General features: G+C 44.1%; 1 protein-coding gene across 1 annotated transcript; it reads left to right on the top strand.

Moving 5' to 3' along the window:
• Window positions 1-105,021: 105,021 nt before the first annotated feature.
• On the top strand, window positions 105,022-252,053 carry LOC126215289 (synaptic vesicle glycoprotein 2A-like). The gene is made up of 12 exons (XM_049941976.1): window positions 105,022-105,088; window positions 150,382-150,459; window positions 169,714-169,875; window positions 172,130-172,292; window positions 188,103-188,224; window positions 189,057-189,298; window positions 200,571-200,743; window positions 214,868-215,032; window positions 223,098-223,384; window positions 231,228-231,387; window positions 238,770-238,897; window positions 251,849-252,053. The coding sequence occupies exons 1-12, from the start codon at window positions 105,079-105,081 to the stop codon at window positions 251,908-251,910; spliced, it is 1,752 nt and encodes a 583-aa protein (XP_049797933.1). The 5' UTR covers window positions 105,022-105,078; the 3' UTR covers window positions 251,911-252,053.
• Window positions 252,054-288,358: the final 36,305 nt, after the last annotated feature.

Raw genomic sequence — 288,358 nt, 5'->3', positions numbered from 1 at the left:
GATACATTACCCGTGTTAAAATGCACCGTTTACCAATTGCCGAAAAGGTCGATATCGTGGTGATGTATGGCTATTGTGATCAAAATGCCCAACGGGCGTGTGCTATGTATGCTGCTCGGTATCCTGGACGACATCATCCAAGTGTCCGGACCGTTCGCCGGATAGTTACGTCATTTAAGGAAACAGGAAGTGTTCAGCCACATGTGAAACGTCAACCACGACCTGCAACAAATGATGATGCAGAAGTAGATGTTTTAGCTGCTGTCGCGGCTAATCCGCACGTCAGTTACAGACAAATTGCGCAATTATCGGGAATCTCAAAAACTTCGGTGTTGAGGATGCTACATGAACATCAGTTGCACCCGTACCATATTACTAAGCACCAGTAATTGCATGGCGACGACTTTGAAAGTCGTGTTCAGTTCTGCCACTGGGCACAAGAGAAATTACGGGACGATGACAGATTTTTTGCACGCGTTCTATTTAGCGACCAAAAGCGGTAACGTAAACCGGCATAATATGCACTATTGGGCAACGGAAAATCCACGATGGCTGCGACAAGTGGAGCATCAGCGACCTTGGCGGGTTAATGTATGGTGCGGCATTATGGGAGGAAGGATAATTGGCCCCCATTTTATCGATGGCAATCTAAATGGTGCAATGTATGCTGATTTCCTATGTAATCTTCTACCGATGTTACTGCAAAATGTTTCACTGCATGACAGAATGGCGATGTACTTCCAACATGATGGATGTCCGGCACATAGCTCGCGTGCTGTTGAAGCGGTATTGAATAGCATATTTCATGACAGGTGGATTGGTCGTCGAAGCACCGTACCATGGCCCGCACGTTCACCGGATCTGATGTCCCCGGATTTCTTTCTGTGGGGAAAGTTGAAGGGTATTTGCTATCGTGATCCACCGACAACGCCTGACAACATGCGTCAGCGCATTGTCAATGTATGTGCGAACATTACGGAAGGCGAACTACTCGCTGTTGAGAGGAATGTCGTTACACGTATTGCCAAATGCATTGAGGTTGACTGACATCATTTTGAGCATTTATTGCATTAATGTGGTATTTACAGGTAATCACATTGTAACAGCATGCGTTCTCAGAAAAGATAAGTTCACAAAGCTACGTGTATCACATTGGAACAACCGATATAAAGTGTTCAAACGTACCTACGTGTTACCTGTTACCAACTGTTTGTCTAAAATTGTAAGCTATATGTTTGTGACTATTACAGCGCCATGTATCAGAAAGTGAAGAAAGTGGTCTAACTAAAACATTCAAATTTCTTTACGTACTACACGAATATGTAATAAAAATGGGGGTTCCTATTTTAAAAAAACGCAGTTGATATCGGTTTGACCTATGGCAGCGCCATCTAGCGGGCCAATCATAGCGCCATCTGGTTTCCCCCTTCAAGCTGGACGAGTTTCGTTCTTTGTAGTTTTTTCGTTTGACGCTTATTTCGTGAGATATTTGGCCGGTCACCATCAATGGACCACCCTGTATATGCACAATCAATTAAGCGCAGCAGGCAAAAAATTTAGTCATCTCAAGGAGGTATCATGCTGATGCCGCATAATACCATCTCTAACGCTGATAATGGTATAAATTCGGCGAGAAAGATAATGCACGAGTTTCTACACTTAAGCATTTCCACAGAAATCAACTCTGTGAAGTACAACGCTTCTCTTCTAGCGTCTTCCACAGGAGCTGGGTGATTAGAGCCCCGTGTAGCTGGAAATCTGCGGGGATTTGAGCGCTACATTTCATCGCCGATCCGTTGCTCGCGCTTACAAAACGAAAGAGTGACGAAACGCGTTCTATGTCCTACTTTGATTCTATCCGGTGCGGGTCACGGACTGGCGAGTAATACTGGAGAAAACAGCACTTACTTCTGCATGGATCTATTCTTGTTGTGACAGCATCTCTTGGACACGTCCGAAAGAACAGACACCATATCCACAGTAGTATACATCTTTCGTTGTCGCTTCGGTGTTCTGGGTGCTTTATGAGGTGGGCATGACAATAGACGTCCAACGAATGTAGAGATCGTGGTACTAGGGTAGTAACTGGTCGGGAGTGCACACCGACTGTAGCAAAGATCAGATGTCGAACATGGGTGATTTATTTATTTTTCATTTAGGTGTTAAATAAATCACACATTTTCGGTGACTGTTGCGTAACATTCTCCGTACTGATTCGTGATGCAAGCATATGACGACTTCACAGCAGATAACCTGTAACAGAGGTGCTCTGGGAACCTGAACGAGAACCATAGCCGAAAGGTGACGTTGTTTCCGCGAATCCCGTTGAGGAAATTTAGAAGAATCTACGACCATTATGCAGCCTGTAAAGTGTACCTCATGTAGCGATCATGTGAGTAATCGTTTAACTGGTGAAGAGATCGTAGCACAGCAGGCTGTAAAATTAGATAAATGTGTGTATTTTATTTCTGTTTTACTTCACTTTGATTCATCTAAGTTGCTGTTAAAAAAGGATAACTAAAGGATTCAACTAATGCCATGGGTCACACAGTCCCCTAATATGACGCATGAAACTATTTTTTAATGCATTTCTTTATTAAATTTCAAATGTAATAATGGCAAAGAGCGCAGAAGCATACGCGGAACGTTACGTAGAGAAGGCAATGAGACGATATAGGACGGCAAGTCTTCGTTAACGCACGTAACCGCAAATGGTTAGAGTATCTGGTGCACGGGAGAAACAGCTTCTTTGGGTTGGGTTGTTTGGGGGAAGAGACCAAACTGCGAGGTCATCGGTCTCATCGGATTAGGGAAGGACGGGGAAGGAAGCCGGCCGTGCCCTTTCAAAGGAACCATCCCGGCATTTGCCTGGAGCGATTTAGGGAAATCACGGAAAACCTAAATCAGGATGGCCGGACGCGGGATTGAACCGTCGTCCTCCCGAATGTGAGTCCAGTGTGCTAACCACTGAACAGCTTCTTTCTCAGATGTTCCAGGTTCTTGTCGCTCGCAGACATTTCGTAGCGTGAGGAACGCCCGAAACGACGCTGTCCTAAGTTGAAACTTTCAGGAAGTCCGGTGACCAATGTATCAAAGTACAAGGTATTTATAAATTAATTATACAACTGTTGCCTTTAACTGTGAGAAGGATAAATAACTTACAGAAATGCTTGATAGACCATATCTTTTTAAATTTTCTTCCCGCACTAACACTGTTGGTTTCTGAAGTTCCCGCTAGGTGGCACGCGCGAATGAGTTATTCAGACAGTCATCACGGAGTCGTAAGACAGTGCACTGTGTGCGCAGTGTTGCTTGTGACGTCATGAACCCAAATGGGCTGCTGCAGTCCAGAGACAGTTTAAGACAAAATATCGCAAGCCACCACCTTAAAGAAAAACTGTTATTAACTGGTACAGTCGTTTCGCTGAAACTCGCTGTGTATCACATAGGCCGCCGGGTCAGAGTGGTAACAGTAGGACAAGTTCGCCAGTCTTACAACCGTAGCCCGGGTAAAAACAACGAGACGTGCAGCTTAGAACTGGATATGCCCAGTATTACGGTGGAAGGTAATACGGAAATGCCTGTCGTTCAAGACTTGCCAGTTGGAAAAGTTGCAAGCCTTAAGAAAAAGTGACATAGGAAAAGATATGAATTTTATGATTAACAAAAAATGGTTCAAATGGCTCTGAGCACTATGGGACTCAACTGCTGAGGTCATTAGTCCCCTAGAACTTAGAACTAGTTAAACCTAACTAACCTAAGGACAACACAAACATCCATGCCCGAGGCAGGATTCGAACCTGCGACCGTAGCGGTCCTGCGGTTCCAGACTGCAGCGCCTTTAACCGCACGGCCACTTCGGCCGGCTGATTAACAAAATGACGGAAGTTGATTTCGGTAATGAAATTGTGTTCAGTAACGAAGCCACCTTCCAGATCTGCGGTAAAGTAAATCGGCTTACTGTTTGGATATGGGGTGAGCAGGAACCACGTCACGTAACCGGACATGTACGGGTCTCGCCTAAGGTAAATGTTTGTGCTGTGAGCTGTAATAAGATTTATGGTCCTTTTTTTTTTTTTGCTGAGTCAAGTGCAACTGCCCTGTCGTATCTGAATGTGTTTGAACATTATCTAATGACTGAATTACGACAGGATGTGGGCAAAGAATTTATTTCCCAATAAGATGGTGCGCCACGTCATCATCATCGTGAAGTCGTCGCTTGTCCCCGTAAGAATGTGCTGAATTGGACTGGACGTGGCAAACAGTACCCTGGCCACCACGATCATCTGATTTAAGCCCGTGGGACTTCTGTGTGTGGGGCTACATTCCGTGGAACGTCGACGAGCTGCGACAGTGGGTAACACTGGGAGTGACCGCCATAAATCAGTACCTGCTTCATAGGATCTGGCAGGAAACTGATTGCCGATGGGATGTTTGTCGTGTTACAAAACATAGCTACACTGAACATTTGTAAATGAAACTGTATTCAATGCTGTATCAAAATTTCTGTAAGTTACTTTTGTATAACTAATTTATAAACACCCTATATTGTAGACGACGTAAAATAGTTCCATTGATTTATTAACTTTTCAGATTACGCAGAACCGTAGTAATAAAAAATAAACTAGAAAAAAGAGAAAAAGATCTAACTGGGTAAAATCTTCTTTAACAAACATCAATTCATCAGTTCATGCCGGCCGGAGTAGCCTTGCGGTTCTAGGCGCTACAGTCTGGAACCGAGCGACCACTACGGTCGCAGGTTCGAATTCTGCCTCGGGCATGGATGTGTGTGATGTCCTTAGGTTAGTTAGGTTTAATTAGTTCTAAGTTCTAGGCGACGGATGACATCAGAAGTTAAGTCGCATAGTGCTCAGAGCAATTTGAACCATTTGAACCATCAGTTCATAAATCTGAGACTGGCATATGTAGTTTACATCGCAGAACTGGCTGTAAAGCGTGGACAGGCGCACACTAACACCTTGGCGCGCTGTGCACTAGCTGACTTGTGGGATAGTCCGTGTGTGTGTGTGTGTGTGTGTGTGTGTGGATCACCTTCCACCATTTCACGACCTACGATGCTGCAAGATGCACCCGTGGTCTAGGGGTACCGTCTTTGATTAGTAATCAGAACGTCCTCGGTTCCTGGTTCGAACCCCGACAACGCTTAAATTTTGAATAAAAATCATCAGCAATGACGGCCGAAGACTCCCTCATTCTGCCAAAGGCCTTGTCAGAAAGGACTGAGCAGCGGACAGAGGTTGGGGGCACTCTCTTGCCCTTGGGATGGAAAGCTGTCCCCAAACGCGGAAAAGCAAGCAATGATCAACGGTATGAGGATGCAGAACGCAATGGAAACTCAATTCGTCTCCACAGGACATGTGGCCTGTAATTGAAAAATTGTCATGATGATCTCTCCATTGGCAAAAAGATTCCGGAATAGTCCCACATTCGGATCTCCTGGAGAGGACTGGCATGGGGGAGGTGACTACAAGAAAAAGACTGAATAATCAACGAAAGGATAACATGGAATATCAGAAGTTTGAACGTGGTAGGGAAGCTAGAAAATCTGACGAGGGAAACGCTAACGCTAAATCTAGATATTGTGGGGGTCAGCGAACTGAAATGGAAAGAAGACAAGGATTTCTGATCAGATGAGTACAGGGTAATGTTAACAGCTGCAGAGTAGGTAGGGCAGAGAGTGTGCTACTCTGAACAGTTCAGTTATTCTCATTAGAATCGACAGCAGACTAACACCGAAAACAATAGTTCATGTATACATGCCGACGTTGCAAGTCGAAACTGAAGAAAGAAAGTATGTTAGGATATTGAACGGGTAATTCATTACGTAAACAGAGATGAAAAATGGCAAGATTGGAATGTGGTTGTAGTAGAGGGAGAGGAAGAAATGGTTACGGGAAAGTATGCGGTTGGTAGTAGAAACGACCGAGAAGATTTAGTTCTGCAATAGATATCAGTTAGTAGCAGCAACTACTGTGTTCAACAATCACGTAGAGAGGTGGTACACTTGGAAACGGCCGGGAGATACGCGAAGATTTCAGTTAGAATACATCATGGTCAGCAAGAGATTGGAAAATCAGACATTGGATAGTAAGGCGTAACCAGGGGAAGGTATAGACTCAGATCACAATTTAATAGTGATGAACAGTAGGCTGAAGTTTAACAAAATAGTCAGGAAGAATCAGTACGAAAAGATTTGTGATCGGAAGTTTTAAGAAATGAAGAGACACTTTTGAAGTTCTCCAACGCTATAGACATAGCGATAAAGAATAGCACACTAGACAGTACAGTTGAAGGGGAATGGACATCTCTAAAGTGGGCAACCACAGAAGTTGGAAAGTAAATGGTAGGTACAAGGAAGAAACCATAGACATCAGATGAAATACTGCAGCTGATCGCTGCGAGAAGGAAATACAAAAATTTTCAGGAATACAGAAATACAAGTCACTCAGGAATGAAATAAATAGGAAGTGCATGAAAGCTAACACGAAATGACTGCTGAAAAATGTGAAGAAATCGAAAAGGAAATGACTGTCGGAAGGACGAGTTCAGTATATAGGGAAGTCAAAACAACCTTCGGTAAAATTTAAAACGAAGGAATTCCACTGTTACATGCAGAGGAGAGAGCGGCTAATGGAAAGAGTGCGCTGAAGGCCTCTATGAGTGGGAAGACCTATCTGATGACGTGATACTCGCAGAAGAAGCAGGATTTGACAGGGAAGAGATAGAGGATGCAATATTGAAAGAGCTTTGGCAGAGGGTGTAGACAACATCCCAAAGGAATTTCAAAAATCGTTGGGGGAAGTGGTAGCTACTCAAGTTGGTGTGTAGATTGTGTGAGACTGGGGACGTACCATCTGGCTTTCGGTAAAGACACCATAGAGGCATTTACGGTTGATAATGGAAGCATAACTGAAGAAAAATCGAGATATGTTCATATGATATGTGGACTAGGAGAAAGTGCGATAGTCACAGGAAATTACTTATTGATTGTTAAATAACAATGGTAGCACCCTATGTTTTCCTAGATTTACGGTTTTTTGGAAAGAAGCAGTTAGTCACTATCGAGGAGCCGAAGAGTACGTGAGCTTGAGTCGGTAAGACGACTGTTGTGTTACTGAATGTAGGTCGAGACACGTTTACATCTATCACTATCGATGCCTTGGTATCGACTATCATTACAGTTGGAGATTTTCCGTGAGCTTTGTTGGAAAGGTTTTGAAGGCTTGTAATGAGTAGAAAGATTAGATAATGCAGTAACGATACTAGGGCACATCGGAGCTGTTTGATAAATTTTATTTGAGAGTAGCTCTTCGTAATTTTGTTTTTTACTTGACCTGTGATCAAGCGATCTTTGACTGACGGGTTTAGTGTAGCGTTGCTGGTACGCTGTGTTAGTTTGAAGATCAGCATTTGTGTGTCGTACGTGCGACCGTAAGTGAAAATGTTAAAGTAAGCAAATGTGTCTGACGAGGTCCTGTTTCGTTGCCTGTGACAGTTTGCTACACACGCCAGGGGATTTGCGTGTTGCGTATTGTTTGGCGATTCTGGGATAAGCACACTCTAAGGTAGAGGAGCGTTAGCTATTTGTGGAGGATAGTACTACTACGACGTAGTGTCTTCTTGCGTACTGTGAATTATTTAATAACCAAGCGTCGTTCCCGAGTTTTTCTTGATCGTAGTATCAAGTACAGGAACAAACGGACACAAAGTGAATTGTGATTGTCATTATATTTAGCCCATACAAATTGTCAGTGACGCAATCCTAAATATTCCAGTGCCCTAGCTGAATCATTTTAAGACGGAAAATCGAACTGCTATCATTATAGTAGTAGTAAATTACGAGTGACATTCAACTGGGTTTGTAGTGGGTACACGAAAAGCCAACACCTGAGGCGGTTGTGTATTTCAATATCTGATTTTAAGTTGAGCTTGAAAGTGGTGGTGGCGCATAGGTTTTATGTTGTGTTACGGTATACTGATAATTTTTACTTTTTGAACAATCTGACTACAACTGAATGAAACACAATTTCCGGCACGAAAACACGCAACTGAGGAAGACAGGACTACAAAAGTTGTTTATGTTTTGCCTGTTCATTTTTATCTAGTTCAGTGTGGGGATTAGATTTGTGGTCACTCGCTCACCTCGGCGTTTGGCTGTGTAAAGATCTGGCGCGTTTGAAAAAGCTAAGATAAACTCTGGGTCGTTAAAATTAAAACCAAGTCCCCGTAGTATCATTTTACCCACTATTCTAAATAAAGTGAAAGAGAATAATCCAATTTTGAACTTTGAAAGGGGAAGTAAAACAAAATAAAAAATAAAGGTTGAACATTTAGTGATCTGACTTAAAACAAGTAAAGAAAGCACGCTCAAGTCAGCGATATAATAAATGACTAGTCTTTAAAAAGATAGCAGAGAAGTACGTTATCAAAGTTTAAGGACGAAAAGTTTGATATTTACGCAATTTCTTGTGAGGTAATATTGGAGTTACAATAAAAAAATATTTTTGTTGACAATTATAAGCCAATACGCAAACATTTACTTACAAAAGGCCGCGTGGAGTATCCGCGCGGTTTGAGGCGTCCTGTCGCGAATTGCGCGGCCCCTCCCGCCGGAGGTTTAAGTCCTCCCTTAGGGCATAAGTGTGTGTGTTGTTCTTGGCATAAGTTAGTTTAAGTAGTGTGTAAGTCTAGGGATCGATTGTCTCAGCAGTTTGGTCCCTTAGGAATTCACACACGTTTGAACATTTGAACTTACAAAAGAATTCTAATTTAGTGTAAAAGACTATATTTAAACTTTATTATCAGAGGTATCGCTATTCAGAGGATGTAAATAACTATTGTTTGTTTCCATAGTAACAAATATACCTTTTGCCTGAGAAGTGAACTACTTTATAAAACTAATTAAATGCAGACTTTTTTATATATTTTGGTTTGCATAAGACCTATAATTAGAAACTGAGATTAATTAAACGAAATAATTTAATGCCAAGTGCAATCTGAGTAACGAATTAAGAGGTGTCAATATTACGTGGTAGAGTAGGACTGTCAAGTATAATTACCGAGCGAGGTGGCGCAGTGGTTAGCACACTGGACTCGCATTCGGGAGGACGACGGTTCAATCCCGTCTCCGGCCATCCTGATTTAGGTTTTCCGTGATTTCCCTAAATCGTTTCAGGCAAATGCCGGGATGGTTCCTTTGAAAGGGCACGGCCGATTTCCTTCCCAATCCTTCCCTAACCCGAGCTTGCGCTCCGTCTCTAATGACCTCGTTGTCGACGGGACGTTAAACACTAACCACCACCACCACCACCACCACCAAGTATAATTTTCTTTAATAGTACTTTGTACGGTGCACTCGTATGTAATTTGTCGATGATCTCAATAATTATTTATGAGGTTAACTGAAAAAAGATCCGTAGGATCGTTGTAATGTTATCGCGATGCAAAGCTTATTTATTCGATCAGGTACACGAGTGATTATTGTTTCCATAATTGCTCATATAGTTTTTCAAAAAACCTGTTTTCTTCTGAGAGGTTAGACTGAGATATACTGCGCGTCGCCACGAATTATTAGCAATTTATTGCATCTATATTTTTTGTCGATTTCTCCTTGTACAAGGTTGTGATGACGCCTGAACGTTTTGTCTGGCATAGATAGGCGGTAACTCGTAGGCGGCAATTCCGGCAGCGTGCAGTGCTCGGATTAAAAAGGCTGTCAGGTCAGACAGGGATGTAAGCGCCCCCCCCCCCTTCTACTATTCAATCTATACATCGAAGAAGCAATGCGGGAAATGTAAGAAAAGGTCAAGAGTGAGATTAAAATTCGAGGTGAAACGATGTCATTGTTAAGATTCCCTGATGATATTGCTATCCTGAGTGGAAGTGAAGAAGAATTACGTGATCTTCTGAATGGAATGAAAAATATAATGAGTACAAACTATGGACTGAGAATAAAGCGAAGAACGGCGAAAGTAATGAGAAGTAGCTGAAATGAGAACAGCGAGAAACTTAATATCAGAATTAGGGATCACGAAGTAGTTGAAGTTAAGGAATTCCGGTACCTAGACAGCAAAACAACACATAGAGGACGGAGCAAGGAGGCATCAAAAGCAGACTAGCAATGGCGAAAAAGCGTTCCTGGCCAACAGAACTCTGGTAGTATGAATGGTCTTAACTTGAGGAAGAAATTTCTGAGCACGTACCGTTTCCAGCACAGCACTGAATGGCAGTGAAACACAGTCTGTGGGAAAACCAGAATAGAATAGAATCGAAGCATCTGACATGTGATGACACATGTTGAAAATTAGGTGGATTGCTAAGGTAAGGAATGAGGAGGTTCACCGTAGAATCGGCGAGGAAAGGAACACATGGGTAACACTGACAAGAAGGGTCAGGAGGATAGGTTATATGTTAAGACATCAGGGGAAAACTTCCACGGTACTAGATGGAGCTGTAGAAGGTAAAAACTGTACAGAAAGACAGAGACTGAAATACATCCAGCGAATAATTGAGGACGTAGGGTTCAATCACTATTCGAGATGAAAAGATTGACAAGGGAGAAAATTCGTGGCGGACGACATAAAACCAGTTGGAAGACTGATGACCCAAAAAATGTTCCAGACATGGCTGTGGATGTTTGTCGTGTATCCAGTGGAGGGAACATCAGACATTTGCGACAGGTAAATGAGAAGTTTGATCGTAAAAGCGAATGCGAATAGTACCCAAAGTGTGTACGTTCATGGAACTGAAAGATGTTGTTGCAAAATCGCAAGTATTCTTTTTTGGTAATAATAGCTTTGTAATCGTGTGTGTAAAATTTACCTTAAGTTTACATCTTAATTCATGTAGGAATTAAATTGTTTGATGGAATCTGATGAATCTTTTTGAAAGTCCTTGTATTAGAGGGCCTGACAAAGAAAGTGAAGCACTCAAAAGCCATGCTCGGTTGTCAGTGTAACTTCATACCTTTACGTACCATAGGCGGGTATGTAAATGATTACGAGTTGCAGTTCTCTCTCATAGGTAGAATGGCTAGCAGAAGGCGTTAGTGTTGCCCGTAGTTAGTAGTGTAACCAAGCCATGTGGGGCATATCGTAAGATGTTGAGTACACGTGTGAGACAGCGTTGTCAGCACCTGACAGTTTGAAAGAGGGCCACCTCGTGGGTCTCGATTTGTCAACAAACCTGGAGCATTCGTATTCGACAGAGGCCCCATATTGTATTGCATGGGAACGTGAGGGTGGACATACGCGTCATCAGGTTTCCGGTCGAGCACGCCTGACGACCCCAAGGGAGGGTCGCCATGTTGCGCCCGCCATCCGAGAGCAAGTAACGGACGCGAGGCAAAGACGCGTGTCACCCTGCACCGCTGCTCGCGACATTAACGGCAGCCGGACTGTGGAACCACCGCCAGAGCAGTAGGGCACCACAGGTGCGCCACTGCAACACAAACGGCTGCGTTTGGAGTGGCGTCGCGACCGGGAAGCGCGGACTGCTGATGAGCGGCGTGCCGCTGTGTTCAGCGATGAATCGCGGTCATTCACCACCCCAATGAGCACAGTCTGCGAGTGTGGTGCCAACCGCGGCACAGCACCCACTCTTCCAATAGTGTTTTGGAGAGGCACAGCGGTATTGTTCCTCACGTCATGGTGCGAGTAGCGATGGGATGTGACATCGGGTCACGGCTGACAGTGATTGGTCGAACTCTGACGGCACAGCGGTACGCCACGTCACGGACATCCTGCGTCCTCGTCTGTTTCCACTCATGCGGCAGTACGGTGGTTACACTTTTGTACAGAACACTGCTAGTCAGCAGACTGCACGTCTCAAATGCCTGTGTGATGCTGAGGTACTTCCGTGACAAACAAGACCCATCTAATTGTGCAAAATTGTTACTATCCGAAAGTTCTTCACCGATTCGTTTGAAGCTTTGACAAAACGATCCATTAGAACACGAGCCTGTTTCATAATACGCTCATAAAGAAAAGTTGTGAATCACCTCCGTTCTGACAGTTCCGGAACCTGTACAGCAAATTGGAATAGAGATCAACATAAACAACATTTCCGCCCTTTTTATTGCTCATGAAAACCACGGATTGGATGTAATGCCACCATACAGCGAGACCTTCAGAGGTGGTGTTCCAGATTTCTATACACACCGGTACCTCTAATACCCAGAAGTACGTCCTCTTGCTTTGACGGATGCCTGTATTCGTCGTGGCATACTATCCACAAGTTCATCAAGGCACTGTTGGTCTAGATTGTCCCACTCCTCAACGGCGATACGGCGTAGATCCCTCAGAGTGGTTGGTGGATTACGTCGTCCTTAAACAGTCCTTTTCAATCCATCCCAGGCATGTTCGATAGGGCTTGGAGAACACGCTGGCCACTCTAGTCGAGCGATGTCGCTATCCTGGAGGAAGTCATTCACAAGATGTGCACGATGGGGGTGCGAATTGTCGTCCATGAAGACGAATGCCTCGCCAATATGCTGCCGATACGGTTGCACTGTCCATCGGAGGATGCCATTCACGTATCGTACAGCCGTTACGGCGCCTTCCATGAATACCAGCGGCGTACGTCGGCCCCGCATAATGACACCCCAAAGCAGCAGGGAACCTCCACCTTGCTGCACTCGCTGAACAGTGTCTAAGGCGTTCAGCCTGACTGAGTTGCCTCCAAACACGTCTCCGACGATTGTCTGGTTGAAGGCATATGCGACACTCATCGGTGAAGAGAACGTGATGCCAATCCTGAGAGCTGTACCACGCTGCATGGTTTTGTCGTTGCAAAGATGGACATCGCCATGGACGTAGGGAGTGAAGTTGCGCATCATGCAGCCTATTGTGCACAGTTCGAGTCGTAACACGACTTTCTGTGGTTCCACGAAAACCATATTCAACATGGTGGTTTTGCTGTGAGGGTTCGTCCGAGCCATAATCCGTATTAAGCGGTCATCCACTGCAGTAGTAGCCCGTGGGCGGCGTGAGCGAGGCACGTCATCGACAGTTCCTGTCTTTCTGTATCTCCTTCATGTCCGAACAAAATTGCTTTGACTCATTCCTAGACGCCCGGACACTTGCCTTGTTGAGAGCCCTTCATCTAATATGTTCTGCTCATGCATGGTTGTTTACATCTTTCGGTGGGTTTAGTGACGTCTGTAAACGGTCAAAGGGACTGTGTCTATAATACAATATATACACTCAACGTTTATCTTCGGGAGTTCTGGGAACCGGGGTGACGCGAAACTTTTTTTGATCTGTGTATAATAAACGAAAATGTAATATATGTGTGGTCCTCAACTATATATCCGGACACCTGGCTGAAAATGACTTACAATTTCGTGGCGCCCTCCGTCGGTAATGCTAGAATTCAATATGGTGTTGGCCCACCCCTAGCCTTGATGACAGCTACCACTCTCGCAGGCATACGTTCAATCAGGTGCTGGAACGTTTCTTGGAGAATGGCAGCCGATTCTTCACGGAGTGCTGCCCTGAGGAGAGGTATCGATGTCGGTCGGTGAAGCCTGGTACGAAGTTGGCGTTCCAAAACGTCCCAGAGGAGTTCTATAGGATTCAGGTCAGGACCCTGCGCAGGCCAGTCCATTACAGGGATGTTGTTTTCGTATAACAACTCTGCCACAGGCCGTGCATTATGAACAGGTGCTCGATCGTGTTGAAGGTGCAATCGCCATCCCTGAATTGAGAAGCAAGACGGTGCTTGAAACAGCCACGCATAACAAAGGGTGCAAGCCCCCTCCACGAAAAGCACGACCACACCGTAACACCACCATCTCCTAATTTTACTGTTGGCACTACACACGCTGGCAGATGGCGTTCACCGGGCATTCGCCATACCCACACCCTGATATCGCGTGGCCACCTTGTGTACCGTGATTCGTTACTCCACACAACGTTTTTTCTACTGTTCAATAGTCCAATGTTTACGCTCCTTACACTAAACGAGGCGTCGTTTGGCATTTACCGGCGTAATGCATGGCTTAGAGCAGCCGCACCTCCCGCCTAACTGTCATAGTAATTGCAGTGGATGCTGATGCAGTTGGGACTTCCTGTGTGATGGTCTGGATAGATGTCTGCCTACTGCACATTACGACCGTCTTCTAGTGTCGGCGGTCTCTGTCAGGCAACATACGAGGTCGGCCTGTACGCTTCTGTGCTGTACGTATCCCTTCACTTCACTCTCACATGGGAAACATTGGCTCTAGGGATGTTTAGGAGTGCGGTAATCTCGTGACACCCAATCACCTGACCACATTCGAAGTCCGTGAGTTGCGCGGAGCGCCCCATTCTGCTCCCTCACGATGTCTGATGACTACTGAGGTCGCTGATATGGAGTACCGCACAATGCACCTAGTACGAAGAAACATTTGTTTTTGGTGGTGTCCGGATTCTTTTGCTCACATAGTGTATATAAAAACACCCGCGTATTTGAATACAGTGTTGTGTCAATTTGTAATGAGCTTTTGGAGATTTAAGATTTTTGACCAAGAATATCAGATTTTTGCTATTTATAGGATAATCAGCTAAGACTTGCACCGCAAATAATGTGGGAATGGAAAGTGTTGTTGGTGGGCGGTTTTCACAGAATAGATTGGTAGTCAGGCGCTCGTATTGTTAGTAAATCAACAGATTATAATTATTATTAGAAAGTCATTTTTTTTACAAACATACACTTTTTTAAATGAAGCACTGCCTCTTGACGTTAACAAACTAAGGGTAGGGCTTATCAGGATGTGAACAGCGATCGTTGCAGGATTGCGGTGCACACTATTTACGAGATATCGTACTTAGAAAAATTTGCACACTGACGTATCATTCAACTTGCGTCGTTGCTAGGCACGATGTTGTGTTTGCTTACAGCGTGCTTGCGTGTATCGCGACTTACTAGTCGATCAATGCGTGACAGTCCAGACAGTAGGCCCGTGAGACGACGATGGGGTTTACGAATGCGAAAAACGATTACGATTGCAGTGCTCGCGGGACCATCGCGATTCGTCCGTCAATCAACATAAACGCGTCGGCTCTTCGAGTGAATCATCAGGTCACTGGTCGTCTCCACAAACGCCGTAATAGAGGTGAACGGCGGCTCGAAACGTGCAGCGCGCCACGGACGCAAGCTGCTGGCAGCAGTATTACGCCATGGGAGGCATTCTCCTGCGCTTGCATAGCATCTGCGGTAGTAATGTAAGACACGTTGACAGCTGCGAACCGGCTTCATCCCTTCGTGCTCCATGTCTTCTCCGACGGTGATGTCATTTTCCAGCACTACAATTGTCCTTGTCTCGGAACCAGAACCGTGGTATAGTGATTTGTGGAGCAATACAGCGAACTCACGTTGATGTGTAGCCGACAAAATTCTCCTCATGTAAATCCTGTGGAAGCCTTCTAGGTCGGCCGAGAGGTTTTAGGCGCTTCAGTCCGGAACCGCGCTGCTGCTGCTGCGGCCGCAGGTTCGAATCCTGCCTCGGGCATGGGTGTGTGTGTTTGTCTTTGGGATAATTTAGGTTAAGTAGTGTGTAAGCTTAGGGACTGATGACCTTAGCAGCTAAGTTCCATAAGATTTCACGCAGCCGGCCGGAGTGGCCGAGCGTTTCTACGCGCTTCAGTCTGGAACCGCGAGACCGCTACGGTCGCAGGTTCGAATCCTGCCTCGGACATGGATGTGTGTGATGTCCTTAGGTTAGTTAGGTTTAGGTAGTTCTACGTTCTAGGGGACTGATGACCACAGATGTTAAGTCCCATAGTGCTCAGAGCCATTTGAACTATTTTGGCCCTTCTGGGTCGCTATTGGGCGCTATCAACAAGTATGCAAATCAGCGGTCAATTATTTACACGAATTACATGGCGTGTGAGTAGATATCTAACGCAACATACCCCCAAAAACCGTCGGATTCCTGATGCATAGAATCAGTGATGTATTCCATCTCAAAGACAGACAAACAAAGTATTAAGCAGGTGGTCATAGTGTTTTTGCTCATCATTGTACTACGTTCAGTGCCACTGACTATTCGCAATGAATTTTGCCGACAGTAACCAAATATGCCGTTAAACCTAACAAATCTACATCATGGCACCACATATAGCTGAGGATATTTGACGTTATAAACAGTCAGATATGCGAAAAAAATGGCGCATCATGCTTGAAGTTATAATACTTTTATTCTTTAATAATACGACACTCCAACAACCGAGTCAACTTCAGGAAGTCCCTGACAACTCGCAGAGCTTTTGACAGCTTTCAACTACGAAGCGCGAACTGCCCTAGGATAAACTGATATCCCTCTATACTGATATGAACAAGCTTTGCAATAGACATGTTTGCAAAATCGCGTTGTAGACACGCGAAGCAGCTGTGCTCAGCACACAGAAACTGTCCGCGATCATGCTTCTTAATTTCGATACAGTACTTACACATTTATCCTCCTCTAACATTGTCAGTGTGGTTAGGGTGGGGGGAAGGGCGGCGAATTTGTATCCAATCTCTTGATTTAAGCCGCGTATGGATAAAAATCCTACGTCAAGATCGCAGATTACCGGTTTCGGCTCATCACCCAGCCATCTTCAAATGAATCTAAAATACCGTTCAGTGTGTGAAACTCATTACACATCGTCGTATTTTTTAGAGCTAAGTCGTCCTAATTCAATAAAAAAAATCCGGAAGTGAAAATCTTGTTTGGTTATGTAAACTGACAACTTTAATCACCAATCCAATGTTATTATACAGGTAGTGCACGTTTTGCCACAAACGTGTACAAACGATCAACAGCAATGATAGTTGCATCGCCCATGAGTGGATGCTGTACTCAAACATTTGTGCATTAAGCATATTTCTTTTTACCACTATTTCATAATTTGAATTGAATTGAGGTAAGTTCTATGGGACCAATCTGCTGAGGTCACCGTTCCTTGATGTGTGGCTTATGAACAGCCGCTCGACCATGAAATCCAAGTTTTCTCAACTCCCGACTGTCATAGTACTTGCATTGGATGCTGATGCAGTCTGGAATTCTTGTCTGACGGTCTGGATAGACGTCTGCCTATTACACATTACGACTCTCTTCAACTGTCAGCGGTCTCTGTCGAGGTCGGCCTTTACGCTTTTGTGCTGTACGTGGCCCTTCACGTTTCCATTTCACTATCACATCGGAAACAGTGCACCTAGGGATGTTTAGAAGTGTGGAAATTTCGCGTACAGACGTATGACAAGTGACACCGAGTCATCTGACCACGTTCGAAGTCCGTGAGTTCCGCGGAGCGCCTCATTCTGCTCTCTCACGATGTCTAATGACTACTGAGGTTGCTGATATGGAGTACCTGGCAGTAGGTGGCACCACAATGCACCTAATGTGAGAAACGTATGTTTTTGGGGGGGTGTGGATACTTTTGACCACATAGTGCGTATCCTGTAATTTACATACATGAATTATCTATTTGTTCCTCTAACCCATCGCAAATTTTCACTTTTATGCTCCTTCACTGGCTTGTAAAACTCATTGCTTTCGCCTTCCACACATTTATCTTAATTCAATACTCCTTTTAGCTGTTTTTCAGTTCTTTTAACATATTATAAATCGCCTTTTCGTTTCTACTTAGTAATACCACGCCGTCAGCAAATCGTATACGATTATCTTTCCCCCTGTTGTCACACCATAATTTTGTTGGAAGCAACAGTTATTAAACAGAATCGGTCAAAGGCAACAGCCTTGTCGAGCCCCTCTCGCAATTATAAATTTTTCTACCGTTACATCTCCTACTATTAATTTTACTCTTTGTGTAATACACACTGCAAAACACAATTAAAGGATCACTTTCTTGAAACACCCTAACTGTCTCCTATTGCGATGCAGAAGTTTGAAATTTGTCTCCAATGTGCCTACAACGTTCCTCTGTACTGTTGCAAAAGTGTCGTACCTTGCGGTGTTGCCCTCTGGGACGCTTCGTAAAGCAAGATGTCGACACTTGAGAGGAAAAGGTCAGAGGTCAGAAGATAACGTTAGGCATAACTTAGGTTAATGATGTCACCTTGGTTCCAAATTTCATCACAGTTGTGCCCAAAGGTAACGTGGACGTTCCACGCGATTGGGAGGTCGCTACACCGCCTCTTACCCACATTTCGTCCCTTCGTTTGGCACCTCTTTATGGAGGTCAGAACAGTTACGCACGAATTTGAAATAACGTGGTTTTCTTATAGATGACCCAAGAAAACATTTCAGACACACTGACACTAATAATCGACATGAAAAAGGCCTGAGGAGGTGGCATAAAGGGGCTTAATGAAAGCACCCTTCAAAAAAAAAATAGTTTACATAATTTGCTTCATAAGTATGATGCTATTGGAATGTGCCATTTGGTAGTTAAAAGAAATTACAAGAAACTTAAACCAACTACCTTAAACCAACCAACATTCGCTAAGGAGAACACACACACACACCCATGCCCATGAATTTTTTTTCGATACTTCACTAAAAACATAGTCCGTCCCCGGTAGCTCAATGGTCAGCGTGACGGATTGTCAATCCTCTGGGCCCGGGTTAGATTCCCGGCTGGGTCGGGGGATTTTCTTCGCCCAGGGACTGGGTGTTGTGCTGTCATCATCATCCTATCATCCTCATCGACCTGCAGGTCGCCGAAGTGGCGTCTAGTTGAAAGACCGGCACCCGGTGAACGGCCTGCCCGATGGGGGAGCCCTAGCCATACCATTAAATAAATGAACTACAAACATAGTTCATTTTTTGTTTCCATTTCTAACGGAAAGTCGGCAGAATAAATACCCGTACAACTAGTCTTTTTTTAAAGGAATATTCCTTTGGTTCACGCATTCGATGTGAGTGTCAACGTAGTTGCTGCTGCCAACCGACCGCCTGGTGAAGTGATGCCGGGGCTGGACTTCAGTTGTTTTAATTCGACATGGTACCACGGTACTATAGGTTTTAATTTTTAATATTCACTGTGCTTTACTCTGGCATGTTACAGTAATTTTATGCTTGTGAAGAAGGCTAAATTATTCTACCCGAAACCTGGGTAAAGACCAGAAAATTTTCGCAGCCGAGGCGGATTTTTCAACATATTAGTCTATCGCAGTTGCTGACAGGCTGCGATATGCTAAAAATTCTTGGATGCACATCACTTGATAATGAAAACACGAGTGCTCCGGAACGTGTGTGTCAGGCAGGCCCTCACTCGCTCAGGCAGGCCGTCGCGGCAGCGCAGAACAGCCACCTGTCAGCAGCGGACGCACTCGCGCAGTAGCGGACGCCCGCGCCGGGTGGACGCCCTCGGAGCTGCCAGTGAAGGACCCCGGCGACCCGGAGACCAGCACGGGCGGGGAGGTGGCGTCGCGGCGCCCGCTGAGCGGAACGCAGCGCCGCGACGTTGGTGCCTCCTAGCGGCCTGTTGGCAGAACTCGCAGCTGGCGTCTCCTCTAGCGGCAGGTGCGTCGCCTCAGGGGCCGTTGGGGCGCCACTAACACCGCCACGGTTCCGACGCGGGCTATAAGTGGCCTCGCTGGGAATGTGTACAGAAAATAGCACTGGTTATATACGCCCAATTACAAACAGAATCACGTGGCACGAAAGTACATCTACGTGATTATTCTGCTATTCACAAAAAGTGCCTGGCAGGGGGTTCAATTAACCACCTTCAAGCTGTCTCTCTACCGTTCCACTCTCGAATGGCACGCGGAAAAAACGAGCACTTAAATTTTTCTGTGCGAGCCCTGATTTCTCTCATTTTATCATGATCATTTCCCCCTATGTACGTGGGTGCCAATAGAATGTTTTCGCAATCGGAGGACAAAACTGGTGATTGAAATTTCATGAGAAGCTCCCGTCGCAACGAAAAAGGCCTTTCTTTTAATGTCACTCCATTTCACGTATCATGTCTGTGACACAATCTCCCCTATTTCGCGACAATACAAAACGAGCTGCCCTTCTTTGTACTTTTTCGATGTCATCCGTCAGTCCCACCTGATGCGGTTCCCACACCGCACAGCAATACTCCAGAATAGGGCGGACAAGCGTGGTGTAAGCAATCTCTTTAGTAGACCTGTTGAACCTTCTAAGTGTTCTACCAATGAATCGGACTCTTTGGTTTGCTCTACCCACAATATTATATATGTGATCGTTCCAATTTAGGTTATTTGTTATAAGTATTTAGTTACATTTACAGCCTTCAGATTTTTGTGACTTATCGCGTAATCGAAATTCAGCTGATTTATTACTGAAATGTAACTTTTACACTTTTCCTTATTCAGGGTCAACTGCCATTTTCGCACCACACAGATATCTTATTTAAATCATTTTGCAAGTCGTTTTGATCACCTGATGACTTTACAAGACGGTAAATGACAGCATCATCTGCAAACAATCTAAGACAGCTGCTCAGATTGTCTCCTATGTCGTTAAGGGGCTCCGGAAAGGCTCAAAGTCATGAAAAGTTAAATTTTTACTTTTTTGCGTTTTCTGAATCTGCAGACTATTACCTTTCAATAGATATATAATTTATTCAATTCCGAAGACTACAACTATTTTTAAATTTTTTTTGAAATGTGTTCTACATGGGCGTGACCCACTGTGGCGCTGTTAAACTGCTGTCAAATGGTATTATTAACGTCCGTGTTCATCAGGTACATTTTAATGATGTGAGATAAAGTATGTGTTGTGGCTAACCTGTGATGGTTCAATATATATCGCTGGTGTGATTGTCGATTGTTTCATGTTTATTCTGTCGTTATCTCGAAAATATTCGTAATTAATTCTGTTTCTTAAGTCTCTGTTTTGTTGAAGTATAATAATGAGTAAAAGTAAAGTTATTAGAAATCCTCTGAAGGCTTTTAAGAAAAGGAGAAATGTTGGAAAGCCAAAGGTATTTAGAAATATGATAATGAAGATAGGTTCTAACATGGTACGAACGATGCTTGCTTTAGACAAGGAACGCCTTCGGGCTGCAGACAGGGCTGTAAAGAGTCTAGAAATACAAGCAAGAGTAAACAGGAGGAGGAACAAGAGGAAGCTGGAGGAGGAGTTTGCAGAGGATGAAGATAATCCATCCTATGGACCTGGAATGCACTAAAAAGTTAATCCAATCTTTGTCGCTCGATTCCCAAAACTTTTATTTTCTCATACTAATTACATGTTTTCTAAGGATCTTCCAAACATATTTGTTTCAAACTTTCAGTAAATGTTACACCGTACCTTCTGCATAATTTAACACAGCCTTTTTCCAAAAAAACTGTATATTTTTGAATATATAAATAAAAAAATTGCAAAAAAATGTGAATTTTCATTACAATTGAAAAAAAATCATCTTTAATAACTGAACTAAAATTCTGTAAAATCCCTGTGTTAAGTTGTAGCCCATATTCCAATAAATAATCTGTAAAATGTTCAACTTCCTACCTCAAATACTTTGTGAGGAAAGACGTAATTTATAAGCGTTATTTTAACATTGCAAGTATAGGGCGTTCCGGAGCCCCTTAATATAGATCAGGAACAATAGAGGGCCTATAACACTTCCTTCGGGAACACCGGATATTACTTCTGTTTTACTCGGAGACTTTCCGTCTATTACTACGAACTGAGACCTTTCTGACGGGAAATGACGAATCCAGTCGCACAACTGAGGCGACACTCTGTAGGCACGCAGTCTGGTTAGAAGACGCTTGTGAGGAACGGTGTCGAAAGCCTTCTGGAAATATAAAAATATGGAATCAATTTGACGTCCCCTGTCGATAGCACTCATTACTTCATGAGTATAAAGAGCTAGTTGTGTTTCACAAGAACGATATTTTCTGAAACCGTGCTATGTGTCAATAAATCGTTTTCTTCGAGGTAATTCATAATGTTGGAATACAGTATATGTTCCAAAACCCTACTGCAAATCGACGTTATAGGTCTGTAATTCAGCGGATTACTCCTACTTCCCTTTTTGGGTATTCGTGTGACTTGGGCAATTTTCCAGTCTTTAGGTACGGATATTTCCCTGATCGAGTCGTTGTATATAATTGGTAAATATGGAGCTATTGTACCAGCATACTGTGAGAGGAACGTGACTGGCATACAATCTGGACCGGAGGCCTTGCCTTTATTAAGTGATTTAAGCTGCTTCGTTACACCGAGGATATCTACTTCTATGTTTCTCATCTTGGCAGTTGTTCTTGACTGGAATTCAGGAATATTTACTTCGTCTTCTTTTGTGAAGGAGTTTCGGAAAGCCGTGTTCAATAACTCTGCTTTAGTGGCACTGTCATCAGTGACTTCACCGTTGTTATCGCGTAGTGAAGGTATTGATTGCGTCTTGCCACTCGTGTGCTTTATGTATGACCAGCATCTCTTTGGGTTTTCTACCAGATTTCGAGACAGAGTTTCGTTGTGGAAATTATTAAAAGCATCTCGCATTGAAGTACGCGCCATATTTCGAACTTCTGTAAAACTTTGCCAGTTTTGTGGATTTAGCGTTCTTTTAAATTTGGCATGCTTTTATGGTTGCTTCTGCAACAGCGATCTGACCCGTACACTACACTAAAAAGCAAGGACGCACGACGAAGGACTCGTCTATGTGAGACGGAAAACGGTAGATGTGATGCACATGCACAGGCAAACAAATTATTACAATGTCAGAAAAATGGACTGTTCATACAGCTGAAAAAGCTTCACAAACTGAGCAAATAAGTAATGTATTCGTGCACGTGTGGCCTTATGGAAGCAGTTGCTCAGCTTGGTATTTACTGATAAAGTAATTGGAGGTCCTCCTAGGAATACCGTACGAAATTCTGTCCAACTGGGGCGTTAGATCATCAAAATCCCGAGTTGGTTGAAAGGCCCTGCCCATGATGGCTCTGAGCACTATGGGACTCAACTGCTGTGGTCATAAGTCCCCTAGAACTTAGAACTACTTAAACCTAACTAACCTAAGGAGAGCACACAACACCCAGCCATCACGAGGCAGAGAAAATCCCTGACCCCGCCGGGAATCGAACCCGGGAACCCGGGCGTGGGAAGCGAGAACGCTACCGCACGACCACGAGATGCGGGCTCCCTGACCATGATGCTCCGTACCTTCTCAAACTGGGAGAAATCTGGCGACCTTGCTGGCCGAGGTACGATTTGGGAAGTGCGAGGACGAGCAGTACGAATTCTCGGTCGCCCTGCGCGTTATCTTGCTGAAATGTAAGCTGAGGATGGCTTGCTGTGAATGGTAACAAAACTGAGCGTAGGACATCGTCGACGTCCCACTGTGCTGTAAGGGCGCTGCAAGTGAAGCGACAGGTGTCCTGCTATGAGCACCCCAGACCATCACTCCTCACTGTCGAGCCATACGGCGGGTGAAAGTCAGGCTGGTAGCTCACTGCTGCCCGGGGCATAAGCCGTGCGTGGCTCGTGTTCGTGTCATATCTCATTTGACATTCTCTTTTTACTGTACTACCACCTCGTTATCTTAATTACTAGTGTCACTGAGTTGCCGCCTTGCCTGCCCGCGAGCGGCAGCAGCGGTACTTATCGATATAAGCTCTGCTGTATTGTCTTTGCGGACTGTGCCGTCGTGTGTTGTGAGTTGGAACGCGCCAGGCCGGTCGATGTGGCCGAGCGGTTCCAGGCACTTCAGTATGGAACCGCACGACCGCTACGGTCGCAGGTTCGAATCCTGCCGCGGGCATGGATGTGTATGACGTTCTTAGGTTAGTTAGGTTTAAGTAGTTCTAAGTTCTAGGGGACTGATGACCACAGATGTTAAGTCCCATAGTGCACAGAGCCATTTGAACCATTTTTTGGGACGCGCCAGCAGTTAGTTCGGACCTGGCGGTGTTCGAGTTGGTACGCGGTACAATTTCAGTCGGGGCGCGGCTGCAGTGAGGTCCGGACCGCCATGACCCCGAAAACAAAGGAAGTAGGTTACAGTACGCTTGTTCGCCCACGTCTTGAATACTGCTCACCGGTGTGGCATCCGTACCAGATATGGTTGATAGAAGAGATAGAGAAGATCCAACGGAGAGCAGCGCACTTCGTTACACGACCATTCAGTAATCGCGAAAGCGTTACGGAAATGATAGATAAACTCCAGTGGAAGACTCTGCAGGAGAGACGCTCAGTAGCTCGGTACGGGCTTTTGTTGGTTACGAGAACATACCTTCACCGAGGAGTCAAGCAGTATATTGCTCCCTCCTACGTATATCTCGCGAAGAGACCATGAGGATAAAATCAGAGAGATTAGAGCCCACACAAAGGCATACCGACAATCCTTTCCACGAACGATAAGAGACTGGAATAGAAGGGAGAACCGATAGAGGTACTCAAGGTACCCTCCACTACACACCTTCAGATGGTTTGCGGAGTATAGATGTAGATGTAGACTCGCCCGACGGTTGCCGACACACGCGATTGGAGAGGAGACGACTTTGGTCGGTCGTCTTGCCGGACGACGTGTATCTGGCCGGCGATCGCTTATGGGTTGCCTGTGTGTGCCGACTAGTGATTCGTCCTTGTTATTTTACAGTCACTGCCGGCAGCATTGTCTAGTTCTTCGTGCAAGTGTTCGTGAAACTGTGTGTAGTTTGTGTTATTTTGTCTGACAAGTTATTTTAAATGTTGTCGGCGTACTGGCTTTTAGGAGTCGGTCGGTCGGTTGGATCAGCCAGGAAATCTCCGCAGCGCAGTGGACCGGGCTTGCTGGCGGTCTCTACGCAGTGTCTGAGTGTGTGGTGGCTGTTCCGATTGCTACGGGGTTCATGGCTCACCGACCCAGGACATGAAAGAGGAATGATTTAATTACCGAAGACAGTCCGTTCACACTGTGCCCTCGGTTTTTCACGGTTGGCTGTTGGGGGTATTCCCGTGAGCAACAGCGAGTGTTCGTGTTGCCGAAAGTTTGGCCACCATCTGGTGGAGTTTAATTGTATTTTGGTTATTTGAAGTCCAAGTGCACCAGCGGAATTTTCTGCCTTGTGGACGTTAGCGTTCCGGTTACCTGCCCTGACCGCTGACGTAAAATTCAGGCAGAGTCGTTTCCGCACCGTGTTGTCGCCATCCAACACGTCTGTGTAGTTTTGGCAGCTTATGCATACTTCGCTGTGGGTGGCTAGGCCTTTTACGTTTTGGCTTTGGAGTTCGTTGTGTACTGGTCGGGTGGAAAGCAAGTCGTCTTGTCGGTGGGTCCGTTGACTGTCTCTTGGTTGGGTTGCCGGCGGATCGGATGTAGTTGGGCGGACTACCTGTCTCCCCTAAGCGAACGTTAATATTTCAAATGCAGACCGACCCCCGGAAACTTCTGAGCGCCACTGGTTGTACTGCCTTTTCTTATTGGTGTTTGATTGTGTATTTTAATGGCTCATAGCCGATGGTTTGAATTTGTATGCTTTCAGTTGGGTTTTAAATAATGGGCATTCAGCCGTTTTAAAACTGAAAGTTCCTTTCTTCTCAAGTCTTGCAGTGTTTGGGCCTTGATCCTCATTTAAATTTTTTTTCCGGATAAATCTTTGGGCCTTCTGCCTTTTGAAAAGTTATTGTAGTTGAGCTTTACAATCGTGGGCCTTCAGCCGTCTTAAAATTAAAATTCCTTACTTGCTAAATCTTAGATTGTTTAGGCCTTCAGCCTCATTTTAAAAAATTATTTAAGGATAAAACCTTGGGATTTCTGCCTTGTAAAAATTTATTGTAGTTGTGTTTTGAATCATGGGCTTTCAGCCGTTTAAAAAATTAAAGAGGTTGTGCCCTTAAGCCATAAGATTGTGTGACATATTCAGTCGATAGTTAAGCTCGGAAAATTGCGCTGTAATATTAGGGAAACTAAATAAAGTTAAATGTGTTCGAGTGTAACTGACAGCCGCTAATATTTTGCACCTTTCCACAATTCCAACTACGTGTTCTGTCGTGCGGATTTAAACAGGCGTTCCAACTTCTTCGCTGGTCATTGAGGCGCACTTCAAAGCGGGACTCATCAATGAAGACAATTCTACTCCATTCAATGAGCTTCCACACCGAATGCGTCCGGCACCATTCCAACCGGGGCCTGTCGCTGTACAGAGGTCAGTGGTAGTCGGCGCAAAGGGCGCCCTCTTTCTGCTGTTCCACCTATTAATGGTCCCTGTGGTCGCTGAAGCACCGGCTGTCCGCCCGATCGATGATGATGATGATGATGATGAATCATCATCCGGAGCTATGAGTGGCTCTCTGACCACTGCCCGGCCCTCACGTTCCGTCATCTCTCTAGGTCTACCGCTTCCTTCTTGGCACTGTGTTTGGCCACGGTTCACCCTTTCCGGCCAACATCGTCGAGCAGTGGCATCGGTCCTGTTGAGCCCCAGACTACACGTCTCTATCAAATTCTGACCCCTCTATGAACAGATCACGCGGGTGTTTGCGAGGCGAACTTACTATTCAGCTGAGCACACGCAATGAAATTCGCTAAGACTTTATGCCCAGTATCCACATCTCCCCTGTTTACGATGCTTGCCACCTGTGCTGTGAAATTGCGATGCAGCGTATCTCATTCATTCATCGGCCGCCAAAGTTTACAATTTTGCGTTTTCCGATGGTACCTCTATGATTATCATGTTTCACGAATTTGCATAACTACTTCGTCATACGTGGTTTGTTTTTCCTCAGAGTGTATTGCATTAACGCTACCCAACTTCATTCAAGAATACAGAGGTCACTGAATACGCACAACTGTTGATCAGTGAGCTTCACTGAATATTTAAATACGCAGCCTCGTCTTGTGCGGATGAAGTAACCACCTGAGATACGAAATGTATAAATGCTTCGTCTTACAGAAAAAGCGTATCCCATGTGTTGTGACTGACAATTCGCAATTTTTCACAAACACAACTTTCATTGAGGTAAGTTCATAAGTTTGATGACTGAACAACAAACGAAAAGGTAACAATAACGATGCCTGTAAAAGTCTCCTAATAGAGGCAAACAAAAGTTCACTTCTAATTTTCGACAAAGGTTCATGGTAAAACACACACACACACACTCACTCACTCACTCACTCACTCACTCACTCACTCACTCACTCACTCACTCACTCACTCACTCACTCACTCACTCACTCACTCACTCACTCACTCACTCACTCTCCTAAGAGTCCAATTCAGAGACGAAGACGTAATCTTCAGCAGTCGACGTACACGAGGTCGGCATCCGGAGTGAACTGAACTTCAGGGCTGGTTCTAGCTCCTAAATAACTGTCTCCAGCCAATCAGTTTTTGGCGTAGTGATATTTCCTGCGGGCCGTGGCTCGAGCTCCCCCTGCAGGAAGTAGTGCTCGGAATGTCTGTTTCCATTATCTTGTATGTAAATAGCCGGTGTTTACCATGGTGCGTTTGGTACGCCTTGGACATAGACAACCTCGTACTCTGTGGTGTAATACGGGTTGCTGGCCCTCAGGAGCTACCTTGGCTCCGGCATAACACCATAGGTATCCTTGACCCAAAATTCTAGCTTAAGTACTATGCTACACAAAGGTTGAAAATACAGAATGACAGAATAAACACTGAAAGGATCCTGAGATATCGTGACCTGCTTCGAAGGTCTCAATGCAAAATTACCATCTCGAGCCTAAATGAATTGTACGAAAACGCTACTGGCAATATTGTGCTGAATAAATGAATGTCAGTTTTCCAGGCATCAGTCAGTGATAAATTATATTTCCTGAAGGCTAATGATCATGGTGCAAGTCGCACTACCGTTTCATTTATAAAGTCGATGATCACATTACATATTAAACAGAATCGTCAAACGATCTGTACCGATTAAATAACGCCATGGACGGTAAATAAATTCAGACATGGTGTGGAAATTACTGATTATTCCAACTCAAATGAGGGCTCACACTACATGGAAGGACACAGTCCAAGTTACATGAACCACCTGGCATTGTCTACCACAGCCTAACAAACACTTTTTTAACAAAAATTTCATCAAAGTTACGAAAGTAAGAAGAATCTTTAGACGAAAACGCAGGGATTCATATACTTTGCCTATATTCCAAACGTGTAATACAGAGAAAACAAATTGTGGTCTCGTGAGTCGAGATTGGATGCCGCCTTCGCCGCCCCACTCCCCCAGTACAGAACATATTGGGAAGCATCACTCGCAATGGGTCAGTTCAGACGCAAATACTTAGCACAATAACATGCCAAGCTGCACTTTGCAACTCGTAGCTCGTAACCAGAGAACAAAGGAAGGCAGCCTCACTGTACGTTTTCATGTACAAACCGAAGCTGCAACCACAAGCCTATATCGGCACGCACTTACATCGGATCAGCAACAGAAAGAGCGGAAGAAAGCTGTTCCACTTAGTGCGTAGTATCTATGAGACAAGTGAAATACACTGCCCTGAAGAAGCAAAGAAGAATGTAATAATTCCGATACAAAAGAAGGCATCTGCTGACGTATTTGAATAATACTGAACTATCAGTTGAGTACGTGAATGTTGGAAAAGACTGACACGAATTACGTACAGAGTAATGGAAAAATGTGATAGATGTCGACTTCGGGGATACTCTCTGGATGATGCATGTTTCCAGCGATCTGTAACAGTAATGTTTATGTATGAGTGCGTACAAACACAAGGTGTGCTGTTAAACAGATATGTAAACTCTAGCAGGCTAGCTGTTAATATGGTGTTTCCCAACATGACGCGCTGTCAAGTTGTGCTTGGAAGCTGATCGGTATGTGCAAGACTATACTTGCAACATACCACGTATGTATAGATGCGAACATGTGCCTGTCCCTAAATAAAACGAAACAAGGGTTTTGAATGTGTCGCACACATCTCCAATCTCATGTAACTTCTTTAAAGAACAGCTGTAATACGCAAGCATAATGTTGTTCACTAATGTGTCCTACTTATTTACTGTACTTTTGATTACTGTATTGCAGACATCTGAAAATGGCCTAAGGTCGAAACTAGCAAGCTAAGTAATTTACATGCAAGGGCATTAAAGGAACGAAACTGACGGCATGCGGTGATTAAAATGGTTCCACCATTGAGACGCTAGATTGAGGCTGTGAATCCGTCCACGAAGCAATTAACCCTTTGCATACAAAATAAAAAAAGAGGTTAAGTTGGCCAGGTGCGAGTACGACTCAGGCATTCAGGGTTCCGCACAAACTAAATTATTTGTGTATACAGGGTGTTTCAGAAGTGGTGGTCAATATTCAGGGATACGACAGGAATGATCATTCAAAACAAAGTCAAGCAACCATGAGCTTTAAAGCGCATGCCCTAAGAGCTACGGGCAATTCTTGATTTTCGATACTGTGTAACAAATCTCTTCTACTGCAAGCTCTTTGCTTTCCATATTTTAGGAAGGGATAGAATGCATGAAAAGAACAAAACTTGGAAATTTGTGGTAAGGTCTTATGGGACCAAGCTGCTGAGGTCATCGGTCCCTAAGCCTATACACTACTTAATCGAACTTAAACTAACTTAAGCTACGGACAACACACACACGCATGTCCGAGGGAGGACTCGAACGTCCGACGAGTGGGGGAAGGGGGGGGGGGGGAGGAGGCCGCAAGGACAGTGACAAGGCGCCTCAAATAAAAAAGTCCAATAAACACGTGGTCTAAAATGCATACCTTAAAGGCTACGACCACTTATTCATCTTCGCTACTTTGAAACACAACTCTTGAAATGAACAAGAGCTCATAACTTTTAATGTATGCATCTTAAAGCACACGTTTACTAGACATTTTTTCTTGTTTTCGTCCATACTACCACATCTCAAAATATGAAAAGCAAAGAGATTGCAGTAGAAGAAATTTGTTTCACGGTTTCGAAGAGTAAGAATTTTTCATAGCTCTTAAGGTACGCGTTTTAGGGCCCTTGTCTACTTGACTTTCTCGTTTCGAATGATCGTTCGTGACATACCCCTGAATTTGACCATCACTTTTGAAACACCCTATATGCACAGTTCATGTATTCCGGAAATCGAGAATCTCTTTACGATTTTTACTTGTTATCGACACTGATAATGGCAATATTGCGGTTTCAGGAATTCCAAGACTTTCGAGAATGTTTTAGGTTGAAGTCGGATAACAAATGACAATTTTTTCGTGTGATATAACAACAAATTAACATTTTTCTAATTTTTTCCTTTGCTTGTGCTGTGAAACCTTTCTTCTTGCCAAACACGATTCTATGTCAAGAGGAAGTACCCTACAGTTTTTAATGAGTGAGTTTGCGCGTATCAAAACAGTTGACGCAAAATGCCTTATCTTCTGATAGCATTGACGTAGACGTTAGCGTTTGTTATAGCGATAAGAGACAATATACCTCAGTTTGTCACACCAGTTTCGATTTCTTGCGTCTACCCGCTCCTGAGAAAGAAAGGGGCCTTAACAGATGGACGGAAAGACAGTAGGACAGTCTGATAGCAAATGACAAAAATACTTTTGTGTGCACCACAATTACAAATTAAAAATTTTAGGATTTTTTTCCTTTGTACTGAGACACCCTTCTTCTTGGAAAGTTTCATGATTCTAGGTAAATTAGAAGTTCGCAGTACGTTTTGATGAGTGAGTTTGCGAGTATCAAAATAACTAATATAAATGGCCGTATCTTTTGACTGCACTGATTTAGAAGCTCCAGTTGTTTACCGTAGACCTTACTGTGTGACATAAATTTCAACTTGATACGTCTACCCATAGGTGAATCATTCCGAACAATATGACAGACAGGCTGACGGACAACTAAGTGATCCTTTAAGGATACAGGCTTCATCGACTGAGGTATGGAACACTAATAAAAAGAGATACTGGTCGAGACTCGAGAGGTAGCATAGTTGCGTAACTGGTTAGGGCTTCGCACGCTGCGCTGGCCGTGACAATGCAGCAGCGACGCACGCCGTACAGAGAGCATCGACTGCCTGTTTGCGGGGCACAGGGTGGCGAAGCAGTCGCGCCGCCTCCGCCGCCTCAAGGACGCGCCCGCCTTGTGGGGCGCCTTGCGAAGGACACGCGGCGCCAGGAGAACACGCCCGGCGCGGAGGTGGCGTCGGAGTTGCGCACGACGCCCGGCGTCGCCACGTGGTCTGGGGGGGGGACGCGCGCGCCAACCGCTCAATAGCGGCTCGCTGGCAGCGCCGCACTGCACTGCACGGACGTGTGTGGCCACGTCAAGGGCGGGTCCGGCAGTGCATCGGTGCAAGGCTTCCGACACGGACGTGTCTTACGTCAGTTACGGCGGAAATTCTTTTGTCATCCTGTGACTGGATTCGTACTAAAGTCATCTTTCTTTCATCAATGATAAAATCTGCTGCTGTTGTTGTTGTGGTGGTCTTCAGTCCAGAGACTGGTTTGATGCAGCTCTCCATGCTACTCTATCCTGTGCAAGCTTCTTCATCTCCCAGTACCTACTGCAGCCTACATCCTTCTGAATCTGCTTCGTGTATTCATCTCTTGGTCTCCTACGAATTTTACCCTCCACGCTGCCCTCCAGTACCAAATTGGTGATCCCTCGATGTCTCAGAACACGTCCTACCAACCGATCCCTTCTTCTGGTCAAGTTGTGCCACAAACTTCTCTTCTCCCCAATCCTATTCAACACTTCCTCATTAGTTATATGATCTACCCATCTAATCTTCAGCATTCTTCTGTAGCACCACATTTCGAAAGCTTCTATTCTCTTCTTGTCCAAACTATTTATCGTCCATGTTTCACTTCCATACATGGCTACACTCCATACAAATACTTTCAGAAGCGACTTCCTGACACTTAAATCTATACTCGATGTTAACAAATTTCTCTTCTTCAGAAAAGCTTTCCTTGCCATTGCCAGTCAACATTTTATATCCTCTCTACTTCGACCATCATCAGTTATTTTGCTCCCCAAATAGCAAAACTCCTTTACTACTTTAAGTTTCTCATTCCTTCATCTAATTCCCTCAGCATCACCCGAGTTAACTCGACTACATTCCATTATCCTCGTTTTGTTTTGTTGATGTCCATCTCATATCCTCCTTCCAAGACACCGTCCATTGCGTTCAACTGCTCTTCCAGGTACTTTGCTGTCTCTGACAGAATTACAAAGTCATCTCCATGGATTTTAATACCCTTACCGAATTTTTCTTTTGTTTCCTTTATTGCTTGCTCAATATACAGATTGAATAACATCGGGGATAGGCTACAACCCTGTCTCACTCCCTTCCCAACCACTGCTTCCCTTTCATACCCCTCGATTCTTATAACTGCCATCTGGTTTCTGTACAAATTGTAAATAGCCTTTCGCTCCCTGTATTTTACCCCTGTCACCTTCAGAGCTTGAAAGAGAGTATTCCAGTCAACATTGTCAAAAGCTTTCTCTAAGTCTACAAATGCTAGAAACGTAGGTATGCCTTTCCTTAATATTTCTTCTAAGATAAGTCGTAGGGTCAGTATTGCCTCACGTGTTCCAACATTTCTACGTAATCCAAACTGATCTTCCCCGAGGTCAGCTTTTACCAGTTTTTCCATTCGTCTGTAAAGAATTCGCGTTAGTATTTTGAAGCTGTGACTTATTAAGCTGATAGTTCGGTAATTTTCACATCTGTCAACACCTGCTTTCTTTGGGATTGGAATTACTATATTCTCCTTGACGTCTGAGGGTATTTCGCCTGTCTCATACATCTTGCTCACCAGATGGTAGAGTTTTGTTAGGCCTGGCTCTCCCAAGGCTGTCAGTAGTTCTAATGGAGTGTTGTCTACTCCCGGGTCCTTGTTTCGACTTAGGTCTTTCAGTTCTCTGTCAAACTCTTCACGCAGTATCGTATCTCCCATTTCATCTTCATCTACCTCCTCTTCCATTTCCACAATATTGTCCTCAAGAACAATGCCCCTGTATGGACCCTCTATATACTCCTTCCACCTTCCTCACTTATGCATCCTTTTTGGACTCATATTTTAGTATGCTTCTTAAGATGCGACACATGTTCTGAGACCGGGTTGTCCTTTCCTTTTCGGAAATAAATGATTTTTACAACCGGTTGGATTTTATCACTGGTGATGAATACCAGTTGGGGATTTCCCGTCAAGAGAAACGTATGACATCATTCTTTCGTGACTGGCAGCATTCTCCTTATCTCTCATGTTCGTGCTTACCTTTCCATCTGCAGTGTCAGTTACACCTGCGTTTGCGTACATACTCTTCAAGCCACCACACGGTACGCGGCAGAGAGTGCCTTCTACTACCGAAAGTCATTCCTCCTCCTGCTCGACTCTCAAATGAAGCTGTCTATACGAGTCCCTACGAGCTCTGACTTCTCCCCTCTCGCCTTCGCGACCCTTACCAGAAAATTAGGCTGGCGGCTGCAGAATTGTTCTGCAGTCAGCCGCAAATGCCGGTTCTCTAAACTTTCTGAACTGTAAATTGCTAACATTTCACAAACAGACCGACATCTGCATCAATGTAAAAAAAAGCTTCTAAAATAGTTTTACTGTCCAGGTCGCAGTTGATACATATCATGATTACTAGTTTCAGAGAAGTTATATTGCCCTCTCCATATTTGTGTTACAAATATCTTATAAGATTTATAATTATCATACGTAACGTTGACTCAGTTTTACCTACTATCGGACGCGTTAATTATAAACCGTCTACGTGCGACCATTGAAAACATGGAGTTAAATTGTGAAATTTATTACATAAAAGAAAGGGCTAAAGAGGGTACGCCGACTCCACCGTCACAGAAAAGACACTCCCATGCAACAGTAAGTACGCTAAAATGAAAGTCACCATAAACTATTTTAGCGCTTTCTTTTACGTAATATTTTTGATTTCGCAGTTTACTTCCAAGTTTCCAATGTCAGATGGCAATATGCTATGTGTAAGAGCTCAATATCCGTTAATTCACTTATCTGATAGTATGTAAAACTGAGTTAATGTTTTTTTTCTAAATTACATATGATAATTATTAACCCTGTAACATATTTGTAACACAGATCTGATATTAAATTTTCCTCGAGATGCTCCTCGAATCTCATCTTCATCTACGATAATAATGGAAGTGGAAGACGTGCTGTGGCCAGGAATTGAACCTGGGTCTCCTTGCTTACTAGGCAGGTATGGCAGTCATTACACAACCACAGAAATACAGCTAACATAACTCCATGGACTATCCTACTCCAATCTCTTCCCTAACGCAAACTTCAGTTCCCATTTTCAGCTTATTTTCCTCTTCTTAGATCGCCACTATTGCCGAGGCTTTCCGGCATTACAATAGCACCCCAGCGTTGGACATAATGGGGAATTCCGCACTCCTGCAGACCACCCTCACACTGACGTCAACGTACAGCTGAGCAGAGAAGTGCTCTGCGCAGTTCGTGACCTCAGCTGAAACAATCAACATCATCGAGCAGGACCTAAGTTATTCAAGTCACAGCTCGAAATGTAATTGGGCAAATGCTGAACGTCGTACTTCGAGACAAGAATTTGTTAACTAGTGCGTGAAGTGATGCATTATCAACACTCCTGTGGAAAAGGATTTTGTCAAGGAATTTTCTTATTCATTTATATTGTTTTCTTGCTGCAGCTTGTTTAATAGAAGTGACAAAACCTTATGGTTATGCATCAAGTTTTACAAAGTTGACTTAGGACATGGCTTGTTTTAGGCAAACATTTAAATAATATTTTATCTAAGTACTACACGTTGCATCCTGTAGGATGACCATGTCTAATGTAATTTACTAGCACATTATAATATTAACTTTTTGCAGGTTCTGAAGAAGTCGTTATTACTAACGTTGAAACTTAGGTAAACGATAAAGTTAATCTGCTGTGTATTCTTATATATGCATTTATATTGTAGCTCAAATGAGCCATCTCGCAGAACCGTCAAAGAACCTACACTTATGGCCGGATATAGTTTCCTCTGGTCATAACATTTCGCACTCAGGTATGGAATCTGAAAGCTGATACTGTCTCAGAAGATTGCTTTATCCATCGGTACGGAGGAGAAACATATACCATCACGCTTCTACTTCTATAGCAAAAATCAGGACACTTACAAAGGATTTGTTGACCTGGAAAAAGCGTTCGGCAATGTAAAATCGTTCATGACGATCGAAATTCTGACAAAAATAGGGTTAAGCTGTAGGGTAACATACGATATGTAGAAGAACCGAGAGGGGAGAATAAAACTTTGAGATCAAGAAGTTCTCGGATTATAAAGGGTGTAAGACAGGGATGTAGTCTTTCGCCCGTACAGTTCAATCTACACAGGCAAGAAACAATGGTGGAAATAAAAGAGAGGTTCAAGAGAGAGACTAAAATTCAAGGTCAAAGGATATCAATGACAACATTAGCTGATGACGTTTCTATCCTCAGTGAAAGCGAAGATGTAGGATCTGCTGAATGGAATGAACAGTCTAGCCAATACAGAGCATGAATTGAGAGTAAATCGAAGAAAGACGAAGGTAATGAGAAGTAGCAAAAATCAGAATAGCGAGAACCTTATCAGGAATGTGGGTCACGAAGTAGACGGAGCTAAGGAATTATGCTACGTAGGCGGCTACATAACCCATGATGGACGAAGCCAAGAGAATATAAAAAGCAGGCTGGCACTGGCAAAAATGACATTCCTGGCCAAGAGAAGTCTACTAGTATCAAAACACGGGGCTTAATTTTACGGAGAAATTTCTGAGACTGTACGTTTGGAGCACAGCTTTGTATGGTGCTGAATCGTGGACAGTGGGTGAAACCGGAACCGAACAGAATAAAAGCATTTTAGATGTGGTGATACATAGAATGCTGAAAATTAGGTGGACTGATAAGGAATGGGAAGGCTATGGGCAGAATCGGCGAGGAAAGTAATACATGGGAAACATTGACAAGTAGAAGGGACAAGATGATAGGTCATCTGTTAAGACAATAGGGAATTACTTCCATAGTACTAGAGGGAGCTGTGCAGATCAACAACTGCAGAGAAAGGCAGAGACTGGAATACATCAACAAATAAGTGGGGGCGTACTGCTTTACTGAAAATAAAGTCAAATTCTTTTATCGAAATGATGATTATATGACATGCGATCAGTTTTAACATTAATGGACACATTAGTTTTTAGTCCTACTCATGCAACTACACTAAAAACAATCCTTTTTTTTTAGAATGAAATTTTCACTCTACAGCGGAGTGTGCGCTGATATGAAACTTCCTGGCAGATTAAAACTGTGTGCCGGACCGAGACTCGAACTCGGGACCTTTGCCATTCGCGGGCAAGTGCTCTACCGACTGAGCAACCCAAGCACGACTCACGTCCCGTTTTCACAGCTTTACTTCTGCCAGTACCTCGTCTCCTACTTTCCAAACTTTGCAGAAGCTCTCCTGCGAACCTAGCAGAACTATCACTCCTGAAAGAAAGGATATTGCGGAGACATGCCTTAGCCACAGCCTGGGGAGAGCTTCTGTTAAGTCTGGAAGGTAGGAGACGAGGTACTGGCGGAATTAAAGCTGTGAGGACGGGGCGTGAGTCATGCTTGGGTAGCTCAGTCGGTAGAGCACTTGCCCGCGAAAGGCAAAGGTCCCGGGTTCGAGTCTTGGTCCTGCACACAGTTTTAATCTGCCAGGAAGTTTCAGTCCTTGTTTTGTTTCACAGGGAACCAGTTTTGAACTAAATAAAAATTTGTTGGTCGAATAAAAGGAGCTATCGAGGAGAAATGAATTTAGGTCAGATTTAAAACTTGCTTTGCCACCTGTGAGATATTTTATGGTATTCGCAAAGTGATCGAAAAATTTTTCTTGCTGGATGTTGAACTCCTTTGTCAGCCGCCGACAGCTCCAATAATGATTAATAAAGGTTATTTTCTCCTCTAGTCCTGCAAGTGTAGACGGCACTATTCTGCTCAAATTCTGATGGATTATATTTCTGAGCAGTTTCATTAGCGAATGTCAAAGTGCAGCTAAGGTGGCTAAACGCTTGAAGAGGTTGTTGCTGGCGACATTCATTGCCCGAAACCTAGACGAAAGAGCTAGTTACAGGTGGGTACAACTCAGTTGAAGAGCCGGAGCTCCAATAAATAATTTCTCGTAACACTTGTACCGGGGTGTCAAAAACCATGGGATAGCGATACGCACACATACATATCGTCGTGCTACCAGCTGCGTACACAAGATATAAAGGGGAGGTGTATGGGAGGAGCCGTCGTTTGTACTCGGGCGATTCATGTGAAAAGGTTTTGCACGTGACTACTGCCGCACAACGGCAATTGTCAGACTTCCGACGCCGAATGGTACTTGGAGTTAGACAAATAGTAGACTGCATTTCGGAAATCGTTGAGTAATTTAACGTTCCGCGATCTCCAATGTCAAAAGTGTGCCAAGAATAGCAAATTTCAGGCATTTCGCTTAACGACCGAGAGCAGCGGCGTTTGCGTTAAGCTGTCAGTGCTAACAGACAAGCAACACTGCATTCAATAACCGCTGAAATCAATGTGCAACGTACGACGAACGTATCCGTTAGGAGAGTGCGGCGAAGTGGGTCGCTGTTGGGCTGTGGCAGCAGGAGACCGACGCGAGTGCCTCTGCTAGCAGCACGGCGCCGCCTGCAGCGCCTCTCCTGGGTAGTGACCGTATCGGTTGAAGGCTAGACTACTCGAAAACCGCGGCTGGTCAGATGAGTCCCGAGAGCTGATTGTGCGGTTCGAGTACGGCGCAGACCCCACGAAGCCACGGACCCAAGTTGTCAGCAAGACACTGTGCAAGGTGGCGGTGACCCCACAATGGTGTGGGCTGTGTTTACTGTGTCCTTCGGTCCATCTAAGTCAATTATTGACTGGAAACGATTATTTTCGGCTATTTGGTGACCATTTGGAGCCACTGACGGGCTTCATGCTCCCAAACATGTTCAGGGGCCACAGCTATTCGCGACAGGTTTGAAGAACATCCTGGACAATTCGCGAGAACTATTTGCCTGCGTACATCTCCTGGCGGGGACTACTCAAGAGGACGTCGTTATCAGGAGAAAGAAAACTGGCGTTCTACGGATCGGAGCGTGGAATGTCAGATCCCTTAGTCGGGCAGGTAGGTTAGAAAATTTAAAAAGGGAAATGGATAGGTTAAACTTAGATGTAGTGGGAATTAGTGAAGTTCGCTGGCAGGAGGAACGAGACTTCTGGTCAGGTGAATACAGGGTTATAAATACAAAATCAAATAGGGGTAATGCAGGAGTAGGTTGAATAATGAATAAAAAACAGGAGTGCGGGTAAGCTACTACAAACGGCACAGTGAACGTATTATAGTGGCCAAGATAGACACGAAGCCCACGCCTACTACAGTAGTACTAGTTTATATGCCAACTAGCTCTGCAGATGACGAAGAAATTGAAGAAATGTATGATGAGATAAAAGAAATTATTCAGGTAGTGAAGGGAGGTGAAAATTTAATAGTCATGGGTGACTGGAATTCGAGAGTAGGAAAAGGGAGAGGAGGAAACATAGTAGGTGAATATGGATTGGGGGGAAGAAATGAAAGAGGAAGCCGCCTGGTAGAGTTTTGCACAGAGCATAACTTAATCATAGCTAACACTTGGTTCAAGAATCGTAAAAGAAGGTTGTATACATGGAAGAATCCTGGAGATACTGAAAGGTATCAGATAGATTATATAATGGTAAGACAGAGATTTAGGAACCAGGTTTTAAATTGTAAGACATTTCCAGGGGCAGATGTGGATTCTGACCACAATCTATCGGTTATGAACTGTAGATTAAAACTGAAGAAACTGCAAAAAGGTGGGAATTTAAGGAGATGGGACCTGGATAAACTGAAAGAACCAGAGGTTGTACAGAGTTTCAGAGAGAGCATAAGGGAACAATTGACAGGAATGGGGGAAAGAAATACAGTAGAGGAAGAATGGGTAGCTTTGAGGAATGAAATAGTGAAAACAGCGATCAAATAGGTAAAAAGACGAGGGCTAGTAGAAACCCTTGGGTAACAGAAGAAATATTGAATTTAATTGATGAAAGGAGAAAATATAAAAATGCAGTAAATGAAGCAGGCAAAAAGGAATACAAACGTCTCAAAAATGTGATCGACAGGAAGTGCAAAATGGCTAAGCAGGGATGGCTAGAGGACAAATGTAAGGATGTAGAGGCTTGTCTCACTAGGGGTAAGATAGATACTGCCTACAGGAAAATTAAAGAGACCTTTGGAGAGAAGAGAACCACTTGTATGAATATCAAGAGCTCAGATGGAAACCCAGTTCTAAGCAAAGAAGGGAAAGCAGAAAGGTGGGAGGAGTATATAGAGGGTCTATACAAGAGCGATGTACTTGAGGACAATATTATGGAAATGGAAGAGGATGTAGATGAAGATGAAATGGGAGATACGATACTGCGTGAAGAGCTTGATAGAACACTGAAACACCTAAGTCAAAACAAGGCCCCGGGAGTAGACAACATTCCATTAGAACTACTGACAGCCTTGGGAGAGCCAGTCCTGACAAAAATCTACCATCTGATCAGTAAGATGTATGAGAAAAGCGAAATACCCTCAGACTTCAAGGAGAATATAATAATTCCAATCCCAAAGAAAGCAGGTGTTGACAGATCTGAAAATTACCGAACTATCAGTTTAATAAGTCACAGTTGCAAAATATTAACGCGAATTATTTACAGACGAATGGAAAAACTGGTAGAAGGCGACCTCGGGGAAGATCAGTTTGGATTCCGTAGAAATGTTGGAACACGTGAGGCAATACTAACCCTACGACTTATCTTAGAAGAAAGATTAAGGAAAGGCAAACCTACGTTCCTAGCATTTGTAGACTTAGAGAAAGCTTTTGACAATGTTGACTGGAATACTCTCTTTCAAATTCTAAAGGTGGCAGAGGTAAAATACAGGGAGCAAAAGGCTATTTACAATTTGTACAGAAAGCAGATGGCAGTTATAGGAGTTGAGGGACATGAAAGGGAAGCAGTGGTTGGGAAAGGAGAGAGACAGGGTTGTAGCTATCTCCGATGTTATTCAATCTGTATATTGAGCAAGCAGTAAAGGAAACAAAAGAAAAATTCGGAGTAGGTATTAAAATCCAGGGAGAAGAAATAAAAACTTTGAGGTTTGCCGATGACATTGTAATTCTGTCAGAGACAGCAAAGGACTTAGAAGAGCTGTTGAACGGAATGGACAGTGTCTTGAAAGGAGGATATAAGATGAACATCAACAAAAGCAAAACGAGGATAATGGAATGTAGTCGAATTAAGTTGGGTGATGCTGAGGGAATTAGATTAGGAAATGAGACACTTAAAGTAGTAAAGGAGTTTTGCTATTTGGGGAGCAAAATAACTGATGATGGTAGAAGTAGAGTGGATATAAAATGTAGACTGGCAATGGCAAGGAGAGCGTTTCTTAAGAAGAGAAATTTGTTAACATCGAGTATAGGTTTAAGTGTCAGTAAGTCGTTTCTGAAAATGTTTGTATGGAGTGTAGCCATGTATGAAAGTGACACGTGGACAATAAATAGTTTAGACAGGAAGAGAATAGAAGCTTTCGAAATGTAGTGCTACAGAAGAATGCTGAAGGTTAGATGGGTAGATCACGTAGCTAATGAGGAGGTATTGAATATGATTGGGGAGAAGAGAAGTTTGTGGCACGACTAGAAGAAGGGATCGGTTGGTAGGACATGTTTTGAGGCATCAAGGGATCACACATTTAGCATTGGAGGGCAGCGTGGAGGGTAAAAATCGTAGAGGGAGACAAGGAGATGAATACACTAAGCAGATTCAGTAGGTACTGGGAGATGAAGGAGCTTGCACAGGATAGAGTAGCATGGAGAGCTGCATCAAACCAGTCTCAGGACTGAAGACCACAACAACAACAACATCTCCTGACTTGAATCCCACTGAATATTCATGGCAGATAATCGAGACGTCAGTTCGTGCTCAAAATCCTGCTCCGGCAACACTTTTGTAGTAATGGACGGCTGTAGAGGCAGTGTGGTTCAGTATTTCAGCAGAGGACTTACAACGACTTCTCGAGTCCATGCCACGCGGAGTTGCTGGACTGCACTGTGCAGCAAGAGGTATACCGTGCTTTTTGTCACCTCAGTGTGTATAAAGGAAATTTCAGGTAATTACTGGTGACAAACGTTACGGATGGAACTGACGCCACACGTTGCCGCTTGTCCAACAGGCCGGCAGCAGGAGGAGGCGCAGCGCGACATGGGGCGCCGCCCCCGCCGCCCCCACCGCCCCAGCCGCTGCCGGGGGCGGCCAGCGCGGACACGCCGACGCCGGCGCCGGTGCCGGCGCCACCTCTGGCACCGCTCTGCCCGCCTGGCGCCTTCCCGCTCCCCCGGCGTCGCTGACCGACGCCCAGCCCCGCGACGCCGCTACAGCGGCGCTGAGTCGTGACGGCGCAAGCAGCCACTACACTACTACTCCCTCTGACGAGTTGTGAGGCGAAACCCGCTCTCGGGTGCGCAGGGCCAATCCGATGCGTTTGGGGCAATCGACATATGTGTGGCCCTACCTACAACCGTAAATATAATAGACTGGCCCTGACGTCATTTTCGTGGCTCCAGAATGTTGGCAAAACTTGGTTGTTTCGTGTTGCGCTTATGGCTGTACTCAGCGTTTTCTCTGGGGAAATGGCATTACATTTCACGCGTGTTTCTATGATACTGCACATGCGTTTATTGAAATCTGCTGAAGTGACTTATATATGTTTTTTACACTTGAAATAGAGTATCAAGTAAATTAAAGTGTTGAAAGTGATGCCTGTAAAGTCAGACTCACATTACATTTTGGAAAGTACCTGTGATAATTCGGTTACAGAAGTAAGTATAACTGTTTGTCGTTCCTATTCATACCTTCCCTAAGGATGAAAACCGAAGGCAGCTTTGGGTACAGGCACTGAAACGGAAAAACCTTAAGCCATCTGCGCATACGCGCCTTTTTGTATATACAAGTGAGATTATAATAAGGTAAGAGCACCTATAGTAGACACATGAAGAGAATTTTTTTCTACCTTTTAATACTATTAAATGAATGTAAGCTCCAAAATTATTTTCTGAAACTTCAAAGTCTCACCTTTCATCTAAAATATCATTTTTTAACTGATAGTTTAAACTTTTGTAAAAATAGTAGGAACTGAACCTTTGAAGTGCACCTAAAATTGATTAAAATGGACCTGCTCCTAAAGTCGACAATTTTGGCACCTATAGTTGACATAATTCCCATATCCCATTTTCTTTTATAAGTGACTAGAGCTTAAAACGCGGCGAATCCAATATTTAAAGTTTTGACACGAGCCCACTCTTACTGTTTAAAACAATTTTAACGACATTTTACTTTAATTGATAGTTTATAGTAATTTCGTCCCGCTGCCCACCAGAGGGGCATTCGATGTAGTTGTTAGATTTTATAAATGGGACTGTGAACAAATCCAGGTCAAATGTAGTTCTGGCATAATTTTTCGCAAATAAAAAAGTAATTTTTGTTGGAAGTGTTTGGCAGTCAATTGAGAAATGTGTGTAAAATACGATACAAACATAGGATGGCAGACCGCTGATTTGAAATCCCGCCACGTTTTGCCAACAGTCACGTGGTTTATGTTGAAGCCACACCAGCCCTATAGCTTCTGCACAGCAAGGCCAGTCTACTAGTATCTATGGTCGAAGGGTCCTACAAGCAATTTGGCTCGTTTGTCGCGTCACACTTAAGTGGGTATGTTCACAAGATTGAGTGAGAAATATCGATTTTCAATGAGTTTCAATGATGAAATCCCAGATCACGTAAGAAACAGATTGCCCGATCGCTTGGTCTAGCAGACAACCCTCGTCAGGGAACGGCCACCAGGCAGCAACAGCGTCACATCCTTACTTGTGGCACCAACCACTAGATGGCACTCCGTTCTGTGAAATATGTGGCAAAATCGTCCGAACGCGTGCAGCTTTCCACCGTTCGGCGTCTGTGAAGTACAGCTGTTTCTGACATACCGGTGGTAGCGGATCGAGTCGTCATGCGAGTATATCAACTGTGGAACTAAAAATGTTCAGAATTCCCGTCAAAGATAAAGAAAGTTACGGAAGTGGATTTTAAATCCAGGTAAATCAATGAATTAGTTACAAGAATTAATAAAGAGCCCTAATCATTCGATCCTGTCTAAATTTTGTCGATCTTATTTTCTGATATAACGTGGCAGCCCTTACTTTATTTTTTTTCGAAGATATCGTTGTTAAGAGCGTACATGAAATTATATTCGTTTTCAACTAACAGTAATCAAAAGCAAAATGTGGTTATTCTTAAGAACGCTTACAGAAATACTTAGAAAGGAAGCAAAATCTGTTTCTTAAACTTATTTACAGTCTCAATGTGAAAAATATATTGCCGTTATAACTCACCTAATCCCTATACATACTCTATGTAAAATAAATAATTCTGTCGGTAATGTCAGTAATGTCAGGACGCGAAACCCACTGCTCGGTGCAATATTTCTCAGAAAATTAATTGATTGTATTTCAAAGACATTGAGAAGATTTTGAATGCTTTATAGTGTTAACCTGCACGTTGAGATCTTTTTTACCACCATAATCCGTATCAGAAGAGCTGTATAACAAAGAGGAAATAGACGGCATGGATGGCGAGTGTAAAACCTATGCGACTGCAATACAGTTTGCATTTCAACAGTAACTCGCGAGAAATGTTTGTGTGTTACTTTTCATTTATTTCATTTCGCATACGTTTGCGAGAAGTATCCCTACAGTAGAAATAAACTTGGTTTGTAGAATTACAGGAGCTATCTACATTCTTCGATTGAAAACTCGGGAAAAACCACAACCGATCATGAGCTACAGTCAGCTAGAGCGCGCAGCGCTCTAGCCGAACACAAATCAGCCTAATTCACATCACCGAAGATACAGCTTTGCCAATTCCGTCACATGGACAGGTAAGTTAGCATTGTAGCGTCGCCTGCGGCATCTGTTGACCGACGGGAAAACTATTTTTACGGTTGCCTGTTCTGCCGTAGGGACGGTCAATCTGTTTCTTACGTGATCTGGGATGAAATCACACCCGACGTGCCTGAAAAATAATTAAATGTGTAACGCTACCTTCCTGCCACGACACTTTTTGCAGCAATACTTCAGTATCTACAAGCTCAGAGGGATAAAAACCCCTACATTCACAAAGAGGGGCTTCCAAATTGTATCCTGGGTGTTGTCAAGTATACTTACACGTTCCTGGCCGATAATGAACTAGAAACTGTGTTCATGGCAAAATGCAGAATCTAAGTCAGTCTCTAAATTCATTTATGGAACTGATGCCCTAAAACCATATTTCATCTGCTGCAGTTATTGCAAATCAGGTGGACTGATAAGGTTTGCAACGAGGTGGTTCTCCACAGAATGGACTAGGAGAGGAATATATAGAAAACACTGAGGAGAAGAAGGGACAGGGAGGTGGGACATGTGTTAAGACATCAAATAATGTCTTCCATGGTAGTAGAGGTACCTGTAGAGGGTCAAAACTGTAGAGGAAGGTAAGAGATTGGAATACATACAGCAAATAATTGTGGACGTCGGTTTCAAGTGCTACTCTCATATGAAGATGTTGCACAGGAGAGAAATTCTTGGTGGGCCACATCAAACCAGTCAAATGACGGTCAGAATTGCAACTTATGATGTAGTTCTCGTATCTGATGACTCGATCGTGGGAGGGATGAAGGTGTTGGAGACAGTGGGCGTTAAGACAGGAAATTTCACTCAAGACATGAGAAAAGTAGATTTACAGTGCCTCACTGTAGGTGAAAAGTCAGTTGAAGACCCGGAAAAGGAGAGAAGGCAGAAAAAAAGAAACCAGAAGAGAATCCGTGAAGGGAAAGAGGGCCCCGTTTTCAAGCCTGGAGCTTTCTGAAGACATGACATAAGAAAAAACGTTACCTTGAACTGTAAATTGCATTTCCTGGATATTATGTTTTTGAAAGTTTATGTAACTTTTACTCAGAATCTACGAAGGCTAGAATTATGAAATTTTGTATACATATTTTTATAAACCGACGAAAGTTGTCTCAAGACCAAATTTTGAAATCCTGAGTGTAATTTGGAATTTTTTGCTGTCAAATATAGGCCTTAATTTGAGGAATAACTTTCTGAGACTGTACGTTTGGAGCAGAGCTTTGAGTGTTGGTGAATCGTGGACTGTGGGAAAACAGGAACAGAAGAGAATCGAATCGTTTGAGAGGTTGTGCTACACAATAAAATCGGGTGGACTCGTAATGTAAGGAATGAGTTGGTTTTACACAGAATCGGCAAAGAAAGAAAAACACGGAAAACATTGGCAAGAAGAAAGAACAGAATAACAAGACATGTGTTAAGAAGACATCAGGGAACTGCAGAAGAAATTGTGGAGGAAGACAGAGATGGGAATATATCCAGCAAATAATTGAGGGCGTAGGTAGAAAGTGTTGCTATGTAAGTAATTTTACTTATTTAGTTATAGGTTCTGTGGACCAATTGAAGAATTCTTTTACAGAAGTGATGTGGAGCGAGTCAGTTTACATCTTGTGTAACAAATTTCAGTATTTATGAACACATTAGTTCTTAGTCCTACGTATGCAACTAGACTTAAACAATTTCTGTTTTGTTTCACAGGCAACCAATTTTAAACTGTATAAAAAAATCGTCCATCGAATAGAAGGAATTGTCCAGGAGAAATGAATTTAGCTCAGAATCAAAACTTGCATTTCTACCTGTCAGACATTTTATGGTACTCACCAAATGGTGAAAAGTTCTTGTTGCTGCATACTGAACTCCTTTCTGAGCAACTGACAGTTCTAATAATGGATAATAATGGCTATTTTTTCCTCTAGTTTTGTAAGTGTGGGCGTCGCTGTTCTCCTAAGATTGTGATGTGATTATATTTCTGAGGAGTTTCATCAGCAAATGTGAAGGTGCAGTTAACCGCTTGAAGAGGTATCCCAACCACGAGATTTTTTGCTGGCGATGTTCAGTCATCCAGAAGACACCGCAATACCCACTGCGTGAACCCGACGAAAGTGTTATTTACGGGAGGATAACACTTTCGTGAGCATTGTACAGAAAGGCGTGCGCTGTTCATCAAGTTTCATTTTCAGTACGCTTCCAGCACGGTTTCTCTGCGAGCCACGCCCCCTTTTCGACGCAGAACGGCGCTCATAAACTGCCCCACGGCCTTGCGACTTGGAGCCGTCTCCCTGACCAGCCAGTGTGACTGCCCCCGCGCGGCTTACGCAGCTGTTGCGCCTGTCGCAACTGCGCGCGTCCCAGTTAGGTGGCAGTGCGGTCGCCGGCGTCGCGGCGCTGTATCGGCGCCGCCACCCCCTGGACTCTCCTGGCGTCCTGGCCTCCAGAGTCCTTCGCTGGAAGCTCCGAGGGTGTCCGCCCGCCTGTGCTGGGCGCGCGTTGTGTGCTGCGTGCACGCTTTCTGTTGTTGCCACTGTGCTCACTAATCTCTGTGTATAAAGGGCAATGTCCCGACTGACGTACTGACTTACCTCAGCCGCCATCGCCCAGCCAGAACCACTAATGACAGAAACTTGGAATTTGCAAAGGGTTTTGGTTTTGTACTGTAGGCGTCACTTATGTACGGATTTTTCGAAATAGGGCATGAAAGGCTTTTCGAAAATATATCGTTACTGAGGTAAATTTTGCAGATAGAACTACGAACATTGTTGTTTGGTTTCTCCGTCAGAAATACGTGTTTCAGCATTTTTGAAAAAAATGGTTCAAATGGCTCTGAGCACTATGGGACTTAACATCTATGGTCATCAGTCCCCTAGAACTTAGAACTACTTAAACCTAACTAACCTAAGGACAGCACACAACACCCAGCCATCACGAGGCAGAGAAAATCCCTGACCCCGCCGGGAATCGAACCCGGGAACCCGGGCGTGGGAAGCAAGAACGCTACCGCACGACCACGAGATGCGGGCAGCATTTTTGAAAATTTAACTCCTATGGAGGTGAAATAATAAGTGAAAGCTTTTTGAAATAAGTCGTTAGAGACCTGATGAAGTATTTTTAAAGCTACATCTTTGAAAATTGGTATTTTACTTCTTGGTGTTCGCTCCTGGTAGCTGAGTGGTCAGCGCGACGGAATGTCATACGTAACGGCCCCGGGTTCGATTCCCGGGTGGGTCAGAGATTTTCTCCTTTAAGGGACTGGGTGTTGTCCTAATCATCATTTCATCCCCTTCGACACGCAAGTCGCCGAAGTGGCGTCAGCTCGAAAGACTTGCACCAGGCGAACGGTCTACCCGACGGGAGGCCCTAGCCACACGGCATTTACACTTCTTGGTTACAAATAAAAAATAAAAGTTTGTGTTTTTGGAAGTTCAACTGCAAAGGGGCTGAAATGTGGGATGAAATGTTATGTGAAATATTTCAGAATGAAAGCATTTTTAAAGCAAAATCTATTAAAATTTGAATTTGGCTTCTCGGTTGAAAGCAAAAAAATGTGTGTCTTTGGAGATTCAAAGCCTATGCAGGTCAAGTGAGGGAAGCAAAATTTTATGGAAATATTTCATTACGCAATCATTCTTTAAAGTAAATGTATGAAAATTTCTACTAGGCAACTCTACAAGAAATAAAAGATACGCATTTCACTGGTTTTTAAAATGCTACTTCTAAGGGGTAAAATGTATGAAAATATTTCTTTGCATTGAAAAAGTTTTTGAAGTTAAATCTATGAAAATTGGTATCTAAATAATCGATTAGTTGTAAAGGAATTTTTGCTGTGGAAATCACAAGAAAGCATGTACATGATTAACAAAGGCCTTGGACCCCAGCTACCAGAATCCCTTTTGGTGACAAGTACATTTGGCATTTGGGAAAGACCGTGCTTATATGGCCTTAATTAGCGTGAAAAGCTTAGAAAGAGCTGCGATTTGTGAATATAAAAACTCTATTAAAGAGAAGCAAAAACTATCTGTGCAGAACGTACAGTCTACGCGAATAATGCGGCGGGCGCTGAGCTAGTACTGTATAATAAATGCTACCAAACAAAACACTAAAGAGTGTCGCGATGCGCGGTACAAGTCGCAAATGGTTTGCTCTCCCGTAACCTGAAATAGTTTTATAGTTTTAGAATGAAAAGTCGCTACAGTTGCCAATAAAAACTTTTTAAAGTCCATGACTGACTTCTGTCTTTACATCACGCCATTTTCAGGCGAAGTCATAAACTGCCATTGTCAATGCATAATATGATGAATAGATGAATAATTATGATAACAGGAGATGAAAAGCAGGGCTTAGATATCTGTGATACTAGTATAGATGGAATATACACGATCCAGTAACTTGAGTCTGACCACCGCCTGTGTTCGACGTCAACGTGAAATAACCACTGACAGGCAACAGGTGGCAGCACCAGCAGTGGAGGGTGTATCAACCGAGTGGGTAGGATTGGGGGGGGGGGAGGCGGAGGGGGGCGCAGACAACAATGCTGTCGTTGTCGTAATGCAGAAACGGAGTGGCTTATCAGACATCTAAAATGTCATGATCATTGTCTTTCTGCCAAAGGTGGAAACACACACCTCGCGCTGTACGTGCGTGGTTCGAAGAGCAACAGGATGAGTCTATCGTACTCCCCTGGCCACCGAACTTGCTGCATTTAAGCCCAATCGGGAATCTGTGGGATGCCTTCCATTGGGCTTTTCGAGCCTGGATGGTCAACCAAGGAACCTGGTACACGTGGCTCGCAGCGGTCTGAGCTGCAGAAGGTGGTTATTCAGGCTGTCGACAGGTGGTCACGTTTCCGTGACTGGACAGCGTATATCTTACACTGTGCTATTGTAATCAGAACAAAAATAAAAGTAAGGTGGATTTAAAATGTACCCAGTGACAATATGACAAAAATGGTGCATCGTAGTTATAAAATTTCCGCCTTTTAGCTGAATGATCAGTGCGGCTCACTACCACGCGAAAGTTCGGATCCGGGTTCGATTCCCGGCACTGCCACCGTTTTCTCTTCGGTGAGAGGACTCGTACGAGGTCTACGCAGCCTCGTGAGGGGTAGCTGGACCTATGAGTGGCTGCTGGGAGCTCGATGAACCCGACAACGACCGTAAAAGCTGCCTGCTGGCCGCATGCCCCTCCATACAGCAACCAGTGACGCCACTGGCAGAGAGCGACGTGGTGGTCGGTAGGGAAAATCGACCCGTAAAAGATTAAAAATTATATATATATATATATATATATATATATATATATATATATATATATATATATATATATAGGGTGTTACAAAAAGGTATGGCCAAACTTTCAGGAAAGATTCCTCACACACAAAGAAAGAAAGAAAAGATGTTATGTGGTCATGTGTCCGGAAACGCTTAATTTCCATGTTAGAGCTCATTTTAGTTTCGTCAGTATGTACTGTACTTCCTCGATTCACCGCCATGATTTCATACGGGATACTCTACCTGTGCTGCTAGAACATGTGCCTTTACAAGTACGACACAACATGTGGTTCATGCACGATGGAACTCCTGCACATTTCAGTCCAAGTGTTCGTACGCTTCTCAACAACAGATTCGGTGACCGATGGACTGGTAGAGGCGGGCCAGTTCCATGGCCTCCACGCTCTCCTGACCTCAACCCTCTTGACTTTCATTTATGGGGGCATTTGAAAGCTCTTGTCTACGCAACCCCGGTACCAAATGTAGAGACTCTTCGTGCTCGTATTGTGGACGGCTGTGATACAATACGCCATTCTCCAGGGCTGCATCAGCGCATCAGGGATTCCATGCGACGGAGGGTGGATGCATGTATCCTCGCTAACGGAGGACATTTTGAACATTTCCTGTAACAAAGTGTTTGAAGTCACGCTGGTACGTTCTGTTGCTGTGTGTTTCCATTCCATGATTAATGTGATTTGAAGAGAAGTAATAAAATGAGCTCTAACAAAAAATGGTTCAAATGGCTCTGAGCACTATGGAACTCAACTGCTGAGGTCATTAGTCCCCTAGAACTTAGAACTAGTTAAACCTAACTAACCTAAGGACATCACAAACATCCATGCCCGAGGCAGGATTCGAACCTGCGACCGTAGCGGTCTTGCGGTTCCAGACTGCAGCGCCTTTAACCGCACGGCCACTTCGGCCGGCAAATGAGCTCTAACATGGAAAGTAAGCGTTTCCGGACACATGTCCCCATAACGTATTTTTTTTTCTTTGTGTGTGATGAGGAATGTTTCCAGAAAGTTTGGCCGTACCTTTTTGTAACCTACTGTACTATCTGTACGTATGCTATTTCAGAGTCTTAAGATCATCTTTAAGGACTGAAACCGGTCACTCCGATTAAAAGAAATTTGCTATCAAGACTGTTTTTTAATTATCATAATAATTAACAGATAATACATTTTATTATTACCACTGTATATTAATATAAAATATTAATATTAATCCATGTAATAACATACACATTAATTTAGATGTTAAAATATTCAATATATGTAGAACACTAGACTGGGTGTACTGCACACCACACGCCGCTAACGTTAGAATTCCAGGCCACACCACTGCCGGGTTTAGAAAGGCGCCCAGCGGGGTACAGTAGTTGTAACGTAGACAGGAGGCGCAGTGGCGTGTGTTGTGCGGGTTGCTGGCTACCCGGGCGCCGCTCGCCTCTCCCGTCCCGCGCTGCGCGCCCTGCCTGCCTGCCTGCTTGCTTGCCTGGCTACCCGGGCGCCGCTCGCCTCTCCCGTCCCGCGCTGCGCGCCCGGCCTGCCTGCCTGCCTGCCTGCTTGCTCGCCCGCCCGCCCTCGGCGGCCACAGGGCGGCGAGTTTGCGCGCCAAACGCCAGGAGATCAGCGGTAGGTGGGAGGTGGCAGGTGGGAGGTGTACCGTGTGCGCCAGCGAGGCGTCCGCGTCTGCAAAGTAGTGGGCGGATAGGGGAGGGGGGTGGGGGGGGGGGGGAGCAGCCAACGCGGCGCCCGTGACGTCACAGCGGGGCGGCCCGCCGGCGGTCGATACCGCGAGTGACGTCACACGTGGGTCCGCAGCGCCGTGCCTGTGCGGAGTTGCCGGTGACAGCGCGGAGGGGTGCGGGCCGCGGGGGTGACGTAACGCTGTCCCGAGGCGGTCGGCGATCACTGCACGTCCGTCCGAGCGTGCGTCACCCCGCGCTGGCAGCGTACCTTAGGCACGGGGAAAAACCTACCTGTCAAGAGCGATGCAGGTATTTTATTACTCAGTAACCGGTATTTTTCGGTATTTGTTTCGTCTCGGTTACAACAGCTGTTTTTTGTGGGGGGGGGGGGGGGAGGGCAATGAGTAAATACGAAACCTTTTTTACGATCACTTTCTTGTCTGTTTGTCTGACTGTCTAAAACCCGTTTTCTCAGGTGCAGCGAGGCGTGTAATGTTAAGAGTCTACGGTACATAACTCAATGTAATCAAACGATATGGATGTGTATGTCATATATTTTGACACTAGCAAACTCACTCATCAAAACCTGCAGAGTAATTCCCGTTGACCTAGAACAATGAATTTTGGCGATAACCAAGATTTCACACTACACCCGAAGGAGTAATCCAAAAACTGTTAATTTGTAACTATATCACACCGAAAAACATTTTTTCTGTTATTTGTTATCATTCGGTCTGTCCATCCGTCTGTTAAGACCCCTTTTTCTCAGAAGCGGGTAGACGCACAAAGTGGAAATTTGTCACATAATGAGTTCTATGGTTACTTGGCGGCGTAATAAACGTCAGCTTCTAAGCCAATGCAATCAAAAGCGACGGCCACCTAAATCACACATTTTGACCCTCGCAAACACTTTCATCATAAACGACGTCTTGGACATGTTGGTCTAAAATCATGAAATTTTGCAAGATTCAAGTTTTCACACTAAAACCACAGGAAAAAAATCCAAAAATTTTCAGTTTCTAGTTATATCACACGAAAAAAAATCTTTTTGTCAATTGTTACCACACACTGTGTTTGCCGTCCATCTGTTAATCCCCCATTTTCTTGCGAACGGGTAGATGTATCACTTTGAAGCTTATGTCACTGCTGAGGTCTATGTTTCTTTGACGACGGAAAAATTGTAGCTTCTAAGTCAATGCATTCAGAAGATACTCCCATTTATTTAACATAATTTGATAATCGCAAACTCATTCATCAAAATCTGTACGGCATTTCTATTTGTATTATGGAATTTGGCAAGAAACAAGATTTCGTAGTATAAGTAAAGCTGAAAATCCAAAATTGTTGATTTTTAATTATACCACGTGAAAAAAAATCATTTGTTATCTGTCCGTCTATCAGTCTGTCCCTCTGCCTGTTAAGACACTTTCTCAGAAATGGGTTGACGCATCAACTTGAAGTTTCTATCTCACACTGACGTCTATAGTAATCTGGTGATATAAAAATTTTATGCTTCTAAGACAGTGCAATCAAAAGATACGGCCATTTATCTCACATATTTTGATAGCCGCAAACTCACTACTAAAGCGTATAACGTACTTCTCCTTGACGCGAAATCATGAAATTTGCAACAAGAAAGGTTTCAATGTACACGTAAAGGAAAAAAAGTTTTTCCATTTGCAATTATGTCACACGAAAAGATTTTGCTTTTGTCATTTGTTATATGTCTTCTAACTTGAAACTGAAACATTCTCGAAAGTCCTGGAATGCCTAGGGCCGATATCTTGCTATTGCCAATGTCAATAACAGGCAAAAATCGACGATACCGGGAAAGGATGAACTGTATATGCACATAATCAAGTTTGTACGTAGCCCTCAGTGCGCCAGTCCTTGCACCTAGCTTACTTTTATTTTTTACTAATAACCGAGTAAAAGACCGAAATATTTATTAGCCATAGCAGCAGTGCTAAAATTTTCCGTCTTTTCGACAAATTTTGCATTGTTTTGAAATATTGTGCTGATAGAAAATGGGAAAGAAATCGGTGCTATTTTAATAGCAGTTCCAACAGAAACGAGCGACGAACACGTGGCATAAAAATTGGGGCAGCACTGCCGAGGGAATCATATCCCCGCTGCTGTGTGTCGCGGCTAAAGATACGCATGAACGTGCAGTGTACAAGACTCGCCCCCACTTCGTCTGTACGGCTGTTTCTCTTTGTCGTTGCCGGACATCCGTTGTATTGCAGTGTGTCACCGACACAAGTCTGGAAATTATTTTTCCGAGTGACTGGAAATATTTTTTCCGAGTGACTGGAAATATTTTTTTCCAAGTGACTGGAAATATTTTTTTCCAAGTGACGTAGCAATGAACTACAATGGTTCATTTGCTCTGAAAGACTGAAGATTTGTCTGCCATTTCTATCAAATGAAAAAAGAGAAAGGAGATTATGATAACAGTAATAAATTAAAAACTTAACAACAATTCATTGAGATAAGAATAGAAAGTAGTTGATCTGCTGCCTGTAACCAAATGATATGCGTTTATCTGCTTCAAAGTTTTGAAAACGAACAAATTAAAACGAAAAACTTTCTTCAACTTCACTTTTCACCCTTTAGCATTGACTATTCCTAATGCCCAAATATGGTATGATCCCCGATTACAACACGATTTGTGAGCAGAATTTCAAAAAATTACAATCAATAAGAAAATACTTGTGATTTTTTGGTAGTATTCAGCTAGTTATCACTTTTCCAGAAAAGTAGTCAACGGTGAACGGGCTAAGTTTTGTTTTATTTGCCTACTTAATGTAATATTTTGATTCTTGGTATCTTGAAACTGAGAGAGGCAAAATTGTTCAGTCTTTGTTCGATTTCTACGTTTACTGCAGGAAATAATAACAATATCCACCCAACAATCGGCTAATTCAGAAAGCGGTTATTTAGAGTGGTGTTAACAGTCAGGTTAAATTGGTGTGGAAAAGGACAATGTACGCCAGAACTTGTTGTTTCAACGATGATCGTCATTCCTAGTGTGCTTGCCGCACATTCTGGTCGTTGTGTACAACAATGAATTATTTATTCTGTATACAGGATGTAAACCGTAACTGTTCACGATGTATCACTGCGGTGTAAGGGGAGTCGAGACGAAGAGTTCGATACAGGTCACTTGTGTGGTCTATAAAGCTGGCAAACATCATCAAATTGGCCTACAATTCATCTAATCTACAGCGCTTGCGCGTAGCGCTAGGTTCTCGATATTTAATTGGCGCTAACTATTAGTCCTAGAGAAGAAACTTAAGAAGGCCTTGTTCTTGGTAGTTTAATATTGTTTAGGTGTATACTGGGATGCGTTTTCTCTGGAGGCCGCCGTTTTAGAGTGATCTTGAAACTCACGCCATCACCTATACTCATTTCCCTCCCCCCCTCCTACCTGTCCTGATTCCTTAGTACGTTGTTCATGGCGCTCCTTTCTGCCACTGTACAAAACTTAGCGACTACGCGAATTACTTTCTTTTATTCCACCTTTATCGGTCTTCATAGGCAGGGATATTAAGCTACCAGCTTAGTCTACCGTTTTAGTAACATTATTGATTTAAACTTCCTGATAAGATTAATGAAAGAAAAAAGACTTTTTTAAATGTTAGACGAAAACGAATTACGTTTACAATCATATCTAAAGTTAACCATCACAAATACAGTAGTTCCGTAATGATGCCAGACAAACAAAGCAACTGAATCTTTAATGCTATTCACAAAACTGCGAGGTAAAATTTACACAAATTGCAGTTTAGCCATTTGTATTGGGACAACTGAGCCGGTGGTGTAATGTTAGCCCACTCAATGAAGATCAAAAGAAGGTCGATTCTAGGTTGAGAGTGGGGTGGGGGGAAGGGGGGGGGGTGAGCGTCGGGATTGGAGTCCGTTTTGAAGGTTACTTTTGTGCGTTTTTCTTGGGTAACTAGGAATCTGCGGCCTCTAGCGAAAACGTATCCCAGTATAAAACTAAACTTCACTAAATTCAGAAAAAAAGACCCTATTCAGTTTTTTCTTTAGAACCGATAGTATGCGCCCATACAGCGAGAGAATGCTGAAAACCTTTCACGATGCGCATGCTCTACAGCTTGGGTGGTACCTGTACGCCAATTGGAGGCTGTCTCCCGACTTCATAGACCACAAGCGTTCCCTACCAAATCGCTCGTCTCGACTTCCTCCACATCACCGTGGTACGTTACACCCTACACGGTCATACCCACTCATTTCACACAGATGTTGCGAAATGAAACCGTTTGGACGCGAGAGGGAGACCGGTGGTTTTTGCAACGGATTAAACTGCAGGAATCACTGCCTCGGTCACAGATTAGTGTATCAAAATTCTAAGCGGTTTCGCCTTTGAAGCCATCATCAGATCGAAACAGCAACACATAGGTGCTGATATTCGCTTGTTTCGGAGAATAATCAAGCTTTTATTGTTTTTTTTTCCTATGATATCTACTTCACAAAGCCGTGTTCAATTTTGCTTATTAATTGGTATCGATTCGGTAGCGGTCAGTGCTTAATGCCAGGAAAACATTGCTGCTGTAAAATGTATTATGTGATGATAATTTATTGTTATCAAGCAGTTGCCATTACTTGAATTTAATTTAACTGAAGGGTTAAAGGAAATCGAGTTCTGTTATTTATTAATTCTTTGTAATGTGTTTGTTGTTTTCGAGTAGGACCATTTTCCTGCTTTCCTTAACAGAATGCAAAACTTCATGAGCTACATCAAATGTGTGGTTCTGTTTTAACATGTGATTGGCAAACACGAATTTGTCTTTCTTAATCTCCAGTTTCCCTGATGGTCAGATAACCTGAATGCCACAGATCTACCCGACTGACCAACGTGTACTTTTCCACGTCACCAGCATTTGGTTTCATGCACACCATTCTGTGCAATTTGTCTTTACTGTGCAATTCTGACAAGCTGTTGTTATTGCACAACACAGATCTGCAGTTGCGTGACAGCAACGTTTTGGTGAGATTATCCGAACCTTTACCAACATGTTGGGTGGTTCACAGATTTTGTAACCACTGAGTGGTTCTTCTTGGACAACATACTAGACTGGTGAATTTTAACACTTTTTTTGTATAATATCAATCACGGCAGAGGTATAGCCATTGCTGAAAGTCATAAGTGTGATTGTCTGTGGTTTGAAATGAAAAACAGATTCACATAATGGGATACATGAAGCGACGCGCCTTTGAATAGAAAGCCGCACCTTTGCTTCTGTGTAAGATGTGTCCTTGCTAAAGTACAAAACTTATATCATGCAAAAAAAAATATGGATATAAAGAAAGTTTAAAAGCAGCCAGAGAAAGGAATTCCAGTTCATGGTTCATGTAGGTGTGAGTTAAAAGTCTACACACTGGAGTTTTACGACACGCAAAATATTGCTCTCTGGCGTGGCTTCGTATTTTCATGATCGTAAAAAGTTTGGAATATCTTCAGTGCACAAATTTCATTCGCGCTGAGTAATCGGACTTCGAGAATATAACTACAAGCAGGCCCTAATTAATTACTACAACTCGTAGTTATCTCGGTGAGACATCCAGTTTGGCGACTAAAGAGATATCGCTCAAGCCGGTTACTTCCGTTCATAGAATAAGTCTCACCCACACTTGGAAACCTGTCTTAACGTATTACAGAAATTAGAATTATCAAATAATAGAAGATGAGTCGACGCCTGAACGAAAATAAGAAAATAATCTCACTTAAAGGAATTTACATTGGTACATCAGGGCCAGGAGGAGGAGCAAAGATAACGAATAACGTTACAACAGAAGTATGTCAGACAAAAGAGAGAGACCACTTTACAAAGATACCGTAATGGCGACTTAGTCTCCTAAGTTTGAAACAATTATGGATTCATATTTTACATTTAAGGCTCTTTTCTTTATCATCAGTGACACAGTTCACAGTTAATTCATTATATTTGTTCTTAGCAAAAAGTAATTTTGCTAATGCAGGAGAAAAGAATACAAATATGTCTTTATGAATTCCAGTTGCAGGTTGAATGCTGTCAGAATCTACTGAGTAGTACAATCCCATGTCATAAGCTTAACAAAATAGAACAAGTGTAATAGTTATAAAGTGTGTGTGTGTGTGTGTGTGTGTAAGTCTATTTACAATGCAATCTTCGTAAGTATCACTGAATGAAGCTGCTGAGTTATATCATTGCACGACACATAGTTCAGAAGATAACAGGCCATAAACATTGAGATGGGTGAAAAATTTTCAGCTGCTTGAAATGGGGCTCCAATTACCTACATGATATTCATGCAGTGGTTGATAAATGAGACAACGTAACGACTTCCAGCACACTTTGAACATACCTCCAACCCTGTACTAAGCTTTCTCCCGCTTGCATGCTTAACGTCAAATATTTAACACATTTCTTTGAATAGCAAGCAACCGCGGCCTACAAACACCGCTCTGGCTGTAGAAATTTTATTAAAACCACGACAGGCTACGTGCCAATTTAGTTGCATCCTCAGGTGATCTAAACATGGATGAGGATGGAAGTATTCAACAATTTTTCTTTGCAGACGGACTTCGTGAAAACTGTTACATGGAGGAGAATAGACCCACACATCGGGTACCTAACTGTCTACAACACTGTTTAACGCTTTTATTGAACCCTCTCCCCGTCCTTCACATAACTGATAAAGTTAAAATTTGTCAAACAGATAAAACTGTTCTCTATTTGAAGAACGCTCGTGGCAGGTTTTAATTTTATCAGTGAAGTGAAGGACGGGAAGAGGCTTCAAGAAAAGCGTTAAACAATTTTTAGACACAATTATATAAGTACCTAATATACAGGTCTATTCTATTTAATGTAACAGTATTCACTAAGCCTGTGGAAAAGTAAAATTTGTAAAATACTTCCTTTCCTATCCCTGTTTAGGTCACCTGTCGCTGCGAATAAATTGCCGTGAAACCGGTAGTGGTTTTAATAAACTTTCAACAACCAGAGCTTTCTTTGTTGCCCACACATAAAAATTTAACTCACTGACCCACTTGTAAAATAATCAGAAATTTTAAGATGTGTTATGGATGGGAGTTCGATCTTTAAATAATGAGTCTACTGGTAAAATAGATGAAAATCACACCACTCCATCTTTCAACTAATTGTATAGCAACCTCTTGAGATGTTCAAGAAAGAATAGGAAGTCTCGGTTACACGACGGTTCTTTATTTATTTAATTTGTGACACGTTTCACTCTCAAGGGAACACCATCAGACATCGGGTAAAAACACTCGAGAAGCACTGCGAAGTGTACAGAAAGTCCCACAACCACCAAAAACAGCACGTCATCCAATCCATTTTGGTGATTGCGGGACTTCGTGTACACTTACCAGTGGTCCTGATGTCTGATGATGCTCCCGTGAGAATGAAACGCGTCACAAATTAAACAGGTAAAACAGATAGTCATAACACTGGCGGTCGTCAGACAGGTAAACACAGTGCGAGTGCACGTTAAGGGTTTTTTCTCGTTCGTGTCAACGCAAGTGCTTTGTGAAGGAGCATTGCGGCTTTTATTTTGCCACTTTTTGTCTCTCTCACTACTTCTGCAGTTAGCTGGGCATCCACTACTTGACTACTCATCCGATCTGCTGTGCGCTGATGTACAGCTTTCAGGGGCAGTCGGCAGTAGCGCATGCTCTCCGAACAAAAAGCAGGTGCTTGATTTGCAGCGGATATAAAACCGTGTTTGGAATAGGTTTGACAGTAGCATGTTGAACGTTGATGTCGAAGGTTCGCTCGATAACCCAAAAAAGAGGTAAGAAAAACCAAAACAATACCATAGCATTTGTCGACCGAGAAAAAGTATTTGGACAAAGTAAAGTACTGTAAGATGTTGACAGTTCTCAGATAATAGTTACACGCTACAGGGAGAGACAGGCAAAGCTTAATACGTACAAGTACCAGGAGGGAGCAACAATAACTGAAGGGCAAGAATAAAATGCTTGGATTAACAATGACGTTAGACAGGGATGCAGTCTTTCGCTTTTATCGTTCAATCTGTACATCGAAGAAACACTGGAGGAGTAAAAGAAAGGTTTCAGACTGCTATTAAAATCCACAATGAAAGTATTTCAACAATAGGATTCGCTGATGATGTTTCTGTCCTCACTGAAAGTGGGAAAGAATTTCCGGAGTTCCTGAATAGAATGGTCTAACAAGAAGAAAATTTTTGTGTATTGAGAGTAAACTGCAGAAAGACGAAAGTAATGAGAAGTATCAGAAATGCGACTAGCGATGACTCTGACGTCATAATTGGAAACCCAGATGTAGAAAAAATGAAGGAATTCTGCTACCTATACAGCAAAATAACCCCTGGTGGATGGAGCAAGGAGAGCAAACAACAGACTAAGACGGACGAATAGGGCATATCTAACCAAAAATAAATCTGCTAGTATCAAACATTAAACTGAGGAAGTTATTACTGAGAATGTAAGTTTGCAGCACAGTATTGTAATGGTAGTCAATTATGGGACAGTGGGAAAACAACTGAATAGAAGCATTTGAGACGTGGTGCTACAGAAGAGTGTTGAAAATTAGATGAATAGGTGGACTGATAAGGAATGAGGAGTTTCTCCGCAGAATCGGTGAAGAAAGGAGTACAGGGAAAACACTGACAAGAAGAAGGTACAGGATGACAGGAAATGTATTAAGAATCAGTGTACTTATGGTACTGAAGGGAGCTGTAGAGCGTAAAAACTGCAGGGTAAGGCAGAGATTGCAATGCATGCAACAAATAATTGAGGAAGTAGGTTGCAAGCGCTACTCTGAGACGAAAATGTTGGCGCAGAAGAGGAATGCGCTTTGTATTACGTAACAACATGCAGAGGCTATTCTCTGTTTTCTGGAGATCAAATGTAAAATCGTAAGATTATATTCAAGATTATTAGTAGTATGACGATTCCATATACACTATGTAATCAAAAGTATCCGGAAACCTGGCTGAAAATGACTTACAAGTTCGTGGCGCCCTCCATCGGTAATGTTGCTATTCAGTATGGTGTTGGCCAACCCTTAGCCTTGATGACAGCTTCTACTCTCGCAGGCGTACGTTGAGTCAGGTGCTGAAACGTTTCTTGGGGAATGGCAGCCCATTCTTCACGGAGTGCTGCACTGAGGAGAGCTATCGATGTCGGTCGGTGAGGCCTGGAACCAAGTCGACGTTCCAAAACATCCCAAAGGTGTTCTGTAGGATTCAGGTCACGACTCTGTGCAGTCCACTCCATTACAGGGATGTTATTGTCGTGTAACCACTCCGCAACAGGCCGTGCATTATGAACAGGTGCTCGATCGTGTTGAGAAATACAATCGCCATCCCCGAGTTGCTCTTTAACACTGGGAAACAAAAAGATACTTCAAACATCAATTTAGGCCTGTGCTGTGATAGTGCCACGCAAAACAACAAGGGGTGCAAGCCCCTTCTATGAAAAACACGACCACACCATAACACCACCGCATAAGAATTTTACTGTTGGCACTAGACGCGCTGGCAGATGACGTTCATCGGGTATTCTTCATACCCACATCCTGCCATCCGATCGCCACATTGTGTACCGTGATTCGTCACTCCACACAACGTTTTTCCACTGTTCAGTCGTTCAACGTTTACGCTCCTTACATCAAACGAGGCGTCGTTTGGCATTTACCGGCGTGATGTTGGCTTATGAACAGCCGCTCGACCATGAAAAAGTTTTCTCACTTCCCGCCTATCATAGTTCTTGCAGTGAATCCTGCTGCAGTTTGGAACTCCTTTGTGATGGTCTGCCTATTAGACATTACGACCCTCTTCAACTGTCGGCGGTCTCTCCCAGTCAACAGACGAGGTCGGCCTGTACGCTTTTGTGCTGTACGTGTCCCTTCACGTTTCCACTTCAGTATCACATCTGAAACAGTGAACTTAGTGATGTTTACGAGTGTGTAAATCTCGCGTACAGACGTATGACACAAGCGACACCCAATCACCTGACCACGTTCGAAGTCCATGAGTTCTGCGGAGAGCCCCATTCTGCTTTCTCATAATGCCTAATGACTACTGAGGTCGCTGATATGGAGTACCTGGCAGTAGGTGCCAGAACAATGCACCTAGTATGAAAAACGTATGTTTGTGGGGGTGTCCGGATACTTTTGGTTACATAGTGTATCTTCCCAGATCTCGTACAGCAACCTACAAAATCTTACGTATGGCATCCGAACGCGGGCTCTGAAAAGTAGTCCTGCTTCGCAGGTATGATGATATGCAAACAAAATGAAATAGTACGTGAAATTATCGGAAAATGTGATCTGTAGCCGGCCGCGGTGGCCGTGCGGTTCTGGCGCTGCAGTCCGGAACCGCGGGACTGCTGCGGTCGCAGGTTCGAATCCTTCCTCGGGCATGGGTGTGTGTGATGTCCTTACGTTAGTTAGGTTTAAGTAGTTCTAAGTTCTAGGGGACTTATGACCTAAGATGTTGAGTCCCATAGTGCTCAGAGCCATTTTTTTGTGATCTGTAAAATAAAGTAGGTCTAAAATTTCTGCTTATTCTAGTTCGTGTTCTGTTTTCTTACGTCATGTAGTAGATATATAACCCGTTACGTCTTCATTCACCATCTGTTCCTAGGATGACTTACGAACATCTTTCTTTCCTTACGAACATCTTTCTCTCTCATTGGTTTACAGTTGATTACATGATTAACCATTTGTTTTCCCCCATTCTGCTGATATAATCTATGCACTTGTATATAGCTGCTCTGTGATTTTTTTAAATTCATGAACTAGGGACACTGAGCGATGCAAAAGGTTTCGCACTAAATCAGGAAGCTCACAGAGGAGTTGAAATACGACAACAATGGAACAGAAACTAACGGTCTTGGAAGTAATCCTGAGCCAGTGATCGTGACGTCCTGAATGAATGACACACGATGTCGGGCAGACAGATACGGATACAATTAGACGGAGCACCTGAACACTTTTCCGCGCAAGGACGTGACGCACTGAGCGCCTTATACCCCTGGCATTGGATGTGAAAGGGATGACGATTTTCATTTGGGGAACCTCGCGTCCACGGTCCGATACCTCTTGATTATTACTTCTGTATGTTTGTGTGTGTGTGGGAGGGGGGGGGGCTGGGGGGCGGGGCGGAAGTAGGAGGGGGGCATGTTAAAAAGCGTCGTCTACGTGACAAGAGTCTCCGACAGAGAAGCAGGTTTATCGCCCGGATACTTGAAGCGTCTGATGTGCTACAGTGCTGTTGTTGTTGATACAAAGCAGGGCAATGGCAACGATAAACAAAGCAAACATTGCATTTTTTCTACAAAAACAGTTGTCGAAAATCACCCTAGGAAATTTGTAGCGTGAGAAAGAAGTGACAGATCAAATATTAGCGTTTCTGCAGGATGAGTAAGTGGAATGTGTGGTGTCGTATACGCTCGACTGTGCGAACAATATACGTGAGGTGTACAATGACGACACGTGTTTAACAAGTGGAAGTGATACTCAAACATATGTCGAACCATGTAATTCAACAGTCTTGTCGGACAGGGGTCCACAAATCTCGACTCCAGTGAAGCGTATCAAGGGACAGTCGTTGTCGAAGGACCGAATCCTAAACATAATAACGAACATGGAAGATCATCCGCAGCATAGTAAGAAAGTAATTATGAACTGGTTTCCAGTAAGTCCGCAGCAGTGCAAGCGTGTTGTGCATAAGAAGAACTGCGTATATTCAAGGGAGAACAAGGCGCACTTGTTACAAAAACTGGTGTCTGTGCGTTTCAAGGCTGCTCCATACAACTTAAAGAATGTGCATGATGGCGACCTACTACGTTATGCACATCAAACTGCGAGTGACATCGATTACAGTGATTTAAAGGGAATCCGCGAATGGTTCCATAACGTCAAACAGCGCTACAGAACGGAAAGACCTAACATAGAGAAATTTGAAACAAAGCATCAACTTGACGACGCGCAAAACTGCGGAGTCAGCCTGAAAATTTGTAGGTCAGATAAACAAACTTATCCTATCGTTTAGTAAGGTATTTGTTTTCGACGCTAACCGATCGGGGGCTGAAGAGGAAATGCACATGAAGGGAACCCTGCAAATCAGAAATACCAAGAGTGCTGTACCCAGTGAAGTTATTTATTGTGCTGCGAGAAATTGTTAGTGCTCTGCCCCTTAAGACTGATTCTCGTGTGCGTGATCTTGCAAGGGGAGCAGGGAATATTTACGTCACAGCAAGCAAGAGTGGGATGTTAGAGAACTACAACTATGGTACGAGCACTGCTTTTGACCAATAGCTGGTCACAATAACTGGCTTTTGCTCCATTCCTGGTCTGCTTATAAAAATCGTACTCCTTTAGAGCAAACTATAGCTCTTGAGAAGTTCTTGACATTTCAGATCATACCACGTGAAACCACTGGACCAATTCCGCATCTGGATGTTTGTTTTTCCCATGCTAAGTATGTTATCGCACTACCTGCGACTACACCTTAGTTTGTTTCACAATAAGCTCATCGACAGACTGTTTCGTATTCGGCTGCATGCAGCCACATTCCATCGGTTATCGTCGCCCCGTTACACTAAAATGATTCTATACGCATTCCTTAAGAGTGGATACCTATAAGAACGTCCTGCACTCTTTGTAACTACCAAGGAATTTGCCTGCGATCTTGGTATGGCGAAACTTTGTGATAAACTGTGGTGCACCATTTTCCATTCGGTGTTCAAGGTGCAAGGTAATGGTTTGTTTTGCACATTTCTTGAATGTCGACGATGTTCTCTCTATGAAGTGTAACACATACGTGCCATAGCAGGTTGACGTCTGCATCTCACGGACACCCATTTTTTGTCGTCCTCCTGATGTACATGGGGAAAAAAAAGACGCACCACGAAGGAATTAACCCAATGGGGCGGTTAGACGATTGATTCGAGAGAAACAGCTACACGAGGTGAGCACGCCTGTAACACGTTCGTCCACCCGAGGCCGTTATGGAAGCAGTTACTCGGCTTGGTATTGACTACTAGCTGTTGTACGTCTGCCTGAGGGATGTCGTGCCAAATTCTGTTCAACTGGACGAAATACCGGGCTGATTGTAGGGCCCAGCATATGATGCCCGAAACGTTCTCATCTCGATACCTTGCTGGCCAAGTTGCGGTTGACAGGAACGAAGACAGGCAGTAGAAATCTCGCCGTGTGGGGACGGGAATCACTTTGCTGAAATTTAAGCTCATTTTGGCTTGCCACGCAGGGCAACAAATCGGAACGTAGAATATCGTCAACGTACGGTTGTGATGCAGGGGTGCCACGGATGATAATCAAAGATGAAATGAAATGGAATCCCAGATCATCACTCCTGGTTGTCGGGTTGAATGGCGGGCCACAATTAGGTCGGTATCCCACTGCTGACTGGAGTGCCTCCAGACACGCCTCCAGCTTGGACTACCAGCTTGACAGTCGCCCGCCATACTGCCCGACAGCCAGAGCTGATGGCCTGGGAAGCCATTTCATTTCATAGCAGGACGCCTTTGGTGTGATCCTCAGCACCCTAACAGCTCAACCGTACGCCCCGTTTTGTTGCCCTTCATGGCAAGCCACCACTTGCTAACATTTCAGCAAGATAACGTCCACCCGCACACGGTGAGAGTTTCTACAGCTTGTCTTCGCACTCGCAAAACCCTGCCTTGACCAGTAAAGTCTTCTCAATTGAGAACGATTGCAGCATCATGGTCAGGGCCCTCCAACCAGCTTGCGGTTCTTACGATCTAACGCGCGAATTGGACAGAATTTACCACGATATCCCTCAGGCAAACATCCAATGACTCCCTCAATCAGTGACAAAGCGAGTAATTGCTTGCATAAGGGCCAGAGGGGGACCACGGCGTAACTGACTTGCTCAATTTGTGTACCTCTTTTCTCTAATCAGTCATCCAGCTGTTCTGATATTGCAACTATTTGTTTGTTTGAATATGTATATCAGATCTAGCGATTCCCTTCCCATTAGTATAATTCTTTCGTGGTTCGTCGTTTTCTTCTGCCATAGAGTGTATTTATCAGACTTTTAGAGATACGGCTGGGGGAGGGGGGGGGGCGGAGGGTATCCTAAGCCTACCCCCGACTGTACAGTTTCTGTGGTTTCACTTTACACCGTCTAAGCCAACGCCTTTCGAACTCTTGATCTACGCAATGACTGGCTAGTAGTGTGGCGGTCACGTGGACCTAGTCGATGCTGATGTGTAAATCTTTGTTGTGTTCTGCATATTCCTGCGAGGGTCCAAGTCCCCTGTTGCTGAACACTTAAAAATCCAGCGAGAACATTCGTTCTGGGCTACTTATATCTCATGGACTCTAGTTTTACTCGTAAGGCCACAAACGGAACTGCGCAGTAGTATTTTCAGACCACTACTGAAACACTACGAAATGAACTGTTCAGTTGCTTTCAGTGCTGTAATACCAATAATTTGTCTCTTTAAATATTAGTGAGAAGTTTATTTACGTTTGCAGGTGGGATAATCAGCCGCCAAATCACTGTCAAAATTCGTCGTGAAACCTTCAGCTGTCGTTTATTTCGCACAGTTCGCTGCTAGTTTCGATCAATGACCTGGCATTCACCGAAACTAGTAGCGCATTGCGGAAAATAAACAACAGTTGAAGATTTCATCATTAATTTTAACAATTAGAGGGCACTGTTTAATCTGAATACTTATTCAAAATGTAAATAGTTGTTACATTTTGAATTCACATCTGAAGCAGTATCCAGTATGGCGACTCCTCTTTCCTGAACGTCACATCATTCACCATTTAAATTACAAATGAAACTATGAGAGACTTATAATATAATAAAATAATGGAATAGATGATAATAAAATGTTGAAATGCGTGGCTTTTTAAAATGTATTGAATTAATGAAATTAATTTTTCGGCATGAATGACAAGCACAATAAGCTGAGCTATGCCTGGAAATAAGTTCGTATTAGTTCATATTATTTTCAGGGCGAAGTAGTTTCTTTCTCCGCCGTAGATTTGTGCTTACCATTCTTTATAATGCTACGTTTGGTCGCCGTGTTCACCTTTGAAGTCTTGACCGTGTTCCCATTAAGCTTATCGGATCTTCGTAATTTTCCAAAGTACACAGGTGGGCTTCAGTTCTTGTAATTATTGTACTATTTGAAATAACAACTCACACGACCTTTCTGCTAATAAAACAATACTGTATTTTTCTAAACGGTGCACATATGAAATACATACTCCTCACTTATTCATAGCGACCCCAAAATGGCGGTCTACAATTACTCGCTAAAAATGGCGTGCTTCTCACTCGTTCACTAGCTGAGCGCGAATCCTTCCTTCCTCCTACTGGTACCAGAAAAAATCCTCTGTTTTTTAACAACTGAAAGTCAAAAAATACATGACGGTAGGCATAGGCTCTATGACGGGCTACCGCTTAATCTTCTCTCTTTGCCTTTAAAGAAGACGAAAACATAAAGGAAATGCAAAAGGTTTATCACAGACTGACAGAGCACCGTAATTGGCATTTTTTGGAATTCAATATATGTAGAACGGTTTATGGCTGTATGTTCAGACGGGACGGAGATTACAATTCTGACAGATACTGGTTTAATTCATGTAAGATCGCATTCCCGGTGTGTACTCCGGTAAATGAGCGGTCGTTCACTGATTACTTGCCACAACAACTTGACGTACTATACCAACACATTGTCTTTAGTGATTTATATTCTTCCTTCCTACAGTACTAAAATAAAAGACTTCACAAACCATACCATCATTTAACTGAATAATTGTACCAAACCATAAATACTCTCTGTAGCAGATACTATTTACAAACATTAAAACTCGACCTCCAACACTCTACACTCTCTGACTTCACTTTCCACATCGATATTTGTTTAAGTGTCTTTGTTGGGATTTGTATTCACACGTTACTTGGGAGTTAGTTGTAGACATACCTGATTTTGAGATATAGATTACTCAGTTTCTTGTTATTCTTCCTCTTGAGAGCTTTGCTGACAGTGGATCAGCGATATTACACATTTACACAGCTACCTCTAGAAGTAGGTGATGGCTGGGAATTCGGTTATGTTTTGATTATTTTCTTAGGTTTGGTGATGATTGTTTTCTGTCTGAAATTTCGTCAGATTTTCGTTGAGATTATTATGTTTTGCTTTTAGTTTTTTATTTTTACGTAGTATTTTCGTGGTTTATGATTTGTGATATTTTCTTTGTGTTATATCTCTTTCCTGTTCGGTGTACATCCACTATGGATGTGTGTTACTTAGTATCTCTGGTTTGCTTAATTTTATCCGTTTTCCTGCTCAATATAGCTTTTGTGCTAAGAGAAATAAAACATAACCGAATTTTCACACATCACCTACTTCTAGTGGTAACTAAGTAAACATGTAATATCGGTGATCCACTGTCATCCAAGCTGTCAAGAGGGAAAGTAACGCACAAAACCTGACTAATGTGTATATAAAAAAAAAAAAAAAAAAAAAACAGATTGAACAGTTCAACTACAACGAATGTCCACATACAAATCTCAGAAAGGACAGCATATGGCAACATCGATATTACACGTCCGGTAAATACACCATTCGAATGTATAGTATCTTTACAATCATAGGCGCTACAGTTGGGAACAGCGCGACCGCTACGGTCGCAGGTTCGAATCCTGCCTCGGGCATGAATGTGTGTGAAGTCCTTAGGTTAGTTAGGTTTAAATAGTTCTAAGTTCTAGGGGACTGATGACCTCAGAAGTTAAGTCCCATAGTGCTCAGAGCCATTTAAACCATTTTACAATCATAGTTACAGTTTACAATATTAAACTAAAGTCAATTAATGTATTTACAGAAAACGTGACGATGGCAGTATGCCTAAATGAGCTCTTTGTAATGTATGCAATAAAACTCATATAAACTGCAGTATAATTGGTATATTATCATAGTAATCAAGTCACTTCAAGACATGTTTTGCACTGTGGGCCCCAAGGAACACAAAAGAAGGTCAGTGCTGTTCGTAATATTGATGTTTTATTGATAGCAGAATCGATTTTCGATTCGGTGCTGTACACATTAAACTCAGACGCTGGTTATTGATAATTGATACCAGTGTCTGAGTTTAATGTGTACAGCACCGGAGATGATCACTATGTGATCGAAAATCGATTCTGCTATCAATATTACGACCAACGCTGACCTTCCATTTAATATAACATATATGGTCGTGGTGCACACAGCACTCCATGGAGTCGCCAATCAACGAAAGAAGGTACCTGGGAAAAGGAAGGGAGTGAGTGATAATTACATCATTAAACTGTAACGTATCACCTGAAGCTGCCGGTCCCCTACACCAAAATACCCAGAAAAAACCCCTACTTGCCCTCTGGAAAGAAGGTACCTGGGAAAAGGAAGGGGGTGAGTGATAATTACATCATTAAACTGTGACGTATCACCTGAAGCTGCCGGTCCCTTACACCAAAATACCCAGAAAAAACCCCTACTTGCCCTCCGACGTTTCTGTCAGTGAATTTCGGTGTTAACACTGTGTATTACTCCGTAGATGACTTGTTGAGTTAGCCTATTCTGAATCCTCGCCCGAAATCCCGTTAAAGCCACGAGTAATAATGATAAGGGGGTGAGCAAAGATGTAGTGGACTGACTGGGTATGGCATCAGAGACGCGGAAAGCGCGCCCCCCTGGCTGCGCTGCGCTTAGCGCGGTGCGCCGGCAGATAGCGGCGGCGGCGGCGGCGGCGGCTGCGGCGGCGTGGCGCGTGGCCGCCCCTAACCTCTCCCAACAGTCGCCGGCGGAGCCCGCGCAGGGAAGCAACATGGCCGCCGGCGAGACCCCACCCCGTGGCAGCGCGCTCGGTGGCGGCAACTGCCCGGCCGGCATCCGCCGCGAGGAGGTGGCCGACGCCGGGCGCCGGGCGTCCCTCTGCGAGGCGCCACGACGCCGCTGCCAGACAGAGATAGGCGGCGCCATTCGTGTCCGACGCAGGCGCACGCGCGCGGAAACGGGACGCGGCGTCGGCGTTCACAGCGCTGTCTGCGGCCAAGAGCGGAACTATCTGTCCACGATCGCCACGCGGAAGAGCTGTTTGTAGATCACAAACGCCGTACGTATCGCCTGCACCTCAGTCTACTGGCATCTTCACTACACAATTAAGGTCGGTTCACGCTCGACAGAAGGCCAAAACCTTTCACAGTGCATTTCCAATGGCGCCATACACGCTTGCCTTCAGCGGAGCACAGCGGGACGTCAACGTCAAGGTCTTTCGGGATGACAGTGGCGGGGAGACGATGTTACCATCTGCTAAAATCCCAAGTTAACTTTTCGCTGCGCTCATGCTAGTTATAGTAGTGGATTTCGTGCTTTTTTCTTCCTACTCTTTGTTCTCATATCTCTATATTTTGTGAATTTTTGTCTGTCTGCCTGTTCGGTACTAATTTTGCAACTGATTTCAAACTAAGTTACGTTGTGCCAGCACAGCTCAGAACAGGTGACATGGTAATATTCTCTTTCTTTTCTAGTACAGTATGTGATGGAGTGGTGGGTTCTCTGTTTACCTGTCTCATTTCACTAACAGCTAGAGACTTGAAGCTAGACCCGGATGACAATGAATGCAGTAATAAGTCGCTTTCATGTCTCGCTTGTGTTGGAGGGTTATTTGTTTACCACTGTCACTTTCTGTAGAGCTTTTGAGTCATCTGTCTTCTGACAGGTTTGATGTGGTCCACCACGAAGTCCTCTACTGTACCAATCTCTTCACCTCAGAGTAGCACTTGCAATCCATGTAGTCCATTATTTTCTGGATGTATTCCAGTCTCTGTCTCTACACTCTGCAGCACCCTCTACTACCATGAAAATTATGCATGATGTCCTAACCCACGTCCTACCACCCCCTGGCTTTATCATGTTTGGCACACATTCCTTTCCTCTTTGATTCCCCCCAAATCACCTCATTCCTTATCGTATCAGTCCACCTAATTTTCAACATTCCTCTGTAGCACCACATCTCAAATGCTTCGATTCTCTTCTATTCGAGTTTTCCCACAGTCCATGTTTCATTACCGTACAATGCTGTAGTCCGAACGTACATTCTCAGGAATTTCTTCGTAATATTAAGGTCTAATCCCATCCAGATAGTTCTGAAAATTTGTGGTTGCGAATTTTTAATTGCTATTATAATGCTTGTGAAATTTAAAACGAAAAACGTGGGCCACATGCAATGGATAGTAGTAAAGAAGAGAAATCTAATCATCCATCAGTTATGTTTAGTGGATGCGCCCCACATTATTTGTTTTAAATCTTGCTTCCTTTCATACCTATTAAAACTTCACAATCACAATTTTTCAGTACTATCTATTTGGAGCTGGGAATCTGTAAGGAGATAAGAAAACATTTTATTATGGATGCGATTTAATATGAGGTACGTAAAAAATGATTTTCGTTTAAATATCTAATTTTGCTTTGTTTTCCTGACACAGTGCCAATGACCTGTGGCAAATTGGATGTTTTCTTCGATTCAGCGTTCTTTCAAAACAGTGTTGTTGTGGTCTTCAGTCCACAGACTGGTTTGATGCAGCTCTCCATGCTACCCTATCCTGTGCAAGCTTCTTCATCTCCCAGTACCTACTGCAACCTACATCCTTCTGAATTTGCTCAGTGTATTCATCTCTTGGTCTCCCTCTACGATTTTTACCCTCCACGCTGCCCTCCAATACTAAATTGGTGATCCCTTGATGCCTCAGAACAGTTACAGGATTGCAAAATCGTGCCCCTTTGATTGTGATGGGGAGTGTATAGTCCATCACGTAGCCTAAAATTAAAAGTAAAGGTAATGTAAAAGCTGCACACACGTTGCTTTCAGAAGACACCTAGTTACAGTGACTAACAAGAAAATATTTTCAAAATCACTATTTAGATGAAATAGTGAAAAATCATGTTTATGTTGCCCCTAGAAGTAGCTAGGAAGACATCGAACCTGTGAGTCCGTCTGCTGTTCCCTGGTATGGTCACTTAGTAATCGTTATAGCGCGGAAGCCCTATAACAAATATGTCTGATAAAACCAAGTGCGGAACGGCTGTTTGGAGGGGGGTGGGGGGGTAGGGGGCCTCGGAGCTCGGTCCCTACTTTAGCCGGGAACACGGGGTAGAAAGTTTTTGGTTTAGCCTGGACCAGCGGCCATTTGTATAGCCCTTCCAACATATGTCTTACTGTGGATATATTATCGTATATTAAGCAAGATTTGAACAAGAATCGGATCTGCCACCCTGGCACATTGTGCGAATCGATTAATTCCTTTTGCAAAAGATATTAATTGGGCTAACATTAATGCTCAGCTAACGGCATCATTTCTATATGCACCGTTCGGATTTTACGTGCAAGAAGAGCCACATTTAGTTTCGGACATAAGTGAGACTGATGGTTCAAATTTGGTCCACCGGTGAATCGGACCTTGGACTAAGATAAGTTTTAACCGTAGGAAAAAATCTTACTTCGTTTGGATTTTATGTGCAAGAAAAACGTTTTTCTGGAAGGTTTTTTGAAGCACGCCACTTGTTTACTTTAAAATTTTGCGAATCGTTTAAAACTTTCCACAAAGGTAGACAAAAAGAAATTTTTCTATCCAGTAACCATTATCCGTTGTCGGGATGTGACGGTTTAGAATTAAATGTAGCACTTAAAATTCATTCTTACGTGAATTCAATGGCCAGAAGCGGTTTAAAGTCATTCAGATGAATAAAACATGCTTCCTTGCGATAAAATTGAAATCTTGCTTTTAACAGTCTAGCCTCATTAGGATTTTAAGTGCAAAAAACAAACTTTGAGATTTTTTTACATGCGTCACTTGTGCGTTTGAAACTTGTGCGGCAGCGCGGGATTAGCCGAGCGGTCTGGGGCGCCGCAGTCATGGACTGTGCAGCTGGTCCCAGCGGAGGTTCGAGTCCTCCATCGGGCATGGGTGTCTGTGTTTGTCCTTAGCATAATTTAGGTTAAGTAGTGTGTAAGCTTAGGGACTGATGACCTTACCAGTTAAGTCCCATAGAATTTCACACACATTTGAACATTTTTTTGAAACTTGTGCGAATCGATTCGAATATCGTAAGAACGTGAACAAATACATGTGCAGACACATATACATGGACGTCCTGTTGCTTTGTGAAAGCTTTATTCCTTGCCACGATATAAACAACACGGCTCAAAAAACAATAAAGAACTTATACCTCATCAGTCGTCGCCTGAATCAAAAAAAGTCCGCATCGGTTGCCAAGCTACTGCGATCTTATGTCAAAATTTTTGGAGAGTAAAAGTTAGCAGATACAATAAAGAATGCTGCTATTACAGCAAAAAAAAAAAAAGACGAATATGTCCTGAGCAGAGTTAGGGACGTAAAAGAAAGTGGCTAAGTTCTTGACTTATCTGTCAGTTTCAAACATATTCGCTCTTTTGAACGAGTTATCCCTAGTTCATTACCGCAGTGAGGTCTCTCAGCTGCAGGCTGTTGGGGCACACCTGCATCTTGCAGTTTATAGGGTACACAGTCCCTTCTCCTGTGCCAAAATCCAAAAAATTCGGCAACCATCCTAAACAATATGTATCATCATATGGAACAATAATGACACATTGTGTCATGTTGCGCGCCACGACAAATGCCATGTTGGATGACACGATAGCATGTCCCATGTTATACGCTCGTGGGAATCAGTATTAAGGCATGAATATTGGTACAAAAATTAACGCTGTTGATAGAAATAGTTGTGCACAGTGCATAAGCAATAATATGAAATCAGTATATCGGCAAATGTTCTCAAATGGTATGGCATTTGATGTCAGTAGTACCGTACATGACAAGACATCAACGATTAAGGTGGCAGAGTGTGGAACTCGGTATAAAGGCAGCCCGCTCTGTGCGCCGTTAGTGAGTGCTTGCGTGCCTTTACTGACGATGGGAAACAGGCACCATTAGTGACGGTCCGTGTGGTGCATATGAATCAGAGTTGTGACAATGCTACGCGGAGAACAGTTATCATGTGATGAAAAAGCAAAAATTGGTACGTACAAGGAACTCTCTAATCGCCAAACTGCAAAAAGGAGAACAGTTCAAGAACAGTGATTCATAGTTTCGTTAGATTGGGCGCACGATGTGGACAGAACGGAAAATATGGGAATAGTAGAAAGCTATCAGAGGAATAGGAAGGGTTACTTTTGCGCAAAGCAAGGGCCACAAACTGTTGTTGCTCCAAACTTCCCCTTAAGATTTTATGTTGACTATGCTACAAATATAGCGCCATTCTTATCCATCATCTATCAGAGATCATCGGAACAGTGGACTGGAAGAAGGCCCAGGTCATAGCAATCTATAAAAAGGATGCACATAATTACCGGCCAATTTCATTGACATCAAATTGTTGTAGAATCATGGAAGATATTTTGTGTTCATAATGACGTTTCTAGACTCTGAGAAGCTCATCTGCAGAAACCGGCATGGTTTTAGGAAACAGCGGTCATGCGAGACACGGCTGGCCCTCTTTGTGCATGATATACAGCAGGCTCTAGGTACCGGCTCCCAGGTTGACGCCATATTTCTCGACTTTCGAAAGGCGTTCTACTCAGTTCCGCACTGTCGCTTGCTCCAAAAAGTGCGCGCTTACGGTCTATCCGGTGACAATCAGTTGGACAGAAAGGTTTCTAACACACACGGAGCAGTATGTCATCCTGAACGGGGTGACTTCAGCAGAAACAAGCGTAACTTCAAGTGTGCCCCAGGGCAGCGTAATAGGTCCGCTACTTACTGCCATAAACGATCTGGATGATGGTATTGACAGCGGCATTAGACTGTTTGCCGATGATGCTGTAGTCTACAGGAAACTAGTATCACACGAAAGATGGGATCAAATCAATGCGGATTTGCAGAAAATAAATGCGTGGCGTAATGACTGGCAGTAACCTCTCAATGTTAGTAAGTCTAACCTACTGTGTATGACGAGGCGAAAATTCCCATTAATGTACGAGTACAAAATAAATGCCCAATCTTTGGAAGCGGTAACATCCGTCAAGTATCTGGGTGTGACTATTCAAAATGATCTCAAATGGAATGGCCAGATTACATAAGTAACGGGCAAGGCGAACTCTAGATTGCGGTTTATTGGTAGAATCCTGGAGTGATGCAGTCCTTCAACAAAGGAAATAGCTTACAATACGTCTGTATGGGACTCTTACCAGTTGGGTCTGATTCAAGAGATTGGAAGGTCCAAAGAACAGCGGTAAGATTCGTGACTGGTACATTTAGCCATCGCGAGCACGTTACATATATCATAGAAAGTTTGAAGTGGGAATCACTTGCAGACAGACGACGCGCTAAACGGAAGGGGCTGCTCACTAAATTCCGAAATCCGATCTTCACCGAGAATGCAGAGCATATATTATTACCACCAACTTTCAAATATGACTTTGGCGCGAATTGTACCCTCCGTCACACACCGCTTGGTGACTAGCGGAGGGTAGATGTAGATGTAGAAACTTGTTGCCGATGTACAGTTGCCAGTAACAGCCAGACGTGTACGACAAATGTTGTCAGTAATAAAGTCTTGCACTCAAGAAACAACTGCAGGAAGTTGCTCTGACACCCAAACGTAGACAGTCTGGACTGAATTATTGTGAAAAATAAACGTCGTGAACTTCAGAATGGGATAATGTGACTGTCAGTGACGAGAAGTAGTTCAATTTAGATGGACACGATGGACTTCATTACTATTGGCATGACATTAGAACGTAACAGTAGGTAAAAATGGGCAGAAATTTTGGTCGTGGATGTGTCATGATTTGGGCAGCCTTCTGCGCTAAAGAAGAATCACACGCTGATTGGCTGAACATTAGAATGAAGTCTAATAAAAAATGGTTCAAATGGCTCTGAGCACTATGCGACTTAACTGCTGAGGTCATCAGTCGCCTAGAACTTAGAACTAATTAAACCTAACTAACCTAAGGACATCACACACATCCATGCCCGAGGCAGGATTCGAACCTGCGACCGTAGCGGTCACGCGGTTCCAGACTGAAGCGCCTTTAACCGCACGGCCACACCGGCCGGCAAGAAGTCTAATATGTACACTGAGATGCGAGAGACAGATTTGATGATAATGTATGAGGAGCTTCGGTACTAAACTGTAATGTTTCAACAAGATAACGGATCTGTTTATGGTCTGCTAGAACCAAAAAGTGGTTTTACGATAAATATACCGACATCTTGCCCGAATTAGAATCCCGTGAAACATTTGTGGAATACTTGCAAGCCGTGCTTATCGCAATGGAAGACAATCTGAGGCTGTATGTGAGCTGAAAAGACCGATACGAAAAGAGTGGATGACAAATTCACTGCAACAACTACAAACCGTAACAAAATCAATGCCGAAGACAATTTTCGAGGTAATTAGCAAGAACGCAGGCTGGAAAATGCAATAAAACAACGGGATACTGAGTGTCTCAATACCAATTTCCATCCAGGAAATGTAAACTTATTTTTTTACTCGTGTTGTGTAAGAATCTTTCTAATTACGTCATGATTGTTTGCCTATTTCTACTGCTTTCATAGTAAATTCGTTACATGTGTACTTTGGACATCGTACTAAACAGGTAGAAATCGACCTCGTGAAAGATCACTTTGTTCCGTAGAAATGATGGAACACGTGAGGCAATACTGATCTTACGACTTATCTGAGAAGATAGATTAAGGAAAGGCAAACCTACGTTTCTAGCATTTGTAGACTTAAAGCTTTTGACAGTGTTGACTGGAATACTCTCAAATTGTGAAGGTGGCAGGGGTAAAATACAGGGAGCGAAGCTATTTCCAATTTGTACAGAAACCAGGTGGCAGCTATAAGAGTCGAAGGACACGAAAGGGAAGCAGTGGTTGGGAAGGGAGTGAGAAAGGGTTGTAGCCTTTCCCCGATGTTATTCAATCTGTATATTGAGCAAGCAGTAAAGGAAACAAAAGAAAAATTTGGAATTAAATATCATGGAGAAGAAATAAAAACTTCGATGTTTTCCGATGACATTGCAATTCCGTCAGAGACAGCAAAGGACCTGGAAGAGCAGTTGAACGTAATGGACAGTGTGAATGGACAGTGTCTTGAAAGGAGGATATAAGATGAACATCAACAAAAGCAAAATGAGGATAATGGAATGTAGTCGAATTAAGACGGGTGATGCTGAGGGAATTAGATTAGGAAATGAGACACTTAAAGTAGTAAAGGAGTTTTGCTATTTGGGGAGCAAAATAACTGATGATGGATGAAGTAGAGAGGATATAAAATGTAGACTGGCAATGGCAAGGAAAGCGTTACTGAAGAAGAGAAATTGTTAACATCGACTATAGATTTAAGTGTCAGGAAGTCTTTTCTGAAAATATTTGTATGGAGTGTAGCCATGTATGGAAGTGAAACATGGACGATAAATAGTTTGGACAAGAAGAGAATAGAAGCTTTCGAAATGTGGTGCTACAGAAGAGTGCTGAATATTAGATGGGTAGATCACATAACTAATGAGGAGGTATTGAATAGAATTGGGGAGAAGAGAAATTTGTGGCACAACTTGACAAGAAAAAGGGACCGGTTGGTAGGAGATGTTCTGAGGCATCAATTGATCACAAATATAGTTTTGGAGGGCAGCGTGGAGGGTAAAAATCGTAGAGGGAGACCAAGAGATGGATAGACTAAACAGATTCAGAAGGATGTAGGTTGCAGTAAGTACTGGGAGATGAAGAAGCTTGCACAGGAGAGAGTAGCGTGGAGAGCTGCATCAAACCAGTCTCAGGACTGAAGTCCACAACAACAACAATAACTATTACTTTCGTGGAACCCTGTCTTTATGTTGAATTCCAGTACTGTGCCGCGTGACATCATGTATCATGTCACTTTACTTGACACGATACAATTTATTACATGACATGGGTACTAAAAGAAGAGCTAGTATGTCAACATATTTTGTTTCAAATGTCTTTGAAGCTGTCAGATAAATCGAGAAGCCAGTTCGCTTCTTTTACATCGCCAACTCTGCCAGAAGGTATTCGGCTTTCTCGTGCTACGATGTTTCGCTGATGCTGGTAGCAGCACACCGGCCCCTTCCCCCACGCCTGCACTGCGTGTTGTTGTGTGTGGAGTGAACGACGCCGCCACGAGCCGGTGGCCTCGCAGCTGCCCGCGGAGGACCCTGGCTGCCAGCAGCTGAGGAGCGGCCAGGAGGTGGTGCGTCCCGGCGCCCCTGACACGGCGTCGCGGCGCCAGCCACGCCTGAGCCATCTGGCGGGCACCGCGCGGAACTAGCACCAGGTGCGTCTGTGGCAGCGGGACTTAACGGAGTGGTCCCCTGCGATTCTATTCACAGTTACCAACACTTGAAGCTGAGGGCCCGGACATCACCTCTCTTCAGCAGTACGACACAATCCTAAGAGAACTAACAGAGCGTCTTTCAGGATTAGAATATTTTAGAGGGCTGCTAAGTACAAAACATTGTGAATTTGTGGAGACAGACACCCGTCGGCGCGTTTGTAGCATCCAAGTCTCGCAATCGAGATCACGCTGGTTTGATTATCGCTGATAGCAACAATTACATTTACTTTTATTTGAATCCCATGTTAAGAAATTGAGGTGTTACTTACGAAATGTCGAATAATAATTTGGTAATGGTAATGCGCGTGAAATGGTTCTAATGGCTCTGAGCACTATGGGACTTAACTTCTGAGGTCATCAGTCCCCTAGAACTTAGAACTACTTAAACCTAACTAACCTAAGGACATCACACACATCCATGCCAGAGCCAGGATTCGAACCTGCGACCGTAGCGGTCTCGCAGTTCCAGACTGAAGCGCGTAGAAGCGCTCGGCCACTCCGGCCGGCTGCGTGAAATCTTATGGGACTTAGCTGCTAAGGTCATCAGTCCCTAAGCTTACACACTACTTAACCTAAATTATCCCAAACACACACACCCATGCCCGAGGGTGGACTCGAACCTCCGCCGGAACAAGTCGCACAGCCCATGACTGCAGCGGCTCAGAGCGCTCAGCTAATCCCGCGCGTCTTTGGTTCATAATCAAACCCTCTACGGTCCAGAGTTCGATCCCCGCCACTGCCTAAATTTTGATAAATAATCAGCATTGGCGGCCGAAGACTTCCGCCATAAGATGTCAGCCTCATTCTGCCAACGGGCTTGTCAAAGACGGCGGAGGAGCGGATAGAGGTTCAGGGCACTCTCTTGTCCTAGGGGTGGGAAATTGCCCCTAAAGGCGGAAGAATCAGCAATGAGCAACGACATGAGGATGCAGAAGGCAATGGAAACCACTGCATTAAAGACACGTAACGTGTATCCACAGGACATGTGGCCTGTAATTGAAGAAGTGTCATGATGATCTCTCCATTGGCAAAAGATTCCGGAATAGTCCCCCATTCGGATCTCCGGGAGGGGACTGCCAAGGAGGAGGTTACCATGAGAAAAAGGTTGAATAATCAACGAAGGGATAACGTTCTACGTGTCGGGGCGTGGAATGTCATAAGCTTGAAGATGGTAGGGAAACTAGAAAATCTGAAAAGGGAAATGCAAAGGCTCAATCTAGATATAGTAGGGGTCAGTGAAGTGGAAAGAAGACAAGGATTTCTGGTCAGAAGAGTATCGGGTAATATCAACAGCAGCAGAAAATGGTATAACAGGTGTAGGGTTCATTATGAATAGGAAGGTAGGGCAGAGGGTGTGTTAATGTGAACAATTCAGTGACCGCGTTGTTCTAATCAGAATCGACAGCAGACCAACACCGACAACGATAGTTCAGGTATACATGCCGACGTCGCAAGCTGAAGATGAACAGATAGAGAAAGTGTATAAGGATATTGAAAGGGTAATGCAGTATGTAAAGGGGGACGAAAATCTAATAGTCATGGGCGACTGGAATGCAGTTGTAGGGGAAGGAGTAGAAGAAAAGGTTACAGGAGAATATGGGCTTGGGGCAAGGAATTAAAGAGGAGAAAGACTAATTGAGTTCTGTAACAAGTTTCAGCTAGTAATAGCGAATACCCTGTTCAAGAATCACAAGAGAAGGAGGTATACTTGGAAAAGGCCGGGAGATACGGGAAGATTTCAATTAGATTACATCATGGTCAGACAGAGATTCCGAAATCAGATACTGGATTGTAAGGCGTACCCAGGAGCAGATATAGACTCAGATCACAATATAGTAGTGATGAAGAGTAGGCTGAAGTTCAAGACATTAGTCAGGAAGACTCAATACGCAAAGAAGTGGGATACGGAAGTGGCGAGATACGTTTGAAGTTCTCTAACGCTATAGATACAGCAATAAGGAATAGCGCAGGGAGGCAGTACAGTTGAAGAGGAATGGACATCTCTAAAAAGGGACATCACAGAAGTTGGGAAGGAAAACATAGGTACAAAGAAGGTAGCTGCGAAGAAACCATGGGTAACAGAAGAAATACTTCAGTTGATTGATGAAAGGAGGAAGTACAAACATGTTCCGGGAAAATCAGGAATACAGAAATACAAGTCGCTGAGGAATGAAATAAATAGGAAGTGCAGGGAAGCTAAGACGAAATGGCTGCAGGAAAAATGTGAAGACATCGAACAAGATATGATTGTCGGAAGGACAGACTCAGCATACAGGAAAGTCAAAACAACCTTTGGTGACATTAAAAGCAACGGTGGTAACATTAAGAGTGCAACGGGAATTCCACTGTTAAATGCAGAGGAGAGAACAGACAGGTGGAAAGAATACATTGAAAGCCTCTGTGAGGGTGAAGATTTGTCTGATGTGATAGAAGAATAAACAGGAGTCGATTTAGAAGAGATAGGGGATCCAGTATTAGAATCGGAATTTAAAAGAGCTTTGGAGGACTTACGGTCAAATAAGGCAGAAGGGATAGATAACATTCCATCAGAATTTCTAAAATCATTGGGGGAAGTGGCAACAAAACGACTATTCACGTTGGTGTGTAGAATATATGAGTCTGGCGACAAACCATCTGACTTTCGGAAAAGCATCAGCCACACAATTCCGAAGACGGCAAGAGCTGACAAGTGCGAGAATTATCGCACAGTCAGCTTAACAGCTCATGCATCGAAGCTGCTTACAAGAATAATATACAGAAGAATGGAAAAGAAAATTGAGAATGCGCTAGGTGACGATCAGTTTGGCTATAGGAAAAGTAGAGGGACGAGAGAGGCAATTCTGACGTTACGGCTAAAAATGGAAGCAAGGCTAAAGAAAAATCAAGACACTTTCATAGGATTTGTCGACCTGGAAAAAGCGTTCGTCAATATAAAATGGTGCAAGCTGTTCGAGAGTATGAAAAAAGTAGGGGTAAGCTATAGGGAGAGACGGGTCATATACAATATATACAACAACCAAGAGGGAATAATAAGAGTGGACGATCAAGAACTAAGTGCTCGTATTAAGAAGGGTGTAAGACAAGGCTGTAGCCTTTCGCCCCTACTCTTCAATCTGTACATCGAGGAAGCAATGATGGATATAAAAGAAAGATTCAGGAGTGGAATTAAAATACAAGGTGAAAGGATATCAATGATACGATTCGCTGATGAAATTGCTATCCTGAGTGAAAGTGAAGGAGAATTAAATGATCTGCTGAACGGAATGAAGTCTAATGAGAACACAGCATGGTTTGAGAGTAAATCGGAGAAAGACGAAGGTAATGAGAAGTAGTAGAAATGAGAACAGCGAGAAACTTAACATCAGCATTGATGGTCACGGTGAAGTTAAGGAATTCTGCTACCTAGGCAGTAAAATAACCAATGACGGACGGAGCAAGGAGGACATCAAAAGCAGACTCGCTATGGCAAAAAAGGCATTTCTGGCCAAGAGAAGTCTACTAATATCAAATACCGGCCTTAATTTGAGGAAGAAATTTCTGAGGATGTACGTCTGGAGTACAGCATTGTGAAACATGGACTGTGGGAAAACTGGATCAGAAGAGAATCGAAGCATTTGAGACGAATGTTGAAAATTAGGTGGACTGATAAGGTAAGGAATGAGGAGGTTCTACGCAGAATTGGAAAGGAATATGTGGAAAACACAGATAAGGAGAAGGAACAGGATGATAGGACATCTACTAAGACATGAGGGAATGACTTCCATGGTACTAGAGGGAGCTGTAGAGGGCAAAAACTGTAGAGGACGACAGAGATTGGAATACGTCAAGCAAATAATTGAGGACGTAGGTTGCAAGTGCTACTCTGAGATGAAGAGGTTAGCACAGGAAAGGAATTCGTGGCGGGCCGCATCAAACCAGTCAGTAGACTGATGACCAAAAAAAAAAAAAAACATAAATAACTTATTTATGATTTAGATATTAACTGCATCAAAACTCCACTATTCACAGTAAACTGAAATCTAAAAATATTTTCCCATTCCATCTTGGCAGGTGTCCCTCACAACTTATAGAGATGGGGCCCCTCCACGCCCGCACCAACGTGGTGACCAAACCAAAAGTTCTACTGTCACCTCCGTAAACATGTTAGTTATCTAGTAGGTGGATCACAGGATGCTGGTCTGTGATGTTGTCCGTGCGTCTGGGTAAGGCTACGCATTAACACGGTCCATCAGGTGATAGTGGACGAAACGCGAGTGAGGGTAGCGATTTGAAGAGCAGAGGTAAAAAAGTGCCATGGCTCGTGCCGTGGGAAAAAAACCTCTGCGACAGTGGGATAGGTAGTAAGAGCAGTAGTGGCTTACTAGCTGCGATAGCTCATGCAAGGTTGGATTTGTCAGTATAGGTATCATGCATCATTACCGTGACAAGCGATGGCGATGTGTCCCAGTTGCTGCAGCTGCTACATTCCTGGAACAATCAAGGTCGTTATACAGTAGTGGGAGATCGGCCATAGATCATCTCACTGTGTGGGGGATGTGTGGAGCTTGTTTGCATGCAGTGTACGGTACGGCTTCCCTGTGTGGTGCCAGTTATTCGGCAGTGTATTTCAGCTGGATATCCAGTAAATGCGTCTGATTAACAGGGGTTCGCCTGTGCCGTTATGTTTGCGTATGCTTGGCCATAGATGTTATGTCCTTGCAAGTATGTCTTTTGGTCTTTTAAGTTTCCATCTATGGTTGTGGTCGTAGTTCCCCAGATTCAGAATAAACGGGTTCTGCGAATGTCTGGAGTTTCTGTGTAGTCTTGTGGTGAGTTTGTGGATTACCTCCGTGAGAGTCTCAAGTCGGTATTCCCGGTGAAGGTCCGCGATGCGTGTGTATCGTGGAGCATTGCTTATGATTTTGAGAACTTTGTTTTGTATGAGCTGCAGACGGCGCAGGCGTGTAGGCGCAGCGTATCCCCAGACGGGAGCTGCGTACGTCATCAGGGGTCGGATAAGTGTCATGTACATGGACCTCGACACCCTTCTGTTCAGTGTGCTACGCCTGTTGAGCATAGGATAGAGCTGTTTGAGCCTCGCGCTAGCTCGGTTGGTCATGTGTTGTATGTGGTCCCCCCAGAGTAATTTCCGGTCCAGCCAGACACCGAGGTATTTGACTTTCTCTCGGAAACGTATTGGACGTGCATGTAGAGTTATTGGTCTGCAGTAGCGGTGTTTGCGCAGTTGCTTCGGTCTTTTAGTGAACAGAACGGCTTCGCACTTGTCGACGTTTACTCTAACACGCCATTTCTCCAACCAAGGCTCGGCCACTCTGAGGGCAGTCTGTAGGCGTGACGTAATGTTTGATGGTTTCCAATCTTGCGCGAGGATGGCGGTGTCATCCGCGTAGATTGCCATCATTGTGTTGTGTGTGGTTGGGAGATCGTTTATGTAGAGGTTAAACAGTAGGGGCCCTAGGATGCTTCCCTGGGGTACTCCCACGTGTATACCGTGTCGTGTTGATTGTTTTCCCTGCACGTCAGTGTTGAAGCTCCTGTCTGTGAGGTATGAGTGTATTAGACGCAGCAGCCCGTCGGGGAATCCCGCGTCGCTGAGTTTGCGGATGAGGCCGTTGTGCCATAGACGGTCGAAAGCCTTTTCGATGTCCAGGAACACTGCCCCTGTAGCTTTGTTTATGTTGAAGCCATGTGTTATATGTTCAACGACCCGTAGGAGTTGTTGTGTTGTGGAGTGGTGATTCCTGAAGCCGAATTGCTCCGGTCTCAGGATGTCATTTGTTATGCAGTGCCTAGTGATGCGTTTGAGAATCACCTTCTCAACAACCTTACTGAGCGAGCTAAGAAGGCTGATGGGTCGGTAATTTTGTGGGAGGCTGTGGTCTTTCCCCGGCGTCCTGAATATCAGGACCTTGGCCGTCTTCCAAAAGGCGGGGAAGTGTTGGTGTTTTAGTATGGCATTCGTTATGTGTGTTAGGTACTCAGTTGCTTTATCCGTGAACTCCTGGAGGACACGGTTTTGAATGCCATCATGACCAGGGGCTTTCCTAGCAGCGGAATGCATTATAGCCCAGGAGACTTCGGCTGTGCTAGCATGTCGAATGTCGTCGCGCGATGGTTGGGCTAGAATGCGTGTAACCTCTTGGTCAGTAGCAAGTGTGAACGCTGGATCTGATGGTACCAGGTTCGGTGTGAATGACGCTGCGAGTGTTCGGGCCATTAGTTCTGCTTTCTCTTCCGCTGAGTATGCAGGTCCGCCAGGCCCTTGAAGCGTTGGGGTGTATATTTTCTCCCTGGTGAAGTGTCGGGCTAGTTGCCACACGCCAGGTCGTGTGGTGTCCAGCGCTTCGAGTTTTTGATTCCACTGTTGTGTTCTGTGTGTTTGTATTTTATCGTGTATGATGCCCTGTAGTCTGTTAATGTGCCGTTTGAAGTACGGGCGCCTGGTGCGCTGCCGTTGTCTCCTGAGGCGATTCCTCATTGAGATTAGGCCCAGGATTTCCTGGGGCAGGGCCGCACTGCGTTGTTGTGAGGTGCGATCAGGTATGGTGCCTGCCATTGCGTCCTGGACGGCGTTGGTGAGGGTTTCTACTGCCTCGTCAATTTGTGCTGTTTCGTTAATTTCGTGTATAGGTGGGATGTGGCTGTCAAGCGTTTGGTTGAACAAATTCGCACGCCCGTAGTCCAACATCTTGCGTTGTTCCGTGTGCTGCAGTGTTTCCTCAATGTATAGTATTACAGGTTGGTGGTTTGAGGGCAGATCGTTTTCAACGGCGACGTTGAGTGTCGCTGTAATGCCCTTGATGAGGGCCATGTCTGTCACGTCTGGCCTGTGTCCCCTCTGATAGGGAATGTGTGTCGGTTCAGTCGTCCCTCACACCTGTTTACTTCCGGCCACCGGGTTTTCATTCCTGTGTTGATCATTGTTACTAGCATTTGACAGTTATTTACTGACTGGCGAGTTCCTAGACCCCCGCGTTACCACTTCCAGTACAATACAGTGCCGAATATGTAGGTGTAAATTCGCATACTCATGCTTAAAATGGCAATCAAGGATTTTCCTCGGAAAATTGGACTCGATTTGGTGCGAGACCAGCTACAGAAGAGGGCAATATTAGATTGCTTACCCAGAGAAATTCGCCAAAGGGTAACAAAAATGAGTGGACCAACATCGGCTGTCAATGGTAAAACAGCAGATGAAAAAGTGCCAGCTACGAAAATGAGGTGCCTTATCTGGCTTAGGAGTAAGGATTTAAAAACTCAATTCACTTATTATTGTGGAAAACATATGTGCACCAACATTTTCTTAGACTTGGATCCGTGTCTAAATGGAAATTGTACTGAGCCATCAGAAGAAGACTGTTGAATCACTGAACCTTCAGTTTATTCATTATTTCTCCAGATCAGCATTAACTAATTGAGTTACACAATTTATATGGTTTGCTCTACATTAATTTGTTATCTAGTTATTAATGTTATACGTATGTAGCAACATTAACATACCGTTGCATTCCACTGGACCCCACGTTAGCTCTTGTGTTTCAGTGCCACATTTCCAGGGGAGATCGTAGCTTCTTTGAGTGTCCGAGTCACATCCTGGCTCGCTACTGACTACAGCAAAATTCCGCTTCCGCGTGCTTCCGTGCAGTGGAGTGACGTCACATGTATTGAATGCACGAGCACAACTGCCCTTTGTCGGCTCCCGTTGTCCGCTGTTGCTATCACCCCATGCTGGAAGACTGGCCCACATCATCTTCGGCACCGGAATCCAAATGTCATTTGGTTTCACGCCCTCGTCCCCCCTATTGAAACCCCTAGTGCGTTGTACAATCTCCGTGGCTTCTATATCCTTCCATGGTATCCGCTTGTGGCTGCCCGTACTTGAGTCCTATCAAAATGAATGTGGTCTCCTGGCTGCAAAGCATTTTCCACAAAAGCTGATCTGTCCGTCTACCCTCTTCTGCAGTTGCCCTTGTGCTCTTCTAGTTGTTTTTTGGGCATTCTTTTCGTAGTGCCCATGTACACCTTCCCACAACTACACGGAACCCTACAAATTCCTGCTTTTTCCAGCGGTAGGCGAGCATCCTTGGCCTATTTTAGGTGATTTTGTATCTTCCGGTCATGTTCGTATATTACTCCGATGTTCTGCTTTTCAAGTGACAAGATAATGGTGTATATACAGGGCGATTCACGAAGATATGCAAATATTCTAATGTTATTCTAGAAGTAAAACTAAAGAAAAGAGTTCATGTAAACACAATCCGCAAATGTTTAGTTACTGAGTTCGGCTAATAAAAGATTTTGCCTTAAATTTAGTAACTTCGCTCATACGAAGCCATCGCAAAACTGTATGAGGTTGAAGTAAAGCACGATTTCCGTTTATTTTGTTGTTATTGATCTGGTGAATATAATAAAACATCTCCCAGAAGTGTATCTGCAGTAGTTTTCAAATGGCTCAGAGCACTATGGGACTTAACTTCTGAGGTCATCAGTCCCCAGAACTTAGAACTACTTAAACCTAACTAAGGACATCACACACATGCATGCCCGAGGCAGGATTCAAACCTGCGACTGTAGCGGTCGCGTGGTTCCAGACTGTAGCGCCTAGGACCACTCGGTCACTCCGGCCGGCCAGTAGTTTTCCAGAACATCCAGAGAAGCAAAGCTTATTATACAACTAAATTTGTTTACTTTCCAATAAGAATGTAGAAACGTTTATATCCCTGTTGGCAATCGTTAGTGGTAAGGACTATGGGAGCAGGCTGCTGAGGTCATCGGTCCCTAGGCTTACACACTACACTACACTACTTAACCTAGGTTACACTAACTTACCCTAAGGACAACACACATCCACCCATGCCCGAGGGAGGACTCGAACCTCCGACGGGGGGATCCGCGCGAACCGTGACAAGACGCCCTACACCGAACAGCTATCACGCGCGGCTGCAATCGTTAGTAAATGTATTGTGAAATTGTATGTACAATGTACAACTTTCTTACCACTGAGCTTTATTTTCTATGGTTCTACATGAATTCAAGTGTGCCATAGTGGTAACAACAGCAGATTTTCTGACACATTCACACAGTTCAGTTACTGTTATTACATCATTTTTCCAAAATTAAATTCTCTACAACTTCTGTTGAAAACTTCGTGCAATAGCCGGGAATTTAAAAAACAAATTGGGCCAAATAGTTAGTAAATTAAAAATTTTAAGAAATTACGTCTTTGCTTCTCTGGATGTCTTGGAAAGCTACTGCAAATTCAAGCCTGGGACATGTTTTATTAGGTTCACCAGATGAATAACAAGAAAATAAATAGTGCAAGACATGTATATTTCTATTGTCTATTGTCAAACCACAATTTATGAAAGATGTTTATATTTTATTAATAGGATTAAGTAGGAATAATTTACATTTGTCATGCTGGAAATAATTGTGGTAGCAGGGAATGTCTGCGCCAAAGTATTGTTGGCAAGAGAGGCCACACATTGATGTAATTTTAAAAAGGGCGGGGGAGACCGCGTATGGACACATTTTAAGAAAAGAGCGGGAAAGACCGCGCATTGATACATTTTGTAACGGTAGCAGGGATTGTCTGCACCAGAAAGCATTGTTGTCAGGAGAGACAGCACTTCAGCGTTTGTAGGAAGTCAGTAGTAAGCGAGATGTGATGCGAGTCTGTAGCAGGTCTGAAGCGACAGGTTGAGAGGAGCGGTGTGCCTGCCAGCCACCAGCTATGATTTACCAGAGATTATAAACGGATGTACAGAGACATCAGCTAACTATTATGATAACAGGAACTAATGTTATTGAATTAATTTTTTCAGAAACTCAAGACTAGTGAAGGTATGTTTGCGCAATGCTAGTTGTAAGATTATTGTAAAAAGTAAGTCCCATTTGAACGTTTGTAAAATCATTTCATTCAGAATATAATTAATTTTTGCCAGCAATATTGCATTACTGATTATAATCCATCTCAAAAATCATCAACGTAAAACTTCACAAAATTTTATTGTTGTCAAGAAAAAGTTTAACTATGAATTACGTAACTCCGGTCAAATTAATTAAAGAATGACGTCAGCTTTGCTATTAAAGAATAACGTCAGCTTTGGTAATAAATACAGCCACTTCTTATGACAGCCCACCAGAAGCTAATAGAGTATAGTAAACCAGAGTAAGTATATTCATGTCGCAGTTCGATGTAGCAGTCAGATGGCGATCCAGTAACAGTAAAAAAGGTAAGGAACAGTTTTGGGTTATTGCAGATAACGACTGAGGGCCACGACGACGACACAATCTATGTTTCGTCGAAATAATCAGAAAATAACTTTTAATAAGCAGCAATTAAATTTTTACGCGAAGATTGAGAAAGAGAATAAATTTCGAAGATTTCATTTGTTATTATTAAGCAAGAGATACAAATCCTAAGGGAAGGTTTCATAGGTTATTGTAAAAGGAAGGTGGCGTAACACGAGATATAGAGGAAACGGGTAGGTTTCAATGGAAATCGTGCTTTACTTTATCCTCGTACAGTTTTGAGATGGCTTCGTATTAGCGAAGTTGCTAAATTTAAGACAAAATCTTTTATTAGCCATAACTCAGTAAGTAAACATTTGCGGTTCTATGTTTATACGGACTTTTTTCTTTAGTTTTACTTACAGAATAGCATATTAAAATATTTGCAAATCTGACACATACATCTGCATACAGGGTGGAGAAAAATTGTGTCACGAAACTTTAATGCTGCATAGCTGATGCTAGTAGGAACCAAAACTACGAGTGTTGTGTACGTCGACAACGCACCACTTTTAAACTACCGAAACTTGGCGCCACACACTCCGATTGGCCGCGGGATTGCCCTGCAAAACAGCGAGACCTATTCGACACGTGTGCGTATCACGTTGGTCCAGTTACGGGGGGAGGGACGTTTGCATGTGTGAACCGGCAACCATAGCGCTGCCCGTCAACCGACGAACGGCAACAGGGCAATCCCACGGCCAATCGGAACGCTTGGCGCCAAGTTTCCGCAGTTTAAAAATGGTGCATTGCCGACCTACACAACATTAGCAATTTTTGTTCCTACTGGCATCAGCTATGCAGGGTTAAAATTTGGTGACAGTTTTTGTCCACCATATGCTGAATCGCGACATTCCATCCTGGATTTTCCCTTGTACGGAGGGCGTATAACACTTCCTTGTCGAACGCCAGATATCATTTGTGTTTCACTCGATGACTTTCCTTCAGGTACTGGGAACTGTGACATTTTCCACAGTAAATCACGAATCCAGTCGCACAACTGTGAAGATAATCCGTAGGCACCGGATACTTAATGAAGATAAAGAGTTGGTTGTGTTGCATTAGAATGATGTTTATGTTAAGTCCCATAGTACTCAGAGCCAGCCAGAACTATGTTTTTCGGTGTTGACTACGTGTCAAGAGATCGGTAATTCATGATTTTCGAACACAGCATATGTTTCCAAATGCTACTGCAACTGAGCGTCGGTGACATGGGCTGTAATTCAGCCGATTCCTCCTGTCCCCTCTGTTGAGTACTGGCGACGTGATAAAACTATATTTCGTAACTCAATACTCCATCAAGTTAAGATCGACTCAAGCGAGAGCACATCAGCTGACGTTCGGCAATCCATCAAATGAGTTTCTTTGTACAAGCTCCCACATGGCTCTGAAAATTTCCTTAGCCGTTTAGCGCTAAAGATGAGGGTTAACATGATTGACCGAAAAATCTGCAATGGCGAGAAAGATACAGATATTTGTCGTGCGGTCTCATCAAAACAGCAGCTGTCAAACAGGACCGTAATTAACAGCCGCTTGCTAATGTGTAAAGCAGATTCAGGATAACTGAAAGTGATGGGTCCTTATAGTATAGGTATTTTAATTTGTGGCTCACCTCCTACCTCCCAAGCCACCTCATTTCACTGAGATTGCTTCTAAATAATTGTAGCGTGTGCCGGCCGAAGTGGCCGTGCGGTTAAAGGCGCTGCAGTCTGGAACCGCGAGACCGCTACGGTCGCAGGTTCGAATCCTGCCTCGGGCATGGATGTTTGTGATGTCCTTAGGTTAGTTAGGTTTAACTAGTTCTAAGTTCTAGGGGACTAATGACCTCAGCAGTTGAGTCCCATAGTGCTCAGAGCCAATTGTAGCGTGTAGTAACCACGGTGGAAGAGCGCCATTATCTTTGAGTGCAGAATCGATGAGACGGTAAAATGTTTGAAGCGCTCGCGGAATCCTACAACAGTAATATTGTCGTCGGCACGCTGCTTGCTCTGACTAATTAATAGCGTGGCACCTGTGCACTCAAGTAACTGGACGCTGAGGGCCTACCGATGCAAATTATAATCCCTTCAGGATTAGGTTTTATTTAAAGAAAAGGTCAAATCTTTTGGGACGACGTTCTTAAATGAGATATCGGATACAGACCGGAATTTGCGCGTTTTAGCATTTGTTAACTCAACTTCCAAATGCAGTGAACCGTGCTAAGATTACGTTTTCAGATGAATGTGCCATTTATCGCGGAAGACCTGCTAGAAACATTGTCGTTTGGCCTGGAGATTCTCCTCATTACAACGTCGAGTTAGAAAGGAATCCGCCTCACTTAATAATATGGGCAGCGATGACGTAACAACATCTGCTTGGACCGTACTTTTTTGAAGGGGCTGTGAATGGCGCGAATCATTTACATTTGTTACAAACATGGTTAATACCTGAGCTTGAGGAAAGGGGGCTGACAGGACGCATATAGCGGCAGCAAGACTGGGCGCCTCCTCGCTACGCCCTTGCAGTGCGCGACTTCCCAAATGAACACTTTCCCAGACGGTGAACAGGTCGTGGTTCACCACCAAACCCAGCTGCCTTGAAATGGCCACCAAGGAGTCCCGACCTCACTACACCTGACAACTCATTACGGGGAGTCATTAAGACGCATGTATCCGTAAGTCGTTATGCTACAGACGAAGAACTCAGCAATGCTGTTGAGAATGCATTTCTCGTTATAACACCGGACGTGCTCAGAAATATGCAAAGAAGGTCTTGGAGGCGTATGGAACAGTATTTACAGCATGAGGGGGAACACGCCGATATACTGGACTCTTAACACCCTAGTAAGTACTTAAACTGAAACAAACAGACTCAAGTAGCATTCGATACGGAAATGTGGCGTGGGCCTCCGGACGGGTGGATTCCATCGCCTGGTGCAAGTCTTTTGAAGTGATGCCAATTCGACGACTTGCGCGTCGATGAAATGAGGATGATGATGATGAAGACACAATCACCCAGTCCCTGAGCGGAGAAAATCTCCAACCCAGACGGGAATCGAACCCAGCCCTCCCCCCGGCGCGCTGTCCACTCAGATACAGTGGCGGACAGCATTCGATAGCAGGTAGTAGCAGGACTTGTCGTCCACCCTGTACACCCGGTATCTGCCTGCACCGGGGAAGACAAGTTAGCTTCGAACGCAGTGGATGACCAACAGCTGTTTTTTAATATTTAATGTGTTTCACATTAACAAGAGGTGAGAATCATTAATAGTCTAGTGCTGGTCGACTTTTAGTTTCGGGACGGACGATCTCTGATGACGAGACACCGTCGTTACAGTTCGACTTTGCCCTCGGGCAGGTTAAGCCAGGTCCCCAACATTCTGAGCCGTTGCGTAACTCGTTTTGTAATCCGGCCGTGCGTTACAGGGATTTCTCGACTAAGCGCAGTGTGATGTAACTACAGTTGCGCTCGGCCGAAACTACGGTACGGTAGTTTTGGTACATTACATAAACGACGTAGTAAATGGGAGGATTACCGGCAATATTCGTAGACTGGAAGAGAAAGAAACGTAAATGATAGTGTGACAGAAGAAACTGGAAACCGACAAATTCTTTGTTTTTTTTTTCTTTGCAAATAGCTAATTAGAAACGAACAACGTTCAGTGTTAGACCACGTACTTTATATCCTTACAGAATATAAATCCTTACAAAATATAAATTGCATTTTATAGGAAAGAAAAATTAGTTGATCACGTAGCTTCTGCACTTTAATGCAACCAAAGCAATTACTTTCGGTGTAATACTGTTTACAAGCATAAATGAAAAACAAAATAATTACTGTTATTTTGTTCTCCATGAAACGTTCTTCATCACGATCAAAATCATGATTTTCCTGTTATTACTGATAATTGCCAAATTTGTTTATGAATATCAGAAACATGTTTTATATATTGAAGCGCCAAAGAAACTGGTATAGTTATGCGTATTCAAATACAGAGATATATGAATAGGCAGAATACGGCGCTGCGTTCGGCAACGCACATAGAAAACGTCTGCCGTAGTTGTTAGCTCGGTTACTGCTGCTTTAGTGGCAGGTTATCAAGATTTAAGTGAGTTCAACGTGGTGTTACAGTCGGCGCACAAGTGATGGTAGCGATGAAATGGGGATTTTCCCATACGACCATTTCGCGAGTATGCGGTGAATATCAGGTACCTGGTGAAACATCAAATTTCCGACGTCGCTGCGGCCAGAAAAAGAGCCTGCAACAATGGGACCGACGAAGACTGAAGAGAATCGATCAACGTGACAAAAGTTCAAATTGCTCCAGATTTCAATGGTGGGCCATAAAAAAGTGTCAGCGTGCTAATCATTCAAAGAAACATCATCGATTGGGCTTTCGGAGCCGAAGGCGCACTCGTGTACCCTTGATGACTGCACGACACAAAGCTTTACACCTCGCCTGGGCCCGTCAACACAGACACTGGGCTATTGATGACTGCAAACATGTTGCCTGGTCGGACGAGTCTCGTTTCAAACTGTATCGAGCGGATGGATGTGTACGGATATGGAGACAACCTCATGAATCCATGGACCCTGATCGTCAGCAGGGGACTGTTCAAGCTGGTGGAGGCTCTGTAATGGTGTGGGATCTATGCAGTTGGAGTAATATCGGATCCCTGATACGTCTAGATACGACTCTGACAGCTCACAGGTACGTAAGCATCCTGTCTGATCACCTGCATCCATTGGTGTCCACTGTGCATTCCGACAGACTTGGGCAACTCCAGCAGGACATTGCGACATCCCACATGTCAAGAAGTGATACGCAGTGTCTCCACGAACAGTATCCTGAGTTTAAACACTTCCACTGACCAGTAAACTCCCCAGACATGAACATTATTGAGCATATTTGGGATGGCTTGCAGCGTGCTGTTCAGAAGAGATCTCCATCTCCTCGTGCTCTTACGGATTTATGGACAGCCCTGCAGGATTCATGTTGTCAATTCCCTCCAGCACTACTCCAGACATAATTGAAGCCCATGCCACGTCGTGTTGCGGCACTTCTGCTTACTCGTGGGGGTCCTACACGATATTGGGCAGCCGTACTAGTGTATTTGGCTCTTAAGTGTATAAGCTTGAAGTACCGTAGCAATGTTTCGTATGTTTTTGTTTTGCGTTTATTATTATTATTTTTTTATTTTACCTTCACTTTGAGGAAACTGGATCCTCTAGCGCTACAAGATAAATCTTTATTGCTTTTTGGAATAAATTTTCAGTTTGCTGTAAATACTGCCTACATTTAAATAATAGACAGTAAGACAACTATATAGAACTAATATGTTACGTAGAATACGCTCCCGTTTACACATCCTCAGTCAGTTTTCAGGCGGTTCACGCTTCCGTTTTATAAGGGGAATAGAGTAAGACAATGATCGCATACGCGAAGAAAGCCATCGAAATGAGTCAACGACCAACAGATCTGCAACACACATAACGTTCAGGTAACGCGGCTATGAACTTAACTGACCAAGGCTTCTAGGAAAACTGCAGCCCATGCTTACATAAATGTGATAGTCTACCGCAGCCTACTGCAAAAAAATGGTTCAAATGGCTCTGAGCACTATGGGACTCAACATCTTAGGTCATAAGTGTGGTGTCACTGCCAGACACCACCCGTGCTAGGTGGTAGCTTAAATCGGCCGCGGTCCATTAGTACATGTCGGACCCGCGTGTCGCCACTGTGTGATCGCAGACCGAGCGCCACCACACGGCAGGTCTCGAGAGACGTACGAGAACTCGCCCCAGTTGTACGACGACGTTGCTAGCGACTATACTGACGAAACCTTTGCTCTCATTTGCCGAGAGACAGTTAGAATAGCCTTCAGCTAAGTTAATGGCTACGACTTAGCAAGGCGCCAATTGTCACAGTGCATGTATCTTACGAGTCTCATTTGTATAGTCAAGAGAAATGTATCACAAGGATTGATTAAAAGTTAAGTATATTCCAAAGCTACGTATTTTCTTTATAGTATTCAATACGTATCCTGTTCCAGACTTCAAGCCATCCTGCTGTAGCTTAGCGCGTGCCTTCGGCTTCCTTCTCAGTGTGGCGTAGCGAGCTTGTTACGCCACAACAATAAGTCCCCTAGAACTTAGAGCTACTTAAACCTAACTAACCTAAGGACATCACACACGCCCATGCCCGAGGCAGGATTCGAACCTGCGACCGTAGCAGTCTCGCGGTTCCGGACTGCAGCGCCGGAACCGCACGGCCACACCGGCCGGCAGTCAGCTTTCTATGTTATTTGGTAACATATCATCATCTAATTATCTCGTAACTGATGTACCCATGTATGAAGCAGGAAACATGGATGGAATAATTAACAAAAAATGTAATTACCATTGTTTATTCGCATCATTTCACTTATTTTCCTATGCAAAAAAAGAGATATGTAATCGTCTTTCTATCACATTCCATGAATTTTTATTGTAACTACCGGATGAGAGCTTTTGTGTAATTATCAGCAGCTTCTGTAATGGTGATTACCGATTTTACCATACGCAACAATACATCAGTTGTTAGCAACAGTATATACGACCTGCGAGTAAATCGAGATCCAATACGATGTACGATCTTGAGCAGCGCTCTGTGACGTAATAAATTGTACATCTGACGCAATAATTGAGTTAACACCTCATTTGAGAACCACTGTGTTCTGTGGCGCTATTCTCACTTAAGAAACTTACAGGAAACATGATCGGTGTTTATTATTCTGAACAAACTAACACCCACCATATTTCAGGAACATTTATTTCAGCTACCTTTGCCGGCCCGTGTGGCCGAGCGGTTCTAGGTGCTTCAGTCTGGAACCGCGCGACCACAACGGTCGCAGGTTCGAATCCTGCCTCGGGCATGGATGTGTGTGATGTCCTTAGGTTAGTTAGGTTTAAGTAGTTCTAAGTTCTAGGGGACTGATGACCTCCGATGTTAAGTCCCATAGTGCTCAGAGCCATTTGAACCATTTTCACCTACCTTTGACAAAATTAATATTTCTTAAAAGCGATTACTTTGAATTATTTTCTGTTAACAACATTTTTCTCAAGCAAGACGGTTGCAGCGGAAGCGTCGGGTTTCTGGAGAAAGAGGAACTTTAACCTTAAATAGACATTAAAATACGAAACGAAGAAGTGAAAAAAAAAACGGATGAGTAAAGAAGTCTTTGTAATGCTATTACCAGAACAAGGGACAGGTCAGCGGGACATCAGATACGGATCCAGGGGAAAAACAGTATTAGGTTGGTACACAAGTACGTAGCGTTTTTCTTTGGTATTCCGGTTGACAGGGAGTTATTTATCGATTGTCATTTTTTATTTGTAATGCACTGCAGGTATTTGAGTTTACAAGTTGTCATTTTGTCATCTGAAGATACTGAGTGGGACTGTGAACGGTAGAAGATGGATTGTCAAGTGGACACAGCGGAACATTTCCGACATATTCTTCTGTCTGAGTTCAGTAAAATGTGTGACAGCAGCGGAGACTCCTAGAAACCGTTGTGTACGGAGATCGTGGCATCCGACAGAGCATGGCATGAAAATGGTTTTCTCGTGTTATCGGAGATGGTTTGCACGTTGGTGACATTCCACGTTCAGGGAGGACTACAGGGTATGGTGAACATCGTTTGGACGCGTACTTCCACGCTGATCCACGTCACTGTACTCGAGAAGTGGCAAATGTGGCGACTTGCGATCGTTCCACTGTCGTGCGACATTTGGTTGGAATGGGGGAGATTCAGAAATCTGGGTTACGGGTACCGCGTGCTCGAAGCCAAAATCACAAAAATCAACGGATTATGTGCGTCTCTACTTGCTCGTCATCAATTGGCTCGTGAACAACAGTGATCATTCCTATCCCGTGTCGTTTACTGGTGACGAGAAATGCTTTTCTTATGCTAACACAAGGAAAAGAACGGAATGGCTGAGTTCAAACAAAGCGGCAACTCCCCATACAAAGACGTGCGGGCATCCACTGGTGGAAAAGCGGCGGTGTTGTGTACTACTAATCGCTTCCTCGACGTGTAACCATTTATTGTCGACATATGAGGCGTCTCGCAGACGCAATCGAAGAACAACGACCAGGACGACTGCGTGAAGCGATGCTACTCCACATAATGCGCACCTGCATTCTGCTACTCTGACTAAAACTCTAAATACGAGTTGAGTTGGGAAGTCACTCCGCACCCACCTTATTCAACCGACCTTGCGCCCTTAGATCATCGTTTTTTCCGTTCTCTAGCGAACGTCCTTCAAAGAACTTTCTTTCCGAATAAAATGAGTTCCGAAAATAGCTCGACGAGTTCTTCTCTTCAAAGCCACGTGATTTCTAAGGTCACGGTATCGATATTTATCGCAGCGTTGACAGACTGTTGTAAATAGTGGAGGAGAATATATTATTGATGACTAATGTCTCTGTTGTGTGTCTGTTTATTGAACTTATGGATAATCTCTACGAATTTATGCACTAACCCTATATAAACAAATAAGTTTCCTTTAATTTACGTCTATGGTCACAATATTTTTGTTTAACAGATTACCGGTTTCGGTTTTTAATGACCATCATCAGATCTGTTTCATAAAAACAAAGTCCTAATGTACTGCAGTCATAGTATATTAGGACTTTGTTTTTATGAAACAGATCTGATGATGGTCATTAAAAACCGAAACCGGTAATCTGTTAAACAAAAAGTCCTAATGTACTGCAGTCATAGTATATTAGGACTTTGTTTTTATGAAACAGATCTGATGATGGTCATTAAAAACCGAAACCGGTAATCTGTTAAACAAAAAGATTGTGACCATAGACGTAAATTAAAGGAAACTTATTACAAAGTAGCCGCACGGGATTAGCCGAGCGGTCTAGGCGCTGCAGTCATGGACTGTCAGGCTGGTCCCGGCGGAGGTTCGAGTCCTCCCTCGGGCATGGGTGTGTGTGTTTGTCTTTAGGATAATTTAGGTTAAGTAGTGTGTAAGCTTAGGGACTGATGACCTTAGCAGTTAAGTCCCATAAGATTTCACACACATTACAAAGTACGGGTCACTGTGTTTTTTCTCGACGATGTCGCAGCTTGTGAACCTATATAAACATATTGCAGTTAATCTTAGGTATTCAGTTACACACACGTCAAAATATTAGCACAAGATAATGAAATGTGGATGAGAGTACCAAAACAATTCAAAGGCTGATGATTAGACAAAAAAAGTACGTGGATGAGTTAGTGACTCTCTCTCTCTCTCTCTCTCTCTCTCTCTCTCTCTCTCTCTCTTTCTGTGCGGGTGCTAACAGGTTACGCGATAAAACTATAAAACTAGAATTCCTGATGGCACAAAAAAAATGCTTCCTGGATTATTTTGGTCATGGCGCATGGCGACACGCGTTAAGAAGGTCTGGCAGCAGAAAGTGCAGTGCGTCACCGGTCGCCTTGACGATGACGCAGCTGGCGAGATAAAACGCCGGAGGTCATCGGGTCGGCAGCAGAACCAAAGCATTCCGAAAGACGACACCGACAGCTACAGCGAGGTCGTTTCCACGCTTGAGAGGCGCGCTGCTGACTTTTGACAGCCGTTATATTGCTACGACATGCAGACATAAGGTGTCCGACAGATGCTTTTGCGTTTATTGTGTACTCTACATGTAGTGGGGTGATCCAGTGGTTTGGGGGGGGGGGGGGAGGAAGGGGAAATGTTCCGAGTACTACAGTTCAGGAAATGTAAAACCAAGTGGTGTGAACTGTAGTGCGTAGATTATGAGTATTGCTCTGTGACAATCTAAACAAATGCACGTGTAAAACCACTGAAAAGTCACGTGACACACGAGCAACACCACTCACTCAGACAGAGCTTCGATTTTTAGTGTGCACAGTGGAGTGTCCAAGAACATTAGGGTCAAAACTATTCAGTATTCTCAAAAGCATATTGCATTCAGCATTAGGTCTTGCCTAGCAAACTCGGTGCCAATCATCTTCCTTAAATTCAAATGATGACATCGAATTTTCAAACTAAACTAGCCTACTGAATTTTCTCCTTTCGAGAAGACCTAGAAGTGATCAGTTTTGCTTACTAAAAACATTCAGCAGCTAAGATCGCTTAGATATTTATTTATTTATTTAAAACGACCGGCTTCGGCAGACTTTGGTGAGATCTTCAGGTCTTATATAACGTTTTAGTTATGAAAAGTTTCACAGCAAAAAAGTTTTTAACACCTGAAAATAACAGCAAAGTCTGTCGGAACCGGTTGTTTTCAGTGAATAAATATTTATGCGATCTTGACTGTTGAATGTTTTTATTAAACTAGCCTAGGTAAGGTAGAGTTAAGTGTTCAGTATCTCACAGTATTGATTCACCGGACTGCCGCAAGGATTCTGGAGCAGGCAAAAATTCGAAAAGTAAAGAAATGAGAGTACACACACATAAGAACTATGAGACAAGCTGAGGACTTCGAGAGACTAGAACAAGAACTGCAAGACATTAAATGGGATGTCCTGGACAACTGTGAGACACACCTACAAGGAGAAAAGCGTGATATCCTTGCATCAGGTCACGCCAGCTTACGAAATAATGGGAATGCTTCTGCGCATGGTGTTGCGCGTTGACTTCATGACGTGAAGCTGGTGGCTGGAACACGATGGTACCAGGTGGCCTAAAATCGGAGACAATGGAAACGTATGGAAAAGGCCCATAATCCATCAGTGGACTGAGACCGGCTGGAAAACAAGAAGAATGAAGAAATTAGGTCTTCCACGACTGATGTGCAAGATTATAAACTGCTTGCTATCAGCAAGTGCCTTTTCCATATACTTGTATATCTTTTCTATGTGCTGTTACTAGCCGACACTTACTGTGGGACTCTTATTTTCTCCCCTATCGTTTCTCCCCTATCCGAGCCTATATTCTCCCGTTCATCTGCCTTCAAATGTTTTCTCGTTGACGTTTTCGTTGTTGTTGTTGTTGTTGTTGTTGTGATCTTCCGCCAGAAGAGCGGCATCACGCAGGCAGATCCCCCACACTAATCTACTCAGCTCACAACTGCTGCAACCTACATCCCGCTTACTGTACTCATCACTTGGCCTTCCTCTACAGTTTTTAACGCTACACTTTTCCCTGTTCCACCAGACAGACTATTCCTATCAGCAAACACCTTATCTCACTCAAATTGTTCCTTAAATCTGGCTGGTTCCGGCGGAGGTTCGAGTCCTCCCTCAGGCATGGGTGTGTATGTTTGTCCTTAGGATAATTTAGGCTAAGTAGTGTGTAAGATTAGGGACTGATGACCTTAGCAGTTAAGTCCCATAAGATTTCAGACACATTTGAACATATGAACATTTGTTCCTTAATTCTCTTTCGTCGCCATCTGGATTCGTAATTTCTTCATTACTTATCCGATCTTCCCGTCTAATCTTCAGCATTCTTCTGTAACACCACATTTCAAAAGCTTCTGTTCTCTTCTTGTTTCAAGTGTTCTTTGTCCTCGTTTCACTTCCATACATGGATGGCTACACTCCAAACACTCTCGGAAAGAGACTTCCCAACCCTTAAGTTTATATTAGATATTATAACGTGTATATTTTTCTGAAAAGTGTTTCCTGATACATCGACGTTTGTAAACACACTCTTCAAATCACAGTGTAGTGCATGGGGTATTGGTTCAAATGGCTCTGACCACTATGGGACTTAATTTCTGAGGTCAACAGTCCCCTAGAACTTAGAACTACTTAAACCAGCTAACCTAATGACATCACACACATCCACGCCCGTGGCAGGATTCGAACCTGCGACCGTAGCGGTCGCGCGGTTCCAGACTGTAGCGCCTAGAACCGCTCGGCCACCCCGGACGGCTAACTCTGTATTCTTCACTGGTTCTTGAAATTCTTTAAGTGGGTTTTTGGAGGCGTCTGCCAATTATAAGGTCTTTCAGCATCTCTGTAACTCTCTGCCGTGAGTCAAAGAAACGTGCGACCATTCGTGCCCGCCCTTCTCTGTATATTTTCAGTATTCCCGGTTGGTTCTATTTAGTATGGGTTATCCTCCAGTTTGGGAAAGTTTTACAGAAGCTCTAAATTTAGTGCAATTTTAAAGCGAGATTTTTTTAAATAGTTACCACAACGAAACTATCTCGAAATCTGGCAGAAAATCCAGAGAGATTGTGGTCCTACGTGGTGTACACCAGCGGCAAGACACAATACTGTCACAGTGTGATAGGAATGCTGATATTACCGATGAAAGTGCCACTAAAGCGAAGTTACTAAACACTGATTTCCGACCACCAAAGAAGACGATGTATTTCAGAATTAGAATCAAAAGCTCCTGGCAACATAACTTAGAGGTAGATACGCTCGGTTCAGAGAAGTAGCTAAAACCACTTAAAGTCAAGTCCTCCTGCCCAAATTATATATCAGTTACCTTACTTTGATAGTCTCTCGACGAAAGATCTGTACTAAAGTCTGGAAAGTTGCGTAAATCACACCAATACTCAAGAAAGAAAGTAAGAGAAATCCGATGAATTACAGATCCACGCCACTGACGTCCATTTGCAGTAGGATTTTGCAACATGTACTGTGTCCCGTCATTGCGAATTACCCGAGGCAAAATATCTGTTGACACACACTCAGCACAGATTCAGAAAATATCGTTCTTGTGAAACCCAACTAGTTCTTTATTCTCACGAAGTAACGAATGCTATCGACAGGACAGGTCATATCAATTGCATACTTTTAGATTTCCAGAAGGCTGCTGACACCGCTCCTCACAAGTGATTTCTAATTCGATTGTGCGCCTATGGAGTATCGTCTCAGTTGTGAGACTGGATTCGTAATTTCCTGTCATAAAGATCACAGTTCGGAATAACTGACGGAAAGTTACCGAACAAAACAGAAGTGATATTTGGTGTTTTCCAAACAAAGTGACATTGGCCCTGTATTGTTCCTAATGTACAGAAATGATTAGGGGACAATCTGAGCAGCCATCTTACATTCTTCGCAGATGATGCTGTCATTTCCCGTCTAGTAAAGTCACCGGTCTGTCAAAACCAATTGCAAAATGATATCTGCATGGTGTGAAATGGGGCAGTTGACGCTAAGTAATGAAAAGTTTGAGGCCATCCATGTGAGCACTAAAAGGGATCCGTTGAATTTCGGTTACACGATAAGTGACACAAATCTAAAGGCTCTCAATTCAACTAAATACCTAGGGATAACACGAACAGCTTAAATCGTAACGTTCAGATAGGTAGCATTGTGGGGAGAGCAAACCGAAGACTGCATATTATTGGCAGAACACTTAGAAAATGCCATAGATCTACTAAAGAGACTACCTACACTACGCTTGTACGCTCTTTTCTAGAGTATTGCTGCGCGGTGTGAAATGCGTATCACATAGGATCGACGGAGGACATCGAAAATGTATATTGCGAAATAGGGGACAGTGTGCCACGGATGTGATACGTGAATTGGGGTGGCAGTCATTGAAGCAAAAGCGTTTTCCATTGAGGCGAAATTTTTACGGAATTAAAATCACCAATTTTCTCCTCCGAATGCGAAAATAGTTTGTACATAGGAATAGATAATAATCGTCACAAAATAAGACAAATCAGAGTTCACGCGAAAAGATTTAAGGGTTCGTTTTTGCAGTACGCTGTTCGAGAGTTGAACGGTAGAGAAATCGAGTGAAAGTGATTGAATGAACCCTCTGCGAGGCACTTGAGTGAGAACTGCACATTAGGCATGTAGATGCTGATGTAAATGAATGTGGGACGGAGACGCCCTTGAAAACTGGCTCTGTATTTTCGTAGTGCCTTACCAACTATGAAGTCTGCTGTCGCCCTCACCTACAATGCATCCTTTATGGTCATTCCATTCCAAAGGTGCGCAAAGTGTTAACAGCTAGCTATTTGTACGAGTTCAGTGATTCCAACTGTGAATCAGAGATTGTCTAAGTGATAGGATGCTACGTTGTAAGTCTGCATTTCACAAGCTCTTTGCATTTGCCATTATCAGTCATTTTGCTTTCCACATGGTAAAACTCATCTCCCACTTTTAGTGTCCCAGTTCATAGTCTAATTCCTTTGCCATTGCACGGTTTAGTTGTACTACACCCTACTCCCCTCTTTCCACTTTTATTAATGTTTCTCTTACCAGTATGCATGCGATAACACGCGTACCGTACATAATATGTTCCAGAACGCCGCGCATGAAAAGGAAATTTTTTCCAGTGCTAATACTTCGAGTATTATTGGTGATAAAAAGATAGGGTGAAGTATTTTTGATAGCCCTTGGGGTAGCGACCATTTGTATACCCAGCAGAAGGATCGTCTTGGTGTTACTAAGGTCAAAGTATGAATATTACACTCTCCCTTTTTTTTTTTTTTTTTTTTTTTTGCATTTGATGTGATCTACGGTGGGCTTGATGGGATTTATGGGGGCACCATTAATTAATGTTCGGTTCCTCAGAAAACAGCACAGAAACCGTTTCTTCACCACATTTTCACCGTCACCAGAGGACGTAAACCTAGCCGAGGATGCCAAGACGGCTATGCACAGAAAATGGCTGGAAACTTTACGATATATTCCTAAGATGCCGATCTCGAACAACCTTTAAAATTGGAAGTAGGCTGTTTAGGTTTTTATGTTGGCAACACTACGTAGCGCTCTGTATGAAAATCACTGGCTGTGCTGTGTGAAGGCTGTGGTTGGTTTGCATTGTTGTAATATTCGCTATTGTAGTGTTGGGCAGTTGGCAAATAACAGCGCGTAGCGTTGCGCAGTTGGAGGTGAGCCGCCAGCAGTAGTGGATGTGGGGAGAGAAATGGCGGAGTTTTGAGAGCGGATGATCTGGACGTGTGTCCATCAGAGATAGTAAATTTGTAAGACTGGATGTCATGAACTGATATATATATTATGACTTTTGAACACTATTAAGATAAATACATTGTTTGTTCTCTATCAATATCTTTCATTTGCTAACTATGCCTATCAGTAGTTAGTGTCTTCAGTAGTTTGAATCTTTTATTTAGCTGGCAGTAGTGGCGCTCGCTGTAAAGAAGTGGTTCGAGTAACGAAGATTTTTGTGAGGTAAGTGATTTGTGAAAGGTATAGGGTAATGTTAGTCAGGGCCATTCTTTTGTAGGGATTATTGAAAGTCAGATTGCGTTGCGCTAAAAATATTGTGTGTCAGTTTAGTGTTAATCAGAATAGGTAAAGAGCGAAATGTCTGAGTACGTTCAGTTCTGCTCAGCTGTTTGAAAATCAAATAATGTAAGAGGTATATCAGCACAATAATTCATTAATTTTTCTAAGGGGACGTTTCAAAATTTTCTTGATATCTTTATCTGTTTCGAAGGCATAGAGCTTCGTAGTTACCCTACTTGCACACGTAAAATCCGCTATGAGAAGAAATGTAAATAAATAACCGTAACAAATTGCTCGAATTTTAACGATACATTCTGTAGGCATTTAAGTAGAATAGCCACCTCTTAGTTTTCAAAAATGTGTCTGTTATCGAGAAACACCCGAAAAACTTGTATGTTTCCCTAAGACCCCTATTTCTAACAAACCTGAAAAGTTTCTTCGTATCATTATCCGTTTCCGAGATGCAGAGGTTTTAAATTATCCTACTTGTAAAATCCGGTGTGAGGCGAAAACGTAGTTCATAAAGTGACTTAGCAAGGAGAAATATACTCTACAGTGTCCATCTGGAAACCGCACCTTATAATACTTAAGCACATGCAATATTGGTTTGCACGTAAAACCCGATCTAAGGCGTAAAATTAGTTTTGCGTTATTTCAGTTTCACATAAATAAATATCTAAATTTTGTTGACCAATACATTTCATTTCGTATTGGTTACAAGCCCTGCTACAGAAAGGAAAAGAAAGGAACCAGCGGAAAAATGCTAGTATAGGAGAAAAAAAAAGAAAAAAATGCGAATGTGTTCCTATTTATTTAAAAGGCTCTAACTGAAAAGTGGGATACGAACTGCCTCCATCTACCTTCCTCAAGACATTTAAAAATTTTCCCCAAAATTTTGGCATGTGAACACAGTGGCGCCTTTTTTTTTTTTTTTTAACATATAGCTCACCTGAAACTCCCACAATCTCTGCAAACTGTAAATCGGTCACATCCACTAGACCATCATTGTAAACCGCTCAACCCATCCACTCCCAGTTGCCCTTTTCTTCACTCACTCATTCAGCCCAAGCTACTGTCATTATCTCTCTCTCTCTCTCTCTCTCTCTCTCTCTCTCTCACGGCTACTATCTCATTGCTTCCTTCCTACTACTGCTATCTCTTCTCGTCTCTTCTCACGGTCACTATCTCTCTCTTCCTTGTTCACATTGTCATATACTCTGTCTCTCATTATTATTGACTCTTGCCCACTTCCCTGTATCTCTTCATTCCTCCTCCTTTGACATCAGATTTTTGCCCTCTTCACCTAGCACTGTTCTGTCACTGTCAACTTTGTTCCGCCGCAACTGTGTCCTCTATTTCTCTCACACTGCCGTTGTCTCCTTCGCTCTTTCTATACCAGAATAGCTTTCCACTATCTTTTAAAATTTATTTCTTTTCCGTCTCTCTGACACTGTCACTGTCTTCTCTCTCAGCATAAATGATTGCTAATGTGTTCGCACGCTAAAATGAATGTAAAATGAGGGAGCTGGTACCCCACATATCAGTGAGAGTCTTTTAAATAAACAGGAACATATTCCAGAATGAGATTTTCACTCTGCAGCGGAGTGTGCGCTGATATGAAACTTCCTGGCAGATCAAAACTGTGTGCCGGACCGAGACTCGAACTCGGGACCTTTGCCTTTCGCGAGCAAGTGCTCTACCAGCTGAGCTACCCAAGCACGACTCTCGCCCTGTCCTCACAGCTGATCTGTCAGGAAGTTTCATATCAGCGCACACTTCGCTGCAGAGTGAAAATCTCATTCTGGAAACATCCCCCAGGCTGTGGCTAAGCCATGTCTCCGCAATATCCGTCCTTTCAGAAGTGCTAGTCCTGCAAGGTTCGCAGGAGAGCTTCTGCGAAGTTTGGAAGGTAGGAGACGAGGTACTGGCGGATTTAAAGCTGTGAGGACGGCGCGTGAGTCGTGCTTGGGTAGCTCAGTTGGTAGAGCACTTGCTCGCGAAAGGCAAAGGTCCGGCACACAGTTTTGATCTGCCTGGAAGTTTCAGGAACATAATCGCTCCCATAGGAGCATCTCTTTGCTGGTAACCACTTCCCAAGACAATGTCCACTAAAAATGTACTAGTGTGTATACGTGATTTGTTGACATTACGTTGCGTTGAACGAAAGACGCGGACGACCGGCGCAGTTCGCCGGTGATTAGCGAGTCGCGCGCCTGCTCGCTCTCCGCAGTGTCCTGATAACGCGGCTTGTGATCTGCGTTCGCGACGCCGCTCTCGCCTCGCCTGGAACAGCTCTCACACACAACGGCGCGAGGCGGCCGCCGATCATGGCTCCCGGTGAGTACCACGCGCTTACTCTGCGGCTGTGAGCCGTCCTAGGGGCGGGTGCGGTAGCAGGCACCGCTGCGGCGTTCCTGCAACGTTTGTGCGTCAATAATGGGGCTTGCGTACACCAAAGATTTCCAGTGTCTCCGCGAACATCCGTATCTGTGACCGACCTGGTGTTTTTTCAAATTTTGCGTGGTTTCCTATCGGTGGACACCGATGCTTCAAGAGCTATGAGCACTTGTTCATCTTGGCTACTGTGAAATGCATCTCTCCGGCTGTAAGCTCTTTGCAGTTACCCACGAACTACAGAATGCAGTAAACAGCTGGTGACGTGTTACTGTGAAACAGCAGAGCGTCTACAGCGATCTGTTTGGCATTACATACGACCAGCACTTGCGAGCCATCCCTAAAGGACAAAACACACACACACATACATTGTACATTCACTTTAGGTTTCTCTGTGACCTCCAGTTATCAACGTAGTGTATTTAATTATTTGCCAGATAACTGCAGCAATGAGTCGTTACTTTTAAATGTAACTTCTTCTTCTCCTTCTTCTTCTTCTCCTCCTCCCACTCCAAGGTCAGGCCTAAGGCCTTTTCAAGTCTCACCATCTCATCCTCGATATTCCCACAGTTCTCTTGCTCCACGATTTATAATCCGTTGCTAGTTCAAGAAGTCTTTGTGGTGACATACGAAGTACGCGTTCTCTTCCTGTTTGTTTGTACTGGATTGCCTTTTGCGTTGTTAGCTGGACTCCCAACATTAGAAACGTTGTCTTCCCTCGCGCTTCTCGTTGCCGTAATTCTCTCTCTCGCTCCGTGCAACTTTCTGCGCCATATGATAAAGTACCAATTCCCATGACTTCATAAAATTTCAGTTGTGTTCTTGTCCTCGTTTAATCCTTCAGTTCAAAATGGTTCAAATGGCTCTGAGCACTATGGGACTTAACATCTGTGGTCATGTCCCATAGAACTTAGAACTGCTTAAACCCAACTAACCTAAGGACATCACACACATCCATGCCCAAGGCAGGATTCGAACCTGCGACCGTAGCGGTCCTGCGGTTCCAGACTGAAGCGCCTAGAACCGCTCGGCCACTCCGGCCGGCTATACCTAATTCACGAGACCAATGCCTCTTTTCATAAGCACAGACTCTCTCTATTAGTGCACTGTATTATTATTTAGTTGTACTTCACTCAGTAAGAGCAACGCCTTATTGATTAATAATGATTCTTATTGTTAATACAAACAGTAAGACTGACAAGCCTGAAAAACTATTAATTATAAATTTAGTATATCGCTAACAAATGGGAAGATACTTACTTTTTTCGGCACTGGCAAACACTGACATCGATTCATTCACACTTTAATTCTCAAAATTATGGAAACAAATGAGTAACGTTTTGTCCTAGACATTTGTATTTACCATATATTAGTGAAGGTTGCAAGCACAGCACAAGTCGCATTTCGTCCCTTTGCACGTGTAAGCAAGCATTCCGGGCGAGCGAGCGCGCGGGAGGCACTTTACAAGTCTGCACATGCGTTGTACTGAATATCGAATATGCATGTTTTTACAAGTAGCAGTCGCTGACCTCCTTAAAATACGCTAGGTACTAAAAAAAAGCTAAGGTGATTAAAAATTCTCGTGGACCCCCATCTGGTCTCCCATGGACCACTGAGGGTGGGGGGGGGGGGGGGAGAGGGGGGGGGTGCGAGACCTGGACCGTTTTGGGAACCACGGATTTATAGATAAGTCAGATTGTGGCTTAGCACTTATCTCATTTAGTTTATGTGATGCCTTCTGTAATTTATCTTCTGTGTGTTGTGTAACAACTTGATCGTCTGCAATAACACTGCGTTAATATATTTATTCGTCTCAATATTAAAGCCTGATGTTGTTCTGTCTCTTTTATATTTGCTGATCATGTCATCACTGGATAGTGTTTGTGACATTGTTTTACTCCTTCCACGTGTTATCTCTTTACGCGTGTCAACTATAATTTTGGTGTTAATATTACAGGCTTTTTGCAGCTTAGATCAGATGTTTAGGGAATTCGTAATTTTTTCCCATTATTGCCCCTAGCTTGTCTCTGAATTTTGTCAAATGCTTTTTCATAATTAACAAATAACTGGTGAGTTTCCACATCAAATTCTTGTCTCTTTCGAATTATCTGTTTCACTGCAAAAACATCGTCTATGTTTCCCTTTCGGAAACCTGCTAGTTGCTTCATTAAAATTACGTCCCAGATATTTCACGGTCTTTCGTTTATTATTCTGCTGTAGATTTTCTAAACAATATTCAGTATAGTTATGCCCCTATAGTTAGATGTATTACTTGTTTCACGTCTCTTATATACTAAAATGACCTTTGCTACTTTCCATTCCTCCGGTATCTCAAATTTTACCCAACACATGTTAAAGAGATGTATCATTCTTAATTCGAAGATCATTCCTCCGTGTGTAATCAGTTCGATATTTATTCCATGCAGTCCTACTGATTTTCGGTTTTTCATTTTTTTTAACGTGTCTTCAGTTCCGTCAGTTCAATGTAGTGTATCCCTTGTAGTTGTTCTTTTTTATTTGCTTCTTTGACTTCTGGATTGTACCATAATGTGTAATCCAGTTGCCGGCCGCGGTGGTCTAGCGGTTCTGGCGCTGCAGTCCGGAACCGCGTGACTGCTACGGTCGCAGGTTCGAATCCTGCCTCGGGCATGGATGTGTGTGATGTCCTTAGGTTAGTTAGGTTTAAGTAGTTCTAAGTTCTAGGGGACTTATGACCTAAGATGTTGAGTCCCATAGTGCTCAGAGCCATTTTTTGTAATCCAGTCAGGATTTCTTTCTTCTTTGTTGGGTTATTTCATTTATTTGTATGCTATATCTTGTCCCCCATGGATATCACGTACAACTCTACTAACAAACGTTTGAAATATGAGCTGATCTTACTATCGCTTTTGCTTCATTTCTTTTCCGATTGTATTGCTCTTTAGCTTCTAATCCTTGCTGTTTCCCGCTTATAGCTGACTGTGTCTCTTCGTTCCATAATTTTACACCCCGTTTCCTACTTGTTTCACCTAGCACTTCACTTTCTACCTGTCTTATAGCGGTTTTTCTTCGTTTTACGTCTTCACTAGTTGGTATTTTATCAGGCAGTTATGTGATTCTGTTCTGACACAGATTTTTTAAGTTCTGTTCTTCAACTGGTGTACCTTAAATATTTTGTTTAAACTGCTTCCATTCTCAGTTTTATTTTCTATTGTTTCTTTTTCCACCTGGACCATAGCCAGAATTTTGTGTTTATATTTTTACCCCTGTGTATCTGAGTATCTATTATCCTTGGAGCTAACATTTGATTAGGTATTAAATGCTATATTTTTATGATGCAGCTAATGTAGCTAATGTAATTAGAGCAACTGTGTCCAAAACGATTTCAGACGGTTAGAAACGTTCAAAATTTTAGGGGTGCATCCAACACGCTGTAAGTAATTAAAGACCTCGGCTGGGAACAAAAGTAAGGGAGAAGTCGCTTCTTTTGAGAAATTGCACAGAAAAGTTTCAACAAAATCTCATAAATATGATATATCAGTTACATCGATTGTGATTCTCTTTAAGTCATGTAAATGATTGCTTTGAAATATTTCTAGAACAACGACATTATTTTTATTCTTAAAATACGTCGATGAGTACTGAGCATTATAAACACACAAACTGAGTGCAGTTAACATGGTTAGCGTTGGCTTACCACTCTTTATTTCTGGCTGTGTAAACAAAACAGTGCTGTGAAACTTCACACAAAAACAAACTTAAAAAGTTTGCTGCAATTTTCGGTTTATAGTGGAACTATCGACTACTAGGAATAAAACACGTCACCGTACCACGTTTTACACACAGAAACACTGTTTCTCATAGGCTGTCTCTTACCACTATTTATAGCCGAGGTCTTCAATTGGTTGTGTTCAGATGGGTGTTCTGTTGCCAGACTGGTTACTTTAGTGAGGTGTCGAAACGAGTGTCCATTTTCCTGAATGCACAACTCAGTGAGCCTTCTACAAGGCCTGCGGACGAGATTTAAAGCTGCTGATATCTCCGAGTGACAAATTTCTTTGGTGCCCTGTTCGGAGTCATATTCAGACTGTACAACGTATCCTTACACTGCAGTATATGAGTCATGTAGAAATGCACCAACAAACTAGATCCGCTCTGCGACGGATATTGACGTGGAATAAAGCTTGCATACTCGTCCGTCGACTACGACGACATGTTGATCGTGCTCGGTGAAGGCCAACACGATACCAGTGAAGCAGCCGTGAGATATCCTATCTTTCGTATTGAGCAACGACTTCAACAAACAAGAAGGTTGCGAGTAATAGACGAAAACTAGCAAAAAGTGAGAATATGGAAGTGTTTGTTCTAGCAGCAATACACCACAATCCTCATGTCGGCTTACGAGAAATAGCTGCAGTCTCTGCTATCAGCCTTTCATCAGTGTGGCAAAAAGTGGAAGGTCACATGATTCACGCATACCACCTGCACTAGCACTGGAAACGTTGTAAGTAGGCTGTTTAGGTTTTTTTATTGGTAACGCCAACTGTGTATGAAAATCACTGGCTGTGCTGTGTGCAGTCTGTGGCTGCTTTGCATTGTTGTAATACTCGCCATTGTAGTGTTAGGCAGCTGGCTGTTAACAGCGCGTAGCGTTGCGCAGTTGGAGGTGAGCCGCCAGCAGTGGTGGATGTGGGGAGAGAGATGGCGGAGTTTTGTAATTTGTCATGAACTGCTATATATATGATGATATCAAGGTAAATACATTGTTTGTTCTCTATTAATATCTTTCATTTGCTAACTATCCCTATCAGTAGTTAGTGCCTTCCATAGTTTGAATCTTTTATTTAGCTGGCAGTAGTGGCGCTCGCTGTATTGCAGTAGCTTGAGCAGCGAAGATTTTTGTGAGGTAAGTGATTTGTGAAAGGTATAGTTTAATGTTAGTCAGGGCCATTCTTTTGTAGGGAATTTTGAAAGTCAGATTGCGTTGCGCTAAAAAATATTGTGTGTCAGTATAAGCACAGTCGTATGTATAAATCGATAAAAGGGGACGTTTCAACGTGTCGCTCAGCGACTTAAGGAACTTTACACCGAGGTTACGAAAGTCTTGCGATACCTCGTGGTATTGTGTCGAATCTTCTTTTGCCAGGCATACGGCAGCAAGTCGACGTGGCATGGACAGGACTCACCTCACCAGGCCACGGTTTTCCAGTCGTCTAGGATCCAACCGGTGTGGATGCGAGCCCAGCAGAGGCGCTGCACGCAATGTCATGTCGTGCTGTTAGCAGAGGCACTCGCGTCGCTCGTCTGCTGCCACAGCCCGTGAACAAAAAATTTCGCAGCACTGTGCTAACCGATAACGTTCGTCCTACGTCCCACATTGATTTCTGCGGTTATTTCACTCAGTGTTGCTCGTCTGTTAGCACTGACAACTCCCACTGCGTTGTCCGTGGTAGCAGGTGATGCCTGAAATTGAGTGTTCTCGGCATACTCTTGACACTGTGGATCTCGGAATAGTGAATTCCCTAGCGATTTGCCAAATGGCATGTTCCATACGTCTAGCTCCAACTATCGTCGTAACTGCCGTCTGCTTCACGTCTGCTGTGCAGCGAGCTACGTTAATTTAAGTATTAACTTTATTTTTCTTACTTGTCACTTCTTCTTCCGTGTGTTTTTGCTTTTAGGAAGCTTTAATTGTGGAGTGCTAGTAATAGTGTTCCATAGATTTCGTGTTTGTTTTGAATACAGCCATAGTGCCAGTAGTGCTAGTGTTTGTTTTCAATACAGATAGTGCTATTTTCATTGTTTTCTACAAGAAGTGTCTAGCAACCACAGTTTAGTCAACAATCAGCCGCCTTTAGTGAATTAGCAGTCAAAAGTTGATTAACTCTCTACAGTAAATTGATTTCTTAGGATGGATAGGATGTGTGACTGCTGTGTATGGACGCAGGAGGAGCTGGCCACTGTTCGTGAACAACTGAACGTGTTGATGGCCGCGGTCAGCCGTCTTCAGGCTGCTGCCTAGTAGTGTAGCGACAGTGAGGAGTCTGGTGCTTCGCATGGTACACCCCAGGTGTTACATGCTTCACCCACTGTCCCTGCCGTCGAGATATCTTCGCGGGTACCGGGCGCGGTTGGGCCACCCTCTCCCCAAGGGGAGTGGCGGGTTCAGCGTCGTTCGCGGCGCACGAGGCGGGGGGTCAATGTGGAGGCTGGCCGTGTAGCATCGCCCGCTCTGCCTGTGAGTGGACATGTGGCCGCTCCTTCAGCAAGGTCCGAGCAGGCACACGGGGGGAGGGGTTTATTAGTTATTGGGAGCTCCAAAGTTAGGCGGGTGATGGAGCCCCTTAGGGAAATAGCGGAAAGGTCGGGGAAGAAGGCCAGTGTTCACTCCGTCTGCTTGCCGGGGGGTCTCATCCGAGATGTGGAGGAGGCCCTGCCGGCGGCGATAGAGAGCACTGGGTGCACCCGACTGCAAATTGTAGCTCATGTCGGCACCAATGACTCCTGCAGTCTGGGTTCAGAGGTCATCCTCAGTTCGTACAGGCGGTTGACGGAATTGGTGAAGGCGGAAAGCCTCGCTCGCGGGGTGGAATTTGAGCTAACTATTTGTAGTATCGTTCCCAGAACCGATCGCGGTCCTCTGGTTTGGAGCCGGATAGAAGGCTTAAACCACACGATTCTGCGGAGATCTGTGGTGCAAATTTCTCGACCTCCGCTATCGGGTGGAGAACTGTAGGGTCCCCCTGAATAGGTCAGGCGTGCACTACACGCAGGAAGCGGCTACAAGGATAGTGGAGTACGTGTGGAGTGCACATGTGGGTTTTTTAGGTTAGAGAATTCCCTCCCTAGGCCCGACAAGACGCCTCCTGAGACGCGGCAAGGTAGGAGTAGGCAAAATGCAACAGGGAATAACAATATTAATGTGCTAATAGTAAACTGCAGGAGCGTCTATAGAAAGGTCCCAGAACTGCTCTCATTAATAAACGGTCACAATGCCCACATAGTACTAGGGACAGAAAGTTGGCTGAAACCAGACGTAAACAGAAATGAAATCCTGAACTCAGATTGGAACGTATACCGCAGAGACAGGCTGGACAGTGAAGGGGGAGGCGTGTTTATAGGGGTAAGAAGTGCAATAGTATCGAAGGAAATTGACGGACATCCGAAATGTGAAACAATTTGGGTGAAGGTCACGGTTAAAGCAGGCTCAGACATGGTAATTGGATGTCTCTATAGGCCCCCTGGCTCAGCAGCTGCTGTGGCTGAGCACCTGTAGGATAATTTGGAAAATATTTCGAGTAGATTTCCCCACCATGTTATAGTTCTGGGTGGAGATTTTAATTTTCCGGATACAGACTGGGAGACTCAAACGTTCATAACGGGTGGCAGGGACAAAGAATCCAGTGAAATTTTTTCTAGTGCTTGATCTGAAAACTACCTTGAGCAGTTAAACAGAGAACCGACTCGTGGCGATAACATATTAGACCTTCTGGTGACAAACAGACCTGACTATTTGAAACAGTTAACGCAGAACAGGGAACCAGCGATCATAAAGCGGTTACTGCATCGATGATTTCAGCCGTAAATAGAAATATTAAAAAAGGTAGGAAGATTTTTCTGTTTAGCATAAGTGACAAAAAGCAGATTACAGAGTACCTGACGGCTCAACACAAAAGTTTTGTCTCAAGTACAGATAGTGTTGAGGATCAGTGGACAAAGTTCAAAACCATCGTACAATATGCGTTAGATGAGTATATGCCAAGCAAGATCGTAAGAGATGGAAAAGAGCCACCGTGGTACAACAACCGAGTTAGAAAACTGCTGCGGAAGCAAAGGGAACTTCACACCAAACATAAACATAGCAAAAGCCTTGCAGACAAACAAAAATTACGCGAAGCGAAATATAGTGTGATGAGGGCTATGCGAGAGGCGTTCAATGAATTCGAAAGTAAAGTTCTATGTACTGACTTGGCAGAAAATCCTAAGAAATTTTGGTGTTATGTCAAAACGGTAGGTGGATCAAAACAAAATGTCCAGACACTCTGTGACCAAAATGGTACTGAAACAGAGGATGACAGACTAAAGGCCGAAATACTAAATGTCTTTTTCCAAAGCTGTTTCACAGAGGAAGACTGCACTGTAGTTCCTTCTCTAGATTGTCGTAGAGATGACAAAATGGTAGATATCGAAATAGACGACAGAGGGATAGAGAAACAATTAAAATCGCTCAAAAGAGGAAAGGCTGCTGGACCTGATGGGATACCAGTTCGAGTACGTGAAGAAACTTGCCCCCCCTTCTTGCAGCGGTGTACCGTAGGTCTCTACAAGAGCGTAGCGTTCTAAAGGATTGGAAAAGGGCACAGGTCATCCCCGTTTTCAAGAAGGGACGTCAAACAGATGTGCAGAACTATAGACCTATATCTCTAACATCGATCAGTTGTAGAATTTTGGAACACGTACTATGTTCGAGTATAATGACTTTTCTGGAGACTAGAAATCCACTCTGTAGGAATCAGCATGGGTTTCGAAAAAGACGTTCGTGTGAAACCCAGCTCACGCTATTAGTCCACGAGACTCGGAGGGCCATAGACAAGGCTTCCCAGGTAGATGCCGTGTTTCTTAACTTCCGCAAGGAGTTCGATACAGTTTCCCACAGTCGTTTAATGAACAAAGTAAGAGCATGTGGACTATCAGACCAATTGTGTGATTGGATTGAAGAGTTCCTAGGTAACAGAACGCAGCATGTCATTCTCAATGGTCTTCCGAAGTAAGAGTGATTGCAGGTGTACCGCAGGGGAGTGTCTTAGGACCGTTGCTATTCACAATATACATAAATGACCTTGTGGATGACATCGGAAGTTCACTGAGGCTTTTATGCAGATGATGCTGTGGTGTATCGAGAGGTTGTAACATTGGAAAATTGTACTGAAATGCAGGAGGATCTGCAGCGAATTGACGCATGGTGCAGGGAATGGCAATTGAATCTCAATGCAGACAAGTGTAATGTGCTGCGAATACATAGAAAGATAGATCCCTTATCATTTAGCTACAAAATAGCAGGTCAGCAACTGGAAGCAGTTAATTCCATAAATTATCTGGGAATACGCATTAGGAGTGATTTAAAATGGAATGATCATATAAAGTCGATCGTCGGTAAAGCAGATGCCAGACAGAGTCATTGGAAGAATCCTAAGTAAATGCAATCCGAAAACAAAGGAAGTAGATTACAGTACGCTTGTTCGCCCACTGCTTGAATACCGCTCAGCAGTGTGGGATCCGTACCAGATAGGGTTGATAGAAGAGATAGATAAGATCCAACGGAGAGCAGCGCGCTTCGTTACAGGATCATTTAGTAATCGCGAAAGCGTTACGGAGATGATAGATAAACTCCAGTGGAAGACTCTGCAGGAGAGACGCTCAGTAGCTCGGTACGGGCTTTTGTTAAAGTTTGGAGAACATACCTTCACCGAAGAGTCAAGCGGTATATTGCTCCCTTCTACGTATATCTCGCGAAGAGACCATGAGGATAAAATCAGAGAGATTAGAGCCAACACAGAGGCATACCGACAATCCTTCTTTCCACGAACAATACGAGACTGGAATAGAAGGGAGAACCGATAGAGGTACTCAAGGTACCCTCCGCCACACACCGTCAGGTGGCTTGCGGAGTGTGGATGTAGATGTAGATCATTCCGTGTTCAAAGTGTGTGAATTCCCGTCGTTTGACCATAATAACGTTGGAAACCTTTTTACATGAATCGCCCGAATGCAAATAACAGCTCCGCTAATGCACTGCCCTGTTATATCTTGTGTACGCGATACTGTCCCACCTGACAAACGCATTACGTACTAGTTACACGTATGTTACTGTGTTAACGTTTTCATACATTGTTCGCTTATTTTCAGGTTAGAAACAACTTTTACAGCACAAGTTTCGTGAGGTTAAATTATCGCTTCGTGCGATTTCCACTGTTGCTAGTCCACGTGCGTGGTTCTAGAGATGCGTTTACTCGGTCCCCATACTCCAGGTGGCCGATTTTCGGCGTTTTCGGATCTAGATTTACTTCAACACTTCATTTGCCTTCCTCAGTTTTTTTGTTTGTTTATTTGCAACATGCTACATTAAAATGATTGTAATACTATATGAATGTACTGTGCGCGCGCCTGTGTGTGTGTGTGTGTGTGTGTGTGTGTGTGTGTGTGTGTGTGTGAAGTAGGGAGGGAGAAGAGGGATTAACTAATTATATATTTCGGTTTTGTCTTACATTTCTGTTTGTAACTGTTTTAGTGGCTAACAATATCTGTGAGTTATTGCTTGTATTGACTTTGTCAAGAGTAACACACACACACAACTATTAAAACCGCACATACAGATCGCAAACAGAAGACCAAAGAGGAACACACAGCGACAGTTGACAACACTACACACTGTAAACAGACATACGTTCCACACACACACTGAAAAGTGCAAGTGAACTCATATAATAAAAGTGCGTAAAGAAACGCCTGAAAAAGCCCTCTGGAGCACGGGGACCGAATGAACACATCTCCAGGACCACATATATGGACTAGCAACATTCGAAATCACACCTAAAGATTAAACTCAAGAAACTTGCGTTGCAAAAGTTGTTTCTAACCTGAAAAACAAGAAAATAACATGAGAAAACGTAGTATAGCGACATACTTTTAACTATTACATAATACAGTGTTACAGGCCACTGAAGATGCTTCGTAAATAAAAGGAAGTGAAATGCGTTTGGCGATAAACAAACTGGTTTTCATTTTGTTGTACAGATCGAACATACCTCCATGTATCATGTGTGTATTTAGCCACAAATAAGTCTCCTTTCATCTCATCCAATTCATCCTGAATCCCGCTACAGTAAATATACGAATATCAGTAGAGCAAAAAAGAACGTATTACGTCTGTTTTGCAACGTTAGGTTTTCTATACTTTCTCATATTTCCTCTCCTGCGTGGCTGTATGTAGAACGTTTGGCGGGAGGACTATATTGCTCCTGACGTGACCCTTTTAAGACAAAGCGCGAGTACGCGACGAAACTCTGGCCGCTATCTCTGGGAGTGACGTACTTGTGGTACGGCTAACTCTGGTTCTGAAATCCTGCCATTCTGTGTGGTGTAATCGCTGAAGGCAGTAAGGCAGTTGGGGGCAAGTAATTTACATGTTTAAGAAACGCGAGCAAGCCGTATGTAGAGGTCTCCTGCTTATGACGCACAACCGTACCGAGTGCAGCGAACGGCAAGTCTGGCCACGTGTTGTAGGGTAACATATCGGCTACCATAACCTCAAATTTGTTCAAAGTCCACTACATTTTCCATCTCGGCTGTAGTAAATCATTTATTTTTACACTAACATCTGGTTTCTGCGACGACCCAGTTCGAAGCGTTTCCGCATATGATCTCCACTGTTACCACCTCCCTGTATTTTACAACGTTGCACTGTGTGGGAGTAAAGAAAGCACTTTTAGGGTTCCGCGCTTCAATGCACATAAAAATAAAACCTTTATACACTGAAGCGCCGAAGAAACGTATACGCATGCGCATTCAAATACGGAGATACGTAAACAGGCAGAATACGGAGCTGCGGTCGGCGACTCCTATATAAGACAACAAGTGTCTGGCCAAGTTGTTAGATCGGTTACTGCTGCAAAAATGGTAAGTTATCAAGATTTAAGTGAGTTTGGATGTGGTGTCTTAGTTGGCGCACGAGCGACTGGGCACAGCGTCTCCGAGGTAGCAATGAAGTGGGGATTTTCCGGTGCGACCATTTCACGAATGTACCTTGAATATCAGGAATCCGGAAAAACATCAAATCTCTGACATCGCTGAGGCCAGGAAAAGATCCTGCAAGAACGAAACCAACGACGACTGAAGAGAGTCGTTCAGCGTGACAGAAGAGCAACACTTCGGCAAACTGCTGCAGATATCAATGCTGTAAGCGTGCGAACCATTCAACGAAGCATCATCGATAAGGGCTTTCGGAGTTGAATGGGCACTCGTGTACCCTTGATAACTGCACCACACGTAGCTTTACGCCTCGCTAGGGCCATAAACACCGACATTGGACTGTTGATAACTAGAAACATTTGGCCTGGTCGGACGAGTCTCGTGTCTACCGGATGGACGTGTACGGGTATGGAGACAACCGCATGAACCTTTGGAGCCTGCATGTCATAGGGGACTGTTCAAGATGGTGAAGGCTCTGTAATGGTGTGTGGCGTGTGCAGACGGAGTAATATGGGACCCCTGATATGTCTAGATACGACTCTGACAGGTGAAACTTACGTAAGTATCCTTTCTGAGTACCTGCGTCCATTCATGTCCATTGTGCATTCCGGCGGACTTGGGCAATTGCAGCAGGACACTGCGACACCTCAAACGTCCAGAATTGCTACAGAGTGGCTCCAGAAACACTCTTCTGGGTTTAAACACTTTCGCTGGTCACCATACTGCCAAGATATGAACATTATTGAGCATATCGAGGATGGCTTGCGACGTGCTGTTCAGAAGAGATACCCATCCCCTCGTACTCTTACGGATTTGTGGACAGCCCTTCACGATTCATGGTGTCAATTCCCTCCAGCACTACTTCGGACACTGGTCGAGTCCATGTCACGTCGTGTTGCGCTACTTCTGCATGTTCGCGGGGACCTACACTATATTAGGTAAATCTACCAGTTGCTTTGGCGCTTTAGTATATATATATATATATACACTATTAGTGTCTGTTGTATGGGACATATCCGACAGAGGACGTTCTCGTTTATGTAGAAAATTGTGTGTGTTTTGAGGCAGTTTAATTCACGGCGTGCAGATACTCGACTTTATTCATGCAATATTAAAAATGAGAGAACTTAGCGACTTCTGACCAGCTTGACACATAATTCGAGATCTCCATGGTTTTTCCTCGCTGACACACCCTTACAAACCCATTCAATCCCTTGCTGACCAGTCTTGTGTGATAGTTGGAGACAGCAAAAGGAAAGCCAAAGATTTAAATTTCACGTTCAAGTATTCGTTCGCACAGGAGAATCGTGGAAACATGCCGTTACTTCTGCATCGGACAGATTTCCCGTATGGACGACATAGTAATAAGCATCACTCACCTATCCTGCAGTTATCGTGAATGTCTCGCCCAGCACAAAGTCCGAAGTGACTGGAAACAAGCGCAGGTGTCTCCAGTATGTAAGAAGGATAAAAGAACGGTCCAACATCCCTAATTTCGGTTTGCTGCAGAATCTCTTAACATATTCTCAGTTCAAATATAATAAACTTTCTTTGGACTGAGAAGCTGATGTCCACAAATCAGCATGGTTTTAGAAAGCATCGCTCGTGAGAAACTCAGCTCGCCCTTTTCTAATATGATATACTGAGCGTAGTTTTGTTGCGTAGTTTATTAGACTGATTCTTTAAGAACATCGTAAAGTTTCATAATCGAATTCTAGCTAGAAATATGTTTTAAAAAGTTTATTTGGGGGTCTGCGTCTACCACGCCCCCTCTTTCTCTGCACTGATCCACACCTTCTCTACCCTAGAATTTATTTGTGAGTTAATTTTTCGTTGACACAATCGAAACGGACTGCAGATGAATCTAGAAGGCTGTGAGGAAGATTATCTTTTCTCGTTTCTTTGTTTACTACTTACTTTTTTTTAAAAAAAAAGTATGTGCTACAAACTTATTTCAGTTTTCAATTTTGTACATACACTCCTGGAAATTGAAATAAGAACACCGTGAATTCATTGTCCCAGGAAGGGGAAACTTTATTGACACATTCCTGGGGTCAGATACATCACATGATCACACTGACAGAACCACAGGCACATAGACACAGGCAACAGAGCATGCACAATGTCGGCACTAGTACAGTGTATATCCACCTTTCGCAGCAATGCAGGCTGCTATTCTCCCATGGAGACGATCGTAGAGATGCTGGATGTAGTCCTGTGGAACGGCTTGCCATGCCATTTCCACCTGGCGCCTCAGTTCGACCAGCGTTCGTGCTGGACGTGCAGACCGCGTGAGACGACGCTTCATCCAGTCCCAAACATGCTCAATGGGGGACAGATCCGGAGATCTTGCTGGCCAGGGTAGTTGACTTACACCTTCTAGAGCACGTTGGGTGGCACGGGATACATGCGGACGTGCATTGTCCTGTTGGAACAGCAAGTTCCCTTGCCGGTCTAGGAATGGTAGAACGATGGGTTCGATGACGGTTTGGATGTACCGTGCACTATTCAGTGTCCCCTCGACGATCACCAGTGGTGTACGGCCAGTGTAGGAGATCGCTCCCCACACCATGATGCCGGGTGTTGGCCCTGTGTGCCTCGGTCGTATGCAGTCCTGATTGTGGCGCTCACCTGCACGGCGCCAAACACGCATACGACCATCATTGGCACCAAGGCAGAAGTGACTCTCATCGCTGAAGACGACACGTCTCCATTCGTCCCTCCATTCACGCCTGTCGCGACACCACTGGAGGCGGGCTGCACGATGTTGGGGCGTGAGCGGAAGACGGCCTAACGGTGTGCGGGACCGTAGCCCAGCTTCATGGAGACTGTTGCGAATGGTCCTCGCCGATACCCCAGGAGCAACAGTGTCCCTAATTTGCTGGGAAGTGGCGGTGCGGTCCCCTACGGCACTGCGTAGGATCCTACGGTCTTGGCGTGCATCCGTGCGTCGCTGCGGTCCGGTCCCAGGTCGACGGGCACGTGCACCTTCCGCCGACCACTGGCGACAACATCGATGTACTGTGGAGACCTCACGCCCCACGTGTTGAGCAATTCGGCGGTACGTCCACCCGGCCTCCCGCATGCCCACTATACGCCCTCGCTCAAAGTCCGTCAACTGCACATACGGTTCACGTCCACGCTGTCGCGGCATGCTACCAGTGTTAAAGACTGCGATGGAGCTCCGTATGCCACGGCAAACTGGCTGACACTGACGGCGGCGGTGCACAAATGCTGCGCAGCTAGCGCCATTCGACGGCCAACACCGCGGTTCCTGGTGTGTCCGCTGTGCCGTGCGTGTGATCATTGCTTGTACAGCCCTCTCGCAGTGTCCGGAGCAAGTATGGTGGGTCTGACACACCGGTGTCAATGTGTTCTTTTTTCCATTTCCAGGAGTGTATCAACCTGTTAGTTCGAAATTGGTCGTAACAGCGGATGCACATTCGAAAATGTGAGAAACGTCGAATTTCATGTGTAAAAGGTACAGGAAATTTAAATAACACTGTTACAGATGCTGCTCCTAAGTGTGAAGAACAGTTTTCAACGAAGTCACTGAGTTCATCGAAGAAGAAAATTAGTGAAGGAATTGATGATGTTTGTACAGTGCCAAAGACGAGTTTTCAAGTGTATTTAGGTTAACTGACTTAGAAATAGTTGCCCATATGATTCATGTTTCATGTGCATGTGGTGATAGTGAGTCAAACGGCCGTAGACTGTATGGCAGTGACAGAATTCGGAAATTTTTAAATTTGATGTTCAGTTCAAAACTTCTGCTTTCCATGGCAAGATGTATGTGACGAATACAAGATTGTGTTACGCCACGAGATGCTTAGGTGTAGGTAGAGAAGACACAAATTTGATCTGTGGCTTTAAGAGCATGCCTGCAACAGTGACTAGATTCAGTGATTACAAGAGAACACTCCCCAATGCAAGGAGGATTTTAAAGCAGCTGTTGAGGTAGCTGTAGATATTAACAATGAAGGGCAAGGTGGATACTGTAAAGTGAAGAAAGATCTGTGTGTCTCTTGTGATGGAACCTTAATGAAGAGGGGCCGTTCATCACCTAACGCTGTATGACCTGCCCTTAGTGTGGACACTGGGAAATCTTAAGACTTCGAAGTAATGAGAAAATATTGCTCTCAATTTGACAAAAGAAAGAACAATGATGGCAGTGAAGAAGAAAGGCGGCAGCATGAACACAAGAAAGTCTGCAGGAAGAGGGATGGAAGAAGCTGGGATGAAACTAATATTCCAAAGATCAGTTGAACAATATGGTATTAGGTCCATGAACTATCTAGGTGATGGAGATTCCAGTGCTAAGAGAGCAATCCTTCTGGATCACAAACTAAAACTGAAAAACTGGAATGTGTGGGGCATGCTCAAAAGCGAATGGGAGGTATTCTCAGTTTGAAGAAAGAAATGAAAGGCAAGAAATCGAAGATGGAAAGCCACTGGGTGGTGCTAACAGACTAACAGACAAGGAGATTCACTCTTTACAAATATATTGTGGAAAAACTGTGAAGGGTAACTTACATAGTGCGAAAACAATGCGGCAAGCCGTGTGTGCAATATTCTTTCACAAACTGTCCACTGATGATAATCCTCAACATACCCATTGCGACATATGGTGGTGCAAATATCTTCAGGCAGAAACCAGTGGAAAGTCATACACCCACAAACATGGTTTGCCACTTGCTGTTCTAGATGTTATAAAACCACCTTCCATGTACCTAGCCAATCCTGAACTGCTGAAAAAACGTGTATGTGGGAAAACACAGCATACAAATGAGAGCTATAATCACCTTATATGGATGCATTGTCCTGAAACGGTATTTGTGTTCTCAATCGTTGTGAAGACAGTTGTGTGTGTTGCCTGCACTGAAAATACAAGCATCGATGAAGCGCGACTTGACAAATCTCATGCAGCAGAGGAAAAAGTGTAAATGTTGGCTAGGCAAAGGAGACAGGGGAAGAGATTACTCCAGTAAGACGGGGAAGAGAATAAAGGTTAACGATAGGGACAGCATTAGCCACTAGAGGTGTAGCAATATTATCAAAAATTGAAAGCAAAACTTTAAATGCGAACTGCCGTAAATAGACTTTTTTTAGCTACAGTGTACCTTTTCTCGGGAACTATAAAAGCTAACAACGTGAAATTTGGCGTAGTTCTTAAGAATTGCTTAATAATCCTGTGCGGCACTTTTCCGTTATCTTTTCTCTGAGAACAGTTCTCCTCTTAGATTTGAAATAAACAGAGCAGTCCCAGGTAACACATAACTGAAAAATTAATTTCAAAGCAACAAAAATCTGTTCGACACGTTTTAACCTCTTGTGCAGATGTAAACTGTGAAATTACAGTTTTGTTGCTTGATTAGTTTACGAGAAAAGCTACATTATAGAAACAATGGTAATTAAAAAATTCAAATCCTTGTAAAATGTATATCGATGCGGATTCTCAAAGTTGCACAGAATATCAAGCATTGTGTTGTACATAATAGTCTCAAGTTTTAGTATTTTAGCTGTAATATTTGTGGATATATATACTTGTAAGTGCAAGAATGCATTTTGCCCTACATCTGTCCTTAAGTGCTTAACCTATTCGCAACACACTCTGTAGGCAGTATCACTGACCGTGCCTGCACTGCTGTAAGACACACGTTTAGGAAATATGAGGTCATACACATTTAGATGCATGAATAGCTAGATTATTCGTTAAATGGAGCGTAAATACCCCAGTCTATGCTCATTCAGAGTTTCATAATGGGAGCACTTAGCGACTTCCAGAAATCTTTAAGAATAATGACGAACCTTTTCTTAACTACTTCTCGTTTACATGCTAACCGCCAAATACTTAACACATTAATTCATTCTCAATCGGATCTTTGAAGCCGTCTTATGCATGGGAAGGCGACGTTTTGAAGAATCGGGGTCTCCTAGTTCCGAAATAGTCGAGTAGTGAATGTTCTGTCTTCGCGCCATCACGGAACACCAAAATATCAGCAGTGCAACGACCGCGGTTATGATGCAGAAACAGGAAACGACAGAAGCGTGGCACTGAACTTCGAATACCAGAAATATGATGCGGAAATCCGTACTATAGCTTTTCTAAATAAGAGTACTAGGTGATAACGTTTTTCATTTATACTTGACGGGTGGGTCTGGTAATCTGCTGGTGGAGTGTGTGTATTTGCAAAACCTAATATTGCAATTTCGACAGTGTGACATACTCTGAATTGAACGTAAATATGTTTCTCGTATTATGTTTAATTTTTCGTGTTATCCGTAATCTTGGCTATGGTAAATATTCCACATTTGTTTTTGTTTCGTATGAAATATAAACTGGTTTCGCCACACAGTATTCCGTGGACTCATGTCTATTCGTTACCGCTTACGAATCCGCGCGTGAACCGCTCGATTTCAATGCAGAGTAAGTATATTGCTCGTATTCTACGTTATTTTTGTTGCCATCCGTTTTTGGTACTCTCACATGTAATGGAGGCTACCGAAATTTTCATTGACTGTTAAAGCGTACTGTTTGTAGTACCTGTTGACAACGTGTGGAAGCATGTGCGTAACTAGCGTCGCTTTTTTATCATTTTCAAGGAAGAATGCTGTAGACTCCGTGAATACAAAACATAGGGCCAACTCATCTACATCAACATCTATATTCTGTAAGACATGGTGAACAGCATGGCAGTCAGTGGCAAAGATTAACACCATTCAGCGCAGAATTGCACACTCATTCCGTGGCAAGATGTAATGAAGTTGAATACCAGTACTGTCAAAATCTGTGAAACGGACGCTAACAAAAATAACCTGGAATAGGAGCAACGTACTTACAATGCATTTAAATTTATTTATTTATTCTTTGCCCATGGACTCCAGCTGAAATCCAGCTGAGAGTATTGGGTGTGTCATACAATAGCCTATTAACATCAAATTTGATTTCATTATATATAAATGAAACAAATAATTAAACAGAAATAGTCCATAATCATACAAAGGTTTTACATGTTTCACATTATATGTACACACAAATCCAAACAACATACAGAAATGATAATTTTTAAAGGTACATTTCAGTAATGATATATTTCAACACCATCTTAGTATTCACTCAAACTGTATATACGTTTATCTGTGAGATATAGTTTCAAATGATTTTTAAAGCATTTTGGATCTCTTTCTTTTTTAATGATTTTGGGGAGTTTATTAAAAAACCTTTTGCCTGCATCTTCTGGGGCAGTCATAGACAGTTTTAGATTTCTGTTTATCATGTAGTAATTTTCATTTCCTCTTGTACCGTGTTTGTGTACATCTTTATTTAGGAGGTGTTTATCACTTGACCTTACCGCCATTATGCTTTGGTATATGTACAGTGAATATACTGTCATAATATTATAGTGTACAAAAGTTTGCCTACAGGTCTGTCTTGGTGGTATTTTTGCAATGCATCTCACTGCCCTTTTCTGAATTGTGAATATTCTTTTTAGGTAGCCAGCTTGTGCATTTCCCCATATATGAACTGAATAAGACAAATGTGGGAAGACAAGTCCATAATACATTGATCTGAGGACTTTATAATCCACAGTCTTAGCTGTTTTATGCATGATGAAGATCTGTTTCTTTATCTTTTTACACAGTGCATCTATGTGCTCCCCCCACGCCAAATGTTTGTCTATTATAGTACCTAGAAAATTTGTGCTGGTTACTTCTTTAATAGTCTTTCCATTTATATTAACATTTATATTATAATTTTCACTATGCTTAGTATGAAATACTACATTCATTGTTTTAGACTGATTCATAAACAAGTTGTTTTGTGTTAAATATTTATTTGCATTTTCAATAGGAGTGCTTCCTTCTCAAGCAGAGATTCTTAAGCAATAAACATGGAGGTAAAAAGAAGGGGAGTTTTCACTACGTCACGAATTTGAAGCCGACGTCCGCTATCTTATGTACTCGAAAACATTGTCTTCACCGCATTTATACCCCCATGGTTCACCGCGGTGATACTTACCGGTGATGTCACTATGACACGTCCGTGCCCAGTTTCGACCGCTTGGGATGTGTATCGACTTTTGCGGTCGGATCCCTAACAGCATCTGGTGCTTTGGTTGTGTGGAAACGTAGTTGTTTCATCGAAAAAATGCCAGCTTACGTCGTTTAGGGTTTCATTCGAAAGTGAATCCGTTCAAGCAATACTTTCCTTTGCATACGTAAATTATGGCTGCGCTGTTAACTTTTATTCATTCCTCTATTTTTCGTTGCCTTCCTAATCGCAAACGCTCGCCAATCAGAGCCACACTGCATCCGCAAGACACACGGCTACGTGACCGCGCTAATTGCTGGCGCAGTATCCCATGCCCTGAATTTCTACCGCCGATAATTATTCATTGTTTTCATTTCCTCTCTCTTCACAAAAGATTCCGGCTAGAACATCCGGTTGCCTCCTATCTGAAGAGGGCTTTGGCGCGAAACTTTGTGAACACACTCTTCGTCGTGCCTGCCTGCTGCTCACGAGTATTCGCTTCAAAACATCCCGCATTGCCACCTGCGCCGCCCCCGCCAGTCAGCCCGCATTCTATTCGTTCGTTTCTTTCGTCAGTCGACTCCACTGAATCGACTTATCGAGTAGTTGCACGTCCGCGTCATCGTATTTTATATGTTTCTGCCTGGCACATAGATAGCTAACACATACCTACGAGAAAAGTCGCGAATATTCTACTGTTTCCTTGTACAGAAAACCTTCGATACATAGCGTTATAAATACGGACTATTCGCGGAATACGTAGTTTACATTCGGAAGCAGAAATATTAAGGCTGAAGAATGAATAGTCTTAGCAAGAGCAAGTGTGAAGGTAAGTCCAAAGTGAGAGTCATCAGTTGATTGTGAAGTATTAATAACGGTAATTCATGGTAATCTCTCAGTAAAAATATTGTTACGAGATTCTTTACAATATTTTTACTAATAACATAACAATTTTCTGCAGTGAACACATGGTGTCAGACCTAGGACAGACAGACAACGCTTGTATAACAGTCACGATCATTAAGGGCGTTTGTGCTCGTTCGCTTGTATTGAAGAATCTCTCCCATTAGTCTCTTTTCAATCACAAAGAGTAATTCTTCTTCAAAGAACGGTAGTTCAGTTAAATACTGATTCAATTTATGTGCCACGAGTTAGATATGGGAAACTATTGATGCGTGTACCTCCGGTAACACAGTGTTGGAGAGCAAACGGCTGCCAAATGCAATACTCGCCTTCTATAATTGGGAGTTTGTCATCACTCTGTTTACACTGAGTGACGACATGACCATAACTTATCCAGTCAGAAAAATCTTACAAGACCCTAGCTTGGACATTGCGATGGTAAAATCAAAATTAGATTCGACGCTCAAGGTGTACGGCGGCACGAGAGCTAATGCTAATAGCCGCTTTGCTCATATTGTTGAAGAGGCGAAGGCAGTTATGGAAGAATTAGACGTGGAGATGAGTCTTCCTCGTCTTACAGGCAGAGAAAGACACAGGGAAAACTGCGATCATAATGCTGGTGCTGTGACATATTGGAAAAGAACTGTTTTTATTCCAGCACTGGACCATGTTACGACTGACATGAGAGAACGTTTTGCTTAAGAAAATATTTATCATTAAAATTCATCATACTTTTGCCCTCACAACTACTGAAACATGACGGTGATGATGTGGGACATAAATTGAATCAGTGCCTAACTGAACTACCATTCTTTGAAGAAGAATAACTCTTTGTGATTGAAAAGAGACTAAAGGGAGAGATTCTTCAATATCAGCAAACGAGCATAAACGCCCTTAATGATCGTGACTCTGTTATACAAGCGTTGTCTGTCTGTCCTAGATCTGACCATCCTGCTTTGCACACGCTGTAGGAAATATTTGCTTGTCTACCTGCCTGCATCTCTTGCTGCAGTAGAAAGAAGTTTTTCAACATTGCGACGTACAAAGACATGGCTGAGGCCGACAATGAACGAGGGTCTACTTAATGACTTAACTCTGTTGAACACACACACTGACATTGATTGTCCTATTGACGACGTAATTAACCAATTTGCCAGAAAGAGTAGGCGCATAGAATTCTCTATTTAAGAAAGATAACCACAATTGTAACTTTTTTATATCATAAGATGGCATTGTCTTGTATTGTGTATAATCAGTTTAAATAAAACTTTCTTAAACTTTGCACTTGACTTTATTATTTCTTATTACAGTAAAAGTAAAGGTAGCTCAAGATATCTTTAGCGCCCCCTCCTTGGGTTTTTCTGTGTCCGCCACTGCTTCAGAATATAGTTATTCCCTCATGAAATTTGTTGTAAATAATCCGCAGCACTTCAAGGAACAACGATGTACGTAATTACAAAACATTAACAATACATTCACTACGCCACATTAAGTTTGTCTGTAGCACAGACAAAAGGGTTCACAATGGTGCACGAAGTGTTTTGATCACTTACATAGTATTTTATTTATTTATATAGTGATATAAAATGCCTGACAGATAGCAAACTAAAATTTGAAACTAAACTGAAAACGTTTCTCTTTTGCAACTCCTCCTATTCCGCACAAGACTTTTATTGCAACGAGGGGTAGGGATTACTAACATCCGTCTTTAATTAAAAAACAAAAATCTTAAACGATCAGCATGTAGGCATATTTAAAAAAATATTCGAATATAAAATGATTCGTTCGACATCATCATGATTTACCGCGCAAATGATACATGGAACATGAAACAAACTAACAAGTAACTAATTAACTTGCAAACAAACTAACTATTGCCGAATGGTACAGACATATACTCTGAAAAGCTCAAAACGTTCAAAAGTAAACTAGAGTAGATGATCGAAGTAGACGCAGATTATAATTGTGATATGTTCGGTTATTCCTGGAAAATTGACTGTCTTACTGGTGAGAAATATTCCGGAAAAATAAACAAACGGGCTACTGTTGTAAAGGGAGGTCTATATATTACACGTATTGGGTTATCATTAGTTAAAAAATGACATGCATGTTAAAGCAAAATATGCACTTTACGGGGCCTAAGCGTTTGACTCCTTAATCACATTTACAGTAAGGCACACCGCTGGAACATGCTTATAAATTATACCGCTTTTCACCTTAGCCACAGTGAATGACCCATCATAGGTAAGATTTCTAAGTGAGAAGATGTGTAAACTACAGTGGAACTAGTGCGCTGACGTTATAATAAAACAAGAACTTTTCCGCATGGAGGAGCACCTCTATGTTGTTCTGTTTCTGTGACATTTCAACAATCTTTCAATTCATTGACGTGCACAAGACAAGACAGAACAGCACGCCTTACACTTTCCGTCAGTGCACACGTTTATGGGCTAACAAAGAACACGCAGGAAAGTTTTTCGCAAACGTGGACATCAAAAATGTTGTGCATACGAGTTGAAAGCTGAAAATGTAACGTACAAGATGCCGTACCAGTAAGAGAACAAGCACTGGTTTCGGAGTTCCAGCTTCATTTGCTATCGGCACAAATACAGTAAAAGTAGAATTAAATGGATTACTAAAGCGTAGTTTGCACATGACTTCCTTCTCTTCTTGGTTATTCGAAATGTACCAACAAAAAATAAGCTGCTTTAACAAGGCCAATTGGGCCATATTATTGGTGCAAATACACATTTAAGAATTGTAGTATTTAAAACAGTTGTTGCGCATACAAGACAGAAACAATGAACAAGAAGCAATCGTAAACAGTAGTCTGCTAATATGTTGGTCTATTTAAGATGGTGGCAGGCCCTGCCTACTCTTGCTTCCTGTCGCAGGTTCGAATCCTGCCTCGGGCATGGATGTGTGTGATGTTCTTAGGTTAGTTAAGTTTAAGTAGTTCTAAGTTCTAGTGGACTGATGACCTCAGAAGTTAAGTCCCATAGTGCTCAGAGCCATTTGAACCATATGAACTCTTGCTTCAAAACAACGTATTGCATGAGTCTCCATTCTTTCTTTTTTTTTTTCTCTCTCTCTCTCCTTGGCAATAACAGATTCACTTAAGTCCGCAGATCACCACGCAACGAAAGCTGCTTTTGTTTTATATGAAACAAAAATACATTTGAATCATTTACCCCATCAAATACTACGGATGCGAGTAACATACTTACAACGCAATTCAATGAGTGCAATGCATACGACAAGTCGTAATCTGGAGCACACTGTGATGAAATCTGTGGTGTCACCGCCAGACACCACACTTGCTAGGTGGTAGCTTTAAATCGGCCGCGGTCCATTAGTACATGTCGGATCCGCGTGTCGCCACTGTCAGGATCGCAGACCGAGCGCCACCACAAGGCGGGTCTCGAGAGACGTACTAGCACTCGCCCCAGTTGTACGACGACATTGCTAGAGACTACACTGATCGAAGCCTTTCTCTCATTTGCCGAGAGACATTTAGAATAGCCTTCAGCTAAGTTAATGGCTACGACCTAGCAAGGCGCCATTTGTACCATTGCATGTATCTCAAGATAGTCTCACTTGTATCATCAAGAATGCTGTATACCAAAGGACGATATAAAAGTTAAGTGTTCTAGTAGCTACGTTCTTTTCTTTATTGCATTCATTACGAATCCTGTTCCAGACTTCGCGCCAGTCGGCGTGTGTGTACGTGTGCCCTTTCGGCTACCCGTCACTGTGGACTGGCTGCCCTGTCAGTCCACTACAAAATCAACTTCTGTTAAAGCTACAGAACGAAAACAAACATGGAAGACTAAAAACTAGCCTTCAAGGAAGGAAGATGGAGTGATTAGAGAGCCTGTGTAGGGAGAGAGTGGCCAACCGGCCATTTTTCTGCCAAACTGCGGGCGGGGCTTTTGAATGGCCAGTAGTGGAGCACGTACTCACCGAATCAAAAGCACAAGACAATACGGCGAAATCATTCGTTAAATGCCTTTGTTTATAAGAATAATGTGTTATAATAATTTTCACACAGCCAATTTACAGGTCCGTTTTCAAATTTAACTATGTATATTGCAAGTTGTTTTATGCGTAGTAAAAAGCAAAAACGACTTACTTCGCATAGATAAGAGTACTTGGTTGTTTTCCACAAGGCTCCTGTTTGATTTATGTCAGCCCTGTTGACTGCGACTGTCCACTGCTTTCGTCTTTCTTCACTGCGTGGAAATGCTAACATGCGAAATCCACCTTCGCCTCTATTGGAACAACCAAATGAAGCACAACCTGGCATCGTTTACGAACATCTGCAGAACGAATTACAGATGTCAAAAACAATACTGTACAATTACTAATGTGCTTACTTCAAACATGTAGGCCTAACGACTTCATCGCAAAACGCTTCATTATTTGAACTCGTATTTAAGATCGCAAACGCTAATTACGTACTAAAAACGATATACAAGTAAATCGAACATGCATGCACAACGCATAACAAGTATCTCAATAATTCAAATACCTTTTAATCGTTTCCAAAAGTCCTCTGAACTTCATCTCAAAAGCACGGCGAACATAGGAAGCGCGAGAGATGTTTGGCGCCATTTTTCTGCCAAAGCTAATCACCAATCACGGGCAACTTCACTTATGGCCACTCTCTCTGTATACAGGCTCTCTACGAGTGATAAACTTGCACCGCTCCACGTGGCGTGGCAGCGAACCAATGGCGTGCTACCAGAAGTCCCCCCCCCCCCCCCCCCCCTTGCGCGTCACTGTTGAGAAGGCGTTGCTACAGCTGTCGCTGTAGTTCGGTTGCCTTCGGTACTGTTCGATGTTCTCCGGCAGCTGTCGTGTAGTGGCGCGCACAGCCAATCAGCTGCTGCAGCCAATGAATGTATTCGTAACCAGGCACGCAGTCGGCGGTCACAGTCTAGCCACGCGCCCCATTCGAATGAACCGCGGCCTGCAGACACAAACAGCGAATTTCGGGCGGCTTCGGCAAACATCGGGTCTCATTCGGCCTGCCGGCCGCCTGACTGGCTAGCGCGGGGGTGCAAAACGCAATTCTAACTTATCTGAAATATTCCGTGATTATAAAAAGAACTATATGGGCATATCGGTTTGTAGTCCTCGCAATACGCAAAGCACTGCCGCAATTGTCCGTCTTAGCAGTGGAACTCAATTTGCCCTTATCAACGACATTCTAAAACATTTCTTAAAAAGTTCTTTGATCGCGAAGGATAACACTTAGACACTAAAACAGCAGAAAACTGGCTTTTGCAAAATCATTTAGACTGTGTAATCACGCATAATATGTTATGTAAGAGGTTGCACGAGTTAAGAGAACGGATCTAGACATACCAATGAAGAACAAAGATAAAGCAAGGCACAATTCGGAACACGAACATCAAACCAAATCTCCCTCACATCCATTCTGAAAACGCAAAAATTTTCGAAGATACATGTTGCACAGCATAATAACATCGGCACGACGCCTCTGTTATAACTACTAAATTTTTACGAAAGTGTGACATTACAGATTATACAACAAGTCTTCAATGTTTGCGTGTCAAATGTGGCAAGTTATAATTATTCGCCGTTGTTAATGGAAGCAAACAGCTGCTACTAATTTTTGGTGGTGTTCACCATTCGTGCGATCGAAACGGGAGACAATGTAAAATGTCGTAGATTGACGCAAATACTCGGATACTTCGGGAATCGCATTAGCTACCGAAAGCAACTTCTAGTGTAGTACGTTCCAGGAAAGCTTACCTTTCGTTGGGAGGTGTCTATGTCGGCGAAGCAGCGACAGGACAGCAGAAGCGGAGAACAAGGACCCGGCTTCGAATCTTCGAACCGCATACACCGAACACAAACCGTTAACTGAGGCGCCCCGGAAACGTGATTCGGGGTCGCGTGACGTCACAGTTGCTGCCTGAATGAAACACTCGCAACTTTCATGAGTCTGAACACACACACAGACACACACACACACACAGATACACACACCACACACACACACACACCAATTTATCGACCAATTTTGTGTCAGCCTACTCAAGAGCCGACCGACTGCACTCATCCATTACAGCGCTGCCCTGTTGTGATATGTTTATGTTAAAATCATTGTGTTTACGTTCCGCGAGATCCCGACTGGTTTTACACGGAAACAAAAACGGGGGTTTGCTTTGGCCGTTTAAGAGGTAACAAGGCCAAAAACGCTGAGGGAAAGCTGTGGACAAAGAAGTGGCTGCCACAAGGAAAGAAATCCACCCATGTTCTGTTGTTTAAGGGGCTGGGAGCCGGTGATTGACTTGATTATCTTAGAATGGATGAATCACTAATTTCGGAGCTGCTGAACATCATCATGCAATTTTTAATGAAAAAGAATACATAGCAGAGGCTGTTGGCTACATTACGATTTGTGAAGCCAGTGGCAGAAGTTAAAGAGGGCCTCAAATTAAATGCTGTTGTATCACAACATCTATTAACTGTCCGTCTCCGTAGCGTAGCGGTAGCGTTAACGCCTACCACGCACGGGTCCCGGGTTCGATTTCCGGTAGGGGACTGGGTGTTGTGTGTCCTTCATCATCATTTTCAACATCGTTGACTCGCAAGTCGCCAATGCGGCGTCACCTACAAAAGGACTTGCAATACGGTGGCGGCGGCCGACCTCCCCCCCTCCGAATGGGGCCTCCCACCCAACAATGCCATACTATCATTTTATTTCATCTGTTAATTAAAACGATTCTTGAAACCTGCAGCCGGCCGGAGTGGCCGTGCGGTTCTAGGCGCTACAGTCTGGAGCCGAGCGACTGCTACGGTCGCAGGTTCGAATCCTGCCGCGGGCATGGATGTGTGTGATGTCCTTAGGTTAGTTAGGTTTAACTAGTTCTAAGTTCTAGGCGACTGATGACCTCAGAAGTTAAGTCGCATAGTGCTCAGAGCCATTTGAACCATTTGAAACCTGCAACGTGATTTTTATTTGACTGAGGAAATGCATCATGGTAAAGCAAACCATATAAAACAACAGATGTTCATGTTAATGTTATTAATTTACCTATGTACGTAGCATAAAAGATGATATGTAAGTTGAAGGAGAAAGATTACACATAGTGGTGGCGCATCTAATAAATACAACAACAGATAAACAAGAAATGAAGTGTTTAGCAGCAGTTAGAACTGCACATTTCATAGGAAAAGGCTTGGATACAGGCTGGACTTAAAACAATGACGCAAGTATGTTTTATGAATTAACGTCCACTGAATGTCGACACTGTGGTTTTTAGATTTTATTTCCGATACGTATAGGAAATAAAATCTGAAAACAGAAATACAGAAGGTCGACGGACCTTTAATTCTCTCCATGTGCCACACGAAACCATTATGGATTTCTATTTGCCTATTTTTTTAATGCTATAAAATGTTTTATTGCTCACATTGGCCTGATAGGTATTTTCCTTTTTTATTGCATACTGACGGTACCGAGTGTGGGGAGAGGCATCAAGGGATCACCAATTTGGTACTGGAGGGCAGCGTGGAGGGTAACAATCGTAGAGGGAGACCAAGAGATGAATACACTAAGCAGATTCAGAAGGATGTAGGTTGCAGTAGGTACTGGGAGATGAAGAGGGTTGCACAGGATAGAGTAGCATGGAGAGCTGCATCAAACCAGTCTCTAGACTGAAGACCACAACAACAACACAACAACAGTACCGAGTAACAGTATCAGAAGTTATACATGATTGATGGACAATTCATACAGTAAACAGTTTTTAACACACTTTCAATTTTCGTCACCGCATCGGTACCCGGGCGCCAGCTTAGACAACACACTGGACGCTCGTTGCGTATGTTGTCAGCTGCTATGTTGGTGACAAACACATGTGATCTAGTCAGCTTTTGTCACCAGAGGGCCCCTGGATAAACGTCTAAGGCGCATTGTCTGTTGCTCGACGTAGGCCGACAAGAACATATCTCAATCAGTAAAGTGATGGCTGTTCGTGATTTTAACACAGATTCATCATAATTGACGGTTTTTTTATCAATCGAAGAGGGCTGCACGGTTTGCCTAGCCATGCAAGCAGTTGCTCTGCGGTATTTTGTAACTACTGGCCACACCATATGACACAGCATTTGTACAGACCAGAAGATGCAACTTAGGAGTTGCGAAACGGCGTGAGTGTGTCTGTAACTGACATGAATAAATAAAGCTACAGCGGACTATTGGACTTTTCATTCGGTTTTATATTCAATAATTTTAACACCTGTATTAAAAAAACTGTTTACTGTATAGATAGTCAATCAATCGCATATAACTATCGTAGCTGTGGGTGCCACAGTTTTAAAATTATCTGTAATATCAGAAGGTGGCAATCTAGCCTAAAGTGTGCGTGGACACAGTACCCGTACTGTGAGTGGTATGTTATCATTATTTAATGTTCACTACCTTAAAATTTTGTTAAGGTCAGTTTAACCTAACGCACTTTTCTGTTTCCCTTTATCTTATCAGATCTGAAGATGGTTCTAAACTAGCAATCAGTTGCTCCTATGAAACACAACTAGCTCTTTATTCACATGAACAGTTGAGTGCTATTGACAAGGGATTTCAGATCGATTCCGTATTTCTGGATTTCCGGAAGGCTTTTGACACTGTACCACACAAGCAGCTTACGGAATATCGTCTAAGCTATCTGACTGGATCTGTGATTTCCTGTCAGAGAGGTCACAGTTAGTAGTAATTGACGGAAAGTCATCGAGTAAAACAGAAGTGATTTCTGGCATTCCCCAGGGTAACGTTATAGGGCCTTTGCTGTTCCTTATCTATATAAACCAATTTGCAGACAATCTGAGCAGCCATCTTCGGTTGTTTGCAGATGACGCTGTCGTTTATCGACTAATAAAGTCATCGGAAGATCAAAACAAACTGCAAAACGATTTAGAAAAAATATCTGATGGTGCGAAAAGTGGCAGTTGAGCCTGAATAACGAAAAGTGTGAGGTCATTCACGTGAGTGCTAAAAGGAACTCGATAAATTCCGGTTACACGATAAACCAGTCTAATAAAAAAGCCGTAAATTCAACTAAATACCTAGGTATTACAATTACGAAGAACTTAAATTGGTAGGAACAAATAGAAAATGTTGTGGGAAGGCTAACCAAAGACTGCGTTTTATTGGCAGGAGACTTAGAAAATGTAACAGACCTACTAAGGAGACTGCCTATACTACGTTTGTCCGTCCTCTTTTAGAATTCTGCTGCGTGGTGTGGGATCCTTACCAGATAGGACTGACGGAGTATATCGAAAAAGTTCAAAGAAAGACAGAACGTTTTGTATTATCGCGAAATATGGGAGAGAGTGTCACATAAATGATACAGGATTTGGGCTGGAAATCGTTAAAAGAAAGGCGTTTTTCGTTGCGACTGAATCTTCTCACGAAATTCCAACCACCAACTTTCTCCTCCGAATGCGAAAATATTTTGTTGACACCGACCTACATAGGGAGGAACGATCATCATGATAAAATAAGGGAAATCAGAGCTCGTACGGAAAGATATAGGTGGTCATTCTTTCCTCGCGCTATACGAGATTGGAAAAATAGAGAATTGTGAAGGTGGTTCGATGAACCCCCTGCCAGACACTTTGATCTGATTTGCAGAGTATCCATGTAGATGTAGATGTATATTACATGTTTTTTTGCGATCAAGACAAAAGATTTTATGAAATTTAGATTTTCTAAAAGTACATATATTTTTAACACATGGACGGATCACAGTGATGTTCGCAGACGGCAGCGATCGATCCCAGGCAGTCCGCTAAATCTTCCATTGGTGGCCGATTAAAAGTATCCGCACACCTACGGGCGGACGTTAATACGGGTTGTGTCCATCTTGATCGCCTTCATGACGGCTTGAATTCTGCTGGGGATACTTTCAATGACGTGTCTGAATGGGGGCCTGAGGAGAGTCAACCTTCTAACTCATCCCGAAGGTGTTGCATTGGGTTGAGATCGGGACTCCGGGAAGGCCGGTCGATTTCAGGAGCGGTTGTCCGCAAATCACTGTCTGGCACAGGCTGCTTCGTGACACATTTAACGCTTTCTAAAGCTTGCAGAACACCCGTATAGCGCACAACCACGTCCTCCGTACTCCACAGTTGGCACTACACATGATGTCACAAGTGACAAATCAGAAAAAAATGTCCGGTACCGCCTTTCTGCCACACATTTCCAGACTGAAGGCGTAAAGACTATTTTCAAACCGACAACGAAGATCAAAGAGTGTCTTAGATCGTCAAAAGAGAAATGGGACCCACTTGCAATGTCGGGAATACATCGCATATCATGCGTATGCGGAAAAGTTTATGTCGGAATGACTTGACGATCAATCAACACCAGGATGAAAGAACATAAGCGACACTGCAGGCTGGGGCAGGTGGAGAAATCGGCCGTGGCAGAGCACGCACTGGGTGAGTCGGACCACCTAGTAAAATTCACCGACACGGAAGTTCTGGCTGCAGAGGACAGCTTATTAAAGCCGCTTGTTCAGAAAAGCTGTAGAAATACAAAATCACATGAATAGCTTCAATAAGAAACAAGAAAGCCTCAGGGTAAACGGATCCTGGCTTCCCTTACTGCAGCGAACGACCCTCGCAGGTAGCAAGAGGAGAACCGCACCGGAAATGACCTTGGAGAAGCCCTCGGACGGTGGCGTGCCAGGCACATACAGCCTGCGACCGCGAGCTCGGCCCCAGTTCACCACCGGCAGTGGAGGGTGAAGCTTTGACAATCCCAGCCACTCGTGCTGGCGAAACGTCAGTAAAATCATTAGATGAACGTAGGCCGACGAACCCGAGTCAGAAGCCAACGGGCAGTTTGTCGGCAAGTGGCCACGAAAGCCTGTAATGACGCAGAGAGATTCAATACTTTAAAGTCTGCACCAAAGATTAAATTGAGAGGAATGTAGTATATAATCTCTGCAATATTCATATTGGATTCTCTTTTGTTTTATACTCCAAGAAGGAGTTAAGATACACTTTCGATTGTTACGTTGTAGCGGATGGACGTAATTTTTGGTGTGTGCTCAAAGGCAGCCATCTTGTTAGTATTTATGGTTTACGCGACGAGCAGAGCAAAGTGACGTAGCGTTGTATTCCTTTGTTTCCACCGTCTTCGTGAAGTGAACTGAATGCCGACTTAGGAAGAAACAGGCGGGCAACAAAGACTAGAACATAGATGGCGACTAATGAATTAATATTGTGGCAGAAGGACTAATTCTAAGTCTAAGGTGAGAATTCTGATTAAATCAAAAATTACGTAGAATTCAAAAATGTTATTAATCGGAATTGCAAATTATATTACAGGCAAATTTCACGCAACACTAAATTTGTCCGCATTCAAGCCGATCAATACAGTCCGTAAAAAAGACTTTCAAAAATTCTGAAGTCCGATATCCATAATTTTTTCTCATTTCAAAAAGTCAATAATTTTTTTATTTATTTCGCCACAAGCCTTAACAATTTTGTAACCTCAAATTGGACTACAAAAACCGCCTAAGTTACAGCGCATGCGCTAAAATCGGCAATGAATGTTTGTTACACACACCTTGCTCTTCGGCTAGCAATTTGCAGAAATAACAATGAGTAAATTTTACCTCAAAGTTTGGTGAATTTTAATACTGTAAAATAAATAATTAAATCTTTTTGTTTGTCTAGCCTTCTTACTACGAGATTACTGCACTTGTAAGCGTTAAAAGTTTATATCGAATTTTAAACATAATTGCAGTATTGCGTAATGTTTACAATAGCCATTTTTCTCTCATTCCTCTTACGGGAAACTTCGTATTAATAATGCTAACGAAATAAAAAATTAATCCCACAATCCCAAGAGTACCATGATACACTCCTGGAAATGGAAAAAAGAACACATTGACACCGGTGTGTCAGACCCACCATACTTGCTCCGGACACTGCGAGAGGGCTGTACAAGCAATGATCACACGCACGGCACAGCGGACACACCAGGAACCGCGGTGTTGGCCGTCGAATGGCGCTAGCTGCGCAGCATTTGTGCACTGCCGCCGTCAGTGTCAGCCAGTTTGCCGTGGCATACGGAGCTCCATCGCAGTCTTTAACACTGGTAGCATGCCGCGACAGCGTGGACGTGAACCGTATGTGCAGTTGACGGACATTGAGCGAGGGCGTATAGTGGGCATGCGGGAGGCCGGGTGGACGTACCGCCGAATTGCTCAACACGTGGGGCGTGAGGTCTCCACAGTACATCGATGTTGTCGCCAGTGGTCGGCGGAAGGTGCACGTGCCCGTCGACCTGGGACCGGACCGCAGCGACGCACGGATGCACGCCAAGACCGTAGGATCCTACGCAGTGCCGTAGGGGACCGCACCGCCACTTCCCAGCAAATTAGGGACACTGTTGCTCCTGGGGTATCGGCGAGGACCATTCGCAACGGTCTCCATGAAGCTGGGCTACGGTCCCGCACACCGTTAGGCCGTCTTCCGCTCACGCCCCAACATCGTGCAGCCCGCCTCCAGTGGTGTCGCGACAGGCGTGAATGGAGGGACGAATGGAGACGTGTCGTCTTCAGCGATGAGAGTCGCTTCTGCCTTGGTGCCAATGATGGTCGTATGCGTGTTTGGCGCCGTGCAGGTGAGCGCCACAATCAGGACTGCATACGACCGAGGCACACAGGGCCAACACCCGGCATCATGGTGTGGGGAGCGATCTCCTACACTGGCCGTACACCACTGGTGATCGTCGAGGGGACACTGAATAGTGCACGGTACATCCAAACCGTCATCGAACCCATCGTTCTACCATTCCTAGACCGGCAAGGGAACTTGCTGTTCCAACAGGACAATGCACGTCCGCATGTATCCCGTGCCACCCAACGTGCTCTAGAAGGTGTACGTCAACTACCCTGGCCAGCAAGATCTCCGGATCTGTCCCCCATTGAGCATGTTTGGGACTGGATGAAGCGTCGTCTCACGCGGTCTGCACGTCCAGCACGAACGCTGGTCCAACTGAGGCGCCAGGTGGAAATGGCATGGCAAGCCGTTCCACAGGACTACATCCAGCATCTCTACGATCGTCTCTATGGGAGAATAGCAGCCTGCATTGCTGCGAAAGGTGGATATACACTGTACTAGTGCCGACATTGTGCATGCTCTGTTGCCTGTGTGTATGTGCCTGTGGTTCTGTCAGTGTGATCATGTGATGTATCTGACCCCAGGAATGTGTCAATAAAGTTTCCCCTTCCTGGGACAATGAATTCACGGTGTTCTTATTTCAATTTCCAGGAGTGTATAATAAAGCACAAACATCAAAGAGCTTCTCAACAGTTATAGTACGGCTGTAATTTAATCATTGGAAGTTCAACAAACACCTCTATCGGGTCATCCCAAGTTCAACGTCTCTATTCATTAGTGGAGAGGAAGAATGTTCAAACCGGATACTGCTACAGTGTCCTTTAAACACATACGAAATAAGTGATCTTTGGGCTCTTGGGCATCAGTTCCCAAGCTACCTCCAAACCTTGTGATCATCCGACAATAGCAGCATGCACTGACCAACCAAACCGTTGTGACCACCGCCCACCGCGACAATGGATGCCACCTGGTGGTGGTGTGAGCACGTAACGCGGTACCAGAAGGATGTGAGCGGAGCAGACACGGAAGATAATGTGATGCAAATGGGAAAATCCACTGAGGTAGCGACATTATTATTATGCAGAGCCTGAGAACGAATATCTCTAATATTTCTTTGCCCCGCTGACAAACTGAAATTATGCGAAATGAAAGCAGCTGTCAGAAGGACAATGAGAGATTCTTTTAACGAATTTGAAAGCAATATTTTATCTGCAGATTCTAAAAATAATGTCAAAAAATTTTGGTCGTACGTAAAATCTATGAACGCTACAAATAATGCAATACCTTCTTTTGCTAACAGTACGGTTATTGTAACTGATGATGACAAACAGAAGTCCGAAATTCTAAACCTACCTTTCAAAAACTCGAATACGGTAGAGAACTGCAGCACCATTCCCCCTTTCAATCATCGAACAAACGCAAGGATGGCGGATACAGTGTTTAGTGTATCTGGGGTTGTAAAACAGTTAAGATCCTTAGACGCCAGGAAGGCATCTGACCCAGACTGTATCCCCGCAAGATTTTCTGTTGACTGTGGTACAAATATAGCAACATTCTTTTCCATCATCTATCAGAGATAATTGGAACAACCGGCAGCTGTGACCGAGCGGTTCTAGGCGCTTCAGTGTGGAACCGCGCGACCGCTACGGTCGCAGGTTCGAATCCTGCCTCGGGCATGGATGTGTGTGATGACCTTAGGTTATTTAGGTTTAAGTAGTTCTAAGTTCTAGGGGACTGATGACCTCAGATGTTGTCCCATACTGCTCAAGGCCATTTGAACCATTTTCATTGGAACAATGGAAAGTTCCACGGGGCTGGAAGAAGGCCCAACTCATAGCAATCTCTAAAAAGGGTAGAAAATCGTATGCACATAATTACCGGCCAATTTCACTGCATTCGATTTGTTGTAGAGTCATGGAACATATTTTGTGTTCAGACATAATGACCTTTGTAGACTCTGAGAAGCTCATCTGCCGAAACCAGCATGGTTTTAGGAAACAGCGGTCATGCGAGACACAGCTGGCCCTTTTTATGCATGATATACAACAGGCTCTAGATACCGGCTCCCAGGTTGATTCCATGTTTCTCGACTTTCGAAAGGCATTCAACTCAGTTCGTCATTGTCGCTTGTTCCAAAAAGTGCGCGCTTACGGTCTATCTGATAACATATGCGGCTGTATAGACAGTTTTCTAACAAACAGGGAACGGGGTGGCTTCAACAGAAACAAGCGTAACTTCAGGTGTGCCACAGGGCAGCGTGATAGGTCCCCTGCTTCTTACGATTTATTATAAACAATCTAGTTGATGGTACTGACAGCGGCATTAGACTGTTTGCCGATGATGCTGTAGTCTACAGGAAAGTAGTATCACACGAAAGTGTGAACAAATCAATGAGGATTTGCAGAAAATAAATGAGTGATGTAATGACTGGCAGTTATCTCTCGATATTAGTAAGTGAAACCTACTGCGTATAACAAGGCGAAAATCCTCATTAATGAACGAGTACAAAATAAATTCCCAGTGTTTGGAAGCGGTAACATCCGTCAAATATCTGGGTGTGACTATTCGAAATGATCTCAAATGGAATGATCAGATTACACAAGTAACGGGTAAGGCGAACTCTAGACTGCGGTTTATTGGTAGAATCATGAAGCAATGCAGTCCTTCAACAGAGGAAATTGCTTACAATAAGTTAGTTCGTCCAGTCTTATTGTTCGTCTGTATGGGACCCTTACCAGTTGGGTCTGATTGAAGAGATTGAGAAGGTCCAAAGAAGAGCGGAAAGATACATTCAGGCATCGCGAGAGCGCTACAAATCTCATAGAAAGTTTGAAGTGGGACACACTTTCAGATAGACGGCGCTCTAAACGGAAGGGGCTGCTCACTAAATTCCGAAATCCGATCTTCGCCGAGGATGTAGAGCATATATTATTAACACCAACTTTACCAACTTTCAAATCGCGCAATGATCACCATTGAAAGGTAAGGGAAATTGGAGCTCGTACTGAGGCGTTCAGACAGTCGTTTTTCCCTCGTCCGATCCGAGGGGGGGGGGGGGGGGGAGATACGACTTTGGAGCGAATGGTGTCCTCCGCTACACACTGCTTGGTGGCTTGCGGAGTATATATGTATATATGTAGATGTAGATATAGAAATCAGCGAAGCTGGTCGAATGTTCACGTGCTACCGTCGTGAGCATCTACGGAAAATGGTAGGACAGTGAAACCAGCACTAGGCGCTAAGTGGTTGGATCCACGACTCTTCACAGATCCTGGAGTACGGAGGTTTGTCTGCTCTGTAAAGTAGGATAGATGGTGATCTGTAGCATCTCTGCCGAAAGAGCACAATGCTGGTGGACGCACGAGTGTTTCGGAACACACCGTTTTTCGTACATTGTTGAACATGGAGCTCCGCAGTTGACCACCCATACGTGTTCACATGTTGACACAACGACAAAGTCAGTTACGATTGCAGTGGGCACAGGAGCATCGGGATTCGACCGTCGATCGATGGAAACGTATCATCTCTTCGGGTGGATCACATTTTTACTACACTAGGTCGATGGTCGTCTCCACAGATGCCGTCATCGAAGTGAACGGCGGCTCGAAACGTGCAGAGCGCCGAGGATGGTGCGAGCGTTATTATGCTATGGGAGACATTCTCCTGCGCTTGCATGGACCTGTGGTAGTAATCAAAGTCTCGCTGACAGCTGCGGACCACCTGCATCCGTTCATGCTTGACGGCGATGTCATCTCTCAGCAGTGTGGTTGTCCGTGTGTCGTAGCCAGAATCCTGCTACAATGATAATATTCTTCTCGGGAGTGCAGCCGGATCATGACGTCATCTTGACACAATATTTCATCGGTGCAACTGGCCGCCATCTTCAGGTGAGAGTGCTGGTACACGATCTCGCCGGTCGCAATCGATATCGTCGGAATAATTTTTAATTTTTGATAGCGATATCTCGATTTCGCCTCTTTCCACCTCTGGCGGCGCGGTATGTTTACTTGCGCTGGAGGCCAGTCACGGCACCTTCTCACACACGCGTTGTGGGCCTTCTGCGGCCTATATAGGGGCCGCCACTTGCGACCGGCGAGATCGTGTACCAGCACTCTCACCTGAAGATGGCGGCCAGTTGGACCGCGGAAATATTGTGTGTAGATGACGTTATGATCCGGCTGCACACCCAAGAAGAATATTATCAATTATTACACCGGGAAGGCCTTCGTAACCTGCTACAATGGTTTGAGGAGTATCGTAGTGAACTCACGTTGATGTCTCGGCGACCAAATTCGCCTGATGTGAAACCTGTGGAACCCATCTGGTTCGCTATTGGGCGCCATCACCACGTAGCGGCCTGTTACTTACGCGAATTACACGAGCCGTGCGTTGACATCTAGTGCCACATACCTCCTCGAAGCTACCAACAAACTGTCGGAACCCTGATACGCAGAATCAGTGATGTATTTCGTTCTAAAAATGGAGAAACAAATTACTGAGCAGGTGGTCATAATGTTTTGGCTCATCAGTGAACGAGCTACTATACGAGTCCGTGAACAGTGGCAACACCAAGATATAGCTCCTGCGCTGCTAATCCAATGCTCCTGGTACTCTGAATCCCGGGGGGAAGTTCGAAGCTGAGTTAACTGACTTTAATCTCACGTGCTACTCTGCAAAATATGGAACATTGAGCCTCTAATTGTATGCCACTGTCTACCTCGCATATGTACGTGTCTGAATACTGCTGGCTGTAATGCACAACTCTGGTTCTTGTAAACTATTCTCCTGTACAGTCTAGATCGTACTTACACACCTGCAACGATCTTCAGTTCTCTGTCCACAGCTTTTTAAATAATCCTCACAAATCATAGAAAGAACAATTTATTGTTAATTTAGATATATAGTCTTTAACGCGTGTAAATTGGAAATATCCCACATGTGTATTACAGCGGAATTTAATAGTATACTACACCACTGGCCATTAAAATTGCTACAACACGATGATGACGTGCTACAGACGCGAAATTTAACCGACAGGAAGAAGATACTGTGATATGCAAATGATTAGGTTTTCAGAGCATTCACACAAAGTCGGCGCCTGTGGCGACACCTACAACGTGCTGACATGAGGAAAGTTTCCAACCGATTTCTCATACACAAACAGCAGTTGACCGGCGTTGCCTCGTGAAACGTTGTTGTGATGCCTCGTGTGAGGAGGAGAAATCCGTACCATCACGTTTCCGACTTTGATAAAGGTCGGATTGTAGCCTATCGCGATTGCGGTTTATCGTATCGCGACATTGCTGCTCGCGTTGGTAGAGATCCAATGACTGTTAGCAGAATATGGAGTCGGTGGGTTCAGAAGGTTGATACGGAACGCCGTGCTGGATCCCAACGGCCTCTTATCACTAGCAGTCGAGATGACAGGCATCTTATCCGCATGGCTGTAACGGATCGTGCAGTCACGTCTCGATCGCTGAGTCAACAGATGGGGACGTTTGCAAGACAACAACCATCTGCACGAAGAGTTCATCGACGTTTGCAGCAGCATGGACTATCAGCTCGGAGACCGTGGCTGCGGTTACTCTTGACGCTGCATCACAGACAGGAGCACCTGCAATGGTGTACTCAACGCCGAACCTGGGTGCATGAATGGCAAAACGTCATTTTTTCGGATCAATCCAGGTTCTGTTTACAGCATCATGATGGTCGCATCCGTGTTTGGCGACATCTTGGTGAACGCACATTGGAAGCGTGTATTCGTCATCGCCATACTGGCGTATCACTCGGCGTGATGGTATGGGGTGCCATTGGTTACACGTCTCGGTCACCTCTTGTTCGCATTGACGGCACTTTGAACAGTGGACGTTACATTTCAGATGTGTTACGACCCGTGGCTCTACCCTTCATTCGATCCCTGCGGAACCCTACATTTTAGGAGGATAATGCACGACCGCATGTTGCAGGTCCTGTACGGGCCTTTCTGGATACAGAAAATGTTCGACTGCAGCTCTGGCCAGCACATTCTCGATATCTCTCACCAATTGTAAACGTCTGGTCAATGGTGGCCGAGCATCTGGCTCGTCCCAATACGCCAGTCACTACTCTTGGTGAATTGTGGTATCGTGTTGAAGCTGGATGGGCAGCTGTACCTGTACACGCCATCCAAGCTCTGTTTGACTCAATGCCCAAGCGTATCAAGGCCTTTATTACGGCCAGAGGTGGTTGTTCTGGGTACTGATTAATTGTATGTTACATCGTACCAGAGTACGACTTTAAAAATGTGTACCATAAATTGTCGAAACCAATTGTAATATAACACAACAACTAATTTTCAGACAGCCTCAAAAGGAAAATCCACCTTCAGAACGACCATCACTGCATGAAACTGAACAATACGTTGGCCATATGAAAAACAACAGAGCGCCAGGTGGAGACGACATATTAGCTGAGATGTGGTTTCTTGGAGGGGAGCAGGCAGCTGAAACCATTTATGAGATTATTAAAGATTGGTGGGAAAACAAAACAATACCGGTCGACTGGAAACAAGCTATAATCCATCCGCTACATAATAAGGGCGACAGGTCGGACAGCAACAATTACTGAGGTATGTCTCTACTTCCAGTGACCTACAAAATTATGTCCAAAGTTCCACTGAATAAAATAGAAGATCAAGCAGAACATACAACTGGCGAGTACCAAGCAGGGTTCAGAAAAATTAGATCGCGCCCAGAGCAAATTTTTAACTTGAAAACTATCCTCAGGATCAGAACAACGTGGAACCTTAACACGGTCATTACATTCATTGATTTCAAAAATGCATACGTTTCTGTAGAAAGACAGAGAGTATTCCTAACACTGGAAGAAGCAGGCATCGACAAAACCACCAGACAATTAGTCGAACAGACACTCACCGGCACAACTTCAAAAATTAAATATCTGGGAGAAGTTTCTGAAGCCTTGAGGAGTGGCACAGGTGTGCGGCAGGGCGATGGGCTCTCAACGATTCTCTTCAGTCTGGTCGTAGACAAGGTCATGAGAGAGTGGGATAAAGAACTACAAGAGAAAAACATCGAAGGAATCCATCTAGGACAAGAATGAGGTAGACTGAGGTGAAATGTCTCGCTTTTGCAGTAATTTCTAAGGACAAAACAGATGCAAAGATAATGATAGAAAGATTTCACAAAACCGTAGCTAAAACTGGATTACAAATACCATATGAGAAAACGGAATACATTGAACATAAACACAATGGAGAATAATATATACAAACGTAACACGGAATCATCAAACGAGTTGATAAGTTTAAGTACTGGGGAAAATGAATACAATCAAATGGGTTAGGTAACATCACAAGTAAGGAAAGATCGAAGAAAATGCAATTAGCGTACAAACTCGCCCAAAAAAGATATAATACAAGATCAATATCATTCCAGGCAAAAAGTAAACACTACGCAACAGTTATTAAACCGGAAGCACTTTACGGATCCCAATGCCTAACACTGAACAGAAGAGGTGAACGAGAATAACTGGAAAAGAAAGAAAGGACAACACTCAGGAAAATTTTAGAATCGCAAAAGAACAAAGATAACAATTGGACGAAGAGGAGAAATAAAGATCTACATAGAAATATAAACAATCACAGACACAATAAGAAATTTTACTGTGATACGTACAGAATAAATGACAACAGCCTTACGAAGAAAATTCTTAACTTCATTTCCAAATTGAAAAACACCATGGGAAGGCTGGAAGGGACAAGAAAGGACTTGAGAAAACTTAACGTCGCAAAAAAACAACATACACAACAGGGAAAGTTTCAGGCCACTGATCAATACTGAAAAATTTTCTGTCCAACAACGAAATTCACAAACTAGGAGGGAGATGTCAAATGAACAGAGGCAGGCCATCAGCCAACGTGTGAAGAAGTTCTGGGAAGATAAAAAGATTGTACCTTTGTCTTAGGTTCCAAACGGTCTATGATTTGCCAAATTTTGTAATACAAAAATAAAATTTACTGTGTCTGGATGGCTGTATAGGCACGTTCCAAAAGACAGTAAATTAAAACAAAGAAGAAAATTAAAAAAAATTCCAAAAATGTGACTAACTAAGCCGATGCCGTGAAAGAGAGAGAGGGTAGTCAAAATATCTCTCGCTGCCCATGCATTGTTTCTGATGGCCAGTTTGAAGCTGTTTCCGCGATTTATAGATGACAAACCCCCCAAGAACCATGGACCTGGCCGTTGGTGGGGAGGCTTGCGTGCCTCAGCGATACAGATAGCCGTACCGTAGGTGCAACTACAACGGATGGGTATCTGTTGAGAGGCCAGACAAACGTGTGGTTCCTGAGGAGGGGCAGCAGCCTTTTCAGTAGTTGCAGGGGCAACAGTCTGGATAATTGACTGATCTGGCCTTGTAACACTAACCAAAACGGCGTTGCTGTGCTGGTACTGCGAACGGCTGAAAGCAAGGGGAAACTACAGCAGTAATTTTTCCCGAGGGCATGCAGCTTTACTGTATGGTTAAATGATGATGGCGTCCTCTTGAGTAAAATATTCCGGAGGTAAAATAGTCCCCCATTCGAATCTCCGGGCGGGGACTACTCAGGAGGACGTCGTTATCAGGAGAAAGAAAACTGGCGTTCTACAGATGGGAGCGTGGAATGTCAGATCCCTTAATCGAGCAGGTAGGTTAGAAAATTTAAAAAGGGAAATGGATAGGTTGAAGTTAGATATAGTGGGAATTAGTGAAGTTCGGTGGCAGGAGGAACAAGACTTTTGGTCAGGCGAGTGCAGGGTTATAAATACAAAATCAAACAGGGGTAATGCAGGAGTCGGTTTAATAATGAATAAAAAAAATAGGAGTGCGGGTAAGCTACTACAAACAGCATAGTGAACGCATTATTGTGGCCAAGATAGACACAAAGCCCATGCCTACTACAGTAGTACAAGTTTATATGCCAAATAGCTCTGCAGATGACGAAGAAATTGAGGAAATGAATGAAGAAATAAAAGAAATTATTCAGCTACTGAAGGGAGACGAAAATTTAATGGTCATGGGTGACTGTAATTCGACAGTAGGAAAAGGAAGAAAAGGAAACGTAGTAGGTGAATATCGATTGGGGGTAAGAAATGAAAGTGGAAGCCGCCTGGTAGAATTTTGCACAGAGCACAACTTAATCATAACTAACACTTGGTTCAAGAATCATAAAAGAAGGTTGTATACATGGAAGAATCCTGAAGATACTGTCAGGTTTCAGATAGATTATATAATGGTAAGACAGAGATTTAGGAACCAGGTTTTAAATTGTAAGACATTTCCAGGGGCAGATGTGGACTCTGGCCACAATCTATTGGTTATGAACTGTAGATTAAAACTGAAGAAACTGCAAAAAGGTGGGAATTTAAGGAGATGGGACCTGGGTAAACTGACTAAACCAGAGGTTGTACAGAGTTTCAGGGAGAGCATAAGGGAACAATTGACAGGAATTGGGAAAAGAAATACAGTAGAAGAAGAATGGGTAGCTTCGAGAGATGAAGTAGTGAAGGCAGCAGAGGATCAAGTAGGTAAAAAGACGAGGCCTAGTAGAAATCCTTGGGTAACAAAAGAAATACTGAATTTAATTGATCAAAGGAGAAAAAATATAAAAATGCAGTAAATGAAGCAGGCAAAAAGGAATACAAAATTCTCAAAAATGATATCGACAGGAAATGCGAAATGCCTAAGCGGGGATGACTAGAGGACAAATGTTAGGATGTAGAGACATATCTCACCAGGGGTAAGATAGATACTGCCTACAGGAAAATTAAAGAGACCTTTGGAGGAAAGAGAACCACTTGTATGAATATCAAGAGCTCAGTCGGAAACCCAGTTCTAAGCTAAGAAGGGAAAGCAGAAAGGTGGAAGGAGTATAGAGAGGGTCTATACAAGGGTGATGTACTTGAGGACAATATTATGGAAATGGAAGACGAAGTAGATGATGAAATGGGAGTTACGATACCGCGTGAAGAGTGTGACCGAGCACTGAAAGACCTGAGTTGAAACAAGGCCCCGGGAGTAGAAAACATTCCATTAGAACTACTGACGGCTTCGGGAGAGCCAGTCCTGACAAAACTCTACCATCTGGTGAGCAAGATGTATGAGACATGTGAAATACCCTCAGACTTCAAGAAGAATATAATAATTCCAATCCCAAAGAAAGCAGGTGCTGACAGATGTGAAAATTACCGAACAATCACTTTAATAAGTTACGGATGCAAAATACTAATGCGAATTCTTTACAGACGAATGGAAAAACTGGTAGAATCCGACCTCGGGGAAGATCAGTTTGGATTCCGTAGGAATATAGGAACACGTGAGGCAATACTGACCCTACGACTTATCTTAGAAGCTAGATTAAGGAAAGGCAAACCTACGTTTCTAGCATTTGTAGACTTAGAGAAAGCTTTTGACAATGTTGACTGGAATACTATCTTTCAAATTCTTAAGGTGGCAGGCGTAAAATACAGGGAACGAAGGGCTATTTACAATTTCTACAGAAACCAGATGGCAGTTATAAGGGTCGAGGGACATGAAAGGGAGCAGTGGTTGGGAAGGGAGTGGGACAGCGGTGTAGCCTCTCCCCGACGTTATTCATTCTGTATATTGAGACGGCAGTAAAGGAAACAAAAGAAAAATTCGGAGTAGGTATTAAAATCCATGGAGAAGAAATAAAAACTTTGAGGTTCGCCGATGACATTGTAATTCTGTCAGAGACAGCAAAGGACTTAGAAGAGCTGTTGAACGGAATGGACAGTGTCTTGAAAGGAGGATATAAGATGAACATCAACAAAAGCAAAACGAGGATAATGGAATGTAGTCGAATTAAGTCGGGTGATGCTGAGGGAATTAGATTAGGAAATGAGACACTTAAAGTAGTAAAGGAGTTTTGCTACTTGGGGAGCAAAATAACTGATGATGGTCGAAGTAGAGAGGATATAAAATGTAGACTGGCAATGGCAAGGAAAGCGTTTCTCAAAAAGAGAAATTTGTTAACATCGAGTATAGATTTAAGTGTCAGGAAGTCGTTTCTGAAACTATTTGTATGGAGTGTAGCCATGTATGGAAGTGAAACATGGACGATAACTAGTTTGGACAAGAAGAGAATAGAAGCTTTCGAAATGTGGTGCTACAGCAGAATGCTGAAGATTAGATGCGTAGATCATATAACTAATGAGGAGGTATTGAATAGGATTGGGGAGAAGAGAAGTTTGTGGCACAACTTGACTAGAAAAAGGAATCGGTTGGTAGGACATGTTCTGAGGCATCAGGGGATCACCAATTTAGTATTGGAGGGCAGCGTGGAGGGTAAAAATCGTAGAGGGAGACCGAGAGATGAATACACTAAGCAGATTCAGAAGGATGTAGGTTGCAGTAAGTACTTGGAGATGAAGAAGCCTGCACAGGATAGAGTAGCATGGAGAGCTGCATCAAATCCGGACTGAAGACCACAACAACAACACTCACGCTCTGTCAAACCGTTCGTCTCTACTTTCCCTACGCCACTGTGCTACGTAGTAAACAGTTATCGCTTACACCCTGTAGACTGAGCAGCTGCCGCTGTAACTAATGTCCGCAGACGATGTGTTACCTGACACGTCTGACTAGAACTGCTCGCCAGCATGCTAAGGGCACTCGCTACTTTGCTCTCAACTCTCTAAGATGTTTAGAGCACCATAGCCTTGGCCATGCTGTCGAGACGTGCTTTAAACACGCGAGTTGTGGCTGCTTTATTTTCACGTATTGTTTCGGGTTGACTGAGTAAATTCGGCGCTTTGAACTGCGAACGTCCTCCTGCTATTGTCATAAGTGAAATACCTGTAGGAGGGCCGTAGTAACGCGATGCTGTGTACTTGTGTTTCAGAACAGGACAAGGGCCACGTGGAGAATGGCGCGGTCGCAGCTGACAGCACGCCCTTCGAGGAAGCCGTCGCTCTCACAGGTGAGGATGTGGTCTGCTTTTTTCACTGCAGCATTCACATCTGGCTTTGTCCATAAGCAGGTACACCTCAAGAAACGTAAAAAATTACACGGGCATACAATGATCCCCAATGCCTACATCTGCAGCTACATCTAAATCTACATTTATCTGGGGGCAGTTAAATGGAAACAAGACAAGACCGTAAACTGTTCATTATTTCAAAAGTAATCGCCATAACTGTGAATACATTTACCCATCCGTGGGGCGAGTTACATTTCAGCAAGATAATACCCGTCCTCACACGGCGAGAGTTTCTGTTGCTCGTTTTCGATTTTGCCAAACCATACCTTGGCCTTGACGATCTAACTCCCCGATTGGACTGAATTGGACTCTACCTTTAGATACATACTCAGCAAGCCACGGTACGGTGCGTGGTGGAGGGTATCGTGTACCACTACTACGCATTTCCTTTTCTGTTCCATTCGCAAGCAGAGCGAGGGAAAAACGACTGCCTATATGCCCCTTATCTTCGTGGTCCTTAGGCAAAATGTATGTTGGCGTATCGATTTGTAGTCGGCCTCTAATGTCGGTCCTCGAATAGAACGTCGCCTTCCGTCCAGTGATACCCATTTGAGATAAAACCTGCGTGGTTTTCTATCTTATCGGTATCTCGCCTAGCAGCCCGCCTGTGATCAAGACTGTTTTTAATAGCAAATATTTGAAAGTATTTATTTTACTGCTATGCATCTCTCAAAAAATATTGCACTATCTACCTCTGCTGTTTCCCCTTAGTTTATTTTAATCCCAATACATACGTCACTTGCCTATGCAGCGATCGAGGCAACTTATTTATGAACCGTATCCGCCGGTGCTATTTTCTGTGCGTTTCCTTGTACCCGTCATTATGTATTATGACCAGACTTACTCCAGACACGCAGTATTTCACACACGATATTTTTTCTGACAAAGCTTAATCTCCGGAGAGACAAGGTGTATTTTGTTGTGTCTAGACCATACAGCCTAGACACAATGCTGTAGCCGATAGGGCACGCAAGGCTAACGCAGACGGGCGTGATGTCTGGAACATGAGAACTTATAAATGAATAAGAAAAAAAGTACGTAGATGCTTGTTACTTAACTTTTAATTAGTCCTTGGAATACATCTCTCTTGAATATTAGTAAGCTATAGGCACTGATACAAATGGCGCCTTGCTAGGTGGTCGCCATTTAACTTAGCAGAGGGCTATTCTACTGTCTATCTCTCGGCAAATGAGAGCAAGGCTTAGCACGTCCAATCGCTAGCTATGTTGTCCGTACAACTGGGGCCGAGGTCTCCTCAGTCTCTCGAGACCTGCCTTGTGGTGGCGCTAGGTTTGCGATCCCACAGTGGCGACACGCGGGTCCGACATGTACTACAGGACCGCGGCCGATTTAAGTTACCACCTAGTAAGTGTGGTGTCTAGCGGTGACACCACATTCCTCCCCCGCAAATCGGCGAACGGTCGTGAGATAAGGCTTCCGCCCGCCGTGGGGAGGACCGCATGTTGACGTATGCGATGAGGTGGGGAGCCTAACAACAGGCGAGGCTGTGCCACCCGCACCCGGCCATTCGGTCCGAGGGGAGCTAGGAAACGCCTGAAAACCTAGTCCAGGGTGCACGTCAACATGCGGTGTATGCGCACGTAATGATACAGGAGGGGCCGAAGGGTCGACCTCCATTGCGTCGGGGAATCCGACGCGCGATGACGACATCTGGTCCGGAGCGGGCAAGAGGTCCATGGCGGAGGACGGCTGGTCACGGGAAGCAGGCGGCGGCGCGTGACCCTGGGAGGCGCCGGGCGGTTGCAGCGAAGCGTCCACTGCGGGCGGCGCCGGCGGCGGCTGCGGCGGCGGCGCGACGCCATGAGGCAAAAGGGAAGGCAGCGTCGGTAACACCTGGGGATGAGACGAGCCAGTAGATGGGTCCCCAAGGCGCTGACCGGACGGCTCCGTCGCTGAAAGCAGACGGGGAGCGGCAGAACCCAGGCGACGACAGAGGCGCAGCTGATTGAGATGCCGACGCACCTCACCAGAGACCCCCAAAATCAAATACATCGCGCGGCCGAGGCAGCGAAGAATGCGCCCTGCGAGCCAACGCCGTGAACCGCGATAGGTGCGATAATAGACAACGTCGCCAGGAGCAAAAGCAGGAGTCTGCCGCTGCACAGGAACCTGATGTGGCGGATGCAGCAAAGACATCAAGGTGCGATGAGAACGACCATGGAGCAATTCAGCCGGCGAGCGACCATCGCGGGGCTGAGAGCGATACGAAGACAAAAAGAGCAACAATGCGTCCTCCCGAGAATGCGACTCTTTCAACTTCAACATCTGTGACTTGAAAGTCCGGACCAATCGTTCCGCGGCACCGTTTGACTGAGGCGAAAACGGCGCGGATGTCAGATGTTGAATACCATTGGCCTTGCAGAATGAATGAAATTCAGCGGACATGAATTGTGGGCCATTGTCGGAAACAATAGTCTGCGGAAGACCTTCAATGCAAAAGATAGCAGACAAGGCTTGGATTGTAGCAGAAGACGTCGTGGAAGACATCCGGACAACAAAAGGAAAATTACTGAAAGCATCGACCACAACCAACCATCGAGCATTCCAGAATGGACCAGCAAAATCGATGTGCAAGCGTTGCCAAGGGGAAGTGGCTTTCGGCCATGCAAAGAATTTCCGCGGCGGTGCGGATTGTTGTTCGGCACACGCCACGCAAGAGGAGCACATATTCGTAATAGCAGCATCGATTCCGAACCAAGTACAGTGCTGACGAGCAAGTTGTTTCGTACGCACTATACCCCAATGTCCTTGGTGAAGAAGCTTTAAGACAGAGGACTGTAACGAACGTGGGACCACGACTCTGGATTGATCATTATCGGAACGCAACAACAAAACACCACGTCGTACAAAAAGTCTCTCCTTGTGAGCAAAAAAACGGCGAACCAAAGGAGCCTCGATCCGTGACTGTGACAAGGGCCATTGCGTAGCAACAAAACGCAAAACAGTAGCAAGGACAGGGTCAGCAGCTGTGGCTGTAGCGACACGACGAAAATCAATCGGAAACGATTCGACCACGTCATCGGTTTCCGAATCAATGAACATGCAAGCAAGTTCGGAAGAATCGAATGCTTTATCCTCAGCAACAGGCAAACGGGACAACGCATCAGCGTTTCCGTGCTTAGCAGTGGACCGATACAAGATATCGTAGCGGTACTGCGAGAGAAAAAGAGACCAGCGAATGAATTTCTGCGCTGTACGTGGAGGTACAGGCTTGTTCGGATGAAAAAGCGATGTCAAAGGTTTGTGGTCCGTGATGATTGTAAAGTGACGACCATACAAGAAATCATGAAACTTTGTAACACCAAACACGAGAGCTAAAGCTTCTTTCTCTATCTGGGAAGAATTTCTTTGCGCAGATGAGAGCAATTTGGACGCAAAGGCAATAGGGCGATCATGCGAGCCATCCTTGTGCGCAAGCACAGCACCGATCCCGAAATCCGATGCATCTACCATCAACAAAAGGGGTTTCTGGGGATCGAATGGCGTAAGGCACGTATTTGAAAGTAACGCCGATTTCAACTGGCGAAAGGCGCGTTCGCATTCCGTCGTCCAGACGAACGGAACACCTTTACGGCGTAAGCGATGAAGCGGAGCTGAAATGGAAGAAGCATTGCGCACAAACTTTGCATAATAATTAATTTTACCCAGCACACTCTGTAGTTGTTTAACATCCCGTGGCGAAGGCAACTCCTGTATGGCACGGAGGTGCTCTGGACTCGGATGTATACCTTGGGCATTGATGACATGCCCCAGGTAGGGTAAGTCCCGAGCAAAAAACACACATTTGTCCTTCCTCAAGCGAAGACCATTCTGACGCAAGACCTGAAATAATGTTCGGAGATTTTGCAAATGTTCGGCTTCTGTCTTTCCTGAGATCACAATATCGTCCAGATAGTTCGCAGCAGTAGGGACCGACGCACAAACAGTTTGTAAATATTGCTGAAACAAAGCCGGGGCGGATGCACACCCGAATGGCAGTCTTTTGAAGCGATACAAGCCAAGATGCGTGTTTACCACCAAGACGCGCTGGGATTCGTCGTCCACAGGTATTTGCAAGTACGCATCTGCTAGGTCCAATTTTGAAAAGTATTTTCCCGGGCACAGTTTGTCAAAAAGATCTTCCGGGCGGGGCAAAGGAAAAGTAGCAGTCACAAGTTGAGGATTCACAGTTGCCTTGTTGTTGGCTCTGAGCACTATGGGACTCAACTGCTGAGGTCATTAGTCCCCTAGAACGTAGAACTAGTTAAACCTAACTAACCTAAGGACATCACAAACATCCATGCCCGAGGCAGGATTCGAACCTGCGACCGTAGCGGTCGTGCGGTTCCAGACTGCAGCGCCTTTAACCGCACGGCCACTTCGGCCGGCCACAGTTGCCTTGAAGTCCACACAAAGTCTCAGTTTTCCGGAAGGTTTTGGCAAAATTACTAAGGGTGAGGCCCAGAGAGAAGCCTGCACACGTTCAATTACACCTTGTGATTCTAAATCGGCTAATGTTCTTGCGACCTCATCACGCAATGCGTGGGGAACATTGCGCGCTCTGAAAAATTTCGGTTGCGCGTTTTCTTGCAGTTCCAACTGCGCTTCATAGTCCTTAGCGCAACCAAGGCCCGGTGCAAAAATGTCTGCAAATTCTTCACAAAGACGAGAAACACTGGCGGAAGGTACAGTCTGATTCACTGATAGGACCTGATTTACTATAGACAAATTAAACAATTGAAACAAATCTAAACCAAACAAGTTCACTGCAGTAGAAGAACGAAGAACGTAAAATGAAACAAGTTTCGTTTGTCCCTTGTATGTTGCAAGAAGGCTGCACTGTCCTAACACAGGGATATGCTGTCCTGAGTAACTATGTAACTTAACATTTGCGGCACGCAATGGCGGTTTGCCCAGTTGTTTGTACGCGTCGTGATTGAGCAATGAAACTGCAGCTCCGGTATCGAGCTGGAATGGTATCACTTTGCCTTCAAAGTCTAAGTCCACAAAAAGTTTATTGTCCTGCTGACGACAAGAGCGACTGTCACGTGCAATTTGAACTGATACAGGTACAGAAGCACTTGCGACTTCACGGGACTTTCGGCGACGTCGACACACACTGTTTGTGGGACGAACACAGTCACCGTTAGCGAAAGTGTCACTGGACGGGTGGGAATGAACTACATGAATGTCCATGGGCGAAGGTCCACGAGCCTGATTGTCCTGGGTTCGATTCCGGCGCGAAGCAAAGGGCCTGGAATTATTGTGATTGTCTGATCTAAGCTTTTTCTGGCAAACACTTTGAACATGTCCTTTCTTTTGACAGTAAAAGCAAATAGCTTGGCGTGACGGGCAATTTTCACGCGAAAGTCTAGCGGCACACCGCGGGCATGATTTCACTACAGTTGCTTGCTTACACGGCGCACGTGTTTGCAAGGTAGGCTGCCGCTGCCGTGACGGGCGCGAGGGCCGCGTAGCGTCCCGTGCAGCGGGCCCGGCGGGCCGGTTAATGTGACACACTGCTGGCGAAGTTTCAAATGAGTCCTGAGCAGAGTCAAGTGTGTCTTGCCTATCCAATATGTCTATCACTTGTTGAAGGGAGGGATTTACGAGTTTCAAAATCTGTTCCCGTATGCGAACATCAGAAACGTTCTGTGCAATTGCATCACGCACCATAGTATCTGAATAAGGAAGTCCACAGTCACATTCAAATGCACACTCTCTAGTAAGTCCTTGCAAAGTTGCAACCCACTCCCTATTAGTCTGACCGGCCGTACGTTTTGTACGAAAGAACGTATACCTTTTTGCAACTACATTAACTGTTTCCTTGAAATAGGCATCTAAAGCAGACAAAATTTCTTCGTAGGTCAGAGTTGCTACGTCGCGTCGGGGAAACAATTTCACTATCACACGGTAGGTAGACACACCGACACAAGAAAGCAAAAACGGCTGCCGCTCGTTACCTTGAATTCTGTAGGCTGTTAGATGAAACTGGAACTGGCGGGACCATTCTTGCCATGTTTCTTCGGCCGCCACGTATGGCCGAAAGGGAGGTGCAACAGCGTTTTGTGGCAGCGGTAGCGAAGAAGCGGCGGCTGCCGCATCGGGTTGCAGCGCACGTTGACCCTGGACGAGCTGTCCAAGTGCATCCAATAACGCCTGCGTCTGCTGATTCTGCAAGCGATAAAATTCGGACAGTACATCCGGAGAATGTGGCGAAGCCATGACACAAACGAATTAATACAAACTCTTTTTCTCGTCGCCAATAATGTTGTGTCTAGACCATACAGCCTAGACACAATGCTGTAGCCGATAGGGCACGCAAGGCTAACGCAGACGGGCGTGATGTCTGGAACATGAGAACTTATAAATGAATAAGAGAAAAAGTACGTAGATGCTTGTTACTTAACTTTTAATTAGTCCTTGGAATACATCTCTCTTGAATATTAGTAAGCTATAGGCACTGATACAAATGGCGCCTTGCTAGGTGGTCGCCATTTAACTTAGCAGAGGGCTATTCTACTGTCTATCTCTCGGCAAATGAGAGCAAGGCTTAGCACGTCCAATCGCTAGCTATGTTGTCCGTACAACTGGGGCCGAGGTCTCCTCAGTCTCTCGAGACCTGCCTTGTGGTGGCGCTAGGTTTGCGATCCCACAGTGGCGACACGCGGGTCCGACATGTACTACAGGACCGCGGCCGATTTAAGTTACCACCTAGTAAGTGTGGTGTCTAGCGGTGACACCACATATTTTCCAGTTCATAGAGGCTCTCGTGCAGTCACTGGACACACGGCTGACGTACTCAGCCTTATTTTGCTCACTGAGTTCAAAATCAAAAGCTTCACACTATATCAGTCTAAATCAGCTTAATCACATGAATTTTCCCACACAAAAAGTTAGCAACCGTGCTGAACCCACCACGTGTATGGAATAGAGAAAGCCCATCGATACTCGAATTGTAACAAAAATTTAATTTACTGAAAATGATATGAAAAATTAATTTCATTCACAAATATACATAGCATATACGCAGTTCTGCAATTAAGAATGGTTTAACCACTTCTGGTCTGCTGCCTCTAAACAGCTCACAGTGGCAAAAGCTGTACGTAAATTTATTCACCCTAGAGGAAGTACTGCTTTCTTAAATAATCTCAGCTTAGAAACTGATACACGATAACATTTCAACTTACATCTAACACAAGCAGTTACGTTATTTTCTAATCACGTCCAACGAAGATGGGCCGTCGGTCTGGAACAAAACATTCCCAGATATTGTTTTTTACACTATACCGCCATTTGACTGTGTGCTACTGTAGAAGTTCGTAGAATTTTTCCGTAAGTTGAATAAACACAACAGAGACTTTAGTTATAAATAATACATTCTCCTTTACTATTTACAACAGTCTGCCAAAGCTGGGGCAACTTTTCGATGCCGCGACTATAGAAAGTCACGTGGTTTTGCAGCGAAGAACTCGTTGAGCCACATTCAGAGCGCAATTTCAGCCATTACATGAAATGATCGTATCGGATTTAATGGCCGGGGTTCAGCCGCCGTATTGCAAGTCTTTTTAGTTGACGCCACATCGGCGACTTGCGTGTCAATGATGATGAAAATGATGATGGACAGACAACACCCAGACCCCTGTCGGGAATCGAACCCGGGCCCCCTTGCGTGGTAGGCGGTAACGGTACCACTGCGGTACGGAGGCGGACATTTCATCCATAAAGTAAGTTCACTGAAGGTTCTTCGGTAGAGAACGAAAAGGTGAAAATCTGAGCGCGCAGGATCAGGCGAATAATGTGGGTGCGGAATGACTTCCCAGCCCAAATCCTGTATAGTGTTTTTCGCCAAACTAGCAGACTGGAGGGCGGGCGTTACCGTGGAGTAGCGTTGCTTCACCCAGCCTTCCTGGTCGTTATTCTTGAGTAGCGTCTGCAATGCGTCTCAGTTGTTGATATTAACCTCGGGGAAGTAATTCGTAGTACAACACACCGTCGCTGTTCCACCAGATCCACAACATTATCTTTTGTGGATTTGAGATGAACTGTTCCTTTCTTTTCCTTGTCAGTATAGAGACCCCGCCCCCCATGAAACATGGACCTTGCCGTTGGTATGGAGGCTTGCGTGCCTCAGCGTTACAGATAGCCGTACCGTAGGTGCAACCACAACGGATGGATATCTGTTGATGAGAGGCCAGACAAACGTGTGGTTCCTGAAGGGGGGAAGCAGCCTTTTCAGTAGTTGCAGGGGCAACAGTCTGGATGATTGACTGATCTGGCCTTGTAACACTAACCAAAACGGCCTTGCTGTGCTGGTACTGCGAACGGCTGAAAGCAAGGGTAAACTACAGCCGTAATTTTTCTCGAGGGCATGCAGCTTTACTGTATGGTTAAAATTATGATGGCGTCCTCTTGGGTAATATATTCCGGAGGTAAAATTGTCCCCCATTCGGATCTCCGGGCAGGGATTACTCAGGATCACGTCGTTATCAGGAGAAAGAAAACTGGCGGTCTACGGATCGGAGCGTGGAATGTCAGATCCCTTAGATGGCGAAGGGATTGATGAAATATATGATGACATAAAAGAAATTATTCAGATAGTGAAGGGAGATGAAAATTTAATAGTCATGGGTGACTGTAATTCGACAGTAGGAAAAGGAAGAAAAGGAAACGTAGTAGGTGAATATCGATTGGGAGTAAGAAATGAAAAAGGAAGCCGCCTGGTAGAATATTGCACAGAGCACAACTTAATCATAGCTAACACTTTGTTCAAGAATCATAAAAGAAGGTTGTATACATGGAAGAATCCTGGAGATACTGTCAGGTTTCAGATAGATTATATAATGGTAAGACAGAGATTTAGGAACCAGGTTTTAAATTGTAAGACATTTCCAGGGACAGATGTGGACTCTGACCACAATCTATTGGTTATGAACTATAGATTAAAACTGAAGAAACTGCAAAAAGGTAGGAATTTATGGAGATGGGATCTGGATAAACTGACAGAACCAGAGGTTGTAGAGAGTTTCAGGAAGAGCATCAGGGAACGATTGTCAGGAATGGGGGAAAGAAATACGGTAGAAGAAGAATGGGTAGCTTTGAAGGATGAAATAGTGAAGGCAGCAGAGGATCAAGTAGATAAAAAGACGAGGGCTAGTAGAAATCCTTGAGTAACAGAAGAAATATTGAATTTAATTAATGAAAGGAGAAAATATAAAAATGCAGTAAATGAAGCAGGCAAAAAGGAATACAAACGTCTTAAAAATGAGATCGACAGGAACTGAAAAATGACTAAGCAAGGATGGCTGGAGGACAAATGTAATGATGTAGAGGCATATCTCACTAGGGGTAAGATAGATACTGCCTACAGGAAAATTAAAGAGACCTTTGGAGAAAAGAGAACCACTTGCATGAATATCAAGAGCTCAGATGGGAACCCCGGTAGGTTGCAGTAGGTACTGGGAGATGAAGAAGCTTGCACAGGATAGAGTAGAGTTGAGAGCTGCATCAAACCAGTCTCTGGACTGAAGACCACAACAACAACAGCATAAAGACACCATTTATCGGTATCAGTAACGATGCAAGATAAGAATGGTCGATGTTGTTTAAGAGCCAGTTGATGAAGAGCAAGCAGAGATGCACACACGGCCACCCGCTGATTTGTGTGATCTTTTTGCCTAGACCATGCGGTACACACACACACACCATTTTTGAACCTACCACATTGCATTCAAATGTCGCGCGATAGCGGAATGATCGCAGTTCATCACATTTTCCAGCTCTCCAGTACATCGACGTGGATCGTTGTGGATTAATGGGTTTAAACTATCTTCATAGAAGGCCGGTCTTCCCGGACGTAGAGAGTCAAAATGATATTCCTTAAAATCAGAAACCATTTTTTGGCTGTGCTCTGTCCACTGACTTTATCCCCATACACGACGTGAATGTTGCTTGCTGTCTCCGCTGCTTTTACCCCTCTATTGAACTCATTGAATACACAGAATGTCGGAAATGTCAAATTTCTCCAGTAGGCACCTCCACTTAGTATCTCCAAATGACAAAATGACAATATACAAACTCAAATGGCGACAGTGAACTACAAATAAAAATGACAGTTGAAAAATAAATAAACCCATAGAAACCGGAATGCCAACGCCACGAACTTAAGCATTAGCTTAAATTTTTTTGGTGTAGCCACACGATAGATAAATGGATCCCCGTTCACGTCCCGCGTCGTCGCTTGAATGATTCCCCATCGCTGTCTGCTTCACTTCTGCCACGCTTTCCTTTCCTTATGGCAACGCCGCCAGTTGGCAGACAGCCTTGCAGCGAAAATCGAGCGAGGCTCCGTGACCCCAGTAATGAGACGACGGTAAGCGAGACTATCCCAGCACACCTCGTCACCTGGCAGCGCTATCTGAGCCGCGGAGGAATCCTTTAAGCACCGCAGTAACCCTGTTTTGAGAGAATTGGCGTTATCTTTTTGAAGAATGCAAAGGTCGCCAACTACGGGGAGTTCACGGGACGTTTACTGTCTCACTTAACTAGCTCGTCGATCATAGTGGACTTAGGGAAAGCCGTAAAACTGAACTCCTTACTACAAACTCATTGACGAACAAAATAGCTACACCAAAAATAATCAATGTAGAGTATGAAATTTCAGGAATGCAGTTGTCTGTGCAACATATTTAAGTGATTAACGTCGCAAGATCACAGTTAAACGCAAGCTCGAGGTAAGCGATTGCAAATGTGAATGCTGGCACATTAGTTACCGGCGTAACTGCTAGAATGTTGTATGCAAGCATGCAAACGGGCATGCATTGTGCTGTACAGGTGCCGGATGTCAATTTGCTGAATGGAGTTCCATGGCTGTTGCGCTTGGTCGGTCAATACAGAGACTGTTAATGCTCCAGAATGAGATTTTCACTCTGCAGAGGAGTGTGCGCTGATACGAAACTTCCTCGCTGATTAAAACTGTGTGCCGGACTGACATTCGAACTCGGGACCTTTGCCTTTCATGGGCAAGTGCTCCACCATCTGAGCTACCCAAGCACGACTCTCACTCCGTCCTCACAGCTTCAATTTGCCAGTATCTCGTCTCCTACCTTCCAAACTTTACTGAAGCTCTCCTGCGAACCTTGCAGAACTAGCACTCCTGAAAGAAAGGATATTGCAGAGACATGGCTTAGCCTGGGGAATGTTTCCAGAATGAGATTTTCACTCGGCAGCAGTGTGTGTGCTGATATGAAACTTCTTGGTAGATTAAAGATGTATGTCGGACCGAGACTCGAACTCGGGACCTTTCCCTTTTCCCGAGTTCGAGTCTCGGTCCGGCACACAGTTTTAATCTGCCAGGAAGTTTCACTGTTAATGCTGATTGTGGATGACGCTGGTGTTGTCGTCTGATGACGTCCCATTATGTACTCGACCGGAGACAGATCTGCTGATCGAACAGGCCACGGCAACATGTCGACACTCTGTAGAGCACGTTGGATTACAACAGCGGTGTGTGAGTGAGCGTTATCCTGTTGGAAAATGCCTCTTGTAATGCTCTTAATGAACGGTAGCACAACAGATCGAACCACCAGACTGACGTACAAATTTGCATTAAGGGTGCGTGGGATAGCCACTAGACTGCTCCTGCTGTCATACGAAATCGCATCCCAGAGCATAGCTTCAGGTGTAGGTCAAGTGTTTCTAGCATGCAGAGAGATTGTCTGCAGGGCCTCAAGTGGCTTCCTCCTAGCCAACACACGGCCATCACTGGCACCGAGGCAGAACCAGCTGTCATCAGAAAACACAACAAACTTCCATCCTAGCCTCCTATTATCTCTGGCTTGACACCACCGAAGTCGCAAATGGCGGTGATTTGGGGTCAGTGGAATGCACGCTACAGGGCGCCCAGCTCGGGACTGTCCTTGAAGTAACCGATTCGTAACAGTCGTGACAAAAAATAAAAACGCCTACAGCCGTCCTTATGATTTTATTTTGTCGCTACCAGTTTCAACGCTTCATTGCGTCATCTTCAGGCAGTTTTGATTCGGTACAGGTTGATACGATCCCCAAACATAACCCATCAGCTGCCAGCATTACTGGATACGCAGATAATGTGTCATCACTCCAACCATCAACTGCCCATCACACGCCGCCAGCAGGCCCGGCCAAACTACGCGCCACAGAGACTTCCTGGCTGCTCCACGCCAACCGACCAACAGCCCGCACACGGCACAGCTGGAAACTATAAGCGCGAGGCCAAAGATAGTACAAGGATGCGAATATCGATACACGCTGCTGCTGCCACTCGTGGAGACAGAAGACAACAGCATAATCGCGATCATCGCGGGAGACTAATCACAGAATAGCAACCAAGGTTTAATGCAAAACACAACACTAGCCAGCCACGGCTCAACAATCTTGTCTAGAGAACAGGTGATCAATAGTTTCAATGAAATCTGCCTCCGAGGGTTACTTGGCCAGTCACGGCCCTTAAAATTTGATTAACCAATTCGCAAAAGGACCACTAAAATAATGTCCTAAAGTTAAAATGACAAGAAATATCTCGGCACACATTTAAACGCCAAACAACAATAATGAACTACAAGGTAGAATGGAAGAAATATCTCGGCCTGGTTTGGAACGCCAGACACCGACTTACGCACTACTCGTTGCACTCCTAGCTACGTATTTAGCCACGCTTCACGTCGGTTTGTTGGACTTCCTTAACTGCCGTCGAGTATCAAGTCACGACACCGAGTTGCGTGACAAACAACTAGTACAACTCCAAATATTCACGGTAAATGATAACAGCCAAACAGTTGCAGGATAAAGATTTATTAAGCTCCTTGGCCACGGTTTCGGTATACCTAAATATACCTTCATCAGAAGCAAAAATACACTAAAATCACATCCTGCAGTGGAGATACATAAAACAATCGTGCCTAAGGCGTCGTCAGTAGTTAAAACATCATCTCCACTTACACAACATAATTATGAAGACAAGAATTAACTACTGAAGACGCTTGGCACGATTGTTTTATGTATCTCCACTGCAGGATGTGATTTTAGTGTATTTTTGCTTCTGATGAAGGTACATTTTGAACCGTGCTCAAGGATTTTAATAAATCTTTATCCTGTAACTGTTTGCCTGTTATCATTTACGGTGAAGATTTTCAACAGTTGATGTTTCAGCCATGTTTAAAATCTTGCAATTCCAAATAGTTGTTAGTACACTGGCATGTTCAGTTAAGGTGCACGCCACCCGCCGAAGCAACTCGACGACTCCAATTCATTCAGGCCTGTGTGGCTTGTAACAGACTCGAAGGAACTTGTCCTTCCAACCTCTATGAAAACTAAATCACCATAGGCAATGGATCGGCGTTGCACGTTTCAACACGCCGTAGCGGCCGGCCACGCTCCTTCGTCGTGCCCACTCGGCCTGTCCGCGTGCTGCCTACGTATTCAGTCCCACCTGACTGCACCTCACACCGCCGATACCCACACAAGAGTCGCGGCAGAAGGCACGCGCTGCAGTTAAATGCCCGCCGCCAAAGGTATGAAGAAGAGCAATCAAGATCGAAGTATAGTCAAAGATTATGGTTCAAATGGCTCTGAGCACTATGGGGGTCAACATCTGATATCATTAGTCCCCTAGACTCAGAACTACTTAAACCTTACTAACCTAAGGACATCACACACATCTATGCCCGAGGCAGGATTCTAACATATGACCGTAGCGGTCGCGCGGTTGCAGACTGAAGGGCCTAGAACCGCTGGGCCACAGCGGCCGGCCTCAAAGATGAAAATGAGAATCGATGGCAGCTGGCGCCAGAAACGCACCAACTCAGAGAACTAAAATTCACTATTATTTGCCTGATTCTATGGTTTTCAAAATCTCACTTCAAAAGTTAAGTCGTTGTTGTTGTTGCTGTAACCTTAGTCAATCAGTGTAATTAATTAGCAACGGTATGGAGTTGTTAACTCAAGAAGCAGTACTCTGCCTTTTATTCATCTTGAAGAAACGTTCCAGCCAAGCAGTGTGGTTTGCCTCGACAAGCGCACAGCTCCACTCACAATTACTCTCACCGTGATTTGCCCATCCAGATCACCCAAAATAAATCCCATCGACTATTTATGGGACGTAATCGAGCGGTCAACCTGTGCACAAGATGCTCAACTGGCGACACTTTTGCAATTATGGACGCCTACACAGGCACCAGCGCTCAATATTTCTGCAGGTGGCTTCCAACGCCTCGTTGAGTCCGTGCCACGTGGACTTTCTGCACTACACCGAACAAAATAAGTCCGACGCGATATTAGGTGGGATCCCATAATTTTTGTCACCTCCGTGTAACTCTTCCTTCAACTAATTTTTTGCATGTTAGACAAATAAACTTATCTGGGACTCTCTGTAGATACACCGCCTGACAATAACGCGAAACTTCCACACGATATGGTCTGATGACAAAGTAGCTTCGTATGTGTACACGCCCGATAGTGTCGGAAGTTCCATGCGGCTTTTCGCGGATCATGCTGTAGTATACAGAGAAGTTGCAACATTAGAAAATTGCAGCGAAATGCAGGAAGATCTGGATAGGCACTTGGTGAAGGGAGTGACAACTGACTCTTAACATAGACAAATGTAATGTATTGCGAATACATAGAGAGAAGGATCCTTTATTGTATGATTATATGATAGCGGAACAAACACTGGTAGCAGTTACTTCTGTAAAATATCTGGGAGTATGCGTACGGAACGACTTGAAGTGGAATGATCAGATAAAATTAATTGTTGGTAAGGCGGGTGCCAGGTTGAGATTCATTAGGAGAGTCCTTAGAAAATGTAGTGCATCAACAAAGGAGGTGGCTTACAAAACACTCGTTCGATCTATACTTGAGTATTGCTCTTCAGTATGGGATCCGTACCAGGTCGGGTTGACAGTGGAGATAGAGAAGATCCGAAGAAGAGCGGCGCATTTCGTCACAGGGTTATTTGGTAAGCGTGATAGCGTTACGGAGATGTTTAGCACACTCAAGTGGCAGACTCTGCATGCAAGAGAGGCGCTCTGCATCGCGGTGTAGCTTGCTGTCCAGGTTTCGAGAGGGTTCGTTTCTGGATGAGGTATCGAATATTCTGCTTCCCCCTACTGATATCTCCCGAGGAGACCACGAATGTAAAATTCGAGCGCGCACGGAGGCTTTCCGGCAGTTGTTCTTCCCGCGAACTATACGCGACTGGAAGAGGAAAGGGAAGTAATGACAGTGGCACGTAAAGTGCCCTCCGCCACACACCGTTGGGTGACTTACGGAGTAGAAATGGAGATGTAGATGTAGATCAGCGGGTATGTAAATAACTAGTATTTAGTGTCACTACCAGTCGTGTTGGGTGTTTGAGTGTCGCGAATAGCGTCACACGTTGGATGATCACTGTGTAGGACAGGCAGCCACTGTGTGCTAGTGCGGGAGAGCGTAATCACGACGTGACAGGGTTTGAAAGGGGCATCACTGTAGGTCCCCACTTCGCCAGACGTTGGAATGGATCGCTATTTTGGAGCGTTCGCATGTGACGGTGACTCGATGTTGGACTGCATGGAAAAGGCTGAGTCTTTTTCAAGGGTCCAGTGGACCACGTCTGACCACAGCAAGGGAGAACCGCATCTTGTAACCTCCTTCAACCGAAAACAAGTAACGAACTGTCTGCAACATTCTGTGTTATCCCGCGCCGCTGGTCGCACACTAGCAGCAGCCGTAACAGGGAATTACCGTCCCACCACAACATAGGCTATACTACAAAAGGCTGCGTTTCCAGGGAGGGGAGGAGTGGGGGGGAGGGGGGGGGAGGTCTGAAAGCTTGGCACGGACTACTAATGAATGAGGTCGCACTGTGCTCAACGGCGAATCGCGCTTCTTCACTGCCCTGGACGGGCACGGGTGACCCTGGGAGAGGCAGTGCGGTGTTATTCGTGGCGACATGGGGCTGCGAGCCATCGGGTATGACTTCAGGTTACGACTGGGAGTGCGGAGGGAACTCTAACGGCTCAACGGTACATCACGGACATTCCTTACGTGTTACCTCCCATGTCACAGTACCGCACTGACATTTTCCAACAGGACAATTCACGTCCACATAAGAGAACGCGTCTCTACCGACACTTGTTTCCAGTGTAAAAACACGTGTAGGAGCATCTCGGTCTACAACTCCGTCCCAGTGACAGTGACCAGGGAGATCGACGGCAGCTGTGGGCCGGCTTACCTCAGGAGGGGACATACATCCAGGCCCGAGGAGGTGTCATACCCGATTAGCTGGTCCATACTGCCAAGTTCTTTGCAAGTATGACTAGATTTTCTAATCATACTCTGTTAACCTCCGAAGTTTAATTCCGTCTCCCCCTCCCGTTCATTCACTGTTTTTTGGTCAGCCACTGTACATACTACCAACGGCCTTGTCGCAGTGGTAACACCGGTTCCCGTCAGTGCTGTCGGGCTGGGCTAGCACTTGGATGGGTGACCATCCGGTCTGCCGAACGCTGTTGGCAAGAGATGTGCACTCAGCCCTTGTGAGGAAAACTGAGGAGCTACTTGACTGAGAAGTAGCGGCTCCGGTTTCGGAAACTGACATATTGCCGGGAGAGCGGTGTGCTGACCACATGCCCCTCCATATCCGCCTCCAGTGACGCCTGTGGCTCAGGATGGCACGGCGGTCGGTCGGTCCTTTGGGTCTTCATGCCCTGTGCGGGAGGGGTTTAGTTTTAGTTTTAGTGCACATACTAATCGATTAAGATGGAAAATTATATTAATTGATGCTGTTATTATCGTAGATACGTGTAATGCACTGCACATATAAATACTGCATTGGTGTGCAGTGTCTAGCTCAATTGTTCCCTGGCTGGAGAAAATGTTTGCTGCTTCTGTGCCGCGCATTTCTTTGATTTTGTACTTAAAGGTATCGCTACAGCAAGCAGAAATCTATTAATACCACTATTGCTGGCCCCTGTTTTGATCAGAACAGAGGTGGAAACTTCCTACACGTCGGTCAGGGGCTTGGAGATGGTGTAGTACATCGCCGAAACTGGTCACCAAGTAAAATACAGACATAAAAAAAAAGTTTACATCACCCCGGTTCCGAGAGTTCCGGAACCTGTACAGAAAATTGGAATAGAGACCAACACAAACATCATTTCCGCCCTTTTTATTGCTCATGAAAAGAGTTATGTCCTCCATAAACAGCCCTTCTGAATTTATCCCAGGCATGTTCGATAGGGTTCATGTTTGCAGAACATGCTGGCCACTCTAGTCGAGCCTTGTCGTTATCCGGAACGAAGTCATTCACAAGATGTGCACGATGGGGGCTCGAATTGTCGTCCATCAAGACGAACGCCTCGCCAATACACTGCCCATACGGTTGCACTGTCGGTCGGAGGATGCCATTCACGTATCGTACAGCCGTTACAGCGCCTTCCATGACCAGCAGCGGCGTACGTCGGCCCCACATAATGCCAACACAAAACAGCAGGGAACTTCCACATTGCTGCACTCGCTGGACAGTGTGTCTAAGGTGTTCAGCCTGACCGGGTTGCCTCCAAACACGTCTCCGACGATTGTCTGGTTGAAGGCATACGCGACATTCATCGGTGAAGAGAACGTGATGCCAATCCTGAGCGGTCCATTCGGCCATAGACCGATCTGTATCGAGCTGTATGGTGTCGTGATTGCAAAGACGGACCTCGCCATGGATGTCGTGAGTTAAGTTGCGCATCATGCAGCCTATTGCGCGCAGTTTGAGTCGCAACACGATCTCCTGCGGCTACACAAAAAGCATTATTCAACATGGTGGCGTTGCTGTCAGGGTTCCTGAGAGCCATAATCCGTAGGTAGCGGTCATCCACTGCATTAGTAGCCCTTGGGCGGCCTCAGCGAGGCATGTCATCGACAGTTCCTGTCTCTCTGTATCTCCTCATCTCCGAACAACATCGCTTGGGTTCACTCCGAGACGCCACTTACCTTGTTGAGAGCCCTTCCTGGCACAAAGTAACTATGCGGACGCGATCGAGCCGCGGTATTGACCTTCTAGGCATGCTTGAACTACACACAACACGAGCCGTGTACCTCCTTCCTGGTGGAATGACTGGAACTGATCGGCTGCCGGACCCCCTCCGTCTAATAGTCGCTGCTCATGCATTGTTGTTTATATCTCTGGGCGGGTTTAGTGACATCTCTGAACAGTCAAAGGGACTGTGTCTGTGGTACATTATCCACAATCAACGTCTGTATTCAGGAGTTCTGGGAAGCGGGGTGATGCAAAACTTTTTTGGATGTGTGTAAGTTTGGAAACTAGACGGTTGAAAGGTGTTTCATTTGACATCACTTAACAAAGGCCAGTTATACCCAACATAGCTGTACTTGATAATAGCTTATGGCCAAAATCATGATAGTAATATATAGTAATTCTTCCAATCCATACGTGGCATATAGCAAACCAGTGCTTAATAGTATTGGTTAAAAACAGTCTTGGTTGCAATTTTAGTTTTTTTCTTGTTTTTCAACTACGCGTTTCGCCTCATTTAGGCACCTTCAGGTTGATCTTAATTTGGTATTTCTTAAAACGATCCTTTAGACAGTGTAGCCAAAGGGCATCGTCGAATACATCAGACCAACATCGCCTTCCTTAAACCCAGTAAAAACTTTTCTTGCTGGACGCGAGTGACTCCAAGATGTGCATAACACGTTCCCGTTCACAGGAGCGAGTAACAGAATAAGATGGGCCTCAGGTAGTAAGCTTATTACTGTTACTCGCTCCTGAGAACGGGAACGCGTTATGCACATCTTGGAGTCACTCGCGACCATCTAGAAAAGTTTTTACTGGGTTTAGTGAAGGCGATGTTGACCTGATATATTCGACGATGCCCTTTGGCTACACTGTCTAAAGGATCGTTTTAAGAAATAAGATCAACCTGAAGGTGCCTAAATAAAAATTTTAAAAAAATTAAAAAAAAACTAAAATTGCAACCAAAACTGTTTTTAACCAATACGATATATAATAAAGTTGTTGTACAATCAAATGGAGGAAATACCAGTCAAACACGGATAATGAGTTCTTAATTATTTGCTGCAGGTATTTGTATGAATATTTCTGCGTAAAGTCCAAGTGCCGAGTTTGCAATGTGTGTGCAGTGTGTGTGTGTGTGTGTGTGTCGGCAGGTCAGGGCCGCTTCCACTACACGCTGCTGGCCGTGTGCGGCTTCTGCCTCATCTCGATGATCTTCGAGTCTCTGGCTGCCGCCTACGTCACGCCGGCGGCGCAGTGCGACTTCGACATGACGTCATTCGAGAAGGGCTTCCTCGGCGGAACCATCTACATAGGTAAAGCGTGGTGCAATCTGAAATGTCGTAAATATCCATCCGTGAGGGACGTTCGTACTAAGATACTAGAGGCGGTGTGACTGTGCAGCTATTTTGCTAGATAATTCATCACCATCATCATCTCCTTCCAAGAATTAGGTGCTGAAATCATTCACCCATCCATCCATCCATGCATCCTTCCACCCACCCACCTCTTACCTAGCTCTCTCTTCCAAGTCGGTCGATAACTCATCATCTTTTTTGACAACCTGTTGCCTGTCATTCTGTCAATAGTATCATTCCATTGCATTCTATTGTCTTTTATCTTGTCATTAACTGAGAAGATATTGCTTCATTCCTCATTTTATCCATTTTATTATGCAACTTACATATCTCATAAATTTCATCTCCGCTGCGGGTGTACGTTTTTTTTTATTTTTTATTTTTGCTACTGTCCGTGACTTGGATCTATATACAACAGTAGGTACAGCCATAACATTGTAGAATTTCATTTGTGTTTCCTTTCTTGTTTTTCTTCCCAAAAGTCTTCCAGATGTTCCGCAAAAGCTTGATATTTATTAATCTTATTCTCAATGTCTTTGCCATAGTAAAAGCCGTTATTACATCCTAGACAACTGAAATGGGATAGGTATCCTAAAATTTTCTCATTTATTATTATGTTCTATCTGACTTGATTCTTTCCTTTGAAAGCCATTATATTTGCCTTATTTGCATTCATTAATGTCATTAATGTATACATGATAAAGAAATGGACCCAAGATGGAACCTCGAGGAACAACACATGTAATTAATTCCCCATCACATGAAGACTGACTGCTTACTGCACAGGTAATTTGCAACGACACCCTTTGTTTCCCGTTAGTTAGGTAAGACTCAAACATTTCGCAGCATTGCTGGTGACACCATAATACTCTAATTTATTTAAGAGAATGCTGTGGTTCACACAATATGTTTTACATTTCAATCTACAATGTGAGTTAAGGATTTGAATATCTATGAATAGTTGCTCGATTATTTGAAAGGAAATATACACTGAAGCGCCAAAGGAATTGGTATAGGCATGCGTTTTCGTATACAGATACAGGCAGAATACGGCGCTGCAGTTCGGCAACGCCTATATAGGACAACAAATGTCTGGTGCAGTTGTTAGATGGGCTACTGCTGCTACAATGGTAGGTTATCTAGATTTAAGTGAGTTTGAACGTGGTGTCACAGTCGGCGCACGAGCGACTGGGCACAGCATCTCGGAGGTAGCGATGAAGTGAATATCAGGAATCCGGTAAAACATCGAATCTCCGACATCGCTGCGGAGATCCTGCAAGAACGGGACGAACGGCGACTGAAGAGAGTCTTTCAACGTGACAGAAGTGCAACCCTTCCGCAAATTGTTGCATATTTCACTGCTGGGCCATCAACAAGTGTGAGCGTGCGAACCATTCAACGAAACATCATCGATATGGGCTTTCGGAGCCGAAGGTCCACTCATGTACCCTCGATGACTGCACGACACAGTTTTATGGCTCGCCTGGGCCCTTCAACACCGACATTGGACTGTTGATGACTGTAAACATGTTGCCTGGTCGGACGAGTCTCGTTTCAAATTGTACCGAGTGGATGGACTTGTACATTTATGGAGACAACCATACGAATCCATGGACCCTGCATGTCAGCAGGGGACTGTTCAAGCTGGTGGAGGCTATGTAACGGTGTGGGGCGTGTGCAGTTGGTGTGATATGGGACGCTTGATACGTCTAGATACGATTCTGACAGGAGACACGTACGTAAGCATCCTGCCTGATCACCTGCATCCAGTCATGTCCATTGTTCATTCCGAAGGACTTGGACAATTTCAGCAGGACAATGCAACACCTCACACGCCTAGAATTTCTACAGAGTGGCTTCAGGAAGACTGTTCCGAGCTTAAACACTTCCTCTGGTCACCAAACTCCCCAGATATGAACATTATTGAGCTTATCTGGAATGCCTTGCAACGTGCTGCTCAGAAGAGATCTCCACCCCCTCGTACTATGACGGATTTTTGGACGGCCCTGCAGGATTCATGGTGTCAGTTCCCTCCAGCACTACTTCAGACATTAGTCGAGTCCAGGCCACTCCGATGTTGCGGCACTTCTGCGTGCTCGTGGGGACCCAGCATGTTATTAGGCCGGTGTACCAGTTTATTTGGCTCTTCAGTCTACACGTAGGTACAGCTCGCCGTTGAGGGCAGCTCAGTGCGCTGTGCTTGGTGCGGCAGGCATGATCGTGAGCTCGCACGTGTGGGGCTTCGTGGCGGACACGCGCGGCCGCCGCCTCGTGCTGCTGCTGACGCTGGCCCTCGACTTCGTCTGCTCGGTGGTGGCGGCGCTCATGCCCTCGCTGCCGCTCCTCATCTTCGTCAGGTTCCTCAACGGCGTCTGGTGAGTCACCGTCAGCACGACTACGATTCTTAACCCAGTTGGCAACTCTACGTGCCGGATGCCTATTCCCTTTCTTATACAGGGTGAACGACAGACTGTAGGGACGTATTCGTGACTAGATTTGGAGGAGGAAGGATCGTGAAAACATGTGTCCGGAAAAGGACAGCGTGCGTGGAATGACAGAAAATCGTACCAAACGGAGTGCAGAGCTGCATCGCATCCATGTCACAAAAGATGTGCAGTGGTAGAATTTTGGAACACGTATTATGCTCGAGTATAATGACTTTTGTGGAGACTAGAAATCTGTAGGAATCAGCATGGGTTTAGAAAAAGACGATCGTGTGAAACCCAGCTCGCGCTATTCGTCCACGAGACTCGGAGGGCCATAGACACGGGTTTCCAAGTAGATGCCATGTTTCTTGACTTCCGCAAGGCGTTCGATACAGTTCCCCACAGTCGTTTAATGCACAAAGTAAGAGCATATGGACTATCAGACCAATTGTGTGATTGGATTCAAGAGTTCCTAGATAACAGAATGCAGCATGTCATTCTCAATGGAGAGAAGTCTTCCGACGTAAGAGTGATTTCAGGTGTGCCGCAGGGGAGTGTCGTAGGACCGTCGCTATTCACAATATATATAAATGACCTTGTGGATAACATCGGAAGTTCACTGAGGCTTTTTGCGGATGATGCTGTGGTATATCGAGAGGTCATAACAGTGGAAAATTGTACTGAAATGCAGGAGGATCTGCAGCGAATTGACGCATGGTGCAGGTGGTGGTGGTGGTTAGTGTTTAACGTCCCGTCGACAACGAGGTCAGTAGAGACGGAGCGCAAGCTCGGGTCAGGGAAGGATTGGGAAGGAAATCGGCCGTGCCCTTTCAAAGGAACCATCCCGGCATTTGCCTGAAACGATTTAGGGAAATCACGGAAAACCTAAATCAGGATGGCCGGAGACGGGATTGAACCGTCGTCCTCCCGAATGCGAGTCCAGTGTGCTAACCATGGTGCAGGGAATGACATTTGAATCTGAATGTAGACAAGTGTAATGTGCTGCGAATACATAGAAAGAAAGCTCCCTTATCATTTAGCTACAATATAGCAGGTCGGCAACTGGAAGCAGCGCGCTTCGTTACTGGACCGTTTAGTAATCGCGAAAGCGTTACGGAGATGATAGATAAACTCCAGTGGAAGACTCTGCAGGAGAGACGCTCAGTAGCTCGGTACGGGCTTTTGTTTCGAGAACATACCTTCACTGAGGAGTCAAGCAGTATATTGCTCCCTCCTACGTATACCTCGCGAAGAGACCATGAGGATAAAATCAGAGAGATTAGAGCCCATACAGAGGCATACCGACAATCTTTCTTTCCACGAACAATACGAGACTGGAATAGAAGGGATAGAGGTACTCAAGGTAGCCTCCACCACACACCATCAGGTGGCTTGCGGAGTATGGATGTAGATGTAGATGGAGACGCTGTGGGATGCAGTGCACGCGTTCGCACATCTCATCATCGAGTGCCGCACCCTTTCGCAGTTTCTGGCCTTTCTCCGAATAGCATCACAGGTGTCGTGAACATACTGTTGGAACGTTTACACATCAGGAAGTGGTTAAACGTACAGAAAGTTTTGCAGATAATCCGGAGGTAAAAATCCAAGGGGGCTTTATGATCGGTGATCCAGCAGGCCATCCTACAGGACCTCAGCGTCCTATCCAGCGTCCGGGGAAGAAGAAAAAAATTGGAAATTTGTGGTAAGATCCTACGGGACCAAACTGCTGAGGTCATCGGTCCCTAACCTTACACAATACTTAATGTAACTTAAGCTAACTTACGCTAAGGACAACACACACATCAATGCCCGAGGGAGGAGTCGCATCTCTGACGGGGTGAACCGCGCGAACCGTGACAAGGCGCCTTTGCCCACTCGGCTACCCCGCGCGGCTCCGGTTGCTAAGGTGTCAGCGAACTGTGACGCGGAAGTGGCGTGGTGCTCCGTCATGCAAAAACCACATAACCTGTTGTATTGAAACTTCCTGGCAGATTAAAACTGTGTGCCGAGCCGTGACTCGAACTCGGGACCTTTGCCTTTCGCGGACAAGTGCTCTACCGCCAGAATTGAAGCTATGAGGAAGGGTCGTGAGTCGTGCTTGGGTAGCTCGGTCGGTAGAGCACTTGCCCGCGAAAGGCAAAGGTGTCAAGTTCGAATCTCGGTCCAGCACACAGTTTTAATCTGCCTGGAAGTTTCATATCAGCGCACACTCCGTTGCAGAGTGAAAATCTCATTCTGGGAACCTGTAGTATTGCCAAAGGCACCTTCTCGAGTAGTCTAGGCAGAGTATTCCGCAGGAAGTCCAAGTACGTTCCTCCATCGAGGCATTGTGGTAGAATAATCGGTCCAAGTATGTGGTCGCCAAGAATCCCTGCCCTCGTGCTGCAGCTGAACCCACGCTGGTGAGACGCCTCAGCCACTCCCCCAGGATGGCCTGGAGCCCACAGATGACGACTACGCAGATTGATGATGCTAGTTCCGGTTACGTTTGCTTCACCGGTGAAGAGATGACATAAATCCCATCATTGTGATGGTCTGATCAAAAAAATCATCGACAAAACCCTTCCTGCAAAGGGGAATCCTCTGCTGATAATCCTTACACTCGCTGCAGGTCATAGGGATAGCAGCGGTTCTCATGCAGGATACACAAAACCGTACTGTGGCTTGTAAGCCACAGTACGGTATCCTGCATGTGCTGGGGCAGCTTGCCTGGAGCTTGTACCAGGGTTCATCTCAACATCCTCTAGATGCTGATCTTCCAAATCTGGTGTAGGCACAGTCCGCCACCTCCCTGCACTTTCATCTGTCTGAAAGCACCCATGATCACACAAACGCCCAGTAAGGGCTTGAAGTGTCGTGTAGTATGGTTGGTGTCTGTGAAGGTACTTGTTACGGTATAGCCGTGCCGCCTTCTATCAGTTGGCCGCACACAGACACCATCTCGGCTCTTTCCCGACATGGATACCGGACTGTTCTGCTGCTTACAGTACGCTGCGTCAATCACACAGCCTGCGACACACAATGAACACATGGCACGCGCTCAGAGGAACGGTCATTCGTCAGTGGCATCTACGGTGGCAGCGATGCATTTCCGGACATATTATCAACGTACCTATTTCCCTCTATTTCCAGTCAGGAATCCGTCCCTGCAGTTTGTTGGTTTCATTAATGTTCACCCTTTGTAGGTACGATGGTCCGAAACTTAAGGTAACAGACCGGTTTATTCAGACAGTCAAAGAGATTCTCAAAGTTCCTATTACTTTTACCAATATGACAAGTAAAGTTTTAATTGTCATCTCCACAGTCAAACTAACCATGAAGCTTTGTTTTGAAACATATGAGTTCTCTATTAACTGCAGAAATTATTTATTTTCACTACTGCAATTTCATCCGTAAGGGTAATATCAAGTGGTGCACGAAAAAGATACAGAATGTCCCAGGAGGAACGGTTAACATTATGGATATGACAGGAACGATCATTCGAAGCAAAAAAAGTCTAGTACTCAACACAAGGGTCTCGTTTTATATATTTTAGAAGAAATACAAATAAAACGCAGCATTAACCATGATTCGCCGGGCATTTCGAATGAACATACTTCACTTAACCGGGGAACCCTTTTGATAACTTTTCTTTTTTGAGTCCAGTTTCATTTCCTTCTCCTTCTGGTTTTTCATCATTGTACGTTACACAATTGTATTTCTTAACTGAGTCAGTTTTTTCCCCACTGCTTTGATAGTCCTTAAACAGACTTAGCTGCTATACGGAGTTTGCCCATTTCCCATAGTAAGGACTTCAAGTTTCGACCAATGTCCTCTTTTGATAGAAGTTTACACATTTTTGGCTTCTTAGCCTGTGACTACTGCGCGTTATTGTGCGTCGTTATCTGCCTGCATCCTCACTAAATTACAATTTGCCTGTCATTCATGATGATGAATTATCTCACATCTTATCTTACGTTGAGTCGCTGGCTTTTAGATAGTAGTCTTTTGAATTGCTCCTAATTTTAATGTGGCCCTTTATTGCTATTGCTACCAGCCATTAAATGTTATAGAAGTTTCAGTGAATTTTGATGATTACCAAGGCTCCATTTCGTTTAATAGCAAGATGTTTTTTAATACGAGCTTCACGTGTGTATGTTGTTTTAACTCATGACTATGGCACGTTGTTCAACTTCATCATATAAGTCTCCACTGTACTAAAAATTTGCATGCTCTTAATAGAAAGAAAAAAAATTCATCGTGTTTTACGCTTTATGGATAAGCTAGATGAGATTAACACATAGTGTAAAATCGTGTTATGAGAAGACCATCAAGTTACATATTTTATTTACACGTCCAGTTCCGTAGCGCTAAATTGAGGAGCAAATCTCCAAGGTCATGGAATGTGTCAATACATGAAATTACAACATAAAAGTAATAACAGATGAAAATAAAAATGTTTATGAACCCGAAAAAAGTCAAGCTATAAGTTTAAGTAAACGCAATCAACAATACAACAAGAAATAGCTTAATTTTCAAGGAAATCCTCGACAGAATAGAAGGAGTGACCCATGAAGAAACTCTTCAGTTTCAATTTGAAAGTGCGTGGTTGACTGCTAAGATTTTTGAATTCGAGCGGTAGGTTGTTGAAAATAGATGCAGCAGTATGCTGCACATCTTTGTGCACAAGAGTTAAGGAAGTCTGATCAAATGCAGGTTTGACTTCTGACGAGTATTAATTGAGTGACAGCTGCTTATTCTTGGGAATAAGCTAACATTGTTAACAAGAAATGATAGTAAGGAATATATATATATTGAGACCCCCCATGAACCATGGACCCTGCCGTTGGTGGGGAGGCTTGCGTGCCTCAGCGATACAGATGGCCGTACCGCAGGTGCAACCACAACGGAGGGGTATCTGTTGAGAGGCCAGACAAACATGTGGTTCCTGAAGAGGGGCAGCAGCCTTTTCAGTAGTTGCAGGGGCAACAGTCTGGATGATTGACTGATCTGGCCTTGTAACATTAACCAAAACGGCCTTGCTGTGCTGGTACTGCGAACGGCTGAAAGCAAAGGGAAACTACAGCCGTAATTTTTCCCGAGGACATGCAGCTTTACTGTATGATTAAATGATGATGGCGTCCTCTTGGGTAAAATATTCCGGAGGTAAAATAGTCCCCCATTCGGATCTCCGGGCGGGGACTACTCAAGAGGACGTCGTTATCAGGAGAAAGAAAACTGGCATTCTACGGATCGGAGCGTGGAATGTCAGATCCCTTAATCGGGCAGGTAGGTTAGAAAATTTAAAAAGGGAAATGGAGAGGTTAAAGTTAGATATAGTGGGAATTAATGAAGTTCGGTGGCAGGAGGAACAAGACTTTTGGTCAGGTGATTACAGGGTTATAAATACAAAATCAAATAGGGGTAATGCAGGAGTAGGTTTAATAATGAATAAAAAAATAGGAGTGCGGGTTAGCTACTACAAACAGCATAGTGAACGCATTATTGTGGCCAAGATAGACACAAAGCCCATGCCTACTACAGTAGTACAAGTTTATATGCCAGCTAGCTCTGCAGATGATGAAGAAATTGATGAAATGTATGACGAGATAAAAGAAATTATTCAGGTAGTGAAGGGAGACGAAAATTTAATAGTCATGGGTGACTGGAATTCGTCAGTAGGAAAAGGGAGAGAAGGAAACATAGTAGGTGAATATGGATTGGGGGGAAGAAATGAAAGAGGAAGCCGCCTTGTAGAATTTTGCACAGAGCATAACTTAATCATAACTAACACTTGGTTCAAGAATCATAAAAGAAGGTTGTATACCTGGAAGAATCCTGGAGATACTAATAGGTATCAGATAGATTATATAATGGTAAGACAGAGATTTAGGAACCAGGTTTTAAATTGTAAGACATTTCCAGGGGCAGATGTGGATTCTGACCACAATCTATTGGTCATGAACTGCAGATTGAAACTGAAGAAACTGCAAAAAGGTGGGAATTTAAGGAGATGGGACCTGGATAAACTGAAAGAACCAGAGGTTGTAGAGAGTTTCAGGGAGAGCAATTGACAGGAATGGGGGAAAGAAATACAGTAGAAGAAGAATGGGTAGCTCTGAGGGATGAAGTAGTGAAGGCAGCAGAGGATCAAGTAGGTAAAAAGACGAGGGCGAATAGAAATCCTTGGGTAACAGAAGAAATATTGAATTTAATTGATGAAAGGAGAAAATATAAAAATGCAGTAAATGAAGCATGCCAAAGGGAATACAAACGTCTCAAAAATGAGATCGACAGAAAGTGCAAAATGGCTAAGCAGGGATGGCTAGAGGACAAATGTAAGGATGTAGAGGCTTGTCTCACTAGGGGTAAGATAGATACTGCCTACAGGAAAATTAAAGAGACCTTTGGAGAGAAGAGAACCACTTGTATGAATATCAAGAGCTCAGATGGCAACCCAGTTCTAAGCAAAGAAGGGAAGTCAGAAAGGTGGAAGGAGTATATAGAGGGTTTATACAAGGGCGATGTACTTGAGGACAGTATTATGGAAGTGGAAGAGGATGTAGATGAAGATGAAATGGGAGATAAGATACTGCGTGAAGAGTTTGACAGAGCACTGAAAGACCTGAGTCGAAACAAGGCCCCGGGAGTAGACAACATTCCATTAGAACTACTGATGGCCTTGGGAGAGCCAGTCATGACAAAACTCTACCATCTGGTGAGCAAGATGTATGAGACTGGCGACATACCCACAGACTTCAAGAAGAATGTAATAATTCCAATACCAAAGAAAGCAGGTGTTGACAGATGTGAAAATTACCGAACTATCAGTTTAATAAGTCACAGCTGCAAAATACTAACGCGAATTCTTTACAGACGAATGGAAAAACTGGTAGAAGCGGACCTCGGAGAAGATCAGTTTGGATTCCGTAGAAATGTTGGAACACGTGAGGCAATACTCACCTTACGACTTATCTTAGAAGAAAGATTAAGAAAAGGCAAACCTACGTTTCTAGCATTTGTAGACTTAGAGAAAGCTTTTGACAACGTTAACTGGAATACTCTCTTTCAAATTCTGAAGGTAGCAGGGGTAAAATACAGGGAGCGAAAGGCTCTTTACAATTTGTACAGAAACCAGATGGCAGTTATAAGAGTCGAGGGGCATGAAAGGGAAGCAGTGGTTGGGAAAGGAGTGAGACAGGGTTGTAGCCTCTCCCCGATGTTATTCAATCTGTATATTGAGCAAGCAGTAAAGGAAACAAAAGAAAAATTCGGAGTAGGTATTAAAATTCATGGAGAAGAAGTAAAAACTTTGAGGTTCGCCGATGACATTGTAATTCTGTCAGAGACAGCAAAGGACTTGGAAGAGCAGTTGAACGGAATGGACAGTGTCTTGAAAGGAGGATATAAGATGAACATCAACAAAAGCAAAACGAGGATAATGGAATGTAGCCAAATTAAATCGGGTGATGCTGAGGGGATTAGATTAGGAAATGAGACACTTAAAGTAGTAAAGGAGTTTTGCTATTTAGGGAGTAAAATAACTGATGATGGTCGAAGTAGAGAGGATATAAAATGTAGACTGGCAATGGCAAGGAAATCGTTTCTGAAGAAGAGAAATTTGTTAACATCGAGTATAGATTTAAGTGTCAGGAAGTCGTTTCTGAAAGTATTTGTATGGAGTGTAGCCATGTATGGAAGTGAAACATGGACGATAACCAGTTTGGACAAGAAGAGAATAGAAGCTTTCGAAATGTGGTGTTACAGAAGAATGCTCAAGATAAGGTGGGTAGATCACGTAACTAATGAGGAGGTATTGAATAGGATTGGGGAGAAGAGAAGTTTGTGGCATAACTTGACTAGAAGAAGGGATCGGTTGGTAGGACATGTTTTGAGGCATCAAGGGATCACAAATTTAGCATTGGAGGGCAGCGTGGAGGGTAAAAATCGTAGAGGGAGACCAAGAGATCAATACACTAAGCAGATTCAGAAGGATGTAGGTTGCAGTAGGTACTGGGAGATGAAGAAGCTTGCACAGGATAGAGTAGCATGGAGAGCTGCATCAAACCAGTCTCAGGACTGAAGACCACAACAACAACAACATATATTGAGAGGCCAATGTCAAAATACCCACACTCGTGAACAGGGGTCGACAACATGTTCGTGAACTTACACCACTTATTGCCCGAACCGCCTATTTCTGATCCAAAAATATCCTTTTAGAATGGTAAGAGTTACCCCGAAACATAGTAACATACGACATATGCGAATGAAAATACGCAAAGTAGACTAATTTTCGTGTCGACCGATCACTCACTTCAGATACCGTTCGAATAGTAAAAATGGCAACATTACGTCTTTGAACAAGACTCTGAACCTGGGCTTTCCACGACAGTTTACTATCCACCTCAACACTTAAAAATTTGAACTGTTCGCTTTCACTAATCATACGCCCATTCTGTGAAATTAAAACGTCACGTCTGAAGCAGGCTGTAGTTTTCTTAAGAACACTCAAATGAATGAAGACTATTTTTATCAACGACAAATAACATGTTCTACTTACGGAAGTTGGGAGTTTTACTGCAGTTCTGTACAGCTCATGTTCAACACGTTCCTTAATCACTGATAATGTATTGTTAACGCCTTTCACTCAACTTTGATGCAACGTTTTTTTTTCCTTCCGCATGTAAATCACTAATTCAAGTCCTTAACGGCCGCGCGAGTTGGTCCAGCGTTGTTCTTCCCCTCAACAAATAGCGTTACTTTTGCTAGTCTGACTTACCAGTTTGTGTCCTCCTTCGTGTAAGCCACAGACATACATTACTTGACTGGCTAAGACGTAGCTTTTTCTGACGCCTAACGTTTGGGGAGGCAAGATGGCGGCGTCAGGAATTTTGTGTGTGGTACTAATACGATTTTCTGCAACGAAGTGACGTCGTAAGTTTTACGAGGTAGTCTAAAGAATTTCTGCAGTTGAGCAAATATTTGCCTACTACTTTTTAACACATACAATGCAGAATCGTGTTATGAGAAGAACATCATGTTACATATAGAGGGTGGAGAAAAACTGTGTCACGAAATTTTAACCCTGGATAGATGATGCCAGTAGGAACCAAAATTACACTACTGGCCATTAAAATTGCTACACCACGATGATGTCGTGCTACAGACGCGAAATTTAACCGACAGGAAGAAGATGCTGTGATATGCAAATGATTAGGTTTTCAGAGCATTCACACAAGATCGGCGCCTGTGGCGACACCTACAACGTGCTGACATGAGGAAAGTTTCCACCCGATTTCTCACACACAAACAGCAGTTGACCGGTGTTGCCTGGTGAAACGTTGTTGTGATGCCTCGTGTAAGGAGGAGAAATGCGTACCATCACATTTCCGACTTTGATAAAGGTCGGATTGTAGCCCATCGCGATTGCGGTTTATCGTATCGCGACATTGCTGCTCGCGGTGGTAGAGATCCAGTGACTGTTAGCATAATATGGAATCGGTGGTTCAGGAGGGTAATACGGAACGCCGTGCTGGATCCAAACGGCCTCGTACCACTAGCAGTCGAGATGACACCCATCTTATCCGCATGGCTGTAAAGGATCGTGCAGCCACGTCTTGATCCCTGAGTCAACAGATGGGGACGTTTGCAAGACAACAACAATCTGCACGAACAGTTCGACGACGTTTGCAGCAGCATGGACTATCAGCTCGGAGACTACGGCTGCGGTGACCCTTGACGCTGCATCACAGACAGGAGCGCCTGGGATGCTGTACTCAACTACGAACCTGGGTGCACGAATGGCAAAACGTCATTTTTTCGGATGAATCCAGGTTCTGTTTACAGCATCATGATGGTCGCATCCGTGTTTGGCGACATCGCGGTGAACGCACATTGGAAGCGTGTATTCGTCATCGCCATACTGGCATATTACCCGGCTTGATGGTACGTCGTGCCATTGGTTACAGGTCTCGGTCACCGCTTGTTCGCATTGACGGCACTTTGAACAGTGGACGTTACATTTCAGATGTGTTACGATCCGTGGCTCTACCCTTCATTCGATCCCTGCCAAACCCTACATTTCAGCAGGATAATGCACGACCGCATGTTGCAATTCCTGTAGGGGCCTTTCTGGATACAGAAAACGACTGCTGCCATGGCCAGCACATTCTCCAGATGTCTCACCAAATGAAAACATCTGGTCAATGGTGGCCGAGCAACTGGATCGTCACAATACGCCAGTCACTACTCTTGATGAACTGTGGTATCGTGTTGAAGCTGCATGGGCAGCTGTACCTGTACACGCAATCCAAGCTCTGTTTGACTCGATGCCTAGGCGTATCAGGGCCGTTATTACGGCCAGAGGTGGTTGTTCCGGGTACTCATTTCTCAGGATCTATGCACACAAATTGCGTGAAAATGCAATCACATGTCATTTCTAGTATAATATATTTATCCAATGAATACCCGTTTATCATCTCCATTTCTTGTTTGTGTAGCAATTTTAATGGCCAGTAGTGTACTAATCTTGTGTAGGTCGACTACGCACCAATTTTAAGCTACGGACACTTGGCACCACGCGCTCCGATTGGCTACGGGACTGCTCTGTTGCCGAATACTCTGGACAACGCATGACCGCGAATGCTTTGCATGCCGGAGATGCCGGTGTATCCAAGGCGACCCGCCCGCTCGGCGGTAGCGCGCCAGCCTCCTGCTGTGGGGGCCTGGGGGTGAATCCGGCGGGGTCCCGACACATCCACTGAAGTTTCATGATAAAACGTGCCGGGAGTAAACCCGTCATCAGCTGTCAGTTCGCGTACAGAAAGTCTTTCATAAAGTGTGTTGGCCCAGGGAAGGGCCTTTTTTTGTAGCTAGGATATTATTTACTTAAGCCAGGTGCTCGAACTGGCGACCCTCTGACGCGACGCAAGCTTGGTAACGTCGAACGGTGTTTTGCCGAACTCTTTCAAATTCTTTCTTCAGACGAATACTGTGCCGCCATGCTTACTGTGTGACTAAATCGCAAGTGACGTGTGTGTGGTGCGAAGCGAAGCTTACGTGTGAATGCCTCTGACGTGAGGTGGAGTCAAGCAGCAAGACCTATTCGACACGTGTGCGTATCACGTTGGGGCAGTGACGGGGCGAGGGACGTTTGTGTGTGTGAATCGATAACCATAGCGCTGCCCGTCAACCGCCGACGAACGGCAAAAGGGCAACCACACGGCCAATCGGAGCTCGTGGCGCCAAGCTTCTTTAGTTTAAAAATGGTGCGTTGTGAACCAACACAACATTGGTAATTTTGGTTCCTACTGGCATCAGCTATCCCGGGTTAAAATTTCGATACGCAATTTTTCTCCACCCTGTATACAGGATGGTCCACTGATGGTGACCGGGCCAAATATCTCACGAAATAAGGGTCAAACGAAAAAACTACAAAGAACGAAACTTGTCTAGCTTGAAGGGGGAAACCAGATGGCGCTATGGTTGGCCCGCTAGATGGAGCTGCCATAGGCCAAACGGATATCAACTCCGTTTTTTTAAAAATAGGAACCCCCATTTTTTTACATATTCGTGTAGTACGCAAAGAAATATGAATGTTTTAGTTGGACCACTTTTTTCGCTTTGTGACAGATGACGCTCTAATAGCCACAAACATATGGCTCACAATTTTAGACGAACAGTTGGTAACAGGTAGTTTTTTAAATTAAAATACAGAACGTAGGTATGTTTGAACATTTTATTTCGGTTGTTCCAATGTACCGTTGTGAACTTATCATTTCTGAGAATGCATGCTGTTACAGCGTGATTACCTGTAAATATCACATTAATGCAATAAATACTCAAAATGATGTCCGTCAACCTCAGTGCATTTGGCAATACGTGTAACGACATTCCTCTAAACAGCGAGTAGTTCGCCTTCCGTTATGTTCGCACATTCATTGACAATGCGCTGACGAATGTTGTCAGGCTTTGTCTGTCGATCACGATAGCAAATATCCTTCAACTTTCCCCACAGAAAGAAATCCGGGGACGTCAGATCCGGTGTACGTGCGGGCCATGGTATGGTCCTTCGACGACCAATCCACCTGTCATGAAATATGCTATTCAATACCGCTTCGACCGCACGCGAGCTATGTGCCGGACATCCGTCTTGTTGGAAGTACATCGCCATTCTGTCATGTAGTGAAACATCTTGTAGTAACATCGGTAGAACATTACGTAGGAAATCAGCACACATTCCAACATTTAGATTGCCATCTATAAAATGGGGGCCAATTATCTTTCCTCCCATAATGCGGCACCATACGTCAACCAGCCAACGTCGCTGATGTTCCACTTGTCGCAGCCATCGTGGATTTTCCGTTGCCCAATAGTGCGGCTTACGTTACCGCTGTTGGTGAATGACGCATCATCGCTAAATAGAACGCGTGCAAAAAATCTGTCATCGTCCCGTAATTTCTCTTGTGCCCAGTGGCAGAACTGTACGCGACGTTCAAAGTCGTCGCTATGCAATTCCTGGTGCATAGAAATATGGTACGGGTGCAATCGATGTTGATGTAGCATTCTCAACACAGACGTTTTTGAGATTCCCGATTCTCGCGCAATTTGTCTGCTACTGATGTGCGGATTAGCCGCGACAGCAGCTAAAACACCTACTTGGGCATCATCATTTGTTGCAGGTCGTGGTCGACGTTTCACTGAACACTTCCTGTTTCCTTAAACAACGTAACTATCCGGCGAACGGTCCGGACACTTGGATGATGTCGTCCAGGATACCAAGCAGCATACATAGCACACGCCGGTTGGGCATTTTGATCACAATAGCCATACATCAACACGATATCGACCTTTTCCGCAATTGGTAAACGGTCTATTTTAACACGGGTAACGTATCACGGAGCAAATACCGTGCGCACTGGTGGAATGTTACATGATACCACGTACTTATACGTTTGTGATTATTACAGCGCCATCTATCACAAAGCGAAAAAAGTGGTCCAACTAAAACATTCATATTTCTTTACGTACTACACGAATATGTAATGAAAAGTGGGGGTTCCTATTTAAAAAAACGCAGTTGATATCTGTTTGACCTATAGCAGCATCGTCTAACGGGCCAACCATAACGCCATCTGGTTTGCCCCTTCAGGCTAGACGAGTTTCGTTCTATGTAGTTTTTTCATTTGATGCTTATTTCGTCAGATATTTGGCCCGGTCACTATCAATGGACCACCCTGTATACAAGTTAAAAGCAGGCTGTAGTTTTCGTAAGAAGACTCAAATGAATGAAGACACTTGTTATCAACGACAAATAGCACGTTCTAGTTATATGTCCACTTTCATAACGGGTATACTGTTCGAAGAAAAGCCGAAGGTGATCAAAATTGGTTAAAATAGCGCCATTAACTGCTTCTGTTAATACTACATCATTAAACCCACTAAAACATACACAAACAATTAAAATACTGCCGGTATTTCGGATGAGACAAATTGTAATGCAATTATTTAGCCTTATGTACCGTACAAAAGCAAAAATACGTAAGACGTTTCTAGTGATGCTTGCAATGAGATACGTTCCTTTTCCTCGTATCTTCTGCCTTCGGTAGGAAAAATTACAGCCAAACACGATGTATTGATCGTTATGTCAAAGCTCTAAAGGTACCGTAGTTACATCAATTTGTTCGCATAAACGAATGTTCGATCAGTAAATAAGCAGCTGTTTACACGTCCTTTGCGCTCGCCGCCATATTGCTATTCTAAACGGCTGGCTTCAGTGACACCAGCGATACTGTATACACTATACAGCATTGCCAGTCCAGTGACGTGTGTCCGTGGTGTACGCTGCTCCGTGCTGTGCGCTCGCTGGTGGCAGACAGCGCCCCACACCCTCCATCGCGGCGCTCGGGGTCGCAGCACAAAGTGGAAGCGTCCTAGTGTTCATTATATACTTCTTAAGCCAGGCAGTTGTTAGTTTTATTGATTGATATCACTCTAGCATTTGTAGACTTAGAGAGAGCTTTTGACGATGTTGACTGGAATACTCTAATTCTGAAGCTGGCGGGGGTAAAATACAGGGAGCGAAACGCTATTTACAATTTGTACAGAAACCAGATGGCAGTTATAAAAGTCGAGGGACATGAAAGGGAAGCAGTGGTTGGGAAGGGAGTGAGACAGGGTTGTAGCCTCTCCCAGATGCTATTCAATATATATATTAAGCAAGCAGTAAAGGAAACAAAAGTTCGGAGTAGGTATTAAAATCCATGGAGAAGAAATAAAAATTTTGAGGTTTACCGATGACATTGTAATTCTGTCAGAGACAGCAAAGGACTTGGAAGAGCAGTTGAACGGAGTGGACAGTGTCTTGAAAGCAGGGTATAAGATGGACATCAACAAAAGCAAAACGAGGATAATGGAATGTAGTCGAATTAAGTCGGGTGATGCTGAGGGAATTAGATTAGGAAATGAGACTCTTAAAGTAGTAAAGGAGTTTTGCTATTTGGGGAGCAAAATAACTGATGATGGTCGAAGTAAAGAGGATATAAAATGTAGACTGGCAATGGCAAGGAAAGCGTTTGTGAAGAAGAGAAATTTGTTAACATCGAGTATAGATTTAAGTGTCAGGAAGTCATTTCTGAAAGTATTTGTATGGAGTGTAGCCATCTATGGAAGTGAAACATGAACGACAAATAGTTTGGACAAGAAGAGAATAGAAGCTTTAGAAATGTGGTGATACAGAAGAATGCTGAAGATTAGATGGGTAGATCACATAACTAATGAGGATGTATTGAATAGGATTGGGGAGAAGAGGTGTTTGTGGCACAACTTGACCAGAAGAAGGGATCGGTTGGTAGGGCATATTCTGAGGCAACAAGGGATCACGAGTTTAGTATTGGCGGGCAACATGGAGGGTAAAAATCATAGAGGGAGACCAAGAGATGAATACACCAAGCAGATTCACAGGGATGTAGGTTGCAGTAGGTACTGGGAGATGAAGAAGCTTGCACAGGATAGAGTAGCATGGAGAGCTGAATCAAACCAGTCTCAGGACTGAAGACCACAACAACACCACTCTGGCATCGACTTTTGTTTTACCGCCCGTAGCTGTTTTCTGAAATTGTTTTTTTTATTTCTCATGTGTACTACTGTGTCTCTAAAATATTGTTATCTTCGGTCTCTTGTTTATCACACCTAATGATGGACATGTAATTGCCCGAACCCAGTCGTTGTCTAAGTACTGAAAAATAAAAGAAAGAAAGTTACAACTGTAGCGGTATTTCCGACCTTTACAAGCAGAAGAGATATGTTTCACAAAAGCGAAGATGGACAAGTGCTCCAAGCTCTTATGGTACGCATTTAAGAGCCTTTTCTGCTTCAAATGATCGTTCCTGTCATATCCCTGAATATTGACTGTTTTTCCTGGAACAGCTTGTAGGTGTTGTGTATATATATCTGTATCACTTATTACTGATCTTTCGCTCAGTTAGCTGTGAGAGTGCAGATGAATAAGTCGGGAAATAAAACAGTTTGTGGTGATGACCAACGGTCAATAAACAAGTGTTGCAGAATTAATGAAGAAAACAAATAGCTCGAATGAATACGTGGACTATCTGAGAATTATTTCTACAAACATATTTAATAAAAATCGAAACCTGTCAGAAGACGACTGTATAAAGTAACTGAAATACGAATAATTATCATAGCACTTGCGTCGTTCATGACAGAACGCAAAGTGCCCGCTACAAACGTTTCACTGAGGCAGCCGTGTTTCATCCTCAGGATCTGCGGGCCCTCGGCCGTGACGTACGCCTACCTGGGCGAGTTCCACGCCTACAAGACGCGCACACAGAGCATGGTCTACGCCTGCATCTTCATCGCTTTCGCCATCATAGCGCAGCCTGGTAAGTTCTCTCAGCGACTCCCCTAAGATCCTTCAGCCTCTTGTAATCATCGTTGCTAAAGTGTGCGAGTGTTTCAGTGAGTGTTTCTTTTACATTCTAATCGTTCCGCAGACGAAACAAAGGCACATCCTAGTTATGCAGGGGATCTCAAATTGATCCCACATTTCTGGATTTCCAGTAGGCTTTCGACGCCGTTGCTCACAAGCGGCTTCTAATTAGGAGTCTGGCCACCAAGAGCTTTTGCAGGACGATTGATTCACGGATCCAGTTATATGGCTCCTTCCGTGTATAGCGATTTTACGACTATGACGAGTGGGGCCTAAAGATGGCATCAATGTAATGCCGAAACTGGTAGCACATAAAAGTTCATAAAATGAAATAAACTTCTACAAATCATACGGCTTTCGGTAAATTATTGCATCAAGAAGTTCATGCCAGCCGTCGTCCGACGATCCATAATGGATCAATGAAGATATTTAAAATGGTTTTATCATTCTGAGGTTGTGGGTCCACATATGAAGAAAACAATGGAAAATGCCATGGTGTGGGGTTCACCATGGGTGGAAGATATTTCTGCAGCTGTGGGAAGTTCCTCTGCACCAGATCAGTCTAAGCCCCTACCAGTTCTTCCTGGGCACTGGGACTGAGTCTTCCATTAGAGTGAGTCCCGGCCACAGCCCACCACTGCCTACCATCTCTCGCCTGGTTGGTCACTCAGCAGCCTTTGATGGAGAATCTTTCTGCAGCTGTGGGAAATTCCTCTGCACCAGAAAAGTCTCAGCCCCTATTAGCGAGATCTGGCCACAGCCCGCCACTGTGCGCCCTGTTGCAGGCCTCGCCTGGCTGGTGATTCCGCAGCCGTGGGAGGTACCGCTGGGGGGCATCGTGCTGCGCTCGTGGCGGGTCTTCCTGATCCTGGGCGCCGTGCCCAGCGCCGCCACCTTCCTGGGGCTGTACTTCCTGCTGCCCGAGAGCCCCAAGTTCCTGCTGGCCGTGGGCAGGCACGACGAGGCGCTCGACGTCCTGCGCAGGATGTTCGCCGCCAACAGCGGGCTGCCCCCTGACAAGTACCCGGTAAGTGGGACTGCCGGCGGTGGGTGCACTGCGAGGTACGAGGCTCTAAGAGAGCAGCGGCGGCCAAGGTTTCGTCTCACAGGCCGTACCCAAGCTCGAGGGCCAAAGTGCTCAGCCTCGCCGCCCACTCGGCCCACCGCCGCAGTCTGCGAGCGAGGAGGAGGAGTAGGGGAGAACTGCGAAAATGGCAGCGCAGTGGCACTGCGTACTACTTGATCTTACGTGCTGACTGTGCAGTTTCTTTTTTTTTTTTTTTTTTTGATCATCAGTATACTGACTGATTTCATGCGGCCCGCCACAAATTCCTTTCCTGTGCTAACCTCTTCATCTCAGAGTAGCACTTGCAACCTACGTCGTCAATTATTTGCTTGACGTATTCCAATATCTGTCTTCCTCTACAGTTTTTGCCCTCTACAGCTCACTCTAGTACCATGGAAGTCATTCCCTCGTGTCTTAGCAGATGTCCTATCATCCTGTCCCTTCTCCTTATCAGTGTTTTCCACATATTCCTTTCCTCTCCGATTCTGCGTAGAGCCTCCTCATTCTTTACCTTGTCAGCCCACCTAATTTTCAACATTCGTCTATAGCACCACATCTCAAATGCTTCGATTCTCTTCTGTTCCGGTTTTCCCACAGTCCATGTTTCACTACCATACAATGCTGTACTCCAGACGTACATCCTCAGAAATTTCTTCCTCAAATTAATGCCGGTATTTGATATTAGTAGACTTCTCTTGACCAGAAATGCCTTTTTTGTCATAGCGAGTCTGCTTTTGATGTCCTCCTTGCTCCGTCCGTCATTGGTTATTTTACTGCCTAGGTAGCAGAATTCCTTAACTTCATTGACTTCGTGACCATCAATCCTGATGTTAAGTTTCTCGCTGTTCTCATTTCTACTACTTCTCATTACCTTCGTCTTTCTCCGATTTACTCTCAACCCATAGTGTGTACTCATTAGACTGTACATTCCGTTCAGCAGATCATTTAATTCTTCTTCACTTTCACTCAGGATAGCAATGTCATCAGCGAATCGTATCATTGATATCCTTTCACCTTGTATTTTAATTCCACTCCTGAACCTTTCTTTTATTTCCATCATTGCTTCCTCGATGTACAGACTGAAGAGTAGGTGCGAAAGGCTACAGCCTTGTCTTACACCCTTTTTAATACGAGCACTTCGTTCTTGATCGTCCACTCTTATTATTCCCTCTTGGTTGTTGTACATATTGTATATGACCCGTCTCTCCCTATAGCTTACCCCTACTTTTTTCAGAATCTCGAACAGCTTGCACCATTTTATATTGTCGAACGCTTTTTCCAGGTCGACAAATCCTATGAAAGTGTCTTGATTTTTCTTTAGCCTTGCTTCCATTATTAGCCGTAACGTCGGAATTGCCTCTCTCGTCCCTTTACTTTTCCTAAATCCAAACTGATCGTCACCTAGCGCATTCTCAATTTTCTTTTCCATTCTTCTGTATATTATTCTTGTAAGCAGCTTCGATGCATGAGCTGTTAAGCTGATTGTGCGATAATTCTCGCGCTTGTCAGCTCTTGCCGTCTTCGGAATTGTGTGGATGATGCTTTTCCGAAAGTCAGATGGTATGTCGCCAGACTCATATATTCTACACACCAACGTGAATAGTCGTTTTGTTGCCACTTCCCCCAATGATTTTAGAAACTCTGATGGAATGTTATCTATCCCTTCTGCCTTATTTGACCGTAAGTCCTCCAAAGCCCTTTTAAATTCCGATTCTAATACTGGATCCCCTATCTCTTCCAAATCGACTCCTGTTTCTTCTTCTATCACATCAGACAAATCTTCACCCTCATAGAGGCTTTCAATGTATTCTTTCCACCTATCTGCTCTCTCCTCTGCATTTAACAGTGGAATTCCCGTTGCACTCTTAATGTTACCTCCGTTGCTTTTAATGTCACCAAAGGTTGTTTTGACTTTCCTGTATGCTGAGTCTGTCCTTCCGACAACCATATCTTTTTCGATGTCTTCACATTTTTCCTGCAGCCATTTCGTCTTAGATTCCCTACACTTCCTATTTATTTCATTCCTCAGCGACTTGTATTTCTGTATTCCTGATTTTCCCGGAACATGTTTGTACTTTCTCCTTTCATCAATCAACTGAAGTATTTCTTCTGTTACCCATGGTTTCTTCGCAGCTACCTTCTTTGTACCTATGTTTTCCTTCCCAACTTCTGTGATGGCCCTTTTTAGAGATGTCCATTCCTCTTCAACTGTACTGCCTACTGCGCTATTCCTTATTGCTGTATCTATAGCGTTAGAGAACTTCAAACGTATTTCGTCATTCCTTAGTACTTCCGTATCCCACTTCTTTGCGTATTGATTCTTCCTGACTAATGTCTTGAACTTTAGCCTACTCTTCATCACTACTATATTGTGATCTGAGTCTATATCTGCTCCTGGCTGCGCCTTACAATCCAGTATCTGATTTCGGAATCTCTGTCTGACCATGATGTAATCTAATTGAAATCTTCCCGTATCTCCCGGCCTTTTCCAAGTATACCTTCTCCTCTTGTGATTCTTGAACAGGGTATTCGCTATTTCTAGCTGAAACTTGTTACAGAACTCAATTAGTCTTTCTCCTCTTTCATTCCTTGTCCCAAACCCATATTCTCCTGTAACCTTTTCTTCTACTCCTTCCCCTACAACTGCATTCCAGTCGCCCATGACTATTAGATTTTCGTCCCCCTTTACATACTGCATTGTTGTTGTTGTTGTGGTCTTCAGTCCTGAGACTGGTTTGATGCAGCTCTCCATGCTACTCTATCCTGCTTCTTCTCCCAGTACCTACTGCAACCTACATCCTTCTGAATCTGCTTGGTGTATTCATCTCTTGGTCTCCCTCTACGATTTTTACCTTCCACGCTGCCCTCCAATGCTAAATTTGTGATCCCTTGATGCCTCAAAACATGTCCTACAAACCGATCCCTTCTTCTAGTCAAGTTGTGCCACAAACTTCTCCCCAATCCTATTCAGTACCTCCTCATTAGTTACGTGATCTACCCACCTTATCTTCAGCATTACCCTTTCAATATCCTCATACACTTTCTCTATCTGTTCATCTTCAGCTTGCGACGTCGGCATGTATACCTAAACTATCGTTGTCGGTGTTGGTCTGCTGTCGATTCTTATTAGAACAACCCGGTCACTGAACTGTTCACAGTAACACACCCTCTGCCCTACCTTCCTATTCATAACGAATCCTACACCTGTTACACCATTTTCTGCTGCTGTTGATATTATCCGATACTCATCTGACCAGAAATCCTTGTCTTCCTTCCACTTCACTTCACTGACCCCCATTATATCTAGATTGAGCCTTTGCACTTCCCTTTTCAGATTTTCTAGTTTCCCTACCACGTTCAAGCTTCTGACATTCCACGCCCCGACTCGTAGAACGTTATCCTTTCGTTGATTATTCAGTCTTTTTCTCATGGTGACCTCCCCCTTGGCAGTCCCCTCCCAGAGATCCGAATGGGGGACTATTCCGGAATCTTTTGCCAATAGAGAGATCATCATGGCACTTCTTCAAATACAGGCCACATGTCCTGTGGATACACGTTAAGTGTCTTTAATGCAGTGGTTTCCATTGCCTTCTGCATCCTCATGTCGTTGATCATTGTTGATTCTTCCGCCTTTAGGGGCAATTTCCCACCCCTAGGAGAAGAGAGTGCCCTGAACCTCTATCCGCTCCTCCGCCCTCTTTGACAAGGCCGTTGGCAGGTAAGTGAGAATAACACGTGCCTTTAAGATGTAGTTACATCTTAATGGCATGTGCAGCTCTTGTTTATCTGCTCTGGGCTGCCTTACGGGGAGACGGAAGCCAAGTGTGCATCAAAATATTTGAACTGAGTGGTCTTTCCTGCGTGAAACAGTTTTTGTTTTATATACAGTACTGGCCATTAAAATTGCTACACCAAGAAGAACTGCAGATCACAAACGGGTATTCATTGGACAAATATATTATACTACAACTGACATGTGATTGCATTTTCACCCAATTTGGGTGCATAGATCCTGAGAAATCAGTACCCAGAACAACCACCTCTGGCCGTGATAACGGCATTGACACGCCTGGACATTCAGTCAAACAGAGCTTGGATGGCGTATACAGGTACAGCTGCCCATGCAGCTTCAACACGATACCACACTTCATCAAGAGTAGCGGGCCAGTTACTCGGCCACCATTGACCAGACAGTTTCAATTGGTGAGAGATCTGGAGAATGTGCTGGCCAGGGCAGCAGTCGAACGTTTTTTGTATCCAGAAAGGCCCGTACAGGAACTGCAACATGCGGTCGTGCATTATCCTATTGTAATTTAGTGTTTCGCAAGGATCGAATGAAGGATAGAGCCACGGGTCGTAACACATCTGATATGTAACGTCCACTGTTCAAAGTGCCGCAGTGGGAACAAGAGGTGACCGAGACGTGTAACCAATGGCACCCCATACCATCACGTCGGGTGGTACGCCGAATACACGCTCCCAATCATATCTTTTATATCGCAGTGTGTTTGTAAGCTGGGTTTCTAGCTGCTGAGTACTTTTTGTTCTAAATGGTTTATGAAAATATCGGCTATTGCGCCATATGTGTAAGAATTACAAGAATACGTGTCTGTTCTTTCAGACATGTCCGAAAGAACAGCCAGCACGCATTCATGTAATTGATTTACCTGGACTGCGATTGTACCGATTAATAACAGTTTTTCTCTGAGGTGGTGCCATGAGACATTTAGTGCTGAATTGTCTCTGACTTGTAGCAGCGGATTTGGATTCATGAATCCGTAAACAACACTCCACACTCTCTGCACTACTATACGGCTCCGTGATGACTGTTGGAATAACGCAATGGCGCATGCCACCCAGCGGGAACGTAGGGAACTAGGGGAACTACCAGTGTTAGGCGAAAAAAAAAAACCTCGAAGATACACCGCGTTCAGTGCTAGATCAAACATTTCTGTAAATTATTTGAGCCGGCCGAAGTGGCCGTGCGGTTAAAGGCGCTGCCGTCTGGAACCGCAAGACCGCTACGGTCGCAGGTTCGAATCCTGCCTCGGGCATGGATGTTTGTGATGTCCTTAGGTTAGTTAGGTTTAACTAGTTCTAAGTTCTAGGGGACTAATGACCTCAGCAGTTGAGTCCCATAGTGCTCAGAGCCATTTGAACCATTTTTGTAAATTATTTGAAATTATTTGTCCTTTTCACAATTAAAGGCTATTTTTGTAAAACTAATTTATAAATACCTGCACAACTTTTTTAAATCGGATTACAAAATATACAGTAATTACTCCTCCGTAAAGATTCCTAACCTCATACAAACACCCCTGAAAATTTGTTGTTGTGAATTTTTAATAGGTATGAAAGTACTTGCAAAATTTAAAACGGGAAGCATAGGGCATGTGTAATAACGTGGACTGTTGATGTGTCATTTAGGAAGTGATGTAATAATAAGGAGGTGAACTAGTCGTCACAAATCAGTTATGTACCACATGCCCCGAACGCTTTCGTTTTAAGCCTTACAAGTATTTTCATAACTATTAAAAATTCACAATGACAAATATTCGGGAATGTCTGTATGGGCTTAGGATTCTGTATGCGCCTAAGAGAAACTATTTTATACTATTTAGTCTGATAAACGTTGTATATTCAAAATTCATTTTTATTAAATAATTATTTTCTGTTTTTTATTCTTGTGTGGTGAAATTTTTCGGTCAATTTTTAACAGTTTTACTGTATTACAACAGAGACACGTGGTAAATTTCATGTTTATTTCAGTTTCTCTTCACTTCCCTCAACCAATATGTTGCCACCTCCTACGTATGTAACGCGAAAATACCGTGGAAGTAAAAGTTAGAGAGAGGTTCTGACTCACACGGGGGCTTATCAGCAGACGTTCGTAATGCAAACCTTCGCGGTTGAAACAGGAAAATGGGGAAATGGCAGTGGTAAAAGTACCCTCCGCCACACACCAGACACGCAACCGATTTAATATTGCATTGTAATCTAGTCCTGAGCTATGACTGAAATTTCAAATCCCAACCTCATCGGCGAGTTAGTTAAAAATTAACTGTTGACCTGTGCGAATAATTCACACTCTGACCCAATTATATACACTCCTGGAAATTGAAATAAGAACACCGTGAATTCATTGTCCCAGGAAGGGGAAACTTTATTGACACATTCCTGGGGTCAGATACATCACATGATCACACTGACAGAACCACAGGCACATAGACACAGGCAACAGAGCATGCACACTGTCGGCACTAGTACAGTGTATATCCACCTTTCGCAGCAATGCAGGCTGCTATTCTCCCATGGAGACGATCGTAGAGATGCTGGATGTAGTCCTGTGGAACGGCTTGCCATGCCATTTCCACCTGGCGCCTCAGTTGGACCAGCGTTCGTGCTGGACGTGCAGACCGCGTGAGACGACGCTTCATCCAGTCCCAAACATGCTCAATGGGGGACAGATCCGGAGATCTTGCTGGCCAGGGTAGTTGACTTACACCTTCTAGAGCACGTTGGGTGGCACAGGATACATGCGGACGTGCATTGTCCTGTTGGAACAGCAAGTTCCCTTGCCGGTCTAGGAATGGTAGAACGATGGGTTCGATGACGGTTTGGATGTACCGTGCACTATTCAGTGTCCCCTCGACGATCACCAGTGGTGTACGGCCAGTGTAGGAGATCGCTCCCCACACCATGATGCCGGGTGTTGGCCCTGTGTGCCTCGGTCGTATGCAGTCCTGATTGTGGCGCTCACCTGCACGGCGCCAAACACGCATACGACCATCATTGGCACCAAGGCAGAAGCGACTCTCATCGCCGAAGACGACACGTCTCCATTCGTCCCTCCATTCACGCCTGTCGCGACACCACTGGAGGCGGGCTGCACGATGTTGGGGCGTGAGCGGAAGACGGCCTAACGGTGTGCGGGACCGTAGCCCAGCTTCATGGAGACGGTTGCGAATGGTCCTCGCCGATACCCCGGGAGCAACAGTGTCCCTAATTTGCTGGGAAGTGGCGGTGCGGTCCCCTACGGCACTGCGTAGGATCCTACGGTCTTGGCGTGCATCCGTGCGTCGCTGCGGTCCGGTCCCAGGTCGACGGGCACGTGCACCTTCCGCCGACCACTGGCGACAACATCGATGTACTGTGGAGACCTCACGCCCCACGTGTTGAGCAATTCGGCGGTACGTCCACCCGGCCTCCCGCATGCCCACTATACGCCCTCGCTCAAAGTCCGTCAACTGCACATACGGTTCACGTCCACGCTGTCGCGGCATGCTACCAGTGTTAAAGACTGCGATGGAGCTCCGTATGCCACGGCAAACTGGCTGACACTGACGGCGGCGGTGCACAAATGCTGCGCAGCTAGCGCCATTCGACGGCCAACACCGCGGTTCCTGGTGTGTCCGCTGTGCCGTGCGTGTGATCATTGCTTGTACAGCCCTCTCGCAGTGTCCGGAGCAAGTATGGTGGGTCTGACACACCGGTGTCAATGTGTTCTTTTTTCCATTTCCAGGAGTGTAGTATTATGGTATGAGACCATGACGCTGCTGTGTTCGATTGTATATTTGTGACAATGGACCTATTTCGACGTGATTGACATCGTCACGTTATCAATGGAAATACATATTAGGCACTATCCTAATTAGTCATCGATAGGTAATATAGTAGTGGAGAAATAAATAAATGGAAGTATTTATTAATAAAGGATACTACGTTTTGAATAGTAGTAACAAATATTAGACACACTGTTAGAAAATGGATATCATTATAGACAACACACTTAATGGTAGAACATATGAGAAGCAGATATTATATTTGTCAGCTTAATTTTATTTCTTAAATGTTTTTTACTTACAAAATTTCTTTGAAAAGAATTTTAGCACTTACAATGTGATCATCGTTTAGTTTTCGGCTGCGTATGTCTTTAGCATAAATATAAATATCGCTGGATGTGCAAACTCGTGAAAGGGCGTTGTATAACTGTCCATGTGAAGGAACAGATTGTGGTAAAAACAATCTTGCCTTTGAAACGTTTCACCTTATGCTTTATTAACGATCATAGCGAAGGCTAGTTCTGTTAGACTTATTGTCCTGTCATCTGGAAAGGCATGTTTGGATGAGTAGGTGTGAGGTTGATGCGAATTATGAACATCATCTTATCGGAGCCGGTGAATTTAGCGATGACGATGGACTCGCATAAGTAAGTTACCACTAATCTAACACCTTAAATTTATACCAAACTAACGTTAAGATTTCAAATTAACGTAATAATAGTCTTTTTCTCAAAAAGCAATTAATAAGGTCAGAAACCAGAAGGCTTTAAAGAGTTAAAAAATTCTAGTGGGTACACTTGAAAGTTGTTTATTTCTTCAGGTTGGGTAGAATCAGAAGTGAGATAAATCTTTTCTCCTCCAGGTAACAAAGTGGGAATGACATATGCAATTAAATGTTGAACAGCCGTCATTTTTTGGACATAGAATCGCCGTTGAACAGAATTGCGAAACATTTTGTCCATTGATTTCTGTGGCGTTGAACATGACTGTAATAGAACCATTGTAATTACAATAGCATTGTTTAGGAATTCTGATGCAGATTAATGGTACTGAGTTTAGAAGTGTAACGTAACGTTAGAAACACTGTAAAGTAATGAAGAACTAAATTATGAAAATAAGTATGTAGTCTAATAGTACAGAGATTAGGAGTGGTGTAACGCAATGTTGCAAATGCGGTACAGCAATGGTGAATTAAAAGATAAGTAAATGAAGTTGTAAATTAAGCTATGAAAGTTAACGGTACTTTCCTGTGATGATGTACGTTGATGTAATTCAGTTTATTCGTGCAGTACACACCGCTTGCTTTAAAGGAAGGAAAGAACTCTAATCGCCGCTGTGCGTAATAGTAAAATTAAATAGTCAACAGATGGCGTCTTATAAATTCTTTACAGTGACGTGTATAACTGAAATCGCGTGATAGAATACACTTGCGTAACGAATCTAAACAACTGCAACAGCTGCCGTAAGTGTTGTTTAAACAGACTGACAATAGATGGCACCTTCTAAATTGGCTTTATAAAAATGTGAACGTAAAGATTTTTAACGAAGGCAATAACTTTCAACTAATTGCTCATCTTTCGTCATTAGTGCTGAACGGAATATTGAAAATGATGTTTCAATCATTAATTTTGATTAAGAAATACTGGAGATATGACTTATCGAAAGAAAAAAGGAAAGAAAATAATAGAGCTGAGAAGTACTACTTTTGTAAATCAAACCGCCTTTTCTTGCTACAAATTAATTTATTTTTGCCAGACTCGTTTCGCCTTTTCCTTGCTCTACGGCATCTTCAGAGGGATCTATAACGACACAGTTTTGTTATTTTCAGATTATCAAACAGTTCACGTGCCGTTTTTTATGTAAAAAAGTAATTACTTCCGGTTTGCTGTAATCTACGTTTCCTTTCATCTGGTCTGGAAGTCGCACCACCCCTTTATTTCCCAAACAAAAGCACAATTTTGTATTTCGAACTTTTTCACACTGTTCACCATGTTTCTACTTCTTTTCTGTGGTATACTATTATTCTTTTGGCACTAGACATAGCTATTTGTTCCAACACTGTGCTTTTAATAACGCAAATATTATAACTTTATTTGTGTTTCCTCGTCATTGGTTTCTTTACCTACATGTTGACAACCTAACGAAGTATATGTTCAAAACCAGCTTCTATCAGGATGTTTTTATCTGTGTATGTGTGTGCATGTGCTTTTTTTTTAATTAGGTGTGTGTGTGTGTGTGTGTGTGTGTGTGTGTGTGTGTGTGTGTGTGTGTGGAGTTTGTCTTTTTTTTGGGGGGGGGGGGGTTCAGTTGTAGAGTGTTGAATATGAATTTAATAGCTGCTACAGTGTGGTTGAAAGCTTTGGTGACAGCTGATTTGAGTTTTGATTTCAGTGTTCTGTGGAGGGGCTCATGGATAAGTTATTATTATATTGGGTACCATTATTATTATTATTATACTAATCCTCTTTGCGAGCGTTCTTCCATTATTTTATGTACTAGTGTAAAGAATGAGTTGTTTGGCATGTGTACTTGATCATTCACAGTGTGAAAAAGTTCGGAATACAAAATTGTGCCTATGTTTCGGAAATAAGGTGGTAGTGCGACCTCCAGACCAGATGAAAGAAAACGCAGATCACAGCAAACTGTGAGCAATTACTTATTTACATAGAAAATCCGGACGTGAACTGTTTGATAATCTGAAAATAATAAAACTGCATCGTTATAGATCGCACTGAAAATGCCTTAGGGCAAGAAAAAGACGAAGCGCGTCTGGAGAAAATAAATTGATTTGCAACAAGAAAAGGCGGCTTTTTTTTTTTTTAAAAAAAAAAAAAAAAAGAAAGGTCAACTATTCTGTGGTTGCTGCGGAGGAAGGCCACGCAAACAAGCTGAGAAGTAATATACCGGGTGATCAAAAAGTGAGTATAAATTTGAAAACTGAATAAATCACGGACTAATGTAGATAGAGAGGTTCAAATTGACATGCTTGGAATGACAAGGGGTTTTATTAGAACCAAAAAAATAGAAAAGTTCAAAAAATGTGCGACAGATGGCGCTTCATCTGATGAGTATAGCAATAATTAGTATAACAAAGTAAGACAAAGCATAGATTATGTTCTTTAAAGGAAATGCTCAATATGTCCACCATCATTCCTCAACAATAGCTGTAGTCGAGGAATAATGTTGTGAACAGACGTGTAAAGCGTGTCCGGAGTTATGGTAAGGCATTGGCGTCGGATGTTGTATTTCAGCATCCCTAGAGACGTCGGTCGATCACGATACACTTGCGACTTCAGGTAACCGCAGAGCCAATAATCGCACGGACTGAGGTCTGGGGACCTGGGAGACCGAGCATGACGGAAGTGGCGGCTGAGCAGACGATCATCACCAAACGACGCGCGCAAGAGATCTTTGACGTGTCTAGCAATATGGGGTGGTTCTAATAAAACCCCATGTCATTCCAAGCATGTGTGTCAATTTTTACCTCTCTATCTACATTATTCCGTGGTTTATTAAGTTTTCAAATTTATACAGATTTTTTGATCACCCGGTATATGATCGTGATTTGTACCGAATAGACAGACAGACAAGGAAGCGACCTAATAAAGACGTGGTGAGATGTGGTCGAGTGAGTGGTCTGTAGGCATCACCTCTCTGGCTGGTGTGCCCAGGTGAGGGCGCTCGAGGTGGACCCGACGTCATCGCCATCTTCAGCGGGCGTCGACGCCAGGTCCCCGCTGGCCGTGGCCCGCCACATGTGGAGGCAGACCGCGCCCCTGTTCCGGCCGCCGTACCTGCTCTACACGCTGCTCGCATGCGTCATACAGTTCGGCCTCTACGCCAGGTACACTCCCCTCTGTCTCACCGTACGTCATCGCTGTTTCCAGAGGAACCCTACACCGCACAACCCACTGCCTTGGCAGTGACGAATGCCACCGTGGTAGTCACCAGTGCTGAGCGAGGTGGGCTGCTTCTAATTTGTGCTTTTTCAACCTACGTGGTGGTACGTTGCACCAACCTTGCCCCAAAGCGAGATAAGTATGATCATTCCTTTACTAAAATGTGCAAGTAAAAAAAAATATATATAAACATGCCTAGCGAGCTGTATGCTAATCTAGTACACTACTGCCCATTAAAATTGCTACACCAAGAAGAAGCTGGCGGCTACACGGGTAGCGGATGCTGTGTAGCGTGGACTGGGCGGTTTTTTAGGTTAGAAGTCCTCGGGAAAGTACGGGGTGGGCTGCAATTTCAAAGAGTGCATGGCAAATACAGGACGTGCTTGGATCAAGGAACAGTCGGAATTGTAGTTGTAAATTGTTGTAGTTGTGCTGGGAAAGTCCCTGAGCTTCAAGTGCTAATAGAAAGTACAGAAGCTGAAATCGTTAAAGGTACAGAAAGCTGGCTAAAGCCTGAAATAAGTTCTGCAGAAATTTTTACGAAGTCTCAGACGGAAAGATAGGTTAGGCAGAATTGGTGGTGGAGTGTTTGTGTCTGTCAGTAGTGGTTTATCTTGTAGTGAAGTCGAAGTAGATACTCCGTGCGAATTGGTATGGGTGGAGGTTATACTTAACAGCCGAACTAAGTTAATAATTGGCTCCTTCTACCGACCCCCAGACTCCGATGATATAGTTGCTGAACAGTTCAGAGAAAATTTGAGTCTCGTAACAAATAAATACCCCACTCATACGGTTATAGTTGGTGGGGACTTCAACCTTCCCTCGATATGTTGCAAAAATACTTGTTCAAAACCGGTGGTTGAGAGATTCATACCTCATAAATTGGTAAGAGATGGAACTGATCCCCCGTGGTACACAAAACAGGTCCGAACGCTGTTGCAGAGGCAACGGAAAAAGCATGCGAAGTTCAGAAGAACGCGAAATCCCGAAGATTGGCTAAAATTTACAGACGCGCGAAATTTGGCACGGACGTCAATGCGAGATGCCTTTAATAGGTTCCACAACGAAACATTGTCTCGAATTTTGGTAGAAAATCCGAAGAAATTTTAGTCGTATATAAAGTACACAAGCGGCAAGACGCAGTCCGACGACTGTGCCGCTAAAGCGAAGTTATTGACGCAGTCTTCCGAAATTCCTTCACCAGGGAAGACGAATGGAATATTCCAGAATTTGAAACACGAACACCTGCTAACATGAGTTTCTTAGAAGTAGATACCTTAGGGGTTGCGAAGCAACTCAAATTGCTTGATATGGGCAATCCACAGGTCCAGATTGTATACCGATTAGGTTCCTTTCAGATTACGCTGATACAATAGCCCCCTACTTAGCAATCATATACAACCGCTCGCTCACCGATAGATCTGTACCTTCAGATTGGAAAATTGCGCAGGTCGCACCAGTGTTTAAGAAGGGTAGTAGGAGTAATCCATCGAACTACAGACCTATATCATTGACGTCGGTTTGCAGTAGGGTTTTGGAGCATATACTGTATTCAAACATTATGAATCACCTCGAAGGGAACGATCTATTGATACGTAATCAGCATGGTTTCAGAAAACATCGTTCTTGTGCAGCGCAGCTAGCTCTTTATTCGCACGAAGTAATGGCTGCTATCGACAGGGGATCTCAGGTTGATTCCGTATTTCTGGATTTCCGGAAAGCTTTTGACACCGTTCCTCACAAACGACTTCTGATCAAGCTGCGGGCCTATGGGGTATCGTCTCAGTTGTGCGACTGGATTCGTGATTTCCTGTCAGGAAGGTCGCAGTTCATAGTAATAGATGGCAAATCATCGAGTAAAACTGAAGTGATATCAGGTGTTCCCCAGGGAAGCGTCCTGGGACCTCTGCTGTTCCTGATCTATATAAATGACCTGGGTGACAATCTGAGGTTCTCTTCGCAGATGATGCTGTAATTTACCGTCTAGTAAGGTCATCCCAAGACCAGTATCAGTTGCAAAGCGATTTAGAAAAGATTGCTATGTGGCAGGTGGCAGTTGACGCTAAATAACGAAAAGTGTGAGGTGATCCACATGAGTTCCAAAAGAAATCCGTTGGAATTCGATTACTCGATAAATAGTACAATTCTCAAGGCTGTCAATTCAACTAAGTACCTGGGTGTTAAAATCACGAACAACTTCAGTTGTAAAGACCACATAGATAATATTGTGGGGAAGACGAGCCAAAGGTTGCGTTTCATTGGCAGGACACTTAGAATATGCAACAAGTCCACTAAAGAGACAGCTTAAACTACACTCGTTAGTCCTCTGTTAGAATATTGCTGCGCGGTGTGGGATCCTTACCAGGTGGGATTGACGGAGGACATCGAAAGGGTGCAAAAAAGGGCAGCTCGTTTTCTATTATCACGTAATAGGGGAGAGAGTGTGGCAGATATGATACGCGAGTTGGGATGGAAGTCATTGAAGCAAAGACGTTTTTCGTCGCGTCGAAATCTATTTACGAAATTTCAGTCACCAACTTTCTATTTCGAATGCGCATATAATTTGTTGAGCCCAACCTACATAGGTAGGAATGATCATCAAAATAAAATAAGAGAAATCAGAGCTCGAACAGAAAGGTTTAGGTGTTCGTTTTTCCCGCGCGCTGTTTGGGAGTGGAATGGTAGAGAGATAGTATGATTGTGGTTCGATGAACCCTCTGCCAAGCACTTAAATGTGAATTGCAGAGTAGTCATGTAGATGTAGAAATGGTGATGATAAACGGGCATTCATTGGACAAATATATTATACCAGAACTGACACGTGACTACACTTTCACCCGGTTTGGGTGCACAGATCCTGAGAAATCAGTACCCAGAACAACCACCTCTGGTCGTAATAGCGGGCTTGATAGCCTGGGCATTCAGTCAAACAGAGCTTGGATGGCGTGTACAGGTACAGCTGCCCATGCAGGTTCAACACGATACCACAGTTCATCAAGAGTAGTGACTGGCGTATTGTGACGAGCCAGTTGCTCGGCCACCATTGACCAGACGTTTTCAATTGGTGAGAATGTGCTCGCCAGGGCAGCAGTCGAACATTTTCTGTATCCAGGAAGACCCGTACAGGACCTGCAACTTGCGGTCGTGCATTATCCTGCTGAAATGTAGTGCTTTGCAGGGATCAAATGAAGGGTAGAGCCACGGGTCGTAACCACCATGCCGGGTGATACGCCAGTATGGCAATGACGAATACACGCTTCCAATGTCGCCAAACACGGATGCGACCATCATGATGCTGTAAACAGAACCTGGATTTATCCGAAAAAATGACGTTTTGCCATTCGTGCACCAAGATTCGTCGTTGAGTACACCGTCGCAGGCGCTATTGTCTGTGATGGAGCGTCAAGGGTAACCGCAGCCACGGTCTCCGAGCTGATAGTCCATGCTGCAAACGTCGTCGAACTGTTCGTGCAGATGGTTGTTGTCTTGCAAACGTCCCCATCTGTTGAGCATACAATGTAAACTTTCACGGCCGGTATTGACTTCACTTAAAACTTCCGGGCTGATAGGCCGTGGTCGAAGTATAAAACTGTCTCCTCGCCGCTTTACCTCCGATGATGTCTCCCGCAGTCGGAGACGAAACGTTAGGAGACAGTTTTATACTTCGACCACGGCCTATCAGACCGGAAGTTTTAAGTGAAGTCCCCATCTGTTGACTGAGGGATCGAGACCTGGCGACACGATCCGTTACAGCCATGCGGATAAGATGCCTTTCATCTCGACTGCTAGTGATACGAGGCAGTTGGGATCTAGCCCGGCGTTCCGTATTAGCCTACTGAACCTACCGATTCCATATACTGCTAACAGTCATTGGATCTCTACCAACGCGAGCAGCAATGTCGCGATACGATAAACCGCAATCGCGGTAGGCTACAATCCGACCTTTATCAAAGTCGGAAACGTGATGGTACGTATTTCTCCTTCTTACACGAGGCATCACAACAACGTTTCACCAGGCAACGCCGGTCAACTGCTGTTTGTGTATGAGAAATCGGTTGGAAACTGTCCTCATGTCCGCACGTTGTAGGTGTCGCCACCGGCGCGAACGTTGTGTGAATGCTCTGAAAAGCTAATCATTTGCATATCACAGCATCTTCCTGTCGGTTAAATTTTGCGTCTGTAGCATGTCATCTTAGTGGTGTAGCAATTTTAATGGCCAGTAGTGTATATCTGATAGTCACTGGTAATAGAAACAGTTCAAGTGAGCTATTATTTACATAATACTATATTCATATTTACTGTTCATCTCAGTTGAAAAGTTGCTCCCTATCCAGGGAGTACGACGGGTTTCATTTTCAGAGACGACAGAATACGTTGACTCGCAATTTACACCTCCTAAGGACCAGAGACATTACTGCTCAATCATAGACAAAGATGGACGACATGAAACACGGTACATACGTAATAGAGATGGAGTGGTATATTTATAACTAAAAATGGTACAGATTTTACCACAAGGGATAGCAGCAGAAATATAAGTAACGTTCATGTGTGACCCTGGTCTGACCGCCTGCATAAAGGTCGATATAGTATTCTCAGTACGGAATATGGCCTCCACGGGCAACAGCACATTTTGCACCTGTTATTCATACTGGCCAGGGTAGCCGAGAGCGCTAAAGCGCTCGTTCCTGGACTCGGGTAGGTGCGCCGGGCCCGGATCGAATCCGCCGGGCGGATTAACGACGACGGCCGGTGTGCCGGCCAGCCTGGATGTGGTTTTTAGGCGGTTTTCCACATCCTACTAGGTGAATACCGGGCTGGTCCCCACGTCCCGCCTCAGTTACACGAGTCGCAGACATCTGAAAGACATTCACACTCTTTCACGATTCAAACCCGACGCAGACAGCTGGGGTACACTAATTCCGTCCTGGAGGGTACGGGGTGGCGGCAGGAAGGGCGTCCGGCCACCCCTTAACATTAACCATTCCAAATCCGTACTTAACCCTGACGAACCTGCGCCCAATACGGGATAAAGGCAGTAACAAAAGAAAAGAAATAAAAAGATTCATACTGGCCACTAAACTGTTGAGAAGTCCTTCGGAGATTTTGTCCTACTTCCCTCAAGATGGTTTGCAGTTCTTCCACGATTCTGTTAGGAAATGTTCGTTGAGAAGCACATCTGCCAAGAGCACCTCAGGCATGCACTGTAGGGTTTAGGTCCGGGGAGTATGCTGACCATTCCATACGTTGATATCTTGACTTTCTGATGTGCCCTATACGTCAGCTGTCCTCTGTGGGCAGGCGTTGTCGCCCATAAACAGAAAGTCGGAACCTAAGGAAGCCCTAAACAGACGGAAATGGTACACAATGATTTGTCTGCTACATCAGTCTGCTGTAACGGTATCTCGCGTGTTAGGCCACTGAGTGTAATGCCTGCCCACGCCATAACGCCTAGATGTTCGTGTACATTCTGTGGCATCTACCGTGATCTCCTCTCTCTGCACACTAAATGGTGGCCAGAAGCACTTGCCACAGTGAAGCGGGATTCGTGGAGAACGTCACACTGGACCACTATTGCAGACCTCATCCGACATGCCCTCTGCACCAACGAACTCTTTCTCAACCGTGGCGTGGTCGAAGTGGGACACATTTAATAGGCTTCCGAGCATAAAAACAGCCTGATTTAATCGCCGCGAAATGGTTCTGACAGAGACACGTGTACCGGCAGCGGCTGCGAGGTCTGCAGCGATCTGCCATGGAGTGAGATGCGTGTTCCCAACCGCCACTAGGGCTACGTATCGGTTCTCTTTCGCATAGCATATTCACACTGAGCGGCCTTTATTAATCGCGAGATGACCCTTCTGGAAGCACCTTTTATTGTGGCCATATGGGTGAGACTTCTACCGGCTTCGAGCCGTCCAACTGCACCCAAATGATGTCTTGCAGACGTGTTGCCGTGCCGCACAGAATGTCGCATTAACCGGCTATACTACAAGCTTCATCGGACATCATACTGCACGAACTGGCCGGCCGGAGTGGCCGTGCGGTTCGAGGCGCTACAGTATGGAACCGAGCGACCGCTACGGTCGCAGGTTCGAATCCTGTCTCGGGCATGGATGTGTGTGATGTCCTTAGGTTGGTTAGGTTTAAGTAGTTCTAAGTTCTAGGCCACTGATGACCTCAGAAGTTAAATCGCATAGTGCTCAGAGCCATTTGAACCATTTGCACGAACTGTCTAATGCATACACAGCGTTAGATTTCCTTTTGTTATCATTGATCGGGTGCTATAGCGATTGTCGGTTGTTCCATAGCAATTGAGGTTGTCCCTAGCAAGCATCAGTTGTTCCTTAGCAGTTGTCAGACAGTGTAGATTTATTACTCTCATGTCGTGTTAACGGTTAGCTGCGTGTTGATCACATAAATTAATTTCTAAAATGATAAAAATCACAACATACGATCACATTATCAAAATACTTCACTTTTTTCCACTAAACAGTATTTAACAGTCACATCATGATACTCTCGGAACCGAGTAAAAGTACTTGAGCAAAAACATGCTATTTCGCGAGTATTTTCAGAAAACAAAAGACTTACAAAGTACTTGCAATGATACAAATGCAGGCTATGAACTATTCTTTGAGAAAAACTACATAGAACTACCTTTTTGACTCCTATTTATAACATCTGTGTGCCCGCCTCCATTGCCACACAAATTATTATGTCAACATAATGTTTTCTTATGAATGAAAATTTAGATAAAATTGTAAGTTTTATGAGTAGAAAAATCCACGAATCAAAATAGTTGTAACAGACATCTTAAATAACCATGAATTAAAAATCGAAGTTTCAGGAACATGACATATGTAAAATATTCTGATTTCGTACCATATCTACGTCTACATCTGCGTCTACGTGATTACTCTGCTGTTCGTAATAAAGTGCCTGGCAGAGGGTTCAATGAACCACCTTCAAGCTGTCTCTCTACCGTTCCACTCTCGAATGGCGCGAGCTCTGATTTCTTTTATTTTATCGTGATGATCACTTCTCCCTATGTAGGTGGGTGCCAGCAGAATGGTTTCGCAATCAGAGGAGAGAACTGGTGATTGAAATTTCATGAGAAAATCCCGTCGCAACCAAAAACGACTTTGTTTTAGTGATTGCCACTCCAATTCACTTATCATGTCTGTGGCACTATCTCCCCTATTTCGCGATAATACAAAACGTGCCGCGATTCTCTGTACTTTTTCGATGTCATCCGTCAGTCCCACCTGATGTGGATCCCACACCGCAGAGCAATCCTCCAGAATGGGGCGGAAAAGCGTGGTGTAAGCAGTCTCTTTAGTAGATCTGTTGCGCCTTCTAAGTGTTCTGCCAATGAATCGCAGTCTTTGGTTGGCTCTACCCACAACATTATCTATGTGATCATTCCAAATTAGGCTATTTGTAATTGTAATCCCTAAGTATTTCACACTGGACTCGCATTCGGGAGGACGACGGTTCAATCCCGTCTCCAGCCATCCTGATTTAGGTTTTCCGTGATTTCCCTAAATCGTTTCAGGCAAATGCCAGGATGGTTCCTTTGAAAGGGCACGGCCGATTTCCTTCCCCATCCTTCCCTAACCCGAGCTTGCGCTCCGTCTCTAATGACCTCGTTGTCGACGGGACGTTAAGCAACACTAACCTAACCTAACCTAAGTATTTAGTTGAATTTACAGTCTTCAGATATGTGTCACTTATCGCGTAATCGAAATTTAGCGGATTTCTTTTAGTACTCGTGTGAATAACTTCACACTTTTCCTTATTCAGGGTCAATTGCCACTTTTCGCCCCTTATAGACATCTCACCTAAATCATTTTTCAATTCGCTTTGGTCATCTGATGACTTTACAAGACGGTAAATGACAACATCTTCTGCAAATAATGTAAGACGGCTACTCAGATTGTCTTCTATGTCGTTAGTATAGATCAGGAACAGTAGAGGGCCTGCGACATTTCCTTGGGGAACGCCGGTATTATTACTCGATTACTTTACGTCCATTACTACGAACTGTGACATTTGTGTCAGGAAATCACGAATCCAGTCGCACAACTGAGGCGATATTCCATAGGCACGGAGTTTGGTTAGAAGTCGATTGTGAGGAACGGTGTCGAAAGCCTCCTGGAAAGCTAAAAATATGGAATTAATTTGACATCCCCTGTCGACAGCACTCATTACTTCACGAGTATAAAGAGCTAGTTGTGTTTCACAAGAACGATATTTTCTGAATCCGTGCTATGTGTCAAATCGTTTCCTTCGAGGTACTTGTTTTTATGGAGGAGACTACTTTCTCACAATAGAAAAATGACTGTTTATCCAATGAAGAATACATTGCAGTCTGGTGCAGCTTAAATAAAATTTGAATAATTTTAAGCACATGTATTTGTTATTACTTGAATGACATCAGTGGTGGCGAATTACGTTATTTTCGGCTACTATTTCTCGTCGAAATTAGGTTTTTATCTAATTTTTTCTATTTTATAGTGATAGCGTGACTGTGTTATTGAGATCTTATGTATAGGAGCTATAACTTTAGGAAAAGTTCTCGTCATTTATAAACGAATCAGGAAATACATAGTAGTTGAAAATGCTCCAGGGTATCTCTAACTTCCACTAAAACCACATGCTGCATATTGTAAAAATGAGATGACATCAAACATTTCACAAGCAAAAGTGGTTCGAACGATCCATTTTGACTAATTGACCCTAATCGTCGTTTTTTACAAGGCAGAACTGTCGAAAAACCCCAGTATGGTTTAAACACCACAACAGTTAGAAGGCATGCTGGCAGTAGCAAAGGTGTAAGCCCTCACCTTCCTCCGACCTTGAACTGACCTACCCGACAAGTCACAGCGGGCTCTTCAGGTTAACGTGGGTATTTATTTATTTATTTACTTTTAGCTATATGCTTGATCCGTAGATCACGCTTGCTACAGTGTGCCAGCAGTCAGCCTTGAAAACTACAGTGCCCGTTCTGAGCCAAAAATACGACAGTATGCTGATTTCTTAAGTTTTCTTTCTTACAGGCGTACAGTGATTTGTGCATACCGTAACTACGTTTAATGCCTCTCTCCTTCTCTCAAAGAAACACGGAAGTTCTTCTATGGGTGGGAAGAATTGTCAAGCTGATGCGATTTCAGCTCACGTTTGAAGTTAACTTTACTGTGTATTAGATTCTTTACATCACTAGGTAGGTGGCCACACTAAGGCTTGATGATGCATAATGTAAATAATTCCTCTTTCTAGTGTTACATTTATGACTGTTACTGTATTCAAACTGTGATTAATGAATGAGTAAATTAATGTGATACTATTGGCAGCGTGCCCAACTGTTTAAAAAAATGTCTACGAGAGGTTGTAAAAGTCCTCTTGCCTACTTCTTTGGATGATGAAGCGTTGACTCAACTTGTGCTGCAATCGGACAGGTGAAAGGGGTTCGTTACATCAGATACGCAGGCAGGTGTTAAAATGAATCATGGTTGTTAAACCAGCCTGCACACTGCGTGCTATATGTGCAGGGAACGGTATTTAACGATGACAAAATTCTCTCGGGCTTCCAGCCGCGTTAGAGCGGTCTGAACTGCTCGACCTTTCAACCGAGTGCTGCTCGTCCATTTCCAAGTGGTGAATGTCGAATGACTGCTGCTGCCATCCCTTCAGTGACGTCACTAGTGCTCACTATAAGATAATGTTCTCGTTACGCTCTTGCCGCTCACACTTCAACACTCCGACGGCCGGGTTCCAAACTGTACTTAGCTGCAGACCGCCGTCTTTATTCAGGGTATTGTGAAACTTTTATCTCAATCTCCTATTTTATTACGATATCCCAGAATCCATTAGTCCGTGTAAATAACAGATGTCTCGGCAAAGGCAATACGGTGTCCGTTTTCTGGAGCATGTTCGGCCACCGCCGATTTCTCAGGATACCGTAGGCGGAAACATTTATCGTGTTGTACACAGCGCTATTCAGTAGTACACACAATCTGTCAGACAAATAACTATCCACACCCACACGGTATTTTATCTACTCCTGGCGTTTTAAGACCTACATCGTCTTTCACAGGCCTCGTTAGTTGTCGAACATTAGCTTGGGGCCCTGAAGACTGAATCGATTTTATACTTATAGGGATGACCTGCAGCCGTCAAGAACGGAATTAGAATGATATATTAATACCTTCGGCTGGTGACAGGCGTTGATATATATCAACGGGGACAGGTGAAAATGTGTGCCCCGACCGAGACTCGAACCCAGGATCTTCTGCTTACATGGCAGACACTCTATACATCTGAGCCACCCAGGGCATAGAGGATAGTGCGACTGCAGGGACTACCTCGCCCACGCGTCCAGCGAGACCCACATTCTCTCCTTATATGTCCACACACTAAATTCGTAGTGTCTCTATCCAACACACTCATTACTCGTGGAAGACATTCTTACGTGTCCGAGGGAACAGACACCGTATCCATATAAGTATACGGTTCTGGCAATACCGGCCATGACCTCCTCCTTCTGTGAGGATGCACACACATTACCTGAACTCTTACAGGACTTGGTAAGAATGTCTTCCACGAGTAATGAGTGTGTTGTATAGGGACACTTCGAATGTAGTGTGTGGATATATAAGGTGAGAATGTGGGTCTCGCGGGAGGCGTGCGAGAGATAGTCCCTGCAGTCGCACTATCATCTACCCTCGGTGGCTCAAAGGGATAGAGCGTCTGCCAGGTGAGCAGGAGATCCCTGGTTCTAGTTGGGGCACACATTTTCACCTGTCCTCGTTGATATATATCAACGCCCATCAGCAGCTGAAGGTATTAATATATAATTCTAATTTTGAATCGATTTTATGTCTTTTTTAGGAGCCGAGTAATCTCCTGTAAGTGAGATACAGAACGGCAAAAACACAAGCTTCTTCGTGTCTTCCTCGGGGGTCTTCTGCTTAAGTTTCCTCGGCAACATGGCTTCCGAAATCTGGCTGTTGTTGTTGCTGTTTTTCTTGAATATTTTTCGTAAGTGGCTCAGTCAGTTCTGAAGCTACCACCATCTGAAACGGCTTCTGCTTGATGCATCAGGGTCCTCAAAACAGAAGTTTTGTGCGAAGTGTGGTGCTAGCGGGTAGAATGTAGGTATCGGTCTGTGGGGTGAGTTTCTGGTAAACACTGTGGACAAGACACCCAATTTCTTTGCGGCGAATGAGGAAGCCAAGGATAGGCAAGGCACCGTCTGGCTGTTGATATACTTTCCGGGATGTGAGGTCGTGGTCCAAGAACTTTTCTGCTCCTTACGTTTCGTCCAGAACTGCGCTGGACTTCCTCAGAGGAGCAGTGCCTCTGAGGAAGTCCAGCGCAGTTCTGGACGAAACATAAGGAGCAGAAAAGTTCTTGGACCACGATCTCACATCCCGGAAAGTACACTCCTGGAAATTGAAATAAGAACACCGTGAATTTATTGTCCCAGGAAGGGGAAACTTTATTGACACATTCCTGGGGTCAGATACATCACATGATCAAACTGACAGAACCACAGGCACATAGACACAGGCAACAGAGCATGCACAATGTCGGCACTAGTACAGTGTATATCCACCTTTCGCAGCAATGCAGGCTGCTATTCTCCCATGGAGACGATCGTAGAGATGCTGGATGTAGTCCTGTGGAACGGCTTGCCATGCCATTTCCACCTGGCGCCTCAGTTGGACCAGCGTTCGTGCTGGACGTGCAGACCGCGTGAGACGACGCTTCATCCAGTCCCAAACATGCTCAATGGGGGACAGATCCGGAGATCTTGCTGGCCAGGGTAGTTGACTTACACCTTCTAGAGCACGTTGGGTGGCACGGGATACATGCGGACGTGCATTGTCCTGTTGGAACAGCAAGTTCCCTTGCCGGTCTAGGAATGGTAGAACGATGGGTTCGATGACGGTTTGGATGTACCGTGCACTATTCAGTGTCCCCTCGACGATCACCAGTGGTGTACGGCCAGTGTAGGAGATCGTTCCCCACACCATGATGCCGGGTGTTGGCCCTGTGTGCCTCGGTCGTATGCAGTCCTGATTGTGGCGCTCACCTGCACGGCGCCAAACACGCATACGACCATCATTGGCACCAAGGCAGAAGCGACTCTCATCGCTGAAGACGACACGTCTCCATTCGTCCCTCCATTCACGCCTGTCGCGACACCACTGGAGGCGGGCTGCACGATGTTGGGGCGTGAGCGGAAGACGGCCTAACGGTGTGCGGGACCGTAGCCCAGCTTCATGGAGACGGTTGCGAATGGTCCTCGCCGATACCCCAGGAGCAACAGTGTCCCTAACTTGCTGGGAAGTGGCGGTGCGGTCCCCTACGGCACTGCGTAGGATCCTACGGTCTTGGCGTGCATCCGTGCGTCGCTGCGGTCCGGTCCCAGGTCGACGGGCACGTGCACCTTCCGCCGACCACTGGCGACAACATCGATGTACTGTGGAGACCTCACGCCCCACGTGTTGCGCAATTCGGCGGTACGTCCACCCGGCCTCCCGCATGCCCACCATACGCCCTCGCTCAAAGTCCGTCAACTGCACATACGGTTTACGTCCACGCTGTCGCGGCATGCTGCCAGTGTTAAAGACTGCGATGGAGCTCCGTATGCCACGGCAAACTGGCTGACACTGACGGCGGCGGTGCACAAATGCTGCGCAGCTAGCGCCATTCGACGGCCAACACCGCGGTTCCTGGTGTGTCCGCTGTGCCGTGCGTGTGATCATTGCTTGTACAGCCCTCTCGCAGTGTCCGGAGCAAGTATGGTGGGTCTGACACACCGGTGTGAATGTGTTCTTTTTTCCATTTCCAGGAGTGTATATCAACAGCCATGTCACCCGGTCGTGAAAGCCTTCATTCTACAAGGCACCGTCTGTCTCTGCCTCTGTCATGAAGTTGGTGTTGTCATTGATGCTGTTGATGTGCTGCAACTATTCTCCCAGCTTCCCACGTCCGTGAGACCATACAAAGATCTTGTCATCGACGTAGCGACAAAAGCAACTAGGGTTTGCTGGAGCATCTTGCCGAAGAAATGGAAGCAGAAGGTTCCGAGGAGGACACATAACAGCTTGCGTTGTTGCCATTCTGTTGCTCAGTAATGGGAAAGATTAGCCAGCTCGTGAGAAGGCATAAAATCGTTTCGATCCTCAGGGCCTCAGCGGAAACTGGACAATTAAGGAGGTCCATGAAAGACCAAGTAGGTCTCAGAACGCCAGGGATGTACAAAATACTGCGTGGGTGTGGACAGTTTTATGGCAGACAGACTGTGTGTACCTTTGAACAGCGTCATGTCGAACATGAGTTTACATCTACGGCAGCCTTATAAATCAGCGGTAGCGGACCGTGCTCTAGGAAATGGCATTCGCCAAGACATCTGTTGTTACACGGCCTAACAGTATCTGCGGCACAAAAGAAGCGATCGAGATGAAAATTTGTGAGAGCACACTCAATGAAGACGGCAGTTTGCAGCTAAGCGCTGCTTGGGACCCACCACCGGAAGGTTAAAGTGGGCATGAAGTGCACAACACAAACATTACCTTATGTGGCGCTGGAACAAGCACCAGTGACATCACAGAAGGCAGCATGGCTATGCACGGACGGCAGCAGCAAGCATTGGACAGTCACCAGAGCAGCAGTCAGCTGACAGCTCGTCGATTTCAAACTACTTGACGTGGCTGGAAGCCCGACAGAATTTTATCAGTATATATCACCGCGAAACTATGCATTCAGCCTCTCTGACTCCAACATCGGTCATTCCCCTTAACAACGTTAGTCCCTTTCAACTATTTCATGCACAAACATTTACGTTATTTATTTACTTCTGTCAGAATTTCACAGGCGGGTGAGAAGTATACAGGCTATTCAGAATGCTTCAAGAATAAGTGTATGGTAGACAACATTAGAGCTTCCTGTTTGCTTGTTGAGATGGACTTCATGTAGTGAGGAGACAGTCATAAATGAGATGACTTGCAAGTGCGCAATCGGCACACACATTTACGTTGTTACTGATCTGCTTACAGCTCCAACGGCTTCCTGATCTGGCTGCCAGAGCTGCTGAACCGCGTGGGCCAGTACCGCGAACTCTACCCAGACCAGACCGCCACTGTGTGTGACGTCATCGCCGTCATGGCCGACCAGGCGGCGTCTCCCGTGTCGCTGGGAACCTCACAGCCCGACTACTACAGGTGAACACGCCAAGGATTGGCCAAAACTGTATCACGCTACGGCATCCACAATTTATACGTATACATAAGTACACCGACGGGGAAAAAAATAATTAACGCAGAGCAATGAAATTTCTGGAATACATTTGTTTGGCTAATATACTTAAGTGATTAACACTGCAGAATCACAATTTAACGTAACCGCGAACTAAGCTATTGAAATATAAAATGCTTGTACATTAATAACCGATGTGACTGCCAGACTGTTGAAAGCAAGCAAGCAAGCGTACTTGCATCGTGTTGTACAGTGCCAGATGTCAGTTTTTAGGATGGAGTTCCGTGCATGTTCCACTTGATTGATCAATACGTGGATGGCTAATACTGGCTGTGGACGACACTGGAGTTGTCGTCCGATGATGAACCATATGTGCTCGATTGGAGACAGATCTGGTGAACGAGAAGCCCAAGGCAACACGCCGACACTCTGCAGAGTACGTTGTGTTACAACAGTGGCACATAAGCGAGCGTCTTCCTGTTGGAGAACCCCCCTAGGAAAGCTGTCCATGAATGGCAGCACAACAGTGATACGCCCGCTAAACCCGCTGGGCAGAACAGGTGATTAGGATTGTGGAAAGGGCCAAGTAAGGTGTCGGTCAGTTTCACCTCAAAATTATAATTTATTGTAATTTAATAACACATTTACAACCAAAGCGGCAGATAGCCGAACTTTTACAACTACGAGTTTCAAACTCCAAATCTTTCATGGCTGAAGGCCTCCAAACAAGAAATCTTAAAAATCAACAAGGTAAATTTCAAGTGACTGAAGACACACAGTTACAATTACAAATAAAATATACATATATGACAGCTAGGCTGAAAGTCTAAAGGCAAAAGTGGTTAGACAAACATAAACAAGATGCAATACAAACGGCTGAAGGCCCACAATAAAATTTTCAAGATATAAATTACCATAACCTTTCAAGGCCAGAAGGCCGCAATGTTTTTGCTTAAAGGCTAATTTTAAGGTTTTAAGCAGCTGAAGCCCACAATTGATTTTTCCAAAATTTAAAAATACCATAAACCTTTAAGGGCAGAAGGCCGCAATGTTGAAGCTTGAAAGGTAATTTTAAGAATAAGGTTCCAAGCAGCAATGTTTAAGCTTGAAAGGTAGTAATAAGAATAAGATTGCAAGCGGCTGAAGGCCCACAATTAATTTTCCAAAATTTTTAAAAAAATGTAACCATAAGCCTTAAGTTTCAAGTAGCTGAAACTGCACTAAAAAAAAAAAAAAAGACAACACAACGGCAATAACGTTTCAGCAAATATCCACTTGCCAGCATTCAAACATACTTATAAGCGGGTGAAGACCTTTAATTTACATAAAACACAGTAAAACCAAGACTTTTTTAAATCATTGCCTATGATAGATTATAAACAGACAATTAAACACCGGTGAGGAAGACAGTAAAGAGCCGGCCGCTGGTGGCCGAGCGGTTCTGGCGCTACAGTCTGGAACCGCGCGACCGCTACGGTCGCAGGTTCGAATCCTGCCTCGGGCATGAATGTGTGTGTTGTCCTTAGGTTAGTTAGGTTTAAGTAGTTCTAAGTTCTAGGGGACTTATGACCTCAGCAGTTGAGTCCCATAGTGCTCAGAGCCATTTTAGCCAGTAAAGACAACAGCACTCAACAGCCTCCAGGGGGGAGGTCGGCCTATCCTCGTTCACTTAGGTGAGACAGGTGGTGAGCCCAACCACACTTGATCCGTCGGAACCCAACCAGGGGACAGCCACGGACCGACCGACACAACGACTTGCTTCCCGTCAATCGGTACGAGAGCTCAAACACAAAATGTTACGGACGTAATTATCCACAGTCAAATATGGATATGAATTAAGCTGCCAAAACTGCACACCGTGTTGGACAGCGACAACAGGTGAGGAAAGGACGCTGCCTGAAATTACGTTAGTGGCCAGGGCAGGTAACCGGAACACTAACGGCCACAAGGCAGAAAATTCCACTCGTGCACTTTAATTGTAGTCAACCAATATAGTTAATTCTACCGCATCACGGTTAAATTTTAGCAATACAAACACTCGGTGTTGCTCACAGGAAAACCTCCACAACAGCGAACCACCGAAACTAACCACACAACGTGAATGGACGTGACTTGGGTATTTGAAACCACTACTCAACTTTGACGTCCTGGGTCGGTGAACCACGAAGCTCGTAGCGATCGGACAGCTCCACACACGCTCCGACACTGCACAGGGACCGCCAGCGAACCCAGCCGAGCACACCGCGCGGAGATATCCTCCCTGGTCCACACCAACCGACCGACTACTCTCAGAATGCCGACAACATCTAAAATAGTCGTTAGTGGAACTACCGCTAACTACACACACAACCTGACAAACACTTGCACGAAGACCTGAACGATACCCAACAGTAACTAAGCGTGCACGAAGACAATTCGGGAGTCGATGCGCACACACACAAACACACACACACACACAGCCGACTCATGAACGATCGGCGAGCCAAAACACGTCGTCCGGTAGGAAGACCGACAGACGATTCACCAAGACCGTGGCCCGGCTCAAGTGATGCGTGGCGGCAATGGTCGGGCGAGCCATGTCGTCACAGAGCTCACTGCTGCTCCAACCCGACTGCACTACTGCCGCATTGGAACTCCCCGACTGGCAGGTCCGAACTGCGCTCCAGATGCATTAAAACTGGCTGGCAGCCCGAACTCGCGACCCGAACTCGCTAACAACAGACAACGACCGGGAAGTAACAGCAATCGACCAAAGATACTAAGAGAGGAGTATATCGATACGCGCTGCTGGTGCCGCTCACGGTCAGGCAAAGCACAACTCAGTGACAGTAGTAATTTAAATTACCGTAGTGGGGTGGAAGTACGTTAAGAACAGGGTGTAAAAGACGTGATGGGGGGGGGGGGGGGGGGGAACACGAGCCACGCAAGGCTCAAACAAGTCTAATCAACAGACTGGAGTATAAATTTTGCAGTCAGCGTTCCTGGAATAACCGCGAGAGTGCTCCTGCTGTCACACGAAATCACACCCTGGAACATAATTGCAGCTGTGCATCCGGTGTGTTTAACACGCAGGTTGGCTGCAGGCCCTCAACTGGTCCCCTCATAACCAACACTCGTCCATCACTGGCGCTGTGGCAGAACCAGCTTTGATCAGAAAACACGACAGAAATTTTGGAAATTTGTGGTAAGGTCTTATGGGACCAAACTGCTGAGGTCATCGGTCGCTAATCCTACTCACTACTTAATGTAGTAACCTAAACTAACTTACGCTATGGACAACACACACACACACACCCAACCCCGAGGGAGGACTCGAACTTCCGACGGGGGCAGCCGCACGGACCGTGACAAGGCGCCTCGGACCACGCGGCTACCTCGCACCGAAAATCACGACAGACCTGCACCCTGCCCTCCAGTGAGCTCTCGCTTGACACCACTGAAGTCACAGAAAACGGTGGTTCCAGCTCAGAGGAATGCACGCTACAGGGCGTCTGATTCGGAGCTGTCCTTGAATTAAGCGATTCGCAACACTTTGTTGCGTCACTGCTGCAGGTGCAGTGCGGTGCGCCAAAGCCATACGATGAAGACAATGGCTTTCCGGCTCGGTAGTGCCACATTGCCGTCCGGAGCCCGGTCATCTCGCGACCGTACTTTCTCATGGCCACCGCTGCTAGCAATCATGTACAGTGGCTACATTCTTGCCAAGTCTTTGTGCAATATCGCAGCAGTAACATCCAGCTCCTCATGGCCCTATTACACAACCTCGTTCAAACTCAGTGAGGTGTCGATAATAGCGTCGTTCTCGCCTTAAAGGTATTCTTGACTAACATCAACTCACCGTGGCCAATGTCAAAGATATCTCTCACCATAGTTACAGCGCGTATTTAGAGCCAGCCTGATTTGCATCCTCATTACGGCGAGCGACTGGCCCGAAATACACTACTGGCCATTAAAATTGCTTCACCAAGAAGAAATACAGATGATAAACGGGTATTCATTGGACAAGTATATTATACTAGAAGCGACAAGTGATTACATTTTCACGCAATTTGGGTGCATAGACCCTGAGACATCAGTACCCAGAACAACCACCTCTGCCCGTAATAAAGGCCTTGATACACCGGGGCATTGAGTGAAACAGAGCTTGGATGGCGTGCACCGGTACAGCTACCCATGCAGCTTCAACACGGTACCACAGTTCATCAAGAGTAGTGACTGGCGTATTTTGACGAGCCAGTTGCTCGGCCACCATTGACGAGACGTTTTCAATTGGTGAGAGATCTGGAGAACATGCTGGCCAGGGCAGCAGTCGAACATTTTTGTATCCAGAAAGGCCCGTACAGTACCTGCAACATGCGGGCGTCCATTATCATGCTGAAATGAAGGGTTTCGCAGGCATCGAATGAAGAGTAGAGCCACAGGTCGCAACACATCTGAAATGTAACGTCCACTGTTCAAAGTGCCGTCAATGCGAACAAGAGGTGACCGAGACGTGTAACCAATGGCACCGCATACAATCACTCCGGGTGATACGCCAGTACGGCGATGACGGATACACGCTTCCAATGTGCGTTCACCGCGATGTCGCCAAACAAAAAAATGGTTCAAACGGCTTGGAGCACTATGCGACCTAACATCTGAGGTCATCACTCCCCTAGACTTAGAACTACTTAAACCTAACTAACCTAAGGACAACACGCAAATCCATCCCCGAAGCAGGATTCGAACCTGCGACCGTAGCAGCAGCGCGGTTCCGGACTGACGCGCCTAGAACCGCTCGGCCACAACGACCGGCGTCGCCAAACACGGATGCGACCATCATGATGCTGTAAACAGAACCTGAATTCATCCGAAAAAATGACGTTTTGCCTTTCGTACACCCAGGTTCGTCGTTGAGTACAACGTCTGTGATGCAGCGTCAAGGGTAACCGCAGCCACGGTCTCCGAGCTGATAGTTCATGCTGGTGCAAACGTCGTCGAACTGTTCCTGCAGCTGGTTGTTGTCTTGCAAACGTCCCAATCTGTTGACTCAGGGATCGAGACGTGGCTGCACGATCCGTTACAGCCATGCGGATAACATGCCTGTCATCTCGACTGCTAGTGATACGAGGCCGTTGGAATCCAGCAAGACGTTCCGTATTACCCTCCTGAACCCACCGATTCCATATTCTGCTAAAAGCCATTGGATCTCTACCAACGCGAGCAGCAATGTCGCGATACGATAAACCGCAATCGTGATAGGCTACAATCCGACCTTTATCAAAGTCGGAAACGTGATGGTACGCATTTCTCCTCCTTACACGAGGCATCACAACAATGTTTCACCAGGCAACGCCGGTCAACTGCTGTTTGTGTATGAGAAATCGGTTGGAAACTTTCCTCATGTCAGCACGTTGTATGTGTCGCCACCGGCGCCAATCTTGTGTGAATGCTCTGAAAAGCTAATCATTTGCATATCACAGCATCTTCTTCCTGTCGATTAAATTTCGCGTCTGTAGCACGTCATCTTCGTGGTGTAGCAATGTTAATGGCCAATAGTGTTTGAATAGACATCATTTTTCAGATGTAGAAACACGGCTACCAACTTTCGTTTATTTCGCACAACCCCTTCTTGGTATTGCTATTTTCTTCCGTCAGTGTATATTTACGGAGCACATTTACAGGTGGAATAAAAACGCCTGAAAACGTAGTTTCGCAAGTCTTGGTTGTAATTTAGTAGCGCTAATTACCTGCAAAAATGTGGAGAAATTGATGAAACTTGAATTGGGGGAAAGATGAAATAGATATACCGACCGTATGAGTTATCTTCGATGATAGGGTGAAGGAAGCCACGCAACACATACAGTGTAAGTAGATTTAGGAAAATTGTCACTGTCATACAGAGATAACTTACTGGGAGCAACACGTGTTCTTCAGTGCGTACGGAAACGAGATCGGTGTTGTAAGGAAGCTGCAACTGACAAGGGAGTGAGACAGGGTTGTAGGCTGTCCCCTGTGTCATTCATTCTGTACATTGAGCCAGCAATACATGACATCAAGGGAAAATTAGGGAAACAAATTATTAAAGTTAAGAGTTAAAAAAAATACTTTTTAAGTTTGGCGATGAGACAGAAATTCTGACAAGAGACGAGAAAGACTTGGAGGATTACATTACACGATGAACATCAACATATGTAGAACAGGGATAATGCTTTACTGTAGTATATTATCTGGTGGCAGTGGAGGATTTAGATCGCACTAGTAAATGGTGTTAAAGTACAGACTACCAAAAACGAGAACAACTCGTCTTGCCAAGAGAAAATTGTTAACATGATATACAAGCTTAAATATGAAGAAGTCTTCCCATAATATATTTATTTGCAATGTAGTCCCATGTTGAGCTGAAACCTGGAACAAGAATGCATCTGAATCGTTTGATACCTGGTACTGCAGCAAAACGATGAGGATTAGATGGCGATCAATTTTTTCTTTCAAGGATTAGGCTGACGTCTGTTTCACATTGAAAATATTTAATTCTGTGGTAATATCCTCATTTCTAATCATTGTGCAGCCTTCCGTCTTTCTTAGGAACCTCATCTCCTACAGAGGTAGCAATCGATTAGAAGAAATAAATATCAACCAAGGTGTTAGACACCCACCATTTTTAATTTATACAGTGACTACATTCTTCATAAATGGAAATGTACAGTAACAAGAGGAATGACGAACATCTGAATGTACTTCTTTTTGCAGATCATATCGTCATTAATCAAAAGAATGAAGATGACCTGCCGGCCTGTGTGGCCGAGCGGTTCTAGGCGCTACAGTCTGGAACTGCGTGACCGCTAAGGTCGCAGGTTCGAATCCTGCCTCGGGCATGGATGTGTGTGATGTCCTTAGGTTAGTTAGGTTTAAGTAGTTCTAAGTTCTAGGGGTCTGATGACCATAGACGTTAAGTCCCATAGTGCTCAGGGCCATTTCAACCATTTTTGAAGATGACCTCCAAAGATACCAGCTGAATGAAATATGAGAGAAATACAACTTCACGGTTTTTGATAATAAAATGAAAGTAATAGCATTCCGAGGAAAATATCCAGTGAGAACAAAAATTGTTTTCGGAGATTCAGTTTTAGAACAAGTCTCTCAAACCTCTTATTTAACCTGACTGTGATACTGAAAATAAAATAGACACATTCCAAACTGTCTTTGGTACCGTTAGTAGAACACTGCGTCATAAATTACAAAAAGAGATCATCATGAGATTCTATAAAGTGATGGCGATTCATGTCTCATCTTATGGATTCAACCAAGGGATATCTTCATAAACCAGATCCAGAGCCGTAAAACAATAGTTAATTTGGCATTGGAGGGAAGTGTAGAGGACAAAAATTGCAGACTAAAGCTTGCCTTCAGTAAACTGGTTCAATTACTTGTAGGTTGGAGAGATGAAGAGTTTTGCACAGGATAGATTAACGTGATGAGGTGAATCAAACAGTAGAGTACATTATATCATACATCTGTTTTATGTTTTTAAATCTACAATCGGACCTTTATCAAAGTCGGAAACGTGATGGTATGCATTTTTCCTCCTTACACGAGGCATCACTACAACGTTTCACCAGGCAACGCCGGTCAACTGCTGTTATTGTATGAGAAATCGGTTGGAAACTTTCGTCATGTCAGCACGTTGTAGGTGTTGCCACCGGCGCGAACGTTGTGTGAATGCTCTGAAAAGCTAATCATTTACATATCACTGTATCTTCTTCCTGTCAGTTAAATTTCGCGTCTGTAGCACGTCATCTTCGTGATGTAGCAATTTTAATGGCCAGTAGTGTGTATGCGTTTTAGGTATTGACTGACAGTCCTTCGAACCTGATGAATTAATTTAAATTAAGATTCCGTGTCTAGTGATCTCGATTTGTATGGCAGATTAAACCATTAATTCCCTTCTGTGAGCTCGTCGACTTTTAGCGACAACTGTCCACCAGTGTCAACAATATTCACAGCAGTTAAAACTCATGACGACCGTTCAACGCACACACTGTGTTGCAGTCAGTTTTTCGAGACGCTGGGTTCCATGGCTGCCAACTGGACAGAGCCGGACGCTGGTGCCAACGTGACGGCAGAGGCGCTCGCGGCTGTGCTGGGGAACAGCTCCTGGTCGGAAGAGGCGTCCCTCGCCGCTGGAGCGGAAGCTGCCGCTCCAGGAGCGGCGTCGTGTGTGGCCACCGTGAGTGTGACCAGCTTCCAGAACTCCCTCATCACGGGGGCGGGGTCGGCCGTCGCCTACATCTCCATCAGCTTCATCATCAGGGTCGTCACCAAGAAGACCATCATCAGTAAGTAGGCGCGCTCCCATCGCGGTCTTCAGTCTGAAGACTGGTCTGATGCTGTTGCCCACGGAAGTCTGTCCTGCGTGAGCCTTTACGTCTCTCAATAGCCATCTCTTTGAACCCATTTTTGTAATATATTGATTACTCCTTGCTACTGTAGTGTTATCTTGAAGCTGTGGGAAAGGAGGACAGGCGCTCCAAGGTGCGGAAGCAGAGATAATACTGAGGGCAGACTCAACTAGGAGAGATATTGTTACATGAAGGAACCGTAAGGGGAGAGCCTTACGAAAATGCAGAAGCCCCCAGACGAGGTCCCAGGGCGCTAGTTACTCTTCAAGGAATTAACATGTAACGTCATATGTCGTCTAGACGCTGTGGTACGTTACCACCGTAGAACTTTGTAACCAACAGTCACGTACTATCATATGAAGCCAGCTTGATACCAGCCCTGAGAAGGCTCACAGGGGTTACAAAGAGAGAGAAAACGCCAAAAAACTGTTGACCTAGCAGTCCGTACTCCGGGGAGCCCGAGGGGCGGGGCTAAATGACGTATAACAATAATGTTGCAAGCCTTATTTGGCAGAGCAGTTACGTTTAGCTTTCAGCTGAACAATGTTGATACCAAATACGGACTTAGTGCAACTGCATTAACATCCCCGCCTTAGGAGCAGTAGATGGGACCTAACTAAACCGTGATTGGCAGGCGCCTGCAAGAGACCTGCGGGATTGTGTGGGTGGCTTTAAGTGGGAAAAACAGTGTCCCCACGCGACTCTTTCAAACCCCTAGACTCCGCATTTTGGCGGAGTTCTGTCAGACGATCTGGGCACCGAATCCGCTTCCGTCAACTCCAGCCTCGGTCCATCTCCACGTAAGTCTGCTCTCTTACTTGGAGTGCCTCAGTGAAGTGTCACATTCACTGTGTTTTGTTTTGCAACTAAGTTGTTGCCTTAAGATGCTGCTAGTGTTTGGTACTGTGGTTAGCATCCACTCCTGCGACTTCTGCACTGCTGTTGTAACAGCGTTATTCACGCTTTTTCTGACCCTAGAACTAGCCTCCAGTCTATTAGTTAGTCCTGTCTGGAATAGACAACTATTTCAAAACCCTGTTTGCCCAAGAGTCTCCACCACGAGTTCCCTACCGAGTCTTACCACCTGCATTTCTAGTAAATGGCTGTACCAGTGTTGGCTCAGATAGAAGAAAACAATCGAATGCTTTCACTGTGAATTGTCCTCCTGCCTTGTGCTCTGTACCGCTCGGGAGCGCAGACTGACCAGTAACCGCTATTCTCCCTCTCCCACCTATGCCAGGACAGATTTTTGTAGTCCGGTGCTGACTCCATCCACAGTTTTTATCCCGCACACGTCCCTCCATTATGGAGCTGACTATTGCTTGATGACCTTCGATGTGTCCTATAAACCCATCCCTTCCTTCAGTCAAATAGGGATATAGATTACTTTTCTACCCAATACGATTCAGTACCTCGCCACTACTTATCAGATGTATCCATCCAAACTCCAGCACTCTTTGCAGCACAACATATCAGAAATTTCTATTCTCTTCTCGTCTGTAATCTTTCTCGTCGACACTTTACTTCCGTTTACACTGAGGTGACAAAACTCATGGGACACGTCTTAATATCGTGTCTGACGTCCTTTCGCCCGGCGTACTGCAGCAACGTGACGTGCCATGGACTCAACAAGTCGCTGGAAGTCCCCTGCATTAATACTCAGCCACGCTGCCTCTGCAGCCGGCCACAATCGCGAAAGTGCTGCCGTTAAAGGGCGTCGCGCACGAACTGACCGCTCGATTATATTTCACAAATGTTCGATAGGATTCATGCCGGGTGACCTGGTTGGCCAAATCGATAGCTCGAATTGTCCAGAACGTTCTCCAAACCAGTCGCGCACAGTTGTGGCCCGGTTACATGGCGCACTGTCATCCATAAAAGTTCCATAGTTGTTTGGGAACATGAAGTCTACGAAAGGCTGCAAATGGTCTCCAAGTAACCCAACATAACCATTTCCAGGCAATGGTCGCTTAAGTTACACCAGAGCACACAGCCCATTCCTTGTAAACACAGCTCGCATCATTATGGAGCCGCGACTAGCTGCCACAGTGCCACAGTGCCAATTTAGGTCTATGGTTTCGTGGGGTCTGCGCCACGCTCGAATCCTACCGTCAGCTCTTACCAACTGAAATCGGGACTCGTTTGACCACGTCACTCTTCGATTTTCTCAGTCTTTTCTTTTAATCCTACTCGGCGAAGGCCGCACAGTTGCACGATCCCTCCGTTGTACTAAATCCTAAAAACGTTTCTCAGTCCAGCCACGAGTCTGTAGAGCGTGGTACGGGCGATGGTCTCTACAACTGATCGCTGCTTCCCAGTTCAGGCTGCAGCTTAACCCTTTCCTCGATCAAGACAGTCGGCGCTCAGAGCTTGTCGTTACCCGTTCTGTTCCGTGCCGTTTCCTCGCTGATGTCGTCCCCTGAGGCAGTTCTCACGGACTCTTTCGGAGATGCAAATAGTGGCTCTAAGTGGGAATGCGAGAAGCTAATCTACTTTAAATAAATTTCAGGACGCCATGTAAAACAGTTAACAGCCGTACCAACACAAAGGCTTTGGTCGACTTGTGGGAGGAGAGCAAACAGTGAGGTCATCGGTCTCATTGGATTAGGGAAGGACGGGAAGTAAGTCGATCGTGCCCTTGCAAGGGAAGCATCCCGGCATTTGGCTGAAGCGATTTAGGGAAGTGACGGCAAACCTAGATCAGGAAGGCCAGACGCGGGTTTGAACCGTCTTCCTCCCGCTCGACTAACACAAATAATTTCAGTATTACTTAAAATTGAGAGCATCGCTGGTACAGAGAGCGGGTCTGTATTGGATCCTAATGCCGACTGGCCACCTTGCAGTGCAACAGCGATCTTGAGTACATTTCGTACGGCTTCGGAACTATTCGGATCTTGTCGAGAGATAAATAAATGTCGTTTGTTTTCTACGTATGGGCACGGTAATACCATAGCTTCTACATCTATATCTACATCTACATCCATACTCCGCAAGCCACCTGACGATGTGTGGCGGAGGGTACCTTGTTCCAGTCTCGTATTGTTCGTGGAAAGAAAGATTGTCGGTAGGCCTCTGTGTGGGCTCTAATCTCTCTGATTTTATCCTCATGATCTCTTCGCGAGATATACGTAGGAGGGAGCAATATACTGCTTGACTCCTCGGTGAAGGTATGTTCTCGAAACTTCAACGAAAGCCCGTATCGAGCTACTGAGCGTCTCTCCAGCAGAGTCTTCCACTGGAGTCTATTTATCATCTCTGTAACGCTTTCGCGATTACTAAATGATCCTGTAACGAAGCGCGCTGCTCTCCGTTGGATCTTCTCTATCTCTTCCATCAACCCTATCTGGTACGGATCCCACACTGCTGAGCAGTATTCAAGCAGTGGGCGAACAAGCGTACTGTAACCTACTTCCTTTCTTTTCGGATTGCATTTCCTTAGGATTCTTCCAATGACTCTCTGTCTGGCATCTGCTTTACCGACGATCAACTTTATATGATCATTCCATTTTAAATCACTCCTAATGCCTACTCCCAGATAATTTATGGAATTAACTGCTTTCAGTTGATGACCTGCTATATTGTAGCTAAATGATAAGGGATCTTTCTTTCTATGTATTCGCAGCACATTACACTTGTCTACATTGAGATTCAATTGCCATTCTCTGCACCATGCGTCAATTCGCTGCAGATCCTCCTGCATTTCAGTATAATTTTCCATTGTTACAACCTCTCGATATACCATAGCATCATCCGCAAAAAGCCTCAGTGAACTTACGATGTTATCCACAAGGTCATTTATGTATATTGTGAATAACAACGGTCCTACGACACTCCCCTGCGGCTTCAATGACACTTAGGCTCCCTCTAACATTTAATATGCTCAAGGTGGCTTTTAATTATTAATTTTTGACGAGGAAAAGTCTTAGCTCTGCGTCTAAATGTCGGTGGGTCCCTTGCGCTCAGAATCTCCGAGTAGCATTCACTCTGTTGGCTCGCTCATAATCCTGAACCCCACTGGATGTTCCCCTTCACATCTTTATGGGATGAAGGTTCAGCCATTTCCATACTGCGAAGTCTACACAACTGAGACCGCAGACCTCTATCATGTGATACTAGGGTGTTCACGCTATGAGAGACAACGAGGCAAGTTTCTTAAGACCTTCATCAGAGCAGGAATTTCTCGACCTACATGTGTGGCGGACCAGTTTCGACAGCTGACCACAACGGATTACGTCAGTAAATAGTTTTTGATGTTGCTGAGCAACAGTCATCAGTCATAGAATAATTTTTAAATGAACTCACCGCCATTTGACTGCACTATTGTTTATTTAATGACGACCCAGGTATCGACCTTTCATGCCATTTTCAACTGATTATGTCATTACCATACATTGCAATATATATTAATGCCATTTTCAAGTGAATAAGTTTATATCATTACCATATATTGCAATATACGTTAATGACATAACTCAGTCACTTGAAAACGGCATAAAAGGCCGAAAACAAAGTTAAATAAACAACGATACAGTCAAATGACGGTGTGTTCATTCAAAAAAAAATAATAATAAAATAAAATAAAATAAACAAAAAACAAAAAAGGAGAGAGAGAGATTACGTCAGTGTTGCCCAGTTCCTGCAAGGAGTTGATATCCAGTTACGAGTCAGACTAGAAATTTCGAGCGGAAGAAGTTGTGATATACGGACTGTGTTGAGTGTGTGAGTGAATGTGCAAAATGTGCCATGGAGTTTACCTGTAATTAATGTAATTCCTAAAATGTATTGCATACCAAATCTGTAGTTACTCACTTCTCCGGGTAATTGGTTCTATTAAAAAAAAGTCATTGCTGTCCGTGTTCCGATCACGGGGACCGCACCCTTCTCGTCGCTCTATCACTGCACGTCGCTGCTCAAGAAAGGGAGATATGCTATTTAATTACAGCACCCGAGTAAAACATAAAATTCGAAAAGAAATGTGCAGCATTACAAAAGGAAAGCCACACATTGATGAACAATACTCAATAATCAGTCGAACAAGTTTGACGTCATAAGCGGTTGTAAGATTCTGCAACAGGTAGTTTTCATAGTAGACGATGATGACAGTTGTTATGGCTGGATGTATAGATGCAGCTTTGTTGTGTCACTGGTGTATATGACTGCCCTTGTAATATTTCTGGATTTAGTGCCATCAAATTCAAACACAAGTAGCGCTTCTTAGAGCAGCTGAGAAGACAGCAGTGGGAAGATGACGTAACACGATGTGAGGTGCCGATGACAGATTAGGCTTGTTCGGTGAGCGTATCGCGAGAGAGACAGCCTAATTTTTGGTCCCCCTCCGCTACTAGCTGCTGCGTTCGGAAGTTGCGCGCCAAAATTACAAACTTCTGTTATTAATATTAGAAAAACTAAACTGTGTATTTACTTTCATTTCAAGTGAAAGTATCTCTCAATAGCAGGCTATCATTCCGTTATTTCAAATGTGTAAACACTGCTACAGCAAAAGGCAGATCAAGCACTTCGGAGATCTTCGGATCGAGCCTAACTTGCATGACAAGGGGAGTGGTTCGGCAGTCTCGGAAGACGGACATGTTGCCTGCCTTAGTCGGTATCGGTTAAGGACGTAATTAGCAATCTCTGGTTATTTGGATGTATAACTGAGAACAGCTTGATGGTAATTACTCAGATATTCAGTTCATTGTCTTGTTTTTATGAAAATGTAAAGATTGGAAATTATTTGTGATTCATCAAGTGGAATCTAATTGGGCAGTTTCTCGTATTCTGGCAAATAAAAAGAGAATCGCATCGCGTACAAACAGATTAATTGAAAATTTATTTATTTATACAATATCGGTTCCTCGCTAAGAGTTTATTGCAGCCTCAAGATAACAGATTCGCGACCTATGTACGCGCTGTTTTCGGCGCAGGGGACAACAATTGTAGAAGACTGAAGGGGTTGGTGAACATTAATTAGAATTCCATTCAGAGCGTGGAAACAATTGCCACCTCGCGTGTAGTGCGGTGTTACTACAAAGGAGATCAGCGACACGTAATCTGTGGTGACACAGAGGAGGTTAGAGTTTCTGTTGTGGTCTTCAGAGACTGGTTTGATGCAGCTTTCCATGCTACTCAATCCTGTGCAAGCTTCTTCATCTCCGACTAACTACTGCAGCCCATATCCTTATGAATTTGCCTAGTGTATTCATCTCTTGGTCTCCCTCTACGATTTTTATCCTCCACGCTTCCCTCCAATGCTAAATTGGTGATCCCTTGATGCCTCAAAACGTGTCCTGTCAACCGATCCCTTCTTCTAGTCAAGTTGTGCCACAAATCCCTCTTCTCCCCAATTCTATTCCGTACCTCTACGTTAGTTACGTGATCTACCCATCTAATCTTGAGCATTCTTCTGTAACACCACATTTCGAAAACTTCTATTCTCTTCTTGTCTAAAGTATTTATCGTCCATGTTTCACTTTTATACATAGCCACACCCCATAAAAATACTTTCAGAAAAGACTACCTGACACTTAAATCTGTACAGGATGTTGTCTTCTTCAGAAACGCTTTCCTTGCCGTAACTGGTCTACACTTTATCCACTCTACTTCGACGATCATCAGTTACTTTCCTGCGTACGGAGTGGCCGCGGGGTTAGAGGCGCCATGACACGAACTGCGCGGCCCCTCCCGCCGGAGGTTCGAGTCCTCCCTCGGGCATGGGTGTGTGTGTTGTCCTTAGCGTAGGTTAGTTTCAGCTGTTTAAAATAGTGTGAAGTGTAGGTACCGATGATCATCACAGTTTCGTCCCTTAGGAATTCACACAAAGCTATTTTGCTACCAAACTGCAAAACTCATCTACTGCTTTAAATGTCTCATTTGCTAATCTAATTCCAACCTGAATTAATTCCACTACATTCCACTATCCTTGTTTTACTTTTCTTGATGTTCATTTTATATCCTCCTTTCAAGACAGTGTCCATTCCGTTCAACTGCTCTTCCAGGTCCTTTGCTGTCTCTGGCAGAATTACAATGTCATCGGCGAACCTCAAAGTTTTTGTTTCCTCTCTATGAATTTTACTTCCTACTCCGAATTTTTCTTTTGTTTCCTTCACTGCTTGCTCAATATACAGATTGAATAACATCGGGGATAGGCTACAAACCTGTCTGACTCCCTTCCCAACCACTGCTTCCCTTTCATGCCCCTCGACTCTTATAACTGCCATCTGATTTCTGTACAAATTGTAAATAGCCTTTAGCTCCCTGTATTTTACCCCCGCCACCTTCAGAATTTGAAAGAGAGCATTCCAGTCGACATTATCAAAAGCCTTCTCCACGTCTACAAATGCTAGGAACGTAGGTTTGCCTTCCCTTAATTTACTTTCTAAGATGAGTCGTAGGCACAGTATTGCCTCGCGTGTTCCAACAGTTCTACGGAATCCAAACTGATCTTCCCCGAGGTCGGCATCTACCAGTTTTCCCATTCGTCTGTAAGGAATTCGTGTTAGTATTTCGCAACGGTGACTTATTAAAGCGATGGTTGGATCAATTTCATACCTGCCAACACCTGCTTTCTTTGGGATTAGAATTACTATAATGTTCTTGAAGTCTGAGGGTATTCCGCCTATCTCATGCATCTTGCTCACCAGATGGTATGAAGGAGAGAAATTTTCGAGGGAAGATGTTTATCACACGCACGTGTATATCGCCCTCTGTGTCTCTCTTTTCCAACTTGCGGTACAGACTAACTGAGCGCAGCGGCTGAGAAGTATTCTCCGTCTGATTGCAGCGGTGAGCCTGGCGGTGTCCGGGGTGTGCGGGGTGTGCACCATCTGGGCGCAGACGGAGCTGCAGATCCTGATGCTGCCGCTCGCCTTCATGGTGCTGTCCGGGATGTGCGTCTCCGTCGTCAACACCGTCGTCGTGGATTCCTTCCCAACCTACCTCAGGTCAGCGTCCGTTCGTTTGTTTGTTTGTTTTTTCCCCAATCTTATAAAGGACTCGATGTTGCCCGCTAAGAATTCCTCTGCTGCGCCTTCTACGTCTGGCGGCAGCACTCGCGCCTACCGTCCTGAACTTCACTGAAGAGTCAAAGGAAATGGTACACCTGCCTAATATCGTGTAGGGCCCCCACGAGCATGCAGAAGTGCCGCAACACGACTAGTGTCTGAAGTAGTGCTGGAGGGAATTGACACCATGGATCCTCCAGGGCTGTCCATAAATCCGTAGGCGTACGAGAGGCTGCAGATATCTTCTGAACAGCACGTTGGAAGGCATTCCAGGTATGTTCAACAGTGTTCATGTCTGGGGAGTTTGGTGGCCAGCGGAAGTGTTTAAACTCGCAAGATTGTTTCTGGAGCCATTCTCTAGCAAATTTTGGACGTGTGGGGTGTCGCATTGCCCTGCTGGCACTGCCAAAGTCCGTCCGAATGCACAATGGACATGAATGAATGCAGGGGATCAGACAGGATGCTTACGTACGGGTCACCTGTCAGAGTCGTATCTGGATGTATCAGGGGTCCCATATCGCTCCAACTGCACACGCCCCACAGCATTACAGAGCTTTCACCAGATCGAACACTCCCCTCCTGACATGCACGATCCATGGTTCAAATGGTTCAAATGGCTCTGAGCACTATGAGACTCAACTGCTGAGGTCATTAGTCCCCTAGAACTTAGAACTAGTTAAACCTAACTAACCTAAGGACAGCACAAACATCCATGCCCGAGGCAGGATTCGAACCTGCGACCGTAGCGGTCGTGAGGTTTCAGACTGCAGCGCCTTTAACCGCACGGCCACTTCGGCCGGCGCATGATCCATGGCATGAGGTTGTCCCTCTACAAGTCGATCCGCTCGATACAATTTGAAACGAGACTCGTCCGACCACCAACATGTTTCCAGCCATCATTGGACTCAATGTCGGTGTCGACGGATCCAGGTGAGGCGTAAAGTTTTGTGTCGTGCAGTCATCAATAGTAGACGAGTGGTCCTTCGGCTCCGAAAGCCCATATGGATGATGTTCCGTTGAATGGTTCACACGGTCACACTTGTCGACGGCCCAACACTGGAATCTTCAGCAATTTGCGGAAGGGTTGCACTTGTGTCACGTTGAACGATTCTATTCAGTCGCCGTCGGTTCCGTTCTTTCAGGTTCTTTTTCTGACCTCAGCGATGTCAGAGATTTGATGTTTTACCGGATCCCTGATATTCACGGTACACTCGTGAAATGGTCGTTCTGTAAAATCACCACTTCATCGCTACCTCGGAGATGCTGTCTCCCATCGCTCGTGTGCCGACTATAACACGGCGTTCAAACTCACTTCAATCTTGATAACCTCCCATTGCTGCACCAGTAACCGATGTAACAACTGCGCCAGACACTTGTTGTTTTATGTAGGCGTTGCCGACCGCAAAGCCATACTCTGCCTGTTTCCATATCTCTGTATTTAAATACGCATGCCTATGGCAGTTTCTTTGGCGCTTCAGTGTATTTTCTCGATATATTCCGACCTCTGTTTTCCCCTACACCAGTAGTTTTCATACTGGGGGTAATTACCGCCTGAGGGGTAAAATGAAATTTTCTAAGAGATAAAAACTAAACCATTCGTTTCTCTTTCATAGGAGAATCCATTGTCCGTCGTAGGTTCTATTGTGCTTAATTAAACTCATGCTAATGGCTAATTTCGGCAGTGAGCCTTTATCAAGCACATTTGCTAGATGTCATGTATTACATACCGTGCTCAATACACAATGAGCACAATATGTAATGCATGACATCTAGCAAATGTGCTTGATAAAGGCTCACGGTTAAAATCAGCTAATAGCACGATTTTACTAAAGCACAATACAGCCAACAATGGACAATGTATTCTTTTATTAAACCGTTAGAACCAAAATATTCTGTTTCAGTCATGAAACTGAATTAATTTCAAAAGATCGCTATTATCGTCACAATTTTGTAAAAGTAATATTGATTACGTAAGTTATCAATAATTACTTTTTCTCAATTAATAGCATTAATGCGGTGGAGGTCACAGGTTCCTCACTTAGTCCACCCACTACACACACACGTTCTGCTTCGTCCTGTACATCGCCGCTGACAAAAATGAGACATATACGTAACAAATGCTAAACATCTCAAGAACATCTTCTCCAAACTGTAAATAGTTATTTCAGTATTCCAGAAATAGCTTCATTACTAGCTTCCAGACAGATAAATGAATTAATTGACAGCACGTCAGAGCAGTAACTACATAAAGGCTATTATAGTACTAGTCACCGTGTTATTATTATTATTATTGAAGTGATTACCAACTAACTAAACGATAGAATGAAAGATTTTTCTTGCAACACTTTTATTTTTAAAATTATGAAAGATGAGCCCTATTTAGTTTGTGTGTGTGTGTGTGTGTGTGTGTGTGTGTGTGTGTGTGTGTGTGTGTGTGTGTGCGTCGGCAAAGGGGTGGGAGCGGGGGTGTTAGAATGAATGACGAAGGAATTCATGGTGCATCGAAAGATCACATGTGCTACACATAACTCCTTCTCGGAAAAGAAAGTCAACTATTCACAGTGAGGGTAGACACCTACTACAAGACACACATCCCCTGCATTACTCCTCTCCACTGCGGCACTTGCTCGACCTGCTAACTGCAGCCCCATTTAAAATCGAACAAGTTCAGATGTGTGCACTGTACTTACTGTTAGTAAGTCACTTGATTTCTACACTCCTGAAGTGGCAGAAACTGGACAACTGGACGTCCTCAGGCTGTAAATGCTTTGTTCCTAACCACTCTAAAAATAATAACTCTGTACAGTGAAACGCCTGGTTAAATCCGCAGGACAGAACAGGTAGTCGGAATTGTGGAAAGGGGCCAAAAATGAGCGGCTGTCAGTTACACTCGAACACATACAACTTTATTTAGATGCCCAAACATTACAGAGCAAATTTCCGAGCTTAACTATCGACTGAATACCTCACACAATCTTATGGCTTAAGGGCACAACTTCTTTAATTTTTAAAATGACTGAAGGCGCATTATTTAAAGCACAACTACAATAAATTTTCAAAGGCAGAAGGCCCAAAGCTTTCTCCAAAAATATTTTAAATGAGGCTGAAGGCCCAAACAATCTAAGACTTAACAAGTAAGAAATTTTAATTTTAAGGTGGCTGAAATCCCATGATTGAAAAACAGAACTACGATGAATTTTCAAAAGTCAGAAGGCCCAAAGCTTTATCCAGAAAAAAAAAATATTTTAAATGAGGCTCAAGGCGCAAACAATACAAGACTTGATAAGTAAGCGACTAAAGGCCCATTATTTAAAACCCAACTAAACGTATACAAATTCAAACCATCGGCTATGAGCCATTAAAATATACAATCAAACACCAATAAGAATAGGTAGTACAGCCAGCGGCGCTCAGAAATGTCTGGGGGTCGATCTGCACTTGAGATATTTACGTTCGCTTAGGGGAGACAGGTAGTCGGCCCAACTACATCCGATCCGCCGGCAACCCAACCAAGAGACAGTTAAGGTTCAAATGGTTCAAATGGCTCTGAGCACTATGGGACTCAACTGCTGAGGTCATAAGTCCCCTAGAACTTAGAACTACTTAAACCTAACTAACCTAAGGACAACACACACATCCATGCCCGAGGCAGGATTCGAACCTGCGACCGTAGCGGTCGCGCGGTTCCAGACTGTAGCGCCAGAACCGCTCGGCCACCAGCGGCCGGCAATAGACAGTTAAGGGACCCACCGACAAGACGACTTGCTTTCCACCCGACCACTACACAAGGAACTCCAAAGCCAACACATAAGAGGCGTAGCAGCCCACAACCGAGTACACATAAGCTGTCAAAACTACACACACGTGTTGGACAGCGACAACACGGTGAGGAAAGGACACTGCCTGAATTTTATGTCAGCGTTGGCAGGTTACCGGAACGCTAACGGCCACAAGGCAGAAAATTCCGCTGGTGCACTTGGACTTCAAATAACCAAAATACAGTTAAACTCCACCGGATGGTCGCCAAACTTTCACCAACTCGAACACTCGCTGTTGCTCACGGGAATACCCACAACAGCCAACCATGAAAACCAATGTTACAATGTGAACAGACTGGCTTCGGTAATTAAATCAGCACTCAACTTTGACGTCCTGGGTCGGTGAGCCACGAACCCCGTAGCAATCGGAACAGCTCCCACACACTCCGACACTGTGCAGAAACCGTCAGCGGGCACGGCCCACTGCGCCGCGCGGAGGTTTCCTGGCTGATCCACACCAGCCGACCGACTGCCACACACCGGCTAGCCGGAAAATATAAGCACCAGACCAGAGATAGTACAAGGTGCGAATATCGATACACACCGCTGCTGCCACATGTAGAAAGAGGAAGAACCACGGCGTAACCGCAATAGCTGCAGGAAACCAAACGCAGAGTAACAGTCGAGGTTTAAACCAGCTCATAAGGCGGGTCCAGCGCGGCTCATACAGAACTATAGTAGCCCTTATGTAGTCACTCCTGTGTGGTGGCCTCAATTGATTCACTTATCTGTCTCGAAGCAGTTTCTGGACTACTACAGTTACTGTCTACAACTTGGTGAAGACATTTTCTTGAAATATTTAGCTTTGTTACATATATGTCCCACTGTTATCAGCCATGAACAGGACGAAGCACACCATGTATGTGTAGTGGGTGCACTATGTGAGGAACCGCATTAATGCTACTAATGGAGAAAAAGTAATTACTCATAACTTATATAATCAATGTTAGAGTCTTACAAAATTCTGATAATAGTAATGATCTTTTGAAAATAATTTAGTTTCACGACTGGAACACAATCTATCGTTTAGTTTTTACCGCTCAGTTTAGCCCTCGGGAGTAATTACCCCCAGTTTGGGACGCACTGGTCTAGAACACGTTGAGCGATATTTGATTATTTTTCAGTTGATTTCGTGGCTACTTTTCAGGAGGAAGCAAGGCTTGCTAACTCAGGTATAAGGCTTCAGATTACCTTGTTAAGAAACGTGCAGGCCCAGGTGTTTAAAATCCCGTCGTCCGGCTCCACCGCAGGAGGCCAGTCGCCGAGGCGGCAGGTGGGGACCCCAGGCCAATCTGCGGTTCACACACCTGTTCCGCGTTGAGACGCACTATGTGAGCCAAGAAGGCGAGATCAGTGCGGAGTTCCCCCGAATTCACACACTGACACGTATCAGATGATGTTCAGATGTGTGTGAAATCTTATGGGACTTAACTGCTAAGATGATCAGTCCCTAAGCTTACACACTACTTAACCTAAATTATCCTAAGGACAAAGACAAACACCCATGCCCGAGGGAGGACTCGAACCTTCGCCAGAACCAGCCGCACAGTCCATGACTGCAGCGCCTGAGACCCTTCGGCTATTCCCGCGCGGCTGAAACGTATAGCAAAACAGAACAGGTCACATTTCGTGTAACTTTGCAAGAAAAGTCAAACACACTGTAATGTAAACCATTTTCGTGTTAAAACCGGTAATGAGTTTAAAGGACAAAGAATATACCGTTGTGCACAGTCATTGTAACGAAGCAGGTAGACTAAACTCTGTGACACATTCCAATTTTCCATTCAACAAAATATTATGTTATCAGAATATCCTCGGGTATGATTTACTTCTGCTGTTCTTGTCGTAGAGAGAAGAGGTACGCTCACGAACTCTGCGTTTTGTAATCTTTAACTAATAATAATTCATTTTTTAGTAAAAAAAGTGTCTGCAAATCATTTGTAGAATGGCCGCATTAAATTGCAAATGGTCCTCATGGGTGTGCCGCAGGATGACGTTGTGCGACTTGTAAGTTTCGTGGCAGCATCTGTCTGACTTTTTCAGGCGGTTGAACCTTACGGGTGGCTAGGTACGACTGACGGTATCCGCACATAATAGTACTCGCGCGCGAAGAATGCGCAGACGCGGAAATCACGCAATTATTTGCAAATGGATGGCGCCATACTAAAATTAATTTGTATGTTTCTCTATGTTTCAGAGGAATAGGTATCAGGATTGTGCGTCATTGTTTGAGAGCAGGACGAACGAATTGTAAAAGCTCTGTGTTGACTAGATATTGTTTATCTACAAAGTCGAACCTGCAGCTCCTTTCTTGGACACGGAAGTAGTACTTGGAAACACATTTATTACGTGGAAACTAACGCAGTATTACCAGGGCCATAAAAGTTTCCCAACACCGAAGATGTGGAATATCCGCCATCGTCTGGTGCATTCTGCAATGGCACTGTGTCGGCAAGGAGAAAAAAAAAACAGTGATGTATGTATGTTATTCTCATTACTGCATCGTGCCATCCCACTTCTGCCGTACTTTTTCCAATGTAAACGATTCTTCAACGCATTGCATACGCTTCGGATCATACCGATATATATATTTTTTTCCAAATTTTATTCTGCCGGTAAGGGAAAGTTGTGTTACAATAGATGGTCGTGGCGCTTTTGAGAAACCGCTGGGTTTCGCATTAGCTTCCTGAATATGAAACTTCCTGGTAGATTAAAACTGTGTGCCCGACCGAGCCTCGAACTCGGGACCTTTGCCTTTCGCGGGCAAGTGCTCTACCATCTGAGCTACCCAAGCACGACTCACGCCCGGTCCTCACAGCTTTACTTCTGCCAGTATCTCGTATCCTACCTTCCAAACTTTACAGATGCTCTGCTGCGAACCTTGCAGAACTAGCACTCCTGAAAGAAAGGATACTGCGGAGACATGGCTTAGCCACAGCCTGGGGGATGTTTCCAGAATGAGATTTTCACTCTGCAGCGGAGTGTGCGCTGATATGAAACTTCCTGGCAGACTAAAACTGTGTGTCGGGCCGAGACTTGAACTCGGTAGAGCACTTGCCCGCGAAAGGCAAAGGTCCCGAGTTCGAGTGTCGGTCGGGCACACAGTTTTAATCTGCCAGGAAGTTTCATATCAGCGCACACTCCACTGCAGAGTGAAAATCTCATTCTGGAAGCTTCCTGAATAGCTCGCGCCGCGCGGGGTATCCGCGCGGTCTGAGGGCGTCTTGTTACGGTCCGCGCGGCTGCCCCCATCGAATGTTCGAGTCCTCCCTCGGGGCGTGAGTCGTGCTTGGGTAGCTCAGATGGTAGAGCACTTGCCCGCGAAAGGCATAGGTCCCGAGTTCGAGTCTCGGTCCGGCACAGTAATTTTCATATCAGCGCACACTCCGCTGCAGAGTGAAAATCTCATTCTGGTGACGGACGGATGTTGCACAGAGTGAGTGAGTGCTACTAGCCGCGAGACTGGTGGCTGCTGTACAGGTGATGTTGCTGATGTCGTTCCAGGGCGATGGCGGTGTGCCTGTCCCTGTGCTGCGGGCGGCTGGGCACGTTCGTGACGACACTGATGCTGGGCGCCCTCATCGACTCCAGCTGCGTGCTCGCCGTCGCCGTCCTCGGAGGCTTCGTCTTCGGTGAGTCGGCGCCGTAGCGGCTGCGGTCGCGCGGGCGTACGCAGCTCACGGCTCAGTCAACTTCTGGCTTCGTCCTCGAGGGCGAGTGTTCGTCAGAGACAAGGGTACCGTTTGGAGTGCCCCAGGGATGTCTGATAGGACCACTGTTGCTCTCTACAGATATATATACATAACCTGATGGACAGAGCGAGCACCAATCTGCATGGCTCTTTGCTGACGATGCTGTGGCGTACGGGAGGTGTCATGAATGACTATACGAGGCTATGAGATAATTAAAACAAAATTTCTAGTCGCGACAATTCAGTACCTGCGTTATTCAGAAGTGCAGTGTAATGTTACTTCAGACGCACACAGATGTCCGAAGGAAGAGGTCCTGTGACGAATGCAGTCCTTATGAAATACATGAAATGTACCGGGTGATCAAAAAGTCAGTATAAATTTGAAAACGGAATAAATCACGGAATAATATAGAGAGGTTCAAATTGACACGCATACTTGGAATGACATGGGGTTTTTATTAAAACCAAACAAATACGAAAGTTCAAAAAATGTCCAACAGATGCCGCTTCATCTGGTCAGAATAGCAATAATTAGCATAACAAAGTAAGACAAAGCAAAGATGATGTTCTTTACAGGAAATGCTCAATATGTCCACCATCATTCCACAACAATAGCTGTGGTCGAGGAATAATGTTGTGAACAGCACTGTGAAGCATGTCCGGAGTTATGATGAGGCATTGGCGTCGGATGTTGTCTTTCAGCATCCCTAGAGATGTCGGTCGATCACGATACACTTGCGACTTCAGGTAACCCCAAAGCCAATAATCGCACGGACTGAGGTCTGGGGACCTGGGAGGCCAAGCATGACGAAAGTGGCGGCTGAGCACAGGATCATCACCAAACGACGCGCGCAAGAGATCTTTCACGCGTCTAGCAATATGTTGTGGAGCGCCATCCTGCATAAACATCGTACGTTCCAGCAGGTGTTTATCAGCCAGGCTGGGGATGATGCGATTCTGTAACATATCGGCGTGCCTCCCACCCGTCACGGTAGAAGTTACAAAACCAGAATCACGGATTTCCTCGAAGAAAAAAGGCCCGATAACGGTAGATGTGGTAAATCCCATACCGTGACTTTCTCGTTGTGCAATGGAGTTTTCACAACAGTTCTAGGATTTTCGGTAGCCCAAATTCTGCAGTTGTGGGCGTCGACAGGCTCTCGGAGCGTGAAATGAACTTCGTCGGTCCACAATACGTTACTCAACCAATCGTCATCTTCCGCCATCTTTTGAAACGCCCACACCGCAAATGCCCTCCGCTTCACTAAATCGCCAGGTAACAGTTCATGATGCCGATGGATTTTGTACGGATAGTATCGGAGGGTGAGCCTAAGTGCCAACCAAACAGTAGTGTATGGAATGCCGGTGCGACGTGCGACTGCACGAGCGCTGACTTCCCTGTGCATAGACGAACCCACAACAGTCTCCATTTCTTCCTGAACTGTCTCAGCAGCATTACGCCTTGTGCTCGGTCGGCCACTATGGGGTCTATCGTCTAAACAACCCGTGGCTTCGAACTTCGAAGTCATTCTCGCCACAGCTGCATTTGTCAACGGACCTTTACCCGTTCGAATCCCCTTCCTATGGCGATAGGATCGTAACGTTGACATTCCCCATTCTGATAATACAGCTTCACTAAAAGCGCCTTTTCAGGTAACGTCAACATGCTGCGACTGCTGGCGCATCTGATTCTCTCTCTCTCCTTTTATACACGATTGTCATGCGCAATCACTGACGTTTTGCTGTCCAGCGCCATCTGTTGGACATTTTGTGAACAGTTTTTTTTTTTGTTCTAGTAAAACCCCACGTCATTCCAAGCAATGTGTGTCAATTTTTACCTCTCTATCTACATTATTCCGTGGTTTATTAAGTTTTCAAATCTATATTGACTTTTTGATCACCCGGTATTTGCAATTGCAATGGAATGATAATAACCAAAACAGAAAATATTTTGAAGTGTGTGCTACTGATGTGAATGAATAAATAAAACTTGTTTGAACACTAGTTGTAAGTGCTCAGTTCACTTTGTAGAACACCAGTGATGGGCGAAAGGCCCCACTATGACTCAGCACAGAGCCAAAGGAAAGTTTCACTTATAATATTTTTCGATTTTTAGTGTGGCGTCCATATGATGGGTACTGAGAAATGGATCTACGTGCATATTTTATTTTAAAATCTACCCCACTTGTTGATTTTAATGGGTGTTTCACTACATGAGCAATATGAATCCTGTCCTCTTCCACAAGCTTTCCTGAAGTGTACAGATGGGAGTTATCCTCACACTACATTCTCTGCTCCCAAAATGTACAGTAATCTCCTGTCCCCACACCCCGTAGCCAACAGTTTCCACCCGCTCTATCCTGTCACCTGCTCCCTTTGCCCATTCCTTTCCACGTTCCCTCACGCTCTTTGTGTGGCACCCTCTGCCAATGCAGCGACCTTTCCCCTTCCCCAGTGCCCCCTTTTCCACTCCATTCTCCTCACCTCCGAACGCTGCGCCTGTTGGCAGTCTAGCCCTGCACGCTCTGCCAGACAGTGCCCTTCTCTCCTCCCGCCAGTACCCTGCTTTTCCTTCGCCTTTGCTGTCCCCTCCAGATTCGTGCTTCCATTCTACGTGTCACTTGCATTCTGGTCCAAGCTGCCGCAGATGGCGGTCATGTGTGTGTGTGTGTGTGAGGTGTGCTTGCTTGTGTGAATGAATATCTGTGTGTATTTGCTGTTCTGAAGAACGCTTGTGATTGTCTTTTCGTAGTGCCTGTCTGTAACTCAATGTGTCACCTTTGTGGCGAGTAGCGGTATACCTTTTTGTTATATTGTTAGTAGTTACTAACGTAGTTCAACGTTGTGCTGTAGGTTCACGGGATGAAATACTAATCACACCCTTCTAAACAGGACACTGGGGTGTTTGGAGCCGTAGATGGTGTAGGGCTCGTACTATACGGTGTGTGACTCTCCCCCACTGCCGTAAGCAGTGGCTGTGAAGTGCCGTGTGCATGCCAGTCGGTAATATGGAATCAAAGTGGTATGATGGGTCGACATGCAGGTGTAACAGAATGGATTTGCCACGTCTGGACGTCTCCATACCAAACACATATTTGTCGGTGTATGGACGTGGACTACCCGATGTGTCTACAAGGAAGTTTACCCTTCTGTCATGTAAGACAGCAAAGGATCGGTGACTGTAAAAAGATCCCAGGCGACAGGGGCCAGTCAGGTGTGTTTTGCCTTGTCAACAACAGTTCCAAACCCGACAGGAATTCCTGTTGTCACTGGATGCAAGGCCTTCTCGAGCAGTTTCTGATCGACCATTGTGAAAGAGAACTGCACGGAATGGACATTTTGAGTTGCGCATTACTCCCAGTGGCACGAAAAGGCCACATGTCTTCAGTGGGCCAGACAACACAGAAACGGGACGATAAGTGACTGGAGGCATCTAATGTGGTGTCTCTTTCAAAATGACGCAAGACGTCGAGTGCAGTGTGGCATTTAGGTCGCTGTGTCTGGAGAGTGTTTCGGTGTGTACCATAACTTGGAGCAATTCATTTGTGTTATCTGGACAAGAAGTGGGATGTTTACCCCAGCATTCTCGGTCACCAAGCTCTTCCCTTGGTTCTATGTTTTCCGTGGTGAGTATGCTGTGGACACTGGCATCTTCCAAGATGACAACAGCCATGTTCACAGTAGCTACTGAAATATGTTCCCAGTTGACGACCACTCAGTGTGTCCCACTAAATCACGCAATCTTAATCCCACAGCAAATGTCTGGGACTCTGTGGAACAGAGGCTGAAATGTGGCAGTCACCATGCACCTACATCTGTATCTACATACATACTCCACAAGTCACCGTATGGAACTTGGCGGAGGGTACCCTGTACCGCTACTAGGCATTTCCTTTCCTGCTTCACTCGCAAACAGGGCGAGGGAGCAACGACTGTCCTTATGCCTCCGTATGAGCCCTAATCTTCGTGCTCCTCACACGAAACGTATGTTGGCGGTAGCAGAATCGTTGAGCAGTCAGCCTCGAATACCGGTTCTCTAAATTTTCTCGGTAGTGCTCCCTGAAAAGAATGTAGCCTTCCCTCCACTGATTCTCATTTCAGTTCCCGAAGGGCCTGCGTGTTGCTCCAACCTACCAGTCACAAATCTGGCTGCCCATCTCTTATCTGCTTCGATTGCCTCCTTTAGTCAGACCTCGTGCGGATCCCAAACAATCGAACAATACTTAAAAATGGGTTGCACTAGCGTCCAATATGCGGTCTCCTATACAGATGAACTGCACTTTCCTAAAATTCTCGTTATAAAGCGAAGTCGACCACTCATCTTCCCTCCTACAGCCTTACACGCTCATTCCATTTCACACTGCTTTGCGACGCTACAGCCAGATATTTGATCTGAATGGTGGGCTCCATGTGGTTCCCAAATTGTGCAGCGACCGTAAACCATAAAATTACCAAATAAGCAGCAACCAGTTGCAAAATCATGTTTTCTTTATTTACTTTTGCAAATCGATTTCAACTGATTAACAGCCTTCATCGGTGCTACAAATATAAGAATAAAAATAAAAATAATTTATAACATTGACCAAATGAATAAATGTAGATAAAGCAAAGTAAAATCAATTAAATGATATAGACGCATTAAACAATTTGCAGCGCCCCCCTTACGGTTTCTCGTTGTCATAGTCAATTCTCAATGTATCACTTTATGTTTGACACCCCGGCTTAAGACAGTGTTACTACTCAGGGCACATATTCGTTGAAAGGTAAATTTGTATGTGCATTTTAAATGGTAAATAAAGAAAACATGATTTTGCGACTGGTTGCTGCTTATTTGGTAATTTTAGATATTTAGTCGACATGACTGCGTCAAGCATCACGCTACTAGTACTGTCTTTGAACGTTACATGTTTTTCCTACTCATCTGCATTAACTTACATTTCCTTTTGCATTTAGAGATACCTGCCATTCATCACACCATCAAAAAGTTTTGTCCAGGTCATGTCGGTTGGTTGGTTGGGTGCTTTGGAGATTAAAGGGACTAAACTGCATGGCTATCAGTCCTTTTTTTCCTTAGTCAATTAAAACTATACCCAAAAGGAATCCTATCGCTTGAAATCTGGGAAGAAACAACATGTGAAAAACTATTGTGTAACCACACTGAAATAGAAACAAAGTATCAAGCCAAAATTAAAAACATTAACTATCAGGAAAATAGTTGCAAAAGGTGTTAAAACAATATAGCAGATGACTTGGATGGCTGGTCGCAAGAATAAAAAAGGATGAGCCAGCCGCTCTGCACCACTAAGTCATCTCGCATCCTCCTAAAGTCACCCAACGATGACACTTTCCTGTACGGCACAGCATCATCAGCAAATATCTGCAGGCTGCTGCTTACCCTCTCCACCAGATCATTTATGTATGTAGAGAACAAAAACGCTCCTATCACACTTCCCTGGGCCACTCCTGACGATAGCTTTGCCTCTGATGAACACTGGCCGTTGAGACGACGTACTGGATACCATTACGTAAGAGGTCTCTGAGCCACGCACATGCCTGGGAACCTATCCCGTATGCCCTGCCTTCGTTAACAGTCTGCAGTGGGAGGCGGTCTCAAACGCTTCACGGAAATCTGGAAATACGGAATCCACCTGTTGCAGTTCATGCACTGTTCTCAGGATCTCGTGTGAAGAAAGGGCAAGCTGAGGTACACACAACCGATGCTCTGTAAAGCCGTGATCGTATGTGGACAGAAGCTTTTCCCTCTCAAGGAAATTTATTATATTTCAACTGAGAATATGTTCAACGACTCTGCAGCAACCTGGTGTTAAAGATACTGGTCTGTAATTTTGTGCAGCGGTTCTAGGCGCTTCAGTCCGGAACCGCGCTGTTGCTTAAATCGCAGGTTCGAATCCTGCCTCGGGCATGGATGTGTGTGTTGTCCTTAGGTTAGTTAGGTTTAAGTAGTTCTAAGTCTAGGGGACTGATGACCTCAGATGTTAAGTCCCATAGTGCTTAGAGCCATTTGAACCGTTTTTGTAATTTTGTGGGTCTGTTCTTTTACCCTTCTTATATACAGGAGTCACCTGCGGTTTTTTGCAGTCGTTTGGAACTTTGTGCTGGCCGAGAGATACGCGATAATTGCAAGGGGCCAATGTTGTAGAGCATTCTTTGTAAAACCGAATTTGGATTCCATCAGGAACTGGCGACCTATTTATTTTCAATTCTTTCAGTTGTTTCTCTACGCTACAGGTGTCTGTTAGTGTCTCCTTCATATAGGTGTCCGTGCGATGGTCTAACGACAGTAAGTTTGCACGATTCTCCTGCGTGAACGATTTCTTAAAGCGAAATTTTAAACTTCGGCTTTACTTTTACTGTCTTCTACTGCCACACCTGACCGGTCAACGAGTGACTGGATAGAAGCGTTAGACCCACTTAGCGATTCTACGTGAGACCAGAATATTCTCGGGTTCTCGCCCAGATCTATTGCTAATGTATGCTGGTGGTGGTATCGGCGTTTTTACATAAATACGTGTCATTTGGTGGAGCTATGCAGGTCTCATCATCTGTGGGGGGCTTCATCCTGATACGGCGTACCTGAAGAAAATTTTAGGCTCTCTTCCTCACTGAAATGAGGCCATTTCTAATGTAGGCAAACTTTGCTGCACTCCATAATTTGATAATTTTGATTTTTCAACCGTTCATGCAATAACGCTTCACTATGGGTTCTGTAGCTGACCGGCCCATATACCTGGGTGCATTAAAGTGTCCACTGTCAGGAGATGTGGAGGTGATGGTCAGGGAACGAATATGCGCAGTGGGTTAACGGTGAGGACCACTGTGTGCCAGCCAGCGTGGGTGCGGTTTTCAGGCAGTTTCCTACATCAGACTACTTGAATATTGTAATAAAATGAAACGCCGACAGCCGTCCCTATGATCTTTATTGTGTAGCTACCAGTTTCGACGCTTCAGTGCGCTATCTTCAGGCCATAGTTGACGCTGATGGGATATCTACGCTGCACCAGTGGCCAAAATAACTGGTTTACGCAGATATCTGTAATTGTTGTGTCAGCTGGTGTTCCCAAGACCTCCAGTCAAAAGAAGGACATACAAAAACTAGCTGAATATTGGACTGGTACCGATGCGCTGCCTGAGCTACATACTACCCCAAAAATTTAGGAAATTTTCTCAAGGGCGACGGCCTTGCCGCAGTGGATACATCGGTTCCCATCAGATCACCGCAGTTAAGCGCTGTCGGGCGTGGCCGGCACTTGAACAGGTGACCATCCGGGCTGCCACGTGCTGTTACCGTTTTTCGGGGTGCACTCAGTCTCGTGATGCCAATTGAGGAGCTATTCGACCGAATAGTAGCGGCTCCAGTCAAAGAAAACCATCTTAACGACTGGGAGAGTGGTGTGCTGACCACACGCCCCTCCTATCCACATCCTCAGCTGAGGATGACACGGCGGTCGGATGGTCCCGATGGGCCACTTGTGGCCTGATGGCGGAGACGACGGAGTGCTCTCACACTCAATGTGGGATTAGAGGGGTAGACAGATTCCAACATGGGGGGGGGGGAGGAATAGGGGAAGGGGAAAGAGCGAAGGGTGTAGGAGGGAATAGAGGAAAAGGAGCAATGGGGTATGGGGAAAGGGTGATGGGGGAAAGGGGAAGGGAGGATGGTGGAGAGGGGAAGTGGGTGGGGAGTGGGGGAAGAGGAAAGGGGAAAGGAGGCAGGGGGTTTGACGTAGGAGGGGGAGTAAGAGGGAACTAGTGGCAGGGGCAGAAGAGGGGAAGCTGGAGAGGAGTGACTACCACTGACAGTGCCAAATATGAAATAAGATGCCAACCCCAAAGAGACACGGGAACAAGAAACAAAGAGGAACAAGAAGACTGTACGTTATGTGGCTGTGATACTATTCTGTCTCATGCATACTGCAACTGAAGATTGTTTGCATGTACTAAGAAACACTTTAGCGCTGGCATCCACTGGTACCTCAGAAAGTGTCTTCTCTTGTAGATGGTGTGGTTGGTACATGTTTACCACCTGTTCAAATGGCTCTGAGCACTATGGGACTTAACATCTGACGTCATCAGCTCCTAGAACTTAGAACTACTTAAACCTAACTAACCTAAGGACATCACACACATCCATGCCCGAGGCAGGATTCGAACCTGCGACCGTAGCGGTCGCGCGGTTCCAGACTAAAGCGCCTAGAACCGCTCGGCCACAACGGTCGGCCTTACCACCTGTTCACAGAATCTGTAATCACTTACACAGTGGAACACTAGAGTCATAGATTCGTCATAAGTTATCATCTACTCAAGCTAGCAGGAGCTGTCACCTCTCGGTCGGGATTTCAACAAGGTGCCATCTATGTTACATTTTTCAAGATCAATTTATTTTTTATTAGCGAGTGTCAGATGTTTTTCCTTTTTGATGGTCTTGTATGCTGTTCCAGTACTCTCCCGGACAAAGAAAGGCTGACAATTTGTGGACAGTAAGTAAGATGGCAGCTGACATTCGATTAGTCCCAGTGTAATGTTTAGCTACTTTTATTATTTCCTTTTATCGTATGCTGCGACAAATAAGATTATAATCATCTAATTTTGATTTTTATACACTCTAAGACCAAAAAAGGCGCACCACGAATAAATTATTCTAATGCGACGGAAAGTGGTAGATGTGACGTAATTGTACAGACAGGCAAATGATCACAGTTTCAGAAAACATTTGATGATTTATTCAAGAGAAAGGACCTCACAAATGGTGCAAGTAATAACGCGTTGGTCCACCTCTGGCCCTTGGTGTTGATTGTCAGAACTGTTGGGTATGCTCCCGACGGTTATCGTGACAAATTCCGTCCAACTGGGGAATTACATAGTCAAAATTCCGATCTGTTTGCAAGGACCCGTCCACAATGCATTAAACGTTCTCAGTTGGGAGGACACACGGTGACACTGCAGACCAAGGCAAGGTCTGGCAAGAAAAGCAGTAGAAACTCTCGCCGTGTACGGGCGGGCGATATCTTGCTGAAATGTAAGCCCAGGATGACTTTCCATGAAGGGCAACAAAACGAAGCGTAGGATATCGTCGACCTACCTAAGGGCTCCTGCTATGAAATAAAACGGCACCACAGACCACCAATCCTGGTTCTTGGGCCGTGTGGCAGGCGACAGCCAGGTCGGTGTCCCATCGCTGTTTTGGGCGTCTGCAGGTGCGGCTTCGCCGCTAATCGTGGCTGAATTCGAGGCGGCACTCACCGCTTAAGGCAATTCTACTTCGATCCATGAGATTCCACGCCGAAATCTTGTTTGGAGGTGCCCCAGACAGTGTTGGGGAACCAACTTCTCTGTCAACCGCCATACGGTCCAATACCGAGGAGTAATGGTCTTGGGTGGCATTTCTTTTCATCTGCGTCTACATCTACGTGATTACTCTGCTGTTCACAATAAAGTGCCTGGCAGACGGTTCAATGAACCACCTTCATGCTGTCTCTCTACCGTTCCAATCTCGAACGCCACCCGGGAGAAACGAGCACTTAATTTTTCCTGTGCGAGCCCTGATTTGTCTTATTTTATCGTGATTTCCGTCTCTCCCTATGTAGGTGGGTATCAACAGAATGTTTTCGCAATCGGAGGAGAACTCTGGTGATTGAAATTCAACGAAAAACGCCTTTGTTTCAGTGATTGCCACTCCAATTCACGTATCATGTCTGTGACACTATCTCCCCTATTTCGCGATAATACAAAACGAGCCGCCCTTTTTGAAATTTTTCAGTATCATCCGTCAGCCACACCTGATACGGATTCCAGACCGCACAGCAGTACTCCAGAATAGGGCGGACAAGCGTGGTGTAAGCAGTCTCTTTAGTAGATCTGTTCCACCTCCTAAGTGTTTTGCCAACGAATCGTAGTCTTTGGTTTGCTCTACTCACAATATTATCTATGTGATCGTTCCAATTTAGGTTATTTGTAATTGTAATCCCTAAGTATTTAGCTGAATTTTACAGCCTGCGGACTTCAGTGACTTATTGTGTAATCGAAATTTAGCTGATATCTCTTAGTACTCATGTGACTAACTTCACATTTTTCCTTATTCAGTGTCAATTGTCACTTTTCGCACCATACAGGTATCTTATCTAAATCACTTTGCAAGTCGTTTTGATCGTCTGATGACATTACAAGACGGTAAATGATAGCATCATCTGCAAACAATCTAAGACGGCTACTCAGATTGTCTCCTATGTCGTTAATATAGATCAGAATCAGGAACAGTAGAGGGCCTATAACACTTCCTTGGGGAACGCCGGATGTTAATTCTGTTTTACTCGATGCCTTTCCGTCTATTACTACGAACTGTGACCTTTCTGACAGGAAATCACGAATCCAGTCGCACAACTGAGGCGGTATTCCATAGGCACACAGTTTGGTTAGAAGACGCTTGTGAGGAACGGTGTCGAAAGCCTTCCGTAAATCTAAAAATATGGAATCAATTTGACATCCCCTGTCGATAGTACTTATTACTTCATGAGCATAAAGAGCTAGTTGTGTCTCACAAGAACGATATTTTCTGAAACCGTGCTGACTATGTGTCAATAAATCGTTTTCTTCGAGGTACTTTGTAATGTTCGTATACAGTATACGTTCCAAAACCCTACTGCAAATCGACGTTAGTGATATAGGCCTGTAATTCGGTGATTACTCCTACTTCCCTTTTTGGGTATTGGTGTGACGAGCAATTTTCCAGTCTTTAGGTTCGGATCTTTCTGTGAGCGAGTGATTGTATATAATTGCTAAATATGGAGCTATTTCATCAGCATACTCTGAGAGGAACCTGACTGGTATACAATCTGGACAGGAGGCCTTGCCCTTATTAAGTGATGCAAGCTGCTTCTTTACTCCGAGAATATCTACTTCTATGTTTCTCATCTTAGCAGTTGTTCTTGATTGGATTTCAGGAATATTTACTTCGCAGCAGGACCCCTTAAACTGTGGCACCCTTACATCACAACTGGATAGAATCTGACTCGATATCACTCAGGAGGACACCCAACAACTTTGTCAGTCAATGACGAGCCAAGTAACAGCCTGCACGAGGGCCAGATGTAAACCAATGCGTAACTGAATTGATCAGTTCGTGAACCTCTTTTCCTTGAATAAACAGCCCACTTCCTTATCTGAGTGGGTGGTGCGATCGACTGCCTTGCAGCAGCCCGGGGTTCGATTCCCAGCCGGGTCGGAGTTTTTCTGCACTCGGCGACTTGGTGTCGTGTTGTCATCTTGATCATTTCATCAACATGGAAGTCGCCCAACATGGTGACGACTGCAAAGGCTTCCAATTCGGCGCTCCAAATTCCTCTGGTGGACACTCCTGGCCTTGAATGCCATACAATCACTTCATTTCATTTTCTTGAATAGGTCATTTGTAATCATTTGTGTGCCTATACATGCTCATCACATCCAACTTTTTCCGTCCTATTTGGATAACTTCTTCATCGTTCGTAATTGATCTTTTTTGTATTACAATACATCCTCTGTCAGAGTCCTGATGAGTGGCTACCCTGGGTTCTGGCCGAATAATAAATAATGTGTACGCAGCTTAAACATGTTTTAAAAAGAGTCGTTTATCTGTTACTTTTCGAAGTCTAATCTGTGGAAAAAAATTCGAAACTATGTGACAAGTCACATTTCATTTCACTCTGAACTGGTCACAGTCCAAGTGAAGCAACTGTCACCGCTTTCAGTCACAGACGTAAAATCCGAATCAGCGATGCTCCACAATTTAATACACAGTCACGACACTGGTGCTTGTGTTTGTTAGGGTGCACCGTGCGGATAGCAAGCTGAACTGATGGGTATTTTGGCGAAAGCGAGTCGTTTCGTTTGTATTGGTTTTTATTACGGTTCTTATAGAAAATACTGTAAGTATGACAGTAAATTCTAGGAATAAAAAAAGAGACACAATACTGGTCATTTACAGATTTCCTGACGACCTTGAGAAATCGGCAGGTGGTCGATGAAACCGATGAGAGCATTTGTTATAGACACATCTCATTTGCCGCATGGGCACAAAACATAAATACCATGCGAAGCAAAGATGTATCTGTTCTACCTGATTGATACCGGAACGAAATTTTGTGCTCGCCTTCCACCCTGTATGCAAATAATTCCGAGCGGACATTCTGTACATTAGTCAATGCAATGCATGCTTGTTGTTTATGTCTACCCACAATTCTCACCTGGCACCATCTACCTACCAGCCTACAGCAACACAAGTATTGATTGCAACAGTTCGTTTGCTATTGCAACTATAATCTGCCATTGCTTGTTGTACATTTTTTGCTCTACATGGGGTATTTTTTATTATAGTTATATCCGTTTCACTTAGCCACCCACTTCCAGTCACTGACAACCATTGAATGAATATACTGTAGTTATCACATTTATTTTAGTCAGAATTCCATACATCTATTATTGTGAACACACTACCTAGCCTGGTGGTTCAGAAATATCGAAAATGAATTTTGCTGAAATAACTTGGAACACCTCGCAGTAAAACAATTATTTCCCCAATGATCGACCTTAATTTAGCCGTTTTCGGATATTATCGAGTATTCACGTGATGCCTCCCGACACTACCTGTGACGAGATAAACTAAACTACAGTCGTACTTGTTAATCCTCTCCCTACTTCTTACTTTCTGAATATCACTGCCTGCACGTCCTATCTTTGACATATGGGCTAGTTTATGGAGTCATACGTATCAAAAGTAATTTTCAAAAACCTATTTTTTGTTGTGGTTGAGTATGAAGCACTGAAACCCGCCACACCTCTGTGTTTGCACTGTCATGCGGCTGTTGATAAAATAAGAACCTCTCTTTATTGTTTACAGTGTGTGGTGTCTTGTCGACGCTGCTGCCATCTGAAGCGAAGATGAAGGAGCTCCGGCACTGACGACGCAGATGTCGATGACTCGAGTCTACATTAAGCAGCTACGGAGTGCTGAGTGTGAAACCCATTCTGTGATATTTCGTTGTGACACTTTTCAAAGAATGATATGTTTGTAATAAAGGAACTGCATTTTCCTTTCCTACTTTTGTACATTGTTTTCAGGGAGAAGTAAAACAATAATAATAAAACAAGTAATAATTATTTTGCTTGCAACGAAGTCCACAGCCGTCAGATATTGTAACCACACTTACACCTTGTCCTCGGCTCAGTCCAGTGGGGAACCGTGGACTAAAATATCCACTGCACATTTTTTGCTCGGAAAACTACCACTACGTAACGATAATCGACTGCACTGGTTCTCCACCCGTGGTCTGTGCCGCCTTCGCAGACGACGTGGTGCTCTTGGTGCGGTCGGGCGACGAAATACAACCTGAACAGAACAGAATCGAAGCATTTGAGTTGTGGTGCCACAGACGAATGTTGAAAATTAGATGGACTGATAAGGTGAATGAGGAAGTTCTACGCAGAATCAGGGAGGAAAGGAATATGTGGAAAACACTGATAAGGAGAAGGGACATGACGATTGGACATCTGTTAAGACATGATGGAATGACTTCCACGGTACTAGAGGGAGCTGTAGGGGGCAAAAACTGTAGAGGAAGACAGAGATTGGAATACATCCAGCAAATAATAGAGGACGTAGGTTGCAAGTGCTACTCTGAGATGAAAAGGTTAGCACATGAGAGGAATTCGTGGCGGGCCGCATCAAACCAGTCAGAAGACTGATGACAAGAAAAAAAAGTTCTGATGATCAGCACCAGAGTTGTCAGCGAGGTTGACAGACGAAGATTGTCCGGCTATTTTCATAGTTCCATACCCCAGCCGGTGAAAACGGAACCCATATAGGATCAGTCTGTTGTCCGTCTATCTATCTGCGCAACTGTTAAAAACCCTTTTTCTCAGGAATGTTTAGACGTCTCAGGTTGAAAGTTCTGTCACATATTAAGGTCTGTGGTCCCTTGGTAGCGTAAAACATTGAAGCTTTTAAGTCAACGCAATCAAAAGTGACGTCCAATTATGTCACATATTTTGACCCTCGCAAACTCATTCGACAAAACCTATAGGATACTTTCCGCTGGTCTAGAATCATGACATTTGAGAAGGAACAAGATTTCACAGTAAAAGTAAGAAAAATTTGTAAACTGGAAATTTGTTGTATCACACGAAAAATTTTTTTGTCATTGGTTCAAAAAATGGTTCAAATGGCTCTGAGCACTATGGGACTCAACTGCTGAGGTCATTAGTCCCCTAGAACTTAGAACTAGTTAAACCTAACTAACCTAAGGACATCACAAACATCCATGCCCGAGGCAGGATTCGAACCTGCGACCGTAGCGGTCTTGCGGTTCCAGACTGCAGCGCCTTTAACCGCACGGCCACTTCGGCCGGCCTTTTGTCATTCGTCATCTGACAGTCAGTATGTCTGTATGCCTCTTAAGGCTTCCTTTTCTAGAGAACGGGTAGCCGTATAAGGTTAAAATGTACAGTAGGTCACATATTGATGTCCTTGATCGCTTATCGGCATACGAAATTGAAGCTTCCAATCAATGCAATCGAAAGAAACGTCCATTTAAGCCATGTAATTCATATTCGGAAACTCAGTCATCAAAACCCATAGGGTACTTTCTATTGGGATGGAATCATGAAATTTGCAAGAAGCAAGGTTTCACAGTACAACCAAAGGAAAAAAATGTGGAAAATGTTAATTTGTAACTATATCATACTTTTCTATGGTGTTTGTTATCTGTCAGCGTGTCTGTCCATCACAGGCATATCTTTTGATTGCATTGGCTTCGAGGTTTATATTTTGAATAGCAACAAGTGGCCAAAGACCTTACAATTTGACAAAAATTCCAACTTCATACTTCTGCCTATCCTTGAGAAAAGAAAGCGTGTTAAGCGATGGACGGTCATGACGATAGTCGGACAACAAATGTCATAAAAGGTATTTTTTCGTGTGATATTATTACTAATTAACACGTCTCTCATTTTCTTGTGTACTTTTGTTGCAGTACTTTGCTTCTTGCCAAATTTACTGTCCTAGGTCAAGTGAAAGGACCATACAGGCCTCGATGAGGGAGTTTCAGATTTCCAAAACATGTAACGTAAATGGTCGTCTACTTTGGCTGCGCTGACTTAGAAGCTTTTATTCTGTGCACCGTCAGGAGGCCGAATACCTTACCCCGTGGCATAAATTTCAACTTGATATCTCTACCCATTCCTGAGAAGGAACGTGTTAAGTGATGGACGGACATACCACGCTAGTCTGTCAAGATATGACAAAATAAAAACATTTTTTTCATTTGATATTATTACAACTAACTTTTCGCATTTTTCCTAGGTCAACTGAAAGTACCCTGCAGGTTTTGATAAGCGAGTTTTCGGTTGCCAAAATATCTGACACAAATCACCGCGTCTTTTAATTACGTTGACTTAGAAGCTTGTATTTTGTGCACTACCAGGGCACCGAAGACCTTAGAACGTGACATAAATTTCAACCTTTTGCCTCTACCCATTCCTAAGAAGAAGGCTGCGAAGTGGTGGACGGACATCCCGAAAGCCGGACAAAAAAATTACAGGAAAGGTGCTTTTTTCGTGTTACTTTATGACAAATTAACAGTTTTCGCATTTACTCGTATACTCTTGCTGTTAAATCTCGCTTACCCCGCTTCTTGCCGAATTTGACGATCATAAAGTCAACTACAGGGTTCGACGAGTGAGTTTTCGATTACCATAATCTGTTAGATAAATGGCCGTATCTTTTGATTGCATTGACTTGGAAGCTTATATTTTGTACAGTACCAAGGGAACAAAGACATTGCTGTTTTTATTCATTTTGTTTTACACGTCTAGTTCCGTAGACCCAAATTTAGGAGCAAATCTTCATCGTCATGGAATTTGTCAGTACACTTAATTACAAGAGAAAACTAATAATAGATAAAATAAAACGCTTATGAATCCTAAATAGACAGCAAGATATAAGTTTATATAAAAGCAATCAACAATGTAAAATAGGAATTTGCTTAATTTTTCAAGGAACTACACGACGGTATAGAAGGGGTGACTCATGAGATAACTCTTCAGTTTATATTTGAAAGCACGTGGATTACTGCTAAGATTTTTGATTCTTGTGGCACTTTATTGAAAATGGATGCAGCGTAATAGTGCACGCCTTTCTGCACAAAAGTCAAGGAGACGCACTCCATCTGCAGACTGAACTCCTGGCCAGAATTAACTGCGAGAAATGTGCTGCTTGTTTGGAACAAGCTCATATTTTTAAAAGAAACGACATTAAAGAACATATTTAGTGAGAGAACAATGTCAGAATATCCAGATTAATGAACAGGAGTCAACAAGAGGTTTTCTGAACATATACCAGTTATTGTCTGAACCGCCTGTTTCTGAGTGAAATATACTCTCTGAGAATGAGAAGAGTTACCCCAACATACAGGGTGGAGCGAAATTCGCGCACTCGGACTTCGCAGCGCCAGTCCTCACATGCCATAGATAAAAAAAATGTCCCTCACAAAATTTCGTCCGGCGATTACATCCGGCAGAGAAAGGAAGTTAAAGTGTGGCAATCTGGCAGCACTGTAACTACATGTATGGTAACTTTCTCTATCAGCACATTTTGCTGGTGCTGTACAGTTGGTGCAATGGATAAAGGTTTCGGTGAGCATGCAGGAGGTAGAGGGTTCGATCCGGGGTTGGGGCGCATTTCTTTTATTTTCCAATTTCATTATGGTATTTCATACTGTAATATACACCGTTTCTTAGGTTACATGTATCCTAAATTTAGAAAATTTTGTAACGCTGGTTAGACAAGTAAGAAATAGACAGCTGAAACAAACGACCTGTTACAGGACAGAATAACTACAAAAACAATATCAATTTCGAGAAACTAAAGATGATAGCATAGTACTTGTCACTTATACTACATGTAATATGAGCACTAAGATGTCGCACACTAGCAACCTGTGACAATAGAAATGTCCATATTAATGACCGCAAGACCTTCACAACAGAATACGTTGTCCTCAAAGCGACCTCCCTATACATCCAAACACTGAGCAACCCACCGGATCATACAGCACTGGACCCTACGCAGCAAAGCTGCGATCACAGTAACAAGAATGGCGTGAACAAGTGCTACCAATTCTTTCACATTCGTCTGCGGAGTAGAGTACACATGCCGAACATGAAGTGGAACATCTTCCAGCACATGAGGCAGATAGTTTGTGAGGAATGCATGGTACCTTCATGCATTCAACCGGTCAGGCAACATGTAGGGGGCCCAAACACCTGTCGCCCAGTATTCCGGCCCAGATGTTGATACCAATGCGAACTTGATATCCACAGTCGCGGGTGACATGCCCTCACGACTGAATGCTCCTTCATCTGACCATATTACGGTGTTCACGAAGTCATCGTTGACTTCCTGTTGTTGTTGGAACCATTCACAGAATTGCGTCCGCTGATGGCGATCTGCAGAGTGCAGGTATTGCGTGAAAGCATAATGAGAGGGACGTATGAAGACGGTAACTGTTCTCGAAAGAACAACTACCATTGATAACGGAGAAACGTGTCTAGAATAAATGATAATTAATTGAAACCCTCAGCTGCCGACAGGTGTTGTGGATATACCTCGATGGGGAAAGCTGAAAATGTTTGCCCCGACCAGTACTCAACCCAGGATCTCCTGCTTACATGGCAGACGCTCCATCTATCTGAGCCACTGAGGACACATAAGAATAGCGCGACTGCAGGGACTTATCCCTTACACGCTTCCCGTGAGACCCACATTCCCAACTGTCCACAATCTACATGCGTAATGTACCTAACAGATATTTGCCCATCCACTCATTACTCGCGCACACTAAGGTGACGATTCCCGTAAGAGTTCGGGCAACCTGTGCGAATTCGCACAGACGAAGGTCAATGGCTGGGTAGCCTTTAACTATATATATGAAGATAATAACTGTTGATGAACGTGCAGCTTCTCTAGAATAAATCTGAATGACGTCGACGAGGTTATCTATACACACAGAAAGAAGGATCCTTTATTGTATGATTATATGATAGCGGAACAAACACTGGTAGCAGTTACTTCTGTAAAATATCTGGGAGTATGCGTGCGGAACGATTTGAAGTGGAATGATCATATAAAATTAATTGTTGGTAAGGCGGGTACCAGGTTGAGATTCATTGGGAGAGTACTTAGAAAATGTAGTGCATCAACAAAGGAGGTGGCTTACAAAACATTCGTTCTACCTATACTCGAGTATTGCTCATCAGTGTGGGATCCGTACCAGATCGGGTTGACGGAGGAGATAGAGAAGATCCAAAGAAGAGCGGCGCGTTTCGTCACAGGGTTATTTGGTAACCGTGATAGCGTTACGGAGATGTTTAATACACTCAAGTGGCAGACTCTGCAAGAGAGGCGCTCTGCATCGCGGTGTAGCTTGCTCGCCAGGTTTCGAGAGGGTGCGTTTCTGGATGAGGTATCGAATATATTGCTTCCCCCTACTTATACCTCCCGAGGAGATCACGAATGTAAAATTAGAGAGATTAGAGCGCGCACGGAGGCTTTCAGACAGTCGTTCTTCCCGCGAACCATACGCGACTGGAACAGGAAAGGGAGGTAATGACAGTGGCACGTAGGGTGCCCTCCGCCTCACACCGTTGGGTGGCTTGCGGAGTATAAATGTAGATGTAGATGTAGCAGCATATTCACGAGCGGCAACACCAGCCCGGTTATCAGATGCACCAAGGACCAGAATCATATCCACATATTCATCGTTTGTGTATGCTATAGGTCTGCCCACTGGTTTAGAGGTTTAATGAGAAAATTCGATACGTCTACGCATGTACATTGGAGTCTGTCACGGGCGAGTTAATCCAATCGCAACTAGTCCGTGTCTAGTGGACAGCGCATACAGTATTAACACACTGTCAGTCCTGTGCGCTGTTCCACCTAAAGCGCATTACACCTCTGACAGATACTGCTCTGGATGACTCATCCCAACACCGCTAACTGTAAAATTTTCGGTTTCGAATTACACTGTTTCCCTAACGGTCAGAGACGTGATGTTTTCACAATCCCATCTATAGAATAACAACAACAACAACAATCATAATAATAATAATAATAATGCATCGAGATACGTACTAAAGAGCATGTGGTTACCAGACATAATTAGTGGGACCACGGTGGTAACACATACAAATAGTAACCGAGTTTGGACATTATTCGCAAAGCACTTTGCTAGTCCTAACGAAATGTAATGGACCTGAATGAGGCAAGAATAATAACTGGTACTAATCCATGGGACCGTTGGAGGAGGGTACAAAGAAAACAGGTTTTGCATCTGGTAGATGAAGTGGTGCGAATAAATTCACGCCGAAGGAAGCGGAAAGGGCTTCTTTCAAAGCTGACCAATCCTCCATTTCTACGATTGTAGTATGTAAGTGCAAATGTTTTCTGTTGGCGATTAAGATGCCAGATACCTTACCACTTGGACTACATTTACCAAACAAAACACATACCTCAAACCAGGGTCGAAACATCGACCTCATGCATGCTAACCCAAAACTCTATTCACTGCACCAATTGTATAGCACGACTAATATTTACTGTCAGCGGTAGTTACCATGCAGTAGTTACAGTGTTGCCAGATTGCCACTCTTTAATGTCCTTTTTCTGCCGAATGTACTCGTCGCACGCAATTTTGTGAGAGACCCTTTTTTTTTTTATCGCTGGCATGTGTAGAGTCGCGCTGCTTAGCCCGAGTGCGCGAATTTCGCTTCACCCTGCGTAACAATACATCATAAGCGAATGAAAATAAGCAAGTAGACTAGGTTCAGTTCCAAACTGTCACTATTGTTGTAATAGTAAAAATGGGAGCATTAACTCCTTGAACAAGATCCTGAACGTGGGCTTTCCATGACTATCTATTTGAGCGCTTCGAAATTCTGTTCAGTCTCACTAATATTATGCCCTTTCTGTGTAATTAGAACGTAAGGTTTTGTTGAATTGTGTGTTAGAAAGCGTAAAACCTGAGTCTTAGTGTGATTTAGCGTTACTTTATTTTTTGAAGCCATGAACGTATGTCTTGAGCTGCACTGTTACGTTACATTAATGCTTGTTTCAAGAAACAGTTCTACTATTAACTGACTTTATAGTGTCGACCTTGTGCTGCTGATTAGGCACTTCCTTCACGACTGACCATATGGTTTTAATTTTATCTTGTGAATTAGCTATTCCATTTGCGCACCCCATAGTCTTTGCCTTCGTAATAACATTTCTAAGCTGTACTGTACAGTTCCCCCCCCCCCATGAACCATGGACCTTGCCGTTGGTGGGGAGGCTTGCGTGCCTCAGCGATACAGATGGTCGTACCATAGGTGCAACCACAACGGAGGGGTATCTGTTGAGAGGCCAGACAAACGTGTGGTTCCTGAAGAGGGGCAGCTGCCTTTTCAGTAGCTGCAGGGGCAACAGTCTGGATGATTGACTGATCTGGCCTTGTAACACTAACCAAAACGGCCTTGCTGTTTTGCTACTGCGAACGGCTGAAAACAAGGGGAAACTACAGCCGTAATTTTTCCCGAGGGCATGCAGCTTTACTGTATGATTAAATGATGGTGGCGTCCTCTTGGGTAAGATATTCCGGAGGTAAAATAGTCCCCCATTCGGATCTCCGGGCGGGGACTACTCAAGAGGACGTTTTTATCAGGAGAAAGAGAATTGGCGTTCTAGGGATCGGAGCGTGGAACGTCAGACCCCTTAATCGAGCAGGGAGGTTAGAAAATTTAAAAAGGGATATGGATAGGTTAAAGTTAGATATAGTGGGAATTAGTGAAGTTCGGTGGCAGGAGGAACAAGACTTTTGGTCAGGTGAATACAGGGTTATAAATACAAAATCAAATAGGGGTAATGCAGGAGTAGGTTTAGTAATGAATAAAAAAATAGGAGTGCGGGTAAGCTACTACAAACAGCATAGTGAACGCATTATTGTGGCCAAGATAGACACGAAGCCCACACCTACTACAGTACTACAAATTTATATGCCAACTAGCTCTGCAGATGACGAAGAAATTGATGAAATGTATGATGAGATAAAAGAAATTATTCAGGTAGTGAAGGGAGACGAAAATTTAATAGTCATGGGTGACTGGAATTCGAGTGTAGGAAAAGGGAGAGAAGGAAACATAGTAGGTGAATATGGATTGGGGTTAAGAAATGAAAGAGGAAGCCGTCTGGTAGAATTTTGCACAGAGCATAACTTAATCATAACTAACACTTGGTTCAAGAATCATAAAAGAAGGTTGTATACTTGGAAGAATCCAGGAGATACTAAAAGGTATCAGATAGATTATATAATGGTAAGACAGAGATTTAGGAACCAGGTTTTAAATTGTAAGACATTTCCAGGGGCAGATGTGGACTGTGACCGCAATCTATTGGTTATGAACTGTAGATTAAAATTGAAGAAACTGCAAAAAGGTGGGAAATTAAGGAGATGGGACCTAGATAAACTTACTAAACCAGAGGTTGTACAGAGTTTCAGGGAGAGCATAAGGGTACAATTGACAGCAGTGGGGAAAAGAAGTACAGTAGAAGAAGAATGGGCAGCTCTGAGGGATGAAGTAGTGAAGGCAGCAGAGGATCAAGTAGGTAAAAAGACGAGGGCTAGTAAAAATCCTTGGGTAACAGAAATATTGAATTTAATTGATAAAAGGAGAAACTATAAAAATGCAGTAAATGAAGCAGGCAAAAAGGAATACAAACGTCTCAAAAATGATATCGACAGGAAGTGCAAAATGTCTAAGCAGAGATGGCTAGAGGACAAATGTAAGGATGTAGAGGCTTATCTCACTAGGGGTAAGATAGATACTGCATACAGGAAAATTAAAGAGACTTTTGGAGAAAAGAGAACCACTTGTATGAATATCAAGAGCTCAGATGGAAACCCAGTTCTAACCAAAGAAGGGAAAGCAGAAAGGTGGAAGGAGTATATAGAGGGCCCATACAAGGGCGATATACTTGAGGAGAATATTATAGAAATGGAAGAGAATGTAGATGAAGATGAAATGGGAGATACGATACTGCGTGAAGAGTTTGACAGAGCATTGAAAGACCTGAGCCGAAACAAGGCCCCGGGAATAGACAACATTCCATTAGAACTACTGACGGCCTTGGGAGAGCCAGTCCTGACAAAACTCTACCATCTGGTGAGGAAGATGTATGAGACAGGCGAACTACCCTCCGACTTCAAGAAGAATATAATAATTCCAATCCCAAAGAAAGCAGGTGTTGACAGATGTGAAAATTTCCGAACTATCAGTTTAATAAGTCACGGCTGCAAAATACTAACGCGAATTCTTTACAGACGAATGGAAAAACTGGTAGAAGCCGACCTTGGGGAAGATCAGTTTGGATTCCGTAGAAATATTGGAACACGTGAGGCAATACTGACCTTACGACTTATCTTAGAAGAAAGATTAAGGAAAGGCAAACCTACATTTCTAGCATTTGTAGACTTAGAGAAAGCTTTTGACAATGTTGACTGGAATACTCTCTTCCAAATTCTAAAGGTGGCAGGAGTAAAATACAGGGAGCGAAAGGCTATTTACAATTTGTACAGAAACCATATGGCAGTTATAAGAGTCGAAGGACATGAAAGGGAAGCAGTGGTTGGGAAGGGAGTGAGACAGGGTTGTAGCCTTTCCCCGATGTTATTCAATCTATATATTGAGCAAGCAGTAAAGGAAACAAAAGAAAAATTCGGAGTAGGTATTAAAATCCATGGAGAAGAAATAAAAACTTTGAGGTTCGCCGATGATATTGTAATTCTGTCAGAGACAGCAAAGGACCTGGAAGAGCAGTTGAACGGAATGGACATTGTCTTGAAAGGAGGATATAAGATGAACATCAACAAAACCAAAACGAGAATAATGGAATGTAGTCGAATTAAGTCAGGTGATGCTGAGGGAATTAGATTAGGAAATGAGACACTTAAAGTAGTAAAGGAGTTTTGCTATTTGGGGAGCAAAATAACTGATGATGGTCGAAGCAGAGAGGATATAAAATGTAGACTGGCAATGGCAAGGAAAGCGTTTCTGAAGAAGAGAAATTTGTTAACATCGAGTATAGATTTAAGTGTCAGGAAGTCTTTTCTGAAAGTATTTGTATGGAGTGTAGCCATATATGGAAGTGAAACATGGACGATAAATAGTTTGGACAAGAAGAGAATAGAAGCTTTCGAAATGTGGTGCTACAGAAGAATGCTGAAGATTAGATAGGTAGATCATATAACTAATCAGGAGGTATTGAATAGAATTGGGGAGAAGAGGAGTTTGTGGCACAACTTGACGAGAAGAAGGGAGCGGTTGGTAGGACATGTTCTGAGGCATCAAGGGATCACAAGTTTAGCAATGGAGGGCAGCGTGGAGGGTAAAAATCGTAGAGGGAGACCAATAGATGAATACACTAAGCAGATTCAGAAGGATGTAGGTTGCAGTACGTACTGGGAGATGAAGAAACTTGCACAGGATAGGGTAGCACGGAGAGCTGCATCAAACCAGTCTCAGGACTGAAGACCACAACAACAACACTGTACAGTTTGTAATGGATTCTGATATAATTCCTGCTTTGTTCTACATGATATTCTTATCCCACTAGTCAACCACCCAGGCTACCTTCTACTGCTAGTACGCCGTTTAGAAAGCAACTCTCGAAGAGTATAAGGAATGTGTTAAGGAAATCATTATATTTGCCATCATTGTTATCGGCACTATAAACATCCTGCCACTTTTGTTCCTTAACGAGTTTTAAAAAACTCTGTTGCCGTTGGATTAACTTTTCTACATAATTTGTAATTATGTGTGACATTTGTTTGAGTACAAAAGCCTTTTAGTGTTAAAATTTGTGCATCGTGCTCTGAAAGTCCATACACTATTTTACTAACAGAATGCCCATCTGGTAATGAAGAATGAATAAAAATGTTGTCTATAGCTGTGCTACTGTTTCCTTGCACCCTAGCTGAAAATAGCACAGTTTGCATCAGATTATATAAATTTAGGAGATCTACCTTTGTCTTGCACAATCATATACAAAATTAAGATTGAAGTCACCATATACAACTAACCTGTTGTACTTCCCATAAAATGAAACAGAACCCTCTCTAGCTTGAGCAGAAATGTTCTGAATTCACAGTTAGGGGGGCCTATTAATAACTATAACTAAAAGTTCAATGTAACTAAATTCAACTGCCCCTACACAACATTCGAATACCTGTTCTGTGCAGTGCTTTGATACATCTATGGACTCAAATGGAATACTGTTTTTTATGTACATACCCTCTCAACCACTCCACTCAGAACTTCTTGAAAAAAAGCCAATTAATCTGTATCCTGGCAAAGGAAGCCTCTGAATCGTCACATTATTTAAGTGGTGCTCCGATACACCAATAATTTCAGAGTCAATATCTATAATCAGTTCACTAAATGTTGTCTCTAATACTTCTTATATTTTGATAAAATATGCTGATTTCTTCACTACTTGGATACCTGACCTGCTTTGAAGGTAGTTTCTTTGTTAGAGAGATTTCCTTTAAGCAGGGATACCAAGCAGTCGACTTCAATATAAAAGTGGTGCAGCTCTAACACCAACTAGTACAGGCATTTTCACCACCGCCCACAACACTGTCACCTGTAAACTTTGCCAACTTTCCTTTCCCATACCTGCTGAGGTGCAGGCCATTCCTATTGATAGATTCAACTGGCACCGCTACAGTGGGAGCTATGCCCTTCCCCATCAGTACCTTCTCTAGCCCCACGTTACCACGCCTAACAGCAGCATTAAGATGACGCCCATCATGATGCTGAAGCAGCTGCAAGAAGTGCACATTTGTGCCACCAGTTTGGGTACCTCTCTTTTACAGGTCACCATCTACATCACAATCCCCGTCCCTATCAAGACTATTCTCAGCGCCACCCACAATCAATACCTGATCCTCTCTCGTAAAATTCCTGCTTGACTCCCCAAAGTTAACAGTCACTTCTTGCAGCTGCTGGCCTACACTTCTGCCATGTGAACTACCTAATAGCAGTCTATTTGAAACTGCGACTGCTTAAAATCCTTTACTACTGAGGTCTGCTGCATGTTTCGTACACCTACAGCGGCAAGAGGCTCCTCTCAACTGAACTCTAGCATCTGGTCAAATCTATTGGTGATACGCAAGGTGCGACTGAATTTCTCCTGCTCCAAGCAACCTTCTTACCAACTGCCAGTTCCCATTCCCCAGCACCACTCACCCTCCCCATTCAATCTATTTCTTCCAGAATTTTAGAACTGCAAGTAAAGGGCACAGATGTTACGTTCTTGCCCCTCTATTAACTTATTTCTGCTAAAAATTCTGCATTTCCAGGAGAGTATCTCTCTGGAGTGCCCACTGCCTTCCCCACTCATAGTAAAATGTTGAGAATACGGGAAAAACTAAACGTCTGCGTAGCCGCGCGGTTTGAGGCGCCATGTCACGGACTGCGCGGCCCCTCCCGCCGGAGATTCGAGTCCTCCCTTGGGCATGGATGTGAGTTGTCCTTAGCATAAGTTAGTTTAAGTTAATTTAATTAGTGTGTAAGTCTAGGGATCGATGACCTCAGCAGTTTGGTCTCTTTGGAATTCACACACATTTGAGCATTTGAAACGTCTGCGTTACTTTATTTCAGTTACTACACTAGAATGATGTACGGAGTTTTAATACTACTAACCCACGACTAATACCAACAAGACAAAAACTTCACACAATTTCCTGTCGAAAAACAAATATCCAGTCGTCCACTGGAGCATCAACTAAACGCAGTGAGCGAAACTTTTTAGCGAAAATATCTCACTAGAAACAGCAAGAAACACCGGCTAAAAACTACCGTAATAAATGTAATACTCGTAAAAAGCTACAGCGTAAAAAGTACTTTTTATAAAAACACAGTGATCTAAAGTTTCCGAAAATTAATTCAACTGTTATTTCACCAAAAAACAGCTCGAGACATTGTTAAAAATTACTATATTTCGTAATCGAAAACAGTGCGAAAAACCTTTTATCACTACTTAACTTCAGATCCGCTGCAGCTGCAACTGCAGGCTACGAAACGTAAACACACTGCTGAGGCTCCGATGAACGACGTAAGCACACTCGGGAATAAGACCGCTGGAATCAATGAAACAACAGGAAACACGAAGACGAATGAAAATCCACTAATCAATTACTTTTACAACAAATATTGTCACCAACAATCGTTGAAATGAGTGTCTGAAACCTAAAACGTTAGAAAATGATGGCGAGTAATTTGAAAAGCAGTCCAGCACAAATTTCAACTACACGCCTCTACCCATTCCTGACAACAAGGGATGTTAAGTGTTGGACGGACATACTGACAGACGGACAACAAAAGGTACAGAAGGTATTTTTCGTGTCATATTATTAAAAATCAAGACATTTGGCATTTTCTTGTACATGTTTGCTATTAAACCTTGTTTCTTGCCAAATATGATGATCCGATGTCAACTGAAAGTACCCTAGAATCTACGATGACTGAGTTTTCGACTATCAAAATATGTGACATGCATCGCCGCATCTTCTCATTGCATTAACTAAGAAGCTTATATTTTCTACAACACAAAATGACCGAAGACCGTAGTACCTGCCACAAGTCTCAGCTTGATATTTCAAACCCTTCATGTTAAGTGATGGACTGACAGACCGACAGACGGATCAAGTAATATAAAAGATATTTTTTGTGCTGTTATTACAAATAAATACTTTTGGCATTTTCTTGTGTACTATTGCTGTTAAATCTTGCTTCCTGCCAAATCTGACCATCCTAGGTCAATTGAAAGTACCCTACAATGTGCGACGACTGAGTTTTCGACTATTGCATCACCGTATCTTCTGGTTGCACTGACATAGAATATTGTATTTTGTACACCGCCAAAGCAACATCGACCTTAGCACGTTACATAAGTTTCAACTTGGTGCGATAAACTGTCCCAGAGAAAAAGAGGTTCAAAGGCGGAAATACAAAACGACTAATCAATAAAAAAAAATGAGAGAAAAAGTGTATTTTCCTGGTATGTAATTACAAATAAGCAATTTTCGATAATTTTCTTACTTGCACTGTGCAAACTCGTTTCTTCCTAGGTCTCATGATTCTAGGTCAACGGAAGCACGATACAGGTGTTGACGGTGCGTGTTTCCGAATGTCAAAACATGTGACATGAATGGCCGTAACATTTAATTGCCTTGACTTAGAAGCATAGCCGCGCTGTCTTGGGCGCCTTGCCACGGTTCGCGCGGCTCGGCTCGTCCTCCTCCCCCCCCCCCCCTCCCGTGGGGGGTTCGAGTCCTCCCTCGGACCCTCTGACATGGATGTGTGTGTATGATGTCCTTACAGTAAGTTACTTTATGTTAGATTAAAGTCGTGTGTAAGCCTAGGAACTGATGACCCCAGCAGTTTGGTCCCGTACGAACGTAGCACAAGCTTAGAATGACAAACCTTTTATATCACCTCGGGACAATCTACCTTAGTACATGAGATAAATTTCAACATGGTACGCCAAACTATCACAGAGAAAAGAAAAAAAATGGTTAAAATGGCTCTGAGCACTATGGGACTCAACATCTTAGGTCATAAGTCCCCTAGAACTTAGAACTACTTAAACCTAACTAACCTAAGGACATCACACACACCCATGCCCGAGGCAGGATTCGAACCTGCGACCGTAGCAGTCCCGCGGTTCCGGACTGCAGCGCCAGAACCGCACGGCCACCGTGGCCGGCACAGAGAAAAGAGATCTAAAACTTGGAAATACAGAATAAGCAAAGAAAAACTTGAGCAAAAAAAGTGTTTTTCGGGTTATGTAATTACAAGTTACCAATTTTCTGTTATTTTCCTTTACTTGTATTGTGGTACCTTGGTTGTTTCCAGGTCTCAAAGGATTTTAGGTCGAAGGAAAGTACGCTACAGCTGATGACAGTGAATATTTTCGAGTATCTAAACATTTGACATAAATGGCCGTAAGTTTTGATAGCCTTGACAAAGAAGCATAAAACCCTTACTCCGCAAAGGAGCCATCGACCTTAGTATGTGAGATAAATTTCAGCCTGACAAACCAAACTCTCCGACTGAAGAAGGGTCTCAAAGGCAGAAAAATAGAACTATTAACAGATGAAAAAGATGAGAGAAAAATTATTTTTTCGTGTTATATATTTAGAAAGAAACAATTTTCGATTATTTTGGTTTACTTGTATTGTGAAACCTTGTTTCTTTCCAGGTCTCATGATTCTATGCCAACTGAAAATACGCAAATACCCGTAACTTTTGATTGCCTGGAATTAGAAGCATAAAATTTTTACGCCACAAAGGGACCATTGATCTTGGTATATGAAATAAATTTCAACTTCATATACCAAAATGTCCCATAGAAAAAGGGTCTAAAAGACGGAAATACACAACGACGACCGGATAAAAAAAAGTTAAGGGAAAAAGTATGTTTTCGTATTATTTATTTACAAATTAACAATTTCCTGATTTTTTTTCCTTCACTTTCCGGGTCTAACGATTCTATGACAACGGAACATACGCTACAGATGGTGACAGTGCGTGTACTCGACTATCAAAACATAAGACATAATAGGCCGTAATTTTTTACTGCATTCACTTAGTTAGTTGTAGTTAAAATCTTCGCCCCTGCCGTCGGAAATTCCACCTGCCTACACAAGTAGTTTTGCCACAATTCTGGTCGTTTTCTTCACAAGGAAGGAATACTGTGTTTAAGGTACCGTTGATATCGAAGTCATTAGAGACGAATTGTGTGAAGGATAGGGATAGAAATCGACGGTGCCCTTGCACAAAAAAAAAAAAATAAAAATAAAATAAAAATAAAAAATAAAAATAAAAACCATCGCGGCAGTTGCCTGGCTGGAGCGATTTAGGGAGATCACGGAAAACCTGAATCTGGATGGCCGGACGCGGGTTTGAACCGTCGTCCTCTCGAATGCGAGTCCAGTTGTAAGTAGGCTGTTTAGGTTTTTTTTATTGGTAACGCCACGTCTGTATAGAAAATCACTGGCTGTGCGGTGTGCAGTCTGTGGCTGCTTTGCATTGTTGTAATACTCGCCATTGTAGTGTTAGGCAGCTGGCTGTGAACAGCGCATAGCGTTGGGCAGTTGGAGGTGAGCCGCCAGCAGTGGTGGATGTGGGGAGAGAGATGGCGGAGTTTTGTAATTTGTCATGAACTGCTATATATATATATGATGATATCAAGGTAAATACATTCTTTGTTCTCTATTAATATCTTTCATTTGCTAACTATCCCTATCAGTAGTTAGTGCCTTCCATAGTTTGAATCTTTTATTTAGCTGGCAGTAGTGGCGCTCGCTGTATTGCAGTAGCTTGAGCAGCGAAGATTTTTGTGAGGTAAGTGATTTGTGAAAGGTATAGTTTAATCTTAGTCAGGGCCATTCTTTTGTAGGGAATTTTGAAAGTCAGATTGCGTTGCGCTAACAAAATATTGTGTGTCAGTATAAGCACAGTCCTGTAAAATTATTAAAGGGGGATGTTTCATATGTCGACCCTTAGCCTAGGATACCTCACTGGAATCTTCTGATTTTTTCTTGTAGTTTGTGTAATTAGTGTAGATTTTGTTTATTGCTAGCGCGTAATTGTAGAGAGAATCTCCTTTGTAGTTGCAGTCTTTCATTGTTGTACAGTAAAACAGGTGTGGCACGCATGTAGATTTGCACCAAGTATTTCGCAGCTGCAATTAACTAGATATTATTTTCAGTGTTATGTTAATGTGTTTTCTTATTTTTGCTCTTCAAATTGTGCTTTTCTGTGTTGTCGTGTGAAATACTGTGACAATAATGGCGTGTGAAAAACGTAATACTAGGCTCCAAACTAAATTGAGAAATGACAGTGAAGACGAAAGCAGTGTGTTAGCGCCGCAGAGTAATGAATTAACTAATGTTCAAAGTAGTAATTTGGTAATTGCGCATAGGGAAATGGAGCGGGCGGCAAACAATGGTGTAGACAGTGGAACAATTAGAGAACAGGGAAGCATTATCGATCGATCGGTCGGCAACAGCTCGCCTCAGGAATCTGAAATGACAGGAGACAATCTCGCAAATATTGTAGACTCAGGTTTTGGGTCCTCACCGTTTTCTCAAATGAGTCAAGACACATTTTCTGCTTGTCAAAATGTGAATGTTGCCGGTGCAACTCCACTGCCGAATAGCACTGAGGCACATGTTTCAGACACCAGTGCACTGTTATTACAATTAATGCAACAAATGGGACAAAAGCTTCAAAAGTTAGACATAATGGAACAAAATCTTCAAAAGTTAGACACAGTGGAACAAAATCTTAAAAAGTTAGACACAACACTTGAACAAAATCAGAAACAAATAGGACAAAATCTTCAAAAGTTAGACGCAATGGAACAAAATCTTCAAAAGTTAGACTCATTGGAGCAAACTCTTGAACAAACACGCGAGGATTTAACTACTGAGTTACATCACATTGAATCGAAATGTCAAAAAGTCTGTAGTGACGTAAAAACACAAATTTGTGAGCATTTCCAACCTATTTTTTCGCGTCATGAAAATGCACTACAGAATCACGAAGCAGCCATAAAAGAACTGCAAACTACTGTTCATGAAAATCATGAGACCTTGCAAGCTAAATTTGACTCAGTTGCATCTACCGATTCGGTTACGCAACTTGCAAAAACTCAGGAAAACTTGAAGGACACAGTAGATTCGATTTCAACACAAATGGACACTCTGAAACTTGGTTCAGAAAAACACACTGAGGAAATGTGTTCACTATCGGAGAAAGTAGCCGAACTTTCGGATCAGGTCACTAACTTATCTACAAAGGTAGATGATGATCTGAATGACACAAGACCTGTAGCCTTCACTGACACAGAAGAGTATGAACAAATTAGAAAATTCAAACAAAATCAAAATCAAATCAATACACAGTACAAAAGAGAAATCCGGGAAGTACAAGATCAGTTGACGCAGGTAATACAAGAATTACATATTTCAGAGGACACTCGCGCTCCAGTACAGGAAGAGGGACATAGAAATACGGAACAGCCACAAAATAAAAACACAGCGCATTTCGGAAATTATGAAAGAAATTGGCAAGGTGCACCGAATTTTGAAGTGGAACCGCCGAAACGACGTAACAATGACCGATATGCGACTCGCCGACATGATGACTTTGACTATAAGCTGTTCATTACTACACGTAAATTCAAAACGTTTAAAAATTCTGCCAACGACATTCATCCACAAGCGTGGCTCCATCAATTATCTCATTGTTTTCCCCCCAACTGGTCATTGGAGCACAGGTTAGAATTTATGTGTGGCTACTTGGAGAATGAACCAGCTGTAAGAATGCGATCGGTCATTCACGATTGTCACAGTGAAGGAGAATTTTACCATGCCTTCCTCTCAGCATATTGGTCTCAAGCCACACAAGACCGAGTAAAACATAGCATCATAATGATGAAACACTTTGAACAATCTGAATTTTCCAGTCTTGTGAAATATTTTGAAGACATGTTGCATAAGAATCAGTATCTTTCAAACCCATACAGCCCCTCAGAACTCATCCGCATTTGCTTACTCAAATTGCCTGAACATTTACGACATATTATTTTAGCAGGACGTTGCAAAGACGACATTGAAGCTTTTCAGGGACTCCTACAAGAATTAGAAATTGACACTGACAATCGCGGAACGCGAAAACAGAAACACAACAATTACAGGCCACATCCGTCGCAATTCCGCGATGAAAGAAGTAATAACTGGACACGACAAGGCTATTCTCACAACACAAATCGTGACCAAAACAGACACCACCCGTATGCCAACCGTTGGCAGAACAGTAGTTGCAGAGAAAGATCGCATTTCCGTAGTAACGAATATGACAGAGATTACCATAGAAACAGACAATATGGGAACCAAAACAATTATTATCAAGGGAGACAGAATAACTTCAGACGCAACAGTTCGGCGCATAGTTACGATTCAGGGAGAAATTCTCTACCACGTGACGGACAAGGAAGAAACTACGGAACCTACCGACATGACGACAGACGATATATTCGTAACGACAGACCTGAATTTCATCAGAACTGGCGGGATTCTAACAGAGCTGGGCCCTCTCGGCAAGGCGAATTTGTAGAAGTTAGGTCTCCTAATCCCAATAACGACGCACGCCAACAAAGAGACAGACAATGACTCACACCGCAGGCAGCCGCTTGCGCCGGCTGGCTCCGAGAACAATAACATAGACGCTAACCTTGAGAAAAATTCCAGTATTCTTTACCGACGTATACCACTTGATAATTGCGTTAAAGTTGAAACTCTGCGTACTAGGAAGAGCAAAGGTTTACACCACATTTCACACATAAAACTGTTTATTGAGAGATAATGTGCTTTTTTAACTTGAGATTTTAATGCAACATTTTGGTTTACTTGAAAATACATTCTGGATTTAAAGTACTTTCTGTGAGATACCAGACGACACAGTGGTTAGTTTATGTGACAGCTACACAATTATATCACGACGCTACTAAAATGAGTGACAATTTACAATGTTGCTTTTGCGGTGTATCTGTTTTATATCTGCACAGTTTTTCTGAAATCTTCTGGAAAGTAAAACAGGTTTTAGTAGCAACTTTTGTAGTATAGCTACAATGCGACAGGGTTTTCCGTAGCACAACAATACGTTACAGTACAGTACTTTCTTCATCACGCCAATAAGCATAATAACTACGATATCTATACACAAAGCATTTCACTTTTGTTTATCATGAGGTAAGTACATTGACTTCTGCAGAACTTAGCTTTTGGAGGACGATAACTACGACACTTCCACAGAGATTATGTTGCCACAAGACGCACAGTTTAGCGCTACAGTACATGCATTTGAGTGATTAATCTTATACTTAAGACACTTATTTTTAAAGATTTTTTAATTACAAAGAAAGTTTTCCGTGATACATTTCATTCCATTGCTGTAATCTGTAACACCTGAGGGTATAATTACATTAATCCTCAGGGGGGTACACGCCTACTTTGTGTACCATGTGTTTGGCATGCACAAGGAGCCCTAGCTAATATGGTATTTGCTTATACAACTTTACACATCGGTACCATATTTCTCTAACACACAAATTACACAGCTATCTCATCATTTAACTGAGAGATAAACATTTTTTTTACTGCATTAGTGACAGATGTTTACGTAATTACACAGTTGAATAACTTCACACTTATGAAATTGCATTTTGTCTGTACTTTGTGAACTGTTCATATTTTTTCGGAACCATTGTGATACTATGAGAGCTTTGAATGATATATTTGGTAAGGGAGCATGATTTTAAAGTACATTTGAGGTAGATGACACTTTTGACATGAGCAGAGAATTTTTTTAGGTTTTGAAATTATTGGAGGAAGCTACGACGTTTTTGAGATTTGACTGAGGTGTTATGATGTTATTTTTACGACGACGATGTGTATTATGTTGTTGCGGTATGTTTATGATCAATAAGCTGATGCTATATAAGGAATGTGATTACGTGTTTATATGTATATGAATAATGAATAGAAGTTAGGGACTATGGTTTGTGAAAAAGGTTGTTGGAAACTAAGAATCGTACTTTAAGAGTTATGAAATGTGTGTATATGCGTGAATGTATCACAATGATGGCGAAAATTTTTTGGACGCTGTTATATTTATAGGATTTTGTTTCTACAGATTTGTAACCCAGATTCTTGACCTGTGAAATATTTTTATATGAGACTGTCACTGTAGCGGAAACTGGTGTCGTAAATATTTCCGTACGAAAGTTAAGTGACCACCTGCACGTAATGCGTTGTGAGCGGCCAGGTGTGCCAGCCGCCTTGAGAAAAAGCCATTAGTGTGTGGCGCAGGTGGTAGAAAAAAAAAAAAGGGGGGAGGCCATTATCCTCGCTATTGACATTCATTTGTAGAAAGCATCGTAAATACGACACGCTAATAATAGCTTGGAAACATTCTTACATCTGCACACCTGATTAGGACAAGTGTCTATCTATGAGAATTGAGAGAAATGCCATATGGCTTGCTTTATGTATTTATTTACTCATTTTGTTTAATATCTAGTTTCTAGCTGCACTGCAGCACTGGTTAAAATAAAATTTTATAGATGTACTAATATAAATATTTTCTGTCTCCAGATCCAGTAAATAATAGTTTTGTGATATATTTCCAAAAAATGAGGGAGCATAAAAAGACATTTCCCTTCACAGGAATTGCATAAACAATTTCTTTACGATTTGGTAACTTATCTGCTAGTGTAAGTTCTCGTGATGCATCACTCTAGTGTTAAGATGTGACATAGGTATTAGACATGGCCATTTTAGTGTAATATTTTTTCTGCTCGAGCTATGTCATGTTTAGGTATAAGTTGCTGCTGTTTGCCAGGCATAGTGTTATTGAATTTGACTTTGTATTATTCTGTTAAGCCAGTTTTACTAATGATTTATTTTTATTATTTGCTGCACATTGCCTTAGATTAGTTGTAATATTACAATTGCTTTGCTAATTTCTTAATGCTGCTTGCTTCGCAAATCTGCGTTTTTTTTCATTGCTGTTTTATTAATTGTTTTATGTGATGCTGCATTGCCTCGTCCCTTGGTATATATATATCTGAGCTCAGTAGATTTAAGTTAGCTTAAGAGGGGGTAGACTATATAAGAAACTAACTATGATGAATTTATAAGAAATGCATTGAGAAGCTATCAGAAAATGGTTTGGCAAAAAAAAAAGGGATACTGTACAGTGGAGAAAAACTATTTTTTGACAGAGGATGTGAACAGAATACAGAAAACAGGCTTAGATAGGACTTTTGTGAATAATGATGAACGAAGGGAGATCTCCATGCAAAATACTGCAGTAAAACAAACCCTGTCCTTTCCTTTTGTGTTATCCCACTATGTGTTTGTGTACCCTTGTGTATTTGTTTTCTTCCTGTCTCTGTGTAGTTTCATAGAATTTTTTCTTCTTCTAATACTAAGCTACATTCACTATGATGAGGAATACTGTTATCCTCAAATATAATTGGCATTAATAATATGTTATTTACCTTGTAAATATGCTTAGACATTATTTATTTTGTTTTATTTTAATGCTCATGTGTGAAGTTGATGTTTCGAAAGTTATTCTGATCTTTTATGTATGTACTCATGTCATAATTCCTGTAACACTGACGTATATGTCTATTTCTATTCTTTTGTAAAGCCCCTATTACCACAAATGTTATCTGTATTGTTATGTTCTTTACTCATGTGTTTTGTACCTTTGTTATTGTGTTCTTATGTTATAAAATTGTAATTGACACCAGTTCATCAAATTAAGCAACTTGTAAGTTACATTTCACTGCACACGTTTTTGTTGGTCATAGTATATGGACAATATGTGAGAAGTAGGGACTGATAGTGTTTGCACGTGTGTTAATAATTCAGCAAGCGACTGGATAACAGCATTGCTGGTTCTAAGGACAATTCCAAAAACTTTGTGAGAGCACAAGTGGTGGTTATGTACTTACTATATTATCCGCAAGACTCTTCAATGGTGATTGTGCACCTGCACAGTCACAACAGATGGCTGCTGGCCATCTCTACAAGGACTGCAGTGGGTCTGCACCTCTGGTGGCCCACCAGTACCGTAATCTCTACAAGGACTACAGTGGGTCTGCGTCTTTGCTGACTCACCAGTACCATTATTTCTACAAGGACTGCAGTGGGTCTGCGCCTCTGGTGACCCACCAATACCGTAATCTCTACCAGGACTACAGTGGGTCTGCTCTGTGATGACCTACCCACCAATACTCTTCAAAATTTCGACTGACTCCGCTGTGGGTTTACTCTGTTGCGGCCCATTACCTGTCTGCATGTAGAGTCAGCACTGTCTTTTCGTTGGAAGGACAACAATACTTCTTCAATACTGCATGGAAATCCACTACTTCCGTGTGCATTTTCTTTTACTGCTCAGACTTTGAGAAAAAGACTGATATTTTACTGTGATGAACGATTAGGACTGTCTTTATGGACTGTGAGAAAATTTTAGCTTTTGACCAACATTGTATCAATAAGTGTGTGCATTTGATTTCTTTGTTATTGTAATTATGAAAAATTTTTTCAAATCTGTATTGGGCACTGCCCAAACCAATTTGTAAAATTTTTTGTGGGGAGCATGGGGGCTATGTAAGTAGGCTGTTTAGGTTTTTTTTATTGGTAACGCCACCTCTGTATAGAAAATCACTGGCTGTGCGGTGTGCAGTCTGTGGCTGCTTTGCATTGTTGTAATACTCGCCATTGTAGTGTTAGGCAGCTGGCTGTGAACAGCGCATAGCGTTGGGCAGTTGGAGGTGAGCCGCCAGCAGTGGTGGATGTGGGGAGAGAGATGGCGGAGTTTTGTAATTTGTCATGAACTGCTATATATATATGATGATATCAAGGTAAATACATTCTTTGTTCTCTATTAATATCTTTCATTTGCTAACTATCCCTATCAGTAGTTAGTGCCTTCCATAGTTTGAATCTTTTATTTAGCTGGCAGTAGTGGCGCTCGCTGTATTGCAGTAGCTTGAGCAGCGAAGATTTTTGTGAGGTAAGTGATTTGTGAAAGGTATAGTTTAATGTTAGTCAGGGCCATTCTTTTGTAGGGAATTTTGAAAGTCAGATTGCGTTGCGCTAACAAAATATTGTGTGTCAGTATAAGCACAGTCCTGTAAAATTATTAAAAGGGGATGTTTCACAGTGTGCTCCAACCATTGCGCACTGCCTTTCCTACGACAGTTCTCAAACGCTTGTTCCACTTTATATCGCTGTCTCTAGCAGGACGCTGTATTCTACTCATCCGCATTCACATACATTTTTCTACATTTAGAGCCAGCTGCCATTCGTCACACCAACTGTAAATTATGTCTAACTCGTTCTGCATCCTCCTACAGTCACTCAACGACGACACCTTCCCATGCACCACAGCATCGTCAGCAAACAAGCGCACATTCCTGGCCACACTATCCGTCAGATCATTAATGTATATACAGAGCAACAACGCTCCTACCACACTTCCCTGAGGCACTTCTGACAATACTGAAATCTCTTCGAACAAACGACAGTATGTTTGTACGATTCTCCTGCGTGAACGATTTCTTGAACGTGAAATTTAAAACCTGGGCTTTCATTTTGCTATCTTCACCTACCTCTCCAGACTGGTCAGCTAGTGACTGGATGGAAACCTTAGACCCGTTTAGCGATTTCACATAGGACCAGAATGTTTTCGGTTCTGTGTCAGATTTTTTGCTGAGGTATGACGGTGGTAGCTGTTGTGTGCTTCGCGGATGGATTTTTTCACAGACGCACGAAGCTCTACTAACCTTTGCTTGTCGTCATTTGAGCGTTCTCTTTTGAGGTGTCAATGCAGCAGCCTCCGCTTCCTGAACAGTTCCAGAATGTCGTTATTATACCACGTTGGGTCTTTTTCGTCCTTAATTCACTTACTAGGCAGATAATTCTCCAGACAACTAGTTACAATCTCCTGAAACTTTTCCCATAATTCCACGTCCAACTTAACGATATTAAGTGATGTCACTTCACTAAGTGAAATGCTAACAAGTGCTTATCTGCTGTATCTGGCAGAAATACTTCCCCAGCCTTCTTGACTGTTTTATTAATGTTCGTAATCATAGTTGCTGTAATGACATCTTAATTTCAAATGGTTCAAATGGCTCTGAGCGCAATGGGACTTAACATCTGAGGTCATCAGTCCCCTAGAACTTAGAACTACTTAAACCTAACTAACCTAAGGACATCACACACCTCCATGCCCGAGGCAGGATTCGAACCTGCGAACGTAGCAGTCACGCGGTTCCGGACTGAAGCGCCTAGAACCGCTCGTCCACCGCGGCCGGCGACATCATAATTGCTAATACCCGTTTCTATACTGACGTTGTTGATAAGCTCTGGTCTATTTGTAGCTACAATGTCTAAGATATTTCCATTGTATGTAGGCTGCCGAACTACTTCAAAAGCACTTCGCATGACTGTCTGCCTCTACCGGCCGCAGTGAATCCGTAGACATGTCAGTCCATACTCGGTATGTTAAAGTTGCCTCCAACTAGCAGTGCATGATATGGGTATTTATGTGCTACTGACCATAGACGATCTTTAAATGACTCTGGAACTGTCACAGCGGAATCGAGTGGCCGGTAAATACACCCAACAACTAACTTGGTTTCACCTAGACTTGTTACACGTGACCAACTTCATTGTCACACTCGACTTCGACCTCAATAGAGACAATCTCTTTGTGAATTCCAATGAAGACTCCCTATCCTATCGACTCTAATACGTCTTTCCGATATACGTTCCACGACTCTCCAATGAGTGTTGGTCATCAACTATGCACTCTGTTTGGAGAATAATTGTCACAAAATCTATTCATATGAGAGAATGTGTCGAGCTCGTACTTAATCAGCAAAGTTTTGTGGAATAAAGTTGAATTTAATATCAGTTTCTTTGTAACGGAGGCATGAGCACATGTTCGTTCCAATTCTGTGAGCGCAGATTAACAACCAGAAATTCAAAGTTTTGCGGATGGTTAACATCTGAAATGCTTCCTAAAGAGAACAGAAGTCGCGCCACTGTATTTTCACTCAGTCATTTTATAAATTTAGGGCAATTTCTTTGCAACTTGTGCTAGATCTGCAGTGGGTGTGCGAGATCCGTTCTGAATCCACTTGAGATACCGGAGTGTTTTCGAAAAGTGATTTTATGAAACTAGATACCGCCTTTTCGTGAGAATTGTAGTTCGAATTAAACCTATTTTTTAAGATGTAAGTCTAAATGTAAGTCTTGTTTGGCGATGAGTGTGGCGGTAGTTCACGTGGTACATAAATCGAGACTGATTCAGATGATGTTTATGTAATCTCCTGCAGTACGGCATAACGATTCAGAAGGCCATCAGCCATGTCTTACGTGATAATTTGGTAATTTTCGTTGAGTTGCTTTTGTGAATGCTAACGCACTCCATGTGCTCCCGCCATTGTGTGTTCTGTACGCTCAAGCCGCTATTTTGAATCAGTTGGTGTCTAATAGCCCGCAAAAAGTTAAATTGATTAATTTATCTCAAATTTTAAACTGCGAAGTAGACTTTATTTATAGAGTCAATACACGCCAACTCGAGTTCCTAAACGATATCAGGCACGGTGGCTATACTGATAGTGTACAACGTGCAGCTATACAAAGGACCTCAAGAATCTCAGTTTTGCTTCGCTTTTCGGCAGTCCAAGTTGGCGCAGTTAGTCGGAATTCCTACCAATCGCACCTCCTGCCTTTTTGCTGCAGGTTTTACGTGCTAGTGTGTGAACGTGATGTTGCGTGCGGCTCCGTGGAACAACATTGAATAATCCGTGTCCCTCCCCTGTAATGTGACTGAAGTTCCCTTTGTACGCAGAAGACCAAACAACATAAAATTTATAACTGTTGCCATTAATCGGGACGTGTTTATTGCACCTAGAATTAAAGTTATACTTACATCCTCGAGTTGAAGGTAGTATTTTAGACGAATAAATGCAGATATTTATAGTGGTCCATATTTCGAGATCAATATAACGAAATCACCATTCCCTTTCCTTATTAATTGCAAAGACTATTGCAAAGAATGGCTTGAAATATTACAGAAAAGAATTACAGAAAGAATTATTAAAGCTTTGATGGAACAATGTGAAGTAATATTTACACTATTATCATGATAGAGCGAACGGTTACCGTCCGCTCTGCTGAATGTGTTTGTTCGACGTGCAGCTACCGTTATCCGTTGTGTTGTTAAATTGATTAGATTTCGGGTTCAAGGCAGAACCAGTAAATATAATTAAAACGGGGCTGTCATTGTTAACAAAATGAGAATGCCTTGTGGCTAGGGCCTCCCGTCGGGTAGACCGTTGATCTGGTGCAAGACTTTCGATTGGACGCCACTTCGGCGACTTGCGTGTCGATGGGTACGAAATGACGATGATAAGAACAACACAACACTCAGTTCCTGAGCGGAGAAAATCTCCGACCCAGCCGGGAATCGATCCCGGGCCGTTAGGCATGACATTCCGTCGCGCTGACCACTCAGCTAGCAGGGGCGGACGTTATTGTTTTTAAAATCTCTGTAGGAAGAACCCCAGCATATTTCAAGAGGTAAAGATGGGCACAAGTATTATATTCTCTTTACTTTTGCCGTAGACATAGCACAGGTAACAGTCTCGAATACAGAGCAAAAATAGCGCACAATATGAGAGAATTTGCAACCATAGTTTTATCACGATTCCACCAACGGTAACCGTGCACCATTACAAAGGTGCAGCAAACTGGGAGGTCAATAACTGTCTTTGGGACACTGACTAATTGGTTATTAGGCACCTGCACAAAACGGAGAAGCGCCTGCGACTTGTAAAGATGTTGAGAACAGTGGAAAGAACGCATACACTCGTGACTGGAGTCAAATGACTCCTGCGTTAAAGGCGTCCACAAACGGTGGAACAGATCACATACGTACATAAAACGTTTCTATCAGTATTTATAGTACTCTGATCTAGATTTTACTGGGTGTTGTGTGATGTCCTTAGGTTAGTTAGGTTTAAGTAGTTCTAAGTTCTAGGGGACTGATGACCATAGATGTTAAGTCCCATAGAGCCATTTGAACCATTTTTTTTTATCTAGATTTTGATGAACCTCAGTGCCATCTCGGTTCATTTGTGCTGGCGTAGTAAGACTTGTCACTCCTTACGCACTGCATCCATCAACGGATGCCCAACCCCCCTCCCTACCAAACACACACTCTCCTCCATTACGAAAATAACAATTATTTGATGCCTCAGGATGTATCCTATCAACGGATCCCTTCTTCCACTCTAAAGACATAAAAGGGATTTCTCTGTAATTCGAATTATCACCTCCCTCATTTATCCGATCTACGCATCTAATCTTCCCAATACTTTTGTACACCACATTCCAAAAACTTCAGTTTCTTCTTGTCTTTACCGTTTATTCTCCACGTATTCGTCACATACAGGGCGAAACTCCCAAGTATTTTCAGAGAAGATTTCCTTATATTTACATTTATTGATAACAAATTTCACCTTTTCTCAACTTTTTTCTGCTATCTCCAGTTTATGTTTTATATTCTCTTTACTTCTGCCATACACATAGCATTTTCTGCTCAAGTAGCAAACCTCGTCTTCTATCACCACCCCAATCTCCTCATAATCATCTAATCTGTTTCACTTCATACCATTATCGCTATTTTACTACCGTTGATATTCATTTTATAACCTCTTTTCAAGACACCATTCATTTCGTTCAACTGTTCTTCCAACGCCTTTGCCATCTCCGAGAAACTACAATGTCATCGGCAAAATTCAAAGTTTTTCCTTATTTTCCTTGAATTCCCTTTCCAAATCTCTCCTCCGTTTTATTTACTGCTCTTTCAATATTCAGATTATATAACATGGATAAGCTGCAAGAACTGTGTGCTCTTCGGTAATGTACACGCCAGAATAAAAGCACTACATATACATCTACACCCATACTCGACAAACCACTTTGAAATGCATCATACTTCCCACTGTACCTGTTATTGACCCTTCTTCACGTCCCATTCATGTACGGTAAGTGGAGAGAATGTTGAAATGGGTCCACACGTGCTGTAATTACTGTTATACTCACGATCCCTAAGGGAGCAATACGTATGGGGTTGTAGTATGTTCCTGCATTCATCGTTTAAAGCTTTTACACTTTGTAACGATGCTTTCTCGAGGTAATTTGCGTCCGTCTTCAACCGTCTGGCCGTTCAGTCTCTTTAGCATCTCTATCTGATCCATGGGTCAAACAAACCTGTGATCATTCGTGCTGCCCTCCTCTGTATACATTCAATGTCCCCTGTTAGTCGTATTTGGTATGCGTCTTACATACTTTAGCAGTATTCTGGGATGGATCAGATCTGTAATACCAACAGTAACTAAGTGTTCAACATTTGCAGTCAGAAACAAGAATTTCATCATCCTCGCCACGCACACAACCTTTTCTTCAGACTCCGTTTATGCATTATTGCACCAGAAGAAAAATGTTCCTATCGGGGCACAAAAAATGCGAATATACTCCTGTTTAAAAGACTTTGACTCAAAAGTGGGGAGCCAGCCGCTTCATTCCACCTTCCTCAGTACCTTTAAAAGGTTTCCCAAAAATTTTGGCACGCGAACATATTCGCGATTTTTTTAACATGCAACTTACCTGAAACTGCCCTGTAACTCACATCTAATTGCCCATCACACCCATCCACTCCCAGTCGCCCTTCCTCACTCACTCATTCAGCACAACTCGTTGTCATTACCTCTCTGTGTCTCTCTGACACTGTCTACTGCATCGCAGCCACAGTCCCCCTCGTTCTGTTCCACTCTTCTCACTGTGTCTCCCTCTTGCTCTCTCTTACTTCTGATATCTCATTCCTTCCTCCCCACTGCTGTCTCTCACTCACTTCCACTTTCTCCTCCTTACTCCTGTCCCCCTCCCCCCTGCCACTGTTTCTTTCACTCTTATCCTAGAACTGTTCTGTCACTATCAATCATGCTCCACTGTCACTGTGTCCCTTTCTTTCTCTCACACTGCCATTTCTCCTTCGCTCTTTCTATAATACAACTACTGTCTACTGTCTTCAAGCAGTTACTACTTTTACGTCTCTTTCCAACTACCAATGTCCCCTTCTCCTCCAGCATAAAAAATCTCGAATATGTTCGCATGCCAAAATGTTTGTGAAAAATTTTTAAGGTGCTGATGAAGACAGAATGAGGCAGCTGGTACCGCACTTTTCAGAAGGATGTTCCACTTCTTTGTGGTCCATAGGAACATTTCTCCGCTGGTTCCCTTATTTTCCATACCACACCAGGGCACGTCACTCACATGAAAAGAACTTTACAGATCGGTAAAATTTTGACAGTTTACTTATGTGCAATTGAAACAGCCAAAACTAATATTAGGCCTCTCAGCGGATGTGCTTCGGTGATACAACATTAGGTTCCCAGAACCCTTCTGATTACAGCGGAGACTCTTTATATCATAATTCTACGTGTTAGGTCATTTTATAAACTTCATTTTCCCCTCGCACCGGATTTTACGTGCATATTTTACGTGTACAAGTGAACCTTCGTAGCTCGGAAACGGATAAAGATATCAAGAACGTTTTCAAGGCTGTTCCATATCGGGACCTCAGGACTATATCGTAAAAATTTCAGTCATTTGCTGCGCATAGCCGTGCTCGAATTCACAGCACCGTTCTGGTTCTTAGAAGTTATTCTTAAACTAATGGTACCTCCATAAACCCCTTAACGGCAACTGTAGACCACACAAATGCAAAAAGAACCAAACTATTTGCTCCATTTGGTTAACCAGGAGGAACTGTGTAATATTCATACTTTACCCTGTACTGTAGGATAGTGACACTAAGACGGTGCTTCTGTCTGGTATGCAAATGGTCCCTAGATCAAAGATTCTCCAAAACACTTCGCCCTACATTTTTATCACCAATACAGAGCCAAGTATGACCACGGAAAAATCCCGTTTTTATGCGCCGTATTTTAGACCATATAGTACGCATGTTACCGCATACATACCCATAAGAGAAACGAGATCAAAAGTGAGGAGGACAGAAGAGTGCAGTGGAATTAAATCGTACAATTCCAAGGAAATTAGATTACGAAATGGGACACTAAAAGTAGGAGACGAGTTTTTCTATGCGGGCAGCAGAGTAACTGACTATGCCAAATGGAAAGAGTATCCAAAATGTAGACTTACAACGCAACATCCTATCACCTACACCACCACTGATTCACAGCCGGAATAACTGAACTCGTACAAATAGCTAGCTGTTAACAATTGATCCTACCTTTCTATCCGAAACAGAACCCGAGGGGTGAGCCCCGGAATAATCCAGTTGTTACGTGCTGTTGTTATGTGCTGTACCGGTACTTTGGAACGTATTAGGTAGCGCATACTGTCGCATGCGTGCTGATAGAAAAAATTCTAACCGCTTTCCGCATACCAGAACACTGCAAAATATCCCTCACTGTCTTTGCACATGCTCCTACAATGCTGCCTAAGTATTTATGTTGAGAGATTTTTTTAGAATAAACCAGGAAACGAGTTTTTGAAATAAACGAGTGGAGAAGCAACAGAAATACCGAGGTGACAAACGCCGTGGGGCAGCGATGTGCACGTATACAGGCGAAGATTACGGCCGCACGACGGGCATTGACAGGCTTTGAACGCGGAATTGTAGTTAGAGCTGGAGTCATAGGACATTCAGTTTCAGAAGTCGTTGGGGAATTCAGTATCCTGAGGTGCACAGCGTCAAGAGTGTGTCAAGAAAAACATATTTCAAGCATTGTCTCGGACAACGCAGTCGCCGACGGCCTTCACTTAACGACCGGGAGCAGCGGTGTTAAGGGTAGAGTAGTCAGTGCTAACAGACAAGCAACACCGCGTGAAATAACCGCATAAATGTGCGAGGTCCGACGAACGTATCCGTTAGGACAGAGTGGCGAAATTTGGCGTCAATGGTCTGTGGCAGCAGACGAACGATGGGCGAGGGCCCCTGCCAGCAGCACGACATCGCCTGCAGCGCCTCTCCTGGGCTCCTGACCGTACCGGTTCAACCACAGACGACTGGAAAACCGTGGCCTGGTCAGACGAGTCCCGATTTCAGTTGGTAAGAGCTGATGCTAAAGTTTGAGAGTGGTGCAGACCCCATGAACCCACAGATCCAAGTTGTCAAAAGGCACTGTGCAAGCTGGTGGTGGCTCCATAATGCTGTGAGCTGTGTTTAAACTGAATGGACTGGGTCCTCTGGTCCAACTGAACAGAACATTAACTGTAAATGGTTACGTTCGGCTACTTGGAGACCATTTTCAGCCATTCATGGACTTCACAAACAACGATGAAGTTGTTATGGATGACAATGCGCCATGTTATCGGGCGACAACTGTTCGCGATGGGTTTGAAAAAAATTCTGGACAATTCGAACGAATGTAATGGCCAACCAGATCGTCCTACATGAATGCCATAGAACATTTATGGAATATACTGGAGAGATCAGTTCGTGCACAAAATCTTGTACCGGCAACACTTTCGCAATTGTGGAACGGCACAGAAATAGTATGGCTCAACATTCCGGTAGGGGACTTTCAACGACTTGTTAAGTCCATTCATGACACATCTAGATGCTGCACTGCGCGGGGCAAAAGGACGTCCGACACCATTTTAGGAGGTGTCCGATGACTTTAGTGACTGCATTGTACAGGGAGACAGTTATTGAACTATATGAAAAGAAACATAAATTAGTTACAAACAACGGTGTGCACACACTTTATTCAACATCTACACGACACTACAGATATTCGGATTTCCGTTATGGCATGTTCAATATGCTTGCCATCTTTCTCGATGATGTGGAGCAGATTAGTGAAACTCTGCGTGACCCGGTGAAGCGTCGGAACATCGATGCTGTCGATCACCTCCTGAATGGCTGTTTTCAGCTCAGCAATGGTTTTGGGGTTATTGTTGTACAACTTGTCTTTAATATAGCCCCACAAAAAGGAGTCGCATGTGTCCAGGTCCGGAGAATGCAGCGGCCAATTGAGGCCCACGCCGCTGGGCTCTGGGTACGCCACAGCCAGACTGCGGTCCCCAAAGTGCTCCTCCAGGACATCAAACACACTCCGATGGAGTCGAGCTGCGTCTTGCACGAACCATATTTTGTCACAATATGGGTCACTTTGGATAATGGGGATTAAATCATCTTCCAAAATGTTCACGAACCGTTCGGTAATGCACCGATTATTCCGTGACCCGACATTTCACACCACAGAGTCACTCGTTGACGGTGAAGAGACTTGTCGATCGTGAAGTGCGGATTCTCATTCCCCAAATGCGCCAGTTTGGTTTATTGAGGAACTCATCCAAATGAAAGCGGGCTTCGTCACTAATCCAATCCATACATGCCAACACTAATTCCCATCACGCCCCGCGTCCAACCGTGCAGTTTGAACGTCCTGGCGCAAACAGTTCAGAATTTGTGACGGTTTTATTTCACACAGTTCAATAACTGTCGCCCTGTATTGAAGGACGCAGCGCCACGCGCGCAGTCAGTCACAGGGCAGAGGAGACAGCTAAACATAGAAACCGGATGCTGCAAGAGAACAGAAGCTCCGTCCAGAGACGGTGCCGTATTTCATCGGATTTGCCGGCAAGCTACGGCTCGCCTTGTTTGTAAGTCAGCAGGCGGCAGATGTCTTGCGTCAGCCAGAGAGCCGTGCGACGAAAACACGGGCTGTGCCGCGTCGCGCCACCGCGGTCACGTAACGGCAAGTTTGAGGGGGGGGGGGGGGGGGCTCAGGGTGACACCGGGCAGCCGTCCGAATTGATGAGTCACGCCTAACTGGGCAAATGTTTGTACTATACGGTGCAATATTTGGCAAGGAAAGCGTTTCTGAAGAAGAGAAATTTGTTAACATCGAGTATTCAGAATGAGATATTCACTCTGCAGCGGAGTGTGCGCTGATATCAAACTTCCTGGCAGATTAAAACTGTGTGCCGGACCGAGACTCGAACTCGGGACCTTTGCCTTTAGCGGGCAAGTTCTCTACCAACTGAGCTACCCAAGTACGACTCACGCCCCGTCCTCACAGCTTTACTTCTGCCAGTACCTCGTCTCCTACCTTACAAACTTAACAGAAGCTCTCCTGCGAACCTTGCAGAACTAGCACTCCTGAAAGAAAGGATATTGCAGAGACATGGCTTAGCAATAGCCTGGGGGCGTGAGTCGTACTTGGGTAGCTCAGCTGGTAGAGCACTTGCCGCGAAAGGCAAAGGTCCCGAGTTCGAGTCTCGGTCCGGCACACAGTTTTAATCTGCCAGGAAGTTTCATATCAGCGCAACTCCGCTGCAGAGTGAAAATCTCATTCTCGAAACATCCCCAAGGCTGTGGCTAAGCCATGTCTCCGCAGTATCCTTTCTTTCAGGAGTGCTAATTCTGCAAGGTTCGCAGGAGAGCTTCTGTTAAGTTTGGAAGGTAGGAGACGAGGTGCTGGCAGAAGTAAAGCTGTGAGGACGGGGCGTGAGTCGTGCTTTGGTAGCTCAGTTGGTAGAGCACTTGCCCGTGAAAGGCAAAGCTCCCGAGTTCGAGTCTCCGCCCGGCACACAGTTTCAATCTGCCAGGAAGTTTCAACACCGAGTATAGATTTAAGTGTCAGGAAGTCGTTTCTGAAAGTATTTGTATGGAGTGTGGCCATGTATGGAAGTGAAACATGGACGATAACCAGTTTGGACAAGAAGAGAATAGAAGCTTTCGAAATGTGGTGCTACAGAAGAATGCTGAAGATTAGATGGGTAGATCACATAACTAACGAGGAGGTATTGAATAGAACTGGGGAGGAGTTTGTGGCATAACTTGACTAGAAGAAGGGATCGGTTGGTAGGGCATATTCTGAGGCATCAAGGGATCACCAATTTGGTGTTGGAGGGCAGCGTGGAGGGTAAAAATCGTAGAGGGAGACCAAGAGATGAATACACTAAGCAGATTCAGAAGGATGTAGGCTGCAGTAGGTACTGGGAGATGAAGAAACTTGCACAGGATAGAGTAGCATGGAGAGCTGCATCAAACCAGTCTCAGGACTGAAGACCACAACAACAACAAACAACATTATGATTTTCAGTCTGGCTTCCATGTCAGGGAACAAACTAAAAAACCGGCCATGTGCGAGTAGACCACGCACGTGCTGAATTCCATACGAACCTTATCAATGTTACAAAAGAAAACGTACAATGTGCGTGCCGCTAAAACTCAGGAACGAGTCCTCATACGATGAAGGGTGCGGTAGCTCTCTATCCGCCATCCACGAAGGAGGTTCCCGTTTTTACGTGAGAGGCGTGCTTTTGAAGGTACCTTCTAGAAATTTCTAGAACATTCCAGAACATTAGAGAGTATTTGAGACCATTACACAACATTTTAGAATGTTCTGAAATGTTCCGAAATGACCCGTAATGTTCAGGAATATTCGGGAACAGTCTGGAAGATTCGGGAAGGTTCGAGAATGTTCGGGAACGTCCTCGAACATCCCACATCATTGTGGAACATTTCAGGACATTCTCGAATGTTGTGAAATGTTCTGGATCATTGTCGACCATTCGAAGCCTTTTTGGTATGTCTTTGGTGGAACTCTCCATTGCTGGGGCTACCCATTGGAAGTAGTGTATAGAGTAAGACCCGTCGTGCGTTCCACAGTCAGTTTTCTTTTCAGTGACAAAGGGAGGAACCGAAAAAGTAGTGAAGCGGGGAAATAAAAAGAAACAGTGAAGTGTGAGTAGTCATAGTGGTACATGACTGAATATAAATTGAAAATAAAGTGTGAAAAGTGTGTAACGTGTATTTGGTGTATCTGTTAATAAAAATTTGATTTATATTTTAGACAACGCCGCCAAACGTAAAAGAGGAGAAGATCTTACCAGTTGCGAATCAAAACGCCGAAAACAAAAAGAACAGCGGAAAAGCGAAACAAACGAAGAGCGCGAAACACGTTCAAGTTCCCATCAAATGACAATGTGCACCGTGAGAAGCAGAGAAACCCAAAATAACTGTCGACTTTCTCAACCACTTGGTCATCTAAGTTCCAGTCATAGTCACTGTTCAATGTCTTGGTCTTCTTATATGCACTCTTCAGTCCGACCTTTTCTGCTGCTTCGGCTAGATTTTTTAGTGCTGACTTTGCCTCTTCTTCTGTCTCATTTAAGAGAGCCATGTCATCTGCGAATGCCAGGCAGTCCACTGTTCCATTATGTTTGACCTTGCACCCTGTTTGCACACCCTTGACTTTCATGTTACTATTTAGTTGTCTCCACTGTCTCACTACTTCGTCCAAAATCAGGTTAAATAAAATTTGCGACAGTCCATCCGCTTGCGGAACTCCTGTTTTTATTTCGAAGCTGCCTGACAGCGCCCTGCGATGCCTGGTCCTGGCAGTAGTGCCGCTTAACGGTTCCTTTGTTATTGCGCGTTTTGCAGCATCGAGTCGTCTGTCTTCTAACACATAAAGTACTTCTGTCAATTGAATCGCAGGCCTTTTGGACGTCCACAAATGCCAATATTGTCTTTTTTCCTTTCCTGTGTCTGGGTTCTGTTATCCTTATTGTTCCAAATATCTGTTGTGTATAGTTCCTCCCCTTTTTAAAGA

Source organism: Schistocerca nitens, chromosome 12 (assembly GCF_023898315.1).
Source record: "Schistocerca nitens isolate TAMUIC-IGC-003100 chromosome 12, iqSchNite1.1, whole genome shotgun sequence".
In the NCBI taxonomy this organism is placed as follows: Eukaryota; Metazoa; Arthropoda; class Insecta; order Orthoptera; family Acrididae; genus Schistocerca; species Schistocerca nitens.
This window is presented reverse-complemented; position numbering and strand designations above follow the sequence as displayed.

Bases quoted from the DNA above. Each gene is read 5' to 3' on its own strand.
- LOC126215289 (XM_049941976.1), top strand. The intron at 169,876-172,129 runs GTAAAGCGTGGT...TTGGTGCGGCAG, and splicing joins CGGCGGAACCATCTACATAG to GCATGATCGTGAGCTCGCAC. The intron at 172,293-188,102 runs GTGAGTCACCGT...TTTCATCCTCAG, and splicing joins AGGTTCCTCAACGGCGTCTG to GATCTGCGGGCCCTCGGCCG.